At 44.9% G+C, this 288,358-nt stretch overlaps 5 protein-coding genes across 31 annotated transcripts; 1 reads left to right on the forward strand and 4 right to left on the reverse strand.

Moving 5' to 3' along the window:
* Nucleotides 1-10,305: 10,305 nt before the first annotated feature.
* On the forward strand, nt 10,306-108,210 carry LOC136715666 (calcium/calmodulin-dependent protein kinase type II subunit gamma). Of its 10 annotated transcripts, XM_066693007.1 has the most exons (23): nt 10,308-10,539; nt 11,879-11,973; nt 54,547-54,606; nt 59,820-59,874; nt 60,549-60,614; nt 68,354-68,426; nt 70,809-70,911; nt 72,947-73,030; nt 73,117-73,211; nt 76,096-76,218; nt 76,854-76,937; nt 77,070-77,112; nt 78,499-78,561; nt 83,748-83,788; nt 92,230-92,304; nt 94,694-94,738; nt 94,916-94,961; nt 97,092-97,196; nt 100,549-100,668; nt 103,273-103,348; nt 103,593-103,687; nt 103,788-104,036; nt 104,414-108,210. In XM_066693007.1, exons 1-22 carry the CDS (start codon nt 10,475-10,477, stop codon nt 104,018-104,020), a joined length of 1,845 nt encoding a protein of 614 aa, XP_066549104.1. In that variant the 5' UTR covers nt 10,308-10,474; the 3' UTR covers nt 104,021-104,036; nt 104,414-108,210. The 10 variants fall into 10 exon arrangements, with proteins under 10 accessions (XP_066549106.1, XP_066549104.1, XP_066549108.1 ...); XM_066693009.1 differs by lacking the exon at nt 92,230-92,304 and having other exon boundaries at nt 10,306-10,539; XM_066693010.1 differs by lacking the exon at nt 100,549-100,668 and having other exon boundaries at nt 10,310-10,539.
* An 18,775-nt stretch (nt 108,211-126,985) lies between these two features.
* On the reverse strand, nt 126,986-225,492 carry ndst2a (N-deacetylase/N-sulfotransferase (heparan glucosaminyl) 2a). 10 transcript variants are annotated; one of them, XM_066692949.1, is made up of 18 exons: nt 225,339-225,492; nt 188,683-188,725; nt 165,246-165,291; nt 149,346-149,383; nt 146,613-146,840; nt 144,530-146,274; nt 134,998-135,085; nt 134,209-134,363; nt 132,668-132,853; nt 132,357-132,485; nt 131,656-131,838; nt 131,046-131,142; nt 130,758-130,881; nt 130,018-130,192; nt 129,742-129,912; nt 129,037-129,146; nt 128,599-128,701; nt 126,986-128,316 (listed from the first exon to the last, which is right to left on the reverse strand). In XM_066692949.1, exons 6-18 carry the CDS (start codon nt 145,559-145,561, stop codon nt 128,191-128,193), a joined length of 2,679 nt encoding a protein of 892 aa, XP_066549046.1. In that variant the 5' UTR covers nt 145,562-146,274; nt 146,613-146,840; nt 149,346-149,383; nt 165,246-165,291; nt 188,683-188,725; nt 225,339-225,492; the 3' UTR covers nt 126,986-128,190. The 10 variants fall into 10 exon arrangements, with proteins under 10 accessions (XP_066549046.1, XP_066549045.1, XP_066549048.1 ...); XM_066692948.1 differs by having other exon boundaries at nt 144,530-146,278; XM_066692951.1 differs by lacking the exon at nt 146,613-146,840 and adding an exon at nt 165,977-166,010.
* Nucleotides 225,493-228,764: 3,272 nt separating this feature from the next.
* Nucleotides 228,765-254,807, reverse strand: zswim8 (zinc finger, SWIM-type containing 8). 9 transcript variants are annotated; one of them, XM_066693713.1, is made up of 26 exons: nt 254,560-254,807; nt 249,310-249,463; nt 249,031-249,125; nt 244,863-245,035; nt 242,112-242,219; nt 241,776-241,857; nt 241,251-241,371; nt 240,504-240,705; nt 240,185-240,360; nt 238,721-239,957; nt 237,311-237,442; nt 236,972-237,151; nt 236,534-236,717; nt 235,689-235,787; nt 234,508-234,632; nt 234,000-234,294; nt 233,580-233,732; nt 233,227-233,449; nt 232,592-232,881; nt 232,169-232,392; nt 231,565-232,065; nt 230,955-231,132; nt 230,640-230,810; nt 229,602-229,721; nt 229,193-229,371; nt 228,765-229,109 (listed from the first exon to the last, which is right to left on the reverse strand). In XM_066693713.1, exons 1-26 carry the CDS (start codon nt 254,735-254,737, stop codon nt 228,906-228,908), a joined length of 5,784 nt encoding a protein of 1,927 aa, XP_066549810.1. In that variant the 5' UTR covers nt 254,738-254,807; the 3' UTR covers nt 228,765-228,905. The 9 variants fall into 9 exon arrangements, with proteins under 9 accessions (XP_066549810.1, XP_066549809.1, XP_066549812.1 ...); XM_066693712.1 differs by having other exon boundaries at nt 230,640-230,813; XM_066693715.1 differs by having other exon boundaries at nt 230,640-230,813; nt 230,955-231,153.
* A 5,528-nt stretch (nt 254,808-260,335) lies between these two features.
* Nucleotides 260,336-279,791, reverse strand: LOC136715824 (neurotrypsin). The gene is made up of 14 exons (XM_066693201.1): nt 279,054-279,791; nt 276,307-276,349; nt 269,306-269,548; nt 268,583-268,721; nt 268,282-268,460; nt 267,011-267,158; nt 266,617-266,795; nt 266,301-266,442; nt 265,926-266,140; nt 265,557-265,698; nt 265,130-265,408; nt 264,671-264,793; nt 263,765-264,045; nt 260,336-263,569 (listed from the first exon to the last, which is right to left on the reverse strand). Exons 1-14 carry the CDS (start codon nt 279,126-279,128, stop codon nt 263,250-263,252), a joined length of 2,508 nt encoding a protein of 835 aa, XP_066549298.1. The 5' UTR covers nt 279,129-279,791; the 3' UTR covers nt 260,336-263,249.
* A 5,175-nt stretch (nt 279,792-284,966) lies between these two features.
* On the reverse strand, nt 284,967-287,967 carry chchd1 (coiled-coil-helix-coiled-coil-helix domain containing 1). Its single transcript, XM_066693266.1, has 3 exons — nt 287,691-287,967; nt 287,022-287,140; nt 284,967-286,306 (listed from the first exon to the last, which is right to left on the reverse strand). Exons 1-3 carry the CDS (start codon nt 287,824-287,826, stop codon nt 286,193-286,195), a joined length of 369 nt encoding a protein of 122 aa, XP_066549363.1. The 5' UTR covers nt 287,827-287,967; the 3' UTR covers nt 284,967-286,192.
* Nucleotides 287,968-288,358: the final 391 nt, after the last annotated feature.

Raw genomic sequence — 288,358 nt, forward strand, 5'->3', positions numbered from 1 at the left:
ACCTTGGTAGATTTACTATAGTTTTAGGCTAGTTTTATCATCATGTGTGTGTGTGCAATTTCCTCCCGTTCTCCAGCACCATTTACACAAAACTGAGGCAGCTCTTCCACCACTTACTGTCTTATAAAGTAAAGGCTTCCGATTAATAATGCATCAAATGCACGGGGTAGTTATAATGTAATAGGGCCAATCTGCACACCAAAGTGCTGGCAGTGCAGAAAAAAAGAAGAACCCCCCCCTCTAAAAGATAATGTGGCCAGCCAAGTGAACAGGCCGAGGGGATGAAACACGCACAGATCTAGGTCTCTCATGTTGTCTGACAGGGCATTCTCCTCATCCCCCGTTTCTGTGCCCTTACCATCTCCCCCTCCTTCCTCCTCCTCTCTCTCTCTCTCTTTCTCTCTTTTCTCTCTATCATTATCTCGTCATCTCCCTCTCTCCCTGCTCTAGCAACGCTGAGCTCAGCTGAAATGGAAAAAAAAAATCTCATGTGTTTCTATACTATTGTATTCTTTTTTTTTTTCAATCCAGAAGTTATAGTGAGGAGGAAGACACAAATGAAACCTGAAATGTGATGTGTACACAAGTACATAAATAGAGTAAGAGAGAGAGAGAGAGATTGAGAGAGAGGCACAATCTCGAGCATTAGCTGCAGCGGCAGAGGGGAGCTGTCCTGCCGTCCAACACCGGCTGAGTCACACGGCGGCACCGAGGTCACGGCCCACAGGGGCAGCAGGGCATTCTTGAAGTCGGTGCTCTCCTGGACACATCGGGAAAGCATATAAAACAGATCGTAAAAACAATAGACCCGTTTCATTTGGACGAGAATAGGTAGCCTCCGTACACTGTACACTGTGGTGTACCGAACTGAAATCAAAACCCAACACCACATCCATGACAAACCTGTTTGTGGGCTTTGGATACTACAATCTAGAGCCACAGACTTGGAGATAAATGTATGATTGTATATATTGATTAATTAAATGAAAACCACAAGGGGATCCTGAAAAGAAACATGTATTTTAATTAGATTAAATCCTTCATCTTCAATAATGATTATTTATTTTGCACTGCAGAAAAAAAAAACTGTCCAGAAACATTCCTCTACTGCAGAAATACCAAATCCGCCCCTCCCAAAAAATTATAAAATCCCCTGGTACTATTTACATCAGATCCCACCCTCTGAACACAGTTAAATCACCAGACATGAATATGTGTTGCAGTGGTATAATCCTGATTTAAAATCTCCCTGGCCTGTTAGTCGACTCCCTGCACACTTGCATGATAACACTGCTTTGCATAAACACTGATTAAAAACTGTGATCATTGCCTCTGTTTACATTGTGCTTAAGGTAATATGTAATGGCTAGTTTGGGATCGGGGGAGTTTGACTGCGCTACGCTTCGTTCAAGCAGTGTCAAGTGTTGCACATTAAGTGGCCCGTAAGTTACAGGATGTCCAGGGAACAGGTTTCGATTGAAGTGAGTTTTAAGTAGGCTGTAAGAAGAAACACAGTGGCAGGCATTAATTGTTGCTCGGTGCGTGTGTGTGGGATGGATTGTGTGTCCACAGTGCACAGACGCTCCCCTGTATATGCCTCTCAGCCTGGCTGCACGGCTCTGTGTCTCTCCCTCTCGCAGCTCATGCCATTCAAAGGAAGTCGGCACCTAATCCGAAGCCCTTTTAAAGGTGCAGGCATACTCCAGCTCCTCCCCTGTCATCTCCCCCCGGCCCTTCTTCACATTTGCTTTTCTTTACAAGACCTGTTTCCCCGGTGAAGTCTCTCCGCTGTGCTGACAGTTTAACAACAGCGTTTTTGGACTCTATTGTGGCCGGGCTTTTGAAATGTTCTCGCTGTCATTTCGGTGGATTCTGAAAAAAGACGGGCTTTGTTTTTTCAACAAAAGTAGCAGGTTGTCTTCAAAAGCGGTCTTTGTTTTTGTTTTGTTTTTTGTTTTCTCTCTCTAAATAAACTCCAACCGCATTTGCGATGCGTGCTTCAGGACAGAAAGGCGGTTTTCATGTATGTCTGTCTTTGGATCTGCATTTTTGATACATTAGCTTTTTTTTTTTTTTTTTTTTACTTATAAGATATGTTTAATGCCAACTCCTACTGGTGCAGCTAATGGGATTTGAATTAACATTGTAATACATATTTGCTGAAATCCCCTGTTTCACTTCTCCTTTCAGCCACTTCCTCACCTGTGACCATTAGTCCATCACTTAGCGTACATTGAGTTAGCTCACATGATTAGGAAATGATGTGAGCAATTTAGATGTATGCATTACATATATATAGCGATACACACACTCATCAAAGTAAAACCTGTATGAATTCTTCACCTCAAAACCATAGTACTGCAGACGTCCTGACAGAAGGAGTGTGTAAATACCATTCGGTTTCTAGACCTTGATTAGAAGTTAGCGTCTCAATAAGCAGTACAATGTAGCAAGCAAAACCTGTTCTCAATCAGTACCGATGCCACCACATCTCTAAACAAATAGCCCCACTGTAGCCAAAGGTAAACAACGCTTAAAAAAACGTTGTCACAAAACATGGCAACAAATGCCCTCCAAATCCATTGTGTGACATAACAATATTATCGCACAACAGACAGGGGCCGATGGAGGACTTGCAGGGCGTTGACTTTAGACGTCGCTCTTGTTAGTTTTTTTTTTTTTTTTTTTAAGATATCTCCGCTCTGCACTTTTTAGATGATAAAGTGTTTATGGCATCCACAATGAAGAGATCAGTTACAGGCACATTGTTTAAACCGTAGTAGCGGTTAAACCCATTGTATTGTGGCAGAACTTCAGATAGTCTACACACGAGAGGAGGCCATTGAACCCATTGTTGTTTGTTTGGAAGCTTGAATCTTAATGACCCAAGAAAAAAGTGTCTACTATTCTCTGCTCTGAATGGCTTTTAACTTTGTTTGCACTTTGGGAAGGGGGTAAAACGCCCACTGGGGCTTTTATATCCCCAAAACAACACCAGCTACTGGCTATTTAAACCTGGTTTGGAGATGTCCAATTGAGGCCCGGACCAAATCAACTGATGCTTGAAAAGAACCACTTCTGCTACTTATGAAACAGAAATAACACTTTTGGCAAGATGGCAACTAGCAATTCGTGAATAGGTCAAAGTTCAAGTTAGCTCCAGGCCTTGGACAGACACATCCTTTTTTGGAAGCCTACTTTAAACCCTGTACCGAACTATGGCTGATACTGTTCTGCAGAGTTGAGATGTACACGTGTGTTGAATATCCACGCAAAGCAGCCGCGGAGGTAGCCGTGCCAGCAAGAATCTACAACTAGCGCCAAGAGAGGAACTAAAACGGGAATTGAAAAGGAAAGCGGTATCGCACACACACACACACACACACACACTGCGTCTTTCATAACAGCGTCTGTGTTGCTGCAGAGTCACAGGGTATCGCAGAAGAGAACAATGTTTCTCCAGCCTGGTGTTGGGACCTCTGTGCCTCCAGGTTGTTGTTCCACCAGAGCCATTAATCTGACTCTTTAATTGAAGTATTTGCTTGATGAGACCTTTTTTTTTTTTCTCTTCCCCCAAACTAATTCCAGCTCTTAATAAGATAATTCGGCTGTAGGAAAATAGTCTTAACCCTATGCAAAAAGGCTGGGTTTCGCAAGTCCCCTTGGCTGAATTCACACTGCATTATTACGCAACAGTTTGATACAATATAATTACCACCACTGTCAGCAATTGGTAACCTATTAAGAGCTGCTTAGACAGGTTTAAGAGATCGACTGTTTATTTAACAAACTGAGGAGGGCCCTGAACGGAAGTGTGTTTACTCAAGCCCTTGGCAGACTCACACCTCCACCTTCTTTGCAGATTATTTGAGTGTCTTCCTGCATGCTACACTGTACCAGGAGGCAAATTCCATGGCCTCAATTCATGAATCATCCCAAGGTTTACAGAGCACAGTTTCTCTCACCTGAGGATGCCATACTGTGCTGTGCCATACCAGAAACAGAGCTGCCTAGATGTGGGGGATAAGTTATCTGTGATTTAACATTCATTTTATTGTTGGGTTTTTGACTTTCCTGTTCTTGGGCTTATGTTTCCAAACGGATCAATTTTGAGAAGCAGGTCTTTTAGCGTGTTGGCACAAGATTGCACATGTCATTCACACAAAGTGATGCAACACCCGAGGCGACCACATACTGCTGCATTAGTGCTTACTTCAGCTTTGTGCCCACTATTTTATCATACATATGCCAGACTGTGCGGTACTGTATATATACACGCTTGTGACTATCCCTATTGGCTGAATCGCTAGCTGGGCAGGGGGTGAGTGTCTTCTGGAGACAGCTGGCAGGGTGCGGCTGCTCAGAGCAATTGTTTGTCCAGTGTGGAGCAATATTAAGTGGCCTGAAATCTACTGGAGAGAGTTGTGTACAATCACTCCAAGCCTAATCTAGTACAGAGATTAAAAGACAGACAATCTGCAGGCCACTTTAAAAATACTTTTGTTGAGGAGAATTGACACCAATCTCTTTTTTTTCCCCGGCAAGGAGAATGCCCCCATATTTTAAGAAAACAAACTTTCGATGTGTATAGCTTGAGGGGCAACATGCTTCTGGCTGTAGAAGACTCCCTGCTGTTTTATTGTTCTTTGAAAGAAAGAAAAAAGTAACACTGTAACACTTAAGGTGTTTCTCCTCAGATTCTGGTAACAGGAGTACAAAATGTGCCAGACGTACAGACTGACTGTGCAATCTAATTGTCCCAGTGCACAATTTGTACAAGTTGTATCTGAAAAATAACATCTGGGATATTGTCCAGAATTATGCTTAATTGAAGGAGATAATATAGACGGACAGATGGATGGATAGAGAGAGAGTACTATGTGTTCATTTCACATCTCCTACATTTTCTCCCGTGCCAGGATTGCAGTTTGACTTTTCCCTTCCCAACACCGGCCCTCAGGTTAGCGAACCAGTCATTCGTTTGGAAACATTTGCCACCCGGGAGGCTGAGGGGGCCTGGAGCTCAACGCTGAAGGGCTTGTTAGCAAGAGATTGTAGTTTCAATGGCCAGGCTTTGCCGTCTGACTCATGTTCCTGTACCGAACCCGCCTGTAATCTTTCTTTCACGGGCTGAGGTGTCATTATCGATGGAGCACGGTTGTTGTCCAGTCGTCAGTGCTGTTGTTGAATTTGTACTGTGGCTTTTAAGGAAAGGGTGTGTGGCTTCTGTCTGACGCTGGGGTTGGGGTCAGAGGCTGAGATCTCTGCTCCGGGACACAGGTGTCTCTGGGAAGGAGCGCGGGGGGAAGGAATGGAGAGGCCAGCACACATCCTCCTTTTGACTGTCTGCAGCATCAATCAGCTGGGGGAATCACACAGGGGCAGCGCAGAAACACATTAATTAATCCTGAAGCACCTTTGCTAGGACTTAATTAAGCTTCCGCATTAACCACCCATCGCCATAATTAAACTGAAGACTCTGTCATATTTTCTCGCCGTTGTTTGACTATGACTGGGGATTGCTTGGCTGACTTTTTAAAAGCGCTGCAACAGGCCTGGGTTTTAAACTGATTTTGAGCTAGACCCCTTGTTTATGACAGGTAGGTAGTCTGGAAAGACACAGTTACCCCCCAACCCTTGTTTAAATGTACCAGTATTGACTAAATACACCACAGGGCAAAACAGATGAACTATGAATTTATACTCAGGAATACCATGTCTTGTATGGAGGCATTGTGATTAAAATGAGCATATTCCAAGCCCATGGTATAAATATTTGTCATTAGTAAATGGCTCTGCGTGATGCACCAGGTCAAGCTACCAGATAATTATGTATTCAGGGTTGATTCACTTGCTTGTGCTTGGTGTTTTGACCCAGTTAGGTTACCTGTACCTCAACGTATACATACAGACAGGTGACAAATTAAAGGCAAAACCTGAATAAATGAGTGGAGGAACATAATGAATGCAGATGCCTCCAAACAGATGTACTGCATGATATGATTAAGCAATTAACGTCCTGTCATGCTCTGTGGCATGTATAAAAATGCTGAGCAGCCCAGTTGACCTTGATTTTGGATCAAGATGGCAAGAGGAAAGAATCTAAGTGACTTTGAAAGAGGGGTCATTATTGGGGCACGAATGGCAGGAGCTTCAGTCACACAGACGCTCAACTGACTCGTGTTCTGGTCAAGTGGGCGAGTGCATATGTGGCGACACCAAGAGAACGGTACAGGCCTGACTGCTTGACCCCTACAGTGAGGGGGTCTGGAGGCTCTGTTATGCTGTGGGGGGCATTTTCCGGTCATGGTTTGGGTCCACTTGTCCCCTTAGAGGGAAGGGTCACTGCAAATCATTACAAAGTTATTCTGAGTGATCACCTTTATCCTATGGTGACACATTTCTATCCTGATGGGAGTGGTCTCTCTCCTATCCACAGGGCAGGAGGGGTCACTGAATGGTGTGATGAGTATGAAAATGATGTGAATCAGATGCTATGGCCTTTGCAGTCACCAGATCTCAACCTAATTGAAAACCTATTGGAGATTTTGGACCAACGTGTTAGACAGCGCTCTCCACCACCACCCTCAAAACACCGAATGAGGGAATATCTTTTGGAAGAATGGTGTTCATCCCTCCAGTAGATTCCCGAGACTGGCAGAATCTGTGTCAAGAGCATTGAAGCTGTTCTGGCGGCTCATGGTGCCCAACACCTTACTGAGACACTTTATGCTGGTTTTTCCTTTAATATGTCACCCATCTGTATACATATACATAAACAGACAATTTCATTTATCTTATGAATTGGTACACTACTGTGACCATTTCCAGACTCATCAGACCTCTGCAGACATTTGACCTGCAGTGAATCACTCTGGCTCAATTGCTTCCTCAGCAGCTGTCAGGTCGTTCTTTGTTAACCGTACACATGCTTTTCAGAAGTATACATTTACCGTAACCAATTGTGTCCCAAAATGTCGAAGGAGGTCAGTTGGATCAAACTCCGGTCCCCAATGGACTAAGCCACTTTCAGGATCTTACCGGAGCAGTTGCCAACATTAGAGAAATGACCCTTGATTCTGTGAAGAATCTGTGCTGATTAATTAAAAGAACGGCTTATGCTGGAGTCTGGTGGGAGTACAGGGGCTGTAACAAGCCAGGAGGGAGGGCTGACATCAGTCTTTTAAATAACTATTATCACACAGCCAGTTAGTGCAGTGGGCATTTAGAGCAGCCCGGGGGGAAGTAACTGTTACTTGCTTCCAGACGCAGAAGGGCTTTTGGGGTCTGTGCAATTTGCTGTGGCCTTTCCCTCCTCCTATTGTTCAGTGGTATGTCACATAAGCGTTGAACAATGGCGGGCTGAAATAGGTGACTGACTAACTTAATGAATGAATGAATGGATGGATGGATAGATGGATGAATGAATTACAGGCTAACAAGCTAATACAAAGGGGAAATAATCATGTGACAGGTGTTCAAAGGGACTGGGCAACCTCAAGGACTATTCCAAGCTCAACAATGGAACAAGGAACAAGTCTTCTTTTCTAGGCGTAATGTGATATTTATTACACCCAATAAACAAAATCCAATAGTAAACATTGCCTTTATTTTATTTTTTCCCCTCAACTTGTAAACACTAAAGGTGTCATTGTTAACTGCTTAACTCTTTTGACAATGCAAGTTGTGATTATAAAGTGATTCTTATGTTATCACCAGTTGTGGTTGGACAAATTAACTTATTCCTGTACCAAGGCTTCAGGACAGTATCTGCATTTCTTACCTAGCCAGTACCGATACAGGTCTATCTTGAAAAGGAGCAGTGCATGTTACAACCGTGGTGTGCGTTTAAACACGCAATATAAGGAAAACACGCCTTAAGGAAAATGGAGACCAAAGAGCATTCTGCAGAAGTAAAACTAAAGTAACACGAATGCAAAAAGTACCACCTGACCACAAAACCTGTTCCCACATCGCAGCTGGGTCACTCATGCTTTCAGATGGCACTTTTTGAGTAACTGCTTCTTTCTTACAATACAGACCAGTATTATGCAGGGCTCTTGATATGGTTGAGTGGTGCACCATTGTCCCACTCCCAGCCTCTGAACTCTGTAGCTCCTTCCAAGTGATCGTTGGCCTCTCTGTGGCTTCTCTCACATGTCTCCTTCTCGTTTGAGCGCTAAGTTTTGAGGGACGGCCTTTTCTTGGCAGTGCCTGGGTTGTGTGATGCAGCTTCCACTTCCTGATTATTGATCCAGCTATGCTCAGGGTGATATCCAAACACTTGGATATTATTTAGTACCCTTTTCCTGATCTATGCATTTGTATTACTTTAGCTTTCACTTCTGTAGCATGGTCTCTGGTCTTCAGATTCATAGCCTGACCAATCAGCCTTCAGAAGTGGGGTTTGTATCCAGACAATGTGACAGCAACTTTAATGGCTCACGGGAAGAAATATATAGTGGTCAGGGACTCACATCTGCAACTACCAGATCTGCACAGCCTGCTGACTGCTTCCAAACTGGGATAATTTGTGCGGTGAAAGACCTGATGGTATAGTCTAAGGTCAGCCACTAAACATCATTCCTCCTGAATCCTGTAACCTCAAGTATCACTATAACCAAGCATTCGAGTGAAAGAAACGACAGAGAAGGCAATGAAGTAGTTGTGGCCATTGAAAGATGTATAAACCTCAAGAACATGAAGAACAACACCAGGATGTCAATATCCGTTACTCATTATCTTATTTTATAAACATTGTAGGTGACACAGTAAGAAAAAGATTGTATTTACATTCCTGCTTAATTAGTACATATCATCAGCTGGGAAAACCTGAAAGACATCAAACTCCTTTGTTCTGTGGGTTATTTCTATCCTTGTGTGTAGACAGTAAACTTTGGGGTTGTATTTCCACAATGCCTCTGATGTGAAATAGTTTTATGTAAATAGTAATAGTAAAATGTGTATTTGCAAACTGATATATCGTGGTCGACTTTATGAAGCTGGTTGTAATTGGATTTTAAATGAAGGTTGTAGTGAAGTGATACATCTGATTCTTTTGGCTCAGATCTGAAGGTGAACGGCAGTGTTTGTGATCCAGGGAGATGTTTCTGGAACGCAGGCCATCGTTTAAAACTGTATTAGGCACAAATGCACTGCTCAGCATCCAGCTAAAAAGGCCAGTGCCTGATGAAACATTATTTCAAAAGAACAGATATCCAATGTAAGAACACTATGGGTCTGACACAAAGGAACTGTATAATTACAGACTGGTTTGGCAAGTGCAATGCATGAGAGGACATATATGCCCTGCAGGTCTGTAAAACCTGTTCATTGCAGCATAAAGGGGGTTTATTTACTATTGTCTGTCGCACAGGAGGTTAATATAAGCGGGGGTGGCGCTACAAAGGCTTAATACACGTTTGAGGCATAAGATGCTTGGAAACCTTCCACATCCCAGTTTGAGTCAACAACATATATGGCAGCCCTTTTCAAAAGTTTCGTCACAGACACTCGGAGGTAGTAAAAGTTATTGGGACTACAAGGCTTTACGAGCAGTAGACTTTTGCAAACACACTGTTTAAGAGAACCAAAGAGGAGCCGCTGACATAACCAAACACCGAGCACAAAAGGGATACATGCGTTTTTTGGAGCATGTTCTTCTGTATCATGATGACCCCTTTATAATGAGGAACAGATGGCATATAACAAACAGTGTTGTAAAAAAAAAGAGACACGCAATGAAAATACATAAGGCTATGCGTGTGTAAAAAAATTAAAAATAAAAATAATAAACGTTGGGTAACTTCAATAAAAAGACGAAACGCCTTCCATCCCATTCCGCAAAGCACAACTACGAGCTCCACCAAGCACTGCGCCATCCTCCTCTCCCTCTCCCTCTCTCCCTCTCTCTCCCTCTCTCTCTCTCTCCCTCTCTCTCTCTCTCTCTCTCCCTCTCTCTCCCTCTCTCTCTCTCTCTCTCTCTCCCCTCTCTCTCCCTCTCTCTCTCTCTCCCTCTCTCTCTCTCTCTCTCTCGGCCAGATCGCCTCTCACTTGGCCGCTAGTGTGCCAATGCAGCACCCGCAGGTCGCGTTCGCCCGGCGCAGATTCCCGCAGGCCTGCGCAGGGGCTGCCCGATCCCGGCGCTCCCATTGGCGGAGCCTCGCAGGCCCGCGCAGCGCTGCGGCAACACGACCACTCGGCGACGCGTCTTGACTTCCGAGAGCGGCTCCCCTCTCCTCGTCTCGACGCCGGGGAGAAAGTCTCGCGTTGCTGGACGTTTTCTCTCTCTCTCTCTCTCTCTCTCTCTCTCCCCACCTCCACCCCCCTCTACTCTCTCTCTCTCTCCTCCCCTCCCCTTCTGCCGTCTCTATCCGTCTTTCTCTCGGAGTGCAAGAGACTCGGAGGCGATCTCTCCTCCCGAAACCTGAGCGCTGCAGTCCCCGCAACGAGAGGCGACCCCCCCCGGCACAACATGGCTACGATAGTCACCTCGACCCGGTTCACAGACGAGTACCAACTCTACGAAGAGCTCGGAAAGTAAGCCAGCAAAAGCGGCGTTATTTCCCTGTCTACTTTAAGTCTGCTGCATGGCACGGTGCGGGTCGAGTTGGATGTTGACAGGACAGACATGTCTCTCTCTCTCTCTCTCTCTCTCTCTGGCATGTCAAGGCAGAGCGGATCAACACACCTAGCCGTACATGCATGTCGTGCCAGGCTGCCCAGATGACAGATCGGGAGAGAGAGAGAGAGAGAGAGATATTTGCAGCTAGTAGGGGGGCACGGTGGCCAGGCTGGCAGATTAGTCATTTCCTCGCCGCGTTGGTGGCTTGGTAGCCGAGCTGGACTTTCCGCGCAGTGCCCGGGCATTGCCCCAGAGAGCCCGCCTGGTCGGGAGCTGGCGACTTGTTCCCCGGCGTTGACAGATACTTGTATCGTATCTATTTCGTGGCTTTGTTTGTCTCTGGGCTATAGCGCCACGCAGTTAAGAAATTGCATGCTGCAGACTTGTGTAACGAGACGGATCTCTCTCGCTCTTTCTCTCTCTCAGTCCAAACGGATGGAAATGTGTAATAATATGTGCACTGGGTACAGATCATGTAGGATCATGCGTGCTTCATGTGCGACAGTATCAGGTTCTGGTCTGCCTTGTCGAATGGCACGTTTTCTGTGCACAAATAACACTAATGCCATTATTAGTAGTAGTAGAAGTCGTAGTAATACTATTATGACGACGATGATGATGATTGTTATTAAAATACGATGCATGGCTAATCGGCTACTGCTTGATATGCTTCGGGGTGATTGATCTGTTTATAATATAACGCTGGGTATGATTTGGGCACAGCATTATTATTACTATTATTATTATTATTATTATGATTATTATTATACGCGGGGCTTCCTGTTGTGGGGATCTCGTTGTCTTTCCGTTAGCAGTGCACCAGTTCTCCGGCTGCTGTCATTGATTGTGGCCCTTTAAAATGACATCTAGACGAGGGGAGCGACCCCCAGTCCCCCTGCTGTAGCACCTTCCAGCGAGAAGCGGTTTCCAGTAATCCCACGAAAGGCACGGATGTGCCCTGGTTGGTGTCGATTGTGTATAAAAGCACACAAAGCAGACGGTGCGGTAGGATAGATGAAGGAGATTTGCTTTCTCATTGCCCTATACAGTGGAGTAGGATCATGTCCTTTGTGTAGCAATTAAACACAGGCAACGTGCACCACTGGCTTTACCGGTTTGGATGAGCAGCCTCTCCTTTTAATTATGAGCATATATGTGTATATGTATATTTATGTATTATATTGTATAGCCATGGTTGCAGAGCCTATTTTCACACAACTGCTAATCTCAAGTTCCTTTCTCCCTTCCATCCAGGGGTGCCTTCTCAGTGGTCCGCAGATGCGTGAAAAAATCCACCGGCCAAGAATATGCTGCTAAGATTATTAATACAAAAAAACTTTCAGCGAGAGGTAAGACAATGGCAGAAAATAAAAATGGAAACACTGTTCTTTTTGTGTATAATTTCTGAGAAGCAAATCAGCAACCGACTTGATTGCTTTATTGAAATGCATCTGGTTGCAAGGTTTGGTTTCTTCTGAGATTCGTGTTTGCACTGCTGTGTTTTTGTGTGCGCATGATGTTTGGATAAAGGCCATCAACAGAAGATGCGATATTGCAAACTGTTCTTTTGACGGTGAACGCGTCTCCTCTGTTTGTTTGTGTGGAGTAAATGATTAAATGCACGGCCCCGGGAATCATTGTAGGGTAGTGTTACGCTTGCTTGTCCTAAAAATGTTAAGAGGATATGCTTGTGTGTATTCCAAGCCACAGGCATTTCCAAACAGCTGCAGTTAGCACTTCTCCGACCCAAGGGACCGTCCGCTACTTCGTACCTCACCAAACCAACGTGAAATGTGCCCCCACAAGGGTTAAACTGCAGATAGTAGGTTTGCCCCCTTCCCCTCTAGTGCCATGTCATATTGGCAGAACAGAACATGTAAGTTACCAGCTGTTAAACTGTTTAGAATGAAGATGTACCCGTAGTCATATGAGGCCGCTGCGTGTCAACAGTGTGGTTTAAGTGGTGGCCAGAATCCTCCTTTTTTGTTTACAACTGCTCTGCTCAGTCTTGTTGATTGGTCTATTTGATGTATATTTGAGAGTGAAGAGTGATATTCTCCTAGTATTCATCCTTTAGGATCTCATTGCACTTCAGTCGAGGTGTTCTATGGCGATGTTCTCTCTCTCAATTTCAATAAGAATAGAGTGAGCATTAAAAATAAAAAAAACAATCAAAGAAAGTAGAGGAGGAAAGGAGCTCTTGCGTGAGGCGAGCTGTCACTGCTTGTGATTGTACTTGCTCTAAACGGCAGGCCGGGTAGAGACATGTAATGTCCCTCGTTGTCCACTTGTGTCCACACCAACATCCGCAGCCACACGTCTGAATTTCAGGGTAGGGCTTAATTTTGAGCCTGCAGGCTTTTTTCCTCTGTTTTAGAAAATCGAAACATCCACTGTTAAAGAGCGTAACAGAGCTTGTGGTTTTGGTTCCAGTTCATATTCCTGTTTGGCTGTTGGTGCCAGTAACCAGAGTTGCAAGGGTTATACAAATCTAGGGAAATGGTAAAAATATTCAGCAATGGAGCTTTGAATGAAACCATAGATAACTTGCCTGGGGAGGTATTTGTGTCTGGGCAAATATATAGAACTCCACACCATTTTTCAGGGAAACAAATCATTTCATTTCAGGGTTTTTTTTCCGGCGCTGTAGGCTGTTGTCTAAATGAAACTGATGAAGCAATAAAGCTGTATATTTAATATAAACCTTGCGTGTCTAAGTTGCACGTTTACTCCAAATAAAGTTGAAATAGCCAGTAGCTGGTGTTGCTTTGCTGGTGATAAAGACTCTGGATTCACCTGTTCTGCAGTGGGTACTACGTGCCGGCTGAGCTTAAACCTTTCCTCTTTGATCATTAAGTTGGTAACCAAACCCAAAAGGTCGAATGGCTTTCCCTTGTTTGTATGCTGCAGGATCTAATAAAATGTCATGTTCTTAACTGCTGGAACTGTTTAAGCAGTGTATCTGCGACTGTTCATTTCATTGTCAACACTGTGACAACTTTATTCACTGAAAACTTGACTTCACTGCAAATAAATCCCACGGGTTTAACCCTTAAGAACCCAGTGTGAATTGACAAAGAAAATATTAATAAAAAAAGGTGAATTGCAGCGCCTGGGTGCCCGGGAAGCCGTTTCATTCATTGGTCATTATTCCACTCTTGTTCTGTAACCATAAAAATACCAATAAATAAAAACTTCCACATCCCAGTTAGTTATTCTTCATCAGTGGCTTAGGTTTCTGAATCAATTGAGCATTCACTTCTCATCCTATGAACTGCTGTTGGATACAGGCTTGAATTCCTGCAGACACCTAAAGAATATTTATCTGTGTGCTCCTAGTGGCTTAGCCGGGAAAGGGTTTGGCTGGGAGCACAAGCTCTGCAGTCCAGAGATTATATCACTGTCTAAATCCAGTTGATGGCTCCAGAAGGTAAGGAGTGGATATGCCGAGAGAAACTAATGATGACGCAGGCTGTGATCTGGACTATGCCATTAGCCAGCTGAGATCAGGATTCCCCTAGGGTTGGTTTGTTGTTGGCCGTGCGACACGCATGTACACTGGGCATCGGTTGGTGTTGTGGACAACCGAGCTAGTGCTCTGAATGTGCGTTTCCCTAGATGCATGTATGTTCTCATGCATGGGTATGAGACTTGGGGTGGTGAGCTTGGGTTTATTAACAGCTGCTGATTCCATGTTCGGTGGAATGAAAAGAAAACATTATGTTGCACACATACACACAAAAGAATACTTCCCATCTAATTGTGAGAGTGGCGAACCTTTCAGACCATCATTCTTGCCAGTCCTGAAAAAGACTTGAATGTGACTTTTCTTGAGCAGTCCTAGCCGGTATGATGTCTTGGTTGTCTTGGTACTTGAAATTGCCTGAGTTGAATGGAAAAAAGCTGCGGCTAAAATGGCGCAGCCTTTATGTGGATTTTTTAAATAGATATTGTTCAGAACAGGAGTTTAATTGTGAAGCATTGGCTCTTGGCAATCAAGCGTTTGTGGAAGATCTCTTTCAAGCTGCTATTGTCATCTAGTTTTGTGCCAGACCTCTTGTTCAGCTCCTCAATCAGAAGTCCCTATTGTTTTCCTCTAAAGCCACGATGGAGTTTTGTTTGAATTCCGGCTGTGGTACCACCTAGTATGTCAGTAGAGGCCAGATTTCAGGGGAGAGGTCTGGGTCTGGGTGTACAATCAGTGTCTATGTGGCCTACGTTCTCAACTGACACAGAAAGACTGATCTGTGGTTACGAGGCTTAATGCGAGGCAGACTGTCCGATGGTCATTGAATGTGTAAGTAGGTTTGGGCGTGCCCTGGCTTTGCCTCCTGCTTTTAAAACAGGATGGTTGTATTGCTTACAGTGTAATATGATTATTATTATATAGTAAGTAGAAATACTATTCTAGTGTTTATGATATTCGATTGAGCAGTTTTGTTTCCCTGTGTTTATTTACATAAAGTTTAAATGAACAGGGTATAGTCCCAATAATGATACCAGAGTGCTTTTGAGGGAGGCTTGAGTTTGGGGCTCTACTTGAACACACTGTTGAAGTTCAGAGTAACACAGCAAAGGGGCATGTATCGGGGCTTTCTTCGAGCTCGGGATGCCTGTTGAATTGTATTATCTTGTGATGGTATTGGTCCCCAATGGAGGGCCTGGGAAACAAAGAATTTGTTTTAAAGATCCTAAAACCAACAGGTAATTAGATCTGCGCAGTTTGGGAGTTTTGGCAGGCTTCCTCCAAGTAACTAGGCAACTGTTTTTCTTCAAACTATTTAGCATGGGCAGCAGCTGAATGAAACCCAACAGTTAGTGCTATCCATCTGGGGAGCAAACAAGAAACGTCTTGTCTCCATGAATGTCTCAGGACTTGGCCCTCTGAAATGTCCCGTAGACTCCTGCAGGCTGTGGGGCACAATAACCATTTTATCTCAAATAAAGGATATCTGGGGGGCACTGGAGTTCAAGATGTTGTTTGTGTGCACTGATGGAACACCTGGGATGTGTTGTGTACGTTTCTACGCTATGTGAAGGGTGTCTCTTATTGGAGAAGAGATGTCAGTTCGTAGGCTATATCCTGTGAAACCTCCATTTGTAGGACAGGAGGCCTGGTGTCTTTGCAATGTACAGGATTCTTTCCGTTCAAAGAGGTCCGAGGTTGAAAAACAAATCCTTCTGTCCGGACAATGACACGCCCCGGTCATTTGGCAGCCAGTACTCTGTAGAGGACTCGATATTCATACCAAGGGCTATTGATTGAATGAGCAGGTGTGTTTTCCTAACATTATCAGTGAGAGTAAGCAATTAACACATCCCTCTGCACCAGATACTCTAAACCATCAGCCCAGTATGGACACAGATGAATCTTCCCCGAAGGAAGTGTTGTCCTTTGGATGGGTATTAATGCAAACTTCTGACTGGTCATTGAAGACACCATGGGACTTTGTCAAACCCCCAGCACTTGCTAAAGTTCGCATCCAGGCTAATTTATATATATTTTTTGTTTTAGGTTTGAACTGGCTAAGTAGACCCTTTGCTTTGTGATGTCTCTTGTCGTGCATGGCGCTGCAGGCACAAAATGGCTGCTTTGCACCCCGCTCCCAGACCACTTAGAGTCGGCCGCCCTTCAGTAATGGGCACACCTGCCAGTGAATCATTTCAGATCCTCCAGTGAAAGGAGCTATATAAAGGAAGCTGATTATTATAATTATGGTTATTATGATATTATGGCCAGTGTCATTACAGCACAAGCCCTCACCTAAAGCCTTAGGCCCTAAAGCCACCTAAAGCGTGTTCCTTAGGTGAATCAATATCCTTAAATATACAAGACCTGGAAATGTGCTCCCGCTTGCCCCATCAAGTAATTAAAATCAGTAACGGGGCCCAAGAGTTATGAGGCTTGTGCTACAGTGTTTCTTTGCAGTAAACACATTGACTGGCCTAGTAGACCATTCTCCACAGAGTCAGAGCACGGATTTGTCACCTGTGCCTTCGAATATTGTATAAGACGCGTAAGACTGCAGTGCAGTTTGCTCAGAATTACCTTGTATTTGCCACCCCGACTTACACTAAAGCTGCTCCACCTCTGGTGCAAGTTGACTGAACTGCAGAACCACAGTAGGGAAGCAAAGTGAATGAAAAGCTATAGTAGAACCAAGGCAAAACAAAGTACATGCATTGCACAACCAAGAGTGGAGCGGGGGTGGAGGTGCTAACAAATTCAAGGGTAAAATCGACTGTGGTGAAATTCAAAAGGGATTGTCCCCGGGGGAAATAAAAAACACTGAATATTCAAAAGACTGTAATCAGAAAGTGACAAAGGGATATTGCCTAACATATCTTCACTGTCTGATGGTGACACAAGCTCGGCTCTTGCTGCTGCTCTGCTTCGAGATGTGTTGTAGAGGTGGACGTTTGCATGCAAGCCACTGAATGTAGATGGGAGACACAGCCATGTTCCTGAATAATTAAAGCACCCAGACTGTTGTTCCTACCGCTGCTGTGTTGCAGTCGCTTCAAAATGCGTATTTTGGTTTCTTAATGGACCTGAGTGCTTTACATAAAAAAAAAAAAAATACAACAAATAACCTGGATCCGCACACTACCCTTTTGTCTGGGCAGGGCACATGGAGTCCTAGGTCTGCACATTTGAGGAGGTTTGGTCCCAGAGTGAGTTTACACTAACACCAGCCAGCTATCCCAGTGTTGTTCTCAGCTGAGGATTGTGGGATTGGTCTGCCGTTCTCGTTGTCAGAAACTGACGAGAAGCGATTTCCCTGTCTGGCATTTGACATCATCTCAGTTTGTGCACGGCAGCCAGGTTAGTTGTAGGTGGCGGACGTTGCATGCGACTTGCTCAGTGCTGGGATGGGAGCTGTAACTGTATTCCTGAATAATTCAGGCTCTGTAGGCCGTGCTGCTTTAAATGGAAAGTGAAGTCTCCCCCGTCACTCACTCAGTCCTGTAGCCAGCCTGTGAAATGCAGTGCACCCCTACATCGGAAGGCCAGCGCGGTGCTCTCTCTCTCTGTGCCCATTGGTGGAAAAACGAGTAACGTACCAGTCGGGATTGTGAATCTTTAATGAGACAAATGCGTTCGGTGCATTTTTAATGGGTGGGGGAAAAGAAAAAGCCAAAAGGCTAAGGTGGGGCCGGGTGGGGGGGTTGCTAGTTGAGATGCAGTTCTGCTGTTTGCCAGTAAAAATGCCCCCCAGAGATGTGGTTTTGCCTGCAAAACAACCTTTAAAGCCCCGATGTGGACATTTTGCAGTGGCGGCACGTTTTAGTTGATTTGGAACGAACAGAAAACCAAAGCCCCCGCCCTTTCCCGCTGCAAGTATGAAGCGGAAGCAATACGGACAGAAAACATGCATTTCCTACCTCGCTGCCTTTCTTACTGGATTCTCCTCGCCCCGGTTCCTGAGCGCGAACATGGCAGGAGATTGCCCTGGAGATGAATCATTCAGTGGTTCCTTTTTAAATACCATGTCTGACAATACAGTAGTAACGCAATTAAGAATATTGATTCTTCAGATGTATAATTTAGCAGGGATACGGGGAAGTCTCCTTCCAACCTGTGCATTCGAAAAATGTATTTTAACCAGCCGCCAAAAAAGTAAGAGACGAGACCAAAAAGACCAAGAAAAAAGCGTGTTCAGCGGCCTCTCTCCATCACTGCCTAGGCCTGTGTTTCTGTGTGATGTTGGTATTGTTCAGACTGTTATTCGCTCCCTTTCAAGCGGTTTCTGAGGTCTGGCCTGCACAGTGCTTCAACACAGGACTCATCTCATTACCGTAGCATAGAGATCTACAAATCGGTCAACAGCACCCCTCCCTTTATTGACCTTCCCTGCATCAAGACGTCTCAAGAGACACATTCCTCATGACCTTTCCGAGCCGTGTACAGCATCACAGATTTGATTTACATTCTTAACCCCTTAAGCTCCATGATGGTGCAAGATCCATTATATTGTCTTTTTGTTCGTTCTAGGCAAATACAATCATGCCTGTCATTTTTCATTGACAGTGATTTTTAACAGGCGTAGATTGAAGTAAAGCCCCTTAAATACCCTCGTCTCACGGGAGCATCATGCTGGATACGGTTTTGTCCTGATCTGTTTAATAAGCAGGGGCACCTGAATGTAATTTCAGTTGGAAAAAACTAATTGAATTCAAATTAAAACAACTTTTTTTTTTTTAAAGTAACATTTAACATTTCTATTTTTATTTTTATTATGACCTTTTTCATCAAGTTCTCTACTTTTTGTGGATTTGTTTGTACACTATGTTTATGTAAATAAGTTTATTTTTGCCATATAGTGGCACTAAATAAATAAAAGAAACATAAAACCAGTTTTAATAGTAATTTTAATACTCATTTGGATTTGTAATTAGTTATTTTTGTAACTGCCTAGTATTTCTTTGTGTGGGATTACAAAGGAATAGATTACTAATTTACTCTAATTTTTTTAAAGCTAAACTATGTCTTTAGTGTATGAACTGAGCTGCACTGTTATCCATTCTTTTTTGGGTTGAATGTAGATGTGTCTTATATAATGCATCTGTTTACTTCTCTATATATATTAAAATATATTTTAAATGTAATAATTTTTGGTCTTCTGGTTTAACAGGGTAGCCTATATTTCACACTTGGGGTTCTGTTCCCTGACTGACTTTGAAAAATGCTTTGAAGATGTATATTGACTCATGTTGCAACTCCTATTCTCAGCATAGAATATGAACATTGTGGATTTGTGAGCTATACCGAATCCTGAGCGTGTGGATTGAGTTCTACAGCCACCCACCAGCTCAAAATTCTTGAGGTACAGCGCTTGAAACTTGTGAGATCTTGGCAAACAGAAAGAAAAAGCCTCCGCAGAGTATTACTCATTGGGGTTATGTGCTCGAAAACAAAGCAGAAGGCAGGACATCCCACCAGAAAACACACAGCGGGACTTTCAAACAAGTAGCAAGTTAGTTTCCCCTCAGATCTTCGCTGTAAGACTGAGATCTTTGAGATTGTCATATGTAAAGACAGCCTTGCCACCCTACGCAAAGAACACCTGTGCATGCCTACAGTGCAGCACAATCTCAGAGCTGGTTTAAGACAGATTAATTGGGTCTAAGTGCCTTTGAAATGCTTTCCGCGCTCACTCAAACAGCAATCCCATACTGACTGTCAAACTGAGATACAGCTGTGGTGACCTGCGCAAAGCTCGAGCCAACTTCCTGAGAAAATGGTTTGGCTTCCTGTTATGGTGTTCACACTGTGAAGACCCTGCCTCACAGCAAATGGTGTCAATTATAAATAGGATTATGGGAAGTGACCTAATTAAGCCCATGTACCATATAAGCCCACTTGCTCTTTTATTTTGAAATACAAAAAAGACAGGAAATATTAGAATGATGATGTGTTTCACAGCAAATGCACAGTTGTTACTGTCATGTTACTTTTTATTTGGAGCCAATCACATTTTTGTTCTTGAGTTATGTATGACTTTGTGCTGCCACTGTGCCACCCCAAAACTTTGCTTTATGAGGGGCCTCCCAAGAAGCCATTTTTCTTGAATTTGGTGACCAAACTTGGTGAGTGTTGATAAGAATTGTAAAATTAACAGATTAATAAATCAAATGAGACCTTTTATATTTAAAAGCACTATTTTGTATTTGAGAATATAGATTTCATGAGTTCCCAGAGCTAGCATGGGACACTGTCAGAATGATGGTCACACAGATAGATGCAGTAAATCAAAACATTTTAGTTGCTTCTCCAAATATAACAATATTTAATGTTCTATAAATTATTTTAATCTACAAATGTAATTGTTTTTGTCATATGGGCTTAAAAGGAACAGCGCCCTTGAAAAGCCTATTAGCACACGGCTTGAAAGCAGAATATTTATTAAATTTGTTCTACCAACAATAATAAACATGGTCTAATAATGTATTTTATTTATTAAGAGTTTATCAAGAGTTTCAATTTTTGATGGTCATGCCTCAGATATTTCCCTGGCACTTGCGACCAAGGCCAGAGAAAATGGGGTTGTGCTTCTCTGGCTCTCACCTCACCCACATCCTCCAGCCACTGGACAAGACAGTGTCTGGTGATGTCTAAAGTAGGGATGCACCGATATGAAAATTCTGGGCCGATATTTATGTAACAAGATCGGCCGATACTTATACCAATATCTTACTATTATTTATTGACCTATTGAACGAGAGCAAGTCGGGGGGGGGGGGGGGGGAACTGCATTGCAGTTCATGTGCGTCATTCATATTTTGTTAAAGGTACAAGAGTTGAACAAATTGAATGCTTAGTTAGATGCAATAAAAGCAGCACCATCAGACAGAAATATCGGTCAGAAATATCTGTTGTTTTAAAGCAATCGGCTGATTAGGTGATATTGTAATTTTTTGCCATTTTGTCCTGATACTGATCGGTGGCTGATCGATCAGTGCATCCCTTGTCAAAAGGTAATGGAGGAAAGAACTGCACTGCCATTCCCGTGTTAGCAGGGACAAAATGCCCTGCAAAACTAGATGTGCTTTCCGCTGCTCTCAAGCCAGAGAACATCATCGGTGGCATTGAGAGCACTGGAATATTCCCTGTGAGTCAGAGCCGGGTGGACAGACAAGTGTCCACAAATCATGCTCCTTTCTCTGAAGCACCTGTGCAGACTTCCACAGCCCCAACAGCCCCGGCCCCAACCCCAACAACCAGCAGAGCAAACTGCCTCTACAAGTGCAACAGTTCCATGTGATGGAAATTAGTCTCAGATAATATAAAACATACAATTTTAATTGGTTATTTGAGTTCTGAATTCAATAATCTATAAAATATTAAGTGCTTAATCAATACAATTTGAAGAATTTACTGTTAAAACCCTTGTGGGCTTATTTGTGATACATGTGGGCTTAAAGGGAACATATGTTCCTTATAAACCCAATCTGGACTTTTCACTTTTGCAATTAAATAAGTTAATTTCATTTAGTCAATTTATGACAAAATCTACCACAAGTGTTTAGATGAGAGATTTAATATTTGATTTAATACCCACTTTATTGGGAAAAAATTCACATTTTTAAGAAAACATGTAAAACTTAGATTTTGGTGGGCTTAATTGGGTCTCTTCCCTCACCCTTTTTGCACCTTTTTAATGTGACATCTATTATGTTATGCCTATATCTGTGCCAATGAACCATCACAGTATACTAATTACATGTTATAAAATTTAATCTAAAGTGCTTCTCCCCTTTGAACCTACAGATAATGCTGCCATATGTATTCCTCAACGTCTTTTTCCTTTTTTGGCGTATGGACTAAGGATGCCATCCTTCTGAGTGTTCTACCTCCCTTGTTATTTTTTACAGGGATTCACAACGGTCATGTCCCGTTAGACTGTCAGAGTGGCAGAAATCTGTATTGAATGTTCTCTATTTGCGTTGCGTAGTTTCAGGCGTGTAGTTTGTCTCCTATCACAGCGCTTAGAAGGAAATTCCCAGAGTGCTTCTGTAATGTGCACCAAATAGGATCGACTAGTGATTCAGGGGGTAGAAAAAACGAAAACTGATGCCCTGAATTTGAAACCATGTCATAAACCTACACTGTTTAGTGTGACAATGTTGATGACATTCGGGACTAGGGGGAATCGGGGGGCCAGAAAACCCGAACAATGCTCTGCAGCTAAAACTAGGCAGCCAAGCCCGTCCGCTGAAATAATCTGTCAACTACACGGGCCTGCATCAACAGTCGGTGGGGGGGGAGGATTTTGATGTTGCTCAATGGGGAACATACCTTGGGCAGTGACGGGTTAAGTAAAACCTCTGCCAAATCCTGTGACTACCGAAACATAAGCCCTCCGATTCCTGTTAAGCAGGTGATTCCCCTCTCATTCCCCCTCCATTTACTACGCTAGCACTTTCACTGGAGTTAGTGGACGGGTGGGAGAGGGGATTGCATTGGCTCATTTTTGCTTGATTTCTGGCTGTGAAACAAAAGTCAGAAGTAGACGTAAAAACAGAAGCAATAGAAATAGTAGTAGTATTACTATTAATACTACACCAAATGCCAATCATAATAAGGCAATTCATATTTACTCAAACATTGTGCCTTGTTTCATCCTCAGGTTTAGGATAAATCCTAAATCTTAGAAAACATTGTTCCCGGTCTGAGTAGGTATCAGACTCGAATGCACTTCGGTCTCTGGTTAAGAGGAGAGTCCAGAATATATCACTTATTGGCCCAAACTGTCCTTCGTTAAAAGTAGCTCTTACTAGCTGAGGTACTGTTCCTGACGTTGGCAGAGCTATCGCTGGGTGATTGCAGGTTTACCTGGCCTGACTGCAGCACAGTATTAGTTTTTGAACTCCCCCTCCCTAAAACAAACAACAGAGAATTGAAACATTCGAAATGAAAAATCTCCGAAACAAAGAAGAAATACAATCTAGTGGTAAAAGGTCAGCAGGCGTACAGCACAAATCCACCAGGCCAGCAATTGAGCAAGGTTTTTTATTTTTTTATTTTTTTATAAGTCATTTCTGGAATGTGTTTTTCCTTTGGACAGATCATATCAAGTATCTGCTGTCTGATAACATTTCATAACCTTTTCATTAGTCCACCCGCCCCCCACTACGTTTAAACAAGCTGCCTTTGACATAGAGCCCTTACTCTGAATATGAAACTACAACATACAAACACACACCAGTAGTGTCTGGATAGTGTGGTATTACAGATGCGCTGGCTCTCCTACAGTTACTGGGGGTTTTGTTTAAGCATGTACATCACTTCACTTGCATAAAACACTGTATGCATTTAAATTGGGGGAGGTGAGGGGCTCTGGGATCTCCAGACAGGGAGATCGTTGTAGTTTCTTAAGTCACTGTGAACAGAAGACCACAACAACACCAAGAGCACTGCACTATGGGATAGCTTGGCCTCTTGCATCATGGAGAGCTTGACACACACACACCCTGGAAAAAAGCTGTTAATACCATTAGTGGGGTAGAGTGGGAGATCAGCTATGCTTTTTGTGGGGTGCTTATTTTAATATACAGTGAGGGAAAAAAGTATTTGATCCCCTGCTGATTTTGTACGTTTGCCCACTGACAAAGAAATGATCAGTCTATAATTTTAATGGTAGGTGTATTTTAACAGTGAGAGACAGAATAACAACAACAAAACCAGAAAAACGCATTTCAAAAAAGTTATACATTGATTTGCATGTTAATGAGGGAAATAAGTATTTGACCCCTTCGACTTAGTACTTGGTGGCAAAACCCTTGTTGGCAATCACAGAGTTCAGACGTTTCTTGTAGTTGGCCACCAGGTTTGCACACATCTCAGGAGGGATTTTGTCCCACTCCTCTTTGCAGATCCTCTCCAAGTCATTAAGGTTTCGAGGCTGACGTTTGGCAACTCGAACCTTCAGCTCTCTCCACAGATTTTCTATGGGACTAAGGTCTGGAGACTGGCTAGGCCACTCCAGGACCTTAATGTGCTTCTTCTTGAGCCACTCCTTTGTTGCCTTGGCTGTGTGTTTTGGGTCATTGTCATGCTGGAATACCCATCCACCCATACCCATTTTCAATGCCCTGGCTGAGGGAAGGAGGTTCTCACCCAATATTTAATGGTACATGGCCCCGTCCATCGTCCCTTTGATGCGGTGCAGTTGCCCTGTCCCCTTAGCAGAAAAACACCCCCAAAGCATAATGTTTCCACCTCCATGTTTGACGGTGGGGATGGTGTTCTTGGGGTCATTCCTCCTTCTCCAAACACGGCAAGTTGAGTTGATGCCAAAGATCTCGATTTTGGTCTCATCTGACCACAACACTCCTCTGAATCATTCAGATGTTCATTGGCAAACTTCAGACGGGCCTGCACATGTGCTTTCTTGAGCAGGGGGACCTTGCGGGCGCTGCAGGATTTCAGTCCTTCACGGCGTAGTGTGTTACCAATTGTTTTTTTGGTGACTATGGTCCCAGCTGCCTTGAGATCATTAACAATATCCTCCCGTGTAGTTCTGGGCTGATTCCTCACCATTCTCATGATCATTGAAACTCCACGAGGTGAGATCTTGCATGAAGCCCCAGACCGAGGGAGACTGACAGTTATTTTGTGTTTCTGTTGTCACCTTCTCACCAAGCTGCTTGGCGATGGTCCTGTAGCCCATTCCAGCCTTGTGTAGGTCTACAATCTTGTCCCTGACATCCTTGGACAGCTCTTTGGTCTTGGCCATGGTGGAGAGTTTGGAATCTGATTGATTGATTGCTTCTGTGGACAGGTGTCTTTTATACAGGTAACGAGCTGAGATTAGGAGCACTCCCTTTAAGAGAGTGCTCCTAATCTCAGCTCGTTACCTGTATAAAAGGCACCTGGGAGCCAGAAATGTTGCTGATTGATAGGGGATCAAATACTTATTTCACTCATTAACATGCAAATCAATTTATAACTTTTTTGAAATGCGTTTTTCTGGATTTTGTTGTTGTTATTCTGTCTCTCACTGTTAAAATACACCTACCATTAAAATTATAGACTGATCATTTCTTTGTCAGTGGGCAAACGTACAAAATCAGCAGAGGATCAAATACTTTTTTCCCCCCACTGTAGTCTGGCCTTTTAATCCATCCCTATGTATCCCAAGGGTTGTTCCTGCCTTGTGAGGTAAGAAGTTCACCAAATTCTTACATTTACTGAAAACGGCAAGATAGGGCACTGATGTAATGTTGTTATAGGCACACATTGCATTCAGATTCTCATTCAATTTACAGTAAAACCTTTGAAGAAACGTTTCTTGATGACAAGGAATGGATTTAGATCAAGGAAACCAGGGGGTATTTTTGTTAACACCGATTAATGCTCTCGAGTTCCACCGAACTAGTTCCTAATGAGCTAAGTTAATAATTACACAGCATGTGACGTGTAGGGTATCGCTGATTGTATTTTGATCAGGATCACTTTAATAAGACTGGTCTGAAGCTCTCTCTATCATCCGGTTGTGACCATAAACCATTCAAAGTGAATGGATTACATCTCGTTTGGTTTAATGACTCAGATCCCGGGCCTCTCGCTCAGGGGGAATCGCAAGTACATGTTCGAGAAAGAAGAAAAACTTTTGTAATACGAGGTGCTAAAATACTGCTTTGTCAGTGAGAAGTCATTAGCATAGCCTCGAATTTTGCTTAGTTTTTTTCACTTTTGAAATGTCCTGTTTGAATGTCATGTTGCTCCCATTCCCAGAATAACTGTATAATCAGAATTGTTTTAACCAGTGCTGCACATTAATGAATTAATTACTTTCCCAGCACAGCACATGTTCATGATAACAACTTTGTCTAGATAATTGATCATTTTTAAACTACGGTAAGATCCTGCTGAGCATCATATCCTTGGGTCATCTCAAGTGCTCCCTGTCCCTTCGTCGTGCTGTCGAAGCCTTGTCATTGAGGCAGAGGCAATTCTAGGGTATGTGGGGGCCCCAGGCAAAATAATTCCTGACGGTGATGCCGCGGGGGGGGGGGGGGGGGCAATTGCCTAGGATGCCTACCCCCTTGCGACGCCCCTGCATAGAGGACAGCGACGCTAGAGGTATTAAAATATTGCAAAAAAGGGGATGTGAGCTCTTAACATTTTCATCTCTGTCAGTTTTGTTTCTTCCTCAGCGTGGGGTTTAGCGCTCAGCTGAAATACAGGAAACTCAAACCTCTATCTTGTGTACATAAGCGTGCGTGAACTACGATGAAAGAAAGGCACCTATGGTATGATTATCGCAGGGGGAGCCAGCGTGTTTGTAGTGTGAACTTGTTTTAAGCAGCTGACGTCTGCCGTGGTGAATTTGAACACGCTCTCTCTCCATCTAAAGCACTGCTACCTGTGCTGAGTGGGTGAGACAGCCACACTCTACAAACGGGATGTCAAGGGCACCTGGCAGTTTTTAAATATACCTCCACTTGATGTCAATCCACCAGTACCTCCACAATACACTCAGCTGGCCTGCTTATGTAGTTGTAGTGTGAAGTCCAGCTGGGCTTTTGAAGGGAAAACAAAGGCAGACTGTAAGACAACACCTATTTTTAGTCAATTCAACGCACTGTTACAATGAAAATCCATGCCACCTCCAAACGGCACTTTGTCAAAGCCACCCGGTGTTTTTTTTGCCCCACTAACCCAGGATGCCCACAGCCTGGCTATGACACTCATCTGAGGATTTGATGTAACAATGTAATTGGAAATACTGAATAAACTAAGGACTTCCTGGCTGATGTCTCCCCAGCCAAATGTATACCCTCCCCCGGGGGGCTTCCTGGCCAAAGAGGGCTGTAGTTTCGCCAGGGATTTCAGTATTTTGTGTACAGACTTTAGAGAAAAAAAAATACTACCGGAAGTGCCTTCAGCTATGATCTTTTATATTTTTTGCTAATGTTATCCTTCTGGCTTCATTTTATATTAATGCCACATTTTTTACCTTATCCTAGAGAGGTTCCTGATCTGAGTGTCTTTCCACTCCAATTAAACATTTTCATTCAACCAAATGTTTCCCTCCCTGCTGTTTCTTTGTCCATTTACGTAATCGAGCACACACCCATATTTACCTGTGTTCTGAAGTCGTGTATAAGTATTCTTTTATAGTTTTACAGTGTTTGCGAATAAGTAATCCCAGAGTAAATATGTCTGAATCGGTAGAAGTCTTATGATGACGGTAACTTTATCAGAATCTCCACTGAGAACCTGGGACCTTTTTTTGTGTTACGTTTGAATTAGTGGTTAAATGTCCGTCCATAATCTGCAGTTGTCTGCTTCATAGTGAATACTTGGGGAGATGAGAGTGGTCAATGGACATTTAGTTGTTTTAGAGATTTCTGACAAAGACTGCAGTATTCCCATTTGGAGATTTTAGTGTGGGGACTCAAACTAACGTTGACCAATCCAAGTGCAAAATCAACACAAGTTATATATTTTTTTTTCAGATGCTTCCCTTGAACCGAGAAGGCGACGGAGATTAAATTCTGAACATTGAAATATTAGGAATTGTTAACTTGGAGCAACCTACTTCACTGCTTGCTTTCTGTGCTCCCCTGATGATGAAATTATAATTTTATGTTACTCCTTTTTTCACCTCTTAAACTTGTTCTTTGCTGCCTGCCTTGACATGTTTTAATTACTCGCAGACCGATAAATACATTGGCGCGCCCTAATTGAAAATGGAAAGCACACGGGCCGTGCAGGTTGTTAGCGAGGCTGCAAAAGCAATTTGGCTCTCTGACCTTTAAGTATGATGGAGTCAGGCGCAGGGAGGTGTCAGGATGGAGACAGTGAGAATGATAAGTTGGGCCCCTGGGGTATTCATTGCTGCCCTATGGCCTGGATTGCTCGAGCCGAATGTTTGCCAAGAGGGCTGTGGCGCTAGGACTTGCCAAGGAAGAGCGATTTTTAAAATCCTTCCCTCCCATCTACAGAATTCGGTCCCTGTAAACTCTGCATCTCCCCAGTCCTGTACTAGTAGTCATCTGATGTTTGCAGATGCTGTAGCCACTTTGGCCTTCCTTATGTATCCATAAACCCTTAAGGTTTCTGTAAGCACTAAAGATGGTCATATGAATGCCCGATATGTTATTGCACTTTTTATTTTTCCGCTTTTTGCCAGTTGAATTCAATACATTACATTTATTTCTGCATCATGAAGTTGGCCGACTCATTATTTACAGAGTGTGAATTCCCAACACATTGGATTTATCCATAAGCCCCGAGTTATACAAAAATACTAGTCAGGTTAGTTTAGTGTGAAGTTTCAGCATCATTTCAATAATAAAATCTTAAAAAATTGTTCTTTAAGAATTCGGCGATATTTAGTCATTTTCCAATTTAGTAATTTTCTGTCTACGTGCTTCAGTGAATAATTCTCACAGTCGCCTAGCAATTCTGTTTTTTCGAATTAGAATATCCCTCCATCTTTTGCCTTGCTCTCGTAGTTCACCACCTTTCGCGATGCCCGTTGTTAGAATGAAATAAGAACCCTGTGAAATACATTCTATTTCGATCATATTTATTTTTGATGCTGTATTTGACTGCTAAATTTGTGCCTTTTTAAAATGGCACAGATTACTCTCCAAAGCGAGAAAAATAAATCCGCACATGCGAGGGAAAGGAATAAAAAACTATTTTCTTTAGAGCGCTATGAATTCTATAGCCTGTATTAATTACAGTGTAGAGAAGGATACTGTATAACAAATGAAGCCGTGTGAGCTATGCAGGTGATCACTGAATCTGTTTCCTTCACATGAAATGTGTCCTGTGATCCATGTGTTGTTGTTTTTTTGCCTCTTCCAGTATGTTTCCCAATGTGTGTATTTCTCTGAACCAGGATATTGTTTATTAAAAAAATGGCATTTGCTGTCTAAAAGGTAAGCAAATACTTTATCGTACTTCGTTGCGCTCTGTTGAGCATAGCTTGTCGCAAGTGCAATGCGATTGACAAACAGGTTGAAAAGTCATGCCTGCTTTCATGCGGTCCTCTTGGCAGGAGAATCCAGGAACCAGTGGAAAAGAATGAAAGAAACCAAAAAACAACATCTGTCCCTTTGTTGATTCATTTATCTTAATTTGGAGACACACAAAGAGGAAAAACCTGCTGTATTTTGAACGATCTTGTGAAATTAACATTGTGAGACTGACAGGTTGAACTGGGGTTATTTGCTTTGGGATGGGCCTTGGCTTCGCTTCCTTGAGCAGGTCTGTGAAGCCACCAAAAACCAACAAACAAACACGCACACACATATAAACATCATGGCTGCAGTCATCCACTGAAAAGAAATCCATTTCTTGTGAGGGAGAAAGTAAGTCTAGGAATGCACTATTTTTGTATTACATGACATCATCCTCATCCAAGCTCTAGCCATCACTTGGTGAAAATGACTGGCAACACTGGCCAAGTGGTTTTTGTACAGTTTGGTCTCTCTGGCACGTGCTTTATCTGTGGTCATTCTAGATCCTCTCAAGGGTGTTCTGTTGTATTGAGGTCAGGCAGTGGACTGATTTTGACACTGATCTCAGTGAACACACTCATGGACCCTACAATAACACCAAACTCTGTCCAGCACCTCTCCTGTGCTACAGTTCCAGTGCTGGGGGAATGAGGCTCGTGTCATTTTGTTTGGTAATATAGTATTGCTTATATATGTGTATTTTTAGATCTCCCCTTTCACTGAGATCAGCTGATTCGAAGTTGGCAAAATATTATGATGCATATTGTGATAAAATTTCACTTTGGTAGCGTGTTTTGTTTCTCTTTGTGGTGCTGGGATTTGCATGTGTGGCTACGCTGTCACACTGTGCAGTGTGTTGTTTTCACAGTGCGGTTGGTAGCGTAGGATTTGAGTTTCTCCTGGCAGCTGTGCTGTCGGGGGCGGATCTAGTCCGGCGCGGCGTCACAGGGGCTGAGGAGATTGTGAATCTTGGGAAGATGGTGGGGAGGTGATTGGGGATAAAGAATAGTGTCACAATCCACCATCTGTGTGTGTGAAAGCCAGTGGGTGTGCGTGTGTGTGAGGAAGAGAGACAGAGAGAGACGGGTTTGCCAGGAGGCCCAACGCCATGAATGAGATGCGTGCGGGGGTCAAGGCAGGAGAGGGAGAAAGTCATGAGGAGAAGAAATGGAGGAAGAGATAAGAGGCGGGCAGGAAGGTGGGGGACAGGGGAGGTTTCACAGACGGTCTTAACCGGAGAGAGAGGTGGTGGAGAGTCGGGGAGGGATCTCAGAATAGAATGGACTGCCTCAATATCTCCTAGTTTTTATCCTGTGAACTCATTTATAGCAACTTTTTTGACAATTTCTCCAAAATGATCTTGATTCATTGCTTTGTAGGCCAGTGGGTAACACTGAATATCCTCCCCTGTCAAATGCAGGTCTCCCAGCACTGCAGTGTAAAGCAGGGAACACGCCAGGGTGAATGAGTGGGATCAGAAACCTGGGCTAGTAGTGTTTGCTTGGTACTGGAGGTGGGAAAACAATCGAAACAGGACTGGCTGACACTGGTCCTGCACATAGAGAGAGAGAGAGAGAGAGAGAGAGAGAGAGAGAGAGAGAGAGAGAGAGAGAGAGAGAGAGAGAGAGAGAGAGAGAGAGAGAGAGAGAGAGAGAGAGAGAGGTGGGGTGGGGGGAGGAGAGGAAGAGGGAGAGGGAGAGGTGGGGTGGGGGGAGGAGAGGAAGAGGGAGAGGGAGAGGGAGAGGGAGAAAGACTGGGAGACTCTCTCCAGTGTATGTCTCGAGGGAACGGCATGGCTTTGGCATTGTCTTTGCAAGAAGTGCGTGCCGAACAGCTGGCAGTGTAAACTCTCCTAGTGGAACGTGTTTGAATGTTAATGACTGTGCGTAGAGTCTCAGAGAGCGGACCTGTTTAAGGGTGCCGCGATATTTTAAAGTGGCTGGCCTTGACAGAGCCAGAAGAAAGGGCACCTTTGGCAAAACACTGTGCACAAAAGGGAGCAGCTTAAAGGGGAAACTGGAACACACTAAACTCAATGAATAAAATAAAAAGCATAATTGGTAAGCTGCAGAGAAACCACAGGGTTCGGGGTGAAACGGAGTAACGGCATCGCCAACGTGGCCCAGTGTACTCTGCTGGTGCCACATGTGCCAATGTATGTGTGCAGTGGGCAGTGGTGCGTTGGTGGTTTGCGTAACTCTGAGACTTTCTATACAGCTACAGAGGGAGCGCTTCAGTAGGGGGCTGGCTTGTCTATATGAGTGTGTGTGCATGTTCTTAGGAGGCGTGTTGAACACCCACTTATTCTCTCTCTCATTTTTTTTTTTTAATATGCGTGTGTATATGGGGTGCCACCATTGTGGGTTTTGAGGGTTAAGGGACTGTGTGTGTATGATGATGATGAGATCTCTGCTAATTAAGTCATTCTCCTCTGCTTGTGATTTTCACCTTTTTAAATCAGACTCGAGAGCTCTTTATGGGTTCTGGAAGGAGGTTCAGTTTCTCAGTATCAGCATGAATTAGGATCTGATATGCAATGCCAGCCCCCTCCCTCAGTTATCGTTTTGCTTCTCAGTTTCCCTGTGTTTTCTTCCTCACATGTGGGCAGCAGGACTTTCAGATTCATGACCCTCCTTTCTCTACAGAGTCTGCTTCGTGAAATATTGCCTGCTTCCTTCTGACATTTTAATGAGTCTGTAAATTAGAGTTCCAGAGCTTGGTGAATTGCTTCTCCTTTAGGGAACTGTAGCGTTTCTGACGTCTGGTGGACAGTATTGGAGTAGAGTTGTTTTTTCTTTCTGATGGTAGTTGATTTCAAATGTGTTAAAGAAAACAACACTTTACATTTGCGATTACTCCATTTGAAGCCAGTCACGTGATTTGGAGTCTGTATTTATTTTATTCTTCTTTTTGTTATGATGCATTCATTTTTGTGTCCTTCTCCACAGTATTGAATTATATTGCACAAAGAGGATTTGGAGTAGATGACTGGCCACTAATCTGAGTGTTTGGCCAGATCCTCAACCCCCACCCCCACTAGCTCAGTTAATTGCTGAATGTTACTGATATAGTGAGGGACTCAGCCGCAGTTGTCCTCCTGCTCACCTGTGCTGTTGCATTGTGGGAGAAAAAGCCCAGCGTGTTTTTACTCCGATGACCGACACATGCTTTACCTGAGAACCTGGAAATGTTTAGATAATTTCTTTATATAATTGTATGTTAGATATGTAGAGAGTGGGCACTTGTAGACATTGTATGGGTGAAGTAGTCTATTGGATATACATGGATTCCCAAACTATTTACTCGAATTAATCAAACAGCAGATTTTGAAAACAAGAAAAAAAGAAGAAACTATTTTAAGCACGAAGCTGCATTTCTTTTGGACTTTAATATTTGAATTTAGTCTCCTTATGAGGGGAATATTAAGGGATGAAATAAACAAAAGTCCTGTGTCAAAGTTTTGAAATCTAGAGGTTGACAGCAGCTGTAACTGAAAACAAAAATGGCTACTGGAAACGGAGCATAGGGATTCCTGATTAAACACTGACTTTGGCTTTTGTTAAATGCTCATGTCTTGCGATTAGGAAACAGAACTTTCTCCTCAATTAATTATCAGGCAATGAAGCCTTTTGCGGCCGACATTAATGCTATTATAAACTGTTCCCAGATTGTGTTGGATTCTGTTGGATTGGATTGCCGTCATTATATTTTTTTCCCCAAGACTGTTATTATAATTCCTCTATGTTGTTTCAGGTGGCGTAGAGATTTAAAACCTTTAAGTTGTTTTTGCAGTGCTTTTTGCAGTGCTTATTTATCAGAGATGCATGCACAACTCCAATGGGGAGGAAAAAACAACAACAAAACCAAATATACCATACTGTTGAGTTCGGAGTGCCCATCCGCAGTGTGTACAAATGCTACCTTTCCTCAAACAATCGAATTTCTTCCAGCTTGCCAGGCATGTACCCCTTTGATTGGGTCTGTGAGAGAGCGGGTGCCCGTCTCCGTTTCTTGGTGAGCAGGGGCTGCTCAATCTCCAGTCTTGGCACAGCCCTGGGTGCTGCGCTGGGACTCGGCAGGGCTGAGAGTGAGAGAGCACGCACAGAGGGAGAGGCGGGGGGGAGGGCCTGGGCGCTGCTGGAGAGTCTGAAACACAAGCAGAGTCTCGGAGTTGGCTTCAAGCTGGTTCCTTGTATTGTAACCGAGCTCCAGCTGGTTCATAATAGCTGGTGACAGTCTCTCTCAGGTCTGTACCTCTGCTCCTCTCCATTTCTCTTGCTCTTTGTCTTGCCTTTATTCCTCCCTCCCTCCCCCCACAAACATCTGTCTCCTTCTCCCCCCCTGTTCTGCTATTCTTTTTTTTTTTTTCAGTCCAGGGCCAGAGGAAAACCCGATATCTGAGGTGACATTATCAGTGTTCAGAAAGGGATAGAGACCCAGTGGCAACAGGTGTTACCTGTTCTGCAGACCCTGTAGCTCCTGTGCCAACCTGCAATGCTATTTCCCGTTCTTTGTATGGGGCTGGGTGGGTTAGGGCAGTGTGACGTAGTGCATGGTTTCAGAGGATGGCGGTACCCAGTGAATAATGCCTGCATTCTGCAGAAATCGCAGAACAATTGAGCTAACTGCAATGGAAATGAAAGCAGTTGAAGGTCTTAAATATAGGCACTCGTCGGATCTGTGGGGCTATCGGTGGGATCTCAAGGGATACAGACCAGGAGTTTGGAGGGGAGATAGTGTGACATAAGACCTAGAGACTCAGACTGGGAAGACTTGAACACAGCAGTGGTTTGGCCTTTGTGGTCAGGGCAGACGCATGAGGAATGGAGGCTGTCAAGAATCCCACGAGAAGATGAGGAGACCCTGGCATGGAGCAGAGCTGACATAGCGATTTTATCCCCATTGTGAAAGGGATGGGCCACTTTCTTGCTCATTGCGTGCGGCACCTGCCATCTTGGTGCCGGGGGTCATTGTGTACTCTTTGATAACGACAGCACTCCAAGTCTTCGTTATTTTCAGGGGACCCACAAGTCTGATTTGTGTTGAATTTGCTGGGCAGCTTATTTTTTTGTAGCCAGAGCTAAGGCACCTAGGAGACAGGGATAGATTTATCAGATTTATTTGGGAAGAAGCAAGGCCATTGAACTGGAGTTGCTGGGGCTGAGACTTGTCTGTTTTGCATGCCATGTAGCAGAGGGTGGCGAATAGCACAGCTCAAGAGCCTAGGGATGGAGCCCGGGGGGATGAGTGCAGGGAGCCATTCCTTGCCTCTCCGTCCCCCGGATGGCCTCGTCTTTTTCTCTCCAAATATATCCCCCCCCATCCCCCTTCTCCCCAAGGACTCTCACACACCCTCTTGCTCTATTTTTAGTGCCGCTCTCCTTGGTTACTCTACCAGTTAGCAGCGCTCGAAATGTCAGGCCAGGCTCCCTCAGCTCATATCCCAGCAGCCCACTCTGCTGCCTTTTCTGTTATTGTCCTTCATGAGCGAGAAACGGGGAGAGAATGAGATACAGAGAAGGGAGAGACAAACACGTCCGACGGCAGAATTAGGATGCAGAGACACTGCCTGCCTGCCTCTCCCTCCCTCAGTGCTACATCAATCTGCAGTTTCTACAGGCCTCTTTCTGCTCAAGATAGAGACTGAGACAGAGGGGGTACTTTCTCTTCCTTGAATTCTCTCTCTCTCTCCGTCTTGTTTTTTTTTTTCCTCTTTCTGCATTCTTTCATGTTCTGAGAATCTGTTTGCTTCTGTTTTGCATTTGGGGCCACGCTGTTCCCGACTATTATGAGAAACAATCTAAATATGGTACAATCAGAATTTTGTAAAAATAAATCAATCAATAAACAGATGCAGTCAACACCCAGCGATGGTGTGTTTGTCTGATGTTGGGACAGTTTATTTTGAAGAGATCTAAAGCAGTTCAATTAGTTTTTTGAATATTTATTTCTTCTTTTTCTTCTCCTTCAGTGCCAGTTTGTGTCTCTGTAGTTTGCAAGTGAATAGTTAGGGGGGGACAATATATTTTCAACTGTCATCTCTACATAGTTTGGGAGAATGTTGAAGGATGGGCTTTGGGATTTCTATTAAGTGCCATTTTAAGGGCTACCCAAAAAGGGTTGTTATTTTAAGGGTCGTGGGTTAAATCCCAGGTGGGGGACACTGCTGTTGTACCCTTGAGCAAGAGACTGTACCTAGATTGCTCCAGTAAAAGAGCAGCTTTATAAATGGGTAATTTTATGTACAAATAATGTGATATATTGTAACAATTGTAAGTTGTCTGCTAAGAGATGTAATAATAACTTTGAAACTATTAGTACTGGGAAGACATCATAACCAGATAGACATTTACTCACAGATACCAGCTTCACTCATATGTTCCATGTCTTTCAAGGAATATATGGCCACATGAAATTCTTTGAAGTTGTCTGCCCACCTTCTGTGTAGTCCTTACACGTGCCACCTTCTTATTTTTTGTCCACACCCTGAACTACGCCATAACTGTGCCATCACATTATGATGTGTTTGATGTCATTTCTGGACTTAGTTGGAAATGAACTGACTTTTAAAAAGATACACATTCTTACCCAAGCAATAATTGAGACTGCAGTTACCTGGTGTGGCTGTTGGGTAGGTTTCCATTCCTCCTTTTCCCTTTTCCTTTCTCTCTCTCTCTTTCACACACACTCACACTCATATACGCACTCTCTCTCTCTCTCTCTCTCTCTCTCTCTCACACACACACACACACACACACACACGCGCACGTTCTCTCCTTCTCCCTCTCTCTCCTATCAGTAAAGAAACATCTAGTTCTGGTTTCAACAGGTGGCCGGTTGTCTTCTCTCGCTGCTGCCCACTCACTGCATCAAAGCGCCAGTGCTCTGATATTTATAGCGCAGTCCCACTCAAGCTATGGCGATGATGTAATGAGTTGCAGTGCACAGAAAGGTGGGAGCGGGAGAGAGAGAGAGAGAGAGAGAGAGAGAGAGAGAGAGAGAGAGAGAGAGAGAGAGAGAGAGAGAGAGAGAGAGAGAGAGAGAGAGAGAGAGAGAGAGAGAGAGAGAGAGAGAGAGAGAGAGAGAGAGAGAGAGAGAGAGAGAGAGCATGCATGCATGGTCTTAGCAGAGCTGCCTGACTGTACTGAACTGTACTCTGGATATAGATGGCCTACGCTCTATTGTACAACATGTTGCATCATGGGGAAGGAGAGAAGCAGTTCATGAAGTACTTCAGTTAGTTTCTTCTTCTTTTTTTTTTAAGGGGCTATCAAATTGTTGATTCAGTTTGTAAGTGTGAATCCCAGCGCTGCTTGCTACTTCCTGTTGCACCCAGTATAGATACTAGGGTTCTGCATGCTGTAGAATGATTATAAATGCTAATAATGTCCGTGCTGGTGTGAGATTAGAACGGGATGGACTAGTTTGGGCTTTTCAGAGAGTGATCGATAATCGAGTAGAGATTTGGTCTTTCCATACAGTCTGTTATCTATTCTAGGCCTCTCCCTCCTGCAGAAGCAGAACACACCACATCTCCGTTCCCTTCAGTGCTGGACAGCAACGCTTGGGTTCCTCTGTGCAATCTTCCCATGATTCCTAGTGTGTGGACGAGCAGCGCCGGTCTATACTCGATCCTCCCAATGCCCTGCACCATTTCCCACTGAGGTCTCTGCCTAATGACACCCCCGACCCGCGTGGCGGCCGCTCGTTCCGAATGTCAGACCAGTTTAAAAGCCTTTGTCTGTTGTGCCTGCCCAGAGAGCCATTGCCAGCTAGTCAGTTTAAGCTCTGGTGACTTTTAAGTGTGTTCTCACTCTTGCCACCACTCCGGTGCTCAGTTAACCTCGCTTTCCCGAGCCCAGCTGCGTTTAATCACACTCCCCGCTGCAGACGTGCGGCCTGAAGAGCAGGGGTGGGTACAGAGGCTGTCATAAAACTGATAATAGGCCATTTGTCGCCTTTTCTATAATAGAAATATTACGCAGCTGATTATATTACTGTTTTTTAGACCAACATGACAAAATTGCCAAACAGGAAGAAGACGCAGCTGATTATATTACTGTTTTTTAGACCAACATGACAAAATTGCCAAACAGGAAGAAGCTGCTTGGTGTCATCTCTCATTAAATAAATACGTCAATAAATCACATTGAAGAACATGATGCAGAAAAAAAGCGAATTTTATATAAACATACTTCTGTGCTTACTGCCTTGTTAAAACAATAATAATATAAAAAATTGCACCACAAATAGCGTTTGAGCAAAGTAAACTTCTAAGATTAATACAGAAAGTCATATTGAGAGCACTGTCAAATGCTTAGATGATTTTGGAGTAGATATTATTAATGACACTGGGGTTTGGCTTGTAATGCCCATATACGAGTCCCAGTCATTGCTATAATGAAAACATTTTAGTGTATTTATTTATTGATTGAAACCGTTTACTCGCTGCTCCTTTTAATTGAGAATTGATGTCAGGTGAAATATGGGTCATGCAGTTGGACAATATCATAACTCATTATAACGAATGAATTATTAAGAGATGTCTTATGTTGAGCTGTTGAGGTGTTATTTCTCAACGTCGGGTTAATTAGGGGGGTTTAATTGACACCTTGAGGTTTTGGAATAGCAGCTGAGTTGGTGTTTTCCTGTGAATGTTCAACAACATGGCATACCTTGAAAGGTGCTTTAATTATGTAATTTACAGTAGGATATGTTAAGCTAGGTTAGATCTGTTTTTGGTCTTGCTAATTTCAAATTTGGACCTTTCTATTATTTCAGTGACATGAAGAATCCCGAAGCAACTAGCTGCTAACTTTATGTAGAATAATTGTTTTCTGTCTCAGAACTAAGAATCTTGTAAACGCTGAGGGTTTAACAATGAAGGGAATGGGACAATTCCACACAATGAGTCTACGCCGGTTAAACAAGAATGCAAATTGCAGCAACATGAAAGGCTTTGTCTCCATGTGTGCACGTCAGACACCAATTACATCTGAACATCCTGGGGATTTTCTGGTCCAATGACATAAGACGGCGCTGTTAGGTCAATGATGACATCAACGAGCAAGAATGGATTTTCAATGTGTGGGAAAGCAGGCATTGTTGGGTACTGCGTCTACGAATAATGGCGAGTTCATGGCAGAAGATAGGCAATTTAAATGATTTAGGGACATATTTGAGACATCTCATTATTTCCTGAGAATGGACATCTGTTTAGCTGGCTGTTACGCAGGATGTCTCTTGTGAAAATGTGAGATGCTGAAAATAGTTTGTGTGAAAAATGACGCTCTTCATTTGGTGATGTGTCCACGGTGACCAAACTGCTTCGGTCCTTCCCCACAGTGACCTCACTCTGCCGTTTGCACCGTGGACTTGGAAGGGAGAGCCATGTGACTTCACAGTTTGCAGATTCCAAATTGTGTGGGTGTACAAACTGAAGCAAAGGAACAACACAGAACTCTTTCGACACCTAGAAGTGTGACTATTGGAAAAGGGTTTATTTAGACCATTTCACCCAAAAATAATCAATGCCTTTATACGGTTACTCTCCCATGCTTGTTGGGGGGGTGGGGTGCGGTTTAAAAACTACGTCCTCAGCCCTGTTTTCGCGGTGTGTTGCAGTATTCTTGGGGGTTTTGTCTTTCCGTTCGGTTTTGCGACTGGTCTAACCTTACTAATTCGTCTGCAATCGATACTTCCCTTCTGAATGAAAGCACATATCTCTAGTAATTGCCAGCGAAATTTAAGAACCTGAGCCTTTCTCTCTCCCTTTTTTTTTTTTAAATCTTGATTGCTGTTCTTCTGTTGGTGTATAGATGGGGGGGGGGGGGGGAATGAAAGAAACCTGTCTGACCACATAAAGAAATTGCATCTGGAAGTCTCTGTGTTCGAGTTGAAGAAAAAATTAAAGAAAAAAGAAAGTAAAACCACACGGGAATAATCCGACCGCAGTCCCTGACAAAAACATTATGGAGCACAGTCAAGGGCGGGGGGGGGGAGACCATGCACCATCTTATTGAACTGTGGATGAGCAAGTTGTTAATGCTATGATAATGTGTATTTATATACACTGTGTTTGTGTATTATGTGATTATATGTATGTTAGCCACCAGAGAGAATCTAAAATATGTTCTCCATTTTTCTGAGGCACGTTGTTTGTTCCCTTCTCCCATTCTTAATTCAGATGCTTAGGTGTTTGGTCTGCTCTGGCTTCTGCATGGCGTTGTGCTGCATGCATATCTTTGAGACGTGACTGCTCACAATTAACAAAGCAGTGATCTGTATATGCCCCCAATGCTACAGGTTTATTTTATTTTTCCTGTCAAATCCATTATTCCAGATGTTGCAGTCAAGGGAATTTGGGGAAGTGTAGCCTTTTCACCCCATTGCAATACCTTAATTCATTTCCGTTTTAGTGTTATGCCTTAGTGACTCAGGTGGCCAATAATTCCTTAATTAGAACACATTTGTCTTAAGATAATGAACTCTGTGCTTTAAACAGAAACACCCCTGTTAAAGCTGATATTTGGATACAACATTGTTTGTAAAAAGAAAGGGCTGCTGGGTAATTGATTCTCAATAGATGCAGTCTAACTTTCAGGACTTTTCTATTCTAGTATTTCCAAAGGACCGATGGACTCTAAGTCTAACTAAGCCTGGAGGCTATTGGTCTTGTGCTTTGACATTAAGGGTTCATATATACCTCATATAAACCTCTGTGTATTGATTGTATTGCTGCAATTTAATTTTGTATTGCTAATATCACTGAACTTGGGCTTAAATTGTTTTTGAACTGTAAGTTGCCTCCTGGATCAGGGTGCCAATAAATGAATAATAACTACCTTTCATTATTTGTTAGCATCCCCCAATTATTTTATTAATGTGATTTAGTTTTCTCCAAATTTGCATTCTGGAAGGCAATTTTAAACCATTTATAAATGTAAACATGAGCCAACCAGCTTTTGTTGATGTGATTGAGTTGTACTACATCACTTGGGGACTTGGGGATCCTGACAAGTAACGCAAGGAATTTATTATCGTATGAAAACTGGAAGTCGCCCTGGGTAAAGGCATCTGCTATCAAATGAATGATGATATTAGTAGTAGGTTTGTATGGCCTTTGCATATGATTTATATGTGAAGCTCCCAGACAGAGGAGGAGCAGTGCTGACGTGTTGTGAAGGGGAAAGAGGTGCATGATTGTGTATCGTGGTGCTCGCATGGATCAGTGTAGAGAGGAACAGTGAAGGCCAATTGAACCGTTGAACCAATTGGAAGCCCCTTAAGACTGCAGCCAAACCACAGTTGGGTGGGTGTCTTGAGCTGGTTTAAATGGTGAGGAGATGGACAGGGTCCCTGTGGCTGAGGGGAACTGAGGGAATTGCCCCTTCCTTCCATAGCTCAGAGCACACAACAATACCAGAACCTAGAGTAGAGTAGTCCATCTTCTCTCACAATCGGCGAGAAGTAAACTACATTGGTAGACAAGATTTCCCAATGACCCATTTCAAGTTCTGTCTGTTTCCTGACATCCCTCCCTCCACACACACACACACACACACACACACACACACACACACACACACACACACACACACACACACCCTTTCACCAGTCCCTCTTCTTCTTTTGTTAAGCCAAAAGACACTCTGTCTCTCCAGGAGCAGAGCACTGTCCGTTCTGGATTAGAGACTCGCTGTTTTTCTCCCAATAGTGACACTGTTAATCATTTTGATTCTGGAGACAGATGTCTTTTATAATATTGTTCACCCCAAGATGCAAAAAGGCAACTTTGACTAACAAAAACAAATGGTGTCAAGACGGGAAGAACAACGTCAACAAAGGCAGGCAGGAGACCTTTAATCGGCCACGCGAGCCCTGTGCCGCTGCCTCCCAGCTCAGCCTGACCCGCCTCCCATTAACAATGACGTCTTGAGCTCCTTTCTGCCAGGCCTCAAAGCCTTTTCTCTGTATGCCGCGTTGTTTATCTGCTACGTCACACTGTTTCTCCCTGGCTGAATAAGTCAGACTCGCTCTCTCTCCCCTCCCCCCCCCCCCCCACACTTCCCTGTGCTCTCAGCATAAGGCCGCACAGCCTCTGTAATTTTGTAGGCTTTTGTGCCAACGTGTCTCGATATGTATCTGTGCGTTCATGTTTCCCAATCGCCGGGCGCTGGTTGAGTCACCGCTAAGCCCGGGGATTGGTGTATTTTTAGTAATCTGGGCTGCGCTGACCTCTCCATCAGCCGTGGGTAAGTCTCTTAAAGCTCAGATAAACAGGGTAATCTCCCAGCGATTTCCTGCTCATCTGTCACTATGCACCATTGTTTATGTCTCATGAACCTGTAGCCCCCCACCACCACCAACACCATGTCCCCTCTCGTAGCCCCTCGGTCCATTTGGGGGTGACAGAACTCCCGTCTCCCCTCCCCACTTTACAGATCTTGTCCTGAGACTTGTCAACACTTCGCTTTTAGTATTTCACCATCTTGCGTGACTCCTTTAGTCCTGTTTTTCTCTTTACAAATATCTATATCTGCTGCATGTGTTGGGTGGGAGGCACTCTGCGACACTGGCCTCTAAAGTCGCTGTACATATTGGAATCCGCCTGGTTCTCTCAGCCCTGTTCTCTAATCTTCGAAGGCCCGAGTGCAGGACTCAGAAAAATAATCAGAACAGAAATAATCAACTCAATATATTAAAGCTAGGCAGATGTATTTGTTTTTAATATCTAAATTATCTTCTTAAAACAGTTTGTGTTTGGTCTCTAACCCACAAAATTCGGCTTTTCAAAGTAGTGTGGCTTCCTGCTTCGTAGGAACTAACTGTGAGCCCCTGATGCTATCGAGCCCCTTCAGACAATAGCAATAGCACCAGCAGGGGATGGAGTTAAAGGGACTGCACATGCTGGCTGACCTGTACTCCTGCCAGCAGTATCATACCCCAGACGCGTGAGCCATTGCGGACGAGTGTGTTCAGATTTTCCTTTAGCTGTGTGGTGTATCCCTTATGCTGTGCCGAGTAACAAAAAGCTGTCTGGTGCTTTACCTTTATGTGAACATGCCTGTAAAATATCCCTGAGGGATTCCTGAGTGGAATAGGGTCACCCAAGGTAATAAAGTATCCAGTGTCTGAGCTATATATTTATAATATGACGTCCTCAGCGTCACCATTAGCCCATATCGATACACAGCTGGATGAAGGCCTCTCCAAAATGTTTCCACTTGTGTGCAACCTACATTATGTATGTGTGTGTGTGTGTGTGTGTATATATATATATATATATATATAATGTGTATGTATATATGCTTGAACTTTATACAAAAGATGACGCACTGAAAGTAATGCATGAGAGAACTGCAGCAGCAGCTTGAAAATAGAACCTAATTTACCCCCATATTAGAATCTTTCTGTTTCACATCAGAACCCCATTTAAACCTTTAATATAAACTCTGTCTTTTCTCATTCGGCTGATCTGGATAGGAAATGTGCCAGAGAAGCACAGAAAGTGTCGTGTGAAGCCGTGATGGAATAAGCCAAAGTTACTGGTTACTGATTGCGTACCTGTTTTTTGCAGTGATGCTTAAGGCAAGGGCAGAAGGTTGCATCGTTGGCTCCATTAACCGCCGGGTGATTTGATCTTGCTTATGAAAAGAAAGATGACGACAAAGTGTTCTCTATCTCAGGTTAATCAGGGCCTCTTTTTCTCCTAAGTTACAATTTGTGTGCCATCCTGTTTTTGCAGAGCAGGGAAAATCTTTTGTAGAATAAGAAAAAACGGCCTCGCCCTTGTTAGTGTAAAAAAACTGCAGCTCTCCCGTTTGCTCGCAGTTGAATTTTAATGTTCATGATTTGTTTTTCTAAGTCATATAATGCAGCACTTACGGATTTGTTTTTTGGGGGGGTTCGAGCAAAATCCTGGACAGACCTTCGCATTCAATTTCCTTTAATTTTCTGCAGATGTGAAAAGACTGGGCCTTTGACGTCATGGATAATTTGATGATAGCAACTTTAGCATTTAGCCAATCCCGATGATCTCTGGAGCAGAATTGATTCACTCTGGAGGATTCTAGGACACTTTTTAGACCCAGTGGTGAGGTATAATATAGCCCAACACAGCACAGCACATTACAGCATAGCCCAGCCCAGAATAGTGCTGTACATCAGAGTGCAGCACAGTAAAGCGCAGAGTAGCACATCACAGCCCAGCATAGCACAGATTAGCACTGTACAAAGTTCAACATAGAAGCACATTACGTTTCAGCATTCCTTAATATAGATTCAACGGAGACCTGGTGTGATCTGTGTATGCATAACAAAAATAATTAAATTAGCCCACTTCATTTTGCATATGATGTCACCTGACCGATATAAAAATATGGCCCATAGAGCAGTACTGTAAGCCACCTGTCGTATTTGCATACTAACAGAATGGACAGAGAATGCTATTGAAACGAAGGTGATGAAAGCGAGGTGGCCAGGAAAGCCTGTATTAAAATGTTCTGGGCTCCTCGCGTTCTGACAGGGTACCCGCGACATTGCAGACATCTGTGAAGCGAGCTGCAGAATTCGCTGCCTCTCAGGTATTCAGTGCAGAGCTGTTGTGCAAGAGTTTTGTGTGTCCCAAGCATTTGGTGGCGGACTAGTCTGTGCTGAGAACTGCCTTACTCTCTCCTGGTCCTTGCTGCTAATTTCTCCTGTTGAATCAGAATTGCCGGCCTCTTTGGGACCCTGATGCTAATTTCCATGTGCTGTGTCACACATTTCTCTCCCTCACGCTGAGGAAAAGGAAGTGACATCATTAAGAAAAGGAAGTAACATCATTGCATGTTGTAATGGAGTAGCTTTAGTAAGAGGCAAAACCTAAACAGAAGCAGTTCTTGGGTAGATGGCTGTGTACTAACATAACAAGAGCATTCAGACAGTTCAAAACGTGGCAGTGCCTGAATTGGGGGGTCTTTGCTACTTAGGATTTATAACCTGTATCTGGATCTCTTTTAAAAGAGTGTCTGGAGATCTGAAATGTCAGCCGCTATTGACAGATCTTCTACTTAACGTGTCCGATGAGGGACCTCCTACAACACATCTCTTGATCACCTGCCTCCACTTTGTACTTCTAAGTCAAAATGACAGTCTCTCTTCTTGGGCTACTCCTTCAAACCTAGAGGCCCCTGATACCTCGCAGATCTCTCGCTCATTCCGATACTAAACAGGCCTGACGTGGAATAAGTGTACGAGACGCACCGGGATCTGTGCAGTGTCCTGACGGCAGAGTCTTGTGGACACACACGCTGCTGTTTGAACGGCCTCCTGCAAACTAGACACCAGTCTGTACACGCTGTTAATTAATGTAAGTGGATGAGTGCAGAGTGAAGAGTCTTAATGGCTGTGGTGTGTCTAAAGGGGATCACGCCATTACTAGGCCCTGATTTTCCGAAGTTGGTGAAGGATTTAATAATGAGTTAGGGCTGTGCGGGGGTTTATTCGAGGTACTGTAGCACGCTGGCATCCTCTCTTTCCACTCAAAATGGATGCAAAAAGCCCCCTTAAATTATTTATTTAGAAAAAACTACAAACCAAATTCAAACTGCTGGTCTTACTCATGAGGAGATCCTTTACAGGCTTTGGAAAATCAGGCCCACTGTGCTTAAAGGCAGCTTTATTTTATTTTAATTTGTAAGATGACGGGTATTGTTCCAGATTGATTCTATATAAGCAACTTTTAACAATTTAAAATGTAAAAAGACGTCGTGTCTTCCCAGTTTAATTTACCATATAAAGCCTGGAATATAGTTCTATGACTCGGCAACAAATCTGTGCTAAAAATTAAGAAATTCTTTGCAGTCCCACTGTCATCTGCCATCATCTCTGTGTTGTCCAATCCCAGTCCTGGGACACCAGTATTGCTCTAGCCAGCACCTAATCATCATTAAAGTCTAAACTGCTCAACTCTTATTTAAAAGACGCAGTTGTTGTGGGCCCTAGGTTGAGAGTGGGCCGGGAACACAACAAAACAGAAAAACATCAACAAAAAACAGAACACACCCCGTATAAGCCCTAAGGACTGTTCTTACTAATTTGTTATTTAGTTTTGTTGACACAACTTATTTTGTTGTAAAGAGAACTTTCTTTTTACAGTAAAAGAAATGCAAAAATAAATAATGGTGATGTCAGTGTAAGTTAATGACGCAAACTCTCTTTAAAGTTCTGTAACTTATAACACCATGCCCATGTGCTTACATTGCCAATATCTCGTCATACTAAACACAGGTCTAAAGCAGAGTCTTACAAGATCTGCAATTTAAGGCATTTTGTATATTATGAAGCACAATACACCCCTCACTTCTGCATTTGTTGGAGCTACATCACTGGAGTTTTAAAGAGGCAATTTCAACTTAAAAATCAAAATGTCGTTTTTTTAATTAGGTTTTTTCCTTTTATTTTGGTTGTCAAAATCCTGAGTTTTGTTTTCTTTCACTTCCGTAGTGTATGTTTGTGCAGTTCATATGTATATCAGCAGCAGCCTATATTGATCCACTGATGGATGAAGGCCTCCCCAAGATGTTTTATGACTGTTTATACGAATGGACATTCCTGCGGCCAGGGAGATGAAATCTGTTCCTGAGCTGTATTTTGCGCAGTCGGCATTGTATCACTTGCGTTATGTTAAGTTGTTAAGTCGCTCAATTGTAATGTTGCCCAGTCATCCACAGTACCTCAGCTCTATTTCTGTCCTTTCTCATTATACATCAACTTAATTATAGCCCCAACTTCATGAATTGTGAGTCAGTGTTTAAACAGAACATGCCGTGACATGTATGTAATGACTTGCATGATGTTCCTTTTCTAGACTCGTTACAAGGTAGATGGACTAAGCCGTATATCGGTTTCAGTTGATTGTCAGCAGTGAGTGATTCAACATCTAGCCCATCATATCATGAGATTCATATGTACAACACAAGGTACTATGCCAAATTGTATTGTTATTATTGAATGTATTTATTTATTTTAAATGGCTTACATTATGTTTATTCACTCCAGATGTGATCAACAACTGACAAGTGATGTATACAGGCTCCGATACAAAGTACCAAAGAATGAGTATTGAAGTGAAGGATGAGAATTTGCGAATAATGTCCTCTGTCATTGTTCAGGGATGATGTGTGGCACGTGGCAGATAGATTGTTATATATAGTGTGTGAAGCAGTTTACAGGAAGGGAAATATGGCTTGGTTCCTGTGTCTCGGCTGCACAAAAGAAGGCGGCGTACATCTTTGCGTAGAATGTATGGTTCTGGTTATGATTATGATGGGGAAGATAACAAAAGACTCTTCCTCAAAGTATTATGTGTGGGTTGACTGCTCTATCCCACTCCCTAGCTCAACTTTTAATGATCAGAATTCTTAGTTCCGGAAGTCTGAAGTGGTCTCTATCCATTCCCTCTTGTAGTCTATGCGATGATGTCACTCTCAGCAGCCAGTGCTTGTATATTGGAGTCTTTTTTTTGTTAACTGTAAAGGCCGAACACATCCCAGAATACCTAACCTGTATTGTTGAGCAGCAGTGCTGGTGCAGAGATATGACCAACCCACACCCTCCCTTAGGGTGGTCTCATCTCTGACAGCACACTCACTGTCTGGGGTGTTGTTGATCAATGTCAATAGTCAAAGCCAGCTAATACTTCACTTGCCTTTTGTCCTTTTTTGAATTGCCTGCAATACAGACACACTCACGCAGTTTTTAATACCTGATGTTTTCTCGGATAATGACACGGGAAAGAAACCAGAATGTCAGCTCGGCTTGTTGTTGTGTGTGGAGTGGGAGCAGAGAGGTCGCTCATAAGTATGGCTCGATTGCCTTCCCCTCATGGGACTAATTTGATTGACTGACTGAAGGTGTGTTTGTTTGTGTAGTGTGGGGGGGAGTTGTAAAGCTGGTAGATTCAGCGCAGTTCAGATTAATAGATAGATTTGGGAATATTTAGTGAGTTAAGTATGATGTGGCGCCATCACGAAGACCGGTAGGGCTTGATGAACTGACACTAATAGGTGGCGAGCACCAAAGTAGTCTGGGGAGTCTGAAAGGGTCCTATCCAGCTGAAGACTTATTGCCCAAACCACACACACACATACAGTAGTGGTACACACACAGTAATACTACAGACATAAACACTACACACCATGCAGGCACAATGTACTCTGTGCGCTCTCTCTATCTCTCTCTCTCACATGGCTTTCATTTCCTGGTGCCACAACATTCCTGTTCTAAGTGGCCTGGGTTGATTATTTCCAGGACAGCGCTCACACATGTTTATTTACTTAATTGGAGCTATACAAATCAAGTTCATTCCCCAAGGCAAACTGTGAGTTGGAGTTTTTATTGTGTCTGAAACGAGATTTAAAGGGTTAAAAGAGCTGCTTTGGGAAACGTTTGTTTTAAATAGATGTTTCTTGGTGGGTTACTGGAATCCTTTCCAGGCTGCGGTTGATATTGTAGGAAGTGTGCGCTGGGTGAATGTATTTTGTAAAACTTGTAAAACAGAAATCTTCCGATTGGAGGGCTTGACTGGAATGCTTTCATAGGCATACAGTTTCAGGATGGGTAACCTAGACTTTGCAGTCAAAAGCAGTAGCACAGATATTTGTCTGAATGAGGAATGTATCAAGGACTAATCCTACATTCTAGGAAGCTAAATTTGTCTTTATGAGCTATGACTGCTCCTTTATCTACCAGTATATAGATACAATATACTATCTATGGATGCCATGCATTGAGCACAGGAAATCAGACCCTTTCTGGTGAGGTGAGACTTCCTGGGTATTGTAGGCAAGAATTGCTAGATCCCAAGAGTGGACACTTCTGTTGCACTGCTGAGGAAATGTCAATGGATAAACAGGAAGTGTGGCATTCTGTGTTCAGAAGAGATTGAGGAATAGCATTGTAGAGGTAAAACGTTTTCCCAGCAGAGTGACCAAACATGGGATTAAACCAAGAATCACCAGCGTTAGTGGTTTTGAGTCCATACAAGTCTTCCTTCTGGTAGGACTCTTCTGTACGCTCACATACTGACTGTATATCCCTCGTTGGTATGATTTGTTAGAGTGCCTGCGTCTTATTCAAACCCTAGTCCTCCACGCAGCTCACGTGTGCAGTGCAGCGATGACTGAAGACACTGCAGTGACAGCATGGGCTGAATTTCAACCAGTCAAGGAGTTCCCAATTCCCCCCAAGGGCTTATGGCTTCCAGTTTCTACTCTTCTGCTAGACTCCAGCCAAGTGCTATGATCTGACTGTTTTATTGTGGTTTTGGCTTCAGCTTCCCAGGCTTGCTGTGTCCAGCAGCAGCCGTGTTGGTGTCGAAGTGCGTCTGTGTTTTGCCTGCTGGTTCAGTGTGGGCACTGCTGTTCTCCTGGCATCATCTTGGGGTGAAGATCTCATCCTTGGGACAGCTGTGTGTCCTGTCATAGATTGGATTCCAACTGAAGTCACTGATGTTAATTGGGGGAGAAGATATCAAAGGATCAGTGAAAGAAAGGGACAGTAATGTCTCCCCTCAGAGCTTCCCAGAATGTGGGAGTTCTCTTCGATACATTCAAGTCAATATTTATGCGACAGCTTTTGACTCCAATGACAACATTTTCTCTCTGAGCAAAATGTTTCCACTAACTAATTACATGTATTAATCCTGACCATTGATTAGTTATCCAGTTGATGCTGCTTATTAGCACTCGTGATACAGACAACTTTGGATTATTGGCAATATGTGTACAGGAACCAGACCTATTCAATGTAGTTTGTTTCTTATGTACTACATTAAATACAACTTTGTGATGCCCACAATTAAGTTACAATACTAAGCATCATCTAATTTATTGGCCAGGTGCTGATGTCTCACCCACAGCTATTCAGTTTAATATTCCTTTACTGTATAGCAGGTAGGCTACTGTCTTTGGCAATATTGTAACTACTAAGCAACATGTAGGAACAAGTCTTGATTTAGAAGTTTCTAGAAAGTTACATTTTGTTTCTTTTAAGAACTAGGAGAATTGCATATATCTAACATGGATCAAAACACACACACTCCCCTTGTGACCCCCATGCAGTCCTGCACAGTACCACTCAAAGTACACAACATATTTAATTTTAAAACATTGAAGATGGCCTAATTTGCCGTGAAGGCTACTAAAATGTTACATGATTAATTTATTTCTTAGTACATACCCTTAAACAATGCTCTTTTCCCACAATCCCCTGCTTCCTACAAACAGATACTCACATACATCTAATTTATGAGGTTATCTATTTTCCTTTTTTTTTTTTAAAGAAAGACAATAACGAGTTAGTTTGTCAGATTTTCCCTTTTTTAAACTTGTTGTGGGTGGGCTATGGATAGATTCCTGTGGTGCAGAAACAGCATGTTGCCACAGAGAGTCAGAGTGGGAGACATCTCTATCAGCTTCTCTTGAAATTGCAAGGGGATATGAACATATTTTCAGTTAATGAATGTCCTAAATTCAAATAAGAACAAACTGCAGGCCCTTAGTATATACACATGCATACATACTTGCACATGTACAGTTTACGAAGAAGTAGACACACAGACAGAAACATAACTTTAGAAATATTTGCGTGTGTTTGCTGTTCCATTTTCTCATATGGTAATTACTAATTGTGAAAGGATAAAATACTTGTAGAGAATGAAATCAATGTCTTTGGCACTTGCAATCCCAAAAGTTATGTGTGAAAGAGTGTCTAAGGGATTAAACAGACCTGTCCTTCAGTGTCCTACGGCGGCTGCTGCTGCTGCTGCTGTTGTTGTTGTTTTTGTATTGCACATCTGGATTCCGGGAGCTGAACATCTGGCACGTCTTGCCATCGCTGCGGCCCAGCTCCACTCGGCGACCTCCGACCTCCGACCTCAGCCGCGATTCCTCGCTATTGGAGTCATTGGCTGGATTGGGATGGGATTAATGCACAAGCCAGGGAGACTAATTTAACAGAATTGACTTCAGCCCCTCTGTGTGTGTTTTGTCTGACGCAGCTGCTGTTGGTGGAGCGGGGACGTCAGGCCCGTGCCTGGCTCTCTGCTACTCCCTCCTACTTTGTCCCTGACGACACTACTAAGTGGGGGTTTAGATGCCTTTTTTTTTTCTCCCCTCATTGGCATAATTGCAGCTGGTTGAGATGCAGTGTTTCCCCCCCCCCCCCCCAAGCTTATTTCCCTGGCCACGGAGCTGATTGGACTTTGGGGATTAAGCACACTTAAAGTGCTCTATCGATGGCTTTGTGATGGATTTGAAATTCTGCCGCTCCCATTCGCACCCGCTCTCCAGTCAAATTTTATGCAGCTTTTTCAACGAGTCCAACATAGGGAAAGCATATTCCTTGTACTGCGGCGCCTCGGGTTGTTTGTCCACAGCTTGATGTAGGCCTGTTTGTTCCTGCCGGCGTTTGAGGGTAAATATGCATTCGAATGACTTAGGAATTAGATTGTAACCGAAGCCTTATTGTTGTCCTCAAAGGCTGGTGAATCTGGGATGTAAGAGCTCAAAAACCCTGCAAGCTGGAAATATTCGTAAAATGTCTGTAAAGTGTGAAATAGGAGGGATGTCTTTACACAAAGGGTAGCGGGTGTCTGGAACCAGCTGCCCCAGACAGTTGATTTAAATTGATTCTCTGGGATCTGTTAAAAATTAACTGGATGATCTCATCCAATCAATAAGCTGCAGGCAACCAAATGAGTCAGACTGCAAGGCTTCCTCTGATTTGTAAGCTTTTTGTAATGTTTATATGAATGTCATTCATGTGCAGTTATTTATAGTTTTTTTTTTTTCATATATAAATGCCATAGGCTGGATTCACCATAAAGCACATGTGTAACACCCCAACAATAACCAAAGTAGTCTCTGCTCATGGAATAAGACTGGAGATCTGCGGAGATAACAATTGAAATCAGTTCAGCTGTACATTCCTGACCGATCCGGTTTGACAACTCAGGCGGTTCAGTGCCTTGCAGGGGACCCGGTGTCGAAAAGTCTTATCGGCAGAAATACACTTCGGAATGAAAAACTACATCAACAACCCAAACAAAGATGAGACGAACGAACTGGCGAATTCGTGTCTGTACTAATTAGATTAACATCCCAAAAGACAAGCAGCCCCCCTAGTGGTTTCGCGGCAATGATTACATATGGAAGGCGGCTCGATGAGGGAGTAGGAGATGGTGGTTTCGAGGGGGGGGTTGATACTTTGTCACACTTGATTACAATTTAGATATCTACACCAGCTTTATCCCGATAAGTGTGACGAGATTCGAACGGCTGCACATATTTCGTATCAATAAATGTGAGGATGCGACGAAGCAGTGGACACACACTGAGCAAAAAAAGGTTGGGTAACAGAAGCAAACCCTCTCGATCGATCTGCTGACATCATCTGCTGTGTCTTAAGAAAGGAGAGGGAGTGCGGTCTGAGTGCAAGGGTCTGAGCAAGGAGGCGAATTGGGTCAAAGACACTGAGCCTTTGACAAGATTAGAGTGACCTCAAGTCACAGTGGCCCACTGTCGCCAGAGTGGAGAATCACTGCACATGTGACCACGTTCAGACTGACCCTCCACTTACCATTCCTGAGGCGGGGGAGGGAATGAAGCCAGGGGAGAGGGGACAGGGATCTTTTTGAGTTCCCTTCTGTCTCTGCTCTGTGACTCCACATCAGCAGTAAGCCTCAGCTGGTCACGGAGGCCAGTCAACGCTGTCGTAGTTTCAAATGTCAGAGAGGAGCCATGCTTTATTTGCTTTTCTTTTGGTTACGCACCACAGAGGACTTGTCTGATCTCCGGAAGATTATACCCTGCTCCTCCTGCTATAGCAACCAAAAGTGAACGTGGTATTCTCGATGAGATTGTGGCAGTATCAGATTGATCGCCATGGATGTGAATTCGGTAAAGTTAAATAAACAGTGTAGCACTTCAGAAGCAAGACCCACAACGGTTGGATGTTTTCATTCATTATAGCTTCTCTGTCGTGTCCAGAACAGAAGTGAACACTAGTCAACACCTTTTCTTGAGTTTCCTCGTTAAGGGGTTTCTAAAATGGGGTTTCAGTCATGATTCGATATCCGCAGCCTTTTTACCTGTTGAACTATCTCCTTTCAGATCTCTAAGCCTAATACAATAGCTGCCTCTAGGTATTGGCTTTTTAAACAGGAGCAGAACCCACACTGTCTTTGCTTGCCATTTCACATAATTATAAAAAGTCTCTGACCTTTGCCCCTTTACCTGTAGTACTTCCTTGATTGGCCTTGGCATGGAAAACTGCTCTTTCATTGGCTTCTGTGTGGAAACTCTGATTGGCTTCTGCTCAGCGTGATGGCGAGGGTCTGTGTAGTTTCAATCTGTCCCCTGAACGTCATGGCCAATCAGTCGCATCGTGTTTGAAGTGCACAGCCTGCTTGCCGAGAGCAGTCCCATCCCACCATACAGCACACCGTAGTTCCCGTTGTACCGGCAGACAATCGGCTGCATTGTCTCCCGAGACCTAAACACAAGCCGCATTCATGCCTTTCCCTTTGTAACCCAATGCATGCTTGTGAAGATCGCAGAAACATAGGGAGCAGTTCCTTTTAATGTTCTCTTCGAAGTGACTGGTCTTAACACTGCACTCTGTGTGAGAGTGTGTGTGTTTATATCAATGCCGTATTATAGCACTTTTCGACTACACGTGCCCAGGCTACTACAAAAGGTTGCCTGAGAATAAGTGTATGTACGGCACATGGAAATTGCAGTGTAAGATGTGTCCACCTCCGTTCTGTTAACTTGTTTGTGATAATGATGGTGAACCAGTGATCCCGTATTTCGCCCTGCGTGCAGCTCTGCAGCATTTTGCACAGCCCCACCTCTTGCACAGCTGCAGTACTAGTGGATTGAAGCAGCCCCTTATTGGGAATTTTGCAAGCCCCCTTTAGGCTTCTCCAGTCAGCAATACCATGAAACCCCTCTCCACACAGTGTGATCTGTGCAGGAGAACACACCGTTACAGAGGAGTTTCATTAATCTGATTAAGATGCATGTTAAAAAATATTTTTTGTACTTTTTATATATTTTTTTGTCTGTTCCCTTTAATGCTTGGTGTTTCTCCCCCCACTTTATCCCTCATACAAGGCTCTGCTTTGCATTTAATATTCTGTTTTCTGTATATGATTTATTACATTTATCTGTTTCTTCACTTTATAACACTGCATTTTGCAGATTTGGTTTGATTCACTTCTGCTCTTTTACATAAACAATGTCATTCAGTTTTATGGAAAGGAGAACTGATTGACCTGTCACCTTATTAAAGATTAAACCGGATCTTTGAAAAACAATTCCCTTGCTTTGTTTGCTTTAGTTTAGTTTCTCTTTTTCAGCGAGGAAGAAGGCAATACCCCTCAGTATGAAAAGGCAGTTGACATGTTGATGCCGCTGGTGACATTTTTAGGTTTTCTTCACTGTAGCTTAAATAAAGTCTTTCATTTCGCTGTCAACAAAGCATTGAATGAGTGTGGTGGGGGGGGGGGAGCTTTTTAAGCCAAAATAGGCATAACATGGAAAATGATGATATCTTATTAGTAATATTAGCATAGTACATCCCAAACCACCTATAACCACTTTGATGAAATTACCAAGCACTTATATGTCAGATCTCCACTAAAACGCATTTAATTATTGTTTATCTTTTCATGAAAACAATATCAAGCACTCCTTATGTGTAGCGTAGCTTGCTTTCAGTCCAGCGTCGTTGCTCTATTTCTGTGTGTTGTTGCTGAGTGTGACAGATAACGCTGCATGAGATAGGGAAATGCGCTCTCCCGTCAGTCATGCCCTGCAGTTCATTCTGCGAACAGGTACAAACGCAGGCAGATTCCTGTCCTGTACTGACTGTGGAGAAATGCGCAGCTGGAGTACAGTAGCGCCGTACTGGTTGAGCAGGTTGTTTTATCGCCAACATGCTTTTCGGTTTGCCGAGGCCGGGGGATTGGAATCCATGCACAGTTAATAGGGCGAGCTACAGTAGTCATCTCCCTCTCCAGACCACAGAAAGAAAAACACAAAATTAAAAACCCCTGCTAACGTGGGTTCTGTGACAGGAAGGTTTAGGATGTAGACCTGCAGCTTCTACCCGTTCCTTTTGGGTTTGCCGAACACACACCGGTGCTAGTAAACCCTGTAGCTTAGGAGCTGAGTAATTTGAAAGCAGAGTTACGCATTCCTCCTCCTCCCGAGTGATTCACACACACACACCGACGGATCCACTGCTCGCAAAAGGACCTTTTTCTCTTTTACGTGATGAACATTGTTCCCTATATTCATATGCTGGTTCTTATTTTGCTGGTTCATTGTCAAGACTCATGCCAGTCACCTTGTCTTACGTTTTCTCGCTCTTCTTTTCTTCCCCTGCAGATCATCAGAAACTGGAACGAGAGGCACGGATCTGCCGTCTGCTCAAACACCCCAATATCGGTGAGTGCAGCCTCTACGCTCTCCCCCCAACCCCCACCCCCAACACTCAGACCTGTGCAGCCAACTCGACGTGGGCTGCGAAGACTGACTTTACAGCTTTTAACTCCCCCGTGTGTCTGTGCGCTCCAGCTGTTTAGGGAACATACCAGTAACTTTCCACAGTTACCACCCTGCCATCATTATTATTTTCTTATTTGTTTATTTATGTAGAAGGATTCGCAACTTGTCACTCTCTGTGTTCTCGGTGTGGGTAGGGGTGGGGTGCGTCCTGCGTCTCTCAAAAGGCCATTTTGAAAGCAACACGGCAAACGCTACATTCCTAAATCTGTAACAACATGATTGGTTTACCAACCCTTTTCTTAAAACCTTAAAAAAACGACCACACAATACTAAAAATCAACAATAATTTAACCTGCTTTTATTTGTTTAAAACCTTGTAAGGAAAAAAGAGGTTTAATCTGAGCCTGACAGTAAAAGTTTGATGAATATAGCCCCAAGTGGTTCTGGCTTTTCTCTTCCCATGAGTCATGAGTCATTTCTGCTGTGTCATCACTATAACAATAACAATCATTCAGAGGCCTTATTTGTAGATTTATGTCTTTGAGACTTTTTGTAAGCCCTTTAGTGTACAAAGCCATGATAGCTATGGTAACAATTGAATGCAAATGCAGGTATTAGTGTCAGTGCTTGCTTAGTTCCAACGTCATTGTGGCATCAAGACACAGGATAAAACACAAATGCATTTCAAAGCTGGTGTTGCCGTGGTAGTTTATATTGCTAATTTAAATACACAAATGTATGGGTATGATTTGGGTATAAAATATCGCTTTTTGGAGCGTAGTCTGTAGTGATTCAAAAACATGCAAATAGTCTCGCTAAAACGCAGCAGCGTCGCTATGGAGAGACACTGCGAACTTCAGCAATGTCTTCTGCTCACTAACCGAGGTGCGGGGCTTGGTAGAAGAGGCTGTTCTTTTTTTTTTTGTGAAACGCTTTGCGAAAACAACGTGGGACATGAAAGCAAATGGGCAAACTGAGCCATAAATAATGGTGGTTAACAATGGTTTATTAGGTGGTTAGAAATCGGAAAGAAACCCATGAGTAAGATCCCGGGATATGACTCAGCTCAGACAATTAGTAACAGTGCTTTAAAATACATCTATAAAATAAACCGCTGTTCCTATTAACCCCCTAACAATCTCAAGGCAAAGACTGATGGCAACTGGCGCACTCTAATCCTGGTAATGGACCAATCCCGCAAGGCATTATGGGTCACCCTTAAATGAAAACATTCATACCGACCGGAAAACGTTTCCTGCCCGCTCAGTTAAGCAGGTGCTTTTCTAAACGGAGTGATTTGCAGATCATTTGCATGCTCTTCAGCCCTCAAAGACCAGCGCTGCCTTAATTGGACAAGTGACGGGCTCAATTGATAATAACTGATACGTTCCCAGCCTGTTAGAAATTAGGTGACGTGTAAAATTTGGGAAGGGATTGCAAATTCCAGCTCGATACGAAAACCCATTCAAAATAAAAACGCAAAAAATCCACAACCACAAGCTGACATCCTATCGAGCCCGCCCGCGGTGAGTTTGAGTTTCCCCTTTGTGGTCTGTTTGTGTGTCTCTGGTGTGCCAACCACCTGGCTGGCACTGCCTACTAAATCTAGAGGAGGAAGATGATCATACGCAAATCGCAAAGGCAGCTAACTGATGCAGAGGGGATTTGCATTGTATGGCTGTGTGCGTGTGAAGGGTGGTGCCAAACCATTGTATGCAAATCCCAGGGAAATGCTGCTCTGTGACACCGCACTGTAAGACCTGGCTGGGCTACTGTTGACTGAACCCTGCCCAGGCTGTGGATTGAGCTTGTTCAGGCCTTTTATTTAACATTGATTATTTATACACGAGAGAAAACCATCAACAATTAAAGCATTTCTAGCACTGGGCCCAATCTGACCAGGAGGCTGGTTTAGTGGCAGCTTCCTGTCCTGAAATTGGAGGTAAAGAGATGGAGGTGAAGAGAAATAAAGACGAGAAGAAAATACAAGTTCAATAGAGAGAGTAGGAGAGGAAGCTAAATTGTGAAGGAGAAGGAGAAGACCAGGCAAAGGGGAAATGTGTAAGGACAGTCACATCACCCGGTGGACACCAAATGGGAAGCCTCCTCGTCTTAAAGATCTATGGGTGAGCCTGATTTTTGAGGTGGACTGAGAGAGGGAAGGATGGAGAATGAGAGAGAGACGGAGAAAGAGAAAGGAAAAAAGATGGAGAGACAGAAAGGGAGAGATCCTGCCTATAAATAGCCCCCGCAAGTGAGTGGTGCGGGGGTGATGGAGGCAGGCTTGTGGCAGGGGGTGCCGCGTGGGTGGCATCAGAAAACCGGAGAAAACAAGTAATTAAAAATCTGCATGGCGCATCACCGGAGATGCAGTCCTCTCCGTTCCACTTCCCCTTGCATCCAGGAACCTTGATCTCCGGGAAGATGTTCAAACACGCCCTCGGGATGAAAGGAACCCAACTTCAGCAAGTTTGGAGTTGAAGAATTGTGGCCAAGATCGTATTAGGGTGCCTCAACTAATACAAAAGGGTGCACTGCATTTTCCCTTTTGCCTCTGGACTGTCTGAGAACCTTCATCTTGTTTCCATTCCAGGGTCATTCTGTGTGTTTGCTTTCTTTCATCTAGCACTTAATTCCACAACAACATCTGTCTCTCATCCTCAAAAGGTTCTCCTCTAGTGCTTTACTGCCACTCCCTACACACACACACTCTTCCACCTTCCCCCATCTCTCTCTTTTTCTTAACCAGTCGCCAGTCCCCTGTCACTGCTTCGTGCTCTCTCTGTTTCACTCTCCATCCCTTGTCTTTATTTCTTGAAGGCCTCCGTGCCCCTACCCTGCCCCCCTCTGTCCTCTGGTATTCGTTTGCCGTGTCCTGGTTTGCTCCCTGTCCCCCCAGGCTGGCTCCCGCTCTCTCGCCTCACCTCACCTCGTACTCAGAGGGACAGCTTGTCGTGTTTTCTGCTTGGACTGCAGAAAATCTCTGAACGAAGGGAGCAATCGAGAGAACGGAGAGCTGAGAGAGCGCGCAGTGCACATGGCTGGGGGCAGACTGGCCTTCTTGCCACTGACTCACTGCTCGCTCTGCTCTCTCTGCCCGCCTGCCTGCCTGTGGGCATCTCTACCTGTGCTGAGTCCTCTCCATGCTTCTGTGCCCAAACAGACTCTTTTGCCCGAGCACTGACTGTCTTGTCATTGTATGTTGAGTGGAGGTGCCGTAACTTTTATCTGCATAGAACAACAATGCCCAGTATAGCTCCATGGCGTGGACAGATTTTCTTTTTATGCCAACTGCCTGAGCAAAGGAAAATGCTGCAGAGCTGTAATAAAATAAGCACTCTCATGGATTTGGATTTTCATTATTGTTATTTTAATTTGTGGAAAAACACCTAGCACAAAAGTGAGGAGGCAACACCAAGTCGTTTTCTGCATCATTCTGCCATCACTGATATTTATAAAATCGTGCGCGGAGTAGCTTGCGGAAATCAGGACTTAAAATAACTGCTGCAAGTGGGCTCTTGTTGTTGTTTTTAATCAGACCTTTATCTGTCTCTGCTGATACGAGCTGAAAGCAGCTGGATGTCAATGTATCCTATCGCTGATGCTGTCTATGCTGTTCCCTCCAACAGCTCGAGATGTGGTCCTTCTCTGTTCCCCCTTGCTCACCCTTCGGTTTCACTCTGCCTGCCTATTCTCAGGCGTCAAGGCACTGGTTCTCAGGAGGTTTCAGCGTTGCTCTCCTCCTTTCCCTGCTAGTTGATGCCCAAAAGTGTGCGTCTGCATGTTCGTACTTTTAGCCAACCATTTCAAGCAGTTCCCTGGGTGTGTTAATTTCCTCGCTGTAGTACTTGTATTCTCTCATGGTGCCCTTTAGGCATGACCTGTGACCTTAAAGCTCTGAGGAACCATGTCACCAGCCCTATTTTGCTCTACCTTTTCTCAAAACTGAAAAGATCAAATTAATTAAAAAAACGGCCTGCAGCTTTGAGTGATTGTCCAGCTTCCCCCCCTCGTAGTGAGCAGGAGAGACGTGGTCCAACCTTGAATTACTACAGCAGTGTCTGGAATGCAGTAATGCTGTAGGATTTTGTTCAGCAACTGCGCCAGCATGTGCTGGCTGGGGACAAGGAGCAGTATAAATAGCCGAATTCCTGCTCTTCCAAATCGTCTGCGCGCTTTACACATACAGTGCCTGTCATGTTTCGACTCTGCGCGTGGCTCATTAAATGTCCTCTTTTTCTCGAGGTGACGTTTCTCTTGCTCTGCAGGGCACTGGGTGTGGATTGGCTTGAAGGATTTGTGAGGTATGGCAAGTATTGTAGGGCGTGTGTGGCGTGGGGAATGCATTGTCAGCTGGCTCAACTCACCACACATCCCTGTACTGCAAAAAAAGGCCCCTACGGTGCAAGCCAAGGCACTGTGCCGACATCAGCGCCTGGCTAAGTTGTACGCCAAGCCACACAGTCGCTGCAAATGTCTGCAAAGCTGCACCCTCTGCAATACAGCATTTGCCAACACAACACCAGCTACTCCCATGTGGCCCTGTGGGAGCTTAAATGAAACCTCTATATTCTCTCTCTCCCTCTCTCTTTTTCTCTTTCCCTCTGTCCCCCTCTTCTCTCTCTGTCTCTGTCTCTGTGTCTGTCACCCCTCTAGAGGTGCAGCTACCGAGAAACGGGAGCCTGTTCCCAAATTCTGTCCTCTCCTCCATGTCCCTTTTTCCTGTTGTCATTCATTTAAGAAAGTGTCCCTTGTGTCTCTCCACCAAAAAATAAAAAAAATGAATTAATTAGCCTGTCATGATCACTGAGACGTACTTTGAAAACACACTCTCTTTGACTGAAGTGAACTTGCTTTAGGTCTGCTTAGTTCCCGTCGCTGAGTGCAAGGTCGGACAGGGAGCCCGTGGTCAGATCCAGCTCTTACTAAAACCCGCATATTAAATCTTCCAGCTCTGTTATTTAAACCTCCTCTGGCATGTATGTTTCCATTATCGGGCACTTTGCGAGTGGGGGGTTAGTGTAAGTATCAACAGTGTTTATTGTACTGTGGTTACGTAGGATATGCAAAACAGAGGTGTTACATCACTTTCTCTCAAGGCTCAGGGTTGGAGCTGTGCGCACACACTGACCAAACCTGTTTCTCTCTTGCAGTACGACTCCACGACAGTATCTCCGAAGAAGGCTTTCATTACCTCGTTTTTGACCTGTGAGTATCCTCTGTGATGGCCCACTCCACACTCCACTGCTCTCTGCTACCACCTCCACCCCCAGAGGGAACCATCTGGGCCACTAAGGTCTCCACAGTCCAGTTAACCACTGGGCCGGACTCTCACACTCAGATGTAAACAATAGGCCACACAATTTCCTGTCCAGGCCTTTCTATATATATAAAAAAGTAGGCCCTCCCTTCCCACCATCCTGTCCTCAGGCCAAAGAAATATAAAATGTCTGACCATGCCCCTTCACACACACCCCTTCTTTGTGTTTAACAATTCGATAACATTTACTCCCTTTCAAAGCCTTTTATCTCATCATAACCCAGGGAAACCGGACTGTCTTATCTATTTTCATATTTTATGAGCTGCACTCTTTAACTGGCGAACCAATATGTTAAATTGAATTTTAATTGTTGTTTTAACTCAATTTCCGTTCGGGGCAGTTCATTCTGTGCAGGATAATAAGCTTGCAACTGGTGTGGGCTAACGTACTCGGCAGGAGCCTGCAGCTTTGTCATACTTGAAACGAATCAGACCGCAATGTTACCATCTCCCCGCAGGAGCTCCTTTAGGCCTCACTTCTGTCCCCTGACACCCTGCGACACCCTTTCTCGGAAAAGTGTCGAGTCACTGTGTTCACGGCCTGCTTGTTTTGTCTCCGCAGTGTTACTGGTGGCGAGCTGTTTGAAGACATTGTCGCCAGAGAGTATTACAGTGAAGCTGATGCAAGGTGGGCACTGAAATTTACTGTTGCTATGGTTACCCCATTATTGCCTGCAGTGTGCAGGTCAGAGCTGTGGGAGATGTGTGCGATTTATAATACACACCAACACACACACACACACACACACACGACAAACAGACACAACATTCAAGATGATAGTCAAATCCAGGTTTAATTGTTAATCCCACTATTTGAAATCCAGTCCTTTATTGACAGCTAAATAATGTGTTGCAAAGAGAAATATGTGACTGGAGGTTTACCTAAAGTAGAAGTTACTTCAGCATTCTGGAATGGAGAATTGATTTTAATGGGCTTACCAGTTCCCTTTGCACTTTGACCTCTGATGCTAGCTGTTCAGTGTGCACTTCTGTCCTGCCCTTTGGAAACTAGCCTCCAGCTCTCAGTGCTCAGGTAGGTTAGCCTCGGTGGGCAGAGTAGACATCGTAGGGCCCTGGACTGCAGCAGGAGTCTCGGAGAAGCTGAAAGTGCTTGAAGGATTTTGGGGGCCAGCTGTGTCAGAACATGGAGGCGGATAGAGCAAGCAGTATTACTGAGTCACTTCTACAACCGATACACACGGATTAACATGAGAATTGTTGTTGTTTTTTCGTTCTACACAGTAGAATATCTTCACATGAACGATTTGCACTGGCTTTCACTTGAATAACTTCTTCCCAAATGTCACCCAGTAGATTGTGTCTGTATGGAAGTGGGGAGCAAACTGCGCACACATTTTTCGGTGCAAGAAGCTCACATTATTAGCCGCTATGAAAATTTTAATGGTTGTGTGTGCCATGCATGAATAATAATAACAGATGGAGTTTTCAGCTGGAGTAGGTGTTGAGTGTAGCTTTGTAATGTGAAAACATGTTTGTATAACTGAGTTTTACTATAAAATGTTTTCTTCCATTGATATTAATTGTATATATCATGTGCAAATTGTTTTTGTTTTTAGCAATAATCAGAGCATCCTCCAAATAAATAAATTAGTCACTGGAAAGCCGTTTCTTTGACTTGGGGGTCTGTGTGAGTGAGTGTGTGAGCGTTGATGCGCGTTAGCCAGATTGAATTCAGATGTGTTGTCATCTGAAAGTGTTATTTAATCACAGGATCTGTTTGGCTCTGAGCTGAGTAATGTCACCCCCATTTGCATGAATTAGGCAGCGGCAGTGTGGCCCCCTCGACGCAGAGATTGGGGGCGCTGTCTCGGTGGCGCCTCCACGCGCTGGAGCCCGGCCCAGAACAACGCACAGGAGGGGGCCGCGGTATCACAGAGGGGGCGTGATGCCAGATACTGCAGGCGTTTTCCCAACATTATCTGTGCTGCTGTAGACAATGGTCGACTTAAGGTGGATTGGAGATGAGTTTATTGTCAACTGCACCAGCTGAACTTGACGATATTGCTTAATGTGATGGGATCCCCTTTGGGCGGTTTGAACGGACACCAATGCATGATTAAGGCCGTGTTAGAGATCTGCATAGTTCTGTCATATTAGAATGAGCAGCCTTGACTTTGAATACCACAGAAACGCACAGCAGGCACAAATGCATCAGTGCCTGGTAGACTTGTTCAGAGGCAAAGAAAAATCAATCTGTAGGGTTATTTTTGGAGCCCTGAGATAGATGCAAAGGGACATTTTCAGTGCAAATACAGGATGTACAAAATAAAGGCAAGAATGAATGCCTAGCATGATGCATGTGGACTGCATAGGGGGGATAAGTGAATTGTATGTTACTACGTTTTCCTTTTTGTTTGCTGGTGTATTTTGGTTTTCTCAAGTCACACACAAAGGTGGCAGGAGTCCTCTCACCAGTTAAACGTTTCCATGAGAACAGCGTGGACCTGGGGCCGCTCCCAGTGTCGGTGTAGAGGCAGCGAAATAAATCATTATGAATGGAGGTGGATGTGTGCAAAAGAGAGAGAGAGGAAACAGAACGCCTGTGCCTTCTCCCTCCCAGCCTTGTGGAGTCCCAGTGCTGCGCCCAGGGTTGCTGTCGAGACTTGAGTGCGAGCAAGAAACGGAGACGGTCGCCTGCTGTCTCACAGAGCCAGAGTTCTCTCCACCCAGCCACCAGCCTCAGCCCCTCCCCACCAACTGCCATTACAGAGATGCAGGCCTCTAAACAGATTCTGAACAAGAAGGGTCTCTGTAGGGCAGGAGCACAGCCATCTCAGTGGAAGGACCATTATGAAATCCTAGCAGAAAGCGAACTTAATTTGGATGTTTATCACGTCCTACTCCGTTCTCTCCTGTTTCTCTAGAGAACAGGTGGGGGGAATGCAATCCTTAAAATACAAGATGTACAAGATACATTTCCCAAACTGAGGTTACTCATTCATTTGTATTTTTCCAGAGAATGAGGAGAAAGGGAGGATTAGATGACAGTACGCTTCCCATAGTGGCCTTTGTTTTCTGTGGAGGGAAGGGAATTAACATTGAGTTGTTAAATTGTCTGCAGGAGAAGGAAGGAGAGAGAGAGAGAGAGATTTTTAATTAGATTTTAGACCTTTATTTTAAACTAACTACACTAAAAACAAACTAGAAACACATAAAAACGCATCCCATTCTAAAAACCCTCAATAAAAAACACTACACGTGCTACCAATAAAAGATTCAAATGAATAAAACCAGTTGGTTGGAGTGTTCAATGTCAATGGCACAGAGGGCCCCCCCGACCCCCCACATCCGCAGAAAGGCGTCCAGGTCTCCCGTCAGGCTGTAGAAGTTGTTATCCAGTCGCACTCTGGAGCGCACGAGAGACCTGAAGAGGGAGAGGCACACTGCTGCTGCACACGCTCAGACCGACTTCTTCTACTGCTCAGGATAGCCAGCTTAGCCTACCCCACTAGAAAATGTGCTAATTGACAAACATGTCTGTGGCTCTGCCTGTACTGCACTCCTAAAATAAGCACCGTACGAGAGAAAAAGAGGCCCAGCTGCTTGAACAGCCCCTCCAGCGTGGTGAACAGTGGCTCTAATGTAAGGCAGTGGCAGAAACAGTGAAAAAGTGTCTCTCTCCCCCAGCAGTGGGGGCAGGCGTCGCTCCCACGGGGGTCCAGTGTGTGTGCACAAAAGAGTTTGTTGCGACGACGCCATGCAGAAGCCTCCACCGCAGGTCTGTGGAGAGCTTGGGGAGCGGGGGCTTGTATAGGCTCCTCCAGGCAGGGCAGGCATCCTCCCCCAGAGCCAGGTGCTCACTCCAGGGGGTGTCGGGGAGGGGCTTCAGCTGCTAGTGGTGGTAGAGCTCCTGGCGCTGGGCTGTGGAGACAGACGCACTACACAGACTGTGAGGCAAAAGAAGGTGGCCTGAGGAGCTGGGGGGAACTGAGAGACACAGAAGCACAAGGGGAAAGACAGGGTCGGGGTCCTGGGGCTAGCAGCACTGCGTGAGGGCCTGGGAGAGCCGCTCCACAGCACCTATGGGAAGGGCGATCTGCACTGCTCAGAGAAGTCTGGCTATGACTCTCAGTGACAGCACACACAGCCTGGCAGCCAGGCTGTCGTCACCAACCCACTGGCCCTTTAAAATCCAACAAATCTCCCAGCCGGTTCACGCTGACCTGAAGCTGCTGGAGAGCAGGAGTGGGCAGTTAAACACGGGGTTCCACCGCAGTGGCTCCTAACAGCCAATACAGACTGCTGCCCCCCACCCTCCCTACCCAGGGAGAAGCGCTGCCACACCTTTAGAATCAGACAATAAAAACCAGGAAGGGAAGGAAGGATTAGGGAATCCAATCCTGGGTGCTTTTTTCAATCCCAGGATTTCAGGATTGTTGTTTTTAAAATCCAGGGATCCCGGGATTAAAAAGAGCTTCCCAGCTAACACACATATTATTACTTTGCTGCAACATTGTGTATTAGCTGGGTCATTTTCAAATGTAGTGATAATTATAATGCCACCAATAGAATCAACGAAAACAACAAAACTAATAGCCTATTGTTTTCTTAAATACGTTAACGTTTTTATTTATGTATCACGTCATGGATTGCACTGAATGTTAAACAGATTGTTGTACTACTAAATAGCCTAGAGTCTTGGAGATGAGAAAAACACATTATTAGATGAACTATAATGTAGGCTATATAGAACAGCCATTATGCACTAGAATAAGCCATGCTTTTATGTAACAATCGAGAAAACATAGTTAAGGCGTGAAATTAGACAAATGCACATTTGCACACAAAACAGTCACAAGCACTACACTACTACTACTACTACTACACTAAAACATACACTGGGCAGTTAAACATTTTATACGATAGGCCTATAGAACGAAGAAAGCTAAAGCTAAGTCTATTGCCTCTTTTAGACCATTGTGTATATTGTGTACAGAACACATGCGGCTAAAATCCGATTTCCGTCTCCGCACAGGTTTGGTAGAGTTGACATCAAAAAGTTAATGTTAATTGCAGGTACAGCCCCGTCCCCCTGCGCTTTCACGCAGCTCATGAACTTTAGCTGCCCCTTTAAAGCTGGAGTCTGCGAGACCTCAGCAGTGCCTTCCTCTGCTGATCGAAGCTGTTCTGTAACGGCCATGAACAGCCGCCTCCTGGCCTTCATATAGGAGCACAGAGTCCTCGACAGCAGCCAGATTGGCTTCCTACCCAACCACCGCACTGCCGACCACATCTACGCCCTGCATTCCCTGAGCAGCCAGCACAGCCACCACACATAGAAAGGGAAGATATTTGCCTGCTTTGTCAACTTCAAAGAGGCATTCGACTCAATCTGGCACCCCTGCCTGTATCTGAAGCTCCTCCAGAGCGGCATCGGGGGGGGGGGCGTACGATGTGATCAAATCCATGTACACAGGCAGTAAGATCAGCGTGAAGGTGGATACCAGGAGGACTGAAGCCTTCGCTCAGGGCCGAGGGGTGAGGCAGGGCTGCAGTCTGAGCCCCACCCTGTTCAACGTATACATCGACCAGCTGGCCAGAGAGCTACAGCAAGGCCCCTGCCCCGGACTGACATTGGATGACACCCAGGTCAAGTGCCTCCTGTGTGCAGACGACCTGGTGCTCCTGTAACCCACAAAGCAAGGGCCTCAGCAGCAGCTGGACACACTGCAGTGCTACTGCAGAGCCTGGGCCCGGGAGGTCAACATGGACAAAACTAAAATCCTGATCTTCCAGAAAAAAGCCAGGATTTAAAACAGAAAAGACAATTTCACCCTAAACAGCACCACAATAGAGCACACAGCCAGCTACACCTACCTGGGCCTGCTAATAATCGCCTCAGGCAACTTCACCCTCGCTGTCAAGACCCTCGCTGTCATAGCACACAGGGAGTACTACACGATCAGGAAGAGGATCAGCTCCCTGAGCCCCTCGGTGCCGGTGTGGACGAAGCTCTTTGACAGCATGATCCTGCCCATGCTGAGTTCTGCAGGAACGTTGTGAAGGTGCCGGCCTCTGGGCTGTGCAGTGCAGAAGAGAGCCCTGAAATACTAGCTGCACCTGAAACACAGCAGCCCAGAGACCCTCCAGCACAGCGCCCTGAGGCAGCAGGAACGCACCCCCCACACAGACACCCTCGGCCAGCTGGCCCTGAGACTCTGTGCCCAGAGCCACACCGACCGCACAGAGCTGCTGAGCAGCCCAGGCAGGAGACAGCCCCCCCAGCTCCAGCACATCACTGCGGCTCTGCACTGCAGCTACATCGAGCACTGGGCTGAACAAACCAAACAGCAGAACAAGCTGGAGTGCTACAAGGCCCTGGGCAGAGGAAACACCTCGGCAGACTACCTGACTCTGGTCACAGACCCCAAGTAGAGACGCACTCTGACCAGGTACAGACTGAGCGACCACAGCCTGGAGGTGGAGACTGGAAGGAACAGGCAGACCTGGACCCCCAGAGACAGACAGAATCCCCAGATTTGCCAACAGAGTCCCCCAGCTCAGCACAGAGGCGAGGCTCAGAGTGGTGCTGGGGGAGCACAGAGACTGCGCTGTGATCGCTGCAGAGTACATCACAGCCTGCTACAAGGCCAGAGAACTGCAACCATGTCTCCAAACCAACAACACAGCACATTAATCATGTAAATTATATGGAAAATGTAAATAACCCAATATTTTATTTTTGTAAAGCTTTTTACAAAATACTTGTGTGTAAACATCTCATGCCAATAAAGCGCTTGTTTTGAATTTGAGAGAGAGAGAGAGAGATAGAGAGAGAGACCTGCTTGTTGCTCTGGGCTCCAGTGAACGTGTTTTGGAAAGGAATGCAGTATTCAGATTTTGCCAAATTTGGACAAGAAAGAAAAGGTTTTCTACTGATTACTGCATAAGAAAACATTTGAAGAATATTTTAAGAATTGTACCCTCCTTCCTCTCTCTCTCTCTCTCTCTCTCTCTCACACACACGCTCTCACACACTCTCACTCTCTTGCTCTCTGTGTGTATGTGTCTGTCTGTCTGTCTGTCGTAGTCCAACCAGCTTCATCTGTGCTGCTGTGTGATTGGATTAGTTTTTTGTGGGAGGCGTAGGAGATGTTTACGAGCGGTTTAAAGAGACTAAAACCAAGCCTGTTATAGGGAGCCAGCAACCCCCTCTCCCTCTCTCCTTCTTTCTTTCTCTCTCTCTCTCTCTCTGTGCAGCTGACTCTATGACTACTTTGCAATAGCGTTATCAGAGGGGCAGAGTACCTTCTGAAAGGTCGCCAATGGTACAGCGGCATGAAAGTTTTCCTAAGTGTTTCACGTCCCCTTTCCTTGTGCTTTGAAGTGGCTGGTAGTCCTCAGTAATGACATCACACGCACGGAGCTCCGAACAGAAAGTAGTGCCTTTTGAAATGGTGTCAAATTAGCCTTTTAAAGTTATGACATGGGTCTACAAATGGAGTCGTAGTAATATGCTTTAAAAAGGGAGAATGTCAGACAGTTCGCTTTTGTACTGTCATGTTTTTTATTACGTGAGGTTAAAAAGGGGATGCTGACAGACACTTTCTGGCCGCTAGATGTAGGCCGTTGACTCTCGACTAACTATAACATGAAATTTTAAAGTGAACTGCTGATTGTTGCGCCGAAAGCAAGAGTGCCTCAATACGTCACCGTTTGAACTGCAAACATGAATGCTGGAATAGACCATTATAATCCCATACTGCGCACTGCCATTATGAATGTGAATAAGGAAGGTATCACACAGCTCTAAGACATTTACCATTTACCACGGTATTACCGCCCCACAGCAGCAGTGTGGTGGCACAGTGGGAATACAAGGTCAATGGCTGTCAAATTGCCCTCCACAATTACAATGGTAAGTGGTGGTTAACCCTTCGGTATTGGCGCTGGTAGTGCTCTGAGCTCTGAAGGCAAGGACAGGGCCGCCTGAGTGAGATGGATGCTTTGAATGTGTGGGGGATTGTGGTTAGGCCGGCAACGTTGTTAGGACATTTCTTCTGTCATAACTAAGCTGGAAACCTAAGCCAAGGCTTACACTGTAGATATAGGAGCCCCGTCACATTGAGATGGGCAGTGGTAATAGGCTGGTGACAAAATGCCAAGCGCAAACGCCGCAGTAACTGGCAGCTTGTGTCTGATGCTGATATTAGGTCATATTGGTGCTGTACTAAAGCTGAACTTTAGTGTACTTTTATCACAATGGGAATTTCCAGGTAGACACACTGAGCTGAGCCCTGAAAATGTTGTCCAGCTCTGTGTCCAGTTTCCTGTGGCTGCTTATATATTAATAAAGAGTGCTGGCAAGGACTCGCCTTTTAATTTTAATGTTTTTGCTCCCCACAGCCAGTGTATCCATCAGATCCTGGAAAGTGTCAATCATATCCACCAGCATGACATCGTGCACAGGGACCTCAAGGTGAGTACCCATCGCCACGGCAACCCAATAGATTAAGACTGCATCACTCGTCACCCTGGCAACGCACTGCGTCACTTTTCCAGCAGCCTCCTTCACCGGGGACTGATTGCTTTCTGATAGAAGGCAATAAAAGACCTCTTTCTGGTGCTAAAACCCTTCTCCCGTAAGGCTCTCGCGTTCGGAGAGGCAGACAGGGCCTCTAATTAAACGCGTGTACGTATTAGTGCTGAAAGGCTCGCGTTCGGCTCGCCCAGGCGTCTGCCTCCGGTTCATGCAATGTCTGGTCGTTGGTGCTACAGAAGCGTCTCTTCCCTCCCTGCGTTTCATCTGTAATTCCCCACGATCATGGTCTCCAGCCCTAATCCCCTATCAATATTCTCCCTCCAGCACCCTCGGCTCTCACCACAGGCAGGGAACCAAAAAAATAACAGGATCAGGTGTAATGAGCTGCAGGCTCCTGATATAATCTAGATGATGGATCTTCCCTGTTTTGTTTTTGTTTGTTTTTACTTTTAACTGAACGACATCCCTATGAATATATTCTAATGCTCATCTGCTGCATCAGTAGCTCTGAGTGCACGAGCCCTGCAGATCTTAACACCTGAGAGAGGTCACGTCCGCCCGCCCATCACTCTGGCATGTGAGCTGATGGGGAGATATGGCAGGCGGTTGCCAAGGCGACGCATGACAGCACAGAATGCACCAGGCCCGGGAACTGCAGGGGACTCATTATGTCACCTTTAATTCATCACGGCGGTGACATCGCTCCACACACGCCACGGAGGGACGGGAGAGAGGGCAGCGCACTCCTCAAAAAATGGCCCCCAAGGTCACCCCCTGCCCTGGCAAACACACATGACACACAGACACACTTATCACATCCACAGCAATGGACCACTTTCTTTGCTGCTTCTTCCAGCTCCCTCCCTCCCAGTGGGGGTCTCTCTCGGTCCCTCCCTCCGCATGTGTGGCCTGTGTCTGTGGGTTCCTGCCTGGGCATGTCTGTCTAGGGGTAGGGGGTGTTAAATCGCTATTGGACAGCAGTTTCATTTCAGGTTTTCTTGCAAACTCTTACCTTACATTTCTAATAGTCCACCTATTTTAATTTCCACATCTAATCTACAGTAACAGTCCGAACAATATCCATAAATGATTGAAGGACAGTGTTCCTAGAGAGCTGTACAGTCAGTTGGAAATAAAACATCCATCCCCAGTACATCGGTAGAAAAGTTCAGTAGAGTCACAACTCCGTAATGGAATTGGTTTTAGTTTATTTTCAGTGCCTTTTCAGTGCCCCCTTGTGTTTAATAAGGAAAACAAAATACTTATCTAGTCTGGGCTTGAGCTAGTGAGTGAATACTAGCAGGGCATTACCTACATTACTAAAATCTAACCTCCAGTTAGTTGTAGAGGTCACCCCAATCGCCAGTTTCACCAGTTTCTGAAGCTGGTGTTTGAACAGCAAATCAGTTGTTCAGTGAAAGGATCTCTGGTCCTTGAAGAGTGAAGGGCATTCTGAAATTTGTTGCACTCTGAAATGAAGGCAACTAAATGTTTGCACACCTTATGAAATGGTTTTACTTTCCTACCAAACCTGCTCTCCAGGACCAGGGACGGAGAACAAAGACTGTGTCAACTGAACTGATCTCGAGCCGTTCTACAGACAGCTTCTAATTGGTTCTTAGCAGCAAGGCTCGCGACTTCTTTCTTCTCGGCACCGGTGTGAATTTTCTGACACAGCAGATGAGTGGTAGAGGATGTTGAGGTCAGGGTTGCAGAGATCTGTATCCGAGAAGCTGGAGGGACTCTTGTCATTTTTTTTGCAAGCATGAAAAATCACAATTTTATGTATTTTAAAAAAATAAATGACCCCGGAAACATTTTATGAGTAGCAGAGTAGGGCCCACATTGAGATCTGACCTGTTGAGTTGCAGGCTCTTGTACATAGACGATACAGAGCAAATTCTGCTGCACACAGAGACGCATTTGTGATACAGGACTTGCTTTTTAACCCACTTCCTGCCCCCTTCCCCCGCCTTGGCCACTTTCTGTTTGTGCAGCAGATTGCGTATGGGGAGAGTATGAACTCTTGCCCCTTGTGTATGCTTGCGAGTATGCGTGTGTAGAAACCCTTTCACTGAGTCCTATATGTGCAACTAACCTGAACTCTGAGATTTGGAAGAACATATTAATGTACGTGTACCCCACTTCAAGACTGCTTCCAACACTTGTGTCCCCTAGATGAAGATGATGCAAACCACAACAAACCTTAGCAGTGTTTTTGTATAGTTATAGCTCATCTGTTCTCTGCTCCCAGTGTACAAGGGAACAGGTCTGCTTTGTTGATATGTAACCCTCTCCCTCCCTGTCCCGTCTCCCCAGCCAGAGAACCTGCTCCTGGCCAGTAAGCTGAAGGGGGCTGCGGTGAAGCTGGCCGATTTTGGACTGGCAATTGAAGTGCAGGGGGAGCAGCAAGCATGGTTTGGTAAGACTACAATAGAACACCTTCCGACCCCTTTTGTGCTTGGCATTGTGTCGTTGACTGCATTATATCAGATTGCAGGGCTCCAAACCATCTCTCTGTCTGCCCCGCTCAGCCATATCCCCGTTTGTGTGATTTCTTCACTCCACACCGATCCACATTTTATCATAAACGAAACCCCACGTCTGTGATTGTCGCCGATTGTCCATTGACTCCTAATTGGTATTCAATGAACAGAGCTTGTGCTCAACTACCAAAAATGATGCTTGGGCTATTGGAGATATAGCTACTGTGCGCCTTTGATATATGGAGTCATCATGGAGTGGGCTGATAGCAGGATAACAAATGATCATAATAATCCAGCCCCCTCTTGGTATAGTCATTCGTCTATGGGTTAATGGTCTTCCTAAATGGATTGGTCTTCTTGAAGCGTACTTCAAGCAACCCCCACCCCCCTGACAGATCAACACAAGGACTTACTCATAATATGTCAATTTAACCACAGACCTCACTGCGCAATCCAATAGATAATTAATGGAGGAGTATCTTTGTGACCGTCTGGTATTTGCTCCTATCATTTGGTCAATTCTCAAGTTGCTAGAAGGTTTAACATCCCTACATTTGCTGTAGATCCTTTGGTTATCTTAAAAGAAGTACGGTTTCAAATGTGTTATCTCAGACACGACCGTAGTCCACCTAGCAATGGATTTTAGCCGCAGACTGGCCACTCTTAAAACAGAGCGTTTGCATGCGGCTAGAGTTAAATGTCGACCGCCGGTTCAAGGGAACATGTTGCATGTTTTCCTATTAATATATTCATGCTTATGGATTAAAAGCTGCCTCTGCTCTCAGTGGAGCTGGCGCTTAAACAAGGTCAATCTATACCAAGATAAGGCACCGTACCAGTGCTTAAAAAGTGAGTTTGACAAATACAGTTTGACGGGCACCAGGGATGGGTGCTGGTTTTATAGCACACCATTTTTAAAAGGATGATTTCCTGATCAATGTTCACACCTGCATAATGGCTCCCCTCGGCCCATTGGAGTGAAACATTTCTGAGCAACTGCCAATATGCTTTTTGCTACACCTTGCAATTAGAGTTGTGTATTCATTCAGTTCTCTGAAATGATCTTTGTTCCGTTCCCCGGGTGATTCGCATTTCCTCAGCATTTTAAGTATCGGTAATTCACTCCTCCCGTTCATCTTATCAGGACAGCATTGATTGACGCAGAGGCGCACACCGCCTAAGATTTCCCGAAACCAAATCGCACCCGGCTTAGACTCGGCTCTTTCACTCTCGTTCGCTCCCTGCGTCGGAATGCTCTGCCCACTCTTTTTATTTTTGTTGTCTGCTCCTTCCTGTGTGTCCCGGTGGTGCAGAATTAATGTGGTGACTGTGCGGAGTGTGCCGACGCATTGTGTGTATACAGTGTGTCTGTATGGGTTTTGGATAAGGTTTCATAAGCCATTTGGGCAGAAATGCTTTACATCTTTGGCATTTCTGAGCTATTGCCAAATCTCTTATCTGATTAAGGGACCCAGACAGGCACAGAATGAACCAAATGTTGCAATCTGGGTGCAGTGCAATGGTACAATTAACGTGGTGGCCTTTCTGTTGCCACACACCTGTGTTTCGTAACTGCCAACATTAATTCAATGTGTCCGGGGGCAGGAACACAGTGCGTTTCCATAGTGGCTGCAAGTAGGAGTCTCGTTTGCTGCAGAGCCGGTTTCATGGGTCACCTTTACCCCCATCAATTTATCAAGAATTAGAGATCCATTTCAGTCAGAGGTGATTTGGAGTGAATGATTGTCTTTTGGCCATTGAGTATCAATACGGGCACCATATTGAACACCCCAGCTGCATAGCATAGTGTTGTAAGCCAGCTATGTTCTTCGTGCCCCACAATCCTGCAGGTTTGGTAGATCTCTCTAAATCATCCATTACTGAAAAGACCCATAACTGAATCCATTAAGTAGGAGAACAGAACCTGTGTGATTCCAGCTGTAAGCAACCAAACCTCTGTTCCCTGTGCAGGTTTCGCAGGCACCCCCGGATACCTGTCCCCAGAGGTCCTGCGGAAGGACCCGTATGGAAAGCCAGTGGACATCTGGGCTTGTGGTAAGTCCCCCAGCTCTGTGTGGTCCTCCTGTGGTACTGTACCACGTGGATAGGCGCAGTGTAACAGTATCTTTCTCTCTGTGCAGGTGTGATCCTTTATATCCTGCTCGTGGGATACCCGCCCTTCTGGGACGAAGACCAGCACAAGCTGTACCAGCAGATCAAGGCCGGAGCCTATGATGTGAGTGCCTAGCTCAAAATCTGATACTGTTGGGGGCCTGTCTGTATGTGTGTCTGCTCACTGCCGTGTCCGCTTGAGATGTGATCCAGGTAGACAGTTTCCTGAAGGCATGGGTTGCATGTTTTTGGGGGGGTCCACATTCGAGAGGCCACACAGATTAGAGGCAGTGCAACTGATCAAGAGACTTCAACACAGGAGCCATCAATACTGAACTCAACTGCTCCTCGGGTGTATGCAGATATCCGCCAAAAGATTTGGGACGGATGCCTTGATGCATCTTCAAAAAGAAAGTCGAGAAAGAAACAAAACGCTGATGCAAACTCCCTCGGGACGTCTGTCTTGCGGTTCTGCCTCCCGGCTCGGTGTTTCTGAAAGTCACTGTGACGGGCAGGGAAGAGACGTCTCTTTAGGAAATTGTCACCTGTCTTCAGAGCCCCGGGGGAGATGCCGCGATCCTCACTCCCTGGCACAGTGTGAGGCCTCTCAGAGCTGAATCTGAAAATGAGATGCCTGTATGTCACCTGTTAGATTTACCACAGTGGCAGTTGATCTAGGGGGAAATGATACCACAGAACATAGAACAAGCAGTGATGACAAAGTGCTATATACTGATTGGGACACAACACCAGGCATGCAAAGGAGCAGACTGTAACAGCATTATCAGGTAGGGCTTTTGCATCACTCAGGAAATGAGGCAGTACAATTGTACAGTAGAGGGCTGAAGTTATATACATATGTAGATGTGGTGGTGGTGTTGTAGTTCCCCAGCCTATGGGCATTTAAGTAGAAGAGTTTATGAAAGTGTGTTTTAGGGACTCAGACTGAAGCCTTGCTTGAGGTGGAACAGAAAAGCTCCACGGTGTTGGCGGTGTGCTCATAGTAATATGGCAGGGCTTTCAGCGATTGCTTTCCCTGACGGGGCCCCGTGGGACCAGTAACGCTCCCACTCCACCTGTCAGATTTAGTAAATGCGCAGCTCTCCCCGGCCCCCGCCCCCACACAGACCAGCCTCCCACAGGGGACCCAGGGCTTCAGTATTGATCTCATCAGGGGAAGCTGGAAGTCTCAGCTGCTAAAGGGGTGAGATTGACGCTCTCGTTAATTTTTAATTGGCTGCAATTGAGAGCAGTGCTACCAGTATCGATCCTGTCAGGGCTGGGAGACGCATTGCAGAGGGGACGGCGGGTGAAGGGGTGTGGTGGTCAGAAGCGTGGGGGGTGCTGTGCTTCCTTTCAGTGCAGAGAAAGGAATAGGCCTGTATATGTTTTCTCCCTGACATTTCTACTCTGCTCTGTTTTCTCTCAAAGGCTGCATTTTCTTGTAAAATCCATCCTAGTTAACAAGCGCAACAGCATAGAAACAGCTCCCCACACATGGCTTTTCTTTTTCAATACTCTTAAGCTTGCTTTTTTTTTTTTGCATTCTGCCCATCAAGGAAGTATTAAGACTTCACAGATCCTCATTTAGACTTCAGCAAGAATTGTTAATTATACCAATTGACTATTAACACATTTCTCAGTTGCAAATGAAATGCAGTAATGTTTCAAACTGATATCAACTGAGACTGGAAAGGTGGAAAACACCATACAGTAGGAGGCTTAATTATACTCCATTCACATTGCACCCGGTGTATTACACTGTGCCGTCTGTAAGCCTGTGTGTGTGCATATATTTATAATAGTTTTTTATTAGAGTGTATTGTGGCAACCCAGTCTGTGAAACACGGACGCAAATTATGAAGTTCTTTCTCTGACACCCTTTTTAATTCTGTATGTATGAGTTCAGATGAAAAATCCCTATTAGAAAACTCAAAAGACTGAAAAAGAAGCAGACTTCCTGAAACAACATTTTTGCCACTTCAATGTGGTTTCCTTCTCGGAGACGAGTGAAAGCCAAGTTGTTCATGTGGTTTTATTAACTGTCTGCGTGAGTGCGTGGGATTGGCATGGGCGTGCTGGCTGAAAGAAATGTGATAAAACTAGCCGTTGGTTTTGAAAAGGGGGCGGGGGTTGGGGGTGGCGCAGCGAGGAGGTTGTCGAGGCTCTTTCCCGCCTGGTTCCTTTGATCACTCTGATTGCAGTGATGTTCACAGCAGAGCGCATTGATCGCTGCTGTGTCCGACCAGCAGGGCTGCGTGGGTAGCCGGGGAGTGTGGTGCCAGTCTGTGCTACCGAATGGGGCGGCTGAGGAGAGCTCGCCCCTTGAAGGGTTAAAGCAACAGCCGTTCACACTGGGGTCCTCTCAGCTCTCCGCGTCGCAGCGGACAAAAGCCAGCTGAAGGAATTTCTTACACATACAGAGAGAAGGAGATATGTGTTGCATTCCCTGAAAAAGCTGGTAGAAACTTGGGACCGAGTATTTGCAGCTGGGTTCACCGGTCCCTGGCCACGGCATATTCAGGTCTCTTCTGTTCTTAAGTGATGATGACAAGGCAGTGATCCTGCAAAGATATTTAGGAAGCAGTACTGTTGGGAAGCAGAGGCACAGAAACCTAATTCAGCTTATATGTGACATACTGCAGTGGCATTGAAGAGGAGCTTATCAGAGCACTGTGTACTTTTTTTGCTGGCGTTTCATTTGAGCTCGATTTAAAATATGAATCTTGTCTTGAATTTTCTCCTGAGTCATCAAACCTCATTAAAACTTATATTTGACACAATACAGTAAGACTGAACCGGAGCCTATCTGAGCACAGGGCCCCTCATTTTGCTTCATTCGAGCTAGGTTAAATATGGCGGTTGCCTCGAATCTCTTTCTCAGTCATTCCCGGTCCTCCCCACCAGTCTGCATCGAGATCTCTCCAGGTTTCCACAGCTACCCAGCTCTGTGGAGGACATTTGTGACACGTGTATGCTCTCTCTCCCCATTTCTCTCTCTGTCTTAGTTTCCGTCCCCAGAGTGGGACACGGTCACCCCCGAGGCCAAGAACCTCATCAACCAGATGCTGACCATCAATCCAGCCAAGAGGATCACTGCTGACCAGGCTCTCAAGCACCCATGGGTCTGCGTGAGTACTTCTGCCTCTCTCCTTAGCTCCTTCCCAACCCTTCTGCGTCGTATCCGAGTGCGCCTGTCCTTCTCAGTTCCTAGCCTGCTGTGCCAGACAACAACTTGTGAGTGTCTGAACAGCACGTCCATCTTCCAGCCAGGTCTTTAAGCTACCCCTGGACAGATGGAGGACACTGTCTTTGTATGGCTCTCTGAGAGTTGTATACTGAATATATTTCCCCCCATGCTAAGTTTATTCCTAGTTTTTCCTAACGTAATTAGGTCAGATTGAAACAAACCACAGACACACCAGCCTCAATCAGGTCCACTTTTGCAAGTCCAAGGTGGTGACATCATCTTAACAGGCTTATGTACATCATGTGCCTTTTTCCATTGAAAACACTGACTCCGAAGATGGAAATTGTGGTCTTTAGAGTCCCCTGTTGCCAGTTTCAACATTTCTATTTTGATTTTGTTTATTCTTCAAGAAGTACGGTAAACTTAGCATGATGGGAACTGCTCTGTGGAGTGTTTCAGCCCTGGTCAGTTCTCACGGTCGATGTATGTTTGTCCAACTGTCTCTCTACCTTCCTGAATTTATGTGTGGCTGTAGACCGTAGTCCTTCTGACTGGAATTCTCTCTTTCTCGTCCAGCAACGCTCAACCGTGGCCTCCATGATGCACCGCCAAGAGACCGTGGAGTGTCTACGCAAGTTCAACGCCCGGAGAAAACTTAAGGTAGGTCTCCACTTGAAACTCGCCTTCTTTTTTCAAGGACAAGGGTCAACGAGGGTCGTTTTTGTGGGTGGGTTTTGGGACTGTGTGTGCTGAGGTGGCAGTGATCACAGCTCTGCTTGTCTTTTGTTGCAGGGAGCCATCCTGACCACCATGCTGGTGTCAAGAAACTTCTCTGGTAAGTGCGTTGGAGGAAAGCCCTTAGTGTGGCGAGGGGAGAGATTTCGGTCCAATTCCTGCATCAGTCCTACTATATTTCGGTGATTTTGATTCCAGGGACCTGTAATACCTGTAATATGATAAGTAGCCTGTAGTGAATTCATTTAAGGAAGACCAGTTCGGCACAATTCAGTAACGGGAAACTGGGGTTGGAACAATAGCCACCTGGAGCCCTCAAGGGAACTGAGTTTGAGACCCCAGAGTAAATCGAAAAGATTGATAGAGATTAACAGGATGGGGATGCTGTGGTCTTCCGGTTCCTCTGACTCTGTGTAGTGTCGTGTTGTGCTGTGGTGTTCAGTCCCGCCCCTAACCCTTTGAGTAAAACCCTCTAGGATTTTGCACAGCTCCCTCTGCTGGGCCGACGTGGCACTGCAGCTCTTGTCTCAGAGTGTGAACCCTGAAGCCACAATTCACACTCCACTGGACACAGTAACTAATCCCACAGGCAGATTCTCTACTTTGTGTGTGTGTTGTGTGTGTGTGTGTGTGTGTGTGTGTGTGTGTGTGTAAAAGCAATTCTGTTTCGTACATCTCGAATAGCGGGAACCTCTATTTAATGGGATTGCTTGTCTCGAAGGAGAGCCTTGGAGCTCTCGGTTCAGCACTTTTGTGTAGTTATCAGTTCTTCTGAATGGCCCACTTAATGTGCGCTATATGATCTTATCTTGCCATTCCCCTCCCTGACTTACATCTGTAATAGGACCCCCATAGCCCATTATGTGTCATCCACGTCTTCTGTGCCGGGGTTGAACTAGGTTAAGTGATACTTTGCAATTGAGTTTCATGGCTACAAATACAAAGGTCACTCAGAGCTGGGGGAGATCAACACACGGCAGTAAAAAGATGATGCACTCGTCTCCCTCCGTTTAGTTTTGCCTGTGGGTCATGCGCATTTCCATTCCCCTGTGCAATACTAGATGCTTTTGTTTTTTCTTCAAAATACGGTCATTGTGACTTTGTGAGGCCACAACCGCCCACTGTGGATGCCCCTACCTTAGTGTACCACCCCTACACACATACACAAACACACACACACCCAAACACACACAATGAGCAATTTTCCTACTCATAGCACCTAGTCTTTGTATTCTTAAACCAGCACACGTGTGGCCACAGGTAAGTACTGGTGGACTGTACCTTTCAAGCAGCCCCTTGAACAGACTCAGCCGGTATGCTATGGATGCCACGTGTCAGGCTCCTGTGAGACTGGCAGCAGTACCGTACCGAGAGTCGGGCGGCCGGGTGACCCCAGACAGGGTAGTGGATGTAGGAAGCTGCTGTCGTGAGACACTGGCTGTGTTCGCTGGTTCCTCCCAAACTCAAACGCCTTTCTGTCCAATAGTGGGCCGGCAGAGCACTGGCCCCTCTGCGGCCACCACCAGCACCGCTGCGCTGGCGGAGCAAGGTACGTCCCGGCGCCAACGGGGAGCCCACAGCGCCCCCCGCCCAGCCAGCATGCCGCCTGGGAGCCTGCCCTGCAGCTGCACTGGCACGCACGCACTGGCACACACCCCCACACACACGCGGCACCCTCACGCCCGCCCATCCATCCATCCCAGCCTGCCCTCATTCAGGTGGTGTCACTCTCCCACGGTACGGCACTCTGGTCCTCGTCAGGCTGTACAATCTGCAGGCCCTGACACAGGTTGTGCACAATCAAGAGGAAAGAGCAAATTGTTTAGTAGTTGTTTTTCTTATTTGTCTGTTAATATATTTATTTTGCTCACATTACACATTTAGACCAGTATTACAAAATATAGAACACAGCACAGTGTAACAGTATGTGCCATCAGCTTAGTACAAAATAGAGCTGAGCAAATATATAAGGTGCAAGAATGCAGCACGTTTGAATAGCAAGCATGTAGACATAGAAGGAAAGAGTATATTTTTAATTAATTGAAAATAATGAATCTGTTTTTTGAAAATTGTAGATATATACATGCACACATACATAAATACAGAATATGAATATAAATGATGTACAGAATGGATTTTAATGTTATTTTTCTTCCACGATTACTCAATATAATGTGATGAGCATGAAATATCATGAGCTGGACAGGTGCCAGCAGATTGTAAACTCTGCGGTGACTCAAAGTACTGTACAATGGGAGCGTTACTGCCAGCCCTGCCATCCCACACACAGATGGCCATCGCCAACCAGTGCCAGCCACTCCTGGCATCCCTGGCACATGGTAATGCCTTGGGCGCTGTCTATCTGCACCCTCCATCAGGGATCGATCGATTTCGATCTCTTTATATTCCTTTTTTGTTTTTTAAATAAGCCTGTTCCATTTTTAGCTTCATAATAACTTATAAGTATGGCGCTTACTCAAAGAAACCAATATTTCCCACATACAGAGGTCAAATGAAGCTGTGCTGGTAGTCACCAAGACACGTTAACTGCCTTTTTGTTGCAGATTCTGCATGACTTTGTAAATAATCAAATTTACCATCAGTTATTCAGGTGTTTTTTTTTTTTTTTCTGCTTTAAATCAAGGTTGCATCAAATTCAGTCTGAACAAGCAAATCATTTTAACAAGATCTGCATTCTGGATTATTTTTCAAATGCCCACTTTGCACAGAGAACATGTAAACCCCTCTGATCCATCCCACAATGCATCCATTTATGTATGTTTGCAGTTTCCAACCAACCACAGCAAATGAGCATGCATAATCTGTCTGCATGTAAAACCCCTGCATTTGATTCAGACCCCCTCCTTCCCCTTTGTTTATGTGTTTTGGTTAATTTCTTGCTTGCTGGATTAATTTCAATGCGGGAAGCCCATCTCTGAAGTCATTGACAGCTTGAAGTCAGCCTGTGAGCCAAGCTAGAGAGAGAGAGAGAGAGAGAGAGAGAGAGAGAGAGAGAGAGAGAGAGAGAGAGAGAGAGAGAGAGAGAGAGAGAGAGAGAGAGAGAGAGAGAGAGAGAGAGAGAGAGAGAGAGAGAGAGAGAGAGAGAGAGAGAGAGAGAGAGAGAGAGAGAGAGAGAGACATGCACAACTCTGTCCTGACTACTCCAGCCCTGTTGCTTGATACTAGACATTGCCAAGCTGACCCTGTGTCTCTTAAGAGAGAGAGAGAGAGCGCTAATACTTTTAATACATGGCTGCCTTTAATGCCCTAGAGCAAGAGACAGAGCTGTGTGTGGACCCTCTCCCAGCTATAGGGGCTCTCGCTGCCATTGGGTGCCATCATTTTCTGCTGCTGCAGCCCTGGGCTGGTCGTGGGACTGTGTGGAGCCCCATTCCCCGGGGAATTCCCCATGGGCATTTTCAGTGCTGGGTACCTGCTAGGTTTGTGATGCTAACCTTACGGACTGGGGCCATGTGCATCCAGCTGCTGAAATCCAAAAAACAGCTGCTTGTCATTCTCAGTGTGAACCTGCTAAAGAACTTTTCCAGATGTTTTGGGCAGTACTGCAAACCGCTGCCAGCCTGAGTTTGCTTTGCTGAAATCATACTAGTCTCTAGGAAAAGATCTAGCAAGGAATGTTAACCATCTTACAGGCCAATTCAGTCATCTACATTTTTTATTTTATTTTTTTAAGTGAAAATGTGCATCATAAGTGCACATATTTCATATATCACTTCATTGGAATGAAGCATTTATTACTTGATAACTAGTGAGTGAAATATTAAAACAGACCTGCCTTAATTGTTCATGTAAACATATGCATATACATACATATATAACGACAAATAAGAGTGTGTCTTGCGATGATTACTTTTTAATTTAGTCTTCCGTCTTTTCGGTGGGAGTGAATGGCATGTCAAATGTGTTAATCCAGAGAGATTCTGTTTGTCGGAGGTTTGTGTAATCTGAACCAGCATCAAAGCAGTACTATCTATCCATAATGTATTATAGGTTTGTGTGTTTGAGTGCTGTGTTCATGGGTCTCGGCTATATTCTGCCTTTTTGTGTATGTGTAAATGGAATTTCTTCTTTTATTAATGTGCTACATTTCCTAAACCAGCACTTAAATGCTTTACATCACCGCACACTGACAGACACGGCTTAGAAAAAAAAGTTTCATATTTATATTTTTAAAACGACGACAGCCCACTACACACGTTAGACACCAACTGGAAGATTTTAAAAAGGGCGCAAATCAAAAAGTGGCTTGTGAAATGTGCTTTATGTAACCAAAAGGCTTTATTTATGTTTGTAAAGGTGGAAAGACTTGTATTAAGTGCCCCAAGGGGCTTCTAGAAATTACTTTGCAGCCATATACACACAGAGACAGTGAACCCTTGAATGCTTTGTAAGGCATAATGCAAAAACCCTTAATATCTCATGCCCTTTGCAGAAACTGTGAAGTAAAGTAACATGTTAACACCCCCCTCTTGATGTATCCTACAACAGGAAATGGTGTAGCACTCACATAAAGTATTAAATAAGTTGAAATGCATTTATTAAGTGATGTACAATTTAAGTGGGGCCAGTTATATGGCAGGCTGCCCCAGAATATGAAGAAATATAGATTGATTGTTGTACCACAGATTCTCTGCTCTGATTTCCAAATGCTTCTCTCGCCCCACTTCCCGAGCTCTATACTGTAATCTATGACCTCACTGTCTGGATGATGATGTCATCTTCACACGACAGATGAGATTACTCAGTTTACATAGCAGAAATATGATAAACTGGATTGTAATGGGTAATAAAGTACTGCATATAAACTCTATGACGCACTGTCTGGTAATGCAGATGTGCATGTTTATTGAGAAGAGTGCCAGGTATTCTCTCTCATGTTTTTTTTTTTTTTGTGAACGTTTGGCCTAAAGTCACCTAATAATAAATAAAACATCAATCAATCATCATTGTACTGAGTACTGAGCCCGGCTGTATTGAAATGAGCAGCCTGGACAAGTCCAAGCACTAACACAAGCAAGCACTAACACACCAACATGACTTGACTTCACCTTTCAGGACTGTGTATTTCACTGGGTGGCATAATCGATGCTCGTTTGTGAGTCGAAATTTGACTACTGCAGCAGTCTGAGACGCATTTTAGGAGTGGGTGGCTTATCTTTATAGGCTTATAATCTATATAAGCCATCAGGTTCTGCATAGTACTTGCTTCCGAGTCTTCATTTTGAGTAAAAGTGAGCTGGCAGATGTGTGGCTTTTTTTTTTATTTGTGCGCTTCATGTTTTTTATTTGTTTGTTTTTTAAGAGTCTGCAGTTGTAAACCTTGACCTGAACACAACTAGGAGTCTTTTAACCATCCCTGTCTTGGTTTAATGCAATTTTCTGTAGCGCTGCATGTGGCCCAAACTACACCAGAGCTCCCTGCTCTGCTCTGTACTGTGCCAGTGCTTTTTACTCTCTGGGGCACAACAGGAGCTCAGCAGGTTGTCTCCCCCTTTTCTTGGTTATGTGTAAACTGTGTTAGGAGATGCATTCTTGGAGATTTAGTTTCTGCAGTGGAAATTGCATGTCAAAGCCTTTGATTAATAACCCACACAATCTGCCACCACCTCATTCTAACTACAGCATGCAGCACATTAGCCTGAGAAAGACTTTTGCCTGCTATCTGATTTAAGATTTTTATTCTTTTTTATTAAGTGATGAGATTTTATTATTATTATTTTGTATTTTGCTTTACCCCCCTTGCTTTTCTCTCCTGTCCTTTTTCTTTTTCGGTGTCAGGTAAGAATCTCTCGGACATTGTTTTTGTTTTTGTTTTGTTTTTTTCTCCCCGGTGTGTTGTAAAACGCTGTGCTCCCCTCCTCTGCCCAAGCATGGTTTAGTCCATATGGGTTATTGTCCAATCAGGGCAGGGCTGTGTATAGAGAGAAACCATTGATATAACTGAGAATTAAAGGGTTGAGTAATCTGCAGTAATTTCCTTTATAACCCTTTTGATAATTTGTACGTTTGTAAATAAGCTCTGATTTAGTAATATTTTCAATGACTTTTTGAAGTTGAATCATCATCAAACAGGAAAACAGTCAGCACAATATCATGCAAGTCTCCCACAGCTGTCACAGACTCAACATGGGAGCTGGAGAGTAGTGGAGCCAATGAATAACTCCCTTTGAGCTCTGTTGACACTGAGATACTTTCTCTAGTCCCTGAGACATGTTGAATATATTGACTCAGTTTAAACTATCACACCCCTGCGCTATGGGCGTCTCATTTGACCAAGTGATTTATAACACTGTACCATGAGCCACTTGCTAGTTGAGTTGTGATTGGCCGACCTGAACGTTTTTTCAGCAGAATGTCCTTCAAGCAGCTCCAAATCTGCCCATTTTGTCTGGTGGGTTTGGGCAATGGCTTGTGTTGCCATACTTATTTTGACACATCTCTACCTTGTGACTTTGTGTGAAAGTCTGTGCCTTGTGACCTTGTGTGAAATAAGTAATTTGGCCCATGTGTGATGGGTCAATGTATAAGAGGGGGAAACATTAAATCTCTTCAGCTTTACCCATTGTAGTCAATCGTCTGGACTGCTTGTAAGAACCCTATTAAGCAAACAACAATACAAAAATAACTTAAGAAAACAAGTTATCAGAGGGACCTGGTAGCGATGTGTTAGTATTCTGTTTTCCTGACTCTTTTTGTCTTTCTTTTATCTTGCAGCAGCCAAAAGTTTACTAAACAAAAAATCGGATGGCGTGAAGGTAAGAGTTTTGTAAAGATTCTCTGTAACTTCCTCAGTTTTTTCCCCTCAGTCCCTTTGTGCGTCAGGTTCTCTGCCTTTTATACAATTTGGATACTTAATTTTTGCCCAAACTGTGTTTTAATTACCTCTTACTTACTTTTTCATAAGGGACTGAAGGGAGAAAAGATTACCTGAAAGCCTTGCTATATAACATTAATACACCGTCTTTAAATATTACTGTTACTTATGCTACAACTGTACAAAACTCGATGATGATACAATAAGACACAAACTGTAATATCTTAATGCCTAATGTCACAAGGGTCGTGGGATGGATCTTTTTGTCGCTGGGTTCAGGGTTGTGTGGGTCTGTATCTCTTCACTCTTGCCTATCAGACACACCCTACCTGGAGACTGCGGGTGTTAAAATATGACCACATTGTGTAGTGAGAGTAGGGCTCCCAGGCTTTGTGTGTTTGGTCGACTTGAACGCGGAGGGGGAATCTAAGTCTCTGTGCATATAAACGAATTGCATTACCAATCAAGATTTTCAGACAGTCATTTCCCTTGGTCTACTGACTAGTGAGGATTTCAAAGCCAGACAGGCTTTTAATAGATTACCTTGAAATATCTGAATATCTGACTCGTATGTTACAGATAACAAGGTTTGACCAAAGCAGAGAGAGAAATTAGCAAATGCCTATATTGTTTAATTTTGATATTGTTGCGGATATCTTTTGGTCCAGGCTCCAATTAGAAGCATAATACAATCGAAAGGGACTAATGCTGTCTTCACCCCCAGAGCATATATTTTGTTCTCCTATGTATATGAGCTGGCTTGGGCCCGTGGTTGAGGAGATTGTGTACGAGCCAAACGCCATGACTACAGGTGCCTGTGTAATCCTAGCCTCCGCCAAAACGAGCAAGACGCCGCTCTCGGTGGGAACGCTGTGAATGCATAATGGAGTACGATTTCCTGGCACCTCGTCCTGTCACTTTCTCACTTGCTACAAAGAGGAGAAAAAAAATTAGTGACAAACACCACATGGACGGTAAACTCTGCAAGTGCTGCAAAATGATCTGTTGATTCTTATTTCTTTTTTTGAATTCCCCAGTGGTGCACCTAACCGTGTTGGTGTGCAATTAAGTAGGGTGTTGTTATCAGTTTTTACACACCTTCTGACACATGGGTACTTGCCACTGTGTGAAACGGTTTCTCATAAACAACTTCAGGATCACCTACCCACGGTGAGGACATGGGGACTGAAGTTATATTTTTATTTACATACTGTGTGTGTGTGTGTGTGTGTGTAAATAGTAGTAATTAATATCATGTTAGGAATCAGATTTGCATGTAATTTAATCTCTTGCCCGGAGTCAGTTGCCTCGTTACCATCATACAATTCTCTGAGTGCCTAAACCACTCTCACAACCATTGTCTTGTAATTAATACACAGCCTGTAATAGGAAGTACAAAGCAGGTCCACTTGAGACTATAATAATAATAATAATAAAAACATTGGCTTGCATATGCATATGCCTCTCTCAGGTCAGCACTAGAAAGAGCTTGACTTTGTTAGCTTTGAAACCCCTCTGCGGTAGGAGACAGCATTAAAACCAGCAGGTGTCTTATCTCCGACGAGAGAGGCGTTGTGATCAATGTCTCGGCGAAAGGCTGGATCGCTGCACGTGCCCAGTCCAGCACAGGTGTTTTATTGGCGCCCGGTTATTCCCACTCACTGCAGCGCTGGAATTTACTGCCTATTATATGTTGTGTGTGTCTAAGGCACGAGGGGGGTGGGAATTCTCAATCCAAAAACATCACTAAACTTTTGTGCTTTTTTTTTTCTTCTCAGCACTTGGATGATGTGGAACTAAGAAATAGTACCACATCTGTTGTTTTCTGTGTGACTATGATGTATTGTATTTGCTGACTATTCTATTCATAAACACTACTGGAGATTTAGGGCAGAGCATACCATTTTGCTTCCAGAAATATTTTCCTTTCCTTTTTTTTCTTTTTGTTCTTTGCGATTTCGTTTTCTTTTTCTTTAGTTTTTTTTTTTTTGCAGGGATAAGAACCACGTGTTCTTCACAAAACATACATTAAAAAAAACATTTATTTTGATCCTCGTGAAGAACCCCCTTCCCTATCCTCTGTTCTTCATTCATCCTTTTGAAAGATCTTGTCCTCCGTTTTTTGTTCGTTTTTTCTGTCAACTCTTCTAACCAGCAGCTGTTTTTTTGTTTGTTTTTGCATTTGTTTTTTTCTTTTTATTTTCCTGTTCTCTCTTCCTTTCTGTTTTGATCTGTTCAGAAAAGGAAGTCCAGTTCCAGTGTTTATTTAATGGTGAGATCTGTTTGGTGTCTTTTCTCTCTCTTGGTGAGATGAAGAGGGATTGTTTTGGGGGTTGTCTTGTTGTTGGAAATCCATCGACTCAGTTCATCTGACATCTGCCCTCCGCCCTGTGCCGACCCCCTCCCTTCCTCCCCTTATACCACACACGCGCACAAACACACACCCTCCCACGGTCCCATTTGCCTACATCACCACACCCGTCCACTGCTTTTGTCAGCCTCTATCACTCATCAACACTCTGGACAAACCGCTAGGCCAAGCTCTCCTGCCCCCTGTCCGACTGCCTGCCCAGCCCCAGCATCGCAGCACGGAGATTTCTGCTGGAATTAGTCCCTGTCTTATTTCACTGATAACTGATAACTACAACTAGTCAGGTAGTGCCAAGAACACAAAGATGCTGATTGACTATAAAAAATCTGAAGACCTTAAGTGGTCTACGACACAACTGTCGTCATCCCCCCAAACCACATAGAGATGTCAGTTACAAAAGTTTTTTTTACATTTCTGGTGCTTTTAAAGATGCACTGAAATAGTTATCTCTCAGAAAAGCCTCATCCTACTTTCCCAGATTCCTTTGCCTGGTGACAAATACAGGAAGTGCTGGCTTCCAAGTGATGGTAGCCTGGCTCACGGCAGAAGGCTTGGCCTAGCAACGGGGGAGGGGCGTTGATTTTTTATTATTATTATTTTTGGTTTTCTTTGGTTTGAACTTGATTTTGATTACATTGATTTCCATATATTTTGAGTTTCTAGTTTTAAAAAGAGCTGTCTCATTTTTCCCTTTTTTTGTTTTACCATCTTGATTTTCGGCCAATATTATGTAGCAATCAGATGGAAGAAGAAGATTTTTACAATATATGTGTGTATATATATATATATGTATATGTATATATATATATATATATATATATATATATATATATATGTATATATGTATATATATATGTATATGTATATATGTATATATATATATGTATATGTATATATGTATATATATATATATGTATATGTATATATATATATATATATATATATATATATATATATATATATATGTGTGTGTATCAGTATATATACATATATATGAAAGAAGATTTGAAGGTGATGCACAGCTTCTTACCAAGTCTATAAAAACCGATGTAAAAAAAAAAAAAAGAAATTCTTTATCAAGATAATTTTACCGGGGATATTTCTCCCATTTATCCAAGCTGAAAGTGCTAACTCGGATCAGACCAAGACACAGCATGCATTTACATCATTCACCACACAGAGACCATCTCAGACCTCATGTGGATTTATCTGCAGCCACATCTTGCGCTGCTGTGGCAGATGCTGTATTATTGGGCTCTTTCCCACTTTAAACTCCTGAGCTGCAGCAGTGGTCCCTGTTTAAAAAACTGTTACCAAGCATCTTGAAAGTCCCATAGTATTCCAGGGATGGAAATAAGACCTAGATAGACACACAACAAGGGTGTTTAAAATAAAATGTAAGCTATTTGCTTTTTGCATCATCAGTTACATTTGTACATAACCTGGCAGCTCCTATAATCTTGTTCAACTGACTAGATCAACCTACTAGTCTTTTTCCCATCCCTGGATTCTTACTTTTTCTTTTCTATCAGTTTAATACTATGGGATTTTGAAACTGTACATTTTTGCATCTGTGTGCTTTTTTTCTCCTCTGTCGTCGGTGCGGGACAAGTGAGTGAACCCCAGCAGGGACGGAGTTGTGAGGAGAACCTTCATTCATACAAATGTTTTATAGGCTCTGGTGATCGCAATCCCTCAACAGCTGTGTACGTCCACCCCCTAATCTGGAAATGGGCATTTGCACATCTGGAGGATCGGGACGTTTTGCTGTGACTTTTGTAACTTGGAGAGAGCGACTAAATGAAAAGCATCACCCAGCGGCTCTGTCCGCTCCTCTGCAGTAAATCAACCACAGCAGGACTCTTGGGGGCGAATTAAGGAATGGATACTCTTCTGACGAACAACTGATGTTCATGAGGGCTGTCCGAGCTCATGCAAAAGCACATCCCCGACTGGCAAGAGCTCACTAAAGCAGAAGGATATCTGCAGCTGGACAACACTGCTCAGTCTTTTCTTTCCAGTCCTAGGCTTCTGCCGTGTTAAAGGGAAGCTATATGTAATTATTCTTGTTAGGGACTAATTTATTTTGCATATTGGTGTAGGAATACGCCATATGCAACAGGAGCGCTAAGGTAATTGTGGGAGGGGCCCTTGCTAAATTAAGTCCCTATCTAGCATTTGTTTATATTTGATTGAGCTATGTAGGTAGTCATGTAGGGTGAACAGATGGTGATAAGTCACTACAGGTAGGGGGGATTGACCTGCACGGTAGTCATGCATAGTTTTGGATTTATATAGAGAAATATAGGGGGTTTTGGCAGTTAGCGCCCTAGAGAGTCAAGCTACCCCATCGCTTTCCGCACAATCTGTTCTGAGAAGACATGTTGGAGTCTTTCTTGAAAGTCGTTACATTGGTGTTAGCAGTGGGATGATGAGCAACCATGCCCGCTGGACAGAAGGAGACTGTTGAGTTGCTGGCTCGGAGGTTGGAGGAGGGCAGGGAGGATGAGTACCGCTGCCAGACGGGATGACTGCGGCGAAGGCACAGAGACAGTGCCGTTATTGGGTGGCCTTCAAGGAGGGCCTCCTGGTCACCAAGAGAGACTGGAGAATCTGGTTTTAACAGGGGGATGAGCTGTGGTGTGGAGGCAAGACGGAGATTGACGCGGAGGGTTGGTTCGTCGGGGTACAACTAAGGCGGAGGCACCAGCCTACAATTCAACATGGGGCCCAAGAGTCGATAGGATCCTGGAGAGTCCCTTCTAAATGAAGTCCCTATCATGCGTTTATTTATATTTAATTGGGAATGTGGATGGGTGAACATGTGGGGATATGTGAACTACCGGCAGGTGGGTTGAACCTGCACAGTAGCCACACATAGTTGTGGATTTATACAGAGGATTGTGGGGGTTTTGGGAGTTGGTGCCCAGGAAAGTGGAGCTACCCCATCGCTTTCCACACAGTCTACGACGTGGATATTTTTTTACCCTAATACAGTTATGCAATATCACAGTGGTATAACCAAGGTTGCTGGAGAAGTGTATGGATTATGGGTGGACACTGGATTCCTCCACTTACGTCATAATACCTTTCTGAAGACAGATCTGCTGCCAGGTGAAATGGTACAGAACACTGTGTAAACAGCCGCATCTCATGTTAGAACTTGCAAGAGAGTTCAAATTCACCAAAAGGCATGAAGTTGCAGCGGAAAAGAGACTTCTCAAGGATCCTATTAAAGCCATCTAAGATTAACAAGGAAGCAGACTGTAAAGCACAAGAAAATATTTTGAAAAGTCTACGTTCAACCATTTGAGCGGTCAATCTGGACAAAAGAAGACTAGTACACAGATCTGAAAGTGGACCTGCTTTCCCGTGTATCATTTGGTCACGAACAGAGCATGTCTGTTGGATCATGACAGATAACAGGACATAATTTCAGTACTGCTGCCTTGGACCACCTCTCAGTCTTGGCAGATTACCGTTGGTTGCATGACAACTGTGTAGACCACCCTCTAGACTGCTGGGAAGGTTCAGTTAATGGCATGCATCTAAAATACTCTCATCCCAGTATGCTTGCTATTCCTGGTCTCTGTGTCTCCTCAATATGATCTCACTCTGCTGGAAGCAGTTTCCACTCTTGCTGTAGCTGCCCAAGAAGGACTGCACTTCTTCAGAGTTCTTCTTCATTACTCTACAGTATATTTCCTCGGTGTGCATAGGAAAGTGTGAATCAAAATCCAGATTCAGCTGGAATCCACAAAGTATATAGGAAACTAAATCTGTGGGTTAAATTTAATATTTCCAAAAACAATGTAGCAATAGGCACAAACCATTTGTGTTTCTGTTTTTTATTATGAAAAGATAAGACTTTATCATAAAGTAATAAGATCCTGTATTACAAATAATCATGCAGACTTTCTTTTGCAAGTCTAGGGCGGACCACCTGTAGTAAACGTGCACATTAGTTCAGGTTAAGCCTCCTGAATTGATGAGAGATCTCTGTGTCTTCAGGTTTTAGTGCATGTGTTGTTATGTTTTGTTGTTTTTTTATTTTTTTTACAGCTAGCTTTTGGGAAGAGTTTTTTTCCTTATCCCTCTAATTTACAGCGTACAGAGATGCACCAAGCAGCCTCCGGGGTGGTGGATAGTAATGTGTAATTGCCTGTTAGAAAATCCTTAAAAGCCCTAGACATTTACTTGCCCTGCACTTTGGGTGAGGGCTGCCGTTCTGCCATTTCGAATATAGGCCGCATAAAGAACGTCTGCACTTTAAGCTTTAAAAGGTTTTTTGAAACCGCTATTTCCCAGACATTGATAGTTTATCTCTTTATTTTATTTTAAAAGAACCATTATTTTTTCTTTCAGCTCATTAGCTGTAGCAGGGTTGAGAGTTTGAGGCCAATAAACAGGCTGTGGGAATGCTGGGACTAAACAGAGCCCACAGTTGTTTTGTAAAGGGCCATTGGAAATCTCTGTTTGAATGTCATATACAAATAAACAGAACTAAACAGATCCTTTGCATCTTGCAAGACACTTCGTACAATCTCTTCAGTCCTAAATTTGAAAGAAAAAAACCTTGAAAAACACATTAATCACTTGTGGGCAAAATAAATAAAAACTCAAAAGTTGCGTACTGACATAAAGAATGTGTGTAAAATGCAGTACTAGCTGGCATAAACCTAGGGACATGTTCTATAGCTCTCTTTTATTATTATTATTATTATTATTATTATTATTATTATTATTATTATATATTTATTTTTCTTTTGTATTTTGCTTTTCAATTAATCGTCAAGCCAGTCCATTAACGACAGCATGTTTCAAATGGACTTCTAGACCTCCATCCCACAGTACAGCAAGTGGCTGTTAAACCGCACCTTTGGACAGGGACCCCAAATTAATTAATCCTCATGCTTAATTCAACCAAACTCAGAATTTAACATTAATCTTAACAAGGGTTTCTGCAAAGGCTTTGTTTGTAAGGCAGTGTGAGGGAGCTATACCCTCTGTTCACACTGAAAATGAAGTTGTATTTAGTCTTGTGTTCAGTGACTGCTAGAGCAATGTTTAAACTTGTTTTGTCATTAAGTTACCTTTGATTAAGTCATGAAGACATGATTACAGGTGGGCTGGTGACTGGTGGACAGTGGAATAACACCATCTTATTGACATAGGCCTGTTCATCCTCCTCTTCACTTCCATCTGATGTGGTTAGGGCTGGGGGGGACATGTGATTTGAGTATTAAAGTTGTATAGAGTTTCTAAACTTTGCGTTTTTGTATTCTGTCTAGAAAATTGATTGTGTGTGCTCTCTCTCTATAACCCTGAAGAATATAGACACCAAAAGCAACACAACCCACACTCCTGAGTATTGCTTTTAACAATAGTCACTGCCATAAGATTCACAGGCAGATAAACCTGTCTGGAAATCAAAAATAAAATAAAATCCTCACCAAACATTTTGAGGCAGTGAATATGCACTGCAAGGAAACTCTAAAATCACAATTCTCATCTGGTCTGAAAGAGGACATGCATCCAGACACGTACGTACACACACATACACCTACAATATATAGTGTTGATTGAAACACTTACAAGCACAGGCCTGAAAAGCCATGCATTCTTGGGACACCCACACATAGACGCACAGACACTAACACACACAGATGCACACACCTTCCCACTGTTCCTGTTAAATGTGAAATTCCGGCCGTCGACGAATTCAGCCCAATGCTGGGAGCTAAGGTTCCAGGTCATGTTGTCACACTGCCTCTTGTTGTACCAGAGGACTGGGGTGGGATCTTCTGGTTGTCCCTGCCTTTCTGCTCTGTGACAGCAGGAGGCACTGGTTCCTCTGGTCGAGGGGCGGGACTTCTGGGGTGGGTAGTCGAGAGACTCTGGCATGACCTGACCACCTGGCTTCCAGAATGGATTGTGTATTAGGCCCAAAACGTGTGGTTGCGTTTTTTTCTCTAAAAACAATCATTTTGTGTTTGTTTTTTTTTGCCCAGCCGCAGACAAACAACAGTAAAAACAGTGTAGTAAGCAGCAGCAAAGACAGCAGCATTTCATCCTCCGCACCAATGGTATCTCATCTAAACTTGGTTTATTTCCTTGTTTTTTCTTACTGACATTGTTCTGTTTTTCGTTTGTTTAGTTTGCTTTTTAGTTTTCTTTCTTTTTTGTTTTCTTTTTTCTGTTTGTTTGTTTTTAATTACTACCCCCTTGTTCTGTTTCTACCCCCTCCTTCCCCTCTTTCACCTTCATTTGGAACTGTGTGATATGGAAAACATTTAGATTCTTTGAACGAACGCAACTGGTTTGCATCCTGTGACCCCAATCTGGTTCCTTTTTTACTGAGCCACAAAAATATTTAATTTGGCCCCAAATCTATGGCAAACAACCCCACAGTGTTTTGGAAGGAAACTAAGCCGGAAAAACATATTGTTTCGACACAGCGGTCGCCTTCAGTGTTTTCTCAGTCCCAGCCTGTGTGAGTTGTGCATGTAGTCTTGTCACCTACAACCTGCTTGTAGCGGAAAAGCAATTTGGCATTACACAAAGCTGAACGCCATTGACATCTGAAGGAAGCCAGTCTCTGCCTGCTTAGATGGCGCAGTTAATTCAGGGGGACCCTGTGAGAAAATCGTGAACGCGTCTGTGTGGTCAAAACGTTTGGTTTCCTTCGCCCCGAGTGGGAGTCATCGGAGCCGAACTGGGAAATAGTAGGGCAAAAAAACTGCTATGGGTGCAAAACGTTTTAATCCACCTGTAAAACTGAAGCCAGAATTGTCAGGAAACAGAATATTACAGTTGCAATGAAGATGCAGTCTCCCACATGATAGGAAAAATATTAAATAAATAATGTTTAATGTATGATTGGCACTATCAAAGCTGGGCTGCCATTTTAACCAACAGCACTTGAATTTCTGGGTGTGTTCAACACTTTTAACTGCAAGTACATAACTGAAGCATAGATTTGAAACGTTTAGCTGTCAGTAGGCTCCCCGCCACCGACTTTACTCAATCTTAGCCTCATGCCAAAATGCAGCAGTCATTCATTAGCCAATCAGTACAGTACAGCACAGCTTAGCTAAGGAACCGTACTGTCATCGTTTTGGGGAAAGACTCCAAATGTGCCACTGTGAGATCTGTGCGTTTGTGGATGGTCGGCTACTGAATACATTGCACCAATTTCTTGACTTTCACACATATAGACTTCTGCAGTTACGATTATTTTATCTTGAACATCTCCTCTGCTTCATAAGCCGTACTTAAAAACACTTAGTCTGCAGCTCATAAAGCCTGCACATGCTCAGTCTGCTATGCAACAGGAGTCTTAGATTTACCTCGTTGATAGACCCAAGTTGGGTCTTCTTGGTTGGTCTCATTTGTCTCACCAGACTGGTGTGTACTTGCTTTTAAACGTGTATCATGATAATGTTGGATTAAGACTGGGGCAAGGGTGTGTTTACAGCCTTTTGGGTGTTTTCCTACAGGGGAAGCTCACTTCCTTTATTTTGGTGTTCTCCTGTCTGCTTTGTGCCTTGATGTGCTGATCATACTGGGGAAAAACGAGTCTACAGTATTGTAAAAAAGGGCTCTCCTTGCGTGTTCCCACAGAGGTGTCAACTTAATTTGTTGGTCCTTTTCTTTCTCTCATTGTTTTAGTCTATTTAGACTTTTTGACTTATAACCTTTTTCATATGTGCGTTTGGCACAAGCCCAAAACCAAAACTTCGGGGACTGCATCTTTGTGTCTCTATGTCATGTATTTTAGATAAGCTTACTGTGAGTGAGATCTTGCACAGTATGTGTGTGTGTGTGTGTGTGTGTGTGGGAGGGGTGACAGGACAGTGTGCTGAGGGTGCCTGGCTGTGATGCAGTGCTGAAACCAGACGCTTGCGAGAAAGGGCGTGCGCAGCCCTGGCGACAGCGCCCCAGCTATACACAGTGCCTGTCAGCAGTGCTGGGAGGAAGGGAGCGGGAGATTGGGATTCAGAAACCAGCCACTGCCCCACAGCCCCTTCCCCTTAAACTACAGACGTTTCAAACCTGTTTGTTTTGTTGTCATCACTATCTTTTGAAATGTAGTGGTTTTGGCATAGCATTCTCCTTATATCTCTCCACTTCTTTCAGCACCTCTTTCCCTCCAAATCACTTAAACTTATATATAGATATATGTATGTATATATAGTTACTCCTGGCTAATATGAACAGTATTGTTATTCTTATTGTAACTTCCTCCAAATTTGACCCCCACCCCACCTCCAACCACCTCCACACACCCCATAGCACCTTGACGTCTGCCCCCACCCCCCCTCCCCCAGTCTGTCTCTGTAGTGTGGGGGCTCCCGCTCTCTGCTGGAGCGCTCCTGTGTTAAGTGCTGGCTGGGGGTGGTCTCAGCGTACTCTTGCTGGGCGCATCCCCCTCAGCCAGTGCCCTTGAGCTAAACTGTCTCCTGCTTCCTCTAGGAACCACAGACAACTGTTGTGCACAACCCTGTTGACGGTATCAAGGTAAGACTCTGCGTTTTGGCTCTGCGTGACGTATTGATTCGGGGGGACACAAATCCAGCTGCTTGGTTTTGAGCACAAGCTGAACACCAAGATAGCGTGTTATGTCATTAGTCATTAGTGATGGTGTTGTTGCTCGGGACGGGGAGACTGACGCGCTGCCTGTTTGTGTCTCTGCAGGGATCAACGGAGAGCTGCAACACAACGGAAGAGGAGGACATGAAAGGTAGGGGCCAATCTCAGACAGCAGTGACCTCCGCCCCCTGAACCCCTGCTCCAGTGCCAGCGGGCATCCTGTTCTCCAGTGGGCTGCTCTTATGGAACTCGGCACATACGTTTTTACTTCATTAAAACATTACAGGACCCGTTGTGTTTCAGTCTTCCTGGACTCAATAGCTGCCGTAAGCAGGAGCACGAATGCTAGTCTGCAGGAGATGCAGATCAGATCTTAGACCAGACCTTTTGGATATCACTGATGGCTGACATAAGCTGGAAAATAGTGTGCCCTCTTAAATCAGCCAGGGCAATTCTCCTTTACCAACGAAATCAACCCAAAATTCTCTATGTCGCTTGCTTGATCCAAGCTGCTTCAGTGACAACTCAGAGCCAGAATCTCCCAGAGCGCTCTCTGTCTCTCTCTCTCTTTCTTTTTCTGGCTTCCATCCCTTGCTAAGCAGTGCAACTGGAAGAGACAAAAGTGTCTGTTGAAAATCAAGCTGATATATAATGCAGAGAATCCATGTTTTATGCCTCCTTGATGCTTTAATTGTGCTTGGAGTTCTGCAAGAAGATCCCATTGTAGTGAAAAAGTGGAAATTAGGAAAAGTGATGTATCATTGTGAGAGTCTCCTATGATGAACCTGAGATTAATTAACTTGTGGAGCGACGTTTGGGAGTTTAGATTAGTGTTCACTTTTGTGGCAGCTAATTATCTCAAGGGCCTTGGAAGTGGAGGTGCAGCCTGTCAAAAGCAAAGACAAACAGTCCAGTCGGTGGCCAGCCACTAGGGACCCAGTGCGGTTGACCGGACATTGATTTTACTAGTATGACGTTCCCCGACTTACATAAGGGTTTCGTTCCACAACTCTCTATGTAAGTTGTTTTTTGCGTCCGTTAGAAACGCACAACTTCCTCTTTATGTTTCCGACATAAAATTTTGATGTAATTAATGTAGATCCTATCAGACTTCTTGTTTTGCTTGGCTGGGTAGTAGCCAAGTTGATGTTGATGTTGATGATTGATGTTGGAGTCAATCACATGAAGTTCCCAAATTATTTCTCCTCCCTATTGAGGGGGAAGCTTTTACCAAGGCAAATTAAAGTACCGTAAACTACCTATTGTATTTATTATTATTATTATTATTATTATTATTGTGTATGTCCCAGACTGTATGGATGTACATAACGGCTAACTACTTCCTTTACTGCTAACGTAAATGGAATTCGAGCTTATGCGTCTAACATTGCTGCTGTGTGATTGGCTGCAGCCATTGCACACAGGTCATGGGTGCTGGAAGCTTGGACTGCCCATTCATGGGCCCAGTGTAGCTGTGCTGGTGCAGCATTGCATTTTGGAATGCATGCTGGGAATGTTTTGAAGGCCAGGGCACTGTTGAGCCCAGCTAACAATCTGTGTCCGATCTTTGTGACGGATGCGGGTGGTAACATGATACATTTTGTTGTACAAAATTTAATTTGCTAGACCGCTAACAAAATCAGATGTGTTATCTGATAGGGCTGGACATGTGTCAAACAAGTAGGAAGTAGTACCCTCTTCTCCGGTACTTATTTTGGCAACTCATGCAGTGTGAACCGGGAACCGGGGCCCCTTCGAAAGAACACAGGCAGTCTTAGGAGTCAGTGTGCTGCAAACTTGGCCAGACCATTTCTTCCTTGAAAGACTGTTTTGGCAACGTAGAGAAGTGCAAAATTGTGTTAATCTCTGTGTAGGTTGAACTGTGTAACTAGGATTTAATTACTTACTTACTTACTGACTCACCTACCTACTCCTTTCCTACGTAAGTCCTTGCTGGGATGGGAATCAGACTCCCATTGCACAACAGATTTTGAGATTTTAGGAGTTGTCAGAAAAAATCCGAACTGGAAGATTAGAACAGGGATCTCAACAGAGTCCTCATGCACAGGAGGAGCAATAGGGGACCTAGCGTCTCGGCTTTCAGTCCTGGCACAGTCGCCGGCGTCTGTTCGGGGACAGTGGTGGTCCCACAATGTATGTTGAAGACAGGAAGGGTGTGCGGTGTAGAAAGGGGGTTGGATGGTGGGTGGAGGAGTGTGACGAAGTGTGTCTTGTATTTCAACACTATTGTGTTTCTTTTTGGCTGGGCCGGCGGCGGCAGTGTCTGGCCGTGGCACTAGCAGCGACAGCGCGGTGGTGAGCCAGGGCAGCGCCGCGACTGAGGAGCTGACAGTGCAGGTGGGATCCCCTCAGTGTCCGCCAGCCAGTAAGTGTTCAGCCTGCCTCCTACCCACAACTCCCTGGCACAGCCCCCCTCCCCTGTGCCTCTGCTCTGATCACCCTCCTGCCCCGCCACCCCTTCCCCCTTCCTGTCTTGTCCTGCCCACTCCCACTTCCTTAACTCAAAGAGAATACTGCCCCCTCACCTCAACTCCTACCCCACTTCTGTCCAAACTTCCCTCTCTCTCTCTCATCCATAGATTTTAAGACTGCATCCCCTCAAGATCCACACCTCCCACCCTCCGTGGGTTCACAAGGGCCCTCGTCTGGGTGTCCTCCTACTCTGTAGACCAGCTGGCAAACTTATCCACAACCCTACTCACCCCACCACCCCCTGGCTTCTGGACCTTCTCCTTTCAGTGTCTCTCTCTCTCTCTGCCCATCTGCCAGGGCTACCCCATATCCCAATGCATTTCTCCATACAACCTTCACTCGCCCTTCATCCATCTCCTGAGCTTTGAGCACTTCCTGACCTGGAATGTCATTCTGAAGCCTCATACATTTTCTCTCCATGGCTCCATTCTCCGAATCTCTCTGTCTGATCTCCTACAGTCTTGCATGTCTGTTTGATCTCCTTTCCCCATTCCAGTGTTGTGGATCTCTCTCCATCTCTCCTTTGGACATGTGTTCTCTGTTAAGACTAATCTGAGATCCTGGAATCATGACCACAATCCTCCCTCATCATTTTCTTCACCTCCCATAGTTCTGCAGCCTGTGGTGCCATCCTGTATCCCCCTAACATCTTGCTCAATCTAACACAGTTCCTTTATCTACCGAACATCTAACATGTTTTGATCATCAATCCTTCGGCCTCCTCATAATGCATCCAGGAACATCTGTCCTCGGCCTGCTTTCACCAGCATCTGTCCATGCCCTCCACCCCACCACAGCAACCCATCCCTCCTCGCTCACACAAAACCCTGGTCTCCTTCTTCATTTCAATTTCCCTTCTTTTCTGTAATCCTGATCACCTCCAGAATTCCTAAGAAGCATTTGCTCATTACCTCAGGGAAGTCTGTGTTATTCTATGGCTTTTCTGCTAGATCTACCCTACACCCCCGCCCCACCCCAGCTGCCTTTTCCACTTGAGTCCCTCCTTCCCACATGCAGTCCAAACTCTTGGGATCCTCTTCTCCTTGCATCCCCTGGGTTCTTTCTGGATTTCTTAAGACCGTCACCATGTATTTATGTCCCTAATCTGCTTCCTCCTTTCTGACTGACTAATGGTGATGCCATCCACCACAGTCTAAAGCAATCTTGGTTAACGCCTGCTAACAGGACAGGGTCATTTGCTGTAACCGTTTTTGTGTGTATTTTTGATTTTATTTATGATAAAAGTCAAATAGGATATGTTCATATCAGTTGATTCCCTTTGTGTTTAAATGACAATGTCTGTTTGATGACAAGAACCACAACTGAGGATGTAATCTTCTCAAGTGTAGGCTTTGCTACAAACGTTTATAGCGTTACTGCAGTGCATTATGGGCCAGATTTTCCAAAGTGGGAAAGGCATTTACAGATGAGTAAGGGCAGTGGGAGCCCCCATAAATTGTCTTAATGTGAAAAAGGGGCAAAATGTAAGAAATGGTATGAAAACAACTAGACTTCCTCATGGGTATATATTTTACCAGCTTTGAAGAGTCAAGCCATGTACATCAGCCAATTCTGAGCTCAAAAGGAGTTTCCAAGTCACACTGCGTAATGAAACTGGCAGCGCCTGCTCTCACAGACTTGTGGATGTTGACAAACACCGGACCAGACTTCTCCCCAGGGGTGAATAGTGCTGGCACTGAAGTTGTGACTGCATCATGCACTCTGACCAGTTGTGGAGTTGGGTACTGCTCCAAGCCCAATACAAACAGTCATATCAAAATCCATTAATTTGTGCTAATATTTGTGCTGTCAGTCTTAGAATGTTAATGTATTTATCTGTATCTATTTGTTTATATCTAGAAACCTATAGAAATACTGTTTTATTAGGACCTATAGAAGATATAAGGAAAAAATCCCTTTATTACTGTGTTTCATTACTTTTTTATTTTAAGCTCTATATATTGGTCTGAAGCCTTATCCGTCAGGACAGGGTAGACTAAAATTAAAATCTACAGACAAATCTAGAGCTTTTACTCCCAGCTTTTCAACACAGGTTTGGGGATGTGGGAGAATGGTCAGGAACGATTGAAAGACAGAGAACACTGTTGATGCTCCTGTGTAGAGAATGTTTTTGTTTAATTAATTAATTAATAGTGAGTGGGGTTAGGGAGTTGTGTTAAACTTCTTTAAGTAGGGAGTTATTTAACTGCATGGTGGGGGGGACTCAAGTTGTTTTGAACCTACTCATTTCCACTCATGCTTTCAGTAGTCGGCTGCTTTGAGCTGTTATCGAAAGTGCCTGCTGTGCCACTTGCGTGTGTCCTGTTTTAAGATGCCACTTCCTTCCTGTGAATTACACCGGGGTCTGAACGCCGTACCAGTGACAGGAATAGAAACTCCTAATGCACTGCAGCTTCAGATCTTTCGTTTTTTTGTTTTTCTTTCTTTCTCGAATATTAGCAGGCCGGGGTATGAAACCCAGCGCCACACACTGAACATGTCGTTCTGTTGAGTAAACGTGGACAGTCAGACGTGCGGAGTTTGCACAAAAAGACATTGAAGTACTTTTGCTATAGACCAGCGTCAGTGCTATAGTTTTCACCAACATGTTTTTAAGTCTTATTCATCATTTACCAGCTAATATCTAATAACTGCATGAACTGCCAGACCAGGGGCAGTAGCAAAAGACTGTAGGTGATTTTGAAGAAGCTTTTCTGTCTTTAGAGCGCTGTGCTTGCCAATTGCTTTTCCTTACCATCAGGGATTGGCCTGCTTTGTGCTTGTCTTTCCTCTCCTTCCTGTTCTTAACTTCGTGCTCCGTTATCTCCTGCTACCTCCTGGCTTACCACGTGTTGCCCATGCAGAACCACTTTTTCCCAGGGGGGTGCTTTGTTTTCTGTTTATTCTCCATTGCTGTCAGTCTTCTGGGGGCTATCTGTGTCATTCAGCCTAACACTGCAAATTTAATGTCTTCTACCTCAGATCTCTGTATGGGATGCTGGGGAACATTTGTGTGTTTGTGTGTTGCTTTTTAATCAATAATTTTTCTCTCTCTCTCTCCACATCAGCACTTTTTCTGTTCTGTTTTCTGTTCTTGTTATCTGATGCCTTTTTTTGTTTTCTCACCCTTTGTGTTCCTCGTGCCTGCCCTGGTTTGCCCATCCCTGTGTCCCGCGTGTGTGTTTTTGGTTTTCTTGTTCGTTTGTTTCTCCACCGTTATGTTTATTTTGTGTTGTGTCTTTCAGCTGGGCCGTTGCATGACATAAAACGCATTGCTTGGAACAGTTCAGGACAGGCCTGTGATTTAGAGCATGCCCACTCCATAGGCTCCAGCGGGCCCCTAGGTGGCAGCACCTCCCAGCAGTGTAAGTGCAGGGCCTGAAGTGCTTTAGTCTATAGCCTCGAGGTGTTTCACGGGTATTGCCCCAGCCAATCAAAGGATCGATCACACCTCCAAAACCATCACACTAAATACGGTCATGTGACATTTAGTTCTCGTATGACGTATGACTCAGAATTGTCTGGTAGTTATTGGAAAACTACCCAAGCAAGACAGAAAGTTGGAAAGGATCTGCAAGACCAGGATCTTATAGATTGCTGGGAATCCGATGGCTGATGTTTTCCTCACCGGTGCTTGACTGGTTTTCACTTTCCAGCCCCACAACATTAGACCGCATTTTGTCACTGATTCCTAAGTGACCCCACTATTTAGTTTCCTCTGCTCAGTTTGCTGACTGCGTATTTTAGGACATATTTTATAGCGTTTACATGTTTGTGCAGTAAGTAAGACTCATGCAAGTCCTGGGTCCTGAAGGGATAATCTCAAAGAAGAAGAATGCAAGAAACATTTGCAGTTGCTTACTTGCACACTCGCATACTTTTGAGATGGCTGATTGGTTTTCTATGTGTAGTCAAGAACAGGGTAGTCCCCTCTGCTGAAGAAGTAGAGAGAAAAAATCCTACAGGGCCAGATTTCTCAACGTATCCTCCTTTCTTTGCGACGGCTGGATGCCTGGGTTGGATCCCCAAAAAAATCAGTGTTGAACTTGCGTATCACAATGCGCTGAAGACACTCACTGTGGAACATGTCTCTCAGTAACCAACAGATGGACGTCAAAAGCTTACACTGCAGTAGACAGCCTAACATTGACCAGTGCTCAGACTCTAAACACTAGCTATCAAAAATTACATGTTAATCTGTATCAAATCCATTCAAGGAACTAGAATCTTTACAGTTTTGCTTTAGGCTGTGTTCTGTGTACTTTCCCTCTAAATAGGGAACAAGGAAATGAACCAAAGGCTTGTAATTTCAATGGAATTGTACCAGTTTGCCAAAAAAAGGACAAACATAAGATTATAGCAAGAGCAATCAGTGTTCTTGCTCTAATTCAAGAGCGTGTGGCACCGCTGCCACTCCAAGCCCTGGATAAGGGCGTCTGCAAATAAATAAATAAATAATAATAATGTAACTTCCTATTTCATGTTGTGTGTTCAGCTGTTAGGCGTTGGCAGTAATGCACTGGTTCTGAACATTGGATCGCAATTCTGTCCCCACAGGTATTTACTGTAAGAAAGAATGCTGTTTGCAGACAATGCTAACACGTTTAAGGTCCATCTTTACCAGCTGGTTTCACTGGCAATGATCTGAGATTACTGTTAGTCCGGGGAAAGGGAGTCCCAGAGTTGTACGTCATAAAAGTGCATTTGAAGTGTAACAGCAGTATAATGTCACACAGTGGACAATGCCTTTAAGAGGGGTCTTCTGAAGCGTGCAGGTATTCGGTGTGGCACACAGACGGGTTGATTCTTGATGGGCAGTCTTCAGTAGGTGTAGGACCAGTTCTTGCTTGGTGGCTGCTTCATGGTTAGGCCATGCGCTTTTCACTTGCTCTTGAAGAATAATCGTCCTGTCTTCACATCTTCCTTGTGCCATAGTGTTGGGTTTTGGTTGCTCCCTAATGCATTAAGTGCAAGGCGTGTGTGTTTATAGTCTCTGACAGGAGCGTGCCTTCATTTTGAGCTTCAGCTATAGAAAATCAACTGCTCTTATAAACAGGCTTTTAAACTGCACTCCTTCACACACCATCTGAAAGGACAGTAACTTCACTGATTTTATTCATTCGTTCAACAGGTGTCCTAACATATTGGGGAGCTTCTCTTCTGCTGAATTTTGTTTCCGCTGAGCTCTAAATGACCTAATTGAACCCTGTATTCAACTCCTAATATGCCTAGCGGCAGCCATTGCATTATTTTACACAGTTTTCTAGTTACATTTCTAGTAAAATATTGTGTTGATACCGTAACATATTGTGGACAGGTTTGCTATCTCACCACCAGAGGGTGCCAGAGACTGCCTGTTAATGTAGCCAGCACTGGTCTTTAATAGGGACCTTGAACACCTTTTTACTGAAGTAGGTTTTCTAGTTGATGTAGTGTTAATGTACGTTGCATTGCTCTATCTGTCCTCAGTTCTCAACTCGGTTGCCCCAGGAGTTACTGTACCCTGTAAGTCTGGAGCATAAAATGGTGCTCACAACCAGCAGGGTAAAGAGGGAACATCAATTGCATTCTGCAGCCAATGGCTCAAGAGCTTATTGCCCTGTGCCTATATGGGTGATTCCACTGTATCCATCACTAGTGACTGCTCCTTTGTTTGCCTCACATCTTGAGGCTGGGGAACCTAGAGCAGCTTGTGTCTAAAGTCTTTGTGGGGCAGTCCTTCTCTAAAGTGGTTATGGTCTACTCTTCTCTCATTTCTGTAGCCCCGGAGCAAGTTACCCCACTGTGCCAGACGGACAGGTGATCCAAAGGGCTGAGGTCAGGCCTCTCCCTCTGGATTCCCAATGCAGTTGTTTCCACTGTGATCTGACCACCTCTGGCACTCGGATAAGCTAAGGTTGTAAGCACACTGCAGGTGTGCATGAGGGTCACTGAAGTCTCGCTCTCTCCCTCTCTCACTGTGTGTGTAGCTCGCAAGCAGGAGATCATCAAGATTACCGAGCAGCTCATCGAAGCCATTAACAATGGGGATTTTGAAGCTTACACGTGAGTACCACATAGCAGCAGGCGTTTCCATACACTCTTCCAACCCATCTTCACTAGGGGACACCTATGAATCAACCCCTTGTAATAGACATGTTGCCCTGTTTGAATTGCCCTGTTGGGGAATCTAGACTATCCCAGTGACTATCCCTATTGGGAGACGGTCACGTTAATAAGGCCAGCGCTCGGTGTGTGTAGTGTACTGGAGTATGGAAGCAGGGTGTGACTTGGCTTCTCTCTCCCCCAGGAGAATCTGCGACCCTGGGCTGACCTCCTTCGAACCTGAGGCCCTGGGAAATCTGGTGGAGGGAATGGACTTCCACAAGTTCTACTTTGAGAACTGTGAGTGCCGTTCTGGAGACCCTAAGAGAGACAGAGTGTATATCTGTGTGTGTGTGTGTGTGTACCGCCAGTCTGAACAGGTGTTTCTCATTCCCTGCAGTGTTGAGTAAGAACAGCAAGCCGGTCCACACCACCATCCTGAACCCCCACGTGCACCTGATCGGCGAGGACGCGGCCTGCATCGCCTACATCCGCCTGACGCAGTACATCGACAGCCAGGGCCGGCCGCGCAGCTCCCAGTCCGAGGAGACCCGTGTGTGGCACCGCCGCGACTCCAAGTGGCTCAACGTGCATTTCCACTGCTCAGGGGCCCCCGCCGCGCCGCTACAGTGAACATTTGTGGGCACAGGTAAGAATGCCAGCTCAGACACTGAGCTGCGCTCGACTAAATGCATTGTTACCATGTCGATATAAACCAAGGAGGTGGAAAGTAGGTCAAATTGCTAACTTCGGTCAAACAATTGGAACAATATGAAGGTTGAGGAACAGTGCCAACGTGTTTAAAGCCCTCCAGGTGTGCCAGTCTCCTCGTGTATACAGTTTGTGATTAGGATATGTTTTAAACAACACTGATGGAGGTCTTGGGCCCAGCACTGCAGGACAGCAAAGGAAAAGCACCTTTGAAGTGATAAAGCTGTTTCTGCAGGGCTAGTAGACTAGTGCCCATGCATGTGCCCTCTGTGTAGGAGCTGCCCCCCCATACTGACCAACTCTCCTCCCCGGCAGCTCGCCTGGATTCTCAAGCTGATTGGAGCGTTTCTTCTCCGTGGTCGGATCAGCGCCGGGAGCCCGGCCGGACGAGACCTCTCGAAGTTTCAAACAACAATGACGACGACAACAACAAAAAACACAAACAAAAAAAACTAAAAAAAAACTAAAAAATAAAAAAATAAGTCAACAAGTCCAACCCTAGCTAGACGTTGGGAGGCGGCGGGGTGGCGGTCCTGTCCCTAGGATGGTGCATGCTTCTGACCCCACTCGGGGACGCTGTCTTCTTGTTGTTTTCCATGGATCCATCTTTTTTGCCCGTTTATGCTGTCCAGAAGGTGTTTAAACAATAACGTACATATATATATCTTACAATCGAAGGAAGAGTAACAATTTAACTAACTAACTAAAGGAGATGTATCAGAAACAAACTCATTTATATAAGGAAAGACAAAAGTTAAAAACGAAAACTAACAGGCAACAATAATAAAGATTGATATTTAGAAACGTGATTCAAAATCAAAATGGCACACACCATTACTGGCAGGTGCCTGAAGGTTTTTTTTGTTTGTTTGTTTGTTTTGGAAAACTTGTAACTTTAGATTTCAGTCGAGAGAACGGAGGGGGGAAATATCTTTTAAGAAGTAAACAAGTTACTTAATATCAAGATTTATATACAAAATGAAAAAACCCACCAAAGTGTAGACTTCTGGCATTTAAAGGAAATTGTTTTAGCGTTGGTTTTTTTCGCTGGGGCTTTTGGGAAGGAGCGGGAGGGGTGGAAACATTTTTAGTATTCTGTTGTGTTATTGTGGAACTCTTGATTTATATCTTTGAATGATGCTGTATTTGGAAAGTATTTTGTGTTTCAAGCGAATGATAAAAATGGGACTTTTTTTTTTTTTCCAATATATATATATATGTATATGTATAGGTATGTGTACGTCTGTGTATGTGTGTGTGTTTGTGTATGTATGTATGTACGTACATGCATACACGCACACTCACCCACATACACACACAAGGAGTGGACGTCAGTTTCACTTCTCTAGTACAGGAAAAAGGGCCTAGTGTGTCTCTCCCCCCTATCTATCTCGACTCCAGAGCCTTTGGGCTGCTTGCTCTGCTGAGATGAAGATCCCTCTGTTTAAAAGGCTCAACTTAACTGAAGCGTTTCCAGGCTTCTGTCAACTCCAGCCGACCACACAGCTGTGACACAGTGGCTGTCCGTAACTGCTCCTACATTTCCTACCGAAACCTGGAGGAGTGGTATTCGCTGTTGAGAATCTGCTATGGCTCTCGCAGACGGGGGAGCCTTCTGAGTCTTCTAGAAATGCAGTTTTCTAGGATGTGAGAAACACTATCGAGTGTCTTATTTTGTCTGGCCTCAACCCACCTTCCTCTCGGGCTCTCGTCTTCTCCAAAAGGGGACATTTTTTCTGCAGCCGCTCCTCAGTGTCTAGTCTAGAGGCCAGACATGGCTGACACGGTCACCAACACACGGCTCCAGCGTTGGGGTCCTCTAACCTCAAGGCCCACCATGCCTTTGGTTCATTGACCTCGTGCAACTCCCTCTCTGGGGCTCGCTGAGACCTACAGTGATGCCAGGGAGTGTGGCTTCCCATGCCAGCTCTTCGGTGGGGGCCAGGACACGAAAGCTCCCTTTTGAATCGTTTCGTCGTCGTCGTTTCTCTCACCAACATGGCGCATGTTCAGTCTGGCCCATCCACACATTGTGTAGACTGTGTTTTTGTTTTTGTTTTGGGGGGTTGATGTTTTTTTTTTTTTTTTACCATTTTATTTATTTTGTATTGTTTGCTGCATCTGCTTCCTTGGGCGTCCCAGGAAAACTCAGTGAAGGTTGGAGCTGGAGGAGATGCCGGCAGTGATCCACGTGGGTCATCGAGCAGCTTTTGAGCTTGCAGGAGCCCTCCTCCCGGTTTTGGTGGAGGGGGCTGTAGGGGCGAGATTATTGTAGGCGACTGGAAAGGGGAAACCCTGCTTGAAGGCCACGGCTATCCTGGGCAATTGAAGGGTCTGGTTCTTTTTCATTGCTTTTGTTCTTAATGTTATGAGTGTACTTCTTAGTATTACTGTTATTATTATTATGAACATGATGACTTTATTATTATGATTATTATTAAGGTTAAGATAATTTGAATTGTAAATAAAGTAGAAGAGTCAAGTGAACGACAGGGGTTGGAGCTCAGGTCCAGAGAATGGGCTGATTTTGTGTGGGGCTGGAGAGAGTGAGACATGCCCTCCTTCCACCCCTAACCGTCCCCCCAGCCCCCTCTCACCAGGGCTACACACAAACCCTTTAGCAGAGCATTGACCCCAAACCTACCTGAACCTACTTACTTAACACATGGACAGTAAACATTGTGACTGGCTCAAGCCATGTGCTTGACTGTTATTGTGCGGTTCCGCATTCGTTTTTTCGAGAGAACGCTCCCTCTGAGTGCCGGGAGCGCAGGAGAGCGGAGAGAACGGTGAGCGTGTTTGCACAATTTAAGGAGGAGACAAAAAGGATATATATATATAAAAATATATATATTATCGATTTTTAAAAAAAGGCGCACTCCCTTTAAACATATCCCTATGTCGATGGCAGCACCCATCCGTTGAAATAACTTGTGTTTTCACTGTGTTCAGTAGAAGTGTGTGCGAGGTATGACGTCTAGGGCTGAGCTGTGTGTTCAGGAGAAGATCAGGGCCACACGCCACGTGATGAGCTCCACAGCACGTGATTAAAGCAGGGCAGAGACCGGCGGAAAACAAACTTAAAAAAAAAAAAAAACTGTGTTGACGTACTTTACGGGATTAAACCGCTGCACCAAACCTATAAAAAAAAACATTCTGTAAAGGAGCTGAACTTCTGCCAAGCCTATCTTGCACATGCGTTCTCCACCATGCTATGTAACACACTGTTGAGTGATGTAAACATATCAGCACCATCACACTGTGTCACGTACACCATGATGCTATGTAATATACAATGTGATGTTCTGTTTTAAAGTAGTTTGACTTTGCTGTGCTGTGGGAACAGACATACCTTGCCTGGCCAAGCTAGATCATTGTGTGTGCACAGCCAAGGAACCTTTGTGGGAGATTACAATCCACATTGCAGTTTACTAACATACAAATAAATACATTTAAATATGATATGAATACAAAAAAAAAGAGAGAGACACTAATTGAGAAAAGAAGAGTACACCATTGATGGAACTTAACAGCTGGGTAGAAAACAGGAGCCTAGACAATTTATCAAAGCAAACAAATTGTTAATGAGGACCAGAAATCAATTGTTCAGGCCGCACGATTAAAAGGACAACTAAATATATATATGCAGTTTTACAAAAGGAGAGAAAAAAAATATATATGCATGTCTACTTTCTGGTAAATATTTTTCACTGTCTGTGTTTACTTGATAAAAAGTTTTAAAATCTATATATGTTAGTTGCATCTTTGAGGTTAATGAAAACTGCTCTGTCTCAGATATAAACAAGTGATGTATCACATGAACCGAAAAAAAGAAAAAAGAAAAAAAAACCTTGTAACAAAAGCCTTAGCTTGGTATGTTCCCATCCTTCTTAGTAAAATTGATTGCATTGTAACCGTATACTATGGGGCTACTTATGAATATACTCTGAGTTTTAAATTGGATGCTGGATTTTGCATGATCATATTATGAATAAACCATGAATTTAAAACTATCAAGTGTTTGTTTGAATGTTAGTAGGTCTTCATCATAGCTTTGTTATTCTTGAAACTTGATCTGAAAGTATTTAATAAAAATAACATTTGAACAGTGACTCTGCTTGTGTCCTCTTGATTCCGCTTACTTTGAAAGGAATGCGCGATGGTGATTGTTGGGATTGGGTATCAGTCATCTTTCGAATCGAGAATACTGCCTAAAGGGGGATGGGATGTTGTCGTTACCATCGGAATTCATGAACGCATTGTCAAAGAAAGCTGCCTATAGGCGCCTTTTTTCTGGAGAAAGTGACTTGCGTCCGATTCCAGAATGTTCTTCTCAGCAATTATGTCATTAGCTTTGAACCTCTGTGCAACTCAAATGTGCGACTTGTATTATTTCCCCCACAACACACACCGACAAATCCCCAGCTGCAGAATGAAAGGTGAGTAGAAGGATGCGTGAAACTAAACTGAGGATTGGTAATATGGACATAATGAATAATGCAAATGACTTGGTGACTATCAAGCAAAAGAATGCTTTCATACAAAATGTGAGAAGCTGTAAAGCATGGTATGGAAATGCTGTATGTATGTATGTATGTATGTACACTCACCTAAAGGATTATTAGGAACACCATACTAATACTGTGTTTGACCCCCTTTCGCCTTCAGAACTGCCTTAATTCTACGTGGCATTGATTCAACAAGGTGCTGAAAGCATTCTTTAGAAATGTTGGCCCATATTGATAGGATAGCATCTTGCAGTTGATGGAGATTTGTGGGATGCACATCCAGGGCACGAAGCTCCCGTTCCACCACATCCCAAAGATGCTCTATTGGGTTGAGATCTGGTGACTGTAGGGGCCAGTTTAGTACAGTGAACTCATTGTCATGTTCAAGAAACCAATTTGAAATGATTCGACCTTTGTGACATGGTGCATTATCCTGCTGGAAGTAGCCATCAGAGGATGGGTACATGGTGGTCATAAAGGGATGGACATGGTCAGAAACAATGCTCAGGTAGGCCGTGGCATTTAAACGATGCCCAACTGGCACTAAGGGGCCTAAAGTGTGCCAAGAAAACATCCCCCACACCATTACACCACCACCACCAGCCTGCACAGTGGTAACAAGGCATGATGGATCCATGTTCTCATTCTGTTTACGCCAAATTCTGACTCTACCATCTGAATGTCTCAACAGAAATCGAGACTCATCAGACCAGGCAACATTTTTCCAGTCTTCAACTGTCCAATTTTGGTGAGCTTGTGCAAATTGTAGCCTCTTTTTCCTATTTGTAGTGGAGATGAGTGGTACCCGGTGGGGTCTTCTGCTGTTGTAGCCCATCCGCCTCAAGGTTGTACGTGTTGTGGCTTCACAAATGCTTTGCTGCATACCTAGGTTGTAACGAGTGGTTATTTCAGTCAAAGTTGCTCTGCTATCAGCTTGAATCAGTCGGCCCATTCTCCTCTGACCTCTAGCATCAACAAGGCATTTTCGCCCACAGGACTGCCGCATACTGGATGTTTTTCCCTTTTCACACCATTCTTTGTAAACCCTAGAAATGGTTGTGCGTGAAAATCCCAGTAACTGAGCAGATTGTGAAATACTCAGACCGGCCCGTCTGGCACCAACAACCATGCCACGCTCAAAATTGCTTAAATCACCTTTCTTTCCCATTCAGACATTCAGTTTGGAGTTCAGGAGATTGTCTTGACCAGGACCACACCCCTAAATGCATTGAAGCAACTGCCATGTGATTGGTTGGTTAGATAATTGCATTAATGAGAAATTGAACAGGTGTTCCTAATAATCCTTTAGGTGAGTGTATAGCGGCTTTAGGAAGGATTCACCCCCTTGGACTTCTTCTCCTTTTTTTGTGTTACTACCTGACATTATGATGCATTTCAATAGGACATCAATCACACTTTGAGGGGGCAAGGGATTTTTTATTGTCAAGCAACAAGTTATGAAAAATATCTTGGTTAGAAAAGTATGAACCCCACTGAATCAATACTTGATGGAACCACTTTTGGCAGCAATTATAGATCTGAGTCTTTTGTCTATACCAGGTTTGTACAATACTCATCCATTCTTCTTGGTAAAATTGTTCAAGCTCTGTCAAGTCGGATGGGGAGCGCTGGTGGTGGACAGCAATCTTGGCACAGATTCTCAGATTAAAATCGGCGGTTGGCCATTCTAGGACATTGTCTTTCTTGTTTCTAAGCCACTGCAGATTGCTTTGGCTGTGTGTTTAGGGTCATTGTCCTGCTGATCTGTCCCAGTCTTACATCTTTTGCAGACTGAAGCAGGTTTTCCTCAGGGATTTACCTGTATTTAGTTCAATCCATTTTCCCTCTACCCTGACCAGCTTCCCTCTCCCTGCAGTGAAGTGAAATAGTGGGACTGATCTTCATCCCTTCTTAAAGCTGTGTTAAAAATATTCTGTAATACCTTTAAAAAACTGACACCTCCTGGATAGACTAGAAAGAAGCAAATCAGCTGGAAGCATAATTACAAATTTAAAAAGTAAAAAAGTAATGAAAGGGGATATTGAGACCGTCTCCCCCGCCCTGGATTAGAAGGTACAGGTTTTGTCTGTGTCTGCATTTTTGTGGTTAACCACTGCATAGTAAAACAGATTTGACAGCACCCTGGAAATAATTGATTATTAATAATGATTCAATCCAATGAGTAAGTAACAAACATTACATACACACACACACACACACACACATATATATATATATATATATATATATATATATATATATATATATATATATATATATATAGTATCTTACATGTGACTCAAACATCTTGCAAGCAATGATGGGAACAGAGGATTTCAGCATTTAATCAGTCACATTCTACATACATATATATGTATTTATGTGCTGAAATGGTTATCTGCTTGCAGCTTGTACTTCATTATTTTCATAAAGTTTACAGTTGTTTTTTTTTGTAATTTTTTCTTTAAATAACATCTTTATGATATGACTGACATGATTTCATTTTTATTTTAATATTCCAATTAGTATATAATTACAATTTCCTAACGCGCACATATACGACAGTTCGCAAGCGACCCCCCATTATTTGTATAGCAGAAATGTGTGTGTGTATAAATCGCATTGCTCCTCGCAGTGACCGGCGCATTTTGCGTCCTAATTGAGCTCCGAGGCGCAGCGGCTGCGCGTCTCTCCGCACACGTCTGCGCATGCCCTGCAGAGCGAGGTGTCCTGGCGCTGCGTTTTCTTCAGAAAAAAGGTAAGAGGTTTAATTAGTCAGTCGTTACATTTTTATTATTTATTATTATTTGTATTCTTGTGGCTTCATGAGTCGAATAATGGACCTTTACGACACCACACTTTAACTAGTTTTTTGGAGTTCATTTATGTTTAGTAGCTGTTACACATGTATGGTGGACTATAGGCTACTTACAAGTTAATAATATATACACAGATAATATATATGTTGAAATATATAAACGAATAAATACATTTTGAAATCAATAAATCAACAATAAATAAAAGTTGAAATTTGTTTATTCATTTATTTCAACATGTATTTATTTATTTATGTATTTCCCGTTTGTCGCGTTGCTATTTACATTTCTCTGCGTTTTTACATTTCTAAACGTCTTTATTTATTTGCACATTTCACTGTGATGAACCCCGTCTGTCAATCACAGCTAGTGGGCGGGATCAAGTGCGCTATTGGCCAATCCAATCCAATGGCTGTAGGGTGTTGAATGAGTTTGACTGCAGATTTAGTTAGAACAAAAGAGCCAACACACATATTGTCGTTTATTTATTTATTAGTCTCGCAGGTTTGGTAGGACTGATTAATATTACATCATGGAAAATACTACATAGATTATCCCAGCAAAGGGCTTGACTAAGAAATTGAGTCCCAGTAGGTAACTGCAGTTTTTCTGTCCAGTTCTTGGACTTGTGCCTGCATGAATGCATCACTCAAATTCAGTTTCCCCACAGCTCCTTATGCCAATCTCTGGTCCTGGTATTAGAAAAGTAATGTTAGCTCATCCCTTCATTGGAAGTGACTTGCCGGGGTGTATAGCAGACATTTGGAAACTGGGGATTTGTGGTGTTCCCTGCTGGCATAGAGGACGGGTCCCTGGGTGCCTGGGTCCCTGGGTCCCTGGGTCCGGCGCCTTCTGTGAAAGCCGCTCCTCAAACGCCCGACTACTTGCCCCCTGTTTGTGAATATCCATTATTTTCCATATTTACTGAGGGTGCACCAGTGCTGCCTTTTTGAGGGATTTTTAAGTGCCATGGGGGCAACATTTGTTTGGGGGGAAATCTTGAGGGATATCTTTTTTTTTAACCTGGGGGGATACAGATTGCAATTGGGGAAGTTTATATTCTGTATAATTCGGTTATTATACTCTTATACTCCCCTCGGTGTACAATTGGAGCGCGACTTTTCATCAGCACTTTTCATCACCAGCTCAGTTCATCAGCATTTTGCATATTCAGTTACAAATTACACACACTCTTGATTGAGGTCGAATATTCCTTAATGTCCTGCGATTCCAAAACAGACTTTTAGACCAGCAGTTAATGAATTAATGAAATAAATACATAGATAATATTTCGAATGATTTCATTTTTATTCATCTATGTATTTATTTCGTTGTTGTATATATGGGAACAACGAAATAAATAACTACATAGATGAATGTTAAAGTAAGAACATTGAAGTGTAATTCAAAAAGATGCCCAAAAGAGCAGTTTATTCACACAATAGAATACGTTGAATAAATAGGTCGGATGAAAGGAGCAGACACTGGTAACATTAAAACAGTTTAACACTAGAACCACCATAGCCGCGGTGCAGCTTTTGCAATTTAAAAGTAAAAATCTCTGCATATGTGATTTTCTCCCTCATATCCGTTCTTATATGTTAATAAATATTTGAATTAAATACATATAGTGCGTTTCAGCTGTAAACACCTCAAAATGAATACATTATAAATACTTTCCCCTCCAATCGACGGGCATGCGGTTTATCCGGTAAAGCCACTGAATATAATATATACAGTCTGGGTTTTGTAATAACATTATTCATTGTGAAAGAGTTATAATCCTGTTGATTCCTGAAACACGTGATTTTCATATTATTATTATTATTATTATTAGCAGATTTGCAGCTGATTGGAGTTCAGTGTGGATTCACTGCGGGCCGGGTGTCTGGATCAGTGTTTGATCATGAATGCGCATTGTCTTGTAGTGTAAGGCACTGGTGTTGAAAAGCGCGTTTTCTGCATTGAGACGGAGCCGTTCATTTCATATTTTGTCTATACTGTCTGCTTACATATGTGCATACCAATGTATACTCCAGTTTACAGTTTCATAGTATTGTTCTTCTCCTGCTCTATGCATATGCGCACATTTTGAGAAACAGTTGAACAGTCACAGCAAGTTCGTACTTTCCTTTTGAATTCAGTATTTTGTACTGGTGTCGGGCTGGCGACAGGTTTAATTCCCGCATAACTCACAACGCTGTTAGCTGGGTTGCTGGTGTGGCACTACAGCTCAGCACCTGTACAGGACTGAAGCAGCGGCAACACAGCCCATGTACACTGCCATTTCAGAGCGCTGCACGTTGTATAAAGTGCAAAGTAAAATATGTATTTCAAATTTCGATTAATACAAGTTTAATAAAACATGTATACACCTTTTAATGTTGTAAAATATAACGCGTCAATAACTAATACAGCCCTATTTTAAACACCCCCCTCCTCCCTGTCTCTCTCTTGAGACTAATTATTATTTAATACAACAACAACAACAAAAACGTATACTATAGAGTGACCACAAAGAACAAATATTCACCGGTGTACTTCACATTATGTATACATGCTGGTTCATATGGAAGTATTCCTCCCAATATGTATTACTGGAATATTACTGGAACCAACAGCTTGCATTAATCAATAAAAAGGGGAGACATTAAAGTGTTAAAAACATTAGAACTAAGGGGTGAGTGAAATTAGAGTTGAAAAACAGACCAAACCTTTTGGAATCGTAGGTCATTAAAGAATATTCGATCTAAATCAAAAGAAACATTGCGCCGGTGTAGTTCAAGTGCTGATGAATATCCAATTCGGTGATGGACTGACGCTGGTGATGAACTGTACACCATGATGAAGTGTGCGTGATGAAAAGATGTAGTCCCATCTCTAGTTATATAGATCAGGTGCTAAATGACATTCAGACAACCCCCCCATTTTCACCTGATTTTACTGTTGTCAAATTGTTAAAAAGTGTCTTATATGGAAACATTCAGCACAAACTGGAGATTCAGAAAATAACATACATAATTGTGTTTGCCCCACCAGAGTTAATACAGAAATTAAAAAAGGGAAGAAAACAAAAGCGCTTATAAGAAAAAAGTCGGAATAACTATATACAAGTAAAGAAGAATACTAAACAGGGAAACAGAATTCCAAACATCTGGCTTTTGAACATTGTCACTTTAGGCCTTACATAGACACAGGCCATTCTGTACAGTTGTTGCAGTAACTCATTCCAGCCACAAAGCTGTCATGGCTTTTTATTCTTGTACAAAATACACTGTCAATGGCTATTATAGTGCTGTAAACAGACTCAGCATCTATGATTTGTTATTGAAGGGTAAGGTGTGCTGTTTTAGTTTTTGTCTCTGATTCCATTTTTCTACTTTGTATTTGGTTTTCTTGCTGTATCGCGTCTTTCTGCTCTCTCTGTGAATTGCGTATATGGGCCTATCTGGTATCATTGGAAAGCTACAGCCCTGCCCTGTAAGAAATTGACAGATCTGCTGGCCAATGCGGGACAGGATTCGGGTAACAGGGCATGGAATGCGGCCCCCTCTCTCCTCAGAGAGGGGACGATTTGCAAAGGGCGGATCTAAAAGCCTTATGGGGCAGTGTTAGGTGGAGATATCTTTTATTTGAGCACATCACTGCAGTATCCTGTGTGGCTCACTCCATTGTGTGCTGGCCTGAAACCTAGCAGGACCTAACTTCTGTAATTCTGTGCAATGGAAATACCAGATCTTCAAACAACTATAAGTGAAGTCCTTTGTGGCTCACCATGCAGAGTGCTAGTCTCAAAGCTGGCAAGTATTGAGTTAAAATCCTGGTAGAGCACCTGAATTTAGGAAATCAATTGGTTGTCTTCTGTTTTAGTGGCAGAGGGAGCAGTGTGAGGTTGATATACCAGATCTTTGAGCAAGTAATAGGAGAAGCTTCCATGGCTCACTGTATGCAGTGCTTCCCTAGAAACCTGCAGGACCTGTGTTCATTTCCTGCTGTTTTAGTGCTGAAGTGGGCTGTGTGAGGTTGATATACCAAATCTCTGATAAAGTGAAACAGGAATCCTTGTGGCTCAATGCATGGAGTGCTTCTCTAGAAGCTAAGAGGACCTGGGTTCAAATCCTGGTGGAGGATCTGTCTTCTGAAAATCAGTTGCTTGTGTATTGTTTGTGGTGTGTTTTAGTGCCAGAGGTGGTAGTGTGAGCTTGATAGACCTGAACTTTGATCCTCTGAAAGGTGAGTCCTTTGTGGCTCACTGCATGGAGTGCTGGTGTAGATGCTGCAAGACTTGGGTTCAAATCCTGTTCTCTGAAAATCTGTTGATTATGTATTGTGTTTTGTGGGCAGTGCAAGGTTGATATACCAAATCTCTGATAAAGTGAAACAGGAATCCTTGTGGCTCAATGCATGGAGTGCTTCTCTAGAAGCTAAGAGGACCTGGGTTCAAATCCAGGCTGAAGAGCAGTGGAGCATGCTGATAAGGTAAGTACATAATACTAACCAGTGTTAACAGTACAATGCATAGATACCAGGTGGGCATTTAATTGGATAAGAGGTAGGGTAAGATGTGGTGTGTTAAGCTAGACAAGGTGAGACAGTGTGCCAGAAAAGGAGGAGAGGAATGTGCTAGATGAGGATAGTAGATAAGTGGGCTAAGCTGGGGAGAGGGGATACAACATTTTACATCTCCCTCCTCCTCAACAACATGATGTCTCCCAGCTTAGCCTACACTTCCAGTGTCTTCTCCTGGCCCTCCCAGCTTAGCCTACACTTCCAGTGTCTTCTCCTGGCCCTCCCAGCTTAGCCTACACTTCTGTCTTCTCCTCACCCACCCACCTCTCATAGCTTAGCCCACACTTCCACTGTCTTATCCTATTTCAGCCCACCCCACTTGTCTCCACCATTTACTCTACCCCTCATCTAATTTTATACCAACCCAACTATATCCCTGGTATTTACACATAGTACAGTTAACATTAGTTAGTATTATATCTCTTATCATACTAACCTCATCAGCATGCTCCTGGATTTGAACCAAGGTCCTTCTAACTTTTAGACCAGCACTCCATGCAGTGAGCCACAAAGGACTCCGTGTTGACTTGATCGAAGTTCAGGTATTTCAACACTCACATTGCTCCCTCTGGCACTAAAACACACCACAAACAATAGCTATTCAGAAGACAGGTCCTCCATCAGGATTAGAACCCAGGTCCTTTTAGCTTTTAGACAAGTACTCCATGCAGTGAGCCACAAAGGACTCAGTGTTGACTTGATCGAAGTTCAGGTATATCAACCTTACACTGCCCCCTCTGGCACTAAAACACACCACAAACAAGATTTAAAGAAGATAAGTACTGCACCAGGAATTTAACTCTGGTCCTTCTAGTTTCTAGACCAATATGTGATGCAGTGAACCACAAAGGACTAGCTACTCATATGGTCAAAGATCTAGGCCAGCACTGCATGCAGTGAGTCATAACGTTCTCACCTGTGATCTGCCCAACTCATATAATTTTCAGAAGACAGAAGCTCTACCAGGCTCTGAACCCTGGCTCTACCAAGAGTGGATGTCACTCTTTGTGGTGAGCCACACATCACTCCCCATTTATGTGTTTGGAGATCTTACATATCCACCTCACACTGACCCTCTGGCACTCAAACAGAATAAGGACAATATATATTCAACAGACAGGTGCTATAGCCAGATATGAACCCATGTTCTACTAACTCTAAGGCTAGGACTCGTCTATTACCTCAATCATCTGGTATATCTGCCTCACTGCCCCCTGTGGCAGTAAAACAAAGCATTAGTAGCACAGAACAAATACAATTTCAAATGACAACAACTGAACCAGGATTTGAACATATAGCCTTCCAGCTTTCTGAACAGTCAGCAATGCAGTGGGTCTATAAAATATTGACTTCAAATGTGATTCATGATCTTGAATATCAAACTCACGTTTGCCCCCTGTGGCACTAGCACCACAACCTCAATTTGAACTCAAGTCCTGCTAGCTTTAAGACCAGCACTCCACACAAGCCAATAAGCTCCTCTTCCACATGTTCAGAGATCTGGTATATCAGCCTACCACTTCCCCCTCAGCACACAAACAATAACATCTTGAAAAGACAGCAGGTCACCCCAGTTTTGAACCCACAACCTGCGGCCAGTGACCACAGCAGTGAGCTACCGGGGACTAACACCCTTTTCCCTCCATGATCTTCAACTTCACACGGCTCACTTCTCTGCCTAAAACACAGCACCAGCAAGATACATACAGCAGAAAATCTGAAAACAGCTCCACACCCAAGATTTGAAGCCACAGCGTTATGACCATATCTCCATGAGAATGGTCACCAAGGGCTTAACTTTGATTTATGGAAGGCTCTGTTATATCAATCTCACACTAAACCCTCAGGCACTGAACCACAGTCCTACAGAAACACAACCAACAGGATTTCAAAAGGCAGATCATCACCCAGGACTTGTAGCACTCAAACATGTGAGTTACCTAGGACTCTAGAATTAGGTGCTTGAAGATCTTGAATATGAACCTGATGCTGCCCCTTCTGGGGGTTAAATGGTTATATACAGCTCTGGAAAAATTTAAGAGACCACTGCAAATGTATCTTAAATCAGCATCTCTCCATGTATGGCAGCCATTCCAGTGTCTGTTGAATTCCAACACAGGCACACCTCATTCTACTGAATGAGGTACTGATTAGGTGATCACCTGAACCAAATCTTATTTAACGAGGAAAAGTATAAAAACCACTGTTGTGGTCATCACTCTTCTCTTGCAATAGAACCAGCTGGATAGCAAAAACAGTGCTAGTAGTACCTCAAAAGTAATTGGAATCAAAAAATAACTATTGACCATGCCAAAAGAGTTGAAAAGGAAAGTGCTGAGTGAGAAAAAGGACTGGAGTAAAGTAATCTTCTCCGAGCCCAATTTTCAGCTTTGGCCAACACCTGGTCGTCTAATGGTTAGACGGAGACCTGGAGAGGCCTTCAAGCCACAGTGTCTCTCACCCACTGTGACATTTGGTGGAGGATCAATGATGATGTGGGGGTGCTTTAGCAAGGCTGGAATCGGGCAGATTTGTCTTTGTGAAGGATGCATTAATCAACCCACATACAAGGTTGTCCTGAGGATTGTTGTTTCCAGCAAGACAATGCTCCATGACACACAGCCAGGTCAATCAAGATGTGGATGGAGGACCACCAGATCAAGACCCTGTCATGGCCAGCCCAATCTCCAGACCTGAACCCCATTGAAAACCTCTGGAATGTGATCAAGAGGAAGATGGATGGTCACAAGCCATCAAACAAAGCCGAGCTGCTTCAATATTTGCTCCAGGAGTGGCATAAAGTTACCCAACATCAATGTGAAAGAGCATGCCAAGACACAAGAAAGCTGTGATTGAAAATCAGGGTTATTCCACCAAATATTGATTTCTGAACTCTTCCTAAGTTAAAACATTAGTATTGTGTTGTTTAAAAATTAATATGGACTTATGTTCTTTGCATTATTCAAGGTCTGACAACACTGCATCTTTCTTGTGATTTTGATCAGTTGCCATTTTCTGCAAATAAATGCTCTAAATGACAACATTTTGTATTTGGAATTTGGGAGAAATGTTGTCAGTTTATAGAAAAAAACAAAAATGTAAATTTTACCCAAACACATACCTATAAATAGTAAAACCAGAGAAACTGATAATTTTGCAGTGGTCTCTTAATTTTTTCCAGAGCTCTAGGTTATATGGTAGCCTAAACCATCTAGGAACCAATAATTACCTTTTAATAACTACTGTAAAACTGGATTCCGACCAGTGAGAGAAAAATACCCGTATTGTGCTCAGTTACAAGGTCATGTGAGATAAGGCATAAGAGGGGTTGTTTTCCAGATTAGTAAATAAATACAGAAAGGGAGCCACTCACAATATTTTTTCGTGTGTGCCTGTGTGTATTTTGCCTTTCCAGTGAGACAGGTATTTATTTTTTTATATATATATATATATATATATTTTTTTTTTTTAGTCTAATATATAGACATACAGTTATCTGGACAGTGACAATTGTCATCATTTTGGCTCTGTACGCCACCACAATGAATTTGAAAGGAAACAATCAAGATTTAAGTATAGATTTTCGTCTTTAATTTGAGGGTAGATACATCCACATTGGGTGAACGGTGTTGAAATTACACCCATTTTTATATGTGGTCCCCCCAATTTTAGGGGCTCAAAAGTAATTGGACAATTGGCTGCTCAGCTGTTCCAGGGCCAGGTGTGTGTTATTCCCTCATTAGTTCAATTACAGGTAAGCAGGTAAAAGGTCTAGATTTTATTTCAAGTGTGGCATTTACATTTGGAATCTGTTGATGTTAACCCTCAATATGAAGTCCAAAGAGCTGCCACTGTGAGTGAAGCAAGCCATCATTAGGCTGAGAAATCAAAACAACCCAATCAGAGAGATAGGAAAAACATTAGGTGTGGCCAAATCAACTATTGGGTACATTCTTAAAAAGAAAGAACGCACTGGTGAGCTCAGGAACACCAAAAGGCCCGGAAGACCACGGAAAACAACTGTGGTGGATGACAGAAGAATTCTTTCCCTGGTGAAGAAAAACCCCTCAGTTGGCCAGATCAAGATCACCTTCCAGGAGGTAGGTGTATCTGTGTCAAAGTCAACAATCAAGAGAAGACTTCACCAGAGTAAATACAGAGGCTTTACCACAAGATGTAAACCATTGGTAAGCCCCCAAAAATGGGAAGACCAGATTAGAGTTTGCAAGAAAACATCTGAAGAACCCTGTACAGTTCTGGAACAACATCCTATGGACAGATGAGACAAAGATCAACTTGTACCAGAATGATGGGAAGAGAAGAGTATGGAGAAGGGAAGGAACTGCTCATGATCCGAAGCGTACCACCTCATCTGTGAAGCATGTTGTGACATGGGAGTGTATGGCTGCCAAGGGAACTGGTTCCCTTGTATTTACTGATGATGTGACTGCTGACGAAAGCAGCAGGATGAATTTAAAGTGTTCAGGGCTATATTATCTGTTCAGATTCAGCCAAATGCTTAAAAACTCATTGGACGGCGCTTCACAGTGCAGATGGACAATGACCCGAAGCATACTGCGAAAGCAACCCAATACTTTTTTTAAGGTGAAGAAGTGGAATGTTCTGCAATGGTCAAGTCAATCCAATTGAGCAGCATTTCACTTCCTGAAGGCAAAACACCCCAAGAACAAGCAGGAACTAAAGACAGCTGCAGTGCAGACCTGGCAGAGCAGCACCAGGGAAGAAACCCAGCATCTGGTGATGTCTGTGGGCTCCAGACTTCAGGCAGTCATTGACTGCAAAGGATTTGGAACCAGGTATTGAAACTCATAATTTAATTCATGACTGTTATTTTGATCAAATTCTTTTGAGCCCCTAAAATTGGGGCGCCACATATACAAATCTGTGTAATTTCTACATCGTTCACCCAATTTGGATGTAACTACCCTCACATTAAAGATGAAAGTCTACACTTAAAGCACATCTTGATTGTTTCCTTTCAAATCCATTGTGGTGGCATACAGAGCCAAAATGATGATAATTATCAGTGTCCAGATATTTGTCTACCTAACTGTATATAGATGCAGACAGGTCTATACACTAACACTGTAGTGCTTACTATTATGCATGCTGTAACATATAGGATTAATAGATTCAAAACACCTCTATACGTGTTTCGTACACCGCGAGGAGTGATTTTAAATGTGTTTATATAACACACATTATTTATTTATTCTTAGTAAGTAGATGGTGAAAACTTTTAGTGCAAATATAATTTATGTCAGCCCATCCAAATCAATTGCCATTTCTGCAAGAACTCTATGTACGCTCACAACAAACACCAATATTTACAAAAATGTTAAGATGATTTTCAGATTGTGCTTCCCCTCCCCCCCATGACATGTAACACTTGAGACATTTTTGTGTGTGTGTGCGCGAGTGCCCACCAGGGGAAATGCTAAGGAGATACCACAGTCTTATTCACTTCACTCTTAATATCGTGCACAAACACAGATCTGGGTGCTCATGTGTGGAATGGGCACTTGGGCTGCCTAATGTAAATGTGCTGCACAAGGCATTAGTATGATAATGAAATCATTCCCCATTAGCATCGCTGATAACATTTTATGAACACATTCATTACTGTGAAGATTTCAGTGATATGTGCTGTTGATTGGCTTGAGATAAGATTCCCTTTATTATAGTTAGTCCTTTTTATGATGATATCTATTCCATATCTATATCAGTTTTTGAAATAATTGCTACATCATTTTTATTCTTTGCTTTTCATTCCAGCCTGTGATAAAAAACAGTAACACATACCTCTGTAACAATACCTACACACCTGATTGAAGCAGTGGCTTGCACACAGTATTGGCTTGACTTCATAGACCTTTATTAGCACTAGGTTTTGCACTGCTCTCATTCATGAGTCCTGATATTACATATTCATTACCCGAGAGGCTAAAAAGCTATTTCACTACAAGTTTGAAAACAGGATATAGTTCGTCTAAGCTATGTTACTTCTGCAGCTGATCCATGTCATGCCATCAAACCGTGAATTCAAAGGCTTGTAAGAGAACTTCCATGGTAAATGTACCATGATTATATAACTGAGTAAATCAACTTTATATGCTTTTTAATTATTATATATTTCTTAGCAGACACCCTTAATCAGCACAACTTACAATTGTTACAATATATCACATTATTTTTATGTACAATTACCTATTTATACAGCTGTGTTTTTACTGGAGCAATCTAGGTACAGTGCCTTGCTCAAGGGTACAACAGTGTCCCCCACCTGGGACTGAATTCCAGAGCCCTGCCCACTACTACAAGACCTCGGTTGTGAAGTGTCTGCTCTTTTTAAAAGCAATCTCCACCCCTTCCTCTAGGGAACCAGCACTATTCATGGTCAAATAGTTGCATTATTTATATCCTGTGGGATTTAAAACATCTCTCTGCCTCTGTAATTTAGAGATGCCAGCATATATCACGAAGGTGTTAATTATTCAAAGGGAATTACTAATGGTAGGAATACAAGAATTAAGTTAAGAAACCATCACTTTAATTAGTCTCTGATGTTTTCAGTAAAACAAAGTATCTGGACAGTGATATATTTGAATAGGAAGGAGTTTATGTCTGCAGAGACTGGACAGTTCATATTTTTCATAGGTTGTGATTAAGGTTGAATAGAAGGGATATTAAGATGAAGCGAACTGTATTCCTTTTAAATTGCAGAGACTGGCGTTGTGTGTAATGTGCTACATGTAACACAATTATCCCAATGCACGCTATTGACTTTCTACACATAAATTGGCTATAATTGCAAGGCTTGTGATGGGAGGGAAAATCTTTCACTTTTAATTTGTTGTCATGACTATGAAATAACATGTTTATTTATTCTTTTATTTTTAGTTCAACCAAGTAGGTTATTCTGTAGAGAAGCTAAATTACATGAATCTACATTAATCACAGAAAGGAACACTATAGCAGTCACTAGTAAATGAAATCCATTCCTAGCATTACATTTCTGTAGGGAAAATTTAAAAACAACTTGGTGCAGCTCTTGATATTAGTCTTTTTGCTCTTTGACATCCAAATATATTCACATCCATTAAGCTTCATTGTCATTGACACCCCGACTCTGAAAGAAGACCGCAGCGCCGGCCCACAAAGCCACGATTAAGAGTGGGTTACAGTTCTGTCAGTTCGGCTACACACACGACTGCCCTGTACAGCACAGATGAGTGATATAGAACCAGAAACGCACGGCCTTAAGCAGAGACCAGGGCCTGAGATCCTCTTGCTTAAATGAGCCCGTTGTGAGCATTCCCTAGTGAATAAGGCATAGCAAGCTTGTTATCGAGAGCTTGCCAGCCAGCAGATACTCTCCACACTAAGTGTCTCGTCTAGGAACCGAAGTGCCGTGCAAGAAAGCCTCTTCAGTGACTTTTACATCGGGCGAGCAAAGGCTCCTGGTGGAACTCGGAGACGGCAGAATTGTCATATTTTCTGACAGGGCTCTTTTATCAAGTGCAGCCGAGTCCTGTTCGTAATCACTTCAGCTGCAGCTAAAGAGACAGGCACCAGCTAGCTGTGTTCAGTATGGCAGGAGGCTGGTCCTTGAAGCCTCGTTTCTGCAGCCCTCTCATTACCCACAAGACAACAGAGAAGCCAATTGTGGCTGCCGTTTACAATGAATAATGCACCGAAGCCATTCATTTCCCTTGGTGTGGATCAAGTCTTATTTTGCTCTGCCTCTCGTCTTGCATAACAAAGCTAGCAGCCAGGGATCTTAATGGTCTTGTTTGGAAATTCACAAAAGGACATGCACCAGTCAGATCAAAAACATGAACTAGGCAGCCATACTCTTTATTGTTCTCAATGCGGAGGGGAGTTTGAATGCCTCCACAGGATATTTCCACCTGTTTCGATGTACAGCATCTCTTTTGCAGGTCACACCAGCAAATAATCGTATTTGATTTTCCCATCTTTTTTCTGATCTTCTTCTACGGCTTTTTACATTTCTCCAGATCTATTCTATAGCTTCTTTTGTCCATCTTCGGTCTGTTCTTCTTGCAGTGTATCCGGCCCATTGTCTTTTTAACATTCTCTCTCTCTCTCTCTCTCTCTCTCTCTCTCATATATATATATATATATATATATATATATACTCACCTAAAGGATTGGTGAACTCACTGTCATGTTCAAGAAACCAATTTGAAATGATTCGACCTTTGTGACATGGTGCATTATCCTGCTGGAAGTAGCCATCAGAGGATGGGTACATGGTGGTCATAAAGGGATGGACATGGTCAGAAACAATGCTCAGGTAGGCCGTGGCATTTAAACGATGCCCAATTGGCACTAAGGGGCCTAAAGTGTGCCAAGAAAACATCCCCCACACCATTACACCACCACCACCAGCCTGCACAGTGGTAACAAGGCATGATGGATCCATGTTCTCATTCTGTTTACGCCAAATTCTGACTCTACCATCTGAATGTCTCAACAGAAATCGAGACTCATCAGACCAGGCAACATTTTTCCAGTCTTCAACTGTCCAATTTTGGTGAGCTTGTGCAAATTGTAGCCTCTTTTTCCTATTTGTAGTGGAGATGAGTGGTACCCGGTGGGCTCTTCTGCTGTTGTAGCCCATCCGCCTCAAGGTTGTACGTGTTGTGGCTTCACAAATGCTTTGCTGCATACCTCGGTTGTAACGAGTGGTTATTTCAGTCAAAGTTGCTCTTCTATCAGCTTGAATCAGTCGGCCCATTCTCCTCTGACCTCTAGCATCAACAAGGCATTTTCGCCCACAGGACTGCCGCATACTGGATGTTTTTCCCTTTTCACACCATTCTTTGTAAACCCTAGAAATGGTTGTGCGTGAAAATCCCAGTAACTGAGCAGATTGTGAAATACTCAGACCGGCCCGTCTGGCACCAACAACCATGCCACGCTCAAAATTGCTTAAATCACCTTTCTTTCCCATTCAGACATTCAGTTTGGAGTTCAGGAGATTGTCTTGACCAGGACCACACCCCTAAATGCATTGAAGCAACTGCCATGTGATTGGTTGGTTAGATAATTGCATTAATGAGAAATTGAACAGGTGTTCCTAATAATCCTTTAGGTGAGTGTATATCATCATTATTATGATTATTTTTAATTTTAATTAACTCTTTGGTGCAAAGCTAGGAGCTACTGTAGCAAGTGGCGACATAAACTATACTAATCAGTATTAGTATTTACACTTACTCAAACTGTAATCGTTCAATTAGTAAGGTGTTTTTGCTGCCGCTATTTTTAAATCTTCCAAAAAATGAAGCAAAAACCTTCCCCCCAAAACAACATGTACAAAGCCAGCAGTGCCAATTAATACAAAATCACTTTCAAGTTATGCAGTAAATAATGCAAAGCATGTTGTGGTTGCAAGAGTTAATTAGATATTGTATGCCATCACTAATTACTGCCTGAATAGCGAGTTGTTGTTTTTTTTAAGGCAAATGTCTTGCAGTCATCTCTAAGTCCCCAAATAGTGGCACACTTGAAACGGTTTTGAAATATAGAGGGCAAGTCTCTTGCCAGCGGTTGGACTCTGATTAATGAGCAAGATCTGCTGGTTTAAGTTTTACACTTCGTTTACATCAAGAGGAAATGCTGCAAATCTTCAAAGACGAGAGAAGCATGCTGTGCATTCAAAAGCTTTTTAGCAAGCATATTCATTAATTTATGATGTATTTATTTACAGATGCAAGCTCGCATATTGGAGGGTTTTCATCTTCCTTGACAACACTGTAAAAAAAGGGTTTATTTTAGGCAATTCACTCGTATTGTGAAACTAATAAGATATCTTACATTTGGAAAAAGAAAAGATATGCATTATTTCAGGCCTAGATGTATTATCTTACCTTAATGGGTTGTGTACGTGTTGCTCTGTCACATCAGAATTATCGCTTGGTCAAAAGCTGTTATAATATGGCTCAGGTACACCAAAGATTGTTAATGCAGAAACATCTATTGAACTATACAGTGTTAGGAAATATATTCATCAAATTAGAGGGTGTTAAAGACTATTCAATTCACAATTTGAATGTATGTATTTTTAACGTGTCTGGCTGAGTGGCAGGTATTTATTTTTCTCTATGGCTGTGTACACAACATCTCTCAATTACGGCACCACCCCCTCCCCCAGGATGTCTGTTCAGACCGCATTCACAGCCCCTGCATCTCCTCCTGTGCCGACAGAGCTCGACGGTCTCCCCGCCGCCTGCTGACTCACTGTTACAGACTTGCATTGTATTCATGCTGTTGGGCACTCCCACCCCGCTCCATGCATTCCAGCATTATTCTCAAACCTTACATAAGCAATCGTACTGCATTCAATACTGTTGTAAACATGTCTTGTTTGTTGATCACACTGCCCTCTTGTAAACCTGGTAAGTGCCATACATAATAAATATATTATGTTTACGCTGACTCAAGCTACCTGCTGTTGACTACTGGTCATAAACACAGGATCTACAGCCCGTGTCTGTGTTTGTCAGTATGGATGTCGTACCTCAACCTGATAGGTTTCTTTGCAGACCCTCTGTCCTCTCCTGGGAGAAGCCCAGTCCTCAGTCTTTTTTTGCTTTCAGCTGCACTGATGCGAGACTGAGCGACACTTCACCTTCATATGAATATGTAAAAGCACACGGTGGGGACATTTCAAGCATCTCACTTTTTGTTTTTGACTACATTTCCTTTCTCTCGATTTTGTTTTTTTCTTTAAAAACTGTAATACTGTAAATTAAATTACAAAGAGTAATTTGGGCATCATCCTACCTTAACTGATTAATTGACTAGATCAATTATGTAACCAAGAGCACTAGCGAGATTAAAAAGTGGTAAAAACTGCATCCCCGAGTTTCAGAGTGCTGTAGGTCTCTGCTCGGTCAGTCCAACGGCACCAATTCCCAACACAAAGCAGGCACAGGGCTCTCCGCCAACCTCTCAATATTCTTTTATTTAGAGATGATACTGTATTGGCAGGTGTTTCTTGTTTTTCCATTTTAAAGACCGTTTTTACAAAAAAACAAAAACAAAAAAAGAACCAAGACAGCAGCTCGTGTTATCAAGGACAGACCACAGTTTGGACATACACCCCCCCACCCCACCCACCCCCAAACTCTTCACACTCCTCAGCAGCAGCTCATCGACATGTGTGTTCCTCTGTCGGTCTCTCCGGTACCGATTCCAGAGCCACTGGCTTCTAACACCTAAAATCCCAACAAGGGTGACTTCCAGATCTTCGAGACGGTGACGGCAGTAAGCGTCTGGTACCGGCCCACAATACTGAAACGCCCACGGTACCAGTACAGCCTGGTTAGGCGTCCTCTCACTCTCTCGATCTTGCGTCCTGTGGCCAACAGCAGCATCTGCCATCCCTGTAGAGCCATCTCTACACACATCTGTCTTCCACACACCATTTTATTTTCTTTAAAATGCTCCCTTTCATTTTTGTGTAATTTTCTTCTCCCGCATCAACCCTACCCTCCCCTCCCTCCCGCCCCCAAAAAAATATACAACAGCTTTAAAAATGTACAATGATTTACAATCGTTTTCATTTCTATTTTTAAAAAGGAAAGGAAAGGAAGGGGGTGTTGTGGTGGAGTGGAGGTGTCCCGTCCCTCCTGTGAGCCAGTGTAGTGTTGTCTCGCATCCCACTGATCGAGTGGGGGGGGGGCGTGTCTGTGTGTGAGTGTGTGTAATGTCATCCACTCGCCAGCCAGCGTGGGCAGACTTTACGGCAAGTGCATGCATTCAACAGTAAGGTGCTGGGGCAGATTTATAAGTGTTCCCAATCATCAAAGCCCTTAATTCTCCCCCCACTCCCACTCCCCTTCCCAGTGTCGCCCCAACAGCTGCAGCAGAGTTTGCGGCACAATCCTGGGAAGATACTTGCTTCTCTCCAGCTGTGCCTTGCCATAGGTCACTGTCCTACCGGCAATAAGGGCAAGACTGGCACCATGGTGTCTCTCTCTGCTGCCCAAACCCCCAACCCCTGCTTATGTCCTCTGGTCCAGGCTCCTCTGTAGTGATTTCTGTGGCTCTCCAAGGGAGGTCCCCTCTCTCTGCCCCTGGGCACACTGCCCCGCTGTGAGACCGGACCAGCCCGGCGTGGTTTGGGGGTGGTGTGCGCGTGGGGGTTTCAGCTCCAGCTGGTGTTCTGCAGCTCCTCTCTGAGCCACGCCGGCAGCGCATGACCCAGCCGGTTCAGCAGCTTTAGCAGCTCCATGTTGTGGTCGCGGTAGAACTCAGTCAGGAAGGAGCGGGTCTGCAAACAAAGGCACGGTGACTGGGACAGCAGGGGAGGCTGAGACACAAACTGCTGACACCGGGGAAGCATGGGAGAGAGAGACCACATACTCCTGACAGCCATCGGCCCCAGTTAGTAAACAGGGTAAAAGCATGCAGGTTTTAATAGCAGCCTCACTAGAGCGCAGACCTTTGGTATGGGTTCACTTTATATACATGAAAGGAACTATATAAAATACAGATCGTCAGCCGAAGCCAAGCAGTGCGACTGCACACCCGGCAAGCCCACCCAGTACGTTACCTCAGGGTCCATGTCTGGGTACTTCCTGCCCTTGCTCTTGCCCAGACACTTGGCACGGCCTCCTTCCAGCCGCTGGCACCAGAAGCCCTTACTGTCGTCAAACCTGAAGAAAAGACAACATCAGGATTGAGGTCAGGGGTCACAATAATTGATTTCAAAAGCCAAGAAAATACTGTTCACAACAGTACCTTTTACAGGCTAGACAACAGATTGCCTTTGGAGTGTCTGGCATAAGGACTTTTTTTTTTTTTGTACGAAGGAAAAGGCAACTTGAGCACATCTGGACACACTTGTGCCAGTAATCTTGACACACAAACTGAAATGTTGAGCAAGCTGGCAGACTCTCACAGGGTCTGAGTCTCTGATACAGATTAGTGTGTGTGTGTGTGTGTGTGTGTGTGTGTGTGGGGGGGGGGGGGGGGGACGGGGACGACTCACATCAGGGCCTGGGTGTAGTTGTAGAGAGGGGTCACTCCCAGGAACCTCTGCACACTGTCCATCACCAGCGCAGGTCTGGTACGCAGCTGTGTGCCATCCACTATCAGCAGCTAGAGATAGAGGGGGAATGAGAAAGAGAGATCAGGGGAGAGTGGCATACATCCCAACATTCACACCCCGGGGCAAAGGACCTGTACAGTAACAGATATCCTGATCTGGGGCTCGTCAGCTTTGCTTCCTATGACTCTGCACCAGCACAGGGTCACGCTGCATGTGTTTTTATTGGGAACTGTGCTCTTTGGAGTACGGCATCAGCCAAATGAACAATATAAATAATAATATAAAATATATGTACAGGCAACACCCGATTTACAACCCCCTGCATTTACGACCAGTTTTTCAAGGAGAGAGAGAGCCTCTAAAACACCCCCTTTGACGTCCACAGCTCACTTTTACAACAGACTCCAGCATCATCCCACAGCAGGAACGGCACAACATCAGTAATTGGCTTTGGCATTTATAAACAGGGTGGTATTTATAGAGAAAGACTTCTGTACACCGGATTAAAACCATCAGGAGGGAAAACGGCTGGTATGTGAGGGCGCTATACAGAGGGACACTATATTAGGAAGCTTGTGTCTGTGGTTATGTCTGCAAAAGCAACACACTTTGTACACTTTGCAGTGAAGGTGAGTGGTGAGGTACCTGGCTGGGCTGGTAGTGCCGGAGCCACCTCTCCAGGTGAGTGGCATAGGTACCCGGGGCCAGACAGCGTCGCTGCAGAGCCAGCAGCTCTGGGGGGGCGCTGGGGGCTGCCAACACCACCTGGTGGAAGGTGTAGTTGAGAGCCATGGGGTCCTGGTGAGCACGCTGGTGCTGAGGACACAAAAAGAGCAGCACTGAGCATCGATCCACTCCCTTGTACGACACACACTGGCTTTCACCTCATGGCAGCCCATGACGTTTTGCAGTGGCGTTTACCTGGTACCAGGAGTAGGCGCGGTCGGCCGGGTTAATGAGCAGGGCCAGGATCTTGGCCCGGGGCAACAGGGCGGCGGCTCTGTGTGGCACGACATCCGTGTCGAAGTAGTTGGCACTTTTCTCAAACATGAAGTCCGTGCTGGCGTTGGAAGGGAAAGGGAAGAAATCCATGTACCTACAGACAGAGAGAGAGAGAGAAACGATCAAGCTCTTCTCCTTTTGCATCAATGAAAGCGGCACACGAAGGAAGAACGACGTTCCAAGAGGACGAGAAACAGCCTCCGTCAACAACGAACGGACAGGAGACATGCGGGTCGACTGATCTACACATCCCGGCTCAGGGACGAACTCGAGAGCCACAGACAAAGCTTGAAGATGGTTCCCACACTCGCTCCCTCATTAACATGCTGCTCTTTTTCTCTGCAAAGCCTCCACAGTCTATGACGCTTTTTTCCCCTCCCTTTTCTGGCTTGGAAACGGATTTGATCGAGATAACGTTTATCAGAACTTGTACATAGCATTGACTGCAGCGCTTGGATTGTAAAGAAGCTTAGATTCGCACTGACGCTGTCTGGTGCTTTGAGAGGGGGGGCTCTCGATGTTAAAGGCTCACTATCATGAGACACACAATCCCCTGTTCTGTATGCAAGACGTATGCCTGCAGTGCTGCTAGAGACGGAGGCTGGGAGCGATGTCAATTTTGTACTGTCAGACACGGAGTTAATTGTTGAAGGACGTACCAGTCAATCCCACGATGATAGTTTTGCCCATTGAAGAACTGGATCTCCTCAAAGGTGACAGGGCTGGGGAAGTTGCTGGTGATGGCTGGGTGGAGGGTCAGGAAGGAGTGCAAGGCTGTCGTTCCTGGGGGGACAAAAACAAACGCATAAACAATGAGCAAACAAACAACGGAGGATATTGCTGTCAAGAACGGACTGAAACATGTCAGCGTCAAACTCTTGAATTGCTTCTCTCAGTGTATCCATGATCTCCAGATAGAGCCAGCAGGGACGGAAGGTCAGGCGTACCTGTTTTTTGGGGACCAATCACCAGGAACTTGGGCAGCCTATCACATGTCTTCTCCTTGGACCAGATGTCTTTGTGTCGTTTATCGTCACAGGGGTTCTGAGGAACAGCACAGTGGAATCGGGACTGAACTGTGGGAACACTTTCTCATACAGTACTTATGCTACCCTCCTCTCCCCCAGAATAAAACTGAATTGGGCATTTCTCACACTCACAAAATGAACAATTAAACTAAATACACCAGTTGCCGATCCCCCACGTCTCTTTCACACTTCTCATAGCTTGTGCTGTGCAAAGTGGGCCATTTGGCAACAATACTACAGTTTATTTAGCTGAATAAAAATAAGAATCTGTGTTTCACTGTATAGACACATTGCAGGTACAGTGTAATGACTTCTTATACAGAAATCCAACATTTCATCTGTCGTCACTTTGAATAACAGCTGCTGCTACACTTCTCTTATTACAATGGACAAAAGGGCGTCATTTTCTTATTTTACTTAGGCCAAAATCGGGGTTATAGGGCCCAAACCTGGACCCTGAGCACCGCCTTTCACTGGTCGAACCACTCAGGAGTCCCATGAGGGCTTTAACTGGAGAGACCGGCCTCACCTGCCACAAAGGGTCGCGCTCCTCGGGAAAGATCTGGAAGTACTTCTCGGCCAGCTGCACGGGAGGCAGCGTCTGCAGGTGCAGGTTAGTCCAGCACTGCACGAACTTCACCAGAGACTCGAAGGTGTACAGGCCCAGCCGGTCGTTGCCGTAGTTGGACAAGTGCGTCATGAAGATACTGATCTGCAGAGAGTCAGAGGGGGAAGACAGTCAAGAGGAAGCGAAGGTCACAGACCGCACACTGTGCCGATGCTGCCGTGGAGTGGCTGTAAAGAACAGAGAAGAAGCAGCCCTTTTGTGCAATTCTCCCATAATGTTTTCCAGTGTCTGTGGTACAAATATCCACCATACACAAGACCAAGCTACCACACCCTGTTGTGTTTGTGTGTGCTCCGTTTTGAGCTTCGGTGCTGTAACCTACACATATTAATGTGTAGGTCCAGGCTGCTCATTTCAGCATGGCCAGACTCTATATGCGCCACCCCCTCTGTATAATCACAGCTATTGAAGGTGAGTGTGTGTGAGAGAGAGATACTGTATGGGGGTGGCATCCCTGGGGCTGTGAGGAAAGCAGATAACACTGTTCTCGCTGCGTTTCCCTCGTCAACAGGGAGCTACAGTTTGTCACTAAAGACTGTCCTTAAACACAGTTAATGTCCTGGAGATGTGTGTCCAACGAGGCACCGGGAGTTCACACTCACAGGGTTGAGCAGCACAGTAAGGAAGAGTTCTCCACCACGGATACTCTTATCCAGCTCCCGTGAGCCTCCGGGGTATTCATTGTAGAAGATAGTGTGAGTGAACAGGCCACACGTCTGCCTGGGCAGCACCTGGAGAAATCAAACATCAGAAACCAAACAATTTACAGTATTTCTCTTTAGTTTTAATGACACTGGAAAAACTTTGCCTCACACATACAGCAAAATAAGCTGCGGAGCTTGAAACGCAAGCAAGCTTTACTGTGGAATGACATTACTCAACACGACGCCTCACAGGGGGCAGGGGGTCTCACCTGGATGTTGCGGTGTATGAAGCCCCTGCGGTACCGAGCGGGCCGCAAGTGGGGATACTCCTCCGTGCTGGTCACCTTGATCCCCCACACCGACTTCCAGGCCTCGTACAGCTGGCTGTGCACCGGATACACCCCCGAGTGATGGGGCGCCACCGCATAGCCCAGGTCGGTGGGGATGCCATGTTCCTGTAGAGCACAACAATTCTTTATAGCATGTAGAGAGAACATGCAATGGTAGCAGAACACCTAGCACAAAACGGAGGAGCCTCAAACCCCCTCTGGCTAATTGGCTTGTGGGTATTACTGCAGCACACAGCACTGCATGCTCATGGGTCACCTTTTACAAGATCCTGCAGCTGGTGGACACTGAAATGGATCAGACTGGTACCCTGTGTGGTCTACATCAGCGCTGCAGGAACACGCCAGCTCTGAATAACAAGGAAGCCAAGGAGCTCTGAAAGATCTGTTTTCACCACTAGAGGGAGAGCCAACACAGCTGCTGCAAGCCACAGCCATTGTCTTTCCTTTACGTGAGGTAGTTGTAAAAGGAAAAAAGACCAACAGCTTAAAAAAAATACATAAAAATGTAACCACACATCAAGATCAGGGTTTAATCTTTTAACTTGATGCAGTAAAACCAGGCAGTGCAGGTAATGAGCAACATCAGTGCTACCCTGCATGTCCAACGCTGGGACACAGACATGCTGGGTGGCACTGGCCAACAGAGACAGAGCAGAGACAGCGCTTGTAACAGCTAATGTTGGGAGAGCAATGGCATTAATACACCTTGAGCCCTAGAGTCTGTAAAGCAAATTAGTTGGAAAACAGGCGCTACGCGGCAGACTGTTAAACCCATCAGCGGGCCGCAGCAGCGCTACAAGTCCACAGTCTCTCTCCATCACACGGCGGGGCGCTTTCCCCGGATCAGGACGGCCTTGGCAAATGTGAGCTGTCGTTGCCCTCCTCTCCCTGTCACGCTCAATTACACTCCCCGGCTCCGCCGCCGCCACCCCCCCCACCCCATCTACATGTACACCGCGTCTCTCATCAGCCGCAACCCATCCACAGCGCTGTCACCCCGGGCTAAAGCGACGGGCTCTCCTTCGTCCGGTGACAGGGAACAGACGGAGCACATGTCAAAGGTCTACGGAGCAGAACGGCACGTGAACGCAATTAGTGGGGAAAGGAAAAACAGAAGAGACAGAAGTATTGGAGTGAGAGAGACGCCGAGTTGCTTCATTGGGCAGGCGGGGTTAACATTCATCAAGTGTGATGTAACGAGAGGAAATCTCAGGCGCTGAGGTGAGCAGTGGAAACATGTCTTCCAGCATGGAGCGGTCAGAGGGGGGGATTTAAAAACAGACACACAGTTTATTGTAATTGTATCTTTCTTCAATAGACAGAAATATTGCCCACAGGCTTAGGTCTAACGCTTCATAAGCTGTTTATGGAACCCAGGAATGCTAGGAAAGTGTGCGGGTGCGATTGGATATAGATGTCTGGGGACTGACACCCAGCCCTGGCCCCACCGCCCCGCTCACCTGTGCGAACAGCTTGTTGAGCCTCATCTGCTCGGCCAGCACGGTGACATTGTGGAAGAGGTGTGGCTGCATGTGGCTCCACATGTGGGGGAACCACCAAAACTCGTTGCGGTGTCTCAGCAGCATGTCGTCTCCCCGGTCCTCCTCGTCCGTGCCTGGGGAGGACACGGGGGTTAGATATCGACAGATGGGTGCCCAGCTATAAGCTACTCTGATTATTACTATGATTTATTGACACTCATCTACACTGTAGTAGCTCACTATTCTGGAATTCACAAGCAAAAGCCATCTCTTGCTACAACACGTTTACACAAGTGTCAGCCCCTCGCCCAGCTCAGTGCAGACTGTCCCTCAGCCACATTCATTACGCTGACCTCGTCTACTCCCGTCTGACTGTGAAACCTGGTGAGTCACAGGCAACTGTCATCACCTACTTTAACAGACTGTCAGCTCCCTGTGCCACCCTGATTTGCTCTACGCTACTCTACCCTAAACCAAGCTCATTACCGGAGGAATTCCTGGTAGCTGTCATCACTTCGACACAGTGCTTGTAAAAGTGAACATCGACATTTCCTCAGCTCTGGTCCTTGAGGAGCACAGTCCACTGGGTTGGATAGGACCCCCTGCTGACTCAAGAGCTTGGCACACCCTTGGGTCGACTTGGCTCACCCACGTGAATAATTCAACCACCCCTGACATAGGTGCCCAATAAGAATCTGGGCCCGTTTATTAATCAAAAGGTGCCCTGCAGGCCTCGCCACAGACACAGAGACCGTCGGACCCGTGTACCTGTGTAGTAGAACTTTCCAGAGAAGCCCAGGTTAAAGGTGAAATTGGGGACCAGCGTCCTCAGTTTGTTTTGCGTGTTGAGGAGGGCCTGGGAGGGACAGAGAGAGAGACATTAGTTACACTTACTTCACCAGTCAAGGTTTTTAACAGCAAGGCATTTGTGCACCTTACCCTGAGAAAGCAGAAAAGGGTTCAGAAATTTCGATTCCGCGTGTTTTTCCAAGTAGTTAAAATAAGGTGTCAAGCTCAACGTCTCCTGCACCTCACAATGCATGTATAAATCTCAGTGCCTGCAGGCCACACATCCAGAGAAGAGCAGCAGACTGTTTATCTCCATCCCAGTTATTTCACAAGTGCAAATTAGAGAAAGCTTACCTTATGCTCTCCAAAATGAAATTCAACCCCCTGGGCAACCTTTATTCTGAATCGCATGCCCGTGTCCCGACTCATGGATGATTGCTTTATAAACCAAACCTTCCTACTGCATATGCCTGTCTAAAGGTATATTTCAAGACAGTTAATAGAGAATGAAATGATGTGACCTCCTTTATGTACAAGACTAATCAGATGGGCCTACCTGTCCTGTCTGACACTAGATGGCACTAAAGCTGTATGAGATTATAGAGTGGGGAAAGGCCAAGACAGACAATCATTTCAGTTAGCAGAGATTAATGAGGGTATTTATCTGATAAAGTCTTTGAAGACGATATACTGTCATTTAGTTTTAGTTTATTCTACAATTCTTGTAAAAATGTGAGGCACTGTATCACACCTGTCCCACACAATGTACGACAGGGACCCCGATACAAATCTCATCCTGTGTGTGTTTCTAGCCCCTCTGTGATGCACAAGACCAAGCTTACCTACAATTCTGTGGCTGCTCATTTTTGTGCTTGGTGTTTTGCCACAGTTGCATCGAGGGCTGCTGAGTTGTACTTGGAGAACACCCTTTGAACCTGATTACCACCATAGCTGGTCTAAACAGAATCTCTTTACTTGATCAGTTATAATCCGTTATTTAAAAAAGATATATTGTATGTCCAAGTTACTGTTTTGAAATGCTAAAAACCCCTGACTAGGATTAAAAAAGAAAACCAAGCTGTATTAATTTTACAATCTCTGTCTTGGACCTTTACGTTATGGGGTGCTGATATTTCATTTGTATTCAAACCTAAAACCGAAATGATTTAAAACTGTAAATCAGCCATAACCGCCATAAATAAGTCATGACAATACCTCTACTGTCATAACTTATTTACCAGCGTGTAAACACGGTCTGTCTGAGGAAGCCTGTGTTTACACGCTGGTAAATAAGTTATGACAGTAGAGGTATTGTCATGACTTTTTTAAGGCGGTTAGATAAGTTTGCTCAGGCTGTGGCTCAGGGCTGCTGCTCTCCTGTTCTGCTCAAAACCAGAGCAGCTGCATCGGGAGAAACAAAGACGCCGTCTCCCCATGGTAGGCATGTGCAATCTCGAATTCAAAAGCAGAGACCCAAAAAAGATCTACAACATCCTGATAGGATTTCAGAATAGCGCTATTCAGTAGAGCATAAAACAATAAGTACAGCACAAATACCAAAGCCCTTACATTCAGATTTATTTTTGCATTCATTCACTTAATTTATGCCATGAGATTATTGTGATGCAAGAGTTTAAGAAGTTTGGTGTGTGTGTGCGTGTTGTTCTTATGTGCATTTTATATTGGATATCTGGACACACGTGGATACACTCAGATAATCCTTTGGGGGAGTGTGAAGTGCATATTAGGACTACAGAATTAAGTAGCGTGAAAGAGCACAGAACCCGCCTGTAAAAAGTCCGGCTCTTCAGTGCATTTCAAAAACATAAGCCTCCTGCAGCACACAAAACTTTCAAAAAAGATTCAGATCAGAGGATTACAGAAACTGGGGAGATTTGTATAATGTAACTAACAACAACCAGAACAAAACAATAGATTAAAAAAAAAAAAACTGAATACTTTAGATTAGTATGCAGAAACAAATGTGCTCAATTTCTTTCCTGAAGACTCTGTGGCTTTAATGCATAGTTTTACTCAGTATGCTGTAATGTGTGGCGTGTCTTTATTACAAGAGACATTTAAAACATGGATACTTTTAAACACTGCCTCGTGGCTTAAAACATCCATCTCTGACTACTAATTATTTTTGTCATTTCTTTGCCTTTTCTAAGTGCGCACTGAAACTAACCCACAGCTCCCCCACGGGTGGAAACAGACCGGACTCCAGCGATCGCAGCACCCTGGCTGAACCTGAAGCTGTCGGACAATCTACCGCAGGTTTGTGTTAGCAAGGCCGTCCTGGTCGAGATCTCCCTGCTGTAGGAATGCTGTGGTCAAAGCAGCCCGCAGTGATGGGGCCCCATGTATCACGGACGCGTGTGTATTTCATTCACATCTCAGCCATGTAACAAGAAACGCTACCACCGGTATTACTAAACCGGACTTCCTAGCACCCTAAGAATACCCCATGTTGAGCTCATGCGGTACGTGCTACCCTGCAGACTGGACAATACTGGCAAAGCTGGGATCAGATCTCGGCTACCACCCCGTGGGCTTCAATACTCCACTGAGCCAGACCTCACAGAGCACACCAGACGTGAGTATGTGTTTAAGGCAGCGCAATGCATGCATGGACTGTAACCTGCACTCCTCCTTTTCCATTCAATTATGTGCTGTAACACCACTGTGTGCTCACAAGAGAAGTCAAATCTCCTTCAAGCATCCCCTTCCTGACAAAAACATTTCCAAATTCCCAAATCCAAACTTATTTCCATCCTCCTTTAACAGGTTTCGAGGTGACAGGTATCACGAAAAACAAGGGAACAGGTGTTAATTAGGAGTTGGGACACCTTTCATCAACTTTCACTCTATTTATTTATTTTTTGTCTTACTTAATACCAAAAGAGAGAGAATCATGCATCCATCTCTTACATGGTATATATTCTGCATGACTACCACAGGCAGAGTTGCCAAGGTGAAGTGTTTTGACATTTTTCTGTCGATGTGGGCATCCTCAGATAAATGTTATAGGATGAGCTTGACAGGAGAGAGAGTTAAAGAATCAAAGCCGATGGAACTATACTCCTGAAAGAGGATTCAGACTGTTATATTGGCTGTTTATCATGTAGTGAAAGATCGTAGAAGTCAAATCAATGCACAAAAACCAGAGCGGGTTTTAACCTGAAGAATGCATGTGGGTGTTCCCGGACCGGCAGATTAATACGAGTATAAATAAAGTGACAGTGGTGGGTGGGGTGGGGTCAGACAAGAATTCATGTTCAAGTGGTCAGAGGCTGTGGGACTGGTGGACTCTGTTACCATGACAACACAGCGGTCAACTGAGACCCGAATGTGAACTGGAGTGATGCAGTTGGGTTTCTTTTTTCTTCTCTTTTTCCTGTTATCTCCACCTCTGTCTATTCCTCTTGTACTCCTTTTTCAAATCCACCTCCAAACCCAGAGGGTCAAATTCAGCCTCAATCCTTCCTGGCCAGCTTTTTGATCGGCTTCAAATAGCTCAAAACTAGCACGAAAACCCAACTTAACTGTGTCCCAGGGCCGAGGCTAAGCCAGATTTGTAACCTTTCCACCAACGTGACATCTGTCGAAGGGATACAAACAGGAAAAAGAACAAAGACAGCTGACAAATGGTTCTTTCCCACACTTCTGTTTACTTTTAGACATCCAGCACACATCCCACGTATTCGTCTTTGTATGAAAGAAATAATGTAAACGTAAATACATGTGTGCATAATGGAGGTCTTTTCCCTCTTTCAAAATGACTGTAGTCAGCAAGCTGAAGAGTCACAGGCCCAGAACACCTCCACCTAATAGAAGGAGATGGAAAAATATTTCACCCCCTACACTCACTCACTCACACTCTCACAGCTTTAGAGACACTTTCAGTCGGTCTTCCCACAAGTGTTGACATGCAGCCGCGCGAGGGGCCGGATCACTGCCTGTCCTGACATCTTTCCACCAGATACTTCAAAGATTAATTAATTCCATTCTGCACTTGACATTTCTATGCAACCTAAAACCCACACATGTAGTTTAGTGTTTATTACTGTCGTGGAGATTATACATTTTTCTTAAATGGCCCTCTCTCTCCCTTTGTCTGTGACGACCTACTACTCCTCTTCCATTACATACTCCATTACAGTGTCTTTTCAATGAATGATGTGATGTTTGCAGTGAGGTTGGGATCCTACCTCAGTGCTTTGTGGATAATTAATCCATCGAGCCCCCAAGTCGTTTTCGGGGTCGGTCTTATTGCAGTTGCATTTGCGCTAATTACTGTTAATCCCCTGATTAAAAAGAAGAAAGGATCCTACTTTGCTTAGAAACTAGGCTATTTCAAGTGTGCCTCTTGTTTTGGCCAAGGGTTTTAGAAGCTGGTGTGGTCTCTAAGGGACAATCATGTACCGAGCTCTGTGCTGTGTGACCGGTCTCTGCTGTTTTAGACTATCCCACAGTACAGACACAGCCCAAGGTCGCAGATGTTTTACTGATGGCCGATGAGTCACAGTTCAGTTTAGTTCAGTTCTTATTATTAAGTAGCTTACAGCTGCTTTTGCTAATATACTGCTATCTGATGCTCTTTTTGAACCGCTAGGTATTTTTGTATCTGATCTAGTGTTTTAAAATGCTATTAGTCCAGCAGAAAGCGCTGTGTGTCAGTCCATGACTTTACCTTTACAGCTAGACAAACATGATGCTTCATATGTCTCTTTTGTGCAGCCCATGTTCTGTATCATTCATACACTTCCCCAAAGCCACATCACACTCTGGCACAGCATCGCTTTCCCTCACGGTGCCAATTATATTCATCTTATCAGTAGACAACCTGAAACTCAAACAGCGCTCTCCGTTCCATTGCATTAGAGCACAGACATTAGATTATGGATCTCACTTAGTTATTGGCTGCTGGACAAGACAGAGGCATGGCTCTTGGGCTCCTCACATCAGTTGTCTGCGTTGACACTCATTGATGTGCCTTAACACCATTTACACACTAATGCCCCTTCACCAACATCTCATTGTCGGCGCTGGACAGATATGGTGGCCCAGTTCAGTAAACATTGTCGAGCCCTAACAATCTGATATACATTCTACCGTGTTGCATACTGAGATGCTTTTAAAAAGGGAGAACGTTAAACACATGTAAATTCTGATTACTCGTCATTATGCGCAAAGCCCCCGGCATCTTGAAATTAGCAAACAACAGGCAGAGACCAGAACACACAAACATGCTTATCTGGAAACTTGTGTTACACACTGGGCCTGATGGGCATATTCAAACTGGAGGCTGCTGGGAAAAATAGTTTTAAGCCCGTTTAGAAATCCACTATTGCGTACTGCTTGGAGGACTGCAATGATAATATGGCAGGTCTCTGACTTTAATAATTGAGTCTAAGAGCAGAATAACCGTTTCCTGTAGGGCCCTGCAAAATTGATAGGGAAAAGTGAACATTCACATGGCTTGACTATCACACTGCAATCACATGGGAAATGCGCAGAAACTGCACATCGCAATTAGTCAGTGTTTGCTACAGTTATTCTCTGGGTCAGTTTCATTAGTGTGGCTTGATTGGTAGCTGTGAGGTTTCTGATTAATAAACTAGAGGTTCAATTCTCCCTGTGTGATTTTCGGAGGGCGATATTCATGAGTGGGGGGGTGGTGTTTGTCAAGCGTAGGGGGTTGCGTTACTCTGAAATTGTGTGCGACTGCTCACTGGCCTCCGAGGGTGGTCCACATTGTTTTAATTGGAGAGCTCCACAGCTGAGATTACAGCTCAGAAACTTGCTGAGGCAGAGGATCATGGGATAGAGCTTTCACAGCAGCCGTGTGTGAGTGTGTGTGTGTGTGTGTGTGTGTGTGTGTGTGTGTGTGTGTGTGTGCGTGTAGGTGTTGGCGTGCGCTTGTGTGTGTGTAAGTGTGGGTGGGTGAGCTTCCCTGTTGGAAATCAGCTTTAGTTCTTACAGGCCATGCTGAGACTGCACTGTGAGTGAGAAAAGACAGGATTATATCTCCATTTGTGGCAGCCCTGTATTTGTGTGCTGCAACCTTTGTACTGCTTGAGGTGATTAAAATCCCTTTGTCTATTAAGAAGCACCAGGTGAACTGCGCACAGCCAGGAGAGAAGGTCAACTGCTTTATATTCTTCCAACATGAAATACTGGCCAAATAGAAAATGTATAGATCTATTAAATTACTCAATTGCATTCCCCTAGCCTTCTTTGCATTGGGAAATGAAGGGCACATTGTTGTAAATGCTTTGTTGAAAATGCTATTCGAAGAATTATAATAAAAATACAAAATAAAAACCGGAACATTAAACATGAGCACTGATGGATTTAATGTATGATGCAGAATACAGTATTAGAAGAGACTAAGCAGCACATTAAGTGAGTGAGTCACAGCCTTGTAGCCAATGGCATTCGGCCGTTTGGGAAGGTGAGTTCACGAGTCGGGGGTATTAAGAATAAAAAGCGCAGGGCAGATCCACAGAAGGGTGCCCACTTACTTCCCATTTCTCTCACACACTCACACTCACGTCTGTGTTTGACGTCAATGTCTTCCAGAGAATGGCACACAGGAAGGTGCCATCCATTTTAGTGCAAATTTCATGGATCTGTCTCTCTGATGGCATTTTAATCAGTGCCCTTTAAAAGTAATCTTAATTAATCTTGCAAATTTTGCGTGATTTTAAATAAATGCATTATGCAGGCCTTCATTTCTCTCAAAGGTGAGTGAAATGTCTCTCTGGAGACGTGTGATAGCACTCCTCATTACAGTTATAATTATTTGACCCTTAACAAGATAGTTTCCAATTTTCTAATTGTCAAAACACCTCACAGTACTGACTTTATTTGTCACCTGCTTCAATTCATGAATAAGCTGCATATTGCAATTTTAAATTGCCTCCGAAGACGAGTCATTTAGAATATTCACATGCCGATCTTCAATTTCTTCACGAGCGCGTTGTCTCCTGCACACTTCCTGTTCAGCCCGTAATGTTATCTTGCTCATTGAAGCGCTCTCCACACCTCAGTTAAATATCAATTACTGACATTTGTCCAAATTTGTTTTAAACATGACTTTAAGACACGACCACGGTCTCATTTTGCATCTACAAATATCAAACATGGAATTATCCGAGGGTGAAAGAATTCACAGCATAATAATTGCATATTTGGAAATGTCAGACAGCTTGAATAACAAAACAGTTAACAGAGGTCCTGGACAATTTTCAGGTTTATTTAACCTTCCTTTTGGTTTTTCAGACTTCTGTCATTATGTTGTTCTTCTACACCCTTCCAATTTGGATGAACCTGGTGGTATACCACTATGACCTGTGTAACAGCGTGCTGTGAAAAACATATTCCTGGCTACCACTTCCTTCCTCACTGTGATGAAACAAGGACACCTAGGCTGTCCAGAGTCCACAAACCCAGCAGTGTTCAAACACCTGTACACACAGCTGGAATCCCCCTCGACACCTGGCTATGGCACGGTCCAGACTGGAAACGGCACGGTCTGGTTTACAGGGTCCAACTGAGCCCAGCTTTTTACTGGCTGACCAATCTAGCTTAAACTCTACAATGATTACAGCATGGTCCCCAACAGTTGACATTTTCTAGGAGTGCTACTCACAGTATACATTTTCCCATTTAGTTTAATGTTCACCAATTAATTAAACTATCCACCAATCAAAATGTGCTCTTGCTAAATCTAAGCTCTCAACATCTAGGTCAGCTATGAACACGCAAAATAAAACGTTTTGTTTTTTATTTTCTTCAGACAATACAGCTCATGTCATTTAAGCTGTATTCAAGCTCAGCAAGCCAACTCTCTCTCCATTTCGGGTTCGAATCACTCAGTCAGACACCCGGACGGAGAAGGAAGGGATTCTATGGCGAGAGGTGAAGTCAAGGGCAGACGCTGTGAAGCACGCAGGACAAGTAGGCCTGCATTCAGTTTAAGCAGCATAGAAGCTAACACTTGGGGGAAAAAAGTTTTATCGCAAGGCATGTCACTAGAACCATTTTAAGTTGCTGTTTAAGCTTATTAGTTAATTACATTTCCTCACAGTAACACCCTAAGAAAAAAGCGTGGGATAAAAAAAGATATGCGATTGCAGCTGAACCACAATAAAGCTCTGATCATTTGGTTTGGAGAGCAAAAAGTGTATTTTGCCGGCTGCATATATAAAACTATGTAATATACATCACCACAACTCCCTGCACCATGAAAGCCAGCGGAGAAGCCGTGCGGGACCAAAGCGCAGCTACAAAGAGGCACGCACAGTTTAATTAAGAAACGGAGATGGGCTTAAAAACGCTCATTATAACTTTGAAGGCGGCCGGATGAGTGTGATTTGAAAGGCAAAAAAGAAAGAAAAAGAAAACTACATCCCTTTAGGCTAGGCTGAGGTTCACGCTTGACAAAACGATGGTGTGAGTTATTGCTCTGGCTTTATCGTTTTATGCCCTGCGATTATACAAGGTGAAGAGCTTGCCTGGGCTTCAATAAAAAAGGCAGGTGTAACGGCTGCAGGCATGAAATCAGTCACCTAAAAATATTTAATAGTGGTTATTAATACAGAATTACAGCTTTCTGAAATCTGAAGCCAGCAACACTGAATGGACAGAAATAACACCACCAATGGGCGGCAGTTTGAGCCAGCAAGTAGTCAAAACGTACATGAAGTAGATTCCAGACAGAAAAAAGACCTGCTCATGGAACACGACCATAACGATTTCTTGTAAATGTTTTTTTTTTCCCTAAAATAAGTTTAAAGTGTGCCGTTTTACAAAATACTCAGCATCTGAAACTGCTTTCATTTTGGCAAAATCGGACATGAAGAACCTCACTGAGTTATGCTGAAGGAAAAAAAAAGTTTCTTCTGATAGAGGTTGCAGTTCCGGTAGATAAAGAAAACATCACCTTTACAATACCAGTTATTTGCATAAAATAGTCATCAACATGCTATGATTTTAGTTTTTACAGTGCCGAACGAGTTTGAATGTTTTTACAACCCAAATCCATAAGGAGATACTCAAAACCAAATCTCCATCAGGGCACTGGGCCCAGTACGGCAGCACTCATTTATTCAGAGGAATGTACTGTTGCCGGTGCTCGATGACAATGTGAGTGGAAAGAATATTAAAAACAGCAGCTTGTCAATTGGAAAAGTGCACACGTACACAAGAGCCTGTAGCTGGTAAACCCTGAGAGGTGTCCGCAAACTCAGCTGCAGAAACCAGACTCGCCTGTGTAGATTGGGACAGAAAATGATCGGTACCACTCAAAGGAGGCGGTAGACAGCCCTCCGAGACAGCCATCTTAGCAGAAGACCTTACATTGTTTCTTAACGCACGAAGGCATCAACCAGAAGTGATTATATTCCCTGTGTATGACAAGTGTTAACCACTGCAATCAGGCAAATGTGAAGCTTAGATTAACTCTACTTCCTCGGGATAAACCTCCCCTCCCTCCCACTCTCACCTCCACGTCGGACATCTTCATGCGGGTTCCTTCCTTGCCCACGAAGATGTCGTCGATGTCCACCAGCAGGTAGCGGTCCAGTGACAGGCACAGCCGCTTGCCCGTCAGGTAGGCGATGGCGTCGACGAAGATGAGCTTGTGCAGCCAGAAGGCGAGGTTGTTGCCGAAGAGCACCCTCTGGATGCCATCATGCAAGCCCAGGTCCTGGACCACGGTTGCATGCAGGGCGCGGTGGGAGCCCAGATGGGAGAGGGACTCTGAGGACTTGGTGCTGGCCAGGAGCACCGGCTCGTAGGTGCTGTGGTTGAACTGGAAGACGGTCCAGTCGTCTCCGGGCAGGGGGCCCTGGTCCACCTCGTTGGCACGTGTCACGTAGAGGAGCGGGGCACCGGGGTTGATGCGGTAGTCGCGGAGGCCCAGGTTGGAGTGCAGGAAGAGGGGGAAGCCCTTGAGCTGGGCGCTGAGCAGTGAGTTCTCATTGGCCTTGAAGAAGCCGATGATGCCCACCCCGTACTCCACGCAGTACTTGTCCAGGAGCTCGCGGTTCCAGGCGTCCAGGTTGACGTACTTGAGGATGTTCTCGTAGATGATAAGGGCATAGCGGCCCCGGTCCCTCTCGGTCAGGGTTGGCATGTCTCCCTTGCCCGGGGCGATCTCAGTCTGGTATTTGAAGCGGCTAGATTCCAAGATGGCGATGATCTCCTGGCCCAGTTGTGAGTAGATGCTCTCCACAAACACCAGCACCACCGGCTCCGTGCGCGAATTGTCCACCGTCTTGACGAAGCGGCGGCTGCTCTGCGCGGGAAGGAAGAGAGGCGCTCTCTGCCCCCCTACGCCGCCTCCTGCACTGACCCCACCTCCGCCGCCACAGTCGCTGAAGGGCAAGGGTGGGGCCTCCTTGATTTTGGGGCTGTTGCTCACGTAGTACGCCAAGAAGGCCATGGAGAAGAGGCTGAAGACGATCAGGGCCAGGATGAGGCGGTGGAGCTCCAGCTGCCTCACGCTCCGCACCAACTTCCAGAAGCCCACCATGGCGGCGGGCGGCCCCGGGGGAGGGGCTGGGGCTGGAGCGGGAGAGGGGGGCAGGGCGGGGACGGAGGCAGGGCTGGGCGGGAGGAGAAGAGGAGGAGCGGGAGGCGAGGAGAGTGCGAGGAGGAGGAGGAGGAGGGTTGAGCAGCAGACACTGACGTTAACTTCTGCTCAGGAACAGCCATTTACGCTAGGTCACCATGGCCCCCATAGCCCATTTTCTTGACCACCTGCACCCTCCCCCTCTCCCCTCTCCTTTTCCTCTGTTTCTTTCGCCCTTGACTGAAATCTCTCTTGGACTCGAGCCCTATAGCTTTCCCCCTTCCTGGCACACTCTCTCCTCTATCCTTTCTCTTGATGCCCAGAATCCAAGTGCCTCTTGTGTTCTCCTCTCTCCCTCTGTCTCTCTTTAGTTCCTGAGCTGTCTAAGAGGATTGTGTTACTGTCTCTCACAGCCCCTCCTCCTCACTCTCTCTCTCACTCTCTCTCTCTCGCCTCTCAAATCACTCTGTCCACCCCTACCCATAAAAAAAAAAGTCTCAGTGTGCTAGTAAGGATTCTACTTTCTCCTGCTTGACCGTCTTCTCTCGCTTCACAACCGCAGCACCCTGGAGCATCTGCCATGGGCTCCCATCCTGGCCACTGTCTCCAACGCAGGCTGGAGGTCTGCAATCTGCCACACACAGTCTGTCCGTCTGGTCATTCCCGTCCAACGCCTGGCTGGAGAGAGAAGAGGTGAAATGACAACCACCACATACGAATACGACTGCCTCGCCGTTTATCTTGTCCTGCTAGGCGTTTGTTTTAAAGTAGCGTAATATAAATTGCATCAGCATCATCATGTGCAAATCAACCACATAATAACTAAGCAAAGTCACTCTCGGTCTACAAGTGTAGGCTTCAGATGGGTATCTTATTGATCTCTGAGGTCAGGCGTCTTGAAGAGATAAATGTCTGAAGCAGGGGAAGGCATGGGCAGGTGTCGAAGTGACGACTGGAGGAGCCGCTATCGATTCGCTGTGGAAACAAGTCGAGCTTGTTCCCAATCACTAACCTGCGTTCGGTGCCATTAGTCTGAAAGCACACTCATAATCACACATCAGATTGGGAAGCGACAACACCGTCTTATCGGACTAAGCAGGCGTGACTTTTGGCAGAACCGTACGGGTTTTCTTCCTCTGACTTTGTGAGCAAGAACGAAAGTGTGTCAAGCAGGAGCAGGTGTTGGAAAGAACCATTTGCTCCTCCCCCATCCCCTCCGAACACACCAATGCATCCATTTCTGAAAAAGAAGGTGCAGATTGCAGAAGAAAGCCCGTCAGATAAGTCGCACGTACCTGAAGGCAAGGACTAGTGCAAGGATGTGCAGACAGAAGAGCCTGGAGTCTGATTTTCTCATCAACAGACCATCCCCCCCCTCCCACCCTGCTGCCTTACATCTCAAAACTTTTCCCAGGGTTCCCGAAATAGACCTCCAACCCCTTCTCTTCCTGCTAACAGATAGCCTTACAGGTGTGTGACTAGGAAAAGATAGGGCGGCAGAGAGGGAGGGTTAAGGGCTGGTAATCTTTCAAATAGACAGGGTTTCCTTAGCAACGACCCGGTGCTGAGCTGGAGAGCCTCCCCGAGCAATGTTGTTCAGCGAGAGCAGACTTCCTCCCCGCAGAGGGCTGGGTCAGGGCCACGACAGCCTGGACCGCCACAGGCACAGAGAGCGGGGCTTCCAGACCTGACAACAGACTCAATTTGGCTGACCAGAGCGGACTACATCCATCTACACCCAAACACAATCTGTGGGAGCGTTTTAAGTCACGACACCTGCACAGCTGATCAAAAACTCAGAACAGGTGCTTAGGAGAGAAAATCCATCTGCGGAATAAAAAAAGAACTGCCACACACCGTCTTTTGGGAAATCTCAAAAGTCTTTTATTAGAACGAATAGCCAACATTGCAGTGCATCTTTTTAAATAGACCTTAATGTTAGTTACCGGCTATCAAAGTATTTTGAGATTTGCACAATAGCGTGTGAGGGAGATCTTGCTTTTCTTTCACGCTGTAGATCAGGGAAACATTACAAGGTTATTACTCTGAAGTGTTTCAGCTCAGGTTTGCGCTCATAATGTCTAATGTAATGACAGGGATTACAATCCCAATTGAAAACTGATGACCCAATCGCTTCTGCAATTTATTACAATACCGCGATGACCTCCAATCATTACCAGTCACATAAAAGAGTCTCCACTACAGCAGGCTTAATGTAGCTGGAAACACAGGGACGTTTTTAAAGCCACTATCTTGGTGAAATGATACCATTCAACAGGAAGTGTCTAAAAATTGCTTCTGAGATAAGAGGCTACTGAACGCCAGCATGTGGTTTTGTGGGTATCTGACAGCTTTTTTCAGTCCTGTGCTCTCAGCCCAAGGCACTATTGCTCTCAGAGAGAGAGTCTCGCTGGCCAGCGGTCGAAGGGAAATGTGATGCCGTGAGAGTTAGTAAACTGAAAATATTCACAGCTCAACGCTCTCCGTTAACGTACTGGTGCACATATTCAAACTGCAGTGAGGCCCATATAAGCCTGTTCAGGTCAGGAGGGTTTGAATGTGAAGTGTGCAGACTGAATTCGGGGTGTTTAAGAAGCTGGGGGAGCACTGGGAAGCTCCCTGTCCAGTCTTTGCGATCACTTTCACTGTGTATAAATAACTGCGGTGGGAAGAAAAAGCAGACACGGCACTGCAACTTCTGTGGGGCTGAAGAGACACCATCGACAGAGCCTGCAGCTTTGGCCTGGAACTCTTACAAGTGCAGCAAGGCACCCAGCACAGCAGACACAAACACAATTCAAAGGACAATTATGCAGCAATGTCAAGGGCAAACCTGTTGTAGAATTTGAATGACTTAAGAGCAAGAGAAGTCTCAGAGAAGAGGTCAACTAGCAGCAAATTCACCCTGAAGAGAAAGGCCTGGACAAACGGCAATGAATTTGCAAACTAAAGACCAATTTCTAAGTTTTTTTTTTTTTTTTTACCAAAACCCATTCCAGCCACGAATGCCAACACACTAGTGGACTGAAGCTTCACCTTGACAGTCTTAATGCAAGCCTTCATGCTGAGCAAGCTCTTGCTCCAGATTGTATCGACTTATCTAAAAACAGCTGGTGTGTGTTGAAACCAGAGCCTGGGTATTAATACACCGTGAATGACCTCACTGAAGCCAGAACTTCCCTCTTCATAACACCAGCACGAAGAAATAAATAAAGGTCCAGGTCAGACTCATTTGGACATGCATCAGTGTTGTTTTTTTCCCTGGGAAAATACTGCTGTGTCAGCCCTGTTTTACAATATATATTTCAAGCTTACCAGAAAATGTCAAGGCTTTTTTTTTTTTTTATTGGCACGGTGACGAACTCATATGAAATAGAACAAATTTGCTGACATTGGGTTTATTGTGAGTTTAAGATGAAGGCACCGTCACACAATAGGGATCTCCAGGAAAATAAATCAGACGCCTCCTCTCGCTCTGGGCTGTGTTTTGGGGTTTTATTTTGTATTAAGTTGCCTAATAAGATGCATCTTCTACAAGAAAGCTTGTGTCCTTAGTGACCAGTGACTTATGTGGGGCACAACTGTCGTTCAGCTCTTGCTCTTGACCCCATACCCACACGGCGTAGAGAGAGAAACCACAGTCTGTTTTAACACAATGATAATTTGAACATGCAGCCTAAAGTCATTGTGAAGTCAACAGATTTCAAGCAGAAGACACTGAAGTATCTATGGAGAACAATCTTACCTTGTTATGAGTTTCTCAGACACTTTTCTTAAAGAGATCTGTAGAGAGGGAGAAAGGAAGTCGGGGTATTAGAGCAATTTTCACAACTGGCATCAAGTCACCAAGGAGCTCAAAGGAGTAGGCTGTTCCAAGCCCTGCCACGTTAAAACGAAAAGCCTCGACGGGTAAAACAAAAAGCAAAAAAACCTGAGTCACAACACTAAGCACAAAAACGAGAAGACACCAACACCCCCTGCACATCGCAGTTATGTGCTGTATTCTAGGCCTCGTCTAACTTCTCGGTAGAAGGCTGGGTTTTTAAACAGGGAGTGGAGAAGTGATGAAGCAATGCCATCCAGCTCAAAGACCACTTTTTGGGGGGTTGCTCATTTTAACATGACGGCTTGTGCATGCTGAAGTGTTTCGATAGGTGTCAACATCAATTATCGGCGGGCTACAGTACACAGCGGCTTTTGATCCACCCCGAGCTCTTTAACTGAAACCGGCCCAATTATTTGATTAATTGGCATACATTTAAACACTTATCTCTCCGGGGGCCCCGTTGCTAAGTACTGCAGCTACTTAATGTTGAATCAAGTACATCTTACAAGTCATTCGCTGTAAGAGACCCCAAGAGGGTGGGGAAAAAAGCCCAAACTCTTTCATATGTCCAATTGAGCAGATAATTTGATGAAACTAGTTATTCGACAGGGGACAGAGGCAGAAAAGGAACCTTGCACAGCTCGAGGACAGCCGTTTCCCAGTCCAGATCCAGTCCGTCCCATTCCTACTAATCGAATCTGATCGAATCTTGCTGCAAAATCCTGTTATCTGTTTGGCCTGACCCTGCTGTCTGCACCCACTGTTCATTAACATGCTGACTATTCCAGCAAAAACAAAACTCCCGAAAAGATGGTGAAGGTAAAAACACCACATAAAAAATCTTATAAAATGCATTGACCCTTTTTTATTAATAAAGCTTGCATTCTCAACTCAAAGATATGAAATGTAAAATTAAGAGAAGGCACAGTTTCTCAATAAGAACGGGATTAGTGTGTTTGTACGCTGGTGCTCCTTATACATGTGCTGTGATCCTGGGCTCATCTGTTACAGCTTATGAAAACACATTTAGTGCTGACTGGTGCAAGAGGCCTCTTTTAAGAGTTTAATCTCGTCCAAGGCACTTTGCTTTCGTGTCCGACAGAACTGGAACCTCTTCCCTTGACCCCGTGCCCAAACGCTCATCTCCGCAGACTGAGGAGTGCGTAGAAAAAGAAACGCCTAATTAAATAAATAAAATAGACAATGCATGTGTGCATAAATTCAAGACAGAACGAATGCATGCAAGTGGTTAAAGATCTCACATCGTTGGTGGGATCTCTCAGCTGGTATAACAAACAGAGGAGCACACCCACACGCACAAACACACAAATCACAAATTTTGAAAAGCGCCATGCCCCGGTTTTCGAAAGCATGCATTATATTTCAAACCGCACAGATCTAAGGAGATGCCACTGGCTTTGCGGATCCGGATGGTTTTCACCTGCAGATGCTTTGGAATGAAAAATCTATGATGTAAATGCTAAAATCAGGCTTTGGTGGGTGGGAGAAGACAATTGCGCAATCCTGCCAGATCCTGCTGATTCACATGCCACACGCAAGCAGACGGGACAGTTTCAACATCAGGAAGAACCTCCCAGTGCTTCTGTGGTAGAATGTGCCTGGTATAGCAAAACCCATCAGTATTTAGAAAGATTCCTCAATGGAGACCAAACACAGAAGAGAGGTGACACAAACAGCCATTCCTCACTCACAGCTGGAGTTGAATCTTCACGGTTAACTAATATTTTAGTATGGCCAGATGGATTCAGACATAAAAAGTCAAGTCATCCGACATGCAAGCGGCTAAATACATCCTTATTTTTACACCAGTCTTGAGCAGAATAACAGTATAGTTTAAGGTAATCTACTGCAAACCAGTTAGAGTTGGGAGACTCTTTGCCTTTATCGTAATTGTTATTGAGCTCAGCTTACCTACAAGCTATTTCACCTATACAGTCATATCATGCCGTGACAGTTCAGGTTTTGTTTTCATTTCGGCTCAGCGTGACACTGCACTTGCTAAAAAAAGGGTTAAGAGTTCAAGAGGAGGGCTTTGGCTCTCTGCTCTGTGAGAGAGAGGGGGTGCTGATTTACAGGAGATAAAAATAATTACCTAAGAAAAGCCTTGGTCTTTCTTTCAGCTGCCTGAGGTGCTCAAAAATACCCGAACACGATCATGTCAGAAATCACAGTTGAAAATATGTTTTTATTAGCACTATGCCCTGTAATTAGAGGGTTATTGAAAGGTTGTTTTTTTGGGTTTGCTTTGCTTCCTCATGCGTCATTCTGCCAGAATATCTTTCTACCACAAAACAAACACAAGCAGTTGATGTGGAGTCAAACACATTCGAGGGAAGACTGAGACAAAGCCAGCGAGTCCCCCCCGGGCTGCAGACAGGGCTCCCAGACGGAGTGAACGGAAATTAACAAATCTAGCTGCAGTTAAATATAGTCTAATATGGTCCAGGATAACGTCATAATTCATAAATCATATTTGTGTTTGTATTAATCTACCTAGTAGGTCCCAAGACATCTGCATCGTAACTGGCGTTTGTATTGTGGTTGTTGCAGTTTCAACATGCATTTCATTCATTTTGCCATAGTTTCACTTGCTTTAGTGTACATGCCCATGCTTGATTGTGATTTTGCGGTCATTTGACCTGGATTAACAACAGTTCAATTGTGCAAGGGTGGCATGGTAATTTTTACAAGAGGTCTGCTGGACATAACAAACCACAATAATACAAGAATACCACACATACTGAACAAAAATCCCATCTCATACCATCACAACCAAAGATGGATCTCACAATAATTAATAAAAACTGCCCTTGGGCACAGAGCTATGAGTAGGTAAGTGTGTGGCTTACAACAAATTATACAACCTGCACATTACGGTGACTGCGACGGCATACGAGACATTTTTCAGAGAATCTCAGACACAACTCAAACCACGCTCCCATTGTGGGTTTCCTGTTCTCAAGAGAAAGTTGAAAACACCTTGTTGCACCTTGTCTGACAGGATGTTTCTCCTGAGCAGCGTTCACACGAGCGTCAGACGCACAGGGCCCAAGGACGGACAGGCGGAGAGATAGACAGGTGGACGGGAAAACTTCGGCCTTCACACTGCGACTAGACCGAGACCAGTTATCGCAAATGTCCAGCGGACACAAAAACTTAACCAAATTAAACTTGTGTCACCATTTGCACTAGAGACTAACAATCACTTTTGGGGCAGTAACTGCATTTAGAACAAGATCAGTTGAGCAGAGCAGACTGGGTTAATTAACTTCAAGGAAAAACGGAACAATGACTTTTTTTCACAGACCAATCTGCAGATGTGCTTGTTTTGGTCCATGCATTAATTATTCCCAGAAACAAAAAAGCCTGGATGAATCATCTATAGGCGGTGTGGTAATACCGAGTCTCCAGCAGGTGGGGTGAGATCATTAGAAACAGGCCATCGGAAAACAAAATTGACCCACGGAGAAATATATGCTCGTTCAATACAACAGCCCACTGGGGAACAAGGCTACTAATTGCCCAGAGAGATGGTGCATTGAGGGCAGTCAGGAATCATTATCGATGCTGCTACTTTACTCGGCAGGATATGTACAACTACCCCCCAATGGAAACGCAGTTGTGTAAGCGTCAGGGCAAATCTGGGTGGTTCCTTGTATAACGAATTGGGATTTTAGGGAAACAAGGTAAATAGAATGTAGCAGGCCGGTTGACAACTGCGATCGGAAAAACACTAATCCCCTCTCCCGGGGGGAAAGCAGGAAATAAAGCAAACACTGACAAGGTCAAATACCCTCCTCTCCCCCAACCACTCCCACCCCAACCTCTCTCCCTCCCCCAAGGCCCAGCCTCCGTGCCTATTCTCTCCGGGACTCCCCGGGTCACAACCCCACGGCTGGAGCGTAGGAATGTGGAGCGAGACATTCCTAGGAAGTTAATGACTATAAAGCATATCGGACCCCACAGATCTTTGGGAGATCACGGGCTATATTTGGATGCAAACAATGGGAACGCTGAAGGGGAATATGGGCCGCTATCTTATTCTCATTGCGTCTGATTAAATGAGCTCAACAACTCGGCCTTTGCCTGATGTCTGGGACACGTTTTTGTCTTCTGGACTTCCTTGTTCAGAACTGTTCTACAAAATCATCTTGTGGTCAGCGACTTCTCCCGTTTGCCAAAGGATCCCGTTTTGAGAGGGAGATCTCAAAATGGGATCCTTTGGCAAACGGGAGAAGTTGCTGACCACAAGAGCATCCCCTCCGGGTTGTGTAGCAAACACACTTCAGACGCCCCGTCGTAATTAACAGATTAATGCGCGCTTTAATTAGGCGTCGCGGTCATCGATTTCAAGGAAGTTATAATCCATAATTGAGCCCGTTCCAAGAGCCACGTTTCTGCCGCAGATCGCCCGGAGAGGTTTGCAACCAACATATGTGACTGCCATACAAGAAATGCTGGAATCCCCGACAAACACGTCACACTCCCTTACAGAAACCCAGCGGAGGGGAACGCCATTACCACGGCAATTATTAGGGGTTTTGTGTAACAAATGAGTGTAGAAGACTTTTCTGTAGGCAGCACAGTTAGAATTGGAAAAGCTTTGCCCCGTTCCCCCCCCCCCCCACTCATTCACGTCCCTGTCTTGGGGACGAACGAGATGAACGAACGCATCATAACTGCTGTCAGCTTTCAAAGAAAAACGGTCCCTTTTTTATTTTATTTTATTAAGGCCCTTTCAGCACTCTTGGTCTCGCACTGAGTAAGAGCTTAAAGATAATCTCTCTCATTAGAAAGGATAAATATTTAAAGATTAAAAACGGCACTCCATTACTGAATACATCTGTCTTTTTCCCACTCTGACCTGAAAGGGCTCTTTGGAAACTGATGCAAAAAAAGCAAAAAAAAAACAAAACATGACACTACGATAGCCTCGGTTCACACTGGAGGGCAGCGTCAAGGATGTGAACAGGGATATGACAGTCAAGGTGAGTTGTCAGCTATAGACCATCTCTCTCCAGACAACACTGTTAGTCTGTATCTGACAAAATCAACGGCAAATCCTTTGGTTGGCACGGAAGTAGCCATTCTAATGGAGTTCTAGAACCAAACCAAGACCAACAAAACTATAAAAATATAAACCAGACCTTGCAGACCTTAAAACAGCACTTGCAAATATAATTCCCTCATGAGGTGATTAAAACAGCATCCGTGACACGCATATTAACTGCACCACAGCAAAAACGAGACTAAGGCCGAGATTAAATCACATCTTGGGCCCACCTACTCATTAAACATGTATAAGCTGGTCTTCAACGGCTCAGTACACACAAGCAGCATCGGGCAAACCAAAATCCACCGCCAGGCACAACGCTGTGTCATGGGGTGTTGAATCTGCCTCTGTGTATGATCTTTGGGCGGTTAATGACAATGGAGTGCCAATATGAGGTAAAGACAAAAACAAACCGAGTCCCGACTGTCTGCCATGACTCGACACCGGCCAGGTTGCCCTGTGTTTGTCTTCGCTGTTACTCAAAGATAATTATTGCCTTGCATTGTAGTAAACTTTACTGCAGGCGTGTCCTGACCACGAGACAATGTTGTTATGAATGAGAATGTTTGCATTATTAAAAGATCTCCCTGATTGTTGCCTGACACCGTTAGCTTTATGACAAACGGTTCCCTATTTATATTCAGGCCATGTTGAAAAGGAGGGGGTGGAAAACTCCTCTTCGGGCTAATTTTTATATTTCAATTTTTGACAGTCAGATTAAGAGGAGAAGTTCTATATTTTATGAAGATTTTGCCTGTGAGATGCAAGATTAATGTGTTCTATATTCTCCAATTTATTCCCCCTCACTCCGAGCTGCCATTAAAAGAAGAATAATGTTTTATCTGCGCAGACACGCCTAGTCAGAGCAATGCCACGAAAAGAGACGGCGGAGACAGGGCAGAGTTGAGGTCAAGGTCTACTGAGTAGCATTTCATATACAAATCAATATTAACACTAACTGCTCGATTTCCTGATTAGAAGTAAGATTAGCTGCAGTATTATTTCAACATCGTGATCTGTAGCTCAACTTAATGATGATGAATTCTGAAGCGTCCGCCGTCTTCAGCGGACTCGTTCAATTGCTCGTGGTAGAGATATCATGTGTGATGTCACTCTCAGGAAGGCGGTCACACGTCTCAGCCCGATACATCTCGCTCTGTCCACGTGTCTCTCTCGGTGTGTCAATCATTCCGTGTCTCACTCACTCTTCATGTGCGAGAATGTGTGTGTGAAGATACAGTGGGGGCATTTCTTGCGAGTGATGTAATACCGACTCACAAAAGGGCAACCGAGAGCAATAGCACGAGACCTCCTTAAGAGTCACACCTTTTTCTATTTCTTAATCTTTCAAAGTTGAGCCCCTGAACACAATAATGCACACACACAATCCTAATAATCATAAGGAACAGAGTACAGGAAGTTTTTTTTAATAAATATAAAACACAGCAGACTTTTAAACTACCCAGACTGCACCTGGATTACACTTCCTCACCTCTACGGTTGAGTGAACCGTAGTTGACTTCATTAGAGCCGCTCTCCGAGACAGGTCGAAACATTCCAGCCCACTTACATTAGCCAGGGCCGCGTCCAGTTCAGCCTAAACCAACACTGAGGTCAGACTGTAAGCAGCTGTAAGGGGCCCACTTTGAAAATGTTTGCATTTTTGTACAGCAGCGGAAGCCCAGTACAAAAGGAGAGGGCAGGCGGAGAGCGAGCGCAGATTGAGAAAAGTGAACGGAGAGCGAGGGAAGGAGAGTTGCGGCTGGAAACTGACGATATGTGGACATGGAGACCGACGTGAGAAGCTGGAGAGACCGTAAAAGCAAGAAAGATGGTTCGGGAAGGAAGGAGTGTGATGTTAATGGAGCTTGTATGAGACAAAGGAGTGTAATTGGTCTTGTGTGAGGTGATAATGGAGTGCTTTTGTTCCTCGATGAGGCCAATTAACCCATCTGATGAAGTAGGTTTCATTCATTAGGTATCTGCTGAATTACAGATCTTTGCATGCATCTTTGTATGTGTTTGGCATGGCAGGGCTTTGGAATGAGTAAATACCGGCTCCAGCGAAGGCACAGCCTGCTGTCTGCTCGCCGTGATGACACTCACTCAGACATGACAGCTTTATGACAATGCAGACAGCCTAAACCAGAAAACAGTGCCCAGCCTCAAATTGCAAACCCGTAGGCTAACCGTGACAGGTGTGGACGGGCAGGTTTGTCTTCGTCTCTCTATAGGAAGTGAAACATCAGCGCGAGGCTATCTGTCGAGTGACACTTCAAAGCTGGTGCTCTACGGCTCCGTTATAATGTCATAGGGCTTTCTATTTAAGCACAACCTCTATGGCACAACGGTTCCCCACAGCATTTCAACAAACAAGACAGAAATATCATCCTCCTATAACGAGCCATGCACAGCTTGTAGTGACAAATCAGCAATGCACTCTGCTTAATGTTGTTTTAACTGTGAACATCTGTCTGTCTCCAGATTTCTCAAAATAAGGTCACACGGCATGCTCGGAAATATTCAGCACTTGCTCCCAGCTTATAGAAGAAGCTATAAAACCTGAGATGGATCAGCATGATATTCAATGGGCGTCTTTGTCTAGTTTACGTGTGATGAAGACTGGAGCTACTACAGTAGGGCTGCCAGCGGGGCAGACTGGGGGTCTCTGTGGGGGCTACGTGAGAGAGAGAGAATGTGAGTGTGTGTGAGACAGAGAGAGAGTGTGTGAGAAAAAGTGTGCGAGAGAGAAAAAGAGAGCTTGTGAGACGGGGAAAGACAGGGAAAATATGCAGGTCTTTCTATTCCACCTCCAGTCTAGCACTGCAAGCCCCGGAATTGAAAGGCCACCGGGTGATGTAATGATACCGTGGATGCCAGAGCCCCCAGCAGTGATACTCTGGGGAGAGCATGTTGAGGACAGGTTGGCTAACTTAAGGGCACAGATACCTGGAAACAGCCACCCGGCGCTGTGGGAATCCACGCAACGCTATCGGCTACTCCAATGACGAAGAGGGGACCTACCTGAAGTCACTGTCACTTCACTGGCAACTCGTTTACATACCGAAATAGTTCCGCTACCTAGCCTTACTCAAAATACATAGGCAGAAACACACCGCATGTAGATATTGAGGGCTCAGTTGGCCACGGCCTAATCAGAGCTCTCAAACCTGTGCAGGACTCTGGGGGACAACCAAGCTGGCACCCCTTTTGGCCTTTCAATGAACAACCTTGACTGCAGGAAGTGAAGGGTAAGTGGGAACTTGTATTAAGGTTGAATATGGTACTTACATTTAAGACATTTACTTTGCATTTAAATGAGGTCAAGCTTTTGTTTGTTAGTGTTTGTTTGCGAACGAAGGGTGTTGACACTGGGTTCAAGGCTCCTTTGTTTACTTTACATTTCATTAACAAACAAAACCAAACCGCTCCACGTACACAGCCTTGCTATGTCGAGACGAAGACCCACCAAAGGCCCAGTTTTCCCTCTGTGCTTCCAGACGTCCAGGCTTTTATCAGAGCATGTACATCAAGACCTTTATGGTGGTTACCAGGTCCACGTTTACCAGGTTTTGACCCACTGATATTGCCTCAAGGTATGTGGTATTATAATCAAGGACTGCTTCCATAAAGAATGACCATTATTACACTCAACTCTACACCAGCGCGATTTCAAATGGAAAAAACAACAGCATTACTGCTATCAGGGTTTGGGTCAATGCCACTTTTTCTATTCCAATTCCCTTTTCCACATCCATTTCAAATTCCAATTCTAATTATTTTTGCCATTGACATAATAGGCTCTGTTGGAATTGCAATCGAACTGAAAACTAAGAAAAAGAAAATAAATAAAAAGCAAGACAGATCCCTGCATAGATTTGACTTTTTTCCCCCCTCCAATTACTTTTTTAGTATCATACACTTAGTTTAGTCACATAGCCTAAACCAAAGCCTAAAAATGCAGTGGGCGATTAGTCAAGACAAGTACAATATGGAGACCAAAGACAAATAGGCAGAAACGATTACAAACAATTACAATTACAAACATGGACAAGACACACACGCGCACGCGCACGCACCTAATGCCTCTGTTTAAAAAGTAAACCAACCTATATAGGACTGTAATCTACAGAGGCTGGGGGAGCTCCATGGCTGACTGTCTCAGGAAGGGCATTGCTGCTTCACTGGGCCAGGCTCACTACTGAAAGGCACAGCAAGAGCACGGATCCACGGGACACAGGATCGGCGAGTCAGCAAAAACCAGCAACAGAAGACAAGGGCCCGGACAGGGAACACATGGAACATGACACAACAAAGCTGGTTCCACATGACATAACTCCAGTCTGGGAGGCACATGAAGCAAGAGAGAGCAGCACAAACCTACGCAACAGCAAGTCAGTGATTAACACCAGAATAAAGACAGCACTGTGACAAGGTGCGTGGCCTAGTAAAATGTCACAATTAAAGGGATGAATTCCAGGTCTAAATGAACATTGTAACAATAAAGTCAATTAATGAATTCAAGGTCAGAAAAATCTCATTTGGTTCAGGTGAATTAAAACAGTGCAGCAAATCAAATTCCAACAGACAGGATTACTCAAATCAAAACACTCTGAACGATAAACAATATCAATCGAAACCCACTTGGGAAGCAGAGGTCACGAGTGATTCAGTAGCACTGGGTGTAAATCTGGTATGGTGATGGTAATTAGGGTGACCACTGGGGTCAGTCCGTTCCATCAGCGCTGAATGAATAGGATGTGACCTTAAAAAACATATAAAGTCACTTTTCGGCGGCAGAAAAGTCAATTCTGCAATGGTGTATAAGCCCCTGGGAATGCAACGCCAATAGGTGTAACAAAACATGGCAGAATTTGACTGTTTGTCTGTGTGTCGGTGGAAGATCTCAGCTCAGGGTAAATAAATACATAATTAAATTAAACAAACTGAGGAATTCAATCATCACACAGTATTTTGAGACAGTGTTCAGTACGACTTAAATATCAGTGAGGACAGTTGCGTCAGTGTATCCAAAGCATTCAGGATTCATCCACTATTCTTTCCCTATGCATCACAAATCAAAGCACTCGTCTCACGGTTAACATCCTTGAATTATACTCCTGTATTTTGTAATAGGTTTCTTTAAAGCCTGTTCCCGGTCTCTAATTTATACTTTACCATTCAGCACATATTCTAATGTCCTTAAACATGTTCACCATTCTACCTTTGATAGGGCCTTTAGATGCAATTTCCATTCCATTTACAGAATGAATAAACCATTTGGTACTCCTAACATATTGACAATTTGCACCTCCATAGATAACTGGTTGTGTTGAAAGCAAAGCATTTGTGGATCTGTTAAAAATAAATGACAATCAATCAGTTAGGCTGGAGTGCTTCCCAAGGTTCCTAAAATAACATTAGATATTGGACGGCCTCAGATTTTTTTTTAAGAGAAAAAAGGTTTAAAAAACACAATATTCTCTAAGTCTAGATCTGGTCTAGTTGGAGTCATTCATTCCAATAATCTCCAGATCTACCAGTCGGGGTAATAACTCCTCAGTTTCACAGATTAATTTCGTATAAGCCGATTTAACATGGATACTTTTCTCTGAAGATGTGCGATGACAACTCTTTGCTGGCAGGAAGGTATTATGGGCTACCGATCTGGCACACAAATCAGGTGCCATTCTCAAGTCATGCATGCACCCAAGAAAATCAACCGGACTGTCGACAGAATTTAATGGCAGTTTTAATCAATGCCTTCAAACTTGCTGGAAAGTGATGCAAACAGGAGCGTAGCTATGGAGAGCCATGGATTACCACAGGCAGCTGCCCATCCGTAATGCTCTTAAAGCTGCAAACAGATGTTGGGGTTGCAGGAGAGGTTGATACGCATGTGTGTGTGTGTGTGTGTGTGTATAGAGGGGTTGATCTGCACAGTAGTGAGAAACACAGCCACCTCCCTGTTCCCAGTCCCCTCACCCCTTATCTGGCGTTCCCAGTGTGCCGACAGGCTGTTCACAGTGAAGTGTCTTGTCGAGAGGTTACTGAGCTTCCACTCTAGGCTGATTGCTCCAGCTCAGCTGTGTAATTAACAGCCTGCACACAGGGGTAGAGAGGGAGAGAGACTTAGTGATGGCTGGTAGAGAGATTGGGCCGGTTCTGCTCCCTTGCAATGCTTTGATGGGTGGAAAAAAACAAAAAACTGCTCAAACCCAGGGCCATTTCTCACCAGGGTGTGAAGGTCTGCTTGAGCTTGACCCAGTGTAAATGGGCTGCTGTAGTGGGGGCTCCAGAGTCCAGACCAGGGGGTTCTAAGCTGCTGACCTCAAGGAGCGATAGAGACTTGTGATTTTCACAATCTAATCCAACTCATTTTCTCCTTTAACAAGACTATGAATCACCCAGCTGTACTATACTAAGATATATTCTTCTTTAAGCCCTTATTAATATTAACACTGATTGCTCTATCGTGTCCCAGAGGGTCCAAATCCGTCTCTCCTCAGCGTGACCCCCAACCCAGCCCACTTTATAAACCCTGACGCCTTCGTTTCCAGGACTACAGTGTTAGCGGCTTCTGGAGAGTGATGTCACACCTACGCCTCGCCTAGAGGACTGGAAGACACTAAAAGACACTGTTTCAGAGTCCTGGGATTGTGCCCCACCCAAAATTGGAGGCTGAAGACACTGGGGGACGGTCAGGAAGATTAGAGAAGCATGTTGTGTGAGACAGGGAAGAGGCAATCGGGTAGAAACGCAACCACTCAGTCAAGAGTCAATATAGAGTGAGAAGATCCATCACACAGGAGACCTGCTCTATAGTCTCTCTTTGGATTCTAATTTCACAAGTCAGGCTCGACTTTCACACTGTTACACAAACACAGTCCTAAACAGCCCCCCCCATCCCCGCTACGTAATATCACAGCACAGCACTGATGTTGCAGAACTGGGAGAATAAATTAAAAACATTTAATAAAATAAAATATGAATTCTGTTCAGCCCCCCAGGGTTCAGAACAGTGAAATACTGTAGAGAAGGAACAGAATTAATTGTCTTTATTATTAATGCAAATGTTCATCTGCCTCCCTGCTTTCTTAGTCCACTCCCAGATATCACTGCTGACAGGCCAGCCTGCACTCACAAGTTGTGTGGACTGAGCGATGGAAGGCAACAGGGGTCACAGATTCCTCATTCAGTCTTTAGGATTTACAGCTCTCTCTCTCGGCATTGGCTGGAATAACAATGTCCCGTCACAGCTGGGCAGCCAATCACAAACCCTAGCTTCTCAAAGCACCCCGTATGTGAGTGTGTGTGTTTGAAGGGTGTGTGTGTGTGTGTGTGAGAGACATTATTTTCTTTCTTCCAGCTCTCCCTTTTCCTTTCAACAAAAAAACCTCAACCACTCACCCCCCTAAAACTCTTTTAGACCAGCCCTCCCCGACACACACACAGCCATTTTTTTTTTTTATACATTTTCTTTTGTCTTTTATTTTCAAATCAAATTCAAAGCCCCCTCTCTCGTTCTCTGTCACTGCTCTCTCTGCCCTCTCCCAGCTCCTCTGGTTCTCTTAATTCATTCAAAGCACACAAAGCCAACACAGCCCCCGCAGGTGCACACCTCCCAGGCTGCAGCAAAGCCACGATGCAAACACTTACACTTTGCAGAGGAATAATCTCAAAACAAACAGTGCTACAAGTGTGCCGGCAATAGGAAAAACAATGGGGAAGAAAACAACCGAGAAGACAAACAATGATACATGATAGCGGATTATAGTGTATCATCATCATCATCATCATTATTATAAATAGGACTAGCTGCTATAACTAAAGCTACTCTTCTCTTGAGTCAACGGCTATATTCCCAGGTGAACTGTGGTAAAGGGGACTGAAAGAGTTACCCAAGCTCCTGGCACTAACCAACATTAGGTTACCGTGTCTTCTCTTCCAGTATCAACAGGACTTGCCTATCACAGGTCTCCACTTCCATGTACTGACCATGCTTTGCCCTGCATATGTTGAGATCTGCCAAGATGGGGTCTCTAGGTGCTATACCAGGCGTAGTACAAGTAGTATTTCTAGTATGGTTTAATCCACAGCCAGGTATATTCAAAAAGCACCAGTGAATTAAAAATGTACAAAAAGGAACCGTTTCTCAGTGTCAAACACAAACGGGAAGTGTGCTGTATGACATCAATCAGGGAGACCACAGGGACCAGGTAGAAAAGAAGGAGAAAAACTGGAAGAGGGAGAGACAGAGAGAGGGGGGCAGTGGTAACAAGTATTACAATGCTGATCATTTCTCTTATACTTGCTATGCAGGTTCTAACAGTTCTAAGAGAATGCATATTTCTTCCTTTGATGCAAATGTGATGGGGTGTGGTCACCTCTATCATATTTGGAGGGTGTCTATTTAATATGGCTGGGCTGTGGACTAGAATGAGCTGGATCCTGTCAATTGCACTGGAATTTCCCCTCAGACTGGCCCCACACTCCTCCTCCAGCGGCGACAGCAGCCATGTCTTACAGTAGGGACCAGGTCCCCGAGCGCCACACTCTGCCGGCCGGCCTGCCTTACTCTTCTTGGGGGGAGTTTACAAGCTTCAGTACAGTAGGTAGACCACACAGAAGTTTTTTTTTTTTTTTTGGAATACATCCAGTCCCTGCATTCAAACTCCAAAGCCTGGCCCTTTCTTTGAAACCAAACTCTGGTTAAAGAGATATTTCCTGCAACCGGGGTCTCCCAAGCGGGAAAAAGGGTTTCACTGCCCAGGGTCTCGGCAACCACACACACCTGATGATGTCTAGGCTGAACTAGACCGTTTTAAAAGCACCGGGACACTATGGAGACAGAATGGGGATTTCACAGCTGTCTTTAATCAAAAAGACATTAATGTTAAAATCTCCGCTAAATTGGGAACGCTTGCTTAATTGCCCTGCACGGCAATCCAAATAACAAATAGAGGCGGATATCATTCTCTGTAAGGCTAATTATGCATTTGTATTGTTTATTTTGTGGCTGGGTGCAGTTATTAATATGGCAAAGTCACAATTTGTCTTCTGTTAATTAAATATGAAAGCTGATGTGCGTGTTCTCTCCTGATCAAAACAGCGATCGTTCCGTCTGCTCTCAGGCAGCGAGGAGAGGATGGCTGATCAGTTTGCTACACAGGGCAATCAAGTGCTGATTCCCATTCCTGGACAAGGTGTAACACTTCATTTACACATTTGCTCACTTCATCAATATGTTTTCAGTAAAAAAAAAAAAAAAATGTTATGCACATATATAGAACTGATATCCTGGGTAAGTGCCTCTTCCAACTATTCATAACTGAATATGTCCTTGCAACACAGAGCACGTCTTGCCATTTATTACAATTTCTTTTGTTCCCTTTGAACCAGGAGAAACCCACACAGACCAAGACCTACTTTAGAAGGATGACCTGTAGCCGTAGTAATGAGGTAAGCGCGAATAAAAAAAATTCAATGTAAATCAGATACATTCAAGCTTATAACTGTCAGTGACAAATTTGAAGATGGTTCCCTAAAACAAATCCGTCTGCTCTGCTCGTGAGGAGCTTGCTTTCCCTCCCTACTAATTGCTCAGCGGAGGCAAATAAAAATAAAATATGACCATAATCAAATCACACATCTGTATACTCTTTTCTTAATGTATCTGTTAATCAGCTGGGCTCAATGCTAGAGCAGGGGAGAGAGGAGGAAAACACACACACTCTTGAAGGGTGGCCTACTGAGACATCAGAGCACCCTGCAGACCCTCGGGGTAAACAGCAGGGCTGGGGCAGATGTAGCAGTCACTGATTATGCTGACTGCAGTCACAGGGGGCGCTGTTGTTGGCTGGGGAAGCCCAGTGTATGTAAGCCAGCTCTGAGCCCAGACTACTTTCGGGGGGCTCAGTCAACTGTGAGCCACCAACATTGGTCCCAACCAGCCAATGACGTCGCCCGGATGCAAACCAGCCAATGACGTCGCCCGGATGCAAACCAGCCAATGACGTAGCCCGTCCTGAGCAGTCTGAGAAAGGCCGCACCAGCAGAGTTTTACAGGCTGGAACCCAATCCCAATCCCAATCCTGAGCCTTCTGAGAAGAGACCGCTGTAGCCGCGTTTCACAGGACGTTTGCAGTGACTTGACATTTAATCAGCAGTGTTTTTCCATTTCCCCATTCTACAAACATAGCATTTTAGGAAGAGGTGACGAAACTCATTATTGTATTGCTTAACCACTTTTCAAGAAGTCTGCGTATAACTTAGTCTTGCACTAGGAGTACAAATAGAAAAATACAAAGAAACAAAGGAATAATACAAAGAAAAAAAACAAATGTAGCCTACATGCGCTTTTTAGAAATTGGTGAATCTATGACAATTACTGGAGGTGAAATTAAAGTGTTGGAGGTCGAAGCAGAAATCAGAAGAGAAGATTAATTTGCACTACAACACGTCCTTATACTTACAGCACTCTGCTGATGTCTTTTTGTTTCTCTGCGAAGAAATAACCTGTAATCTATTTAGGCCCTTAATTATAAAACTAAGTAGTTGGTTATATGGAGAAAACTAAACTGAAAAAATCTAAAACTAAATTAAAAAAATCCCTTTGTCATAAATAAACTGCTTTCTTAAAAGTAATTTAAAAACAAAAACAAGACTTAACCAGGAAATTGCCACCCAGATTTCGCTGTCAGTGCTTCAAATAAAAATACAGTAACGAAGACCAGCGCACCAACCTTATTGCAGTGGGAAATGTCTCCGCTCCTCCTCCTCTCAGGACTCCTGTGTGGAGGACACAAAACACGAACGTTCAGGGTGTGGGGTCTCGTAGGATGGACAGCTCATTGTATTACAAAGTCACCCCTTATTGCCTAGACAGAAGACACCAATCTCTTTCTCTCCGTCTTCCTGCAACCCCCCAGGATCTCTCTGTTCCCCACTTGGCTGGTTTAAGGGGTTCTGCCCCAGGCTGGAGAAACACCCAGCCGTCCTATAGGAACGAGTGGACCGGGTGGGCTTTAAAAACCACAATACAGATGCAATCGCATAGGGAGACTGGGGAGAGGAGCGGACTGATGCACAGACCACCAGTGCAGCTCTAAACACAACCAGGGAACTTCACACTAACCCCCAAAGCACCTGGAGTCTCTCAGCTGAACTGGGAAACAAGACACCCACATTAATGTGGTTTGTCCAATGCAAAATTTTTATTCGTTTCCATAGGAGAAAAAGCATGAAAAATTAACAACAACAATAACAACAACAACCGGTTGACTCCTTCTAAAATCTACTGGGTAAACGAGCATCCCCCCATCCCATCGGTTTTTCAGGTCTTGCAGGCCGAAGGACCTCGTATGAAGGCCTACTGAGGAGGCAGAAAAAGCCACACTTCTAATTTCCCTCTATGGGCAAACACATCTGTCTGTGTCAGTGTTGACAAAAATCAAGATAAGCTGGAAATACCCACCAGAGTCAATGAAGCAGTCAGCAGCTTGTAAGATCTGAAATGAATCAAAGCATTTGGCAATAGATGTTCTAATTGGTTGCACTGTCATGGGTTTGCACCAAATGCTGTATTTGGAGGAAATTAACATGTAGCGCAGGCCTCCATTTAATGGGAGTGCTATTTCAGTGCCCTACGTGCAGCTGGCTTAGTGTGTGTGTGAGTGCGTGTGTACGGCCGTGAGAAAAGGAAGTTTGAAAAATGGAACAAGAAGTCTGTCGAGTTGTTGAAAGCAGGGTTCTCTTTCTTTCAAATTTAGAATAACCAAAAAGCGAATCTATTAAAATGACAGACAGAAGAACGGAGAGATCTCAACCCACATTTATACTGCCATCCACTTCTTCATACAGAACAAGTGCAAAACACAGGTTACTATAGCCCTCGCAACACACCACAGAACTGGGTAAAGTGGAGGAGCCCTGGGCCCTAATGTCTCTCACATCCCAGACTGGAACCAGCGCTGCCAGGACTACCAGGCCCAACCCACACCCCAAGGAGAGGTTTTTTACAGGTTTAGCCAAAGCCTAGTCTTAAGGAGTTGAAAGGCTGTGGCCCTGGGACTTGGTAGAAGTCACAAGCTTCAAAAATAAATGTCAACCAAAAAGACAAAACACCAGGTGATTCAAAGCAGAAAGCCCCAGCAATCTGCACTCAAAGCCTTGGTGTTTGCATTGAACACGCAACAAAACTTCTTGGCACTGCTGTGCATAGGCAAGGCTTTTCAGAGACTGTTGTTGTTCTTAAACACCCCCCTAGTCGGGCTTCGAAATGAACAGAGCTCAGGGCCCCAAGCAGTGAGCAAGCCATCACCACCGGGGTCATGCGTGGTGTCGAGGACTTCAGCGCCTCCCACACACTGGAAGGCTCCGCATGCTGTCAGTGTCTCTCTCTGCAAGCTCCACTCCAGCGCACAGTAGCAATCCTAATATTGACACTGTGCTCAAACAAACCAGGAGCGCAAACACTGGCACTTCACCAGAATCAACTGCTGCCCCCTTACTCTCCCCCGCCCCCTGCCTCTCAGTCTCTGTCATGCTCCACCCACACACCGCACACCCCTGTAGCCTGGCACGAACCACAGCTCTCTCCCGACAGCCCAGGAAATCTTTGCACATGAGAATTTGGCCAAAAAACACAACTTCTCCATCTCTATCTTTCACCTCTTTCTTTAGGTGCTTTTACACATTGCCCTTATGGCTGGCAAACACCATTCACTTACTAATTTGCAGTGGTTAAATCGCCAGCAAGTGAAGGCATGTTTCACAGATATTCCCACTTCAGCATGATCCGAGTGAAAACGAGAGCAGGATAATTGTTCCTGTGAGTATTGTGGGGTAGATAATGTGTCAAGAGTCTTACGTATGAAGTATAGTGGTGCTGATCAGACCATCAGTGGCACCACAAAAGTATTTTATTGGTGTTCTAAAAGCAGCCTCGCACAGCACTTTATGAACAGTGAAGAAAGTGACAAAATACATCTATACATAGATTAAACAACGAGCTTCCACTTTACAAACAGGGGTGCAATTTAAAATATTAGGAATTGAGAATTATTTCATTATATACAAGAAAAACACATGCACTTCCTCCAAGTTCTGATGTTAATCACATGTATGGCTCACTGTTAAGGATAGGGTTACAGACTAGGGTTGGGGTTACAGGTCTCATACCTGTGATACAGGAAATGCATGAGGTATTCATCGGTCATTGCTGCAGTATTCATACGTGAATTTGTAAGCAACTTATTAGTGAAGTGTTATCCTACATAGTCTTACTGAAACCCCAGCAAACAAGAACCTCCCTAAAGAATCTCTTGTTCAAAAGCCTCCTCAGAACTCCCATTCACACGGTATTAGCAAAAGCAGAAGCTACTCCCATATCATAACTATTGACTTTACATTACTACACTATTGTACTTGTTCGACTCCATTTACTGTACTCATACATTTCTGCCACGCATTATTCATTCTGTTTATAATGCATTGTATTTTCTGGTAGAAAGGCATCAGATCATAATAAAAGACCAGGAACAAAACAAAAATGTACCCTGCCTTTACATTGGTCAGATTGCCCACATTGATGCTTGTACTATATGCTTGACAGACTCACAACACTGCTTCTGTCTTCACCATTTAACTGTAGGAACTTTACCGATATCCACCACAACAGAGAAACAATCAGAGTAGGTTGACATAGCCTGGATATCAGCAGCTGTTCCAGACGTATAGACCTGTCAGAACAGCCGTGACAGTTAGCACCATATCTGCAAATTACCTCACCAAGCGGTGGCACACAGGAAGACAAACGAGCAGCAACACCAGCCACTAACAAAACAAATGCCTGTGTATTATTAAATGAAGACATCAGCCATTGTGAGACAGTACATGGCGAGCCAGCTGCAGAAATGATCAATTCAATATATATTTTTTAAAAGCTTTCTGGGATATATACTGGTTTCGAACTGGACATACAAGAGCTGTGTGGGGAAGTAAAGAGAATGCTCTCCTATAGTTAAGGTGAATTACAGATCGCAGTCTGACAACGTAAGCATTTACATGCCAGTTAAACGTGCCAGCTTTCAGTGAAGACTTTAAATTGATACGGCTGCATTACCACTGCAGTGTTACATACAAGCCCTCACCATTTGTCCAGATGGTCGACTTTTTCGGGGGGCCGCTTTGCTATTCAAAGCCTGACGTTGTCATGTGGGATACAGTGATGGAATGCGCTTTGAGCAACACTATTAAAACATTATTACAGAACCACGCGAAGCAAAGCTGCGCTACACAAACGCACTCGGACACAAGAGAAAACGGGGGAAAAAAATCTCTTAATATACTGTACTGGTATTGTTAAGGTTTTATTCCATGTTATAAAATATAATTAGTGTGGAAGCAGGCCCCACTGAAAGCATGTCACGCCAGTTTCCCCCGTTTTACTCTGAGAGCAGTATGGCAATCCCAGCTGGGACTAGTCTAGGTTACAATTATGGCAGTTCAGTTGTATCAAATTTAAATATGGCATGACTGACCCTCGCATGCAAACCCCACCATAGAGAAGCTCTGAACAGCAAAGTCATAAGTGCTGACTGGGTTGAAAGCAGGGTCAAGTTTGTGAGAAGTTCCCTTGGCCTCTGGATTAAGAGTATTTGGAAGCTGAAAGCAAACAGTTATGATTTAAAAAAAAAAAGCCAACTCTCGAATAAAACAAAAAAATGACCACAAGCACTTGGTTTTGTACAGCCAACCTAATGAGCCAAAAAATATAGAACTTTCAATGATCATGTTTTATTTAAGAACCCTTTTCCACGGACACAAATTGCCAACCACAAATAATAACGCGAGGGTGGTGGTGGTGATAGTGGGGGGTTGACTTGCATCAGCATACTTATTAGAAAGAAAAATAAATATCTCCAATTAAATCACGGATTTGCCAGGCTTTACAGGAGAGAGGTCTGGAAATAACGTCTGGAAGATAGATTCGGCAGCGGGATGTAGGAGATGGAAACTCTAACGACACTGTACGAACACAGCCCCTTGACTTGCCAGCCACAGAGCAACAGGAGGGATGGGATTTGTGGGCGTCTACAACACATTTTGAACATCCCCTGATGCTCGTGGAAGGCGCTGGCTGTGCTATAAGTGCCCCCCAACTGCAGCTAGGACTCTCGCACGTGCGCGATGGGTGGCACAAAACACTGCCGGCAAAGCCAATTATTTGTAGTCGGTTCTGAAATCACTGCAGTTCAGGCGCAGTTCTTTGGCTCTCATCTTCCAAGTTGGATCTGCCTGACGGAGGGATTTCGGCTGAATCCTTGCGACTCAGTCACATCTGCTGTGCGTCTCTGACACGCTGCCTGCACTGCTCGCCCGGCGTTCCACGTCACAGTTCTGCAGCCAATTTGCCTGCCAACAGATGCTCAATACTAGACATACCCACCCTTAAAATAACAATTAAAACACAACAACAACAACAGAGGAATCATTGGCCTGAACACCTCAGTGTGAACACCCCTACTACACACCAGCCAGCAGTTCCAAAGCATGGCGAAAGATCCCAAGTAATTGAGAGCACAATGTCACCATGCTGGGAAGAAGGGAGGGGGAGGGGAGAATAATTTGTGGTGTTTATCCATTAGGGAAGTCGGCACATGATATACAGCATATTTGGGCCATCCCATTGTGCAGCTGTGTCTTAGACTTAGCAGGCACTTTTAAAAATCTATTGAAGTTTGGGAAGCTTCTACGTCAAAGACCGAGCATCCAGACACCGCTGGCTTACTATTAATTTATCCACAGAGAGAGAGAGAGAGAGAGAGAGAGGAGAGAGAGAAAAGCAATAACAGAAATACCCTTTAAAGAGCCCGGCATCTGTGACATTTTATTAGCAGGGCTCTGTATCCAATCTACTGCAGCCCTGTTTTTAGAACAAGACCGAGGATATAAACAGAAAAGAGCTGTCACTCATTCTACCGTGGCAAGGGCCTAGACAGAGATCTTAATTACAGCGCTCTGGCAATGTGACACAGAGAGAGAGAGAGAGAGGAGGGAGAAAAAAAAAAAAAAATTGGTAGACAGGAGGAGAGGGATGGCAGGTTAGACAAATGAGGGCAAGGCTAGACTAAATGAGAACAGAGGAAAGGGAACGCAACCCAGAAAGAAGGGAGGAGGAGGGAGGCAGGTTAGAAGCAACAGAAGGCAAAAGGTAAAGATGAGAGAGAGAGAGAGAGGGGAGGAAGAAAGAAAGAGAAAGCAAGCTCAGAGGTCTACAGTAAGCTTTCAGAGCAAGAAACAAAGAGGGCAAGGAGGCCAGCTTTTCTGTCTTTAACTCCAATGCCATACAACAGTGGCAGTGAGTCTCACACACTGACCCCAATTAAAGTACGAAATATCACCTTTCAGACAACTCTTGACTGCAGCTGTGAGCCGGCATGACAAGGAGAAAGGGAAAATCGGGGCGAGAACGAGTCGAGGCTGTGGCCCCGGCCTCCATTTTATCCACGGCGCTCGTCTCCAGCTTCTCGCTTCATGCGCGAGATGCTAATTGCTTTCCTGACCTCAAAAACATGTTTCTTCTGAAAGCACATGGACTGCCACAGCAAAGGGCCAGAGCCTTTTAAAGCCAGCTCCTTGTTATGAGAGGAGAGAGAGAGAGAGAGAGAGAGAGAGAGAGAGAGAGAGAGAAGGGAGGGGGCTTGGAAACCTTGCAAGCTGGCTTATTAATAATGGAGAAGTGAAATGGCATGCAAGAGATTAAAAAAAAAAAAGAGAGAAAAAAGCCGATAGCACCGATGCTCAGAAATCGTCTGTGATCCAAACTAGAAGCGCCACTCTGACAATGACCTGTGAATAAACTGGTCAGAGACAGCCGGCTCTATTCACGGTCCGTGGCACCTTCATTTCACAATCTGTCTTCTCCCTGCATTCTCAGCGGCCAGATATATGGGCCACTTAGTTAAGAATGAAGTACCGCATATACCCACATTTACAACTTTTATAAATAAACAATAAAGACGAGCGCAGGAGCAGGAGTCGCCACTTTTTCTTTCCTTTAAGGAGGACATTAACTTTGGGAGAAAGGATATTTCACTTGCAAACCATTTCCAATTACCGGCATAAAAACGTCAGCGTTCTGCGACTCGGACAGATAAACAAGTGTAATTATCTAGGAGGAGGAGGACAGAGGGAAAAAATAAGCTATAGAGAAAAGCTACAATGTACTGGTAATCCACCCTGAATTTGTTGCATTATAGTTATAGACTCAGTCAAGCAGATAAATGTTTGTGGAATTACAGCCCGGTGTGAAGGCCATGGAGGAGAATGAAGACTTTTATTGTCTGGTCGAGTGAAACAGTTTCAGTGTCCACTGTGATCAGGATGAGCATTATTATTATTAGATTTATTATTAGATGCGCTTGCCATCTTTGTCCCAGCCGGATTACATTCAAAAAAGAGCTATGAAAAAGATAGAGGGAAATGTTTAGATATTACACGGTCCAACACATAAAATACAATAGAGTGAATTACAAAAGGAACAAAATACAGTAGCCGCTGAATAAATCATGGAACAAAATAGCAAGCGAACAAAGGATTCTCGGAAATAGTCCGTCTTAACAGGCTCTTGGTATCGTTTCTGAAGTGGATGTTGATTCCACCGTGTATCCCAATTAAAGCTCAGAATCAAGAGAAAACAAGTCTTTTCTAGTTTCTGCTGGGATTACGGAGAGAAAATCAAACGATCAAAAACTGAAGAAGCATTGCTTCCCAGGCCTGGGTAAACCGTCAGTTTATTTGCTCGGAATATCGCACCACTTTTCCCGATAGCAACAGCACAAATGGGCAGTGGGGGAAAAGGTCCTTAGTTACATGAGTGACCTCTGACCCCCAGACACATTCATCACTGCTGCTCTCACTGGCTGCACTTTGACCTTTCACCCCTTTCATGAACTTGCCTGGGAACTCATTGCTTCCCCGCGCAGCCCTGGAGCCGCAGACAGCAGGACAGCCTGGAATTTTCCACCATTTCTCATTTGTTTTCCACATCTAACACTGACATTATACACTGTTGCCAATTCACTCACTCGTCCATTACCTCCGACTAACGCTTCTAGATGGCATTGCGCTGCAGGAAAGAAAAAAAAAAGAAAAAGAAAAAAACAGGGCAATTCACTGAAAACTGCTCTGGCTTTTAAAGACAATACAATTGCCGAGTTGACTTGATTTGTGTAATTTATAGGTTGTGTTTTTTTTTTTTTATATCGTGTTCATATGAGAAGCTAAAATGCAACTGAAGTGGTTCAGTCAGTCAGCAAACCTTAAGAAAGGTTTATTTTATCTCTTTGGTTTGAAGACACTCTCTGGTTTCAAATTCAGCTCACTCTAGGGAGAAGAAAAACTGAGGAAAAAAAAAAAAGGAGACCAACTACTTCCAAAAGAAAGACTTTTCTTTTAAGAACCGTCGCTTTAAAGATTGTCCATAAGAGATGCGTTTGTTCCGAGCAGCAGAGAATGGAATGCATCGATCTGGGATGCGTTTGTATGTATGTGTTTATTTATTTATCTATCTATTTATACAAGTTCACTTTCTCTAAAATAGCTCAATTTCACAGCACAATCGTTTGTGCACACAGTCCGGGCTTTCGCACACCATTGTTAAGGAGTTTCAAGTGCAATTGCAGGCAATCAATTCCTCTGGGAGCTCGGGCATTCCAGTAAGAAGCAGGCCTTTGCAGCAAAACAAATGAAAAAAACTCAGCCCATAAAGAGAGGTGTGCATTTTGTGCATTAGTTATTCCCATCCTACACCTGTCAGTGCAGTGACTGTCCTGTCCCGTGGAGGGCACACATACACAGGTTGGGGTAAGGTTAGAGTAATATATCTGCAAAACAGAAGATTTATATCTACGTTTTGTTGAGCACTGAGTGCTAGGCAGGGTGGAAGCCTAAAGAGCTGGGATTTTGAAACCGACAGACATAGAAGCTGTTTATGGGATACATTTCAGCGATTCTAGCAATCCTGAATTTCGTCCGCATAATTTACAATGGCCCTCGCCCCGTCTGGAATCTAAAAGTGCAGACCAGACCTAAGCAAAGAGGCTGACAAACTCTGACAAAAGATCTGTGATAAATATGGATGCAGTTTAAGGAACAATATTTGTTCAGCTAAATGAATTGCAGAATAATACAGTTTCCTGTGGTCTAGGCTGTTTGAAGCCAAATATTGGATTGGATTACAAACCTTCGGCTTCCGTTGCCACTGGACTGCAGAAGCAAAACCTCCTCACCCCCCTGATCCACGTTTCCCTCTCCTGCAGTATCACAGGGGCTCCGACACTGTAGATCTGAGCAGGGCTGTTATTTTTACCCCCCTACCCACACAAAAAGGGCACAGTTCAACATCGCAGCCTTGCAGATTCCTACCACCAAGGAAAATACAGGTTTGTCATTACACTGTAGCAGCGAACTACACGGCAGCAGTCCCTCTTCACTCGCACATGCTACTGGCAACGTTGCGCTATCAATCACGCCACCCTCGTCCCACTACCCGAGCCCCCTTCTCTCCCTCTTCCCCGTCTCTGCTCTGTTAAACTAATGGACTGAAACAGGAGCACCGTCCCTGTTAGATAAGAGGTCATTTGCAGGAAAGGCGAAACAAGGAGAGAAGGGAACACAGTGAGACAGAGCGAGAGAGAGAACAAGAATGATGGAGCAAGAACTAGAGAGAAATGTAGAACAAGAGAGCTGCTGAGCATTTCCCAGCACATTTGTTTTTCAGAGAGAGAAAGGGCCACTCAGGTCAGAACGGGGAAACTGACACCGGCTGAAGAATGGCTACGAAACATGCCAGGTTAGTATATCCGACCACCAGGGCAGAGGAGAACTGAACAAAATGGTCAATCCGGTGTCTGATAAACTCCCACTGCTCTGCCCGTATGAACCTGATCAGACACACGTGTATAACACCTAACTGGACAATGAGGAGAGCTGTCCGCACACCCCATAACACACAACCATAAGACACATAAATTACTTAAGATGATGTGAGGGATGGGTGGGATTGGGAGCCTTGTGTACTGCCCTCAAAGAGCCTTTTCCTCAGTCAATTAGCACTTCTCAAGGGGGACTGGCACGAGTGTTGTAATATGTAATCAGAACAGATCATTTCACTCCGTACCCCCCCCCCCAACCTAATGCGAGACGGTTTGAATGTCTGTTTTAATTTTCTTTGTTCTCCTGGCGAGCGAGACGCAAACGTGACCCTCGCCGAGTTACTGGAGGACGGCACGCCGGCCGGCAAGATGCACAAGATGGGAATTCATCTGCTGCCGTAATCTCTGAGTTTATCAGAGCGGACAGATAGTGCTCACAGGAGATGCATACATACATACAAATCATATTAAAATGATATACACCCTCACCCCATCTCACCTCCTTAATAAAATACCAGTCAGATTTTCCCTATTGTTCTTCAAGTGGTATCACTACGCATGGTCAATAAACCCACTTCTTTCAGAGCAATTATCGATATAGCAGCCTGGCTTCAGTTACACGTGTTTGTTGCTGCTGTCAGAGGGCAGGATCTCACAGTACTGCCGTCTCCGAAGACAGGCGACCCAGCGGGAGCGTTTTAGTTGATCAGAGGGAGAGGAGACGGGGGGGGAGCCAGGAGTCTTAGGATGCATGATGACGGTGCGGCTCACCCGGCGAGACAGGCAGACAGTCCTGCGGGGGTTCCCAGGCCCTCACACAGGCGAAGCACGCAGGCCGGAGGGACCCGTCTCCCCAGCCCGAGATGAAGATGTGTTTGACACGGCGGTTGTCACTGACAGAGCTCTATCTGCCTGGCTGTGTCACAGGCACACAGATCTCACAAGGAGATAGCGGGAGATAGTCAGGCTCGGCAGACGAGCACACTTCACAAGATTGTCAGCCGCAGTGGAAATGTGAGATTGTTCGTTCTCTGATGGTTAAAGGGGGGGGGGGGGGGGCACAGATGAAGCAGGTCCCCATGTCTTTGAGTCTGACCTTCATTCGCCGTCCGCTGCAAGTCCTCGGAAGGAACTCCATTTAACTTTTTGCAGCGGCAGATCACAACCGTGGAGAGGAACGGAGGACAGCAGAAACCAGTTTGTTCGTTTTTTTTCTGTATGAGAACATGCACAGATTGAATATTCAAGGACAGCAAAACACAAAGCAGAAAAGAGAGCACACCTCACAATCAAAATCTGTGGAAGCTGCACCTTGTGCCTCACCTCAGGGGCCCAACACGCACGGGAGGAATGAGATTTGGGACGGGGGGGATTAAGCACTGATGGGGGAATCTGGAGCATTGGTCTGTTTTTGAGGAGAGCTAATTTTCCCAGATCACCACACAGGAACCACGACAGGATTTTCTGAAAGACATTCACCACTCAGATTTGTTTTGCAAAACAGGCAGTATAAGCAGAGAAATTGTTTTCTGTTAGATTAGTAACTGAATATAAAGATCTCTCCTCAATGTGTAATTCAGCCTGTGGTGAAAAGAAAGAGAAAAAAGGGGGGGTGGACCAGTCTATTCTGGTAGCTTCAAGACATTTAAAAAATATTAAAAATAAAGAGACTGGAGTAATGGGAGTTATCCAAATGCCACGGACTTAACTCGCATACAAGGTCTGCAAGAAAAAAAAAAAAAACACTCGTTTTCAAATCGGTGTCAGGGAGGTATAATTATTAAACCCACAGCAGAACCCTCTGTGACTTAAATTGCTATGCACAGAGAGTCCATGGTGTCTGGCTCCCCAAGGGCTTTTCTTTCGATCCCAGTGTTCGGATACCGTACCGCTGCTGTCTGACAGATGATCTCATTAGAGAGCTAATTGGATTTTAATTAAAGACAGACCGCCAGGGAGCAAACTGGACTGGGCTTTTCCCATCCCCAACGCCTCTCCTTTAAAGACACACAGTCCACCAGAGCGCCCAATCACCTCGGGGAGCAGTATATATCAATCTGGGCACGCACTCTGAGCTCCCATCACCCCAGTGGGAGAGAGACAGAGACAGATTGGAAGTTTTTGTGCTGGCTTTTGTTGTTGCTAAAGATACAATCGATTTCCCTCGAAGCCAGAGGGTGTCTGGTAAGAAATATATAATAAAATAATAATAATAATAATAATACAGTGAAGGAAAAAAGTATTTGATCCCCTGCTGATTTTGTACGTTTGCCCACTGACAAAGAAATGATCAGTCTATAATTTTAATGGTAGGTGTATTTTAACAGTGAGAGACAGAATAATAACAAACAAATCCAGAAAAACGGTAAGCTGGGTGGTAGTTGAAACATGTTGGAATCAGGAGTCATTGTTTAGTACATGAAATCCCCAATTGAGGTTTCTTCCTCATCAAAGAGGAAACCTTTACCAAGCCAAGGTAAAACATGAATGCGGAGTATTGTCTAGAAAAGAAGGCCATGGCACAAACAAGGATTTCTTCACATCTATCATGTCACTATAACAAGTTGCGAGAAATGTACTGGAGCCTTTTGCACTTCAAGGCCATCTACTCGGACAACTCTCTCATTGCTGAAGCAGCCGTACGGAATTTCTGGGAGCAGGCTTACGTGTGAGGCAGTGTTAGTGCAAGCCGATCTGAAAAGATCTCTTCAAACAGGCCAGTGTGGGCCATTGACGCGAAGAAAGAAAAAAACATCAACAAATCCAAGGCAGGGCTTGAGGGCCTGTTGGTGGGAATCCTTCTCCCAAAAGAGATCGTCGGCTAGCCTGACGTTTGATCTCCCCGGTTGCTGCTCTGCTCTGTTGTCACGTCCCTTATTGATCGGGTGAGGCGCCCACCCGCACTGAGAGCTCGGCCCATCTCAATCCGCCGCACGCTCCCCCACCCACTCGACTGATTGAACCCCCTGCCGGCGGAGGCTGCTGGAGGAATTCATCAGCACCATTAAAAGCCTCTGCCCTCCCCACGGAGATCCCCAAAAATCACAGCTTAATGGCCGAGAACGGGGATGACTAATACAGCAATGGAGCTCGTCTGCAGCCAGTAAATGATTGTGCTTTATCGTGATTAATCTGGCCCACTCCGTATTGCCTTCTAACAAGAATATGGCAACAGAGCGCTACAGCACATCTGAGGACTTCCCAGAATGCTTTGCACTGCATCCCCACTGCCGTCACACGCCCCTTAGGAAGTTCTGGCAAAGGACTTTAACCTAAACTTTCTCCCTTGAAGCTGTGCATGTTTCTCAGTTCTCCTTCCTTCTTAAAAGTTTATACCCAGTAGTTGCAAAAGTTGATTTAATGGACTTTAATGGAATTTCAAACTCTAGAATCGATGATGGAAGGGTCAACTGCAGAGGTCAAGGGCTCTTTGCCTTCACAACCCTAGAATTAAATAACAAATCTACCAGACTGGTCATTTATTAAGATGTTGCTCACAAACCAAAGTGGTGAAGAGAGGGACACTCCGGGGAAGGCTGCGTTCTCTGAATACCAGGCTTTGGCCCTTGCTCTCCATATGCGCTTATCCACTCCAACCCGGCTTGTTAATCTAGGCTTTAACAAGGGCTCTGATACAGGCCAAGAAAACCTTTGCTCCCACATAGATAAGAGTCCTATTAAAATCTCCTCCATCACAGCTCTGACCTTTTTCCACGATGTTCCAAGGCTCTGGTCCCCTGGGAAAAGGCTTGGAGAGAATAGACTGAGGGAAGGTGGGAGAACATGCTTGCGATAAAAGTATTAAAGAATAAAAAAAACGATAAGGAAGGTAAAAGACTGCCACTTAAACCCTGACACTGAGCTGCAATTCAGACACTCAATCACTCTCAGAGATTCGGTAATGCATCACCCTGGAGTGCGGCCAAATCACACAGCCTGAGAGAGGGTCTGAACCCCCAAAAACCACAGCCACTCCAGTAAACCACCTTCACTCAAGCAGTTCAACACTAATGGCACCTGCCTAGTAATGGGGACAACACGGCAGCCAGGACTCACTGTCCTACAGCGGAGCAAAATCATACCTGGAGAATTTTCTCACTGGGTAATATATAATCAAGCACTGGGAATGGAGTAACCTTTTCCGAGCCCAGCTGTATTTAGAGAAAGTGGCGCTTTCCTCACCGGCTTAATGGGAAGAGCACAGCCAGAGACGGACAGAAGGCGGGGAAGGAGAATGGAGAGCACTTTTTCCCTTTGTCAGCCTGGCCAAACACAGACATGGAGAATAAAACATAAGGGTTTATGAAAATGTATAAACGAGAAGAGGCCGGTCAGCCCCACTACCTCACACGCTTATTAACTAGAAAATCTGGGATGGACGTTTCTCGAAAAAGATGCCAGGGAATCAACTTTAAGAACATGGCTGAGGAAGTTCCTGCCACCCTTCACTTAAGAAACACATTTTATTTTCCATCCATTCATGTCTTTGTGCCCGGTTGGCAAAGTTGCTAAGGTATTTAAATCATGAGTCAGGGTAGTAGGTTTGTTAATTAGTTAGTTATTGTAACATACGAATGGCTTATCTACTAACACACAAAATGATTGCAAAAAGGTCCCATAATTGAGCTGAAGTTGAAAGAGTGAAAATTCAAAAGATATGGGCATTGCTGGTTCTAGGCAGTAGTAAATCTTTTAAGCAACTCTGGAAGCTCAAACCTCTCGTGTGCTTGTAAATCCTGCTGTAGTCTCGCCGGTTTGTGAACACCTCTCAGGATTTCAAGTACACTGAACCTAGTCTCTTCCAGAATCAAGAGATTGAGCTCCCGTCGCCCGCTTGTGTAGCTCACACTTTAGAGGTCGGGAATGAGCCTCTCTGCGTTTGGACTCTCTCTCTCTGGGGGCAGCAACAAGCTTTTTGTAATGCGGCAACCCACACGGCACACAATGTACGACAGGAGGTCTTACAGAAAACAGCCTTGGAGAGAGCCTGGCTTTGTCTCGCTCTGCCTGCCTGAATCCCTGCTGGCTTGTGTGTGCATACACTGCGACAAATAAAACCTCTGCAATCTTATTTGTCTTAATTCGGGCATATTATGAAGGCGATATGATTTTTAGTCTAATTAGCAACCTGAAATGTACAAGAAAATGTTGCCTGAAATTAGGTTAGCAATTCTTGAATTATCTTGCTTAGATTTTAAAGGACTGGGTAACTGAAGGAAGTGTTTTTCTTCTTCTACTAGGAACAAAAACCCCTGTTAGCAAGAATCTAATTTTGAGAGGCTGATGCATGTAAGATCAGAGATGTATGGGGTGCAGAGTAGTTTGAAAACATAATTAATGACTCGATTATTTAATCCCATTAGATAATTCTTCTTAATCAATGTTGGAATTTACTGACTTCATGTACATTCAATGTACATGTTTTATATGTCCAAGACAAGTGGAGACCAGAATTAAATGACAAAAGGCGGGCAATGACAGTAACGCACCTGTGTCAACTTTAGGCCGTCAGTGTGTCAATCCCTTTCATCGCAGGGAGTGTGGGTGTGGGTCTAAACGAGCGGAGGATTTAAAGTCAAGACCGGCATAAATCAGAATAAAAACTGAATTTTAAAAAAGCAGACCCTGAGATATGACTAATCTGGGATTTAGCGGTTTGCCAGGCCGGGATGGGATGGCTGTAGTGTGGAGAGCTCTGAGCAGGTCCTTGCGTCTACCAGGCCTTCGGGGAGCGTGGGGCAGTGTAATGGGGATTACCTGCTGTCATAAATAAAAATTCAAAATTCTCTTCCCTCCCATACATTTAACATTGACTGAACAAGGATTGCAGCTTTAACTACAGATTAAAGTTAATCTGGGTTAAACCAGCAGGCTGGGGGATTTCCCTGCCTGGGCCAAGGGGTTTGTGTGTCCCAGTGCAGGGTGTGCAAGGGCTGTGCATCCCATCTGCGACCTATCAAGTACACACCAGCAATCACGTACACATGCTCACAGCATCAAAAAGTACTGCACACACACACACACCACTCTTTTGGCTTGAAATTCTACCTTTAGTCTAAATAAAAAGGTCAAGAATTCAAACCATCATATTTATACTGAGCTTTTATCACCGCAAAATTACACGTTTTATTTTTCACTTGCGTTTATATTAATAGATAAACACATTGAATGCATAAATCACATTGGCCAACCTGTATTAAAAATAACCAGAGGCTGCTAAACTATATCAGTGGAAAAAAAAGAATAGAAAAGCAACCACAATTCAAATGTCACATAAATAAGCCCTTTGATCCGGTAAATATTATCTGATTCTTGAAGAGGGTTTTAAAGGTTTTGAAACATGAATGACGCCTGCAGGCACAGTTGTTGACGACAGTGTAGGTATGCTACTTGATGATAAAGCATCACAATGTGCTGCCTCTTCCAACTTCAAGCCTCTTTTGAGGTGCGTTTTTCTCTTATACTCTTATCGACTTCTCACAAGTTAACCTCCTTGGATGAGAAGTTTGCTCACAAACAATGCAGCACGAATTGAGTGTCAGGAGTGTGGGCTTTTTGTTTGGCGGGGGGACCAAGTTAAGGAGCAGCCGTTAGAAGACTCTGTACTGATGAATCAGAACTTTGTGGGAAGAAATAAAAAAAGAAAAATAGACTCATCTGGAAAGAGAGAGAAGGAACTGGATTTGCATAAGGGGGATAAACCCAGATGATATAGGAACATATAGGAACTGATTCACTCCAATTTAAACTACTAAAAAAGCAACCATGAATAGCAGAAGAATGTCTTGGTTTCGTAAGCAGTCAACTAAGTACAGTTTTGACTTCTCAAAACACATTTAATTTTTATAGTTGAAAGCAAAAAAAAAAAGTGTATTCTTTCACTAAGTTGATTTCTTAAAGATACTGTCCTTCAAATCCCATCCCAGATGGTCTCTAGTCTGAAACACCTGCTGCAGCTGATTATTTTTAAATCGTATAAACCCTCTGTGCACATGAGAAGTAGTTTTTTTATTTTCCTTTTCAATTGAATAGAGAAAGACAGAAAATCAGACAGGGGAAGGCAGCTCCATCTCAGAGTACAATCAAGTAATCAACACCCTCTTAAGCAATGCATCTTGGGACATACCTCGGAGAGCACTAACAGAAGCAAGCCGTTTCAAAATACACCTAAAAGAGGCAGGCGAGAACGAACTAGAACATACGTTTTACTACTCATATCTTAATCCACGTTGAGGACCTTTTGTGGCACCAGTAATCAGTACAGCCCTATTGGTCTGTGCCTCAGGCTACAACTACACCCCTCATCCTCCTCTCTCTCCATCCACTCACACAGCTTTATTCTCACCCTCTCTGCATCTGTTGAGCCAATGTGCCTCTCTCTAGCCTTCTTGCTTTCAGCCTTTTTCAGTCTTTCGCTTCCCACACCTTTCCCCTCTGTCCTGGCTTCCTCACAATTTATTGTTGAAGTCTCCATCCTCGTCTTTGCCACTTCCTTCGGAGCTGCTCCTTTCCCCTTTATGTGCCAGAGAAGAGTACGGCACGCTATATCACCATCACACAAACTGCCCTCGTGTCCGGCTATAAATTACACACACAAGCTTCTCAGACATTTTTGAAGATGGTCGAAGCTAGGTCCTCTTATGCTTCACATTGCAATGCTTCCTTTGGGAGGGCATAATTCTGAATGATGGCTTTGTTTATCACTTTTTTTTTTTATGATGCTCCAAAAGTCTAACGCTGAACTGACTTCTTTTGATGTATATTTCAATCCATTTAATATCTTATTGTTCAGAGCCTTGACATGCTATTCTTGGGAGGTGTTGTATAAATGAAAGCACTTAGCGACTGAAGAACTTGAGCACAGTACAGCATCTTTTATGTGGACTGCTATTGATCAATACCTTTGGGCATAATAGACTTCAATTAAGCTAAATCTGATCCTTTGAGCCCAGCATGCCACCAAACACATGCTATAGTGAATACTACGAGTTTCCCTTTGGAGAAGTCGTATCGAGAGAGGAGATACAGAAGTTGGGCTTTATGCAGTCTTCTGTTTGCATTCAGACACAGAGCATTCAGAGTACAGTGCACCTATCAAAGTACTTCAGCCAAGTGTACTCACAGAGGACATGCCAACTTCAGAGCCCATGTCTGTCCATTAAATACATTCTTTTGCATTTAATTTGGATTGAAGAAAAAGTGCGTCAAACTCATTCAAACTCACCGTACAGATGCAGCCTTCTCCGTGTCCCTCCTCCTGCTGTTCAGCACAGATTTCTGGAGCCACATTGGGGGGTATATAGTAGGATCTAGATCTCGTTAGCAGTGCTGCCCACCCCTCCGACCACCTCCTCTTCGCCAGGTCATTAGGGATCAGCAACAGCTGCTTCGTTGGCCCCGCGGCAGCCTGCCAATCTTAATCACATTTGGCGGAGAGGAAAGCCGATACCCTCTCATAGGCCTGCCAACGATAATGCCGTATTGATCCTCGCCCCTCTGATGCAATCACTAAACATCCAAGAGTGAGCAGCAAGGCAACACTGTCACTACTAATCAGGTCTGGCAAAAAAAAACACAAAACTACTGGACAGCTAGAGGAATTAAACTTCTCAAATCCAAACCACCGCCCCACACCTTCACCAAGACCCCAATACACAGACAGAATGCAGGACTTAATGACACACCTGGGTATTAGCGCACTGCAGTTCTCACCCCAGCACACAAAACATAACTGATTTGGACAGTATCTCAGAAAAAAAGACTTCATACTGTTAACCAGGCAGAACTCAGCAGTGACTTACACATACATGTGTTGACTGTCAAACTGCAGCACATGCATGTAACTGCATTTAACATGCATCTCAGAAATGACTCAAAATGACTGGATCAATAGGAGGCACTTTTGTTGTAGCCAATGCACACTTTTGTGTGATTAGGAGAGGGTGCTATGCTCCCATTTAGATAAGCCTGCTGCCGCATTCTGCATTCTGATGGAGCCATTAGACCAAGACATTAGTTTTGTTGGCTGTGCGTTTGTGTTTTTCCAATTTGCGATCTCCAATTATTCTTCTCCTTTTTCACCCAGTTTGGAAATGGTCAGTTTTGTGCTTTTTCAGGAGGAACGAGACAATGCACACATCCTCTAAAACACTCATTTTCAACAATCATTTTCTGTTGTGCCAAGGATGGCAGCCACTCCTACAATTAACCATCATCAATGTGAGTGATCAGTGGCTGCTGATGAAGATGATGATGATGATGATGAACTATCCTTATTGTTGCAAATGGTTCAATTGTTGGTGAGTGCACTGCAAGGGGAACATACACAACACAGAGAAATACAAAGCACTAAAGGAAACTGGTCTTTGTAATCACTGTCTCGCAATGTATTCACAACTTTATTTCAGATGCCAAGCAGCCCAATCCTTGGGACTGGAACACAACTCGCCCAGATGGTGTTACTTCATGAGCTAGCTGGCCAAACACAATTAAATTCGAATGATCCACGTTAGGGCCCAGGATGTATACAAACACAAATCACGCCGGCAAAGAGAACAGCGTCTGAACACGGGTGGCAGAAACTATTTCGTCGCACTGTTTCTTCAAAGCCAGGAGGTGGTATGAAGAGTTGCTGTGAACTTCACCATGAAACTCGAGAATACACGAGAGCTCAAGTTGTACTAAAGAGAGACGTCCAAGTTGCCACTGTGTGAAAATCGTGGGAACACATTGTCAGCACCAACAGAACACCCACTCCACCAGCAGCCTGTTCTTCACCCATCACGAACATGCTGTACACTTGCAGCCCTGCCTTCTCATAATTGGCTGACACGGAAACATTAAAAGGAGTGGATCCACACTCCAGATGCGTCACTGAGCCACAGAAAGCATTCAAGATCCGCCAAGTTAACGGGAGAGTCATTATGCATCAAGCTTTCTCTCCATGACAATCCTTCCAATTTGCTCTAACCAAAACACAGATCACACTCTTTTCACAACCCCGGTCATTGGAAGCAAGTAAGGGATGAAACGGGTCTTGCTCTCATACCATCCAATTGATATTGATTTAGCAGTGACGTCAAACACGAGGGCAGTTCATGGTACTGAATACAGCACACAGTATTATATAGAGCCCTGTCAGATTCAAGTGTGAAGCCTTGGTATATAGATCATGCGTTAAATGATTCAAAACCCAAGACAAGCAGATTGGTTGGCTGTCTTATGCAGGCAGATGCTCAGGAATGTAAGCAATGCACTGTGGGAAAGTGACAGTTTTGCCAGGATTTTGCAAAAATGCAGATTGATTGGTCAAAGACAAATTAAATGCAGGAGAATCAATTAATGCATTCCTCTGCTTAGATGGCATCTTATGATGAACCACATTTAAAATAATACCCAGCGTTATTTAAATGAGCAAAACTTTTTACTCATTACATGACTGTAAACGCCATCATTAGGACCAAGCCAGCTCCGTCTCCCTCCCAGATCTAGACCGCTCGCTCAGTCTCTGGGCTAATGTCAGGGGAAAGCTGTGACAGGCGGCTCTGCACGACATTGACAAATGTCCAGTCCAAACCTCGAGCCCAGACCGCCTGGGGAGGCAGACATCAAGGAAGCTGGCAATGTCCTAGACAAGGACGTTTTCACTGCGCAAGGGAGAAGCAATACAATATGGACACATTGTTTCCTGACAAAAGCCCACAGAGAGCACAAATTAAAAGTCTCGCTCACAACCACTTTTGTTCATGTCTGCTCTGACCACGCCTCGCCACCCCAACCTAGTGACGTCAACACATCCCTACCCCCAACTCGAGCCAATCCATCAATGTCTCGTCTGAAAGGCCCTGCAGTCTCACTTTTTTTGGGCCAATCCACTAATTAGCACGGCCTGCGAGACTGCTCACGTTCGCCAGACACCTGTGGCTCTATCTTTCGAGGTGTTAGAAAATAGTAATGAAATACTCAACGACGGCAAAGTCGGGCTTATCCCTCGCTCTCGCCAATCAACACAGGCTCCATTTCGACTGAGCGGCTGGAGATCAGTAGGCTGGACAGTGGAGAGTTTTTTCCTCATTACGCAGAATTAGCTGCTACTCCAAAGTGTATAACATCCTGCAATCATGCTGGCATTCACACATCTGCCCAGCCACAGGAAGGGATGGAGATAGGGCCTCGATTTCCCTTGGCAATCACCTACTCTGCAGACACTCAAACACCCACAGAGATGGACGCCTACACAGTCTCTTCATACTATGCTGATCACTGGGAAAGTCTGGAGGTCTTCACCCAGAGAACTACGCACCGATGGCGACACTTGGACAGATTCACTCCAACCAGGAACCTACAAGTCCTACAACCAGCTTAGCCCTGTTGGACCTTGCTTAGACGTCCAGTGCATTGCAAAGAGCAACTCTAAGAATACTGCAGTTTTGCCAAGTCCATTAATACCGTGACCATCTTTGTTAGGCCCTGTATAATACCATTCAGCCATCTCTGCTCTGTCACAGCTCCTCTTTGAACTTGCCATTTTGTCGCAGTAATATCATCTTGATATCTACACCCTTTTTAATACCACAGAGTTCGGGCTCTGACAGCAAATGACAGCCCCTGCCCCCGCCACGAGCCAGCAGCCGCCCCCGTCCCCTGCCAACATTGATCGTAAAAAGATGAAATGCTGTGGCGGCGACGAGAGCCTTTCACAACCTCTGCGCAGTTTGGCTTTCACCCATAAGCGCTTTGGATTGCACGCAATCCATTACCAAATGTACCAGCCATTAAACGCAGGCGATTTAATCAATCAATGTGAATGCAACAAAACAGCTCCAAGGCAAGGGGGGTTGTTAAACTTTTGACACAGAGTGCTTTTAATTTCAGAAAGGAAAAAAATATATAATCATAACAGTCGAGCTGTCAGATACATCAGGCAAAAAAGGGGGTCATGATATTAACTTTATACAAAACTGAAAGGGTAATGTCTAGCATTGACCGCAGCCCCCACAGCAGTCCTTGCCAAACAGAAACTGAAAAATAGCAGGATTATCTCTCTCTCTCTTTCCCTCGCTCTCCCTCTCTCTCTTGCTCTCCCTCTCCCTCCCTCACTCTCCCTCTCCTTGGAAAACTCTGGGCAGCCTGGCCATCAGGACCCCAGCTGTCCACTGACAAACCAGCTGCCCTGCACTCCCATCACAACAGGACAGATTATCCCTGTTATCACAGGGCAGGAAGAAAACCTGCCCGGGGATTAAAGCGTTTGAGCAACACCCAATCAATGGCATCAATATAAAATGATTGCTTTATCAGCGGGGGCCTTTGCCCTGTGTTTTAATCAGGCAGCATCGAGGGAGAGCGTAATCCTGTTAGGTAATTAGCCACTGGGACAGATGGACATGATCGGTCCCCGGGGGGGGCATGTGTGTATGTGTATGTGTGTGTTTAGGTTGGGTCATAGGCACAATCGCACTCCTCTTGCTTTCGGCTGTATGATAAATGCAAGTCACTCCATCACTCTCAGTCTCTAACAGCCACTCACACTCTTCCCAGTGTAGGGTAGAAAAGAGATGACCTATCGCTGGATCTTAGAGGTCACCTCTCAGTTCGTGATTGAGGATCCATATCAAAACACATTAAAGGTGCATCAGCTCACCTTACAAAATCCATTTTCTTCGTTCTCCACCGCAGTTTTTCCCCTCAACAAACCAACCCCACCCCCATCACTCGACTGTCCTAGCAAGGAATTTCAAACTCGGCCTGAAACAGGTGTTGCTTTAAGGACATGGGGACACTAGCCATTTTCTCCTTGGCCCTGGATATTGTCAGCACTTTTACAGTGTCCGATGGAGATGGGGGGGAAAGATACAAAAAAAAAAAAAAAAAAAAAAAAAAAAAAAAAAGTTGCGTTTCCTTTCTCAGTTACCAGTGTAAATAGAATTAATCACCATCCCTGTTTTTCAAATCCGCAATTTCATTAATTTTTAATTTGAACATTACTCACAGATCCCTGCCTGCCAGGCTCGGGAAGATAAACATCTCCGAAATGAACATAACTTAAAGTGGTGCATTAGCATAGTGGCTGTGCCAAGGTGCACTTGCAAGGTAACCATTTGGGAGGTGGTGGCGGGTGGATTTGGCACAACGGGCCGAGCCGGGAGACTTGGAGCAACGGATCGGAAACTGGATATGAACTGCAGCACGGCTGGGGGCTCGGTTACAGCTCTGATGGCGATCTGCGTTCCCCCGCTGCATTCATTCTGCGATCCCTCTTAATATGAATCACGTTCCTAACAAGGAATCTGCCGAGGAAGGGAAACTGTCCACACAGTTTTAATGTAACGAACACGTTCTCCGAGGCCTGGTGGAGAGCAATCTGAAAGAGCCAGAGGCCCAGCGGTGTGGCGGTCTATTGGCCTGGCTCCCAGTGAGACCTTGCAGCTTTTTCCATGCAATGAAATTGGTTAAGAAGGCTCTCATATATTTAGTTGCCCCCCCACCCCCAAAAAATATATATAAGTTTTCTTTATAGCTGTGTTGATTTACACACTGTCAGACTCCAATTTTAAAAACGTAAATCTCCAGCTACAAGGCTAACAAGGTGCCGAGCTCTTGATCTGAACTTGTGGTAAGTCAAAGCCAAGTTAGCAGCTTTTTCCTGAAGTACAACCTTTCAACAAATCCACCACAGGCAGCAGAGGCCCTCTTACCCCTGATCTCAACTCCGAGGACGTGACTGAGGACAGTTTTGAGGCTGTGTCTGAAGATCACTACACTGGTTTTTCTGGGAACCCCCCTTCAGGATCCATTAATCAAGCCCATATATCAAGCCTGCTTTGGGCAAAGGAATAGACATAGAATATATATATATATAATTATGTTTTTCAAACCCTGTGAGATCGATTTCCTTTTCACTATACAAAACGAAGCCGCCACACTGTCAATGCATTGGGTGTGAAGCCATTTTGAATTGCTGCCAATTCTAATGGGCAGAGTGGAAATTAGAATTGCCATTTTTACATTTAAATTGTCTTTGACCTTATGTTTGACACACTTTGAACGCTTATTGCATATGTATCTCCCTCTCCCTCTCTCTCACAAACAGTGCTGCAGGGCATTCGTGTGGGCCGACTGAAGAGCAAGGTTTCAATAAGAGAAGACTGGCAATTAAGGCTTTCAGGAGCAGAGCGGACTTGCCACCTCACGTTTGAGCTCATTCTTCAGACGGTGCTGTAAGTTTGAAACAGGGTCTTACCTCGGTGCTGGAAACAGGCAGGCTGCTGCAGAGAGGTCCACACCTGGAGAGGAAGAGAGGAAACGTCATTAATACGTCTGTTAAATGAATGGAACTTCCTGGCGCTCTTACACGCATCTGAGCTTGTTTTAGCAAAATTCATATTTGTTTCTTTGCGTTTTTGAATTCCTTCCATTTTAAAATTCCTTCCAACATCTCCCCCAGTCTACAAGGTAAAATCTCATGATTGAATCTTTTGATTCCGGCAAACTCAACCTGACCTTTTACCCAGTCGTCTACTAAAACTGTTGGCTACTGGTCTCCTTGGAAAACCTCGGGTAAGATTCATGAAGTGTTACTGAGAATCCTACCCGGGGAGTGTGGCTCAAAGAACAGGCCTTTTTTCATTGGCCAGGCATTGCGAAGCTTACAATTTGAGAAGGTAAATGGTAATTTGACCCGATATAGTACAGGCAGTGCCCCAGGCTGATCTGGCCAAAATGAGGCAGATGTCCTCTTGTCAAGTAATTTGCTTCCTTTCGCAGGGAGTTGGGCTTTGGGGTAAAGTGGAAGAAGAATGGCACCCAGTTCTACCGAAGCATATGTCGCCTACCAATCAGCATGAACACACGCAGACACAATCAGTGAGGGAAGCATTTTGCAGGGAGAAAACCTGACATGCACAGAACGTGACATGGTGGTTCAAACGCATGTGCACAGAGCCAGTGATCACAATGAAAACAAAAGGGAGAGTGTGGGAGAAATTATTGAAAATAAATAAGATGCACAGAAGAGATGCAGGATTTGAAACTGGGCGCACTTAGAAACCAGCTGCAGGGCACAGAGAAAAAGCCCAGGCTTTCACAAACACAGTTGGTTCAAATCCTGCTCTCCAAGCTTGTCTGGCTGATATAGGATTATGTTCGTTTCACATCTCATGAATACCAGATTGGAAATGAGGTTTTTATGAACTGCGGGTCGCTGTATTGGAGTCAACGCCAGCTGACTGATTACCACACTTGGTGTTCAACTACGGGAACGACGTATAGATTTGAAACAAATATGCATCAGTTAAATTACACACACACTGTCCCCGCGCTCTAGCAGAGACAGTAGTTATCGTTACTCAGAAACACAAAAGAAACCCATTGAACATCAGGCTCAAGGTATCTTTGCTGGGCCTTCCACTGTTACTCGATACAAAAACAAGAGATGAGAAAGTGTTTCGGTTCCACTTTGCAGAAGGGCTAGGATATGAAGTCACAAACTATAACAATGAATTTAAACCACTGCTTTACACTACAGCAGATCGGATTTCAAAGCACGCTTTCCTATTCTCCCTCTCTACATGCGTACTGCATTCCTGCACCCCATTTGTGATATTTGCTGTAATGCTCACTCCACTGAACATAACTTTTAAAATGGCTGGACTGTACTGTATAATTTGTTATACCAGCGTATGATAGGATATGTAACCTTTGCACTGTATAGCATTTCACAGTCGCAAGTTGAATGCCAAGTCACACAATTCATATAAAAGCGGTTAGTGAGTGAGAACTTACTGTGAAATTCAATTAAAAACAACAGTTCTATACTCCATTTTTTTTTTTTTGGTTTGCGTTTCAAGTTTCACTGTATATATACACGAGTTGATTGAAAAGCGTTCCAGCAATTAGTTTCCTTCTTGCAACTTTCTGCAGATGCAAATAACTGTACACAGAATATACCAAGCCATAAAACATGACAGGAAGCTGAACCGCTAATTGAGAACATAGAAGGCTGATAACGGTAGCCTTGTATTTTTCCGAGGAGAATTTGGTGCAGGTTTGGTGTTGGTTTACCGCAACTCTCGTAGTTAAACGGGTGGCCTGATCGACTATTGCTGGTGGCCACATTTCAGAAAACAAAGAAGAACAGGTGGATCAAAAAAATAAATTAAAAAAAAACTTCAAAAGATGCGTGTATGTTAGAAGACTGCTTTTAGAGAAGAGACTCTGGATGTTTCCAGTGAGTTTTAGCTGTAATCAGTCTGCCATTTAATTAATAAGAGCAACTAATCAAGTCTCCAATCAAGCCTGGGAGAGTCAGACTTGCCACAACTGCTTCTATTAACCTGCAAGGGATGATCAGTGATGGGGTGGTGAGAGAAAACTAAAGAGAGACACACACAGACACACACACACACGCACATGGCAGACGAACAACTCTGGTGCAGCAGTGTTGAAAAATGACATTTTAAAACCCCGGTGTAATTATTTGCAGGGAACTGAAAGGACTTCAATATTTCACGAGCGAGCAGTTGATATTCTCCGCGCACTTCATCTCCTTCAGAAGTCCATCCCACTCGCTTCCCGCCCTCTTCTCGCCAACTGCCGTGACAAAGATCGCTTTATGAACCCAGGAGTCAGTTTCAGATACTGCCTCTTAATAAGGACAGGCTCGGGAGGTGAAGTTTGGCATATTTAATACAGAAGAGCCAGTTCTGTGGAGTGGAACCAGCAAAAAAAAGAAAAAGAAATCCGGTAAAGCCATACGGTTTGGGTGGAGGGATACAAGACTAATAAAACGTAGAGAACTGCCTTACAGGACATACCAGAGAAGTATGTCTTCAGGGCCTGTTCCCTATTAATTCTACGCACATCAAAGTTCTCTCACTCTCTCCGAGCTACAAGTTCAGGCCTGCTTCAAGAAGCACTTGTGCCCTCCAAGAACAAAGCCAACAGCCGACATTCCCCTAATCAAAAATCAGAGTCTGTACGGTTCAACTGCCCCCACATTAATAATTGAAATAATAATTTGCCAAAAAAACAACTCAATATTTGCTCTTACATGCTCGCTGTAGTAGCCTCAGCATAGACCTTACCCTCCTAGCTCAGCAGGTCTGGAGCAGGACTGGAGACGATCACAGGTAGGTGGGGATCTGCGGCACAGAGGTTAGTGATCACCGCAAACAAGTCAAACTTCCACCAGTCTGGGCATAACAGCACTTGGATGACATAGTGTCGCCATAGAAGAATTAAGACGCAGAATCGCAGGGAAACACAGCACTGCCGCACACTACAGGTGTTCCAAGAGTCTGGGGTGAAAAGGGCTGTAATCTATTTCAAACCACCACCAGATGGCAATACCAAATCTGTTGGGAAGGAACATTTTGCAACTCGACAGACTCTGACGGCTTTTATTCTCTCATTGTTCCCCACGGAGGCTCGATATGACACTTTATCCCCTATTGTCAGGGACAGTCCAAGTGCAAAGTCATTCTGGGAGGTTTGAGGACCAAAACACATCAGTTATCTCCAAAACACAGCAATCACCTCTCTAGTTGGCTAGTTCCTTTGGGGGTGACTCATACCAAATATACCTGGTCTGGTAATATGGTTTGCTGGGAGAGGGAGAGGGGGAAAGAGTCCTTACTATAATGCAACATAGGGCGGGCATAGAATCAACACTATTGTGGCACATAGTGGTTACAAGCTGGTAGTATGGTCTTTATTCTCCTAGTGCAATTTGTTCACATTAAAGACTTGCGATTCTGCTGGCTCTTTGTTGATCTCATTTACATTAGCACAAAAAAAAACTAAACCTGAAAATCACAAAATTAAAAAATGATTGTCTTTAAAAGTGAATAACCACAGCAGCCCTAAACCTAAATGCCTGGTTTCTGCCAAAACCATCAATCACTTTTTCTCCCCTTCCCACCCTCCCTCCCTCTCTGTCCTTATCCCCCTCCATTGCTGCCTGCTTTGCTGTACGTCTCTGAAAACACTTCTAGTCTTGCACAGGATACAGTTTCTCTCAAAAGACTCTCAAACGGCATCGCTCTCCGATGATGATGTGCACAGGAAATTTCGGAAATCCAGTGACCAGGATCTCACCCTGTTGTTGGCTGACTTTTCAAAATGGATTTTTTTTTGTTTTGCAGCCATCCTTTCTCCGTACCGTCCCACAGTGGAGTTGCTGGGGCTCGATCTACATTCCCCTCGGGTTATGCGAAAGGTGACGTGACACCGATCACTACACAAGAGCTCAGATGCTTTAGCCACTGGGGGGCCGACAGCGTTAGGTGTGAATGAAGCAGTTGTTCTCTCGCTCTCTCCCCCTCCCCGTGGTGCAAGCTGTGCAGAATGGCACCCAGCAGGAGATCCCAAAGCTCCCTGCCTTCGTCTCTATTCTCTCAGGCTCTCTCCCTTTCTCTCCCTCTCTCCCCATCTCTCTCTCCCCTCCTGGCCCCCTCCACGTTGAATGGAGCCCAGCGGGGAGTCTGCGTGTGTTTGTGTGTGTATGTGCGTGTGAGTGAGGAGAGTGGAGAGCTATTGGAGTGGGAGTCCTCGCCTGCATGACAGTTCTTCTCGACTATGCAGTGCGTGTATGTGTCTGTGCGTGCATGTGCATGCGTGTGTATGCGTGCGTGCATGCATGTGTGTGTATGTGTGTGGGAGGTTTGCGTATGAGAGCGTCAGTGTCTGTGCACGCATCAATTCTTTTCCCATCCCTTTCCTCTGTATGACATGTGATTGGCCTCCCCAAGCCTCCAAGGCCAAAGCACTCCCACAAACAGCAGTGAGGTGGTGAAGGTAAAGCAAGACGCCTCCCACAGGGGTGAAGCAAATCTAACAAAGAGAGCCAACAGTCACAGGAAAAAGCCTAAAGCGATGTTAATGGCTCAAAATAAAAATCGCCACAGTCAGAACACCATTACTCCTATCCAAAGAACCCTACAAACACCAAGACTTAAATATATACCCCTCCACAAATAAATTCAAACTAAACCGCAAGGGTAAAAAGGTCTGGGGAGCCACACTCTATAAAACCCCTCGCTAATTCTCAATTCGTCCTGCTAAAATGCCAAACAAAGACAAGAAAAAAAACAAGCTGGAGGAAGTGAGCAGCTCCTGGCTACCAAAGCTGATGAGGACTTGACCAGCTCCTCCCCAGACACCCCACCACCACCAAGGGACACAGAAAGCATGGTGACATTCACTTGTGTTCTTACCAAGCTCAGCTGGATTTTGGAGCTTGTGCCAACTCAAACCGCTTCAAAAAAAGAGATGCTATAAATGTAATACCATTTTTAGCCCCCTTCCGCACTTTCAAAGACAAGAAGGAAGCCCAACCGGAGTCATTTTCATAATGGTATTTATCAGTCTCCTTTTTGAACTGTAATCCATGGGTCTCTTCTTGCTTAACACGACAAATCAATTCTCTCTTCTCGGACGTGAAGAAAGCCCATTGTGCTGGTGAGGGAGAGTTGATTTTGGCTACACCTGCTCAGCGATACACTTCACAAGCACGGCAATGCAAATATAATCAGGGGAAGAGACTTTCTTTTTAACACGCGTCACAGGGTGTCAAACAGCGGCAGACAAAGTCTGACCGACGAAGCATCGCCCTATCAATGCAGCGTCGGCGAAATACAAATAAGAAGCCGCTGGAATCCGAAAAGCCGCCTGCCAATCAGGCTCTGGAAATTAGCTTGCACTTCTTGGGGAATACATTTGCTGCAGAAAAGCAGGCATGGTTTAAAAATCAGTATGGGGAGTAGTTGGGACTCCATTCAAAACAGATCAGGACTCATTCCTGGCTTTAAGACCAAGCTTGGCGTTTTTTCAAAAGGCACAAACACATGCCCTACAACCATATCACATCTTTTGTTTCTATGTATATTAGAACCCACCGTGACATATAGGTCACATACAAAGGCCTAGTAAATGTGGAGAATATATTTTTGTCAAGCCTGTTTAATATGCTTCACACTTGGTTCTTATGGGATTAAGTTCTACTGAGCAATATTAAAAACTATAAAAAAGACTTAATATAAATAAATAACAGTAACCACAGGAGATCAGAGACAGAGAGAGAGACACTATGACACTATGTCTACGATTTTATGAAAAATGTCTAAATAGATGTTAAAAATGAAAAAGTGTAATTCCTTCCTGTATTTATTGTTTCAAGTTCCCTGTTCTTGAACTCTGGACATGTTTGGCAATGCTTTCCCAACACTGATGTTAATTAGTCTTGGCCATAGAGCTTTTGTGACTTGATTGGAGAAAGACAGAGAAAAGCAAACGCACAGACATTTCTCCGGCTTTCACTTTGCAATCTCCAATCCACCCTCCTCCATCCTCCGTCTCACACAGTGATGATTCACAGCGCTCTGAAAAGCCGGGGTCATAAAACTAGCCAACTTTCGTTACAATCTGCGATGGATTTTCTGCTTTGAGTGACGGCCGAAGTAAACAAGCAGGACCTGAGGGTGCCCGGCTCTAATGGGTTTTCCTGTGATGGGTGCTTATAAAGATCTTAAGAGCGGAACGGGTTTTCAGAAAGACTGCAGGCATCCAGTAGTTAAAACCCCTCTGCACCTGACTGGAATCCTCTATAAAGGGTCCAAGCAAGGCTCTTCGTGACACAGGTACCATTATCTGTGTCAAACTAGGAGAAAATTAGTTGGAAGTCTTGGATCACAGCTGACTACTCAATCATCTATCCAGTCATTCCCAGTTCAGTCAATCACTACCTGAAGTAGCCTCTCTTTATAGAGCATGGCACACTGAAAGCAATATACAGTCATTACCTCCCTGTCTGGTTCATTTGAAGACAGTCCAGGCTGCTTAGGTTACGCTACCGACGTCTAAAAGCCAGCATGGCACATAATAATAGTCCTCAACGCAGATAACCTATGCATAAAAGAGCATATTGATTTTCAAAGGGAAGGAGGGCAAAAATGAAGAAAGATGCCCAAGACGCAAGGTAAAATTAAAGTTCTATCGGTGCCAAGGAGGCTGACTGGAGCCCTGGCTGGCACACCAGATGATAAACAGGTACAATCTTGCTTTCAGAGACGCACAAATCATTCATACATGGGCACTGATCGGATACCACGACATCTAAGCTACAATATAAAATTAATTTAGAATCCTTTTTTGGTTTTATTTAACCTTTATTTATCCAGATAGGTCAACTAATAAGTTCTCATTTTCAATTATGGCCTGGTCAAAAACACTAACTGCAGTTAAATTTAATAATATTGTACAGCACAGTACAAGCTTTTTTTAAAAAAAAAAAGGTTTAGAGCAGTAATACTAAATCTAACCAGTACAATTGCAAGTGTCAGTCAAAAAAGATTTAAATCTATAGCTAAAGGCACCTACTAAATGTGTCATGTGTGGATGAGTTTTACTGTGATGCTTTTACCCTTGTGCTGTTGGATTTATACATGAAGTGTATTCTCTGCTTACGTTTGAAAAGCAAGCGGGTCGCCTTGGATAAAGCCATCTGCAAAATGACTAAGCAACAATAAAAAGTGTAGCGGGAGGAGAGAAGAAAAAGTGAGTGAGCAAGTGTTTTTCTCCAAATTAAAATCTACAGCAAAAAGAAATCTAAATAAAGCAACAGTCACAGATACGTTTTGGATACTAATTCAACTGGTAATACAAAAACATTGTATTTTGTGTATTGTACATTGTAGATCATTTTCTACACTCAGAGCTAGTCAAAAGTATCTTATTTCAGAATGGGGCACCTCTTGTATGAAGCACAAAGTCTCTCTAGATTAGTGGCCTTTCTGATTGGAAAAAAGTAATTGTAGCCAAGATATCCCTTTACAGGTCAGAGGTCACACTAAACCGCACTTAGTCTACGTTTCCAATTGCACTGCCACCCCGCCCCCCTTTCCTTCCCATCCTTCCTCTGGTGGGGAATATTTCACATTTTTCTGAGCCGTCTGAAATGTCAGTCTCCCTGCAAAACGGAGCACAACGGGGCCTTTTCTGAGGGGGTGCAGCGGGTCCGCGTTGCCATGGAGACCTGACACACATTCAAACACACTCGCAGCACCGACAAGCCCCAGCAGACACGCACACGCAGAGGAACATGCAAAACGACAAAAAGAAAACGAGTCAGAGAATAAAGACCTCCTCAGATTCGGAAAATACAATATTCATAAATCCAAAATAACAGGCTCTCTCAAACCCGAGAGGCCAGGCGCGCTTGCCAACTCTGACTGAAGGGGAGTCGGACCGGAGCGGTTAATGAAACAATCTGCATGAATCTGCAGCGAAAGTCTAGCAGCTGCCCTGCCTGGAGGAAGACAGCATAAAAATCGCTCTACACATTGTGCCGTGAAAACTTCCACTTCCCTCCTTTCTTTGTCAGCCTCCGCTCTGCCCACAGACAGCAGCTCCCACGATGCATTCCACAGGTAATGACAAACTGAGCCAGGCGACCTCTGAACCCCCCAGTGCATTGCCAAGGATACCCAGAAGGCAAAATAAGGCAATTGCCAAACATCCTCCAATGCAATATCCACTCAAAAGCAGTAGTGCAAATGATCTGCAAAAATACCCAATTAAAAGAAAAGACATAAGCCCACAACTTCCATCTTACCTCATGGATACAAGACGGCAACAGGCTAGTTAACTGGCTACATTAGCATAAATATAAGCAGTTATAGTTATAAACACATTTTTACACTCTGTACACAAAGAGATTAGCTGTCGTGCGTCATCATCGGCACAATTCCTGCTCATTAGCATTGTTGGCATTAGCATTTTTATGTATATCTGTACATATACACACTGCAATTTGCACACGTATACACATAATTGCTTCTCTCCCACAGTACAATTTGTACCGGAGCCTGCAGCACACAAATAAATGCGCTTGCGATATTGTCTTTAGATCGCTTAAATCACGCCGAGTACAGGAGTACCTCTCTTCAAGATTTAATTGCTGCATTCCCCCGAGGGAGAGAGAGAGAGAGAGAGAGAGAGAGAGTGTGTGTGCGAGTGGGAAAAGGTGGGGGGGGGCTTTGGGAAGACGGGATTGAGTGACGTTCATATAAAAGAAAAAAACTAAACAAAACAACTATTTAACACTGTTGTGCCAGTCCCTCGGATACAGACTATTAAACATCTCCAGGCTCCACTTTGTGCGAGTTTCTGCAGAGCAGTCTTGAAGAGATGCAACAATCGAGGGCTTTATAATGATTGCGATATTACCTTGTGCATTAATCTAACCGATGTGCTGGATTTTTTTCCCTGCACTGTAATTCCTCCTGCACAGTGTGGAAATCAGGTTAGCCTGCGGCACCATTCACAAAGCCTCTCCAGCAAAGCATTTCTTTCAGAAACACCTCAGCCACACTGACGATGGCCTCCAACAAATGTGTGCGCGCTCCTGCGACTGAAAACACTGAAATACTTCTAGATTGTGAGACGGCAAAGCTAAATATTGTAACTAAGAAACCCTCCCCCTCAGTCCTGTCCCCTTTTCAAGGTAGTCCAAGCTTTTGCTGAAGCTTTCCGAAATGCGTTGGGATTCTTGCATCAATGCCGAGTCGATATAAAGTAAGCACCCGTGGAGATCAAACTATGACGAGGAAGGGAATTCTACCGTGAGCAGAAATGTGAGCACCATGCAAACAGTGTGCAGCTGCTGGTGGAAAAGCAGGGCATGCAGAAGTGGCCAAGGCAGGAAGGTAAAACAGCTACAAAGTGGATTTATTTTCCTTTCCCACTTCTCGTTTTGGAAAGCGAGCAAAATATCAGGAGCTAATCCATGTGCTCCCAAGCTCACGGGCACCCAGCAAGACCCTGGGGGAGCTGTGGCACGGAAAACAGGGGGAACCCATCTGACTTGAACCCACCCGACCTGGGCAGTGTCAGTAACCCAGCACCACCGACACTCACCAGATCACTGTGCTCCTCGCAGAAGCTATTCCCCGTGGAGCCACTCGGGAGCTAATTCTGTCTTAACCCGCACTAAACCGCCCGTCTCATTCCACAGCAGGAATCTCTGTAGACCTCTCCTTTCAATTGGCAATTAAGATAGCGTGTCTGCAATTAAAGATTAGTCTTAGCCTTCCGACTTTTAACTTCACTTTTTCCCCGTTAGGAGAAGAGTCTGTGGTCTATAGAAAATTAGGTTACAGGGACATCAGAGACCAACTACGTACGTCAATGTGTTGTTCTGAATCTGCAAGATCTTCCCACAAACTGACTGGTTATCAATAACGGTATAAACCCCACGTTTGGAAAAGAAACACTCTCCACCTACTGCATAGACCGGCTGCGCTCATTTCAATACACCAAGCATTAATTCCACCTTGCTGATTACAAGATTCATTACTCCACTTCTACAATTCAAACACTACATTTGGAAGGTAAGCGATTTCTTATTGCAAAAGCTGTAGAATGAAAGAATGTGCATGATTAATGCATAAAAATAAAAGGCGAAACCAGCTTTTTTTCCCCACCCTCAAAGGCAGAGAAACAAGAAGCAGCATATAGTGCACTAAGTGGTCCCCTATACCTCTGCTGGTAATAGTTAAGCTAAAATATCAGACAGACTTTGAAGAAGTATATAAGCAATGATGGCAGCATGTGAAATCTCTTTTTAATATAGATCAATCCTGGCTTTCTAATCTGTTCACTTGACAAGCCCATCCAGCAGAAAGGCAAACAGTGTCAGTCAGTGCGATTGGCACACGTGCTCGGCTACATCCAGCAATTTCAACCACACAATCCTCATTAACACATTTTTTTGAGGTCTTTTTGAACTTATTCCTTTCATTTTCGCAATTAAGATAATGTTCCCACAATCATAGATTAATCTTGCCTTTTCTTACATCAGTTAAAACCCCAACCTCAAACCCCCTCCAAACACACGTTATAAAACTGATTGCACCGATTAGGACTCCAGTAACGTACAACAGACTTTTGGTTTAAGTGTGTAAACTGCTCAAGTCAAGAGAAACAACACAGATCTGCAATACAATAGGTTGGCACTTGTCAGAAGCACATTTCTCCAATCACTCCCCCACCTCTATCTCACCTCAGAAGACGCCAGGAGAATCTCCCTTTTCTGTACAGCGGATTAATTCAAAGGAGGCTGCCCCTCTGGGCCCAGCACTAGTGGCTGACAGGGATGATTCATACATACTTTAAATAAGTCACATGACCACATAATGTGGGCAATTGCTTCCTGCCCCAGCCTGACATCAATTTCCTAATACTGCAGAGGAGGAACTACAGAACTAGGAAGAGATCCGGGCAGGAAAAAAAGTTACCCTTTTACATGATTGGTCAGGATTAGGGAAACTCCAGACATGCAATAATTGGTGACAGGAAATTAGCTATTTTGTTTTTCCTGGAAGAAACACGAGGATCAATACAGAAATGACAATGAGCACAATTTCTTTCAAGGAAATAAGAATGCTACAGACCAAAGAAAGAAATCTAAAAAGCTCTCTAGATTCAGTTTATACAAAACTTAAAACACCAACAACTGAAGCCCTTTCAGAAACGTAACAAAAACGTTTCAGGAAAAAAAAAATTTAAATGGTAATACAAATGAGCATTATCTGAGATCAAGTAAGCAAGGTGTAGGATTTGATTTATGTTGTGTGCTTCACTAAATCCCAGGACATACATCCAGGAACATGTGAATACATCTACTAAATACGAATACATTTTACTAAAGATAAAGCCATCAATGCAAAATTCAACGCGTATAAAAAGGTAATTTTCTTAGTTTCATTAATGTGTTGTTATAGGAGGTCAAGAGCTGTGAAAGGGTTAACATGCTTTGGGGTTCCATTTATGTTCAGGCGATTAAAAAGCTTATTGATGCCCGTCTACAGTAGGCTTTTAAAAACAGCATTTTAATGAGACGCGGAGAAAACATATTTGCATAGAAATGGCCGTGCATTCATCGCGATCTCTTTAAAGGACTACAGGTGGCTAGAGACGGTAATCTTGTTTCATGGGTCTCCACAAATTCAAGGGCCCTTTCAGCGTCAGTCTGGCATGTGTCAGAATCCCGGACGAACCTGCAGAGCTTTCCAAATCGCGGTGGTAGAAATCTCATGCATCTGTTTCAGGCCCCGCATAATGTTCGACCAAGCTCCCACTGTTGCGTTTCTGGCTCATCTGTTGCGTGCTTGGTGTTATACCACCATAACATATGGCTAGAATAGATAGAGGAATATAAACATTTGTTTGTTTGTTGTTAAAGCAGCCGACTTGCAGGTGTGACCAATCAAATTAATCATATTGGGGATGTTTGGAAAAAAATTGCATGCTTCATTAGGTCTTCACAAAGAGACAATGTTGTACGGGCAACAGTTGAAAAAAATGTCTGAACCTGACTGGAATATGTTTGTTTTGTTTTTACACTTTTCTCTAATCGCCGGGTAATTAATTACAAATTAGCAAAGCACACAAGACAAACATGTGAAATGTCAATAAGGCACCGCTAACACCAACGTGCTGGAGTTCCCTCAGTCCCTCTCGGGCGAGTTTTTCCTGCCGCCTCTCTGCTGGGCCCTCTAGGCGAGGAACGCGGCGCTCGGAACGATCGTGTGAGCCTCGAGGTGAATCTCCGAGGAAGACAGACGGTACATCTCTCGAGTGAAGATGTTTGTTCTCGCTTTCTTGACTTCCCTCCCCCGCACATCCCCGTTTATAATGCTCAGGCTCTGCGGGCCGCTTCCTACCTCGGCTCCCATTGTTCCCCGTCTGTCTGCAACAGGAAATTAAACTTCCACGCTCATTCTTTGTGGCGCAAAACCAGAACACTCATCTGCCTGGCGTTAAGAGCTACACAAAGGCCGCCTACGACACGGAGCGCGATTTGACTCTGATCGCCTTGACACATGGAGACTATCAGATCATATCAGGTGGCAAGTGAAAAAAAAAAGATTCCAGTTGATTTTCAATTGAAAGCAACAATTGCTGTTATTTTTTCCGTTTTATTTTGCTCTCCGCCCAGTTTGACGTGGCCACCAGTGACCAAACAAACCCTAGCATGTGGGCAAAAGGGCACCATCAGTTTGCAAGGAGAGGAGATGCCCGCTGTTGGGTGACAGAACCCGAGATGCCTTCAAAGACACACCAACCCCACTAGTGGAAAACTACAATCACAACCAGCACACAGATTCAAAACAAGCTTTCCCTGCATTAAAGGCCCAAGGTGAAGACCCTGAAGGGCCACCTGGGAGGAGACCTACTCTCAATGCCTGAGGCTGGTCCTATTTTCATGCATTAAAAAAAAAAAAAAAAAAGACTTGTGCAATACACAGGTCAATTATTCCCCCCCATACACATTAGAAATTTGACACACTAAACTATGAATCACAGGTATTGCCCTCTGGTTAGTTCAAACAGAGCTATTTAGTTTATATTTTGCTCATACAAGCTTAAAAGGGATTTTATTGGTTCTACTAATTATAGGGTTTCTGTTCTCCAACTGTCTGAACACTGTGTATGTGGACCCTGCCTGCAAGCAAGCTGTTAGAAATAATGCACTAATATCACATTTTAATATGCTGCACTGTACATTTGCAGAACCACGTGAAGATTTTCTACTAGGGTATTATTATAAGGCTGCTGTCGGCTGTATAAAGAGAGCCCTTAATATAGTTAAACCGAAAAATAAGATCCGTGTAGAAGTACACAAACAATAATAGGAGAAAGTGAGCAAAAACTCTTTGCTGCTTTTTATTTATGATATATATTTTTTCCATGCTTTATTTTCTTTTCAGCCAAAGCCCTTGTATCTTTGCAGTCTCTTTACAAACTCCGGCAAACGAGATAACCACTCGCGCTCTGGTAATTCCAGCAACCTCGCACGAACAATAGTCATTATCAGAGTTTTACTTCATCCTTTCATGTTGCAATTAAGATAGTGTCCCTGCAATTAAAGATTAATCTTCATGGTGAGGAGATGAGCGGAAACGGAGGAGGAAAAGCCAATTTCAGAGCAAAGGGAAAAAAAAGAGGGAGAAATAAATAAATAAATAAATAAAAGTAAATCGCTTGACTAAATGGGTTCAGCAACTCTCCAAAAAGAAAATATATTAATTAAAAAGGCACAGGGGATAAAATATTCTGTTCCCCGGGAGCGCAAGATGCCGACTGATAGTGGCACCTCATTACCCAGCTCTAAGGGAGGCAGAGAGTCCATTAACACAACAGCTGGACAAAGAGAGAGGGGGACAGGAATTACACCTAGACAAACAGACCAGACAGAGAGTGGGGGGGGGGGGAAATGAAAGTATCTTGCCTACTAGGATTAGGATGAGATGTGGAGAGAAAAAGAGTCTTTATAATTAAAAAAAAAAAAAAAAAAAAAAGCAGAAGGGAGGAGGAAGGAGGGAATTAGTAAAACAAAGACAATACAGCCCCCCACGCCCACCCACTCCTGTACAGGACACTGGGAAAGTAGTTGTTTATGCAGCGGCACGCACCAATGTCAGGTTTTTCCCCACTGCCCATCCCGTGCATCAAGACGTTTTTTTGGAGTCTCCTGGTTTCCTTCCCCTTTAGGAAGAGAGCGAGGCCTGCCCGCGCTGGCAGGGGCGGCCGGATCAGTCCCTGCTTGATGCGCAAGACTGAGCTGCCAGAACATGCCGCACAAACAGCACTAAGCTGCTGTCTTTCCGCTGAGGGTTTGCATTCTGATCTGGCTGCACCCCCTATATAGGATGCCTTACACACACCAACTCCCCCCCCCCACCCCACAGTGTTCCCGTCACTGGCACACAAACGGGTTAACTCTCAGGCAGTTGAAGAGTGGGTGACAGTAATTAAGCAAGCAGTATACTCTCCTTGTGCATACACACAGCCCAGAGAAAGAGGACCCAAATATTTATTCTCGTTTTTGTCTCTCTTTCTTTCTCCCCAGTCCCCTTTATCTGTGCTGAAAGGCTCTACTAAATCCTCTTTACATAACTTAGTGGCTTGGCAAACAGAGAAAACCCACACAAAGACAGCGAGCGCTTCCATGTAGAAGCAAGAGTCCGTGGCAAAAGTGCTGCTTAGTTGCAGAGTTCATTTCCATATCCCCACCCCAAAAAAGCAGACACCACAGCCACCTTATTTATTTTTTCACGCTCCACCCCCCCCCCCCCCGCTTCTCCTAGTGTCTCTTCCTCGGAGACTCTGTTCTAAATTCTAAACATCTGTGCTTCTGGCATTTGGCAAAAAAAAATCCATCTCCCTTGCATGCCTCTCCCACCTCCCACGTTAATGTCACAACTAAGCTTATTAAAGTTCCCATCAAAAGACAGGCTGATTGCATGGTGCAGGTCCTTATTTAGAATGCATTACCCAAGATCTCTAATAGGCAGGCCGAAAGAGAGGGGTTTATGGAACCCCACCCACAGATGTTCAGATTCTGCCAAATGCGTATTGGCTTTCTGCAAGAGCCATTGGATAAAGTGGTGTTGGGGTCGGCTCCCTTTCGTGCTTGGTGCTCTGCTGCAGCCACACTCACTCCAAGTCAAAAGCCGCCCCTTCAAACCGGGCACAAATCCGAACGCAAGGGTTAGAAATTCCAAAGCTGAGGGTTTTCAGTCCCACAACAGCTTTTACACATTAAACATGAGGGCAGGGACATCACTTTCTTCACACAGCGGCAAAGGTTTACAAACAAGCCTTGACGGGAATGTTTCTGTGTTTCCTTGAGGTGCCAAGGCATAATTTAACAGCTTCAGGTTGGCAAACGCATGTTTTAGGTGCTGCCTGCAGCGCCGTGTTGAGAACAGTGTTCTGGTTCCCCGGCAGTTGGCAGAAGGAGGAGAGCAGTGGAAGTCGAGTAGCTCTGGGAAAAGCAGGGAGTTGACGGAAGTCCTCCGGCTGGCAAGAGTCTCAAATACTGCAGACCTCGCAGCGTACTCGCCTGCCACAGAGTTAAGTGTTTGGAGCCGTGAGCAGCTGCAGGGAGACGGGACAAATCCCAGCCGCAGCCTGTGGAGTAGAGCTGTCTGCCGGATAATAGAGAAGGAGAGGAGGAATGAAGGCAGGGACGGGCCTGGAAGGGGCTCCAGGAAGAATTCACTTCACGGCTTGGGTCTCTCGCTTCCTCCCTGGTCCCAAACACAGCATTGAAATTCATTTAACTAGGCCGAGTCGCTGCCAGGATTTACTGTGGAGCTCCTCTCATAGCAAGGGAGGGGGGGAGAGAGCGAGTGGTTGAGAGACAGGAAGATAAATAACTAGAGAGAGAAGAGAAAGCAAAAGAAATGAAAGGAAATAAAAGAGCGGTGATAAAACTGACTTTTTATTCACAGAGAGAATGCTACAGCCACTAACCCCCACCCCTTAGAAACAACCCCTTCTTCAGCTGGGAAAACAGTCTGAAGCGTCTGTTTAACTCCCACAGCCCACAATGGGAATATATGATAGGAATTCTGTTCTTTAAGGGCCTGGGCCTGGCGTGTACAGTAAGAGACAAATGTGCTCCGTCTCTAGCATAAACAAAGCAAAATAAGGAGTAGGCAGTCTATAAATAAATAAATAAAGGATGGAAGCACGGGATTGGCTGTCACAGCGGCTTGACCTAAAACCAACTGAAATGTTACGGATTAACATGCAGGAAGCCGCGGCTGCCAAGAAAACAAATTGTACGTTTCCTTTGAAAAGTTACGGCACTTGTTTACAGATGTTATCTCCATCTGCGTTCTGCTGAACTGCTGTTGTACAACCAGCGAATGCCAGGGCTACGTGAGGACCCTGCCTTTTGCGATTGCCAGAAATGCTTGCCTTGGTTTGGTTTGGTTTGGTTTGTGCAGCAGGGTCAAGATTTATCATTCTGGATGCTGTACTCATGAAGAAAGCAATTTTGAATATGAACAGGCTTTGTGCTGTACAGACTATAATACTGTTTGGCAGGAATTATCAATTAAACAACAGAAGGAATTAATTCTGAGTGTCAGTTAAACAGGTACGGTTTAATCACCTTGGGGCTTCTTAGAGAAACAGTCTACCAATTAAGCCACAGGGTTGGTCAAGTGTGGTGGCACTATGGCCTCCTGGGAGAATGTATGCTGCTCCCAATGAACATCCCAAACCAGGGACACCAGATCCACCTGCGTCTCTCTTTTAAGTCTCGCCAATCAATGCCATATCCATTTCCTTTCTAAGTTTTTCCCCTTCTTCTTTCCCCCAGGTAGTCAGTCTACAGGAATGCATGAAAGATTATGTTTTTGTGTCTGGGGCATCTGATCTTTATAGTAGCTTCCTAGACACAGCCTGGTGATAACCCACAAAAACACCGGAGAGTACATTATTTTCGAGAATTGGGAATACAGAGGCCACTATATGCCAACAGTGAGATTAGATACCAGTAGGCAACATGGCAGAACCAAACACTGATTCCTATTCAGATTTTTCCAGGCTTAAGAATTTCATGGCCACTTGGATAAAATTAAAATTACTTGGATTTCCCCTTTGTTTTCCTGGGAAGTGTTTCCTGAGATTAAAGGGGGTTGCACAAAGCACTCAAAACACAGTGAAATCAATGCACTGGGGAAGGGAAAATCTGCTGTAATCAGTACTTAAGCAAGTCAAAAATTGTTTTTATGCAACGGGTCCCTAGAGAATTCCCTTGTATGAAAGTATCCATGTGCAAAAGGAAAAGCATTACAGGTCCAAACCAACACGCATTATGCTCCAAAAAACAACACATTTTAGTAAACCCCAGATCAATGGTGGGATCTACAAGGAACCATCAGCAAAATACTAATCTTGGGGGAAACTGAACAGTTTCCTTTTGGAGAATAATACAGTGTGTTTTTCAACCCAAGTTAATTCACCCTGCACTTTAGAAGACTTTGGCTGGTTTTCCCCAGGTTTCCCATTCTTCTTTGTAACCTTCCTTTATGTTGTTAAAAGCCAGGCAGCTTTTCAACTAATGCTCTCTCTCACCTCGCCCACATCTGTCATCTCTCAGGTACACACAGACGGCACCACCGGTCTCTGCAAATCAACCTCTCTACGCACACTTCTCACCTTGAGGCGCGTCAGCGAGAGCGGCCTCGGTACCTGCGCTGCACTTGTGAGAACTGAACATCTGTTGAATAGCAGGGAGTGAAATGCAATGTATGTAAAATCCACGCAACCCAGGTGGGATATAAATAGCACCGGCAGCTGCCGAAGCCACAGAATAAACTTGGGAGCCCATAACTCCACTCGTTCAGGAACTCAATAATATTCAAAACTAAATGGGAAGCCAAGCAGCAGGAATGGCCTCTTGTAACAAATGCAGCTACACAGTTAACCCAAATACCACAGACACCACACCTCCGACTTGAGAGACAAAAATGTAGGTCAGTGTGAACTCTACTCACTAGAGAGGCCAAGTTTGACTGATTTCTAGGACTAGCTGGAACTCATTGTGCTGCAGTTACACTAGTTCAGCTGGCGATTGCAGCCGGCATACTGACCGTGCCACACAAATGCAGTAATAAAAGGCACGTATGGGGGGTCACCACGAGGTCAAGAGGTACAACAAAGAACAAGAAAACAATATCGCAGACTTCCTTCCGTTCCAAAACCCCAACTCTCTCCCTTCTCCACAGATGTATGTAAAACCTGACAACTGACAGCCACCGCGAGAGGCAGGCAAAGCGCACGGTGATGGTGCATACCGACGTACGGTCTTTAGGGAGGGCCTCGTGCCTCTCTGTCCCGGCCTGACCGATATTATCAGTCCCACACACTGCACACAGAAGCGCAGGCCATAACAACGGCGCCTCGCACACTGACCCCGTGCACCTGGAGCTCTTAATCCATCTCCTGGGTCTCCAAGGCCCATCTTATCTACTGCACCACAACAAGCCACGTGCGAGAAGAGAAACACAAGGCAGAGACCAGGGGAGATTAATTATACAAATAATAATGAACACAAATGAAAAGCTGAAGGATTTCAAACAAAAGGAAATAAAATCTTTTGCAGCCTATATTAAAAAAACAAAAACAAAAAAAAAACATGCAAAACATGGCTCCGTTGATTCAGGGACTGTATATCCAGTCTTCCCTGTGCTTGGAGTGAGTGGAAGTTTTTATTGGAACTTTGGAAACCACATGAATTTGCTTAAAAAACAAGAGCCACACACAGAAAACCTCTCATGTAGAGGTTATACAATGGAAGCCAAGGGGCCACTGTTGGCCCTCTCAGGGACACCTTCGGCCCACTGGACTTATAATGAGGAGCACTGTGTTAGTAAACGGAAGCAATTCGTGTGTCCTCACCAGGTGAAACATTATTCTGAGCAGCCCCTGTGGAGACTATGGCTTCACATCCCATCAGTAAATTATACGGACCTGGCTTTGCCTCAGCAGCTAAATGATACAGATCGGTGTCCAGACAGCACCTCAATTAAGAAATTAATGTTTCATAACATGAGAGGTCTAGATCATCACTGGTTTTATAAAGGGTTATCAAACTGAACGAAGCCTGCTCTGCTCCACAGATCTTTTCAGTGGGTAGCTGCTGGTTAAGGCCTCGCATTGACTGTGCCGCTGAATTCCTTTCTTGGAAATAATGAGGGGGAGTCCAGCATCCAAGATGAAATTTCAGACTCGTGACTAGTCCACACAAGCTATTTCCACCAGCCCTGACACTCTTCATTAAAATGTAATCAATTCAACAAAATCCTACCCTGATTTTATCATGGATGGGTGTGACATTTTGTAATCTGCATCGCACGGTTTAGCCATTTGTCCGACTTTAGAGAAAACAGAAACTTACAGAGGTTGGAAATAGCTGGATTTTACATGAAATCCACTATTTTTGGATAACTCGGCGATCTGAAGCACTACCTTACAAATCACAGTCTTCAATTTCAGGACCACACGGAATAATTCATGTTAGTTTATCCAAAGTTTCAGCCCTTGTTGAAGAGCTCCATCCGTTTCCCAAATATTTTGGCAGAGGTGGCCTTCTGTACCGACTCGAATGCTGCTGCTAAGGACACAGGGTAACAACTCTGATTTCATACAGTGTCACTCACTAAACAAGGCTTGTTTTAAAGCATTTCCCCCCACACCATTTATTAATATCACAGCGAATCAATAAAATACATCCGACATCCGAGCTGGACGGTAAATGAAATGCCTCTCCCGCAGAAAGTGATGTAGAGAATTAGAAGTCAACAACACATACATTTGGAAAAAATGGCTGAAATGCTAAAAATGTGTAACAGCAGCCTTGATTTGAATTATTTATGCGTTTCATATCACCTTGTTTTGCTTGGGAGGGGGGGGAGAACAAACACTCCATAGGAGGTCCCTGAATAAACACGTTAAAAAGTAAGACATTAACTGCATCTTAATAATATTCCAAAATTCTGCTTGAACAATGCATATCAAAATGACCATCAGCTTTGTTTGAATGCAGTACTATTTGTTTATGTAAATCATATTTTGGATTCCCCATATCCTCTACACAGTAGCCATTCACAGATCAACGGCTAGCATTTGGTAATTCACCTTTAAATATTTGTACAATACAACAGCACAAAAATAAAATAATTCTGAAATATTACAGCAGTTCTAGGGTTGGCTCGGAAGAACAGGGAGAGAAAGAGATGTCAATAGGAGTAAATTGTGATGCTGGCATTTGCACAAAAACAATAAACAGGACTGGTACAAAATCGTAAAAGCATTTGATTATTATTGTATGCTCCCTGCAGGACTGTGGTTGCCAAGGAAGACAATTTATGATACATGAAGCTCAGTTTCAAATGATGTTTGATCTGGCAGAATCTCTAGACTCCTGCGTACTTCGAAAAGAGCTGAACCCCGCTGAGAAATGAGAGATTATGAAAGTGGGGTCCTTCTATTGTTGCAAACCAGGCCCACTGGCTGCTTCCAGGTCACAGAAGCACCGCCGCCGAAAGGTTTTGTTCAATTGGGTGGTTAAGTTCAAGATACTGATGTATGATTGGTCAGAGAGAGGAGGGGGAGGGATAAATCATAATAATAAAAAATAATCCACTTAATTTGTTCATGTAGCTATAAAGACAACAAATCCCAAGCGTTCGCTGCAGACTTCGGGGGCAGATAAATATCGATCTCTGGAGCCGAATCAACGTGCGCTTAGGAAATTGGACACAAGGATTACATTCCCCAGCACCTGCAATCCGCATCAGAGGTTGGAGGAGCTGATGTCAGACCCCGAGTGCCCTTGCTGTTAAAAAAAACAAAAATAAAGAAATACTAGGAGAGTAATAAGAGTGCATGCTGCTCTCCGACTTCATCCTCACTTGCTCTCCAGGCTTAAAACATACAGGATTTGCAAATCCCCTGTCCCCAGAGCAGTACTTTCCCAGCCAATTTATTCTAGGAGTAAGTGTGTTCGTTTCAAAGGCCCAAAAGTCAAAAGACAGAAACTGAGCTGTGGAAAAGTCAGATAAAGCTCAACACTTCTCATTTTTTCAAGTTTTGTTTTTTGTAAATCACATTTGTTATTCTGGAGGCTGAGAAAAACAAAAAATAAGCGTGTTTTTTGGCAGGCTCAGTACAACATTTCTGAACGTGGTGCTGCTAAGTGTTTTGGAAACGAAGTAAAAGTGTTGTGGATGTATGTTAATAATATGCAGGCATTTGTATTGAAATTGCTCCCAGTCCTGGAGGGGTGTAGGAATATTTTGAAATTCTGTACATGGCATAATGCATTATGACTAGATTAAAGCCTTCAGCTCCCTGCTGCAGCGTTGCTTAGAAAATACAGGTCGCTTTGCATTTCCACATTTCTTTCAGACTGACTTGCAGCAGACTGCTCTTTTCCTGGGAGGTTTTGAGCTCCGCAAGTTGGAGTGGCTCTTAAGCCATGCCGAGGTTTGATTCACTCATGTCTTTCATAGTGGTGAAGAAAAAAATAAATTAAGACTTCTAGAATCTATAGAATTTCATCTTCAGGTTTACCAAGGGGTTTACACATTCAAGACAGTTGAGAGTTAAAACGAGAGTCAGGAAAAATTAACTTCTGTGGCACCTTGAAGCTACAGAACATGTAAAGAGCAAAGGAGTCGTGCGAGCCGCAGTCACACATTATCATTTACTCAAACGGTTTTCATTGTTGCTCATTTCCTCCCCGTCCTCTCTGCCATCGACTTCTCTCACAGTTCACAGTTCGGACAGCTAGTGGCCTATTCCTGCCAGCGAGAAGGAACTGGGCGGCAGTACAAAGCAAACAGACTTTATCGACTGCACGGAGGGAACCTCAAACACCGATCCACCAAGAAAAACAGCACCAAAATGTGCCCGTAATGTTGACAGACGGAAATATATATATATTTTTTTAAATCGCTTATCAGTGCTTTAACGGACCACAAAACAAACAAAATTAAAGTCTCTCTGATAGTAACCAGTATAACACAAAGCAGAGGGTACAAGCACAGCCTAGTCAAGGTACTTCCGTTTTGAGCACTAGACAAAAACAAGCGCTATCGGTCCAGATACAACACAGACAATGACTTCTCTGGGACTGTGGGGGTAGTCATGTGAGTCTGGCACACATCAACATACAACATGCTGCAAGCGCAGTTTTTTTTTTTTTAATGCAATGGAGATCACTCCAAACCAAGACACCCGAGATTTATATCTCGGACGAAAGCTATCCTTACCAATCCCCACCAACACACACACACACCTTGTAATGTCTCGGAACAGCTGTTGCAGCAGAAGCAGGGTTCCAGTCTGCTAGCCATCAATTCCACACCGCTCACTAACCTGTCCCGTCACTAAAATGAGTGAGATAACGAGATAACCAACTACTATATGACCTTCATATCCCTGTACCATCCCCACCCCTCTCTTTCCTTCATGTCTGTTTTGCCAAGTGCCATTGTGTCGATTTTCTGAGCTTGTGTTCATGTCTGCAAGAGGGAACACCTGAAATGCATGCCAGCACATTGAACAGAGAAAGATCCATCGCAGCCCCAAGAGCAGAGACGCAGGGATCTTCACAGATCATTGAGCGCTGGTCTACCCGTCTTTGGAGCTGCAATCAGGCATCTACAGCCCTTTCTTCTACGTGTATTCATCCATAGCTATCAGTTTCAAAAATAAGCTTTCTACTTGTGCTGGAGCATCTGTCTGAAGTGACAAATCCGACAACCATGTCCATAAAACGTCAATAAACGAAGACCTGTTCAATTGCACAGACTGCTTGACTTGTAAACACCTCAGCATCGCCATATCAAAAGATTATAAATCAATGAGCCACGATACACAACTTGGCAGCTCCTTAGTTTTCAATTCGGAAACCGCAATAGGCTTGAGATCTGTGACAGCTTACAGGTTCAACTTGAACAAACAAACAAAAAACAGTCCAACACGTATACAGGAAGAGGGTTTGAGCTGAGGCCAGACTGCTTCAATTTAGTCATTATAGGGCCTGGATCAAGCTTGGAGATAAAGGGGGGTGTAAACGAGGTGAAGGCAGCAAACACAGGCTAGTAGGGCCGGTAGTTTTCCATTGCTGTGGAAAAAAGCAAAAACAAAGTGCACAGCCGTTTGTTGACCATCCAAATTCCAGAGGTGAGGTACACATCGAACAGGCAGAGGACAACTCTTATAAGCTTGTGGGCCTCAGTCCCTGTAAAAAGAGCTGACAGATTACTGCGCTTGGGTCTGAGCAGGGGCTCAGTGACACATGGCTTTTCTGTGCCTCAATTTTCATGCCCTGTACTACTCTCGTTAGATAACAAGGTGGTAAGCCACAAACGTGCTTCGTTACAGTTACAACACAAAACAGAAGTTATCTCCCCAGCATGGGTGTATCGTGGCAGAGGCAGTGACTGTGACTGTAGGAGGCGAGAGAAGGAAAGTTAACAAATTCAAATCGAGAGCCAACAAGATGGTGTTAACTGATCACTGCCTCTCTCTCTCTCTCTCCTCTCTTTCTCTCTGAAACTATCGCTCAGTGGCATTTTCCACAGCACAGGACCGCCGGTTTCTCAAGTTTCTCAATTCGGTTTTCAAGCGAATATTCCCTTAAAGCCAGTACAGACATAGCGAACCCCTCTATGCTGCTCAGACACGTCGCCCCGCCGCTGGGGAAGGCAAACACGACGGGTCTTAGAGGGCCAGCGTGCTTATTTACCATCTTATTAACTGAGCTCCGTCTTATCCCTGGATTTGTTCTGAGCCTTAAAAGGTGTCGCTCACCCCACCTCAGTTTGTTTCTGTATCCCAGTGTCACTTTGTTAGGAAAAAGGTCATCGCTGTTCCTTAAGAGGGAATGGGAGAGAGAGAGAGAGAGAGAGGGGGAGGGAACCCAGACCTCAGAGGGGATAGTCAGAGACGGTCAACGTTAAAGAAACTGAATCGTTTAGATCTTTGGAGGAGATTATGACTCGGCTATTGAAAACATGAGCCAGCGCCAGCGACAAAAAGTGTACCAATGAGGCAAGGATCGGGGGTCACAAAAGGAAAGGATTACGTGCGTTTCAGACTGAAAGTAGACGGTTCTTTACACTGCGCTACCAACACTAGTTCTGCCTTGTAACCAAAGCTGCCTCTCTGAAATGCTGCGAGTGCTTATGTAGTCAAAACTGTGTCAGAGAGAGAGACACAGAAAGTACAAACAAACCTTTGACTTTAGCTGCTCTTAATTATGGGAACAAGAATATTGTTGCAGTGGGAGAGGCTGCAAGTCCGGTCCTAATCACACTACATCCTTCCTCAGAGCTCAACATAGTCCTTTAAAATCCTTTATTCCAACCCCAAAGGATAAAACATGTCACACTTAAATCTAAGGAGAAAAAAAAAAAAAAAGGAGGTCAGAAAATACATTTGTCAACTGCTTATTAACAGACAAGAAGTAGTATTAATGCTGTAGGGAACTCTGGAGGTTTGTAAACGAGTCTTTCAGCTCCTCGCATTCAAACGGGTCTTAAACCCCACAGCTCTAGGGGCTGTGACTCCAAAGTGGCCTTTCAGTTAATTTTAATACGACAGCCCCAAAAGGTCCTTTAAAAATAGTAATAATTAAAGTTCAGGCTGGTTTAATGGGTTGATTTTTAAATGACACCATGTCCATCCATCTCAGTCAAGATACAAACCATGCCTTTTATAGGAGCATCCCTTTAAGAGCTTTTGGACAACATGGACCCTGAACTGTGGAAATTAAACAACATGGGCAAGGCAAATCCCCTTTGTTTACATAGAGCTAATTCAAAGTGTGTGCTGGTGACAGAGAGAGGCAACAAAGACTCCAATGGAGGCCATGGCACAGGAAGGCAGAGTCAGGAGCACCAAGACGGAGGAAAAGATGGGTAGACAGTGGAAACAAACAGACGATTTCAATTCTAACTCAATTCTGTAAGACCAAACAGTGCAGAGAGGGAGAGGTAAGATTCAGAAGAACAATACAGACACAGGGTGGTGGGTGATAACTGTACACGGGCTGGGGAACAGCCTGAAGGGGGAGACGGATAACTCCAAACCTATGCTTACAGCTGTCTGAGAATGTACAATGAAGGAACTCAAGGCCAACACCTTGAGAGAACAATCTTAGGTCCCTGACAAGACCCTGACCCTGACAGCAAGTATTCCCGAACAGCGTTCAACTATAGACCAATCACACAGAATGGCACAAAACAATTATGCGGATGGCGTTATCCAAAATGGAAAGTGATTGGAGGAGTTCAACTAACTGGGTGGTTCTGATTTGATCCAACAGAAGAGGCATCCAAGGTCCTAAATGTTGCAATCAAGATGATTCTAGAAGTTGACACCATCGTTGGATGAGAAATAAAATTTGGTGCAGTCAAGTGGCACGGACAAATGATTTTGCTCAACTATGAGGAATCACAGATCTCGAACTGGTCACTCACACAGTTCAAAAACAACAACACGACCCACTGAAATGTGTCACCTCTAATCTTCTGCAGCTGTAGCTTAACCATTTTGTCACTCCCGGTCAAAGCGTTTTCAGACAGCCGACCACATTCAATAAGCCACACGGAGGTCAGAGTGCCCCCCACTTCACCGCTAGGATGCCATAAAAGAAAGACAAAAACAACTTGTGAGCAACTCTCATTCAGCGGGCCTACCTCCAAACCCACAGAGGCTGACACGCAATTAGGCCAGTGCGTCCCTAAAGCATGGCGCAATCTATAAATGGAACTTAAAGCAAAGCAACACAAACACTGAAACTGCTGACGCTTGTCCAAATTTGCCTTCGTTCGCAGCACTTCAAAACCACTCGACTCGCAGTTCCCTTTCCAGCTTCAAGTTTGCAGTAAGAGTTGCAACAGATCACAGAAGGGGTGTTCTTTTATTTATATAGTATTTTGTATTGCTTTTTGTTTTGTTTTTTTAGGGGAGGAGGTTGGTTTAGTAAACTTGATGCAGAACAAGAACTGTATGTGAACGTTATGAGTTTCTTTAATTTAAAAGCAGCTCCTTGTATGATTCGTCAGCCTTCAGCTTCAAGGCCAAGTTGCCCGTTTCTGGTGTTAGGGCCCACTCCATTTTGTGTTCAGTGTTTAGCCACTGTAGTGGTCTCTCTTGGGTCAAAATCTCCAATGTACAATATCAGGTTAAAATCATCCACCCCTCTACATTTCTAATTTAGAGTTTCCCCATTTTGTGTGACACTCACACCCCCAACCTCCCTCCCAAAACAAAATTGTGCGTCCAACAAATGTAATGAGCTGAAAATCATAGTTGTAGAAATGCAACCATGACTACCAAGAGAAATGACTGCACTCCACTTCAGTTAAGTGGTGCTTTTCTGACGATGCTTAAGGAATACTAAGAGATGAACCTGGAGAGAGGTGGGAGTGGAGGTTGGGAGATCCCTGTCCCCCCCCCTTCAATATGAAGCAAAGCCCAGAAATAGCAAAGCCTGCAACTCACGTTTCCTCCAGAACAGCCTGGGCTGCAAGACTTGCACCCACACAAGGGCAAGCAAGCAGGATGCTGAAGTCACAATGGCTTGGGCAAAGTGATTCACGCACAAGTACAGATACACACACAGGTATCCCTGCCACGCACCACCTCATTATCCACAACCATGGGGCGACACAAAAAAGCCAACTCTCTGCCAACTAACTGCATCTGGCGGGGAAAGTGTTTCGATTAGACGCTCTTCGTTAGAACATTATTTTCTTTTCAGATCATTCGGAAATCATTCCCTCAGAGGAAGAGCTTTTGTATGCCAGCCTTTCTTCCAAAACAGCATACAAAATCGTACTGTAAACTTGTGGGAGTTAACTTGACAAAAAAAAGAAACCACAAGCCTGAGACTGAGGAATCTTTTTTACCCAAAAAAACCACATCTGTCTGTCCTGAACCCGGGCCCCCATGCCATAGCATCTCCAGAATAGAGAGGCCTTTGATACCGAACGCTGGCAGCTCACACATCTAAACCGCACAAGGCCTACACTGGAGAGAGTGAGAGAGAGAGAGAGAGGGAGAGCACGAGTGTGGGAGAGAGAGAGAGGGGGGGGTAGGGGCCACGGCAGCCGAAGCTCTGTCCATTCAGCAGAGCGAATCGAGAGCAAAGGGGATCGGAGTCGACAGATTCGGGACAATCCCCTTACTATCTCTTCTAACACAGCCCACTAGCGACCAAATTCCAGGTCAAATAGAAAAAAAACGAACTGAAGATTACTCTTAGAGGCGGTATTTATTACATGTATTATGTCCCCCATTTGGTCAGAGTTCTGTTCTGTGGAAAATATACGTTTGTCCCCTGCTGCTGAAGATCACTTAAAATGATTGAGGATGAAGTGGGACTTAAAATGGAAAAGAACAGAGGGGACAAGATGGTCAACCCCAAACATATAACCCAAACTCATGACTGGCTGTTAAAACTACTTTAATACCCATGCATCAATGACTATCCCACGGGAAAAAAAGAGGATTACTCCAAAAGAAAAATAAAGAAAGGCAACTTGCTGCAAACATATACACTCACACACAAAAAAAACAAATCTGTGAGTTTGGGGTCTCCAGTGAGGACTCATGGGAATGGCCAGAGAGCTGACGCAAGCGTACACCCTGTCATCAAGTGTGAGCAAGCACCTGACAGACACAGGATAGAAACCGTGACAGATTGAATCTGTGCCTTTGATGTATGGCTGTTTCAGAAGTCCTGTCACATACATGGGCAGAATGAGTAATGGAGACACGGCACAGGCAGAGGAGGGGCAGAGATAGAGATCTAAGGAAAAGCCACTGCGAAGACTATGACCGTCTGTGGCCCTATACCACCCACTGCGTCAACAGCTACTAAACTGGGATACGCTGGGGGTCCTGGAAAACTCTCTGGGGCGTCCTCAGAAAAGCCTAACAAAATCTAACACCTAGACAGACAAATCTACTGAGAATACGTGACTCTTATTACTATTTCTTGCCCATATTTGCTCATGATTAACCGACTCCAACTTCGATTGCTCCTCCCAAGTGTTTCAAAAACCACGGTAGAACAATCTTGTCGTGGACCCCAGAAGGTGCGGTCCCAGTAAAGGGGCTGAAAAGGATGGGAGTCAATTAAATATATTCCTGTGATTTTAATACATACATTTTAAAATGAGTGGCAGCAAAAGTTCCTATCGTACGACTGAGTAAAGCAAACGATTCAGATTTAATTCAGTCATCCTATAAATCTGACAACCACATTTCCACATCATCATTTTATTCTCGTTAATGTAAAACTTCAACATGCCTTTAAATTACGGGATCCAGCTTAGACATTACACCGGGTGCAGAAAACAATAAGGGAAAGCAATGGCTCTCATTTTGGATGGAGAAGGATACCACAAAAAGACACAGTCACCAAACCAGAAGTGGAAACACTTGTGTCCGAAGGAGAGGCCAACAGACGACAACAGTGTGACAAGCTAAAAACAAATTGAATGCATTTCAACACAGGCATAACCATAGTGTGCTGTGATATAAACCACTCGGGTCTGAGCACAGGTTACGGCATTCCTGTGCGTTGGCGCGATCGTGCCAGAGTCCCGGGGATGCACATTCCACACAGTGTTACTTAATAGACACCGTCTGGCAGATGAGCCTCTTCTGTCGGAGAGGCTGACAGTGACCTCTAGACCTTCCGGTGTTCGACTGCGGCAGACGAGCAACATGCAATCATATTCCCCGCTCTCCTGTTACTTCACAGGATAACGAGAGAACAAGCTATCTCCGTGTTTTGTAAACACTGCTTTTAACGGTTGCAGCTTCTGGGAAATGGGGGATGTGGGACTGGGCCATAAATACAGCAAAGTTATCATTTTTAAGATGTGGATAAAGACATCTGTTGAGAAAAGAAGAAAAGCAACAACAACACAAAACCGTAGATTGCAGGACCTCTGCTCATTCCGGACCCCCATACATGCAGGTGCCGGACGCACATTGAGCCCAAGAGCTGCTTTTGTAGAACACATCTTTTCCAGATCAATGCGAGTTGTCTGTAATTAAAGCGTGGAAAGAAGCCTGGTCCCCCCACCCCGTGAGACAGACATTAATAGCTTTAAATGCACGCTATTATTTAGTGCTGCTTCACGGGGCAATACTGTACACCGGGCCAATCAAGAGGGAATGTTAGATTTCGTGGCAGGCGCGGGGGGCTGTGCGTTTACAGCGCATCTGTGGAAACAAAGAACACTACAGACAGCACTGGGGGTGGGAACAATGGCAGAGTGCTGACTGAGCTGCAAACTGCCTTCGAAACAGTACAGATTCGTCTTCACATTCCAGTAACAGGTGGAAATTAGCGAACTGCACTTCACAGACCTCCATCTTTACTGGAAAAACCCATCCGTACAGGCCCATGAGGAACACAAGGGAGAAAGGCTAGCCCTGTTCGATAACAGAATCAGATTCCCTCTATTTGCCCATTCACACTTGACCCCTCATGCGTGCCTACTGATCAGGTTTTACATGTCTTGCGTTTACCCTCTATGGTGAACCTGAACAGACACTTTAAAGCAAGGCACTGCTGATAGCCACCCCCCGAGGGCTGTGAATACTTAGCTAGTGTGTAAATACAATCCCTATTCCCACTTGACTAAAGCTCACCACAGAGGTCCGTTGTTGTGTAACACCCCCCTCAACCTAACCTGCGACCCGTCGGCCTACAGAGAGTTTCCAGGTTACCCAGGATTCCAAAGGGCAACCACTGAGGAGAAGCTCCAGCTCATCCTCACAACGAGCGGTAGTTGAGCCCAGAATGCTTTGCTGCGATGCCTCTGCTGGGCAGTTCTCTTTCATCTCAGTCATAACTTGCCTTCCAAAGAAACAAAAAGTGGATCATTCAAGAAGCATTTCATTTGTAACCATTTTCTTTTCTTTTCTTTTCCTCTAACTATTCTTCCTATGTAAAAACCCATCCAGTAGTCTGGAGTCGCTGATCAGAACTAGGCCACAAAAGCCATCATCCCCAACCCAACTGTCTGGTGAATTAATATGCAGCAAAACCATTCAAAATTATTTCCCCATCTGCACTACTATATTACTTTATTGTATATTACCGCATGGTTAGCTCCTAACCACCAATTTACTAGTAATTTAATAACTGCAATTTGCAGAGCTGGATGGTACAAAGGCATCCGAGCTCTGTATAATCAGGGAATGATACATTAAGTTACATTACATTATAGCACAGCGTGTTCAATGGCTGCTAATTAAAATAAAACCTCTCAAATCTGTTAGACAGCGTAACAGCCGAGTGAAGGCTCAGGGTACAGCGAAAGCAGCGTGGGGAGGATTTCTTGGGTTTATGTGTGCCTTAGTGGAAGAAGAGAAGAGAGAATAAAACTCCAAGGCGCAATAATCGTAGTAAATGGTTTCACGAAGCGCAGAACTTGGAAACTCACGCCAATCCCAAAGTGAGGTTCATTGTGAGGAGGCTAACCTTGAAATTCCCCTCCCACCCAACAACACTACATTCTCAGGTGGCAATAATGTAGTTATCAAAAATCGGTTGTGTCAGTGTTGAAAGATTAGGCTCGCAACAAGCAAGTGGTTTAACACCTCCCGTTTGTGGAAACGCTGTTCCTTTCGGTCTCGGCAGTGTGTTTCTAGCGGTTTAATCCATCACTTCTGGCATTTATTAATCTACTGCAATACCCTGCTTACGGCCATTGTTGTTTATTTAAAATTATATCAAATGCATCATGTATTACTCCCAATTGATGGGCGCACAGATATATTCTTTCGATTGCAAAGGCATCCCGAGATTTCCGGGGGTGGTGCCGACTCCAGCTCATTTCCAATTTCTACAAATTTCAGTAACTACCAACCTCCCCGACAGCCCTATCATCACGTCAAGAAGAGCACAACGCCAGCCACTCACCCCCGTCACTCAAGTGCATGGCAGTGCAAGCCTTCGTCTCACCTGCTGTGGTTGCCGGTCTGCCATTGCCGTGTAACTTATGGCGTTTGTGCCGCTGTGTGCGTTTTATGAAACCACTAAACGGTGAGATTTTTCTCAGCGCCCTGGGAGCTGACTGTTCAGTCGTGTCATTGAATGCGAGTTGCCTTGAATGCAAGAGGCATCAGCCAAATAAATCACATCAAAACATCCCTCCTTTGTATTTATGACTTTTTTTTAAACATGAATTCCAATGTTTTCCAGCTAAGCTCCTGTTACTCACAGTTGAGCAAGGAGAGCCGCAGATCAGTAAGCGATCGCCTGAGTCTCTGAGCAGATGGTCTCAGCACCCACTAAGCACTGAGCTGCTGCGAGCATGAAAACCTCCATTTCTCTCTCTCTCCCTCTCTCTCTCTCTCACTCTCTCACTCTCTGTCTGCTTGACCTCAGCCAAGCATCTGACCTGCAGGGAGAAGAAGCAGGCCACCTTTTTCCGTTCCCTGAAGTCGTGGGAGAAGGGTGCATCCGCCCCCACCCCATACACCCCCAGGCACAATCACGAACAGTGACCCGTCACAATGCAAACTGCCCACTAACCAGTCACATGCCAAGGAACAAAATATATTTTCAAGGCAGTGCAATGCGATGTTTTTTTCAAATGTTTTATTTTAATCGCAAACTGGACATGGAAAGAATATGCAATAGTTAAAAAAACAGAGTGGACACACACCAAGATGTGGTAGCTTGGCCTAGTGCATTATACAAAGCCAATATTCATACTGATGTATAACTGGAACGCTTTACTAGATTTTTATCATTTTAAGAGTGGGGAAGAAACCAAACTTAGTCAAGAAACAAAGGGGATTCTGTAATGCATCTGTAAAATGCGTGTGGAAACAGTGAGGAGAGGAGGGCCAGAGAGAAACCGCACACGCTTATGGTGGAGAGAGAATCCCCTTCTGCCTGCCAGGAAGAACAAGCCCCTTCCTTATGGAAAGAACAGAGGTGGATCCACACTGAAGCAAACAATGGATGAGCCGGTAACTTAATACTCACCTTCATTTCCATCCCCAAGTTAAACAGACTATGGGCTGGGGAAGTGCCTGGCACACCATGTCATTAAAACACACAACCAGCTTGTTAAGACTGTGATTATAGCTCCCAAAAACAACTACTTTTGAGCTTTTTTCTTCTCCTTCCACAGGTCTGTCATTTGTCTTTTTTGCGATTAGAATGCAAGGCGTGGCTTTGATGTCGGGGAGTAAAGGAGATCTCGGTAAAGATTGCTGCCAGTCTCATTTGCTCAGGAAGATTGCAGGTGCCTTAATGACCCTGTTCTGGCTTAGCGCTTCACATTTCCACACAAGCCAGGCATCCATCACTGCAATAACATGACTTACGGCCTGGAGACGGGGCCTGCTACGAAGTCCCGGCACCAAGCACTGCTCTCAAACTGCATATGCAATGTCAAAGCCACGATCAGAGTCTTTTTTTTATGATCACGAAACAAACCGAGGTAAAGGTGCATGAAATCGGCACAACTCAGACACCCAGTGGAGTTTCTATAAGATGAATACACGTGATTTGTACAGTGCGCGTACAAAATAAATGCCAAATAAATCCATGTACACTTCGATCGCGGGCTATGTTTCCTTCATCCGTGCCAGCAAGGACACGGAGAGCAAGCACAGGAAAGGGGGGGGAAGAAAAAGAAAGAAGTCTGTGCATCTGCCTTTGTAGTGCTAGTTCAATCACGCCCTCCTGCATGTAGGGGTAGGCCTCTACAGTATAAACACAGCCCCCTCCCACTGGGCAAACAACAGGACAGAGCGCAAACAAGGAGCACAAAAGCAAAATGAACTGAGCTCTACAGGGGCAAGCAGCACACAGAAACCTTGTGCAGTACACACTAATTAGCCAGAGGCCAAACAGGAGCAGTCCACACACAGTATTGCCGTGCAGGCGTAGAGGCATTCAACCGTCCATCGCCTGCCGCTGCCAGCGCTTCTGTGCTCAGCGTGGCAGAGGAATCAGAGTCCTTTTGGCCCCAAAGATCTGCAAATTCCCGTTATTCGGTTGCTTTGTTGGTTTGTTTTCATCCGCCTCCATTTTTTATTTTTTTGGTTTCCCCTCCCCGGACGTGAACAGCTGCTAAAATCTGGATACTTGCAGATTAACCTCTGAACTGCCAGAGACACCAAACGCACCCACGGCGCCCACACACGCATACCTTCCTGCAGCTGCATCAATACAAACCGACAGCAGAGAGCAACCTGGAGAGGAGCCCTCCACATGCCTACAGGTGCCAAAGCACACAGTGAACATTTATCATCTGCTTCAGCTTCTGCTTTTCAGCCTCGGAGAGACTGTTCACATCTGAAGCTGAAAGCAGTCGCTTACAAACGCCACATGATTACTAACATTTGGGCTTCACAAGCAAAAGGCTGGAATGTATGGTGCCCTTATCCCTTCTCATGAAGGCCACGCATACCAAACACTGGCACCGCATCACACAGCTGAGAACCTGGACCAGCGGCAGAGCCCTTTGCCATGCTGTTGTCTACCCATCCAAATAAAGCCTGATTTAGCCCACTCTTCTGCACACGGTGTGCCTTTCATTGCCTTCTCTCTCAGTAGGACAGCTGCGCCTTCAGCTTTCTGTCACTTATTTGATCAATTAGACCTGTAGAACTGTTTGGGAATTTTGTTTGCGTTTTCTTGTGGTTTCCAGTTCTACACATGGTCCTTTTGTGGTGCAAGGTATGACATAATTTGTAGCCTGTAAATAAGTCTTCGATTCTTCCAGTCAAGTAGGCTTATTTAGGAACTGGCAGCTGGCCTGGAACACAATTAGTTTAGCTTACATAAAGGTGGAGAATTTGAGTGTCTTGTATAATTGTATATTAAACTTGAAATTGCTAAGCTCTGATCAAGCAAATTATGCATTCAATTAAGTAATAGAGGGATTGGATTGGAATACAATCCAGCAGGACAATAGTCCAAGACCAGTGTTTTGAAGCACTGCTTTATTGGAGATACTCAGACGTACAGTATAGAAACTGCAGGGGGGCCAACAAAAAAAGCATACAAGAGTTTAACAGTTAGGCGTTACAAGATACCAGATGGTGACGTGTGTGTGTGTGAGGGGAGGTGTATTAGTGCCAAGCTGGCATGGAGTGGGTGCCAGTGCCTACAATGCCTCTCTGCTGCAGTTCCTTGGAGGTCAGGCATTACTCACGACCACAGATCTGAAGCAGCCCCTGCCGTACCACGTTGCTGATGATGTCAGGAAGAGGCTGATTAGCATTTGCTGATGTGTGCGCCGATCCCACAGAGGGAAATGGAGAAGTCCAGACTGCCCCTCGGTGAGTCATCCTCCTCCCAACATGGCCCATTTCACTCATCTTTGAGGTCTAACAAGGAGGATTCTGGGAGAGTTAGCTGCCTGTCTTGCTTGCTTGCGCCCAAGTCTTCGAAAGTCTCTAGACGCAGCTTTGTGGCAAACTGTAAAAGTCACAGCTGCCCTGCTTGACAAGTATACAAATCCCCTGCATCTCTTAACAGTTATAAGCAGTAAGTATCCAAAAAAAAAAAGCCAAATCCAGAGTACATTAACAGCCTGTACACATCAACACTTACTAGCAGAGTAACCCTCCAGTCTTCCTCTTAATTAGGAAGCTTTTATCTTAAAACATCAGTAATGTGTTTTCACAAAACAAATCTTCCTGAACTTGCAGTGCAGAATTAAGCTGGCTCCACAACCAAACTGCAACAGGGTATGGCTGTTCCATCTTGTATCTCACCATGCATTTGTTAAAGTGGTATAATACACATGCACAGCGACGTCTGAAAACAAAATACAGGACCCCGGTTAGTTTCTAGAAGAATTAGCTGCTCTGCGCTGGCATTAGCACTCAGCACTAGCCCTGAACATCCATGACGATTTACACGTACACATGCAATGAGGTCAGGATCATGTATGAGTTAGTTTTCTCGCCACTTCAACACAAAACAAGGTCGGTCTTGTCAGGATCAGCGTGTTGTTGCTGCGTTTCCTTATACAATATTGGACTAGCAGTGCCGGTTTCGCCTACACACTCCCGGTATTGTAAAACACGCCACGCACAATAATAAGACGCGTGTTGCGCCGTATTATCGGCAACATGTTGCCTTTCTAGTTGAAACATGTGCTTTCTGCGGTCATGGCCACAATCAGACCGTTTGTGAAATGCATAATGCAATGGCAAAGGCTTTGATTTCTCTCCATTTGATGCCATCAATGAGCATAATGGCTCTTTGTGCTTTTGGTTTGTGTTGTGTGCGTTTGTTTTAAGATGGGATGGTGCAGAAAGACAGGCATGCCTGCTTCCAAGGCGGACCTGGGGAGAACACAGGCAGTTGTCTATGCAGATCAGCTGCACAGCTAGGTTTTGTGGAAAAGCAAACGGAGCCGTGTTCTTGCCATGGAGTGGGACTGCATTTCCATGCAAAGCCGGTGCAACTAAAACCCACCATCCATGCATACAACGTCCTACACACGCACTTCATGTGTCCTATACATGCACCACGCTAGATCCAAGCATACCGTGTCCTATGCATGCACTACATTAGATCCATGCATACCGTGTCCTATGCATGCACCACGCTAGATCCAAGCATACCGTGTCCTATGCATGCACTACATTAGATCCATGCATACCGTGTCCTATGCATGCACTACATTAGATCCATGCATACCGTGTCCTATGCATGCACTACATTAGATCCATGCATACCGTGTCCTATCCATGCACTACTTCATGCGCAGATCGGACCGATGTGCTGCTGGATGTGTTGACAGCGCCGATGACACATGTAGCCCCGATCCCACTAACCACTCCACCCGCACTCCCACAAGTGGACCTCTTCTGTGGACGATCGCCGATGTCTATCATCCACAGCAACTTATAAAAGTGTCCATCAAACGAGCAGGTATCTCACCATCTCCTCAAACCCCAACACAGCGAGTCACCAGTTCTCCCAGCGTAGATCCGTCTGGGACCAACTAGAATCAAACGGTTTGTGTCCCCCCCCCACCACCACCACCACCACCACCAACGATCAAGCACAAATAAATCCGATGTGAAGAGCTCAAACTCAACCCACAGACATGAGGTTAAAGACCCACACGGAGACACATCCCCGGGGAGATGCAACCATTGTATCCAGCGAGGACCCGGTAGGGGATCAGTACAGAAAGAAAACGGAGGAACAAACTTTTTGGATGCCCACACTATCAGTCCCTTACAAAAACATACACTCCCCTATACGAGCCCCGTCTGCACCCAGTCCCGAGTGGGGGGTCAAAGCCTTTTCCCTTCCCTCGCAGCGGCAACACATCACACACAAATGCAGGGTACAAAAAAGAAAGAGAGAAGGAGGGAGGGAGAGAGAGAGAGAGAGAGGAATCGGCTCGCAGGCCACATCGCAAGAGGTAACGTCGCACAAGCAGCCACCGCGTCCAACTCGCCGGCGCCAACTTACGCGCCACAAAACCGCCTTTTTACCCACCAACTCACCCGTCGTCGTCTTTAAAACAGCCCCCGGGGGGACCGGGGGGACGGGGGGACTCGGCGGACTCTCGATAGTCTTAAAAAGGGAAGTTTAAAAAGCGACTCGACCGCATCTCGCACTCTGCCGCCATCTTCATTCAGCGATTGATAGACTCTGCCGAGAGGAGCGAACCAACGCCGGGGAAGCGGCGGGGGGGGAGCCGGTCCATTCAACTTCGCGTATACATGTAATTTAACCCCCGCCGCTTATTAGGAAGCAGAAGTATGTCTTGTAACGATCAGCGTTGGTATTCAGTTCATATCTAGGTGTTTATTTATAATGAGAGAGATTGAGTCCGATGTGAGGGTACCCCACAACATCCCAACCCCCCCCACCCCCACACCGATTTGCGGATGATCAGATCCCGAATGCGCGCACCTCCGATGGAGCCTTTTCCAGGTGTGAGGCACCGGAGAGGGAGGCGGGCGGCCGGGGAGCCCTGTGTGCCCCCCATACCCGCGGATGCCCCTTGCCCATATGCAACATGACTTAGAGCACTCGGGTAGTGTTTACATGCCCCAGCACGCACAGTGCCACTTCAGATGGCAGCTTAGCAGTAGTTCATTGTGTGGGATGTGTTCTTGTTTTTGTAGATTCTGCAAGGACATACAAGAGATCCTACTGTTAGGCTTGGGGTTTGAATATGATTGATCCATGCAATTGATCCAAGAGCTTGCCTGACTATAACATAATGATCGCGGTTGTATTCCTAAAAGGAAAATCAGGGGAAATGATGTATAGGGTTATCCATTTTTCTAGAACATTGATCTCGGTGAAAATGTTTCCCCACCCCCTCACCCCCTGTCAAATTATTCATTGATCTATATTTCTCAACTGAACGTTGCATTAAAGACTAGTAATTGATTACAATCGGATTTAAAATGCAGTTGAAAGGGAGAGGGAGAGGGGCTGGCAATGGGAAATGTAAGAAACCCTTTTTTTTCCCCCTAGTCCGCATTCGTGTGAGATTCCGGGCTGCGAAATCGTACAGAACAAATCATTTTTTGTATTATTATTTTTGCCAGACATGAGCCTAAGCGACACTAATGAGTCACGCCACAACAAACGCAATCAGAACTCCTGCCAAGAGTGAATGGGACACCCCTGCCAAACAGATTGTAAAAGTGGATGTCCAGCGACCTCTAGTGGTAACTTGGCATCAACCTGAAGTAAGAATAAGCGGTTGACACGGATGAGTTGACTGGTAGTGGACGTGGCATTGTCCGGTACTGAAGAGTGTCTGTATGTGTAATATGTAAAAGCACAGTAGCCGACTGCTGAAGTGCTTCAACCCCTACCCTGTCACCCGTACCCTCCAATGCAATGCAGGTGTCTCACCCAAGCACCACCCAGGCCTCATACAACGCGGATTCATGTGCCCAACCTGCCATCAGAATAAACACCTGTCAGGGCATGATACACAGCATGCTCCGGACAAGGGGAGGAGTCTGGGGGGCTAGAATAACTGTACACACTGCTACTGAAAACACATTTCCTCAGAACAGTGGTGTGATTCAAGCCCGGTTTCCACAAGATTGATTCCTGCAGTTGACGGGATTAAATCAACAACCCCCAGTAGATATGTCAGTGTGGCTTTTTCGAGCACGATGACCAAGAGGCGCTTCTGAGTTGATCGGAGGAGCAGGCGAGGGGACTGGAGGCAAGGATGAGCCCAGAGCGCAGGATGCGATGAAGGCCAGGGCTGCTGCACTCGTTTGGGAACTTGTTTTACAGTCTGATGTGTAAAATCGGACTCTACTGCCAAAATATCTCGACACATGAACAAAAATCATATTCAATCGGAGCTAAAGCACCTGATTGTAGGTTACCCTCATCAGTTACAGAGCCCTCAAGATACAACAGAACAACCCACCCCAGCCCAGCCCAGCCCTGCACCCCCAACACACTCACACACACAGACAGACACTTCGGGCAGCAATCTTAAAATGTAGTGTTGGGAATTAACTTTATTAAGTAAACTCTACATTTTCAATATTGCTTGATTTTTATGTCATTTTTTTTCTTTTCTTTTTTTTTTTTTTTTTTGAAATCTAAATTACAACCTCTGGCAATCTGCACAGATTTTTTTTTTCTTCTTTTTCTCCACCCAAGCTACACTTTGAAGAATACAAAAATATCACAGTACATTTTTCTACTCTATCACTCTCCGACTCTGAGCTCTTGTAGAGCGGGTGAGACGTCTGGACTCACAACACACAAGAATCCGTCAGGAGCCGGACGCCTGGGCCAGCGATGCCTTCTGGGACACCAACCTCGTTCATAATGAACTATTGCATTCACATAGCAACACCAATGATATATTTTTGCATATAAAATAAACGGTACATTACAACAAATATATATATATTGTGTGTATCTAAATAATAATTGGCATATTCAGTAGTTTTCAATTACAAATCAGTCATCTGGGAAAGTACTTTTTCACAGACCACTTCATGGGAGATGGATCCCCTACACGTCTACTTCTCTTCTTGCAGAGAAGTTGTAATTCTTCCCAGAAACATAAATTTTTAACACTTTAATCACTGCCAATTCTGTCAAAAGCAGGACAGAGATTGTACTGCGAAGACCGATACATTTGCACCAGACCCCTGTCCCCTCAAGACTAGCGATTCAGTTCGGGATTGTTGGTTTGTCCAATCAGACTCTTGTGTGCTCCGGGCTCAGAACAGAACCACCCCTTCTAGAAGCAGGATATTCAAATAGCATCCTTCCAAAACCTTCTCTAAAAGACACTTCATTCTATACAAAAGAACGAGAACTTCAAAGAATTGTCACCCGTACTCAGGTCATTCTTTTTAATATTATATATATATATAATTTTTTTTTATAACTTCAAAACAGTTTTTGTTTTTTCCTGTTTTAAGTTATTTTTAGTTTTTCGTGTTTAAATATCAGTAAAATACTCAAATTTTAACACCAAAAAATGGCCAGTGGAGGCAAACTCCTCCCAGACAGAGGAATGTTGCAGTATGCATCTGTCAAAATCAGTGGTTTCATTAAAAAAACAAACAAAAAAAAACACTTATATATAAAAATAAAAAACTATCAACCATGCTTACAACCAACTCGCCATCTACCAGACTGCGGGCGGCTGAGCCGGACTTCAGATGTCAGTGAATGGGGAGGGAACGCGAGAGGGCAGTGCTTGGAGGCCTTACTGTGTGTGTGCGTGCGTGTGTGCCACTAAGGGAAGGAGAGATGGCGGGGGGGATTTTGCGAGGGCATCATTTGTGAGTGAGATGAGAGGGATAGTACTGACTCGGTGATACAAAAGAAGCAACAGAGTGATGGAGAGCCAACATGAAAGAGGATTCAAAACGTTTGCTGATCCTATCTTGCCCTGCTTCTCTGAGGGGATCAGAGCTCTGACTGAATGACTGGCTGACAGTGTAATGTGTTTGCAGACAAGGGCGTGAAGTGTGTGTGCGTGTGTAACAAACAAAACGAAAGTAGATGCATTTGGGAGAGGAGGGCCAGTGTGCTCATCGCGGATAGGCCTCGTTGTGTGCTCAGGGGGAGAAGGTGGCCATCTCCAGTGAGATCCGCTGCCACAGCTCCTTGGTCTGCTTGCCCCGCTTGAGGTTCTGCAGCACGTCGTTGAACTGCATCATGCCCACGGGCGTGAGGCAGAACGCACTGCGGGCGCTGCGGATGATGTTGACGAAATCGTCGTAGTCGGCGGGGGTCAGGTGGATGAGGCGGTGGTGGATGTACTGTGGGAGGAAGGGAGGAGGGCGTGTTAAACCACTGTGTGGCAGAGTTGGAGTCGGGGCAAGAGGAGTGCGTTTGGGCCAACCTGTAAGTACGCCTGCTGGCAGCGCTGGACCAGCTGGTGGAAGGCGGGCGTCCTCAGGTGGGCGTGGATGTGTGCGGGGTTGAGCCGCTGCAAGGCCTCCATGATGATCTCCTGGAGGACGAAGGGGCTCAGCACTCCCTTGGCGGCGCCCACGCAGAACTGGTACACATAGTTCACACCTGCGGGCACAACGCACCGGGTTAGAGCTCCGCGCCGCACCAGGTATGGCACTTCGACTTGACAAGCGGATCTCATAAAGCTCAAACAGAACAGAAGGACGCCACACGGTGGCGCCGAAACTCAGACTGCACCGACGCCCTCTCCCACACAGATGCATGTTGGCAAAAAAAGGTGCCCGCCAACTCCTCCCAATACTAGCCTTGTCGCCCTCCTCTGTGGTCCAGCTCACCTAAGCGGGCAGCCAGCCCCAGCAGCCACTTGACATCCTCGGTGTAAGGAGGGCTCCGGGAGAAATTGTTGGGGTGGTCGTTGTGAGCCCTGCGCCCCAGCATCTCCAGAGCCAGCATACCTGATCGGGCAGAGAGAGAAGTCTGTTATAATCACAGGCCCTGGCACGCCAGAGGCCCACAACACCAGAGCACATGAGCAACCAAGCTGAAGTAAATATACAGTGGCTCATTGAGCCCAAAAAGGTCTTCGTTACCTTGCAATTGAAGAGCAATATCGAGACCCAGAGATAAAGGAGCATGACATGGTGTATAGTGGTTTTATAGTGCCCTCAATGATCCACAAGCACAGTTACACAACCCAGTGCATAAGACATCCCAGCTGTGTCTCAGTGGCAGAAAGGGAGCAGTCAGTGCACGCTTTAACAGCAGGAATCACCCAAAAATGTCATTAGTCTAAGCTGCTCCCAGACCCCACGTCCCCAGTAGATAATCACACTCGTGATCTGGTTCCAAGCAGACATTTTATTACACACTACCAGAGTCATGCTAAATATAACCTAACAAAAGCAATCTCCCGGGAGGAAAAAAATACCTTCTTCCACCGTAACAACAGGTAGCAGTGACCTATTACATAAGTAACGCGGTGCTGCCCACGTTTACCCCTTTTAATTGAAGATGCGCATCCTCAGTGAACGAGGCGGCCGACACACCACGGGAGAAGTGGCAATTAAAACGCAGTTATCGCCGGGGAAAGCAATAAGAGACTGGGAAGCGCAAGGCAGCTAGTCTGTGAGCAAGCAAGAGCGAGGGCCATTAAGGTGAAATACTGCTGCTCCTCAGAGGAAATTAAAAACGGCTAAACATCTGTCCTGTAATGCTAAACGTGGGAGTTAAGCGCGCTTCTCAGGGAATCTCCTGCTATGGAGATTTGTATAGATAGTAATACTTCAGTAGCAAACAGGATATGCTATCATTCCCTTCTACTGCTTTAAACAGGGCCTTGGAAGAAGTGGTCGGTGTATTTCCTGTGATCTCACCGACTCTGTAGGCGGAGTGCAGGTAGTGCAGGCCTTGCTGGCTGATTGGCTGGCTGTGCTGCTCGTCTTCAGAAGGGAAGGGGGTGCTGACCAATGAGGCGGGCTGGGAGGAGAGGCCAGGAAGAGAAGCCCCCTGGATTGTCTGGATAGTGGAGCCAGTGTGGACACCACCTACTGGGGAGAAACGACAGCGACAAGTGGAGGTCAGCTGGGGAGACCAGGTGGTGCCGGACGTGCTGGATGTGCTTCATCCACTTTTTATACAGAAGGATGGTTGTACTGCCCAAAACGGGAAATCGGGGGTGATTCGCTGACCTGCCACAGTGGTGCTGAGAGGCAGGCCGGCCTCGGTGTGGTAGGGATGGACAGCGATCTGGGTCATGGACGGCACGGGCACACCCGGGAAGGTGACCGCAGTCGCTGCCAGGGGCGGATGAGGCCCTGTGGCCACTGAGAAAGGGTACTGGGCTCCAATAAAGGCAGGGTGCATTCCCTGAGGGGGCACACAGACACACTTAGAGTCAGTCAGACAGTGTTCTTGGGCACAGGCCCTGCTGGTGAGCCAGAACTACACAGAGAGAGAGAGAACAGGCCGTGAGGTCAGGAAGACAGCAGCAGAACAAGGTTAAGAAGGTTAAGGTTAAAAAAAATTACTATGGATTGACACTGTCAGAAGATTCCCCACTTTCCATATTCGTGATAGAAAAACAAAAGGAAAACACAGCTCTTATCTTAACAGTCAAATTGCTCGCTCGTTCTGAAACAGAGTGCTTTTCATACTTAACTTTTACATCAAACCCTCTGAAAAACAAGAATAAACATCGATTGAACTATACAAGAACCTGTAAAGATGCCTATAAAGCAATACTGAAAAAGACAAGTGTCCCCCGAACGAGGGAGACAGCTTCCCGGCTTCTCCCCTTACCTGTGGGTATCCGGCCCCGGACACAGGGAAGACAGTGGGCCGGGGCACGTGCTGCAGGGGGTGGCCCAGGTACTGCGGGGTGCAGACGGTGGGCAGGTGGGCCTGGATGGTGGTGTAGGGGTGCAGACTCTGGGTGTGGGGGTGCGCCATGGCCGAGCCGGGGATGGCGTGCGACTGGTAGATGGTGGAGCCCACGGAGATGACGGGCACCACGGCGGCCGCGGTCACTGTGGCGGTCACGGCCACGCCTCCCGTCTCCATGGCTCCCCCGCTGTCCAGGCCTCCACGTCCTGCCTCGGAGGGGCCTCGGCCCCCGGCCCCGCCATTGGCCCCACACCCCCCCGCTGGGCCCTCCCGCTGGGACCCCACGCCACCCCCCACGGTCTGCTCGTACAACCAGTACCACTGGTGGGCCACTTCGAACAGCACCTCCGGGTACACGCCCCCGCCCTTGGCAGCCTCTTCCACGGCCATGCAGGCCTTCTCCAGCATCACGTTGTCCTGCGAGCGGCAGAGAAGGGGGAGGTTAAAATCAAAGGTGAACGTCACAAGCAAAGACTTGAACAACACCTGACTTTCCACCCCAGACATCCTCAGTCCACACCTGCTCTTTACACTGGACCAGCGCCCTCTGGATCTCGTTGGGGTTGAGGGCGTGGGCGTGAGGCAGGCAGCTGAGGGCGAGCTCGGCCGCCGCCCGCACCATGTTGGGGTCACGGGCGCGCGAGGCTCGGTCCGCCAGAGACGCCACCTCGGGAGGGGTGAGGTGTCCATCCCAGCACTCCACCAGGATATTGAGAGCAGCGCTGCCGATCTCCATGGCCTGGCCTGGAAGACAGAGAGAGGGCGAGAATTCCCTTAATTAACCTCAATGGCCCATTTGAAGACACCAAAACGGGGGACAAATCGAAACCGGGGGAGATTGGACATTGAGACACATTGAGACGCTCGCCGTCACATTACAATCGACAGCAAAACAGACTCTGCTTCACTACACCAGACACAGAGACCAGGTCCCCAGCCTCACCTGTAATCCAGGATACGTGGGAAGAGTAAGTCCTGGAGAGCCAGTTGGGCGAGACGAAGTTGTGCAGGCCCAGGGCGTACAGGCCGATCTCAAAGGCACAGAGGTGCAGGTTGCGGTGGGGCCCCTGGTGGCCCCCGCTGGCAGAGGGCTGGGTGAAGATGGAGGTGGAGCTGTTGCCTCCGGCCTTGATGAGCACCGTCTTGGCCAGCTCGAAGTAGAAGTGCGCCGCCGCCTCAGAGGGCTGATTGGGGACGTGGGGCGCGTGGCATTCCGGGCGCCGTCCTTTGTACCTGCAAGAGCAAATCAGATGAAAACCCCCTGGAATCACTGGTGGCACAAACTTTGATCAGGTTTAAGAAAGGTTTATTTACTGCACTGCACACATTTGCTCTCCACATCTCCCTGTCCGCTTAGTGCTTTACAGATAAACAGTAGGCAGCATGGAGTCAGACCCTGGCCGGACTACTTAAACACTGCCGGAGCCCGTGTTTGGTTTGAATAATCTCCATGCTTGCCTGTGAGCCAGCGTGAACTCAGGCAATGTTTAAGTTACGCTCCGTGCAAACAGACAGGACACAGCTGCTCCTGCGGGGAGCCGAGAGGAGTGATGAGAGCGCAGTGTATTCACAGCTCACCGGCTGGTGTCGGCGCTCTTGGCTCGGGCTCCGCCGCCAGCCCTGCGCGAGCCGCTCGATGAGGAGGAGCCCAGCGAATCGGAGGACGAGCTGCTGATGCTGTCGCTGTCCTGGCCCCGTCCCCAGGAGGCCGCCGCCCAACCACCTCGTAGGGGGCGCCGGCTGAGCGTGGGCGAGCTGTCGGACGTGGTCTCGGGGGCACTGCTGTCGATGCTCGCCATGCCTGTCGACACAGGGAATGGCACAGACTCAACCCGCAGCAACGTCAAAGGGAAAGGTTGTCAAAATTCAGCAGCTGGCTTCGGATACTATGTTCATTATTGCGTTCCGGGCAGGCGATGAGGGATGGTTACCTGTGTGCTTCTTTTTCTGGCGGACCGGGGACCCCCAGCAGCGGCCACTGTAGGCCCCGCGGCCCCCCAGGGCGAGGCGGCTGGGCACCGTGCCCTCGGGCTTGAATGGGGCTGCCTCGCTCTGCTGCTCGCAGGTAGAGGGCTGGGCCCCGTCTGGAAAGCAAGACAGAGAAGTGGCTGATACACAAGTTCAGTCAGGTCAAACCACAAAGAACCACTGAGAGGAAAAGCGTTCCTCCTGGGTTTACAGCGAGACAAAGGGGTTGTTGTTTATATCAAGTCAAACCAGGTCAGGGCGCACATACAGAAGAGGTTTGTAGGAACACCACGTAGTCAACATCTCCTCAATGATTCTTACCCAGTTACTAGATCTTTCCTTGAGCACCCACCCCCACACTCTTGCCACTGCTCTCTCCTCACCCTGCTCTCTGTTGTCGCTGAAGTTCTCCCCCGCCGTGCCCTGTACGGAGCTCGACAGCCCAGGCTGGTGATTGGCCGTAGCCCCGCTGGCCACTGCCTGCACAGCGCTGGACCCTCCCCCCGCGACGGGGCCGGAGTGCTTGGCCCCACCCCCCGCGGCCCCGCCCACCCCTCCATGACTGTTGTGTTTGGAGGGGCTCTTCTGGCTGCTGGCCGCCGGTTTACTGGAGTAGAAAGAGCTCAGGGTCTGGGGCTTGTGGGTCTGGCTCTCCCGGTCCAGGAGCTTATCCAAGATCTGCAACAAAACACAGAAGTTCTTAAGGAAATAAAACACCTCAGAACTGAGTTTCCCTGTATTATAATCAGCAGACTTGACATATAAAAGATGGATGCACCACAACGCCAAGCAGAAAACGAAGGAGGCTGATACTCCACTCCAAATTCCACTGAGGAATTCTAGAATCTGGGGTGGCTCAGATCTCCCACAGAGCTCTACTGCATGGGTCACCTTTTTGAGCTTGCTCTGGTCATCCTTGTAAGTGATCATGAGGGCCAGGGCCAGGTCTCCCTTCTCCCTCCGCGTCCCCTCACACAACAAGGGGTGCTCGGCTTCGCTCACTGTGGTCTTCATCCCTGATTGGGAGAGAGAGAGCAGGGGCGAGAGAAGGAGAGAATCAGTCAAACAGGCTCCTTGTATAGTAGGCCATACTTCCGGTCATGTCTGGCCCCACATAAAACATTTGGTTCCCAGGGGCTGGTGTTTGGCGGCTTCAAAGACGTATATACTGGTGACTAATACTGTAATTTTCCAAGTCAGTAGACCCACTGAGGGGAATTGTATATAGTAGCTCATTTTTTACTCCGTGAACAGAAAGAACTCAACCTAGACCAGGGATGGGTTACAATTGTGCAATTTCACACTGATATCACGGATCACCCGAGAGCCCAATTACGCCACAGTCACGTTAAAGATTCAAGATCCCTTAATTGCAGCTTTTCTTTCCCCCTTCTCTTTCAAACGACTGTTCCAAGAAACAATATACCAGTTTGTGTTGCTGTGTATATATTATGTTGTTGTAATAATTGTCCTAAACGGCTGTAATCGTCCTTATCATTATAGTGGGGTGTTCAGTGCGGCACATTTATTACGCTGGCACAAGACTCCCTGTTAAAAGATCTGGCTAAATGGTTTTCCAGGGGCTGGTGCCAGACACTGTTTTCCACACAGATATTCTCATGGCTCAGCAAAGACAGGCATCTACTTTAAATGTGCATGGAGGTACTAATGATGTCAGACAGAGGGGCCCAAGACACATTTAAATCACATACCCAACAGCTAAAAGGACTAGACGGGAGCATTAGTCCAGACCTGGTACCTGCTATTGCTCGGGGCAAAGCGATCAGCAGGGTGATTGAGAAATATTGGTTGCACAGCACTGATGCGAGGGAAGTGTCTGCACTGGGAACAAAGACAGCTGGGATTTCTACGAGGTGCTGTTCTCATTTATGCATGGAGGAGGGAGGATTCGATTTTTGAGCTAGAGTGGGAAATGCCAAGGCCTTTAATACTCCTGACAGACCTGCCATATTTACACTTAACCACAAGAGGGCTCTGTATCTCTGAAAATATTAAAACCATTTAAACAGAAGTTCTTGGTACAGCGAGATAAGCGGGGCGCAGGGTCTTACCCAGCGCAGCTACTGCAGCCTCGAAGCCCAGCTCCTCATCACCTGGCATCTCGTTGTTACGGTTACGGCTCGGGGGCCGGGAGCCCGTGGGAGAGACCACTGCAGGAACCGTACAGGAAGCAAAACGATCAAACACAGTCTCCCGATACGTGATAGGACTGCCCTGGCCTGATGTTTCAAATGAAAAACATGCAATCACACCATTAACATTATGCACTGTATCATTTTTTGGAGCTATAACAGTATTCTATACGTGTGTGTGTGTGTGTGTACGTATGTGTGTGTGTGTGTCTATATGCCTGTAGCATATTTGGGATATGTCATGCTTCTTAGCTTATTTCATATCTTTGCAAATTTGTCTTTTCAGTTATTAGAAAACATTTATGCAACTGACTCATACAAAGCAATTTCAAATAATTATCGCTTTTGATAGCACAGCATTGCCAGTCTAATTAACCTGCTATAAAGAGACACCAGCAAATTATACAAATTATATTGGCAATCAATTTTTTTCTCACAAATCTTCATTTTACTAAGAGAAACTGAATCTTCTATATCTCTTATGTCCTACACATACAGAACGTCATTGTGTACAAGTATTAAATCATCAAATCGCAGGAATTTACGAAACCTCACAAATCTTAGACATCAAGTGGGAAAAAAAAAAATCTAATGAAACTACATAGTCCTGTCCTGCTTGCATCAACAGTACTTAAACAATGGGCCGCAGTGCTCTGCAGTCTGCTAAGGGCCTACACTGGCCTCACAGGGCCGAGAGGGGTGGGGGTTGAACTCGGGCAATGTGCGAACAGAGCCGTGTGCAGTTTGTTCCCTGAGGGACTGACCGGGAGTGCAGAGTACATCGAAAATGAAGCTGGCCAGCATGAGGGGCAACACGGGCCGGTAGTCGCAGAAGTTGCCGTCCCTCAGCTGCTCGGCGCGGTCTCGGATGGCACTCATCTCCACCAGCCCCAGAGGGATCTTCTTCAGCAGCGCCACCACCTCCGACTCCTGGTACGCCAGCTTGACCTGCAGGGACAGGGTACGGGGTCACACAGGGGTCAGTGACGTACTGCACGGGGGAACTTCATGGGCACTCCCCATAAGTGTCAGTGAGGGCTGGTTAAGGTACAATCTCACAGGTCACTCCGAGGAACTGTGGGATAACCTAGAATCTAGAACAAAGAACCTAAACCTAGAGCTAGAACAAAGAAGAAAGCTTTTTGGAATCAACAGTTATTCAATGGTTGAAAAGGGGAGATATAAATGAATGAATAAGTTACCTCCAGGGCCTTGGTGGAGGCCGGGGGCCGCTGCAGCTCCAGGGAGAACATGCCGGTGCTGAAGGCCAGGTTGTGGTACTCGGGCCTCTCGCTGAGCACCGTCAGCAGGAAGGCTGCCTTGGACAGGGTGTTGGTGGCCACCTGGGTCTGCCGGCTAGTCGACACTTTGCTTTTCTTGCCCTGCCGAGACACCCGAGACAGTATTACTCACGTGCCCTTCACAGACCATCGAAAAACAAGTCCAGTTTGGGGGATCTAAGTTTTCTATACAGTTTCGGGAGAGTGAGTGTGTGTGTGTGTGTGTGTGTGTGTGTGTGTGAGAGCGGTGTGGACAGGCACCTTGGTCTGAGGCTGCTCCACCTTCAGGTCAGGAGGGTTGGCCAGGAGATCCCCAGCCAGCTCTACCGCCAGCCGGCATGCCTCGTTACTGTAGCCATGAGCGTGCAGGGCCTCCGCACAGGCAAACAGCACCTGCAGCACAGGGGGAAACACGCTCATATAGGACACTGCCACAAAAAAGGAAACAACTACATCAGCTAGGTACTGTTGCCGATCCCTGACTACTACGCTCCAAATCTGTGATTTTACCACAAACTCTTTTACTACATGAAATACAAAAAAATGTAAACCACAAAAAGCCAAAATCTCTTTTGCTGTTCCATTGGCTCTGTTAAAACTGGAAAAATGCTCTTCTACATCAAACAGGCATCACAGCTGTTGGTATTGAATTCAGCGGTAGTCACACAATGACCGTACTTATCCTGCTCAAACTAAATGAGAGTGCCTATTTTTAAAAAGTGCCTGATAATTTGGGCAATTGGGATGCATTTAGATGTTTATTTTTTGTTGCTCTTTACATACATCAACTTAAAAAAAATGTAATGGATAGCCCACAATGTTATTGTAATCTGATGTTCTGCAGTGACAAGCTTTATCTTTAATTTATCAGTAGTAGCAACAAAGCAGGTAATAAAGATGTATAAATATGTAACAATTAAATGCATTTATTCTTAGGTCAGGTGCTGTGTGGTTACAATAAAATCAGAGCAGATAAAAAATGCATGTCCCCGAAAAGACCATCAGCCAGGATTGAGAGATTCTATTTTGGAAGCATCATTTCCTCTATAAACAAAGTCACTCCAAATATAAGGAGGTCTCAGTTCACAGATACATCTCGAATTGCCCTTTTGAGCTCTGAACGCCTCATTTCCTGCATGCAGCTCCCAGTTCAGCTTGAGAGAGACGACATTAATTAAAGATGAAAATGACTGAGCCAGTCGGTGGAAATAAAATGGTAGTAATACATTTAAACAAAAACATAAGCCATACATATATATATCTAGATCATGTTGCATTGTCTTTATGCACATTTTATCACTAAAGCAATCATTTTCCCCATTTCATGTCATTCCTGTGGTAATAACAGCTGCAAACATATTCAATTTAAGCAGCTATGACAGTTGCACTTCCTGAGCAATAAGACCTTAACATTTAGAGAGTATACCGACTGTGCCAAGGAAATGCCCAGGGGCCACGATTTGGCTGTAAACCAACAAGTTAGGGATGTTCATTAAAGCAGTGACACTGTAATCTTTTTCCAGAGTAAACAGATGGATTGGGTTTACAGCTGACATGCCTACAATACGACGGCAGAGCAGAGCACACTTAGCAATCAGAAGCCGTTAAATGGAACAATTAAAAAAAAAGAGAGAGAGAGCTCAGTGATACAAAGGCAGTCCCTCGACTCACCTCCATTTGTCCCTCCTGCTCCAGTGGCTTGATCCCAGCGAAGATGTCCGGCTCCTCTTCGGGGTTGCCATCCGGCGCCCCTCGCTCTCCCCCCTCCTCTGAGGCGGCACTCAGGTAGTAGGCCTGGTAGTCATCCTCTCCCACGGGGTCGGCGGCCTCGACGGGCTCTGGGGCTGCGGCCGGCTTGGCCCGGTCCACCTCTCCCTCTCTGTGAGCTCGGGGCGGCTTGGCAGAGGTGGCGGGAGAGATGGAGGCAGCAGCGGCGGGGGCAGGGGGGCGGCCGTCCTCGCTGGGGTCCTCGCTGCCGTCCAGCTCCATCTCGGCCTCCAGCTCCACCTCCTTCTCCAAGACGGCAGGCACGCTCTCTTTGGAGAAGCAGGCCGCCGCCTCCGGGGCCGGCGCCGCGTGGGCCACCCTCTTCCCCTCAAACGCTGGCTCCTTGGCGCTATTGCTGACGCTGTACTTACGTGGCTCCCTCAGCAAGGGGCTGGGGGCCGGCAGCAGTTCAGGCGGAGGGGGCAAGAAGTCGAAGGTGTTGCTGGCTTCGGCCCCCAGCGCCAGGCTAGAGCCGTCGTCCATGCTGAGCTCGGCCAGGTCGGGCTCCAGGGAGCTGTCTTCGCTGCTGGTGCGCCGCTTGCTGCTCCCGTGTTTGCTGCCGATACTGATCGGGCCACTGCAGACTTTCCCGCCCTGAGCCAGCTTGGCCTTGCTACCCATGGAGGAGGACCCGCCCGCACCTCCCTTGTACATTCCCTTATTTTCTTCCAAAGACAGCCCCCCACCCCCTCCCAGTCTGCCCCCCAGTACAAGCACACCGCTGCCCCCTCCAGCAGACAGCCCTTTCCTCTTTCCAATGATGGTCTCTTTGGGTCTGACTGCCACCTCTTGCTGAAGGGAGTGGCCACCACGACCCTTGTGATCAGATCCGCTGCCCCCCTCCAAGCCGCCGCCTCGGCTGCCACCCCCCCCGGGCTCCTGGGCATCCCCCGGCCCGGCCCTTCCCCCCCGCGACAGCTGCACGGCCCTGGCCCAGCAGAAGGACGCGCTCTTCTTGTCGGCGCTGCAGTAGGTAATGCCGGGCAAGGGGTAGGCCACCTCCCAGTTGAAATAACAGGATTCCACAGCCGGTTTGAAGCCCTGAAAGAGCTTGTCCAGGGACTTGCGGTGCTGCCCGCGCTTCACGATCTCTATGACCTTCAAGTGCCACTGCTTCAGCTGAGCGCACAGCTCCCAGCGCCTGGGGACAGAGACACACAGGTGACTACAGCAGGCCACACCCCCAGCCCTGATTGCAATCACAGCAATATAACATTATCTTCATTAGATTTCTTAGCAGACGCTCGTATCCAGGGAGACTTACAATTTACAATACATCACATATCACTTTTTACTCCCTCCCTCTCCACTTGCCTAAATCAAATGCCCAGCAGGAGGAGAGAGTTGAAGCATTACAGAGTGAATTACCTCTGGGGGCTCATGGTGGGATCGAGCACTGCCAGCCTCCACAGCACCACCATCTCGTCACACATGCTGGCACAGGCGTGGGCGGCCACCTCCGACTGCCCGTTGCTGCGGCCCGTGTGTCCGCTGGCGCTGCTATGAGAGGCGGAGGTGCGCACGCTGTACCACCAGCCAATGATCTGAGGAGAGGGCAACTGTTTAGGAGCAGACCCTGATGACAGAGGGTGGGTTGAATGGTGTCCCACATGCATGCATAGCTTGGCGTCAATGTGTGTGTGTGTGTGTGTGTGTGTGTGTGTGTGTGTGAGAAGGGGATCTGTACCTGCTCATAGGTGAGGCACTGCTCCGTCAGGATCTCCAGCAGAGGTGCCGCGTTGCTGTCTCTCCTCTTAAACATCTCCCTGACGATGGACAGCAGGTTCCAGATGCCCTCGGGCTCCCGTCCCCGTAGGGGTCTCAGCAGGCAGGCCCACTCCGCCGCGGCCGGAGGCTCCGTGGATGACAGGTACATGGAGTTCACATCGCTGCGGGGAAACAACAAAGTCAAGGAGAGGACCGGCCTGGCCCCCAGCATCGCTACCCAGCTTCCCTGGGGCAGAGGTTTCTGTGGCCCTGCCCAGATCTGTCTCAGGACTGTGTGAAGAAGAAACAAGTGTGTTTCGTGGGCTGAATTTAAGGGCAACCCCTAAATAAGTCTGTGCAAGAAATGTAAAGAGATCGGAGGTTTCAAAAGATGCAACGTGAAGCTGGTGGCAACAGGCCGATGGAGAAATCAACAGTGATCCTAAAGACCAGTATACTTTTATTGATCGATTATAACAAAAAAATAACCATTACATTGAAAAAAATTATGCAGAGGCAAAAGCAAACCACAGTCTTGGGTTTCTTCTGAAGCACTCCCCCAGTCATGTGCAATAACCACAGTCAATTTGGCAGCCAGTGCAGGAAAGCCACAGGTTACAAGAACAGAAACCGAGCGCAGCTGCACAGAGGATAGATACAAGATTGGGAAAGCTATCTCGCTGCTCCTCCTCACCCCCATGCCGCCCGCTCCCCAGCTCCACCTCACCTAAACACAACTGGTGAGGGCCCACAGAACTTGTGCAGCGTCTTCTTGATGTTGTCGCTGAGCGTCGACTCGTCCAAATACCAGGTGCTCTGGTCAGAGGCCGAGGGGCCCGCAGTGGGGTCTAGGCAGAGAGAGGGTTTGCATTATTGATAGGATTAGTGATCCCTTCATCCCTCCTCAGTGTCTAAATCACCCCACAATAAACACCTTCCTTTAGGATTGTGCAACAGCTCTTCAAAACGCAGTGACCGATTAGGAAAGTAAACAGAATGCATGGAACCAAAGATGATAAATCCATAAACTGATCCTTGTCATATTAACAGGAGTGCCTTGACACAGGGGTAAAACAAATGCCATTCAGTACAATTACACAAAACTGCACAATTTAAGGGTTTTTGGGCGTTTTAATATGGAAGGCTTCTAGTTATAAATACATGTACATAAACAGGTTAGATGACCCATAGTTTTCTGTAGCTCTTATCATGTTAAGCAGCTGCCGACTTCCAGGGCGTGCGTGCACTGTACCTGGTGCTCCACAGACCGTGTTGATGGCCGTGGACTGGGACGACAGCAGTTCATCCAGGAGGCGCTGGGCCGTGGGCAGTATCTGGTACCAGACAAAAAAAAAAAAAAAACAGTCTTAAAGGACCTGGGGATTATAGAGAGTCTATTGATCTCGACACCAGCGCTACAGAGTGGGCAGATACAGATTAACTTCTTTCCTACAGATCAGCTTTCTTCACACACGAGAAACCGATACGACTCAGCCCACAAACAGGAATCCCACGGTCTTCAGCCCTCCCTCTAGATCCTTTCCACAATCCTCCTAATTTCAGAGTCCACTGCCATTGTGACTCTTACCTGCTGGGGCAGCTCGCTGATGAGGTACTGGGCGAATTTCTGCAGCTGGTCTCTCTGCAGCCGTGACAGGGACTCGGACACCGGGGCTCGGAGGCACACCGCGGAAGCCTGGGGAGGAGGCCGGAGAAAATGGTATCAGCAGCTGGATCTGAAACCTTAAGCTCTAGTTGTTATATCTACTACTGAAACCCGACCTGGGATCATATCTGTATGAAAACAAAACAGCAGCTGCAGGGTTCAAGCCTGGGTCGTGATGTAGGTTTGTGTGATCTACATTGGTAGTGCCACTGAGAACCACACCACACACTGCACGAGGGAGCCCACACACCATTCAGATCTGCCTCGGGGTAACTGCAATGATAACACATGGGACGTACTCGAATACTATTTGAATAATGCAAATGTGCACGGTTTCATTTTTTCCATTTTAAGTCTCCTTTTAAGAACAATGGTGTCCTTCCAAGTGAACAGTGTAAATTGGGCATGAAAATGTTTGCTTAGCCCTATAAAGGTTGGACATCACAGGTATTGAAGATTCCATGCTAAACATCTGTAACTTTCACAATTATACTGATTACAATCCATAGATTATGTAAGAATTATTTTATAGAATACTTATATTTTTTTTGCCAAGAATTACTTTATATTCAACTTGTTCTACATGATGCGTACCATAAATTACCAGGCAGAAACCGTTCACAATTAAAGTGTGATTGATTTATGCCACAAAAAGTGTAAAAACAAAAGAAAAAACTGCTCCCTTAAATGGCAAAGATTAAATAAAGTTCTGCCTCCTTATGAGTAGCATTTGCACTATGCTGTAATCATCTCAAATCACATCAATTGCTTGAACCATCAACATTATCAACAGATCATAAACCCCTGTACATAAGGTTAGTGTAGTATAATATATACACATTAAAACTATTACTGTGACGATGTGTTTTGCAGGTTGCCATGACTTCCAGCTCCAACACTAAAGGAAGACACGAATGCAACACAAACAAGTCCTGTTGCAGTCCTATTGCAAAGCTCCTGCCGTGGATGCCGCTATCTCCGAGCTGCTGGGTGTGCTATATGTAAACTCAGTTTGCCCAGCGTGACACAGGGGATTTCTGCAAGAGTGTCTGTAGCAGATAAACGCACCGATAACTCCCGGGTGAAAACCACACTGTGCCTTCACAGCCCCGACACCAAAAGGGCAGGCTAAATTGAGACACCCAGAGACCCACGCAGGGCGTTTTTACACCAATAAACAAACCCAGCACTGTGAGCTTTCTGTAGCACCTTGCACGACAGTTTGAAGGCACCAGCAATGAATTACAGTAGGAAACCGATGCATGGAACTGCTCTGCACAGCCAAGCAGTATTAAATGGAGCATTTCTCAGAACCGTAGCTACACTCCCACTTTTAGTTTCACATAACTAACGGTCAATATGGGCAGGAAGACCGTAATCCCACACAGTGCTTAATTACTCTGCAGCTAATCCACAGCTTTTAATACCATATCTAATGCGGCTCACGTGCATTTTGTAATGGTCTCTGGGAGAGTATGAAAGAGAAGTCTGTGCACTTCTCACTCTAGGTTTGACAATTTCTCCAGTCGGATCCGTTTACAGAGTGCTTCAGAGATTTAAAACATTTGAGAATTGCACCGTCTGTTCTGTAAATCACCAAAGCGACACAGAACACAGATAATCCTGCAATTGAGGATTTTTATTTTTCCTTGTAACTTGCAGAATAAGTTTGCCAAAGACTTCCGATACATACCATTAAGCCTAAACACATTCTAACACAATGTCAGTAACAAGTCAGGCATCAGTAGAGGAAATACACAAAGGAAATGTGGTTCCTTTTGAAATATCAAACTGGGGGTAAAATTAAGTATGCCAAAGTTCAATAAGCTGTGCTAGAAAGTAAGATTTTCAGAACTCTCTGAAACTTATTCCGTCCAAACAGCTGCGATATGGAGCCGGGTGTCTTGTTGTTAGCGACACACATGAAATTAGACTGTTGAAAGGCAGGCACAAAACACAAGCGCTTGCGGTGCTGAGACTGAGCGAGCTGCTGCCCACAGAGGCCCTTGATGTGGCCAGATGCCTACTCCTGGCAGACAGCTCAAAGCACCAGCAGTGCAGATACCGGGGCTGTGCAAAGCCCCCTCTCCAGGATATCAGGGCTGTGCAGGGCTGCACCCCCACCCTGACACACTTTAAACAAGCACAGTGGACACACACATCTTAAATATAATACATATATACACATACAGAGACATTATGCACAGCTATACAGTGCAAGAACAGGGATGCCATCATTATAGATTTTTTCTATAGGTGTGTGTGTGTTTGTGAGTGTGCATGTAGACATAACAGAAGCTGAAATGTTTATTATAAGAGTTTAGTTAACCAAATATTACAGTATTACAGTGACTATTATTCTAAATACTATTCATATTGGCAAAGAATCAGAGAAGGATGAACAAAAATAAAACTTTGACGGGGGGGCGGAGGGTTAACTTTCTCGCCCTTGTTTTTCTCTGTTGAGAGTGAGAGGTGAAAAAGATCAAAAGACAGCCTACTCATTACCCAACTAACTAGAAGAGACAATAGATTTTTTTTTTTTTTTTTAAGTATCAGAGGTAATCCTCAAACTGAAGTAGTATTAGTGTTCAGTGTTTTTTTCTTTACACTCAACCCTGCATAGCACCCTGTGTGCGAGGTGTAGAGGTTTGTAGTGACGCTCACACTCACATTGTGTATCCTGAAGAGACACAGGGCCACGACGTGGGCGCACCACTTGGCCCCAGCTCCGCAGGTACAGCTACAGGAAGTGATGCGGCAGCGGTCGAACATCACGGCAACATTGTAGGCACCTTTGGACTGGGCCGCCTGGGGAGACACCACTGTGGCGCTGAGATGGAAACCTGCCAGGAGAGAGAGCGGGGAGTGGGTGAGACACGGCTCAGTGCCTGACAAAGCAGATTAAAAACAGAAGATCACACCACTACACAGCGCTTCCACATTGAAGACAAGCCTTGAGACACATGGGACCACAGCGCCGCACTACAGTGAGCGTCTGACAGCACCACCTTTATTATATTCTTCTAGACGCGTCACCTCATCTACCACCGGATTGCGTAAGAGTTTATTCAATATAATTAAATAAGAATACTATGAAGACAACAGCATTGAAATGAAATAACTATGAGAGAGACCAGGATTTGAGGAAGACATAAATATGCAGATATATAGAGAGGGATAGGAAATGCATAAACATATATGTTTCAGTCTCTAACTCTACAACTCACGAAGCATTTTACATATATGAATAATGATCAGATTTTAAGCGTTTTTGAAAACTGGTCGATTACAAGAATCTATGGATGTGACTTTGGATGGAAATCTTCAGACATGTTCTAAAACACGTCTAGGCACGGCTTTAAACAGGCCGTGCTGTGGTCAGCATGAGGCGCACTTTGAATAATAGAAAGTGGTTCCTCTCAAAATAGCCAGCCAGTGGACTCGCGGAGAAAAACAAAGGTCTTCGCACAACCCAGAGCGCCAGATAGCACTGCTCTGGCTGAGGCTAAGCAGTCAGGAAATGAAACACCCTTTATTTTAGTATTATGACAAGAGACGACAAGCACAGCCTTTTACACGTTGGCTGCCTGCCAGAGTGAACTAATAAAGGCTGTAGGAGGTGGACTTGTCCAGGAGGCAACTGTCACAGCTGGCTTGAATCGAAGTTAAACAGCTCTTAAATGTAACGGTGGTTGCACTGAGCTACTTTTGTTGTTATTCTGATGGCACCTTCTTGCTGCTCATGATAAAAATAAAAAACAAACTCCCTGGGACCAATTTGTATATTGGGTGGGGAGGTATTTCATAAACAGAAAAAAACTGATATTTTGGGATTTCCGAATGACTCGCTTATGCATCATAATCAGAAAGCATCTCAGATTCATTAACAATTAGAAAACATCAGAAAGAATATCAGTTAGCTGCGTGGCACAAGAGAGTCTTTACAAAGGAATTTGTTCCATTCAATATTCTCACTTCCTCTCGAGTTGGTGCTGAAGTCCAGTGAACCTAGTCGGGCTAATGACACTTTACACGCAGCCACATCACTTATAGTCATTTAGGGATATTAAAAGCCTTGTAATCCTTTAATGTTCAGAGGCAATTTCTATTAATCCATCCATTCATCTGAGCACGAAGCATCAGAAAAACACAGCCGGGGTGAGGGAGAAAAAAAAAAAAAAAAAAAAAAAAACTCACTACAATCTATGGTAGAGCAAAATTCCAACAGTGCATTCATGAAATAACTCCACTTTTTATGTCCTCTAATGTCACCAAGGCATTTTTTCTTTTGTTACAGAGTGGAAGTTAAAGCTGTAGATATCAATCGTGTCATTCACAGAGCAAGTTCATTGAGGGCAGCCTCCAGCCATGACACCAGTAGGTCCTGACATGACCTGTATTTAAGGGTCTATTGCTGCACAAGCTTGTAAAACAATTACAAAAACAGTGCCAGCCAAACATGTTTAACAGTGTACAGAACAGCTAAGGGCTGTTCTCTGTAGGAAGCAAACATTCATCTCCACAGCACAAACGGCAAGATCTGGGCTGTCCTGAACTGAAGGGCTGTGTCCGGCTGGGCTCTGTGCCCACTTATCCCAAATAACAAAGATAGAGATCACAGAGAGTTAGAGGGGAAATTGATATTACTTGATATGACAGTTTTGTGGAACTGCACTCAGAAAGCAGGCCACATTTGGAGGATGTTTGTCTTGGACTGGACACGCCTGCATTCAAAGGCAGAAGAAAAGCTCTCGTCTTCTACCCACTGTTGTCTTAACTTCTAGATGCAGCCTCGCGTTTGTGCTGTGGGGTGGGGGGGCGGGGACTTGGAAATGAATGAGACTGACTCAAGAGTAGCAGCAGGTCTTCAAATGAGCAACTGAAACTATTAAATCCAGCGCTCGGAAAACAGACGTTTCTGCCGTGCGGCTGAAGCAGACTCTTGGGGACCCTTTGAGCAACAGCTGGATGAGATCCTCAGATCAACAACGTGCTACCAGCCAAGCACAGAAAACGAGCCAGGCAGCCTCCTCATGATTGCAATCACTCTTATAATCTGGCAGACAAAACAATTGCGTATTCATTTGTGCTCGCAGAACAGAAAGAAAATGTTGGCCCTTAAGCCACGCCGCAATCCTGTACTGGTCATTAACCAGAAACCACAGTCTTGTCATCTAGATCCATTTTCCCATGTGGCATGGTGTCTTTACAGGAGGCTCCCCCCCCCCCCACTCCAGCTGCAATCTGGACATAATCCAGCCTCCCGATTCCAGCTGGCAGTCCAGAGAGAGCCGAGCCTTTTTAATCCAGTCATCAGCGGAGAGCAGGGCTGGCATGCTGGGAGACGCCCGTGCCGAGGAGTGGATCCTCACATGGTCGTGTCATGTCGACGAAAGCAGCTCAGGACGGATTTAAAGCAAGATCTCTCACACTGAACTGCGTTACGAGAGCACAGCAATCTGCATGCAAGGAAAGCTCAGCCATAGGTACCACACCTGATTTAAGGGTTTACAGAAATAGCCAACTATCTTGTAGATCTCATATGAAGCTGTGGCCTACATTTCAGGACCCAAAAGCCAAAAAATACTACAGCTTTGACCGTTTAGACAAAGGACACCTCACTAACATCTTCGCTAGGGGATAGGTCAAGTGTATACCACCGACAACCAGAGTTGAGAAGCAGTCTCTGGACTAAAGAGATATTCATTTAGTAAAATATCCAAGCAGATGTTTCTGAAGCACGCGTTTATCTTAAATGTGTTAAATGCAAACAAGGACAAAACAAATTCTAAACACTTTCAGGGTTTCAGGGCATTGTTGGCATAGTTAACATCAAATGTGTAATGCAGGAGGGGGAATTACAATTACAACTGTATTGCAGAGAAATCAAACCAAGGGGGTTTCCCAGGTTATCCCAGCACAACAACACAAGGCCAGGCCATAGACTTCAAAATATTGACTCTTATTAAACTTGAGTCCGGCTGTCAGGTGTTTAAATGATTAGGTTAAGTTAATTAAATAACACCAAGCACAGTACTCTCCCCTACCTTCTCATAACAGTTTGGCTCCTGCTTCCTACAGAGAAAAGCCCTTCACTGCTCTGAACACTGTTAAACATATTTGGCTGACATTTACACGTCTTTTGTTTCACTATCAATGCAGATTTTTTCCCTTGCTGTGAAATCAAACCATACTATTTCTCTTCTTGGAAGCCCAAACAGATTCAAAATTTTGGGGACATCCATTACCCTGAGATGTTTGAAAATTGTCATTATGACAGAATGACACGTCGAGCTCAAAACTGGATTATGGAAGACAACACAATATGTTTTTGGTTAATATATGGCAGACCTGTGGTCAATGTAGGCTTAAGTATCAAGCATATGCAGCATATCTCAACTGACGTCTGTTGAAAGTTGAACAATATAGCGATGAGTGATTTTCCTACAGCAATGTGAGAATGATTGTACCTTTATCGTTTGCATTATTACAGACTACTGCTGCCTCTCTCAGATTCTTATGCTTAACTTTGGATCTCATTAAGCACAAATAGCTTATTCCTGGGTAATAAATGGCTCATAAAAGAGAGCCTGCCAACACACACTGAACACATCCTGAGAGAGTATATAAAGCTCCATCAATATTTTACTGCTGAAAAACTAAATCCCCACAGCCCTGTAAGTGGAGTCATCCCCTTTTCATCGAACACCATCAAAGTCACGCGTCGGTCAAAGACACTTTTCAGCTGCATTTCCCAGCTGGGGGCAAATGTCATTCATTTAGTAACATCATAGAAGCGCCCTCCCCTTCCCACAGAGCGGGTCGTGCCCTTTCTTACCGATCTGCAGCGGGTCCTTCACCGCCCTCATCCGGTACAGCTGCTCTCCCCTCTGGAACTCGTCAGCGCTGCCATTGGCCAGGCAGGAGTACAGCCTGCAGCAAAACACAGAGCATAAATTGGAGCAAACACTCACACAGTAACAACACTAAAAACAACAGAAATTGAACATGTTTCGACCAGACAACGACTGTGTCTTCGTTCAACGTCTTTGTTGAATGTCCAAGAGAGGTTGCAATGAGGTATGACCGGGCAGTGTGTGCGAGGGCGTGGCCGTACCTGATGTCCTCCTCATTCTCGGGGAAACTCCAGTAGGCGATGCGCAGTTGCAGCTGCTCTGGCACAGGAGGGTAGACCTTCTCCACCACCTCGAAGGGGATGTGGAAGGCCACCTGCTTGGCAGAGAGCTCGACCAGCGGGATCACCTGACCATCTGGAGGGACAGAGGAAGTAAAACTAGAACATTCTAAGCTGGGTTTGCAGTCATTTGGAGCTGATGCGTCTCAAAGAAAGTCAAGAGGAAATCGTTAATGGTGACAAAAACTTTGCTTTGCTTGCATGTGCCAAACTATAGTAAGCCTTTTGGCAAATGGGAGAAAGCTGCAATTTCACACATTATTAACTCCATTGCTCTTACACAGTCATTGCCCCTCTCCCCGATGAATAAGTACCAACTACACAATTGCCTACTTTTGTCTTACCTCTTTCCAATATTTGAATATACAGAATTAAAAACACAATCTATGGACTGAATACTTGTGCTTTATGAAAGGGTAGCAACACCATCTGCACACACACACACACCAGAAGTAAACCTATGAACCAAGAGATGTTTTGTCATGAATTTTCCATTAATATTCATAGAAAAAGACTAATGTCAGGTGGATCAGTCATATAAGTGAATAAATCCATGACAGCAAGACAATGCTCAGAGTTGGGTGGCCTAGCAGCAACAGAAACACTGCACTACATTAAAAACATTTTCCAACATGATAAGCACCTTTGCTTAATTTGTTTTTGTTTTGTTCTTTAATTAAAATATGTTTTGAAGCGTCTAATTATTGCAATTTTAAATTGGTAGTTTACACATTCCTCTATTTCAAAACAAGATTTATTTCTGCCATTTCCACACAAAAAAAAAAGTGTGGTGTGGCAGCCAACATGTTACAAATATGTCAGGTTCTTCAGAAGCTGTTCTTGGGAAAGAAAAAGAAAAGAGCCACAATACTCACCTTCCAAGATGTATTATAATGTGGCAGACAAACACTTATGTAAAAGGTATTTGTAAAAAATATATACATTAAAAGCTGCACATCCATGTAAAGAATGATGGAACATTCTAAAAATCCAAAGGGAATAGAAAGCACAAACACGGAGGTGCAAAATCTGTGAAAGAGCAGGCCAGACCAATTTCCAATGCCAATTAACACTGATATTCTAACAAAACATTAAATGGCTTGAGTGGCTGAGTGTTTTCATTGCGCTATACAAGACAGACATCCAGTCTGCTTGTCATACAACTTGTGAACTCCCTGTTAAACTAATTACCCTTGAGCGTTCTGCAGTAGTCACTGCTCCGGTCTCAAAATAGCCGAATACCAACTCACATGCCAAAGTTTAATACCAAGTCCAAGACAGTAGTCCTCAAGACTCGGTTTTCTTAGACAGGGTTTAACCACAAAACATACTATCCTAAATACTGGTGCCCATGTCACCAATCAAGTCTTAAAGCATACAATTACTTTGTACAATTAACAATCTTGCAAAAACTATTTTTTGGAAGTCCAACTCTGTCTGCATCATTCAGAGTACTTGCACGTACCGAGCACGTTGAAGAGAACACCCCCAGGAGGGAAAGCTGTGAATCTGAACAAACGGAGACTGAAGCTGTGCTCAATAGAAGGCATTGTACCAGAGTAGCAGAACTCCTTCCCACAGACGGCACGGCAGCACCAAGTAGGCACGCAAAAACAGGGTTGAGTCGGGCGTTTTGCTCTCAACAACTGTGTGCTGTGTGCGTCCGTCTGTCTCCACACATACCCGAGCCTGTCGGAGGCCCTTTGCAGGCATGGAGCCGTACTGTGACAGAGAAAGACTCCCCACACACATAGCATTGCCCATCACTGGATGACTACTGTAGAGATTAGCTTGGAACGCTCTATATTACCCTGTGGTATACGGGTACACTGGAAACAAGATTCATAACGCAAATATTGGAATTGGTCATAGGTTTGTGGGGACTAAAGAATTGTGGGAAAATCTGGTCAGGGTTGATTCAAGCTAGGAAGGGAGAATAATTTTATTATGACACGAAAAAAGGATTATCATTCCCTGACCAATAAGGACCCTTATATTCCATTCCACTTTCAAAATATACAAATATCCGATAACAAAATAAAAGTGAACTGTTGTGTGGAAACATTAAGTGCATTTAAAGCAGATGGAATTAAAAGCACGTTGTAATGACGGGACTAAGAACGAATCATCCAGACCACACCATGCTTTCCTCCATCTATTGACTGAGCACGGCCATTCCAGACTAGCTCCTGCAGCCCCCTGGGACAGTGCCGCACTTTGAGCCCACTCACAGATAACGAACGCACAAAGATGGCCCAGGTGTTACACAGCCTGGTCACACCTGCTCAGCCAAGGCTATGGGAGAGTCAATGAGTCACTGCTTTCAGGAGATACAGACTACAATGGTGGTTAAAGTGCCCATTACTGTGACTCAGCACAGATGCTCAAACTTACATTAAAACCTGCTGCCAAAAGAAACACAGAAAGCAATTCACTTCCAAGGCTGGTTGCACACACTTCCCAGTCCTGGAACAATGTTATTTTAGGAAATGTAATCCAACACTGGTGGTAATCCAGAGCAGTGAAACCAGCTATTAATATAATGTCATGTACTTTTATACCTGCTTCAACATTTTTTTATTCTACAGTGTAAGAAAGGATAGGTTATCAGTAGTACCTGGAGGACAAAATCTGTATTAGAAATCAGTCATTATTTGAACAGTTTGAAAAAAAGACTCACTAATCAGACCATAAAGCCCTCCTAAGCATCGGGATTAGTTTCTGGCCACCCCTCCTCTTGAGCTCTAATAACTAGACAGTTTAGAAAACACTCAGCACAAGGTTTTAACATGGTATTGATATTTGTGCAAGTAACCGCTATGCACAAAATAGTGAAAGGCATGTCAATGTACGCATTCACACCACAGGGGGTTGCAATTTGCAGAAAAGATTGAGATCCTTGATATTAGCCTGCACTGGCTTCAGAGTCCATCAGCTCTGACCATTAATCCTAAAAGCTCCCGGTCCCACTAGGCAGATTTCCACAAACATATGTGCTCCTACTTTACAAAGAAAACCAGATCTAGAAAACTTGGTAGGGTAAACACGGCTGAACTATCCTCCTTTCTGGTTCTAAGAAGAAGAGGAAAAGAAAGAACAGGAAACAAAACTAAAATATTAAGGCAGGGTTTAAAAAAACTCCTGAAATTCTAAGAACACGGTGGGGGCGGGGGCCAGGGTATAGACTCACACATTTGGCTGTTTTTCCTCCAGCTGGCAAAGGGGGAGATGTGGCCTAATTCGAAACAGCCTGAAACACCAGCTCATGTATTCCAGTGAATCACTCATGAGGGGGGTTGGCAGGGCTGATAGCGTACCCTTTGCACAACACTCTGCTCTCGAACAGTGCTGAGTAGTACAAGGCACCGGTGCAGCAGCACGAGATTTCACAGTATGTCAACAAATGCACTCCGGAGAAACCCTGGCTTGGCATTCACCCACATTGCTATTGACCATAGCCTGGGAGCAATGGTCACTTAAGAAAATCCCTATTGTCCGTTTTACTTTTACCATTTAGGTTACTTTAACCCTTTTCAGTCCATAATTAAAAGTAAATTGGACTGTTATGGATGATACAGGGACCACACTTGGTCAGAGAATGAGCTTTGTCCCCAACTGCACTGAAATTACTTTATTACACTTATATGACAGTCCAAGCGGAGACTGAATCAAGTACCATCAATCGCTTCATTTAGACCGTTAACCTGAACTTTGGGATGAAGTGCTGGGTTTCTTTTTTTTTTTTTTTTTTTAATCAGCTGCCGCATTGAAACGCTCTGGTGTGTTAAGGAAATGTTACATAACATAACACAGCATTGTGGAGCAATTCAAACCAATTAGGCTGTGCAGCAATCTGCGCCTCAGGTTTATACACAAAAACGAACGCCCTGGTCGAGTTCTAGAAATCCAACCCGTGGCTCTTCTACAAACTGCACCCATCTACACAAATGTTGTCCATTTTATCTCCAAAAGAATACAACAAACTTCAATACAATACAACCTCAGTTGCTAACTTTGTGATTTTCCAGAAGTAAAGGATGTTGTAAAGGATGACCATGGCCAAAAGTGAGCAGTTTAGATAGGTAAGTAGATACCTGCATCTTTGTGCCAATAGGCTACAAGGATACCGGTCCAACACACTTCCTTCTATCAAGCGATCTGTCCGTGTCGTAGTGGGAACGCAACTCTGAAGCACATTACAAAGCAATGCTAATGTAGGGCACTCTGATTTTCTCAAGGCTTTTCATCCCTGTAACAGTTAACAAAAAAACAACCCTGTTCTTAGTTCAGAGGTTACGGAGTCTCCCGTGGGGGTGGGGGTGACATTGTGCAGCTGGATGAGCATTCATTCAGCTGTGACTTTCAGCTCTGACAGAGTGGCCATTGTTAAGTACAGTATGTGGCACCATCTCAAAGCAGAGGGAAGGTGTAAACCCTGGTGCGCTGGCCCGGGTCCAGAAACCCTATAAAACCTAGAGAGCCTGGAAAATACAAGTCAGACCCGCTAGTCATTTGAACTAATTAAGCTCAACACAAAAAAGTAATCATAATAGTGGTGAGAATTGGGGCTGAAACATCCCACCGTTTCTTGTGCTTGGTTTTCGTTCTCAACAACTAGGACTTAAGTTGCATTTTGTCGTATATTGTAACTTGCACTGATTGTCTTGTACTGTATTATGTACAAGCACGTGTTAATATGTGTTCAGTTTCTCGCTGGGTTCAATGGTGGTTGGGAGTATTTTTTGGAGAGTAGAGTAGAAGGCACAGTGCTGACTTGTGGTTTTAAATTAAAAATGATATAGCCTCAATGGATGTTATTTTTGACAGCAGATTGGCAGGGTTACCTATGGGAGGAAAACCTGAAGGGAAGCAGGATCAATAAACAAAAAGATCTAGGTGACATTTCTACAGACCAAAACAACGTAGTAATGTAAAGTAATGACAATACTACTTTAAAATCTTCTAAAGAATGAATGACAAAATCTTGTGGAGTAGAAGTGTGTCATCTAACTTGAAATTAAAATACAAAGTTTCCACTTAATACAATGTTCCCATGAGGAAAACTCACATTTATATTCATTCCAAATTTATTACAAATCTAATGAAACTGAACAGTACTTGTAGGCGTTTTCCATATGGCTTGTTGACTGTATTTGTAATTACTGCGGTTACCTTTGACTTTCACAGTAGGAGAGTTGGGTCCGGCCGATTGCTTCCTCCACCCTCTCCAGTTCTGACACAGGCTCTCCGCCTCCGAGATGAAGGAGCACAGGGAGTCCTCCTCGAAGCGGTCCGAGTCCTCGAAAGAGAACCTCTCCCCGTCCTCCCACTCGGCAAACATGAGTTCCATCACATTCACCGGGGCTCTTCCTCTGGGATGTGGAGCGACGACGGCAAACCCCAACTGCCCCCCACCCCCCTCCCTCCCTCCCCCCCACCCCCCAGGAAAAGACCAGGAACTACAAGGTCTGCGAGTGAGGGACTCACAGCCCAACACTTTCTGAAGTCTGTGCAGCTGGGGGAAGGGAGCAAGAACAATCACACCAAAACCCTGAAGTGGGACTCTTCTGGCCACAGTTCATATGTGCAACAGTCTTTTCTCTGCTTTCAAGTTGCTGTTTGCTTGGTCTTTGTGTGTATTTTTTTCCAACGTCTGAACAAAAGTCTGGACTGTTACAAAGATCCCATGTAGACCGCAGCTCTCATCTGATCACATCTCCACTTTTGTTTATGTGCGGTGTTGTTGATGATGATGATCTCCCAGTTGTCTAGTTTGTGGATTCGTATGGGACTGAAATGCACAGCTTGAAGGTTCAAAAATCCAACCCAACAAGGATAGCAGATGTGTGCGTGTATCCCTTTCCTCAAATATATGAACACTAGAGTTATCTTTCCAGCACAAAAAAACAACTACAGGTTTTGGAAAAGTTGGAACCTATCAACGAGGGCATTCAAAAAAACTATTCACTAAGACTAAACTTCACATGTCATTACCGAGTTACTATTTGTCCACCTATTGTTTGCTTAGAAATGGACAAGCCTTAACAAAAAAAACGTCAGCATGGGCTGCAATGATTAAATATACGAACCCAATCAGAATACAAGCGGTCTTTATAATAAAACCATAGATCTAGGCTCCTTACTGCAATGTCAACACAAACACTGAGGGACTTCACTCGGGATGAACTCTAATGGTCCTTGAATGCCAGACTGGCTTGTTCATGGTAGGTAGGGTCGTTTGTCAAAGCAGCACCTTTGCACAGTACTCAAGTGTCCTGAAGAAAGTAATGCATTTGAATCGGATGACAGACGTGTCCCAACACAAAACAGATCCGTCTGTCTGTCTGTCTGTCTGTCTATCTATCGCCCTCCCATGTGAGGGGATCTGCTGGAAACTGTATCCATCCCGGCCGGACACGTGGTTATCCTGCTGTGTGTGTTGACCTCCGGCATGGGTGCTGTCCTGAGTGGGTGACCCCCTCCCCGACCCCGTCCTTATCGCATGTTTCTCGTCCTGATAGTCTGATCAGCACTTGACCACCACTGTCACGGACAAATGAGATCCGCTGTAGGGGTCCTCCTTCGGGATTCAACCCGGTTATGTAACTATCCCAGTGAGCGGAGCCGGCAGCGGAGCAAATCCACGACTCGTAGACCGAGACTGAGACGGAGAGGAAATGAAGGACCAAGTTTTGAGAAGGTGCTCCCCCCTTCAGACCCACTCAGCTGGGCACTTTCAGGCTCCCGTTTGCCAGTGGGGGGGCGACACAACACCGGGTCACCTTTCTGGACCGGCTTTGCTCGCGTCCTTACTTATTATTCATATTGTCAAAGCACGTTACACGAACACTGCCGAGCCAGACCCAGCGCCTCTTTGTCCCCAACTCCACAGCGACTTAACACCCTGCCATCGCAGCCTTTCCACTTCTGTCACCGTGTTTCACAGTCTCATATAAACGTGCAAATCTTCACAGAAACACCGACTGATCGGCACCTATAAATAAACGAAACAACCGCGGACAGGAAGCCTCCGGAGTCCCGACCCGAGTCTCCCCCCGTAGTTGCTCCGAGCAGGCGGCTTGTTATGCTGTGTTTATACGCTACTGACATCTGCACGGACCGGACCCGGTTCGCTCATCGGCAGGTCCGCCGGCTATCTTATTGGACAGTCTCTTTCCTCACACACACAAAAACAGCCGTCTTTCTCTCTCTGTCTCCCTTTGTATTTGAAAGCCTCCAGCCTTTCGCTCGCCCGCTCGCCGACCCGGTTCTCGTCTCGTCCCCCGGATGCAGTCGACGACCAAAAAGCCTCCTCCGCTCGCCGACGGCCCGCCCGGTGCTCCTCCTGCGACCCCTCTTGCGCTGTGTCAGGGCCGCCTGTGAACCCGGGATCCCCCTAATTTCTCCCGTCTGCCCCCCCCAACTCTGCCCGTCTCTCTCTCTCCGTGTCTCCGGTCGGGAAGATGGCTCTGGGCCGCGCAGGCTTCAGCCGAGGCTCCCCCATCAGCTGATCCGCACTTCCGCCTCACAGTCGCGCTGCTATTTTTAATTCCTGCCCGGTGTGCTCGGCGCCCGGCCCCCATATAAGGTTGTTTTCCCACAGTTATTGGTTTTATAGGGGGTTTTCGAGATTTTTTTTTTTTTACGTTTTTGTCTATGCATTACTTTTAAATCTCGACCTTTGACCTCTAAGCAGACACCCGCACCTCCCTTGCTGTTTCTGGGCTGGAAATAATACACAGGCAGGAGTCGGGGGGAGAATGCATTGATTGACAGCAGTTGTTAGTGTCAAATAATTACAGTCATGGTGTGTTTCAGTTTTGTTTTCTTCACCATTCCCCTTCTCACACAGGGCTGGCGCAACCATTGAGAGAAGGTAGAGGTGCAAGTTTATCTTGACAATTTATAATGTTGTTATGGATCAAAATATTTAAATATACCAGTAAAAGATCCAAATCTTCATGATGTCATTGTTATTGATGGTAGCATCACAGAAATATGCATGCAATGCCCTGGCACTGGTTGAACTGGGAACTGTCTGGAGAATGCAGGCGATGTCCTCTTCTCACTTCATGGCCAGTGAAACTAGTTGTATGGAGCAGACACCCCCACAATGCACCCCGAGTCCATTGTCTTGGGGTCAGTCAGGCTGTCCCCACTCAAACCTGATTTTATGGCTAACTTAGGACCCGCAAGCATATAACTTGGGATCAGTAGGTTTAACTTGTATGTGTCTATGTGTGTATTTCAGTTTGGGGTATCCTAGCTATCCCAGCTATAAGAGAGCATTGCCCCTGCCGTGGAGCCAGAGCCCTGATGGGATGAGTTTCCTGCCAGCTGTGCAACATGTTCGCTGCAGTCTGGGCCAGAATACACAGCAAGGGCAGGGCAGGCTGGATCAGTGAAGGAGAAGCAGGATCAAGGCTACACGGTATGTTCAAAATGTCATCTGGTGTGATCTGGAAAGCGAATGGGTTCTGTTTTGAGGACAGGGCCAGCAGCACTCACAAAGGCTTTACTCACATCAGAGCTCAAGGAAGCATATTTATATCATGGCTGTCTTGGTCTGAATGTCCAGTGTGTTGGTCTGAGTGTGACGTTCCACGCTGCCTGTGAAGTGTCTGTGCAGCTGATTTACTCCAGCTGGACAGACACACGTGCACGGGGCAGCAGCTGGGACTGCAAGTCCAGGCACTGGAGTCAAGTGGGTTCACACAGCTGGGAGACACAGTATCTGTTAAACAGTGTGGAGAAGACAAATACGCAAGGCTCGCACATTTTCATGCATCTGTTAGACTCGTTTGGAAGGTTTTGTATCTTCTGCGTTGGACCTTGAATATTATGGTTAAGTATAAGTGGAAAAATGTACATTTTGGAGCTATAGAGAAAAAAAGAGGCATACGATTATGTCCATACTGTATTATAGTATATTATATGATCGAAGGACTCTTGAAAAGCTATATCTGATTTACAGGTATGTAACTCATTCCGTTCACCTTGCCCACACAATTCTTGGATGTTGTTCATCTGTCTTCTCAGATGTTTTTTGGGTATGTCTACTTGAACAGGGAATGGGAGCAGAACAACCGTCCTAGGTTTAGCCCATCTCACTGAGATCATTCAGAGCTGCCTTAGTTCTAATGTCACATCTGTTCATAGTTAAGCTCTTCACAGCAGATTTGGGAAATTGGTTTATTTATTTATTTATTTGTTTGTTTGCAGTCTCTCAAAATACACTCCATGGCCACACAGGGTCAGGTTGGAGGGGAACTCTTCAATGCAATAATTACAATTGTCTGATGTTGGACGTCGGTCAGTAATGTCTGGTATGATTCTCTCTCCCTGCTGTGATTCCTGCACACGTGTCGGCATGCTGCCTAATGTGAGACCAAGGAGGGCCAGCAGTCTAAATATACGGCCAGGCTTTTTTAGAGGCCTATTCTGAGATAGAGTATGGCAAAGCATTTTGGATAAAAGTGGATGGGAGGTTATATTACTTTGCTTTTTGGTGTTGTTTTCAGTTAAATGGAAGCTACGACATACTCTTATTGACTCAAAAGTGTATCACTTTATAGTATTATCTACAGTCTTTACCCCTGATCTCAAAGGCATTTTTGCCTCACACTTGAGAAATGTGTGTAACTGGTTTCGTAAGCTCATAATGGAGACCATTGGGAAACTAGGACCTTAGAGGACCACGCCTGGTGATCTCTGCTCCACATGTAACTATTCTTGGGACAGTGCTGTATGTGCTTTGTTGTAATCTAATTGGGGACTTGTCTTCCTGTGCCATTTCCTGTGTCATGTGCCATGTGCCATGTGCCGTTTGTTGTTTCTTCTCTGCCCCTCGAGGCATTTCCACAAAGCTCAATGGCAGGAAGTAAATGGGGGGGGGAACAAATTTGAGGCGCACAAAGCAGAAACAACACAAAAACCAGCTTTGAAAAAAAATGTCACTCTCATGTACAGAATACACAATGAGTAAAGGAAGAGCCACATAAGTGTTTTTTTTCCTTTTTTATTTTATTTTATTCAGGGGCTCAATAATTAATATAGATAATCTATTAATAGTAGAGTTTTCTATTTCTTTCACACGATGAGCTATGAATAGCAGTAATGCTTTTGTGTTATATACCTTTAGTATATTTCACTTCCTGTAGTCATGGGAGATTTGTATGGTGATAAGATAATTATGGAGGAGGTTCTACATTTTTAATTTTACATCACTTTCTAGTGCAGCTGCCTTTTACCATGTTAGCCAGCAAACCACAAACGTTACTGGGATATAGACTGCTCTCTGTTTCACTTCAACAAGATTCATTGTGTGACTCTTGTGAATAACTTTCTCTGGAGATTCCTATCTGTTAAAGGTTTCAATAGGAAATGCCTGGTTAAATAAAAAATAAGAAATCGACCATTTAAACTGCAGGATTGATTATACAGGGTGCTCCTTCAGGAAAAAAAAAAACTGAACTTGTGTTTAGTTCCTTGGCAAGGACAGTAATGCAAGACTTCTTTAGTGTTCACACCTTTTTTTTCTGTGCAACAAGACAACTAGTGCAGTTTGGCCCCATGTGATCACAACATAATCCACAAGCTTCCTGAACAAACTCCAAGCTTATGGAGCTTGTGTGTCCTACGTTACCTTATACTGATGCAAGGACAAGATGAGTCGTACTGAGGCAGACAAGTCTACAATAGGCTTCACACCCTTTTTTGTTTTGTTTTGCAGGATGAAAAGATCATTTGAGTGTTGTTCTATTTAAAACCAACAGTAAAATGACTACAGTGTAGTCAAGTCTGTCAACAGAGAGCACTCCATGGAAACAGGACTATGGGCACAGTGGGTGGAGCCTTCTACCGTTGCTGTTAGACTGAAGGCGTTCAGTGACAGAACGATCACTGGAAGCAGGGGGTGGCAGGAAAGATCAAACGACACAAGACTCCATTCATGGACAGGGTAGATCCCCATTACAGGAGGACGTTACCACAAGGAAGGACCAATTTATTTATAAGTGTTTTGTTTTGTTTTGTTCTTTTCTCACATCAAAATATTCAAAGCATTTTACAAAGCCAGTGAACAGAAGTGGTGAATACAAGGGAACAGACAGGTGCCATTGCATGCGGCAGAAAAACAAACCATGGATAGCCCAGAGGTCTCTCTCTCTCTCTCACACTCTCTGAATTTGGTGTAGATCAGTAAGCTTGCCAAAAGAGTTAAACACAAGAAGACAGCAGAAGCCCGGTGCTGGGAACTTCAGGAAACGACAGGCCTGGATCTGCTGCTTTCGCTGCATCCTTCGAGGATCTGGGCAGAATGTCATCTCAAGCTTTTTCCAGGTTGGTCCGCGGACGTTAAGAGTCACGAGCATCTACCCCCAACCCCAGCCCCCTCAACCCTCATGTGTCCTGAGCCAAATCGATGGAGGGGAAGCAGAGCCGTGTCTGGTTAAGAGTCCGAACAGCTTAAGGGGATGGAAGATGGGAGATGGGAAGGCGTTGGTGGATCTGACAGGTGCGCATGGATTTAGCATTCAGGAAGCACAAGAAAAGTGGATTGTGGGAGCGGCTGTCGAGTCAGCTTGGACTTCTTAGTCACATTCCACTCAGGTTGGATGTTGATAAAGTCTCTACCTTCTCTCCCCCCCCCGCGACACACACTACCTTATCTGGTCCCCAGACCATTCACCAGACAACATCGGGTCCTTATTACGAAATGTCAAGGGAACACCATGATTTATGACCACTTGCACATAACCAATGATAAATAGACACAAGGAGGATTTACATATTCACTTAGCGGAACCACAAGATATACTGATATAAAGATAAGGATGGAGATATGGCACAAAACACTTCCAGGAAGAATATGACAGAAAACAATAAACACACCTCAGGGAAGGTGAAGTGTGTAGAGACTGGCCATCGCAGTGACTGGAAGCCTTGTTTGTTTCGCCAGTTCTGTTGAGGGGAAGCTTTTGAGTTGCCTCCACTCTCTTTTGAAGTTGCAATGTTTAATGTAAGGTAGAAACATTCATCACCAGACTATCTATATTGCACAGAAGACAATAAGTAGTGCAAGTGTTGTGGAGCCCTAGTACAGGAGAGCAGCAATTGTTTGGCTTTCATTCCCACTGAATTCTGGGTGATTTAATTAGACCAATCAGGTGCTGAATTAGTACATTACATTCCAGGACTACAATACTAATAATATAAACCTTTCAGGACTGTAGCTGACCTGGACCAGGGGTGGTGACTCCTGTTACGATCTCTTACACACGAATTGTGCACTAACTCATGTCTTCATACTTTCACAAACAACTTCCATTTAGGGTAAATATGTCCATAATACACACATACTTCAATCCTCAAAGCTCCTAAAAAACGGCCGCCGAATGCCACCAAACTGCTTTCTCCTGCGAGGTCATATAGCAGACTGCAGAGGAGAAGGGAAACCGGATGCTGATGTTTTACAAGGCAGGACAGCATTGCATTCTCTTGTGGAATATATAATACTGTCACCTTGTGGACATAGCAGGTCATTACTGCTATTGCCAAAAAAAAAAGGAGCTGGTGTGTAACTTACTCCAGGTGTGTTTACACTGCAGAGATTAGTCTGGGGTTGGGATCCATGCCAGCTGGAACACTGAGACAGAGGGGGCTTTATTGGTTTGAATTCCCCATTCCTGATACTTTGGGCTCCCTGGCTCTTGCATACACACACACACAAGTCCCCTGATGGGAAGCCCCACTCAGAGCGCTGTGTCTCAGCAATCGCCGGGACTTGCAGGAGAAAGAAGACTGTGCTAGCAATCAGCGTGCCAAGCTCTTTCACTTTGGGGTGGCATCTGCTACTGTTTTGTAGAAACTAAATACTTACACTCAAACTTGGGGCATATTCGCTGCCCACCCACTCCACTTCAGCGTGTTGCCTTGACTGGAGATGTCATGTACAACCAAAGCTGCAGCTCCACCCAGTCTGGGCTAGTGATGCAAACTTTTTTTTTTTTTTTTTTTATAACATGACACAAGAAGCACATTTCTAATGCATGCACATATGTGGAATGTTATTGACATGACCTGAACTTATTTGAAACCTATGTACAAACCATATGCGTGGCCTCTTCCCTTGAGGGACCGCAGCCACAACCTCTACAGAACTACTCTGCGTCATTAACACCTATACTGGAATTCTTCTCAAGTCTGCACCAAAATGGGCACGTCTTCCAAACCGCTCACTATTCCACACACACCGATGCCCCCGTGAAAACCACTTAAAACAGGATGAGGTGTTTTTTTATATCCTAAACTGGAGGGCATTCTGCTCTGAGATGTCCCCTGTGCATCCCTCACACCATTTTGCTTATTCGGCGGAGTATAGATCTGAGAATCTCATCGAGCTTCTTCTTCAAAGATCCTATGGCATTAGTATGCTCAACAAGGCTAAGCAGCTTCCTCAATGCACTCCTATTCCCTGTCTTAAATTTCTTATGTCTTTATTTATTGCTCTCTGGTGCTGTTTTTCCTGATAAACCTGCAATACAGGATATTTATTTTTACTATTCTTCAAAACCCCCCAAAAAATGACCCTTCGCTCCCCATAAACCTGCCGTATCAAGCGCTTTAAACTCCCCACCTATAAGATGTGATTTTCTCTCCTGAAGATTCAATTGGACTCGTTCTATAGAAACAAATGTTATTTTTCAATTGTGGCGACAAGAACTAAAAAAAACAAGTGGGCACAGCAAAAAGGACTGGTGCAAAACTTGAGCTTCATACAAGTACAGATGTCAAAGACTAACCACCTTTCCCCGTTTCCCCTTCCCCTCCTCCAAAAATGTCTTGGTCAGCCCAGCGGTGTTTCAGTTCTCCGGAGGGCTGTGTGTGACCTGCTCTACCCAGCGCAGGAACCGGCTGACCCGCGTGTACACACCGGGGAAGCTGGGGTCCCCGCAGCCGTGGCCCCAGGAGATGATGCCGGTGAGGACCCAGCGCCCGCCCTCACCCTGGCACACCAGGGGGCCCCCGCTGTCGCCCTGGCAGCTGTCCACCCGCCGCTGGTCCGACAGGCTGCCTGCGCACAGCATGCGACTGGTGAAGCGGCTGCCATAGCGTTTCTGGCACTTCCAGGAGGGCAGCAGGGGCACCCAGGCCTGCAGAAGAGTGCGAGAGTACTCCGAGTCTGAGAGAGAGAGGGAGAGAGAGATAAATATTATATATTTTGTCCCAGGTCTCAGACACAAAGCATATACAGGGCTCTGTGTGTTGGCGATCTGTCTACATATAATTGCCATGGCAGATGGTGCAGAACACAAGGCGGAGGTGGACAGTCAGACCTTTGAAGGCTTGGTTGTGTATAGGGTGAGAGAGTGCGTACCTGTGATGCCCCACCCAGTGATGATGCAGGCTGCGGGCCTCTTGCCCCACTTGTTGCCCTGGGCAGGCAGGCAGGCGGGGTTGGTGTGGGGGTTGTAGGCGACGCAGCGGCCCTCCGCCCCCCGCAGCCGCAGCAGCGCGATGTCGTACTCCCAGCCCTCGGGGCGGTACTTCCTGTGGATCACGATGCGCTCAGGAGACAAGCGGCGCTCGAAGTCGTCCCGCTCCTCGGTGTGGTAATCACCCAGGCGCAGGACGTAGCGGGAGGGGTCAGCGCCAAACCTGACAGAGAGAGGGAGAGAAACAGAAAGAGTCCAATTGATTTTAGAAAGCACTTTGTTAAAGAAAACTCTGTGTCAAATCAAAAGACAGAAGAGGAGAAACTGGGGAGAGACAGAGAGACGAACACACAGAGACAGACAGAGACACAGAGTGAGAGTGAGACACAGTGAGAGAGACAGACACACAGATACACAGAGGGAGACAGAGAGTCAGACAGAGAGAAAGTCAAAGACAGAGAGAAAGTCAGACAGAGACAGAGAGATGGAGAAAGACTGCCCATGACCATATATGATACTTTTGTCAATATCATCATTATCAAACCCCAGGGTCCTGCAAACCATCCCCCCCCTTCTTTCCTAGGTTGAATGAAAGTCTTATAAATGTATGACTATACTAACGTGTGCCTATTGTATAGCTGTACTGTACATACACTTTCCTGTATACCTCCTTAGATTAGCTGTGTTTGAAACAGTGTAACTAATTGTTTTTTTAATTGTGCCTCGGAATGGGGTTTGGATAAAGGTTTCAACCACATCAAAGGTAATACATAAACTAACAGACAGAGAATTGAGTTCCAAACCTAAGAAGTGTAACTCCCCTTCTGTCCTCCAGGTGTCCTACTTACCTCTTAAAGCAGTGGGCCGCTGTCACCACCCAGCAGGCATTGATGAGGGTGGCGCCACACAGGGGATGGTTGCCCTTTGACTGCGACTTCAGCCACAGAGACACCTGCCATGGCCAGTCACCCCTGCACACAGAGGAATGGTGTGAGAGGGAGACATCGACTGAGAGACGGACAGAGAGGGAGACAAAGACCTGAGAGAGGTGGGGGGATCTACTGAGAGGCTGTGAGAGGAGCAGTTGAGATTGTGGGGGAGGCCAAGATTAAGAAAGAGAAAGAGAGATTAAGATCAAAGGGAAAGGGAGAATGTATAGAGACAGGCGAGACGAGAGAGAGGAGAGAGACGGATTCCGGGAGAGGGAACGAGGCAGTGGTTATGAAAGTGAGTGGGGAGGGCAGATCTGGGTTGAAACTAGGGACCACGTCAGTCTCTGTGACCCCTGGACGACCCCCTTGGGTTACCTGTACGATTTCCCGCCGCCGATGATCCTCCGTCGGCGGCGCTGCATGGCGGACCGCAGCCCACAGGAGAGGGGGTCGCTGCCGCTGTCGCCAGCCGGCTCGGGGACATAGTCGCAGATGACCCCCGCGTCCTCACTGTGGCGGCAGTTGTGCGAGTCCTGGCCCTCTGCAGGACACTGGCCCAGCGACGCCTCCTTCCCCGAGCACTTGACGTTGTCCAAGTGGATGGGACCCTGGCCTTCCCCGAAATAGGCCATGGATCTCGCCTTGGCTACACCACTGAGAGAGAGAGAGAGAGAGAGAGAGAGAGAGAGAGAGAGAGAGAGAGAGAGAGAGGAGGAGAGCGAATGTCAAATATTATAACAGTTTTAAAATATGTATATACATTCTTGTATTAAGGACAAATCTTTTATTTAACAACAATTACGTGAAGCCCAGCTGCCTGCAGACCACGGCCGCATTCCGGTCATTCCAGCCGTCGTCACAAACGCTGCCCCACTGGCCCTCCATGTACACCTCCACACGGCCCTCCTTCCGGCTCTCCCCGGCCACCAGGCGCACGAGTGGACCTGCCAAGGAAAACAAAGAGCCAATCTCACTGATTCTCCCTGTCTGCACCATCAGCATGTCACTGTCAACACTATCGATACACAGCTATTCACACTGTCGGTATCTGTCATACTGTTTATACCTCCCTCTCCACACTGCCTGCACTCTTAATATCTCACTGTCCACACTGTCAAGACAAAACTGTTCGGTCTCTCTCTCTCTTCTCTCTCTCTCTCCCTCTCTGTACCTGTGGAGAGCGCCGGTCCAGAGATCTCGTTGGTCTCCACCTCCCTCTCGCAGCGCACCCCCACGTCCTCCTCGTGTGAGCAGTCGTGGCGGCCCCACTCCCCGTGCTTGCACTCCAGTAGCGAGCGCTCGGTGCCCGCACACTGCACCTCGTCCAGCAGGATCAGGCCGCCCCCCTCGCCGTACACCCCGTCCTCCGACACCACGGCTCGCCCCCTGCAGGCCGGGGGCAGAATGAAAAATAGGTCAGGCATTCAAAATATTTTCCTTGCAAAGCTAAACAACTGGATCAACAGAAGACACACAGAGGACTCTGCCTGGGGAGCTGGGAGGGCTGGATCTTTTTCCTTTCATTATCAAAGTGATCTTTTCTTACCTGAACCCCAACTGCCTGCACACCACCTGGGCGTTGAGCTCGGTCCAGTTGTCGTCGCACACGGAGCCCCAGTCCCCGTCATGGTACACCTCCACACGGCCCTCCCAGGGGCTGTCTGCACCCACCAGCCGCACCACTCCATCTGACACACAGACACACAGGCGTTATATCACCCAAAGAGGTGCCACTGATTATTGGCAGGTGTCTAAATCTTACTGAAGTGTGGGTGTGAGTGTTTCTCTACTTTATGGCTGTATGTGTGTGTGTGACAGTCTCTCAGTTTGCATGTGGGTGGGATAATGGCTGTGCGGCTCACCGGTATAGGGATTGCAGGAGACCCCGGCGTCCTCCATGTGGTCACAGTTGTGCTGCTCCCAGCCGCTGTGGGGGCACTCCTCCAGGGACAGCTCGTTGCCTGTACACTGCACCCCGTCCAGCAGGATGGGACCCAAGCTCTGGCCAAAGTGAGCCCAGGACCAGGCCTTGGGAATGCCCCTGGAGAGAGAGAGAGAGAGAGGAAAAGCAAGACTGGAGATCATTCACTAGCCGGGGGGAGCAGAACAGCAGGGATATATGGATGGGGTATGATTTGGAAAGTGTGTGTCTGTGAGTGGGAGTATGACCCACTGCAGTGCTCACTTTAGGTGGCAGCGTCCTGCATTTGCCATACAGTACACAGTGAGGTTTACCGTGCAGAAACGGGCACTCACCCCAGACCCAACTGGCGACAGACCACCTCGGCGTCGATGTCGTCCCATTGGTCATCACAGATAGAGCCCCACTTCCCATTGTGATACACCTCAACACGCCCCTCGAACTCCTCCACGCCATTCACCAGCCTCAGGGGGGCACCAGAGCCTGAGATTACACCCGAACAGAGTTAACACACGCACACGCACACGCACGCACACAAAGAACATTACTCACAGCAATATCATCGATACTGTGCTGATGCTTACAGAGGCAATCATATTTAGACCAATCTGATTGCAGAACCCTTGTTGGTGTTATACATACACATTTGTACCCTACTAGTTTCACAAACATGCAGTTCACTTAGAAGAAGAAAAAAAAAAAAAAAGAATGTAACATACTCCCAAAATGAATGTCAGGATCTAGATTTTAGATGCAGTGATGGTAAATTTCGCAAAATAGACAGTATCGTGGGATCACATATCGTGAGTACTGAGTGCGCTCAGTAAGGGGACACTGCCGGAGGCGTTCAGAGCGCTTGGACTCGGCTCTCCATGTGAATGTTGGTCTGTATGGGAGACAGCCATGTGAGGGGCCCGGGGGGAGCCCTGCCGCCATGGCTCCGGCCTCTCAGATAGCGCTCTCTCTCCTAATGTTCCAGACTGAATTATTCACAGCTGTTCTAAATATACCGACAAGCTCTGAGGAAGTGTTCTCCACCTGCGGATCCACACTGCTCTCGGTGTAAGACCTGCCTTTCTGACAGGCCATTAATTGCGCACATTGTTTACAGTAAATTGAACACCCTCCAAACATACTGGACTTTTCTCATTTTCCCCACAGTGCTACGATATCCACAGTACAAGAATCCATGATTTGTAAGACACCCAGGTCAAGATACAAGATAGAGATGTTGTTACACTTTTGAGTCCACAGCACACACAGCACTGAGCTGTTTGAATAAAACGCCTTGAGATGCGGGTCCTCACAATTTTAGGGTAGCTTGGGTATTAGGTGCATAAAATTCCAAAAATGTCCATAAAACTTCCCAGTTAAGGGATTTAAGAGGGTTTAGTTCACTCCTAAGCTACTGAAAGCTCTCAGGTGCTTTTTGCCAAGGACCCTATAAATAATATCGTAGGGAGGGCTGATGTAGCTCTCACTGTTAAGCGCATCCAACCCACACTAATGCACCCCACAGCCACAGTCCTGAACTGAGCTCGGCTGTATTCTTTCTGTTCTGAAGTTACTGCCTTATGACCCAAATACCTTTATCATGCTTTCTCACCTTCGGGTGGGGCGCACACCACCCCGGCCTCGTTGCCATGGTTGCAGTCTCCGGTGACGAACTTCCTGCTCCGGCACCCCAAGAGGAAGTTCTCATTGCCGCGGCAGCCCAAGCGCTCGTAGTGGAAGAGTCCGGAACCAGGCCCGAAATAGGAGTGCTGGAGTGCTGTGCCGATTTCACTGCAGAGAGAGAGAGAGAGAGAGAGGCAGAGTGAGAGAGAGTCCAGACAAAAGGCAGCCTTGGGCAAACGTCGGCACGAGGCCTGTAGCTAAGTCAGTAACCCTATTGCCGCGGCCCTTACCCCAGCCCCAGCTGCCTGCAGATCACACTGGCATCCCGGTCAGTCCAGTGAGTGTCACACACCGCCCCCCACTGCCCATTCAAGTACACCTCCACACGGCCGCTCCCTGGAGAGGAACCCGCCACCAGTCGCGCCGCCCCTAGGAACAGAGAGCACGGGTTGACAAGTGCTGTAGCATAGTTGAAAGACTGATTAACCCTGAATCAATGGCACTGGTCAGGCTGGACAGCAGCTGGATGAGCTTCAAGCCTGATCTGGGCAGGTCTCCTAAACTCAGCCAGGCTGGGACTAGTTAGTCTTTGGATCGGAGGACTTGTCCAGGGAATATCAGGTTAAAGTTTTGTTGGTGGACCAGTAGGTGGCACTGTTCCCTCTGGATAAGACATTCTACATCAATGCCCTTTGTAGAATCTATTTTTGCAGTGAAGACAGATACTGACACATCACCAATTCCCTGCATAATTTAAAACTTCTCCCCTCGAGAAACGTGTAGAAATCCACTCCCCATTCGAAACCACAGACACACGCAGGCAGAGTATCTGACAGCACAGGCCGTCCGGCCACCCACGCAAGCAAAAACACGCGCGGCAGGCTGAAGTTTCTCCCCCTCTTGTGAACAAGCCCAGCTGGTAGGAAGCTAGCTAACAGACTGAGAGGCGTCGAGTAAAAGATAAACAGAGACGGCAAACAGGCAGAAATCCAGAGACACAGACAGGCCCTCACCCTGGTGGCAGTCACAGTAGGCCCAGCCGATGGCCCCGGAGTTCTGGCGGTAGAAGCACCAGGGGTTGGACTCGCGGTCGGGGTTGCGGCAATAGCTGTGCTCCCCCAGGCCACGCCCTGGGTACTGCTGGATGTAGTCGGGGAACTCGGTCCACTTCAGGCAGGGCGAGCCGGAGTCCGTCTGCGACACAGAGCCATTGTAGTAGCCCAGCTCAGTGAAGCCCTCTGAGCAGGACAGCGGGGCTGGGGGAAGAGACACGAATACACACTGAAGCCTCACTTTAAAGAAGTGTGAGTAATGAAAGAATATTTGACCAATTTGTCATCAAATGTCCATTATTAGTGTAGTATTCCAGTACAGTTATTGCTTCTATGGATGCTGAAGGTGGTCTATTAGAGTGAACACAGAATTAACGAGTGAAATCGGGCAACATGAACAATTTTCGTCACGGGAGGGGACACACGATGAATTGGCGACAATTTCTACTCATGAAAATGAATATTGTAGTTTCAATGAGCATGTTGGTAGTCATTGGAAGAAGGCTGAGAGAAAACAAAGGAACAGGAGTGATTAGCAGAAGAAGATGGATTTGGTTGCTGGCAAATCTGCATAACAATATGAGATACATTGCTGGACTGTTTGTATGATAATGGATTTTGTCTAGTTTCTTTCATGGGATTTGTATCCTTTTGCAATGGATGGAGCGTCAAATAAATTAGGAGGAAAAGCCAAAATTTAGGGGGGTAGCCACCCTGCTGTGGTGGGCATGTTTCTGGGTGTCAGAGTGTGGCTCTGCAGTAACCACCACTTTGATTAGCAGTTGCAGATGTCGTGGAGAAAGAAAATGAAACATAGGCTATATGAGATTAAATCATCTTTTGCCAAACCAAGCAGAACTTCAAGGATGTGTCAATGCATTGAGTATACAATTAAGGCGGTCTGACATATCTTATTAACTGCTTTCTTCTATCGATAGATCAGTATGTGCTGTCTGTATCAAAATCATGCAGCTTTAGTACAGTATTTTGAAAATGCAATGAAACTACACACCAGCTGAGATTAAAATCAAGAACAAGGGGCTCAAAAATCATTTTTCTGACACATCACTTGTCTCAGACACAGGTTTAAGCTTTGATGCATTATTGGAATGAGAAGAGCTCTCCTTGGAATCACAGAGACGATCTGCTACAAAATAGGTTTTAAATCCTGGAGAACACACTCTAATTTCTCAGAAATCTGTTCGTGGTCAAGAGTTCACAGGAGTAGCATTTTCCAACTGTGTTTAATCTAAAATGGCACAGCGAATGTTTACAATTCACTCCTCGCTCTCCGTGAATCCAAACAAGATGAAGATATAAGTAACAAGATCTCCTGAAACACACGGGAGTGTTTGATGAATCTAATTGGCCATGCAATCCAAGACAAGTCAATCGAGAAGTCAATTTCTTCAAGATTATCAAGTCCTGGGAGCAGAAAATGTTTGACAGAACAGATGAGGATGACAAACTACCCAAGAGACTCAGTTACTGGATGTGTTATAAATACCAATAATATCCCCCTGCAGAATGAAAGCAGAAAGAAACGAAGAAATCAAATGTCGCGGCAGGTTTGAAATCTATCTGGGAGCTGCCAGGATGAGTGTAGGTAAGTGCAATTTAACAATCTTTATAAGAACAAAATCTCAAATAAAAAGGCATCTCATAACTAGATAATGGTTTTCTTGTAACAATGCCAGATGAAGTTCAACATATAAAATAAAAAACGGTTGTAAATCAAGATTACAGTCTCAAACCAGGATGTTTAAATGTCAACCACCGTTTTCTGTGTCCACTTTTATTGCTGTTCTGTATTTTGAAGCAAGTTTTGGATGTTAATTATAATTGTGAATATTTGTGGTCACACTTTACAATAATGGATGGATTAATTTATGAACATCACAGCTATAACTCATGATTTCCTCTAGTAATATGACTTGTGATGTTAATTACATGTACAACAGGGTGAGGGTCAAGTATAAAGTATAAAGGCTTCAAGATCAGGACTAGGATGGATGGTGTTGTGTGACTTAAATATTACACCTATCACCAGGCTTTTCTGCTTCAAATGGCAGTACTCCATAGATTAATAGTACAGAAAGGGTGAATGACTTGGCAGAGCTCAGCGGCCAAGCAAGGCACATCGTCAGCTAGTGTTCCACATTGATACTGACGTGGATAAGAACGAAGTGCTCTTTGCTCTTCTGTTGTTTTATTCATGCACATTTAGATGTTCACATTGAAAGAAGTGGCCGCTGTGATGTTGGTGCATTAGATCTGTGTTCTGCTCTTCTGTCCCAGCACTGCGACATGAGGAAACTCTAAAGTTGGAGGTGCTGTCTATTAAATGTACACAACACCTTTACTCCTTTGTTTCGCCAACAGAAGGGGCCGTAACCCTGTCCCCCCTTGTGCCACGTCCCACATCCAGAGACAGGTTATCAAATCTGGCCCGCCTAAATTCTCCCTGCTTTAATTACAGTCAATTCTGCTTCCTGCCCCAGCCCTTGCAAAACATTTCCTGTGCTCAGGCTGGTGCAAAAATAGCTGCCACGTTCCACCCCAGAGGTGGCTGCAGTCAAGAGGATGCACTGTTGGTTCAGCTGCCCAGAGAGGAGAGGGGTGGGGGGTTGGCAGCAACTTGTATCAATACAGTTCTGTGGGGCATCAGTTACTCAGTTACCCAGTATGTCACCCATTAAGGGGCTTGTCGCATAGTGCATTGAAAATGTTGAAAACACTGTTAGCATTGCTCAGAATCTGGATCTTCACCTCACAGAACACCTCTGGGAGGAACTGAAGAGACAAACCTCTCCTACTGCAATAAAAACTGCACTGAGAGAGGGAGCTACTTACCGAAAAGATTGCAGCCATCAATCAATCCTGCCTATTAAATCTCTTTTTTGAGTAACGTAGTTGTTTTTTAAAATATGAAGTAACGGTTTATTCTGGGGGTAATAAATACTGGTTGAACAGTTGGTTAAGCAGCTCATAAATCCTGTTTTATGGCAAATAAATGAAACCCAAGAACAGGGAGTATAAGGCGCTTCATTTAGCATACTCCCGGCATTCTTCAGACCCTGTGGCCCTTTCCTAATCTTTATTGTCAACCCTGCTTTCCAGGCAGCTGATATCTCTTTAGTAAAGAAGCGATTCAAAATCAACCGCCTTCCTGGGGCTAATCACAAGGAAAGCTTGCAGGGAGCGCCTGGGCATAATGTAGTATTGAATATATTAACCACCGCATCCCTCCAAGTAATTTACTTTCATTTCAAATTATTTCTACTTCATTTAGGAGCGCCTTGAGGGATTTGTTCAGTGTGTACGGGCTTAATTGTATTTCGGAGACATGAACAGGAAACTAATGACACAGGCCATGCTGCCCCCAAAAGCGAGCAGCGTTGGAGAGAGAGACGGAGGTAAAGTGCTCCTTGACATAGATAAACTGACGGGGCCCAGAAATCGTTTAGCTTTTGGTGGCTCTTAAGCAGACATAATGAAAAAAACAGAATAGAGGGTCTATAATTGAGAAAAACGTAGAACCTGCACAATTTATTTTCCATCTGATCATTTTTACTTTATGTGCATTAGTCGTGTACAGGGAGTATAATGGTTGGTCCTATTTCAAAACAGCACAGTCTGTGGTTGATGGCAGCGTCCATTTTCCCATCGGTGTCACCACTCTGTCTGGCACAGGTGACGCAGATTCTTTCAATGCTGCTCTACAGCAGGAAATGCAATTTTAGTATTACAGTATATTTTTTATGCAGACATAATGTGCTTGATGTGGAGCTTATACTATTGTACCCTTGAGCATGGTACTTTACCTAGATTGCTCCAGTAAAAACCCAGTGAAAATAGGTGATTGTATGTAAAAGAAAAAATTATATATTGTAACAATTGTAAATTGCCTTGGATAAGGGCATCTGCTAAGAAATGTAATAATAATAATAACAATAATAATAATACAACTGGAAGCCAGCGGTTGTACTTTAGCCCCATGGCCTCTGCGGGACAGTCCCAGTGGGGACAGAGGAAAGAAGAACTGGCACAGCTTTTACTGTTTTCACGGCACGGTGTTAGAGCCCAGTCAAGCAGAGAAACAACGGAAATCGACAACAAGCCGGGGGACTGACTGCCGAGAGATTCTTAACACATTGCTGTCTGTCCAAACTTGATTTCCACAATGCCAGTTCCCTCATCCACCACACTCTATGCACATCAGTCATGATCAAACACAAATCAGCTACTAGAACATGCATTTTACAAAGCAAATAACAATTTTAAAGTCATCATTAGGTGCTGGCTGGATCCAGGGGCTGAACCAGTAGTGGAGCCACAGGACAGCATAGACAAATGTGACTCACTGCAAGAAACTCCAGTCCTGGATTTTGCCCGTGCTGGATCTTTATTGTCTAATGATCTGGTTCGATTGAGGTTTTATGGTGAGAACCTAAGGACTGCTTTTGAAGAGCAGAACCCAGAGGAGGACCTGACTGAAAGCCCCTCTTCTCTATGTCTGTCCCCCTGTAGTTGTTCAAAGGCACATTACACCTTCAAAGCAGGATGAAGGCCTGCCTGAGACTGTTGCCATGTTGGCAGTGATACTGGCATCAGTGCTGCTCCCAACACATTCAACTGCTAACCCCCCACCATCACTACTACTCCTAACACCCCTACTTTCCCAAACAGGACAGAGCCACGTCTCTCTATTCCTTTAGTCTCCATTCCCCTCTCTCTCTACTCCACACAATAAATATTTTACACCGTGTACACAACACAATGCCACATGAGGCTGTTTGGCTGTAGCATGTAAACTCAGGAATATGGTAGCCTTGCAAGGGATGCTGGAATACAACTCACTAGTGGAGATCAGAAATGCCACAGCACCTACTCTCAAATAGGGTCTTGAGAGAGCATTCCAGTACACTGAAGGTTTGACACTTGCCCCGGTCAGAGAAACACAAACATTACCAGACCGGTTGAACAGTAAAAATGTGGCATGACTAATTAGCCACAGAGGTCTTAACTCAGTAATCTGTGCAATGCCTGTCTAGGACCTCATGCAGGTGTTGACAGCCCTGAAGCATTACCCAGAACAGGGATGAAAAGAAAATGCTTCAAAGCTGCAGTCCTGGAAGGCAAACCCAACAGATTTTGTGTGTCTCTTTAGAATACCCTACCGGGGGAGCTATGAAATGAGTCTGACTAATAATTTAATTAGATTTAAATTACACATTTGGGTGGAATAAAACCCTGTAGGCCTTTAAGTACCTTTACACTGTGTCAAGCCTATTTCACTGTAGTGACTCTTAACCCTAACTTGCTAATGCAGATCTCTGCTGTGTATAGTTCCAACTCAGTTGTTGAGGGGCCACAAGGTCTTCTGGATTATAATCCATTCCAGCTCTCTCATACATAGTTGTCGTAATTACACGGTTAACTGGATGAATTCTCTCTATCCATGCTCCGAAAGGCACTGGGGACTGTATCCATAGCATATTAGTTTAAAAGCTACTCAATGTAGTGGAAAAAGATAAACAATCCTTAGTGAAAAGTAATATTAATCCTGCTATAGACACTGTAGGCACACCCCTTTTAATTATAGATGGCTGAAATTGTTCCATAAAGCTATCAAGTCTAAGAAGCATGACAGTCCTGCTACGGGGACAAGGCAAGCCAATCAGATTCTTCTGCTGGATATTCCAATGGCAACTGTCATGAAACTCACTTAGTAGACCACAGATAAGCAGTTAAAGGGTTATAAAGATTTATGAACTCAGATCCTCAGACCCTCTGCTTTTCCATGAGAATGAATTTGGGAAACTTGTGAATTTGCTGGCTTTGATTGTGTAACACTAGACTGCATTGGGTCTGCTGTAGATAATTATGCAACAAAGCCCTAAACAAAGTCTACAAAGGCCCTTCCCGTCCACTTTGACAGTTTCAGAAAGACAAGGTAAGGCAGATAGATGTGTGTGTTAGGGTTATAGTAGATGCCTACAGGCTCATACTCTGGAGCTGTTCTCATAAAGGCCCAAGCCTAAGAGCAGGCAGCACCAGACATGTTGCTCTGCTTCTCACGCTGCAGTCTGTCTAATCCTGTGCAGCTCACACGGCACACACACACTGGACCAGGATTCCCTGTGCTGTGCCGTCTCACATCGCGTGTCCAATTGCGATCAGCACAGTCAGAGCTTGCCTTTGCAGAGGCGTCCTTCATTTACGTATGTATGGACCCGACGAGGAATTCAGTGACGAGTCTCAGAGCATGTACTCGCTCTGCCCGAGCATGACAGAGTCACGCCCCAGGAATCCTAAGCGCAAACCTGCCCAGGCTTGGACAGGGGGTGCAGACACGTAGGGAGGCGAGCGAGACTCATACTATATTGTGAGATGGATGCATCTCAGGTGTTATGAGTTTGACATCCCAGTGTGAGCTAGCTATCTTATTCTGAGCGCTCTCACACAGACAGCTGTGTGGTGTTTGAACACTGGAACAAAGCTACTGATTTTCTGCTTCAACAGCAGTGGAAAATACGGCCTGTAGCGAACCAAAGCATTAAACCAAAAGTTAATCTCACTTCTGCGTAACTATATGTAGAACACTGTATGTTAGTGTTTGTAAAACCATGTAAGTTGCCTTGGATAAGGGCATTACAATGAGAACAACAATAATAACAACAAAAATAATAATTGGGAATCTCGTTGGTTCCCCTGTAGAAACACTGCAGGTTGAGATCCTTGGATAAATAATCAACTGGCAAGCTACCACCCCTTGTATGTTACCTTTGTTATTGTGTTCTGTTCAGAGTGGGCCGTGTTGATCACCCATGTATGACCCATGATCATGGATCTGAAAATCCATTCGACCCAATCCAACTCAAACAAGACAAAGACAAACAGCCCCTCAGCGAACTGCAGCCACAGTGTTATTGGAGGCTGACGGGAGGGTAGAGTCTTACCTGCACTCTGTACTGTGTTCAAGTAGCTGTCTTCAGAAAGGACCTGCAGAGAGACATAGACACAGAGGTGAATTTGCTTTACTACCACAGAAGGGTTTACACTTTGACTGCCAGATTATGATAATAATGATAATAATCATAATAATAGGGAGTTTTATTGGTTGCCCTGAACACATCAGACAAACATTGAATCACAGCTGGCAACATTACCTCATACTACAGGATTGTAAAAAAAACAGCTCCCATTACTAAATGATGGAAGGTCGCACTGTCTTCAGGTTCCATTCCACCCAAAACTCTTAACTACCTGATTCATCTCCTTGGCATCTTAATAGAAGCAGTTTAACTACCCTGCCCATTCCTGAGACATGGAGGAATGGAGACCCCTGCTCTAAAGAGGGGCAACATCAGCCTCGCTTCCCCTCCATAAACCGATTCACATTTTTGACTGAAGCTTGATTATATGGAAAAGCTAAACGAGGCATTCAGAATCCAGCCCCTTGCAAGTGAATACAGGTCGGGGGAAGACAGCGGAAACGCAACATATTTCCGAGACCAGAACAGTAGTCACAACTGCTTTAACTGGTTTATAGGAACCTACATTCTGTTTAGGTTCCCAATGTGAATCCAGAAAGAAAGGAAAAACCTCAATTCACAAAGGCACTCTTGATGACTCTAATTATCAGACAGACCCTTACTTGTCTCAGTATTATATATACAATATCTAATCTGTGATTGTGTAGTAGTCATCCCAGTTAAACACATACGTGTTTTCTCAAGTTAGCTGTTTATATATAATTAGTGTGCAAAGCATGGGGCCTACAGCAAATGATAGGGAAATGTAATCACCTATGATTTTCCAAAACACCAGTAAATCCGACTAAACGTTTTCCTAGATAATATCACTTTCCCTAACATGAGGCACATGCAGTATTTATGCAAGATAATACCAGAATCGGCCATGCTCATGCAGAAGACTTAATTCCCCATCCAGGAGAAAAAGCTCAGTGCGTACGTTACTTAAATGATCTTATGAAATGGAAACAAGAATGAAAAAGAGGTTTCCTTTCGGTTGTCGGTGTATCGATCGGTTGATGTTATGCTGCGAAGAAAGCAGTATTGACGGATGACGCAATCCAGCCTATTGTAACAAATCAATGACAACTCCCAGACAAAGTCAAACAAAGTATCCCACAGTGCGGCGAAATTGTGGCGGCGTTAGTGTTGCGCACATGTCCGCAGTTCTGCGCGGCTCCACCAATGAGGTCGGTGGGATTCTGCAGATCTGCGCATAACTGCGTGAATCTGCCATGCAATAACGCGAGCTGTCTGCCGGAGAACCAATTTGTTCGTGGTGTTAATAATAAACTAGCGAATAAATACACACTGGAGACGGATGGTGGTCTGTGTATGTCTGTATAATGGAACAGCCGCTTGTAAGTACATCAGGTTCTTCATTACTACGCAGGTAACCCCCCTCCGCCACCGCAAACCATTTTGCCCATGCATATCCTAATCCTGCACACTTTCCATTCATACAAGCACAAGTATGTCGCAGCTATCAGGTTAACCTCGGATTGTATTATAATTAGAATTATTTGGACTGTTGCGGTTATTGACGTCCTGTCATTATGTTAACCCTCTGCTATCCCCCTGGCCTATCTCTCCCATTTCTGTTTTTAATACCGAAGCGAATTAAAAGTGAGGTTTTATTTTATTTAAATCCACGGGTAGCTAAATACTAAGGGCGTTGGCATTTAAATCTACTGTATGTGGGCAAGCCCGTCTATATTTCTTGGTTCTTTGGACGTATAATTAAGCGCGTTTAACCAAAGTTACAATTGGATTTTATTGCACTTTAAACATGTATTTGTACAAAATAATACCTTGCCAGTAGTCAGATAACGGGCTCTGAATTCTTATTACCCAAGCTGTTAGAGCACTGAGGACAATCTAAATCAACTATTGTTGCTGGGATTTTTCTTTCTTCTTTTGTCCATTAAAATGTAAAATAAATACGTTTATATTATTTTAAAACGTAACTATCGCGTTGATTAGTGTCTGGATAACACAATAAAAGAATCATAATAACAATAATAATAAAATATATCATTTATTTTAAGTTTATGCATGCAAAGTGATAAACAAAAGACACGTATACAATTGCATATTCCAATGTGTCCATTTAAAACACACCTAATATTGAAATAGAAATGTTAATAGACCTGTCAATGTTAAAATTGCGAGCCCCAACACGTGAGTTGGACCCACGACCCATGAGTGTCACAAGCCCCAGGTCTCCTTTACATAGGTGTGTTCGCCCAGCATTTACACAACCATTGCGTGGGAAAATCGGGCTGGCATTACTACCTAACAATAAGTGCCACTGCCGTGCATTGATTTAAGAAAATATGAAAAGCAGTCATTCGAGGATCAATACCTTATTATTCGAAAGACTATAGGCAGTACCCCCCCAAAAAATAACAAAAGCAAACACAAAAAGGACGGAGGAAAAGCAAAAATCAATGTCTGTCATCCAAAAATGGACTACATCCTTCTTCCTGAAAGATTGTCTATTGACAGCTTCATGTGTGAAGCAGGTAACTGGGACACAGTACCCCCAATGAGGCTGCAACAGCCTGAGCATAAACGCGTGTCAGGTCGCAATTATTATTAGGCTTATGAATATGAACCATATTGCACAGCATTACAATGACGACCCCATGCCAGGTGTGCATGCCACATACCTCGCCACAAGCCAGCAGCCAGCAGCAGCAGCATGCAATGATCAGAGCGCAGGTGTCCTTTGCCGCTGCACCCATCCTGCGGTGAGGGTCCCTTGCCTGCTCTCCCTACAGCGGCTCTGCCCCATCGCTCCCCATGCCCGCCGGGAGTGCCCGTCCGTGGGTGAAGTAGCTCCTAGATAGCGTGGACCGACAGGCAGGATGGGGCGATCCCTCGTCCGTCTCAGTGCAAGACTGCCGGTGACAATAGCTCCGATGCGGTCGTGCTCCGTTCAGGAAATCGCAAACTCCCGTATAGGATCGCAGGGGCTCGGTCTCGCTGTGCCGGACGCAGCGTGCCGTGGATCTATATTTGTAGGTCTTCTTGCTGGTGCCCAAGTGTCACTGAAACGAGACACCGCTTAAAAGGGCGAGCCGCTTCTAGTAAAGGGAGCATATGACGAGAATAAATACACACACACACGCACTGTAACAAGTATGGTGTTGCAAGCCTATATAGGCGTCGCTGCGGCACCCAGCTCCGCACTGTGCACCAGATCTCACAGACCGGCTCTAACAGCCCCTTCCAGCTGCAACACAGGGAAGCTGAACACACCAGTGGAAGATGTAAAACTGGAGCCCACGATCCGCTGCTCTGGAGCGATTGGTCGGGGCGGGAATGATAGGCTTTGAAAGAGAAGGGGTGGATCTCTTTATTTACACCCGTGCCCTCTCCCAACGGGACAAAGAGCTTTGTTGTAACCCAACTGCATTGTAACAACCAAGGCACCCCGTCCCGCTCACTATGCATGCGTGTGCGTTTGCATGTGTCGGTGAACGCACTCGGGTGACTGTGGGAGTTCAGGTGTGTTGCGCCGATTGTGTGGATTGGCAACAACAACATGGGAATGCACTAGCATTGCAGTTGACTGGCTGGATTGGAAACGCAATGCCCGTGTGTTTATGTCACCACACTTTCTGTGATTTAAAGAAAAAAACAAGACGTGTTTTTATTAAAAATCTGACCACAACTATGTTTTAGAGAGCTGCTTTGCTTGCATGCTGGAGGTTAAATCAGCTCATGATTGTGCGCTCCTGTCACTTTCTCCTCCCGCAAACGACCCGCAAACTTCCCCGTCCGGCTAGGTCGGCGTTAATGATTGTTTGGGGATTTCGTGACAGTCAAGGTCTGGTGATCACCCTAGGCAGTAATCAACAGGCACATGTTAACCCACTTGGACTTGTACTGTCCGGTATCCCGGGTCAGACAGATGTTCGGCTGTCACTGAGGAGCCGACACCCCCCCCCCCGCAAAAACATCTGCATCTCACAAAGCCAATGGCTAATTGCTTAACGCGGGACGTGGCACTGCCTGTTTGTTGGGAGAAAAACAAACGTGCAGATAAAAAAGATTATCTAACCTTTGTCACTGTTTGTATTCAAGGAGTGGCAGCCTGCTCGCCTCCTAAGGCCAATTAGGCACGTATCCGCCAGAAACCACGATTACAACTCCGAAGGGTAACATCATTCATTATTAAACAGCATGTCAGGGACTGATTCTTGTGCTGGGTTATAGTGGCTGTGGCGACCATAAAGACAGACTAACTGCTGTCCTAGAAAGAAAAAAACAAAACAAAAAACATGCATCCAAAAGACTATTAAGTGTTTAATTTAAATTTTACTGCAACAAAGTGAATTGCCGGTTGATCATTAACAACTGGCTGGTTTCTAATTGAAGTTAAATAACCTAAAGGCAGAAATAGAATACAATGAAATTCAAGAAATCGAATTAAGCTCTGTATAAACGGTGACTTGAATTATATTTATAGATTCTTATTTTCTTTGCACATAATCTTGTTTTGACATGTCATTATACACTCTTCAGTGGCGTTTAGGTTTGTATGGAAACAATACTAAATTTAACACTGTGCTCATCACAGAGACATTTGTACTGGGAATATTAATGTTGACACATTGATAGTCGTTATGGTTGCTTTTGCATCCCCAAACATGAAAGGCACGATTTATAGATAATCTGTTCAACACCAGATCAGTGATTTCACAACGCTACACAAACTGTCCTGTCAAATGTTTCGGTGGTCCCTCTTGTCACTGTTTTTCCTGGCTTCTGACGTATAAATCCACCACTGACGGAGATAGTCATAAGCCGATTATAATCAGATTTTATTTTTTAAGTAGCTTCAAGAATATTCCCATCTCTTCTGAGAATTGGTTGTTAAAAACTCAATCTCACCCACAGATGGCGGAGAAGGCAATTAAAATGTACTTTTGTTTAAAATGCGTCCACGAACTTGTGCATTAACCAATCAATTGCAAAGTGTCTACTTCAAAGTATTTGCTTGACATAGCTGCAATTTGAAGGAAGACATCAAACGAAAATATCATGAAACGGAAATCCCAGGCACTTTCCATTTTCTTATCTGACCTAGTTCAAAGGAGGGGCTGTGTTGCTTTACTATTAGTGCATGAAACTGTTTGGGACACCAAGCTTCTTATAGCCGGCTACTTTTAACTCAGCTACACCGTGTATTCCAGCTTTTTTTTTTCTTCTCTCCTTCAGTGACTGTAAACAGTAATAGATCCTGAAGGACGCGTGTCTAATCAGGTGAAAGGTCACCTGTCTGCTGCACACAAGCTCAAAAATATTTTGACTACACATCTGACACCCGAGCTATGCACATCCTAAGGTCAGAAAAATAGAATGAATGGGGGAAGCCTGGAATTGCATCAGTCCAATACTTTACACAGGCTGGCCAGGTTTGGGTGCATTAAGGATTGTTTAAACAAGTAAACACAAAAACAAGAAGCCAGAAAATAGTGAAACAAGTTAACCATCACAGAGAGAACAAGTGTTTTTGTACTATTTGAAGGACCACAAGAAGTCACCGTTCAAAAGTTTGGGGTCACTTAGAAATGTCCTTGTTTTCAAAAGAAAAGCAATTTTTTGTCCATTAAAATAACATAAAATTGATCAGAAATACAGTGTAGACATTGTTAATGTTGTAAATGACTATTGTAGCTGGAAACGGCTACTACTCCCTTCACAGAACAGCGCAAATTGGCTCTAACCAGAATAGAAAGAGGAGTGGGAGGCCCCGGTGCATAACCGAGTAAAAGGACAAATACATTCGAGTGTCTAGTTTGAGAAACAGACGCCTCACAGGTCCTCAGCTGGCAGCTTCATTAAATAGTACACCAGTCTCAATGTCAACAGTGAAGAGGCGACTCCGGGATGCTGGCCTTCTAGGCAGAGTTGCAAAGAAATAAAAATAAAATATTAAGATGGGCAAGAGAACACAGACACTGGACAGAGGAAGATTGGAAAAGTGTTATGGACAGACAAATCTAAGTTTGAGGTGTTCAGATCACAAAGAAGAACATTCGTGAGACACAGACCAAATGAAAAGATGCTGGAGGAGAGCTCGACGCCATCTGTCAAGCATGGTGGAGGCAATGTGATGGTCTGGGGGTGCTTTGGTGGTGGTAAAGCGGGAGATTTGTACAGGGTAAAAGGGATCTTGATGAAGGAAGGCTATCATTCCATTTTTCAACGCCATGCCATACCCTGTGGACGGCGCTTGATCGGAGCCAACTTCCTCCTACAACAGGACAATGACCCAAAGCACAGCTCCAAACTATGCAAGAACTATTTATGGAAGAAGCAGTCAGCTGGTATTCTGTCTATAATGGAGTTGTCAGCACAGCCACCAGATCTCAACCCTATTGAGCTGATGTGGGAGCTTTTGTATGGTAATGCAAAAGGTCTGCAAGGCTGTAATTGCTGCAAATTGAGGATTCTTTGACGAAAGCAAAGTTTGAAGGACACAATTAATTTTTCAATTAAAAATCATTATTTCTAACCTTGTCAATGACTGTATTTCCTATTCATTTAGCTATATTTCCTATTCAAACTCATTTCATGTATGTTTTCATGGAAAACAAGGACATTTCTATGTGACCCCAAACTTTTGAACAGAAGTGTGTGTATATATATATATATATATATATATATATATATATTAGTTGCAAGAAAACAAAAAACAAAATGGAGCACATTCAAAAATAGAATACTGGAAGTCTTGTGTTTCCCTTCCATAGACAAAGGCCTGATTACAGGTAAGGGTTGAGACACATCTCGGCTTAATCAGTATGGACAGTAAATAGGCGGAAGAGGAAAGGAGAGCCTGGCAATGCCCCTTCCTTAGCACAGAGTACCCCTCCCTACCTATGACCCGCCAATACCAAGATGCACGCGACCGCGAAGACACGACTAGGAAACGGACGGCAAGACAGACATAACATCCCTACTCGGCATCGGGGAGGAAACCGCATGGTCATCTAATGAGGAAAGACTAAAGTAAACTTCTTTCCCTAGCAGAGTCTGATTCCGTTAGCACTGATTTTATAATCACACCAGTCCTGTTCCAGACAGACCCAAAGGCTATAAATACGGAAAAAACATTTAAAGAAACAAATAAATCATAATCTTGTGTCTGATTAAATCCTACACAATTCACAAGAGTCTGGTAAGATCAGAGGTCCTGTATCCCTTGTTGGACACAAATACTTCAGCAATGGAATACGGATACATTTTCCCTGAACTGAAATGCCCATGAATTCAAACAAATGGAAATGGGGAAATGTTTTTCTGCCTGAAGTATTACAAAAAAAATACCCAAGGAAAGTTCATAGAAGTAAAGGTTTAGTAAAAACAAACACGCAAACATCAGAATGACAATAGTGACAAGGTACTGTAGTAAAATACTGGAGAGCGATTTCAACTTTTATACTTTCACTGTAATCAGAATAGCCATCAGGATGGATTTGTTTTCCTGGCAGGTAATCCAATAAAGCAATGAAGCAATCAAACAAAGCCTCTTTTGGAAAGCATCTTCTTTGTTATCAGATTGATTCTATAACAATCACATTTCACACGGTGCGCAGTGGACAGTCAGAGTGCTTTGAGGGCGAGCAGAGGAAGCAGATTTGATCAGAAGGACGGGGTTGGGGGGTATAGTACAGAAGACAGCACACTGGTTATGTGTTTCTATGTGATTCAGTCCACGTGTGTGAACGGGGTGAGGGGGCATTCATGAACTCTCCAGAACATTGGGCATGGATGTGAGCAAGACCCCCCCTTGTACAGCAGGCTGAGCCACTCCAGGTTACGCCCACTACGGCCTTATATATATAAGTCAATTTTAGGTACTGAATAATTCTGCCTTCTTGCAGTTTTAGATTTAGACAGGTGTATGGAATTAAAAAAAATTATCATAATATGCTTTTCTGCTTGATCAACTCAAATTGTTCCAAGAGCCCAGAGCGTCAACCTGAAATGGATCAAACGCTCTACAGTGAGTGTGTATTCCATCCTTGTCATGGGGTTGACTGTTCACATCTGGAGACAACACACAATCAGTCAGCACCCTTAGGACATCAATCAGAGCTGGATTTCATCTTGTAATGACAGGTTCAGGGCAGAGGGGGGGAAAATACATGAGGCAGGTAAAAAGAGAAACTATCCAAGTGTGCACTTTTCGTTTTCAGTGATGGATGAATTAACAGATCCAGTTATAGCACAAGAACTAAATCTGTACACACCATATGTCGTCGAGAGAAAGTTAGAAGTGTCTACTGTAGCATTTGAACGTTTTTGAAGTGGGCATTGTTCAGCACAATCTCTCGGTTAAAACTGCCCGTCACCTTTAGCTTTAGCTTCTCTGTGATGTTGGGTAACATACATACTATTTCAAGACTGCTTATTTCAATCTGGCAAAGCTCTGTGTGTGTTCTTGTACTTTGGAGTCCTAGTAGTCTCAGCTATAACATTGCAAAGCAAATTGTAATCTGTAATGTATGAGTAGTTTTAAATAAAGTTAATCATGCATGAGAAAGAATAACACCTACTATGCTTGCTCCAGGAGATGGGATAAAATGTTTATACAGCCCTGCGAACATTTTATTTAACAGCAAAAAAAATACACTTGCTTTTAATTAGTTATCTTAGGCAAATCCGGCTCAAGCAAATCGACTGGTCCTCAGTTGAGTTTTATGAAGAGAAAAGCTTTTGTACGTCTGAAATCGTTAATAAATGGCTCTACATGATACTGTAATGTGATGACCTTTTCAATGCTGTAACAGTATACTTAATTAGAGAAATAATCATCAAGAGTGAATTTGCAGCGCTGTAAATCCAGCCCATTTACTCTGCAGCAGCATTAAAAAAACTGGCAGCGCTTTATGTTGATCTGATTAATAGCGTCTGCATTGCTGAAATAGATTCCTTGCTCTTCCTGCCTGCTAGGACTTAACCCCTTAGGACTTTAATTTTTTTATGTAGTTTAATTGTTCTTTTATTTCGTGATCATCTCAGTCATGTAGCCGGGACTGTGGTGAAACGTTAGGCTCGTCTCAGTCTAGTGCCGTGATTCTGCATGTCATCTAACGCTATTTTGGTCTTCTACCATCTTGCTGTGGAACTGATGGTGTATCTTCCAGTATAGTTTACTTCAACACCAACACACTGCACTATGATTGACTTGATAAGACTCTGACTAGAATAAAACAAATGGAGGCTGTATTCAAAAAAGGCAAGAGCTCAGCACAAGAGGCAACGAATTCGCCTGCAGCACATTCCTATAGAAAATAAATCTGTGCTTTTGACTTTATGACTCTTCTTGAGCCAGAAATTAAATACCCGAGGGCATACAAAACAATCCAGGGCAGATCATCAAAAAAAAAAAAAGACAGAAAAGCCTTTCAGGGTGTTCCATACAAGATGTTTAACTGCATGATTCATTTACTGTACACCACTGTTCAATCCAAAAACAATTTTTGGATATGTTTTGGGAATTGCTCTGCATTCATTGGCAAAATCTCAGTGAACATACAAAGATGTCCGGGAACTTGCCCAGCCTCTACTGCTTTTGTTCTTCATTGAAACCATGAAACATTGAGTCCCCCAATATGAAATACAGCTGTACACAGTAATGAAATCTCCTGGGCGAAAGCAAGTCCGGGGGGGGCTTACACAGTCTTTGTACTGCCCTGTAGGTGACTGTCTCTTTTAGTATCACCTCACCTGCCAGACCCTTTATGGCAACGTGACTTTGCTACCACTGCCTGGGCCTAGTTCCCTGGCCCTATATCTCGTTATAGAGATTGGGATGTCGTCTCAGAAGGGTGTTGGCTTCTCTCGGCGGGAGGCGCTCTCCCTGGCCCTTCCTGTGCTGTCCCTGTTGAGCTTTCAATTCGGCCTGCAAGGAAAGACATGAGCGAGGGAGCGAGAGAGAGAGAGGATAACACAATTAATTAAATTTCCTGCACAATATCAATTCTTTCCATGTGACTATAGCAGAGTTTGACTAAGCGACCATCCCCCCATCCCTTTCCAGATTATTTTGTGCTCACTCCTTCATGGCTCATTATTTTTAAGAGTGGATTGACTTCAATTTTAAAAATATATACATACATCTTTTATTGTACTTCACAAATTGTAAGCTTGAGAGTTCCACGCAACTTGGATTAATTGACTGGATTTCTGGATGAGAAATCTACAAAGAGAAATGCATCTCTCAACTTGTTCCAATATGGGATTTGTTACCAAACAGCACCTGGAATATTAACATTGCTGGTATAGACTCTTGTGTACACAGAAACACATAAGCAGAGCTGTGGCAAAGGATTCAAAAAGAAAGAACGATGTGAAAATGAAAACCACAATGAAGGAAACCAGGAATAAAGTGAACTGAGAAGAATAGAGGGGAAACATGGCATCTGTTATTCAGAAACACAAGAATAAGTTCCAGGAAACCATTAAAGCAATTTATGCAGTTTCGCCAACTGACATTCCCTTTACCTTCAGGAAATAAATAAGTAAACAGCCTTGCAACTCTTCCCCATAAGATTCTAAACGCACATTTTAGCTCATGGGGAAATGCAGTTTTTGCGGAGTGACTAGTTGAGGATTACCTGTGCTTTGGCTGTGCACCGGTAGAAGGTCTGCACCTCTTTGGAGCAGGGAGTGTCCTTAAAGTCATTCTGCTTCCAGCAAGCCATCACCGCCATCATCTCTGTAATGCAGCTCGCCTCTGTAACACAAGCCCACTGTCACACGACATGCTCAGTTCATACTACACATGCAAAGCCCTGCCACAATAGCACACTGTCCCAGTCCCCCATGAACGTAAACATAGATAACGTGCTTATAAAAAGGACCCTGTATTATCCTCTAGGCTGCAGAACGGCGGACTATTACAATAACGATGAATCTGTGACGTCAAACATAAACAAACAAGGCACATATACTTGTCTTCAAGTTCAGCACACTTCTCATACGCCTGCATCTGCTTCTACATGTAGTCTCTATGAACCAAATAACTAGTACAATAACATGAGAATAAAGTAAGAGGTAATTTGTAAGAATGGTAAACATGAATATAATAATAATAATAATAATAATAATAATAATAATAATAATAATAACGTAGTGTTACGTAGGTCAAATACAGTACTGTCTGTTAATGTCTACATAATTATGGCCCCAGCACAACATAAGGAATTATGAATACTAAATGACACTCCACAATATCAGTGTTGATCCCATTCAGGCCTAATCTGAAGATGCTCCAGCAGACTCACCTCCCTTCTTCATCTTCCTGTTGGCGACCTCGTTTTTCAAGGCTAGCGGCTTGTTTGCCTTCAGAACCGGCTTCCCCATCTCCTTACTCAAGAGCCGGCTGACTTTGGCGTGCAGCCCGGTCGCCTGGTATGCCATGGCTACCACACACCGGCAAATCAGACAACGTTGCAATAAATAAATACAAATAAACCTGCTGTACACTTTACACCAGCCTCCAGAGCGACCTTTTCTCCCGCAGCATTCCTAACACACGGGCAGCGCCATATTGGACCGTAAAGCGGTTTAGAACGGGCGTTGCCGTGGTGATAGTGCCTCACTGTAAAATGTCGTAAAGTTGTAGTAAAGCTTTTTGCTTGTGTCATTTGTGTGCACTGGCTGTATTCAAAAACGCAAACTGCCGATACTACACGTACTACATACCAACATGTCCAGCAATAATGACATTTTGGTATGTAGTACGTGTAGTATGCGGTTTCGAATACAGCCATTATTTTTCTATTTGTACAATGCAAACAGTGGGCATTTCAAAACAGAACAAAGCTGTAATTTGCCTAACGTCGTTATAATAATAATAATAATAATAATAATATAGGTCTCATTTTTATTATTATTATTATTATTATTATTATTATTATTAGTAGTAGTAGTAGTAGTAGTAGTAGTAGTA

The sequence above is a fragment of the Amia ocellicauda genome, chromosome 20, assembly GCF_036373705.1.
Source record: "Amia ocellicauda isolate fAmiCal2 chromosome 20, fAmiCal2.hap1, whole genome shotgun sequence".
Classification (NCBI taxonomy): Eukaryota; Metazoa; Chordata; class Actinopteri; order Amiiformes; family Amiidae; genus Amia; species Amia ocellicauda.

Excerpts from the sequence above, each read along its gene's own strand:
- ndst2a (XM_066692952.1), bottom strand. The coding sequence starts at position 145,561 with ATGGTGGGCTTCTGGAAGTTGGTGCGGAGCGTGAGGCAGCTGGAGCTC. Across the intron at positions 132,486-132,667 it reads TCATACACCGCAACATCCAG|GTGCTGCCCAGGCAGACGTG; the intron begins GTGAGACCCCCT and ends TGATTTCTCCAG. Across the intron at positions 130,882-131,045 it reads GATTGGTCCCCAAAAAACAG|GAACGACAGCCTTGCACTCC; the intron begins GTACGCCTGACC and ends TTGTCCCCCCAG.
- chchd1 (XM_066693266.1), bottom strand. The coding sequence starts at position 287,826 with ATGGCATACCAGGCGACCGGGCTGCACGCCAAAGTCAGCCGGCTCTTG. Across the intron at positions 287,141-287,690 it reads CAGGAAGATGAAGAAGGGAG|AGGCGAGCTGCATTACAGAG; the intron begins GTGAGTCTGCTG and ends CTTGTGTTACAG. Across the intron at positions 286,307-287,021 it reads GGTGCACAGCCAAAGCACAG|GCCGAATTGAAAGCTCAACA; the intron begins GTAATCCTCAAC and ends CTTTCCTTGCAG.
- LOC136715666 (XM_066693007.1), top strand. The coding sequence starts at position 10,475 with ATGGCTACGATAGTCACCTCGACCCGGTTCACAGACGAGTACCAACTC. Across the intron at positions 73,031-73,116 it reads AGTGGACATCTGGGCTTGTG|GTGTGATCCTTTATATCCTG; the intron begins GTAAGTCCCCCA and ends CTCTCTGTGCAG. Across the intron at positions 76,938-77,069 it reads ACGCCCGGAGAAAACTTAAG|GGAGCCATCCTGACCACCAT; the intron begins GTAGGTCTCCAC and ends CTTTTGTTGCAG.
- zswim8 (XM_066693707.1), bottom strand. The coding sequence starts at position 254,737 with ATGGAACTCATGTTTGCCGAGTGGGAGGACGGGGAGAGGTTCTCTTTC. Across the intron at positions 242,220-244,862 it reads GTCTCTTCAGGATACACAAT|GCTTCCGCGGTGTGCCTCCG; the intron begins GTGAGTGTGAGC and ends CCTCCTCCCCAG. Across the intron at positions 233,450-233,579 it reads CCAGAAAAAGAAGCACACAG|GCATGGCGAGCATCGACAGC; the intron begins GTAACCATCCCT and ends CTGTGTCGACAG.
- LOC136715824 (XM_066693201.1), bottom strand. The coding sequence starts at position 279,128 with ATGGGTGCAGCGGCAAAGGACACCTGCGCTCTGATCATTGCATGCTGC. Across the intron at positions 268,461-268,582 it reads TGCAGGCAGCTGGGGCTGGG|TGAAATCGGCACAGCACTCC; the intron begins GTAAGGGCCGCG and ends CTCTCTCTGCAG. Across the intron at positions 265,699-265,925 it reads TGGACCGGCGCTCTCCACAG|GTCCACTCGTGCGCCTGGTG; the intron begins GTACAGAGAGGG and ends TTTCCTTGGCAG.